The sequence below is a fragment of the Siniperca chuatsi genome, linkage group LG23 (assembly GCF_020085105.1).
Source record: "Siniperca chuatsi isolate FFG_IHB_CAS linkage group LG23, ASM2008510v1, whole genome shotgun sequence".
Lineage (NCBI taxonomy): Eukaryota > Metazoa > Chordata > Actinopteri > Centrarchiformes > Sinipercidae > Siniperca > Siniperca chuatsi.
This window is the reverse complement of record NC_058064.1, coordinates 23,131,965-23,420,322: the sequence shown is the minus strand read 5'-3', so window position 1 is coordinate 23,420,322 and position 288,358 is coordinate 23,131,965. Positions and strand designations below refer to the sequence as shown.

At 41.3% G+C, this 288,358-nt stretch overlaps 4 protein-coding genes across 17 annotated transcripts in view; 3 read left to right on the top strand and 1 right to left on the bottom strand.

Annotated features, from left to right (window-relative positions):
* The window catches only part of mpped1 (metallophosphoesterase domain containing 1), a 101,572-nt gene extending 2,064 nt beyond the window's left edge, over nucleotides 1-99,508 (top strand). The window contains exons 2-8 of one of the 3 annotated variants that reach the window (XM_044185252.1): nucleotides 9,945-9,981; nucleotides 10,152-10,341; nucleotides 17,226-17,407; nucleotides 39,316-39,541; nucleotides 86,882-86,997; nucleotides 92,872-92,985; nucleotides 95,948-99,508. In XM_044185252.1, the coding sequence (XP_044041187.1) occupies nucleotides 10,163-10,341; nucleotides 17,226-17,407; nucleotides 39,316-39,541; nucleotides 86,882-86,997; nucleotides 92,872-92,985; nucleotides 95,948-96,066 (936 nt within the window). In that variant the 5' untranslated portion in view covers nucleotides 9,945-9,981; nucleotides 10,152-10,162 and the 3' untranslated portion in view covers nucleotides 96,067-99,508. Of the gene's footprint in view, nucleotides 1-9,944; nucleotides 10,342-17,225; nucleotides 17,408-39,315; nucleotides 39,542-86,881; nucleotides 86,998-92,871; nucleotides 92,986-95,947 lie in introns of all 3 variants that reach the window. The other 2 variants (XM_044185253.1, XM_044185251.1) reach the window with 2 other exon arrangements.
* Nucleotides 99,509-111,814: 12,306 nt separating this feature from the next.
* On the bottom strand, nucleotides 111,815-231,594 carry sult4a1 (sulfotransferase family 4A, member 1). Of its 12 annotated transcripts, none has more exons than XR_006376715.1 (18): nucleotides 230,795-231,594; nucleotides 214,248-214,378; nucleotides 208,160-208,240; nucleotides 199,626-199,752; nucleotides 199,396-199,490; nucleotides 193,702-193,840; nucleotides 173,460-173,558; nucleotides 140,596-140,732; nucleotides 135,773-135,921; nucleotides 135,204-135,307; nucleotides 120,960-121,169; nucleotides 120,575-120,684; nucleotides 118,323-118,476; nucleotides 117,875-118,016; nucleotides 115,365-115,558; nucleotides 114,784-114,999; nucleotides 112,108-112,290; nucleotides 111,815-112,015 (listed from the first exon to the last, which is right to left on the bottom strand). XR_006376715.1 is itself a non-coding variant. In XM_044185254.1 (8 exons), exons 1-8 carry the CDS (start codon nucleotides 230,961-230,963, stop codon nucleotides 172,403-172,405), a joined length of 903 nt encoding a protein of 300 aa, XP_044041189.1. In that variant the 5' UTR covers nucleotides 230,964-231,594; the 3' UTR covers nucleotides 172,119-172,402. The 12 variants fall into 12 exon arrangements, 3 of the variants coding, with proteins under 3 accessions (XP_044041189.1, XP_044041192.1, XP_044041191.1); XR_006376717.1 differs by having other exon boundaries at nucleotides 117,875-118,255; nucleotides 118,358-118,476; XR_006376719.1 differs by having other exon boundaries at nucleotides 118,358-118,476.
* Nucleotides 231,595-232,633: 1,039 nt separating this feature from the next.
* On the top strand, nucleotides 232,634-257,143 carry pnpla3 (patatin-like phospholipase domain containing 3). The gene is made up of 9 exons (XM_044185250.1): nucleotides 232,634-232,834; nucleotides 235,146-235,378; nucleotides 235,493-235,558; nucleotides 240,856-241,065; nucleotides 247,089-247,149; nucleotides 247,276-247,452; nucleotides 247,621-247,753; nucleotides 252,986-253,093; nucleotides 255,838-257,143. The coding sequence occupies exons 1-9, from the start codon at nucleotides 232,648-232,650 to the stop codon at nucleotides 256,079-256,081; spliced, it is 1,419 nt and encodes a 472-aa protein (XP_044041185.1). The 5' UTR covers nucleotides 232,634-232,647; the 3' UTR covers nucleotides 256,082-257,143.
* A 3,497-nt stretch (nucleotides 257,144-260,640) lies between these two features.
* LOC122871464 (sorting nexin-4-like) lies at nucleotides 260,641-282,925 on the top strand. Its single transcript, XM_044186625.1, has 14 exons — nucleotides 260,641-260,795; nucleotides 261,272-261,396; nucleotides 261,567-261,705; nucleotides 263,722-263,871; nucleotides 263,966-264,013; nucleotides 264,112-264,167; nucleotides 264,590-264,662; nucleotides 265,288-265,349; nucleotides 269,304-269,369; nucleotides 269,506-269,595; nucleotides 280,139-280,238; nucleotides 280,410-280,555; nucleotides 280,715-280,829; nucleotides 280,930-282,925. Exons 1-14 carry the CDS (start codon nucleotides 260,706-260,708, stop codon nucleotides 280,975-280,977), a joined length of 1,308 nt encoding a protein of 435 aa, XP_044042560.1. The 5' UTR covers nucleotides 260,641-260,705; the 3' UTR covers nucleotides 280,978-282,925.
* Nucleotides 282,926-288,358: the final 5,433 nt, after the last annotated feature.

The window sequence follows — 288,358 nt, the reverse complement described above, 5'->3', positions numbered from 1 at the left end:
TTTACTAATTATTAGTAATGCTATAATTTGTTATTTTATCATTATTCTGTGTAATATAAAATGATACATTTATAAATTATATATTGTGTCATAGAAGATAAGACACGATGACAAGTGCATTCTGATTACATTAACAAACTATCATTATTTGGATGGTAACCATTACATGACACCTCATGAACATGAAGGAGTCTGTATGAAGGTTTATGACTGTTGTCATTAAGTGTCATTTGGTCAGTTATGTCATTTCTAATGCAAAGATGACATTTTTTAAAATGTCTTTGTCATGATAACTTGACATTAACAAAGACAACATAACCTCAACGTCATAAACATGCCATAACAGTCCTAATTGCAACAATGCAAATACCACCTACGGGGAGTGTTGATGTTTACACCGCTACCACAGGAGCCTTGGGCATAACAAAGACATTGACAGGTTATGTTGTTTTGGTTAATGTCAAGTTGTCATAACAAAGACATCCCAACCAATATCAACTTTGCATTAGAAATGACATAATTGACGATCTAAACATTGAGAAATGAGGTAAGTTTGCTTCTTTGTGTTGAACCTCCCCCTTCTCCACTGAGAAAGATGATTAGCCGAATTAAAAACTGACCTGGTTCAGGTGGCATATTGGTGACAGAGGATTGTAAGCCTCTGATCGGCCAAATTAAAAAAAGATTGACAGTTACCCCTCCCATTTAAAGTCTCAGGTCCAAGCGCCTTGGTCTGTAAGCATTACTGAAATTAAAGCACCCCCACAAGTGTAATATTGCTTAATAGATGCACTACACAGTATTTATTAACCATTTACAAAGTATAATAAACATCAGTTGTAACTTTACAAAAGTCTATCCAGATACTGTTTACAGATGGTTTACAAACCAATTATTAACCATTGACAAAGTATTAACTATCTAAATAATGTTTATAGATGCATTACAAAGTATTAACCATTTAACAAGGTAATCATCAGTTGCAACTTTATATAGCCATCCATAGCAAAACGACCACACAGTGACACAAAACGACCACAAAGAAATGCAAAACGACCAAAAAAGACACAAAATGTCCACAAAGAGACACAAAAGATGCTGATTAATTCCACCAGCCTAGCTGTGTGTAATAAAAGAAACTTGACTCTTGACTAGATGATCTGACAAGCTCTTTGTTTTAAGCATACTGAGGCCTTTATTCCAACACAGTAACCAGGTATCAGTACTCATCCCATCAACACCACTGTGACACTTGGTGCCATTTTTCAGTTGTGCATCTCACACACATCTGACAAACAGATACACTACAATTTTGATCAATACAGCCGTCTACTTGCACTTTACACCACGACCACAACCTGGAGCCACAACTTGAAGTCTTTTCAGACTTCAAGTCAATTTTCTTGTGTCTTACGCGCATATTGGGCTGTGAGTGCTGTCAAAACGCATCTGAGCCCACAGTAGTACTGTGGCTGAACACTTCCAGTGTAGACATTCAGCATTTGTAGCATCTGAACTATTTTGTTAAATGAAAAAAGGATTAAAACGTTTAACTAGGTCTCCAAAAACTTTGTATCTGTACTAAAACTTCACAATATCAAAAATTGTCAATAGATACCCGGACCTAACCTTTACAATTATTACTGACCCAAAGATAAGACAGATTTGAATGATTGAGAGACGATGGGAAGGAAACATTATGTGTTACTATATAGGGGGGGTATGCTTCATATGACACCCAGATCACAGACAGCTGGTTCCATTTTGGATTTGGTTCAAAATAGCTGGATTTGCTAAGCTCTGAGGCTAATGAATCTCTTATTGAATCTTTTGTCTCTTTTGAAATATGCAATGTAGAAAAGAGTCAGGTAACATTAGCAGCCTTCTATTTTGTCCATCATTTCCACATAATTAAATGACAAAAGCTGCTTTTGGCAGGTTATATCTGTAATGCCATAATATAATTCAACAAGTACAGCTTTCAATGGAATCTTTTGTTACATATGTTGAAAGCTGAATCTAAATGGATTTGACAATAGATTTGAAAGGGTTCAGATTTAATAAAATGCTGTAGTCACAGATGACTTTGTTGGTATATATACTCCAGGTGGAATTATCTGACAGATATAAGGAATAGCCCTTTTTACTTTAGACAGAGTCAGAGTGAGTAAAATAAGGGTCAAGAGTGGATAGAGGGTACAGTTAAAGTTTGTGAACTGAAGATTCAGTTGTCCTGTCTAGCCTTCATAATCTAGAAAACTGCATTTGGGCCCAATGTGTTATAATCTTGCAGCATCTGCTAATGCATCTTTCTGTCTTACACTGGCAGTGTCAATGTCACATTCATGACAACAGAATCACATTTAAATATGCATGCACAGGCCTGCATACACATCAACCTGTGTGCACATAGAACACACACGTAATGTATGCACTCCTTACACACATCCACCGAGCATGCTGGGATTTGCCCATGACAAACAACCGCGGTGTGAAGTGTGTATCTGTCACGTCAGTGTACTCTAAGCGTGTGAGGTTGCAGTGAATGAGGAATCGAGATGGCACGCCGACATTGCACAGTGGTCCAGGCGGACTTTGCCAAAGCTGCCTGGCCCCAAATTATCACCTCTGTCTTCCAGCATCCCCGTCATCTCGGCACCTCTCAGCGGCTCCGCTCTCTCCCAGCAGCCGCGTGAGCCTCCAAAAATGAGCTGCACAGCTGTATCCAGCCTAAATAGGTGACACACACATGCTGGCCTCACACACCAGGGACAGGGATTGAAAGGATTTTATCAATCCAGTTTATTATTTTATTTCGCTGGAGCAAAAAAACTCAAAGAATATACTATACATAACAGCATATACAGGAAACAAGAAACATGTAAAAGAGCAACAACTAAAGAATATTAGTGAATAATAAATCATTTGAGCATTTGAGCTACAATTTGCAGTCTGACTAACATTCTGCATAACATCTGTTGTTCCTTTAGCTTCCTATTCAAGGTGAGAATGTTGTGCTCAGGCTGCCTGTGTGGCTCTGTTAGATTGAAATATCAGATTTAACCTGAGCTAACAGATGCAATGGTACTACAGTAGCTGGAGGGGATGCAGCACTTACCTATAAGCTTTCAAAAACACCAGTTCTTGTCATTTAATGGAATGCATCGCCAGCAAATGTTTAAGCATACAGGTGTTTTTCACACCTGCTTTGCCTTTTATACCCAGTTTTCTTCTGTCTTTTCCATCAGACTATGGATGAATAATTGTTTTTCTCAGGTTGTTGTAGGGGAGGCCCCTAATAAACTTACATATAAGATGGATTTTCTTTTTATGATTCTTATCTCATCAATTTGATGTATTGATAATTAAGATATTAGATTTTTAAAAATATAAATTTTAATGCCTGTATTAATAATATTTATACTAATAAAAATACATAAATAATATATACAAATAAAATAAATACTTTTTTTATCAGTTTATTTTACTTTGGCTGATTTGTATAGTGTATAGCAACATAATATTCAATTCAATTTTATTTATATAGTGCCAATTCATGGCAGAAGTTATCTCATTGCGCTTTTCCTATAGAGCAGGTCTAGACCGTACTCTTTATAATATTATTTACAGAGACCCAACAAATCCCACCATGAGCAAGCATTTGGCGACAGTGGCAAGGAAAAAATTCCTTTAATCTTTCTAGTGTATGATATAAACCTTCTTGGTTCACCCTTTTACAATTGTAAATGTACTATGTGTGTTTACACTTGGCATTAAATATAGTTTGTTTTGTCACTGTCTCTATAAACATCAATGATGCCACCTTTATTCAGCACCATGGGGTAGCTGGCTGCATTTTGAACACCACAGTGTCACTTTAAATGCATTCTCACCACAGGATTCCCATTGTTTTCTGTTCTGCTTTGTTCATTTGTTGAAGTGAACTAACGTCACTACATAGATAGTAACTCATAGTTTCCACTTATAATGAAGAAGTGATGTGTCCATATGTTACGTTACACATAGAAGACTGATCCCAATCAGTTCCATGGAGTGAGGTATACAGATTTTACACAGGAAAATAGAAGATCAGATTGATGCTCTATATTGGCCAATATGCTGAGTTTACGTATCACAGTCGGGTGCTGTTTGATTAAATTAATTAACCTAATGAAGGTTTATGGACTGACACAATGTTAAAGAAGTGTGTACAAGGTTTTAGGTAGGCAAGGTTTTTGATCCTACACACCTGTCAATAAGACGTTATGGTGTGCAAGAACGTCAGTATTGCGCTGAAAGGATTTACTGCTGAAACAATTAGTCGATTAATAGGTTAGTTGGCTGATATTGACAATGAATTTTGATTATCAATTAACTGAGTTATTTAATCAAGCAAAAATGACAACTGTTCTGTGGTTCCAGCTTCTCAAATGCAAGGATTTGCAGTTAAATTTGAAAAAATTATTGATAGATTCATTGAGAATAAAAATTGTTAGTAGCAGCAGCCCTAAAATGACTATTGATTAATCAATTAGTCGATACATTTTTAAAGAAAAAAAATAACAAACACTCCCTTAGCTCCAGCTTCCAATTGTGTGGATTTGCTGTTTTTCTTGGTCTTCTGTGGTGGTAAATTGAATATCTTTGGGTTTAGGGCTGATAAAACAAGACACTTGATATCAGCTTGGGCTTTAAGAAATTGTGACATTTTTCACTATTTTCTGTCATTTTATAGTTAAGTGATTAATCAATTAATCAAGAAAATAATCAACAGATTAATGAAAATAATTGTTATTTGTAGCCTTACCCAGTTTGGCAAAAGACACCCACATGTTTGAACATCCTTTACCTTTCTGCCATGGCTGAACACAGATAGTGTGACTTAAATCACTGTGAAAATAGACAGACATTGAAAAGGAGGTATCAGACCTAAATGATTCTTTGGAATCAGAGGTTTTGGAACCAATTCTCTCTAATATTTTGAACGGTTGTTTTGTACATCAAATCCTCCAATTTAAGAAGCTGAAACCAGAAAATGTTTGGCTTAATAAATTCAATTCAATTCAATTTTATTTATATAGCACCAATTCATAACAGAAGTTATCTCATTGCAGTTTTCCTATAGAGCAGGTCTAGACCGTACTCTTTATAATATTATTTACAAAGACCCAACAAATCCCATCATGAGCAAACATTTGGCGACAGAGGCAAGGAAAAACTTCCTTTTAAGAGGCAGAAACCTCGAGCAGAACCAGACTCAATGGTGGCCATCCGCTGCTGCCGGGTTAGGTTTTGAGAGAGAGAGAGAGAGAGAGAGAGAGAGAGAGAGAGAGAGAGAGAGAGAGAGAGAGAGAATTTGAATTGAATTTTAACAAACACTTTTATTACAAGAAACTCTCCTATTCACAATACACTTCTACAAAGTACATTTGTATTTTTTTACTCACAAAGTATGCGAAAAAATTAATTTACCCTCAAAAACAGAGCACAGAGCCTCATTACAACACCAAATACATTCAAATGTTTCAAAATCATCAATAGACTTATAATACATAAAGTCAACCATAACTCTTGATTTCACCAAGTTAGAAAACAATGCTACTAAGTTCTGATTTATATTTTGATCTATTTTCTTTTTCCTCCTTGTATAAATGGCCAGTTTTGCTTGGCCTAGAACAAAATTCAGAAGTTGACAAACAAATCTTTTTTTCCTCACATATTTGTACCTCATTACAACTCCTAAAAACATTGCTTACAACTAGAAATAAAGGCTGCAATCTACTACAATTCACAAAAGCATGAAATACAGTTTCAAAAAGGGCATGTAGAAGCAACCTCAGGGTTTAAAACAGAAACAAAAGCATTAACCGCGACTGCACCATGGAGAATTCTCCATTGTAAATCACCTGTTCTCTTGGTCAACGGTGGTTTATACATAGAACTCCGGTTTTGTGCCTTGATCCAGTTTTAAAAAATCACGCCAGGGAGAATCAACTTTTCCATATAACACCTTTTTGTTTAAAAACTAAAAAAAAAAAGCCTGTGCAAAGATTTACCAATACTCGAGAAAATGTTTACACACAAAGTTGCACCACTTTCAATGAAAGGGGATGTAATCCCCTCAACATTTATTGACAAAAACAAACAAGGAAAAGAGTCTTTGGGATTAGGAACACAGGAGCCTACACAATGCTCTGTTAACAAGTCTATTTCAGTTGTTTTGAGGGCAGCTTTCCATTTCATGAGCAACTTAGTAATCAACCGAATAGACCTGATTCCCAAGTGTTGAGCTAATACTGTTTTATTCTTTAAATACGGCCCTACAATATTTAGTAGGTGACTGAGAGTAATAACGTTGTGTTCAATCAGCAATCTACTAAATCCAGGAAAAAAAGAGCTGTCCGTTAAGTCCAACTGAGAGCCATGGATTAAAGGTTCCTCTAGTAGCCAGTGAAGAGAATGTGAGCTTTCTGGTTGTTGAACAACAAAGAGACTCCAAACTTTAAAGATGTTCTTATAAAAAATTGTCAATGGAGAAGTGTCCATTTTTAGGGGATCCATCAAAAAAAGTCCTTTGTCCAGCCCCAAACCTACAAAACTACATAAAATCAGGCATGAAACAGCACGCAAGCTACAATTGTAAGGTCCAACCAACAGTCTTACAACTGCACGAACTGCAGAAAAAAAGGTGCAATTCTGCTTTGAAGACGCATCAATCCTTGACCACCTTCCTCTTTAGGCAAAAACAATACATTTTGTGAGACCCAGTGTAACCTATCCCAAAACAAATCCACCATGAGAGCCTGGATTTTTGAAAGTAGCTGCAAATTAGTAGCCACCAAATTATTAACAATTAAAATGTGTCCTCTGTATGACAATTTTGGAGTCAAATACTTCCATTTGTCTAGGCGTCCTTTGACTTTTTCAATTTAACCTTCCCAATTTTTCTGTACTATTGTTTCATTACCTAAAAAGACACCCAAATATTTAAAACCTTAATTTCCCCAATGTAAACCAGCAGGACGTTTTGGTTTTCCACTTTTCCAGCTTCCTATCAGTAAAGCTTCACTTTTATTCCAATTAATATTAGCAGAAGATAAACCTTTTTTCAAATTTTTTTCAAGCAATTCAGATAAAACATTTACATCACTTTTCTTACTGATCATAACTACAATATCATCAGCGTATGCTGATAATAAAAAAACAGCCGAACAGCCCTGTCTAATACCTCTACAAGCTCCAAAAGTAGCACATAACCCACCATTGACCTTGAGAATACTCTGAAAGTCACTGTAGAGAACTTTCACCTAATCTATAAATTTTTGACAAAAACCAAAGGCCCCCAAAACTCTCCATAAATAACCATGTTCAACACGGTCAAAAGCTTTCTCTTGATCCAACAATATTAAACCACAATCTAAATTTAACATCTTAAGATCAAGAAGGTCTTGAATCAAGAAAACATTATTAAAGATTGACCTACCGGGGACACAGCATGTATGACCTGGTCCATAACCTCTGCCAATCGATTAGCTAAAACTTTAGAGAGCAGTTTGTAGTCACTGCACAGCAAGGAGACTGGCTGCCATCTCTCGATGTCCGTCAGATCCCCCTTTTTGGGTAGGAGAGTCAAGACTGCTCTGCAGCAACTCAACGGCAGTAGCCCTCCAGCTAAACTGTCATTCAGTACCTCCAGCAAGTCTTCTCCAAACTCTGACCAAAGAGACTTATAAAAGTCGACTGGCAGACCGTCAATCCCTGGTGCTTTTCCCAGCTCCATACCTTGGAGGGCTTTATATAGCTCCCCCATGGTCAAGGCATCTGATTCTGATTATGATTCTGATCATCAAAAAAATCACTGTCATTCCTATAATCTGGACCCAGTTCATTTTTATATAAAGACTCATAAAAAGTGACTGCTCTCCTACGAATGACTTTGGGATCAGTCAATAATGCTCCAGATTCAGAAAGTAGAGCATGAATGACCCTGTTCTGTCCACTTTTCTTCTCCAAACCAAAAAAAAAAACCCCTAACCCCTAACAGATCAGATAACTGAGTCTTTATATTTTTTATGAGAGACTCAACATCACTTTGATTTCCATGCAAGTGAGCCAATTCTTTGCAGTTTTAAAACATCAGTCTCTAAGGTGTTCAACATCATGATTACTTCTCTAGTGACATTCTGAGAGTATTGCTGACAAAACTGTTTTATCTGGACTTTCCCAAAATCCCACCATTGCTGCAGTGTTCTAAAGGAATTCTTTGTAGTTTTAAAAACATCCCAACATTTTTTCAAACTTTCTTTAAAGCACAAATCACTCATATTAAAATGCCAATAAGCACTCTTTGGCTTTACAGAGTTCAAAAAAATAGTGCAATGAACCATGTTGTGATCTGAGAGACATGATGGAGTAATACAACAACTTTCAACAATACTACCATGATGTTTAAAAACATAAAACCTATCCAATCGTGCTGAAGAAATCACGCTATCACGAACATGAGTCCAAGTGTATTGTCTTTGTTCTCCACCAAGCTGTCTCCAAACATCAATTAAATCATGCGTTTTTAATATCTGAACAAGACGTTGTTGTGAAGATAAATGAGGTTCAATGTGATTTCTATCCGTTGGACTCATTAAAATCACCACCCAAAACTAAATACTCATCGACAGCAACGCTTTGTAACACAGAACACAAAGTATTTAAAAATAATTCTTTAGCATCAGTCACCGTGATCGCAGGTAAATCATCATCATCTTTGTTCTTCACTGCTCGTAACCCTGAAACCCCCGGAGCTACGTCTGCCGGCCCAGCTCCATCGACTTCAGCGTTAACCACCACGTCACTTCCGGCAGCGACAGTAGCATTAGCTGACGAGTTGTTTGCGGGACACACGGATTAAATGGCCAGCCTGCCCACAATTAAAACATTTAATTTGGTCAGTCGTTACGTAAATAATGTAATCGTACTCATCAGTCCGAAAATGCAAAGACACATCTACATCAGCATCGTCTTTCATAATCACGTAAACAAAACGCCTGAACGAGACAACATGTTTTAGTAACTGCGACTCACTGCTGATAGGGATCTTTTTAATGGGTGAGACAAAGCTTTAGCTAATATCTCATCACTTAAAAACGGTGGTACATTGGATAAAGTGACTTTCTTTGAAGGTGTAGAAAGTGGCAACACCATCAACAACTATCCCTGTTTCAACTAGTTTGTTCGCCTTTTCAAAAGTGTTTAGAAATACAACAGTATTCATCCTGGATGCAGACAATATCATGCCCAACGACATCACCCACTGCCAGGCAGCATTTCTCTATGCTAACCGCGGACGGCACTTTCACTCCATGACGCCAGGTCAGTAAGCTCAAACAAAGCGAGCGCGGGGCCGCCATGCTCCTGATAGACCAGGCAGCACGCGGCCCAAAGCAAGTATGACGTAAACCAAAAAAAAACAACTAACAGAGAAAAGCCAGAAAACAGAGGGGGGAAAAGATTCACTCACAGAATCAACTCGCACCACTCAGTCCACACGCTCACCCCCACCCGAAAAATCACACCGGGAGAGGGAGGGAGAGAGAGAGAGGTTTACTGCTCTATCCTGCATTTATGCACACACTTTATATCCTGCACTTGCTTATTGCACTACTGGTTCGACCTAAACTGCATTTCATTGCCTTGTACTTGTACATGTTTAATGACAATAAAGTTGAATCTAATCTAATCTAAAGACGGAGAGGGACGCACAATGCAACAATACCACCTAGAATTTCTTAAAATAGAAATGTAATTGTAGTAAATGACTTAAACTATGAAATCAATTATTTTTGTTGTCAATTTTTTTGTCAGTAAACTGATTGTTTCACCACTTCTCTGAATTCCCATCTTTACTACACAATCTTAATGTCAGCTGCGCTCTGCTGTGTTCTTCTCAGGTGCAGAGGAGCTGCAGAGAAGAGCAGGAGGGAGGAGGTGATGTTCTCTCCTCAGCTCACTGTGACTGTGAGCAAAGTGAGGGTTTGAGCCTGTCAGGACGCCTCCTAGCAGCCTCTCCTCAGGCACACACTATCCTAAAGCAAAAACAACAAGCAGCCAAACTCCCCAAACTGACACCTCACTCTCCTCCACCCGCTCTGCTCCAGTCCCCAGTGCCATGGCCTTTACCCTGTCAGAGATCATGGCAGCGAGGCGGCAGCAGTCGCAGGCTCAGTCGCACGCCCAGCGAGGCAGCAGGACAGCGGTGGAGGTGGATGAGTATAGCACCAACCCCACTCAGGCCTTCACCTTCTACAACATCAACCAGGGACGCTTCCAGCCACCACACGTCCACATGTGAGTTAATTTTGTCAACTTTTTGGTTTACATTTGCTCTGATCATTTTCCTGTGCATCCTGTCTATAGTGAGATTCTTTTTTTATGTTTACTCTTGTTTTTGGGATTCAAACCAGAAATTATCATCCATTAAAGGAGTAGTTCAATATTTAAGGAAATATGCTTTTTTGCTTTCTTTCCTAAAGAGAGATGAGAAAATGAATATCAATCTCATGCCTGTGTGAGCTGGATGTGATTAGCTTAGCTTAACATAAAGAATGGAAGCACGGGGGAACAGCTAGCTTGGTTCTGTCTAAAGTTAAAAAAAATACACCTACCAAAACCGAGCTAGGCTAACCACATCCTGATTCCAGCTATGTACCTAATATACAGACATGAGATTGATATCAAGAGTATTTCCCAAAATGTTGAACTACTTCTTTAAGTGAAGCAACCTTTCAACCAGACCAGCCAGGAATAAGACAGACGAAGAAGCTCTTATGCCAAAGGGTCAAGTCTTTGAACTGAAAATCCAGAATGTTTTGTTTTGAGAAAAATTAAATAACAAACGTGATCTCCAGTATGCCTCTGCTGTCTCGCCTATATTTTTTAAAATCCCAGTCAGAGAGGGTTTTGTAACAGCAGCAGTTCTGAAATGGATTTCTGAAATGTGATGTCCAAGTGAGTGTGGGACCCCTTGACCTGAGGAAGACCCTGAATCCCTCACAGATCCAAGGGTGCTGCTCACCATGACTTCTGACCACTCAAGTTGTGGTAAACAAAATAGTAATTGGATTGGTGGAACACCAACACCAGAACAACAAAGCTGTACTCAACTCATAGATGCTTATCTGATAGGCAGGCCATGACTTCTAATTTTCCAGCCTTATTTGCATATTTTATCGTATTTTAGTAAGAAGCCCTTCTGTTTCTGTTAATTTGCTGTGGCTGCAAACTCAACACTTCCTCTGTGTTTACCTGCTGTTTTAATAAATTCAGCAGCAATTGTTTATCGGTGTTCAGCAACTGTTGATGAAACTTTACACTTTCTGTAGATGTTTCACATTAAAAGCTGACTTGTACAGAGAGGGAGTATGCCCTTTGAACCACAGGAAGGCTTTTAATGTAAACATTCAATATGAATGTGTTTGAGTGTGAAAGTGCAGGCAAGTCTACAGGGTAATCAGGTGGGCACCCTCTCAATAACTGGTGTTGTGTTGAGTTGGGTCCACGGCACCAAGAATGTTACGATTAGTCAAGCCGGGAAACAGAGAATGCCAGGGAACAGTACCCAAACACAGACTAGCAGGTAGAGCAATAATTTTGTATTAACAAAAAAGGCTTACACTGAATTGGCAGGCAAAAGCAACTCTCAACAGGTAAGCAGTCCAAAACAGAAACACAAGTCCAACGGAACACAGACTAAATACACTCAGGTAGGGGAAACAATGAGACACAGGTGGAACCATTTGACACAGGCGAAAACAATGAAAGCAATCAAAGACAGGAAGCAAACCTACCAGACACAAGAGGGAGGGAGAATATTACAAAATAAAACAGTAAATAACAGGACAAAAACCCAAAACCATGACAAAGAAGGCTCAACAGTGTGCTCCAGTGTCCCAGAACCAATCTGCTCTTTACCTGCACCCACACACTCAATACTGTCCTCCGTAGCATTCTCTTCTGTCTACATCTACATCACCAGCTACCATCGTCATCTAACAGCATGTTATGGTGTGTGTGGTATGTTCCCAGGATTAAGTTAAGAGAGGGTCGGACTATAACCCAAGGATGTAGTTCGTGGTTCCTGGGCGCAAGTAAAAAATCTGTATAAAACTCTAATGATAAAGCATCTTATTAAAAGGAATTTTGTTTATATTTAAAAAAAAATCTTTAACAGGTGCCAGTAAGGCCTTAGGGGTGGGGTAATAAAATAATGATCCCAGCCTCTCATTCTCAGTATATTTTCATATGGTCTCCTCTTCTGGCTGTGATCAGGGTCACCCGGCTTCGCTTTTTTCACAAGATTTGTTAGTTTACTTGTGAGCGACTGGTCCCATGGAATGGGACACAGGGGTTGGAGGTAGGCATAGGGATTTGGGTGAAGTTAGGGTCAGGCTTAGGGGGTAGGGGTGTGGTTAGGGTTAGGTACTGTGAAAGGGCATGGTTAAGGTTAGGTACTGTAAAGAGGTGTGGTAAAGGTAAGAGTAGTTGATATGGGATAGGTTAAGAAAGGCAGGGCAAAGGGGAGCAGGAAGGATAACACAGGGTTAGGGGTTAAAACCCTTTAAAAGGTCTCCTTAATGTATCATATTAAGAGGATATTGAGCTGGGAAATATAGGACCCTGGGAGTACAGAACCCTGGGAACATAGACACACTCCCTTCCAGCTTACTAGCATGTTGTTATCATCAGCAGCATGCTGTTCAACCCACCGAGGAATAGCCAAACCATCATCCTCAGCTATCACATTAAGATAACTACAATGCTAACAGCATGTTATTCACCGTATGCTAAGCTAACTAGCATACTGCCTGAGCCACCTAATAAAATAAAAGTCTTTGTTCAAATAATGGCACAATCTCTAAGTTTTGAGTTTCATTGACAGAAACTTACAGCAGCAAAAAAAAAAAAAAAAACAGCAATGTAAAAGCGAGTGGAACAAGTGAACAGTATTTCTGTAGTGAGTATGACATCTGTTGTACTGACGGAATTAGTGCTGTAGATATGTACATTATACTAAACTTACCAAGTGAGCCATTATAGTACATGTAATTTGTCCTCCTTCAATGATTTTATGAATAACTAATAATAATAATTATAATAATAATAACATTGCAAAAACTTGAAAGGAAATGGTGTTCCAACAACCTGGAAGAATCTTGTTCAGTCTGGCAAGATAGTCTTAAAACATGTAGGAAAGCCCTCCATAATGCCAGAGCAGCTTACTACACATCATTAATAGAGGAAAATATAAATAACCCAAGGTTTCTTTTCAGCACTGTAGCCAGGCTGAGAGAGAGTCACAGCTCTATTGAGCCATGTATTCCTATAGCCCTCAGTAGTAACGACTTTCTAAGCTTCTTTAATGATAACATTTTAACTGTTAAAGAAAATATGTACTGTTAAATGTACCACAGTCCTTTAAAGTAGCTGTAATTAAACCTCTTCTTAAAAATCCCACTCTTGATCCTTGAGAATGCATTCGCCAATCAGTTGTGTGACTTTCTAAATAAAATGAGTTTATTTGAGGATTTTCAGCCAGGATTGCATCATAGCACAGAGACAGTACTGGTGGAAATTACAAATTACCTTTTAATTGCATGAGACAATGGACTTGTCTTTTTAGATCTTAGTGCAGCATTCGACACCATTGACCATCGCATCCTATTACAGAGACTGGAACATTCAGTTGGCATTAAAGGAACCGCACTAAACTGCTATAAATCCTATCTATCAGATTGATCTCAGTTTGTACATGTTAACAGTGAGTCCTTCATGCATGCCAAAGTTAGTCACAGAGTTCCACAAGGTTCTGTGCTTGGACCGATTCTGTTCACCTTAAATAATGTTCCTTTAGGCAATATTATTAGGAAACACTCCATAAACTTTCATTGTTATGCAGATGATACCCAATTATATCTATCGATCAAGCCAGATGAAACTAACCAGTTAGCTAAACTTCAAGCATGCCTGATTATCAGGCTGCCCGAATCAGTCCCTTAAGACTCTCCAGTTCATCCAGAATGCTGCGGCACGTGTACTGACAAGAACTAGGAAAAGAGATCATATTTCTCCAATATTAACTTCTCTGCACTGTCTTCCTGTAAAATCCAGAATAGAATTTAAAATCCTTCTCCTCACCTACAAAGCTCTTAAAGGTCAGGCACCATCATATCTTAAAGAGCTTGTATTATAAAGAGTACGGCCTAGACCTGCTCTATAGGAAAAGTGCAATGAGATAACTTCTGTTATGAATTGGCGCTATATAAATAAAATTGAATTTAATTGAATTGCAATACCTTATTGCCCCACTAGAACACTGCGCTCCCAGAGTGCAGGCTTACTTGTGGTTCCTAGAGTCTCCAAAAGTAGAATAGGAGCCAGAGCCTTCAGTTATCAAGCTTTGTTAAAGCTTATAGTTAGGGCTGGCTTGGGTGAGTCCTGAACCTTCTTCTTTTCCTTTCAGCTGTTCCCTTTCAGGGGTCACCACAGCGAATCATGTGCCTCCATCTAACCCTGTCCTCTGCATCCTCTTCACTCACACCAATTAACTTCATGTCCTCTCTCACTACATCCATAAATCTCCTCTTTGGTCTTCCTCTAGACCTCCTGCCTGGGAGCTCCAACCTCAGCATCCTTCTACCAATATATTCACAGTCTCTCCTCTGAACATGTCCAAACCACCTCAATCTGGCCTCTCTGACTTTATCTCCGAAACATCTAACACGAGCTGCCCCTCTGATGTACTCATTCCTGATCCTGTTCATCCTTGTCACTCCCAAAGAGAACCTCAACATCTTAAGCTCTGCTACCTCCAGCTCTGCCTCTTGTCTTTTCTTCAGTGCCACTGTCTCTAAGCTGTACCACATTGCTGGTCTCACCACCATCTTGAACACCTTTCATTTCATTCTTGCCGATACTCTTTTATCACACAACACACCTGACACCTTTCTCCACCCGTTCCAACCTGCTTGCACCCGCCTCTTCACCTCTTTTCCACAGTCTCCATTGCTCTGAACCGTTGACACTAAGTACTTAAAGTCCTGCACCTTCTTCACCTCTGCTCCCTGTAACCTCACCGTTCCACCTGGGTCCGTCTCATTGACACACATGTATACTGCGGCTAAGCTTCATTCCTCTGTTTTCCAGAGCAGACCTCCATCTCTCTAGATTTTCCTCCACCTGCTCCCTGCTCTAACTACAAATCACAATGTCATCCGCAAACATTATAGTCCATGGAGATTCCTGTGTAACCTCATCTGTCAGCCTGTCCATCACCAGAGCAAACAAGAAGGGGCTCAGCGCCGATCCTTGATGCAGACCCACCTCCACCTTGAACTCCTCTGTCACACCTACAGCACACCTCACCACGGTCTTACAGCTCTCATACATGTCCTGCACAACTTTAACATACTTCTCTGCCACTCCAGACTTCCTCATACAATACCACAGCTCCTCTCTCGGCACCCTGTCATACGCTTTCTCTAAATCTACGAAGACACAATGCAAGTCCCTATGACCTTCTCTGTACTTCTCCATCAGCATCCTCAAAGCAAATACTGCATCTGTTGTACTCTTTCTAGGCATACAACAGATGCAGTATTTACTTTGAGGATGCAGGTGAGTCCTGAACCATCCCTTAGTTATGCTACTATAGGCCTAGACTGCCGGGAGACTTCCCATGATGCACCTCTTTCCTCTTTCCTCCTCTCCCCCTCCATCTGTATGCATTTTCATCCCATTACTGCATGTTACTAACTCTACATCTTCCCTCTCCCGTAGTTCTGTGCTTTCTCATTTCTCTCCTCTCTCCTTCTGTCGCTTACAGCAGGTATTTCTGCCTCCGGAGCTGCAGAGACTGGATCTGTGGTTGTGGGCCACCTGCTGCCCCTGTGTTCCTGCTCGACAACTGCTACTACAATTGTTACTATTATTGTCATTATTCTTCCTATGACTATAATACTTATTATTATTTCTTTATTAATATTAATATTACCACTACCATTACATTATAGCTATTTTAAAATTCTAGGTGGAATTTGCATTGTGCTTCCTTCTCCCCCTCCTCTCTCTCTCTCTCTCTCTCTCTCTCTCTCTCTCTCTCTCTCTCTCTCTCTCTGTCTCTCTGTCTCTCTCTCTGTCTCTCTCTCTCTCTCTCCGCCCCACCATTGAGTCTGGTTCCGCCCAAGGTTTCTGCCTGTTAAAAGGAAGTTTTTTTCTTGCCACTGTCGCCAAGTGCTTGCTCATGGTGGGATTTGTTGGGAGAGTACGGTCTAGACCTGCTCTATAGGAAAAGTGCAATGAGATAACTTCTGTTATGAATTGGCGCTATATAAATAAAATTGAATTGAATTGAATTTTACTTGTTTGTGCAGGCTTTAGGGTATTTACGGTAACTGACAGCTTGTTGGCCTTTTATGACTTCCAAAAGTAGAGCAAAAATCTAAGTTCAGCTTTAGTTTTAGTTTTAACTTTAGTTAAGAGTATTTTCTATAACTCAGAACACTGTTTTTTAAACACAGTTATGTTGATGCTAAGAAAGAGAATTTCTCTGCAGGGTACCATAACGCATCACTTTACATTACTGTATACTCAATAGTGGAAATTAAAACATTCTGTATTTCATTACTTTGTGACTCGCACTTTTTACCAGCTGTCCTATATGCATGTATATCTCCTTTCCCCTCATCTCTTGTGGAGGGGTGTAGAGGAGGAAGAGGAGGAGGCAGGGCTGGGTGTTATCGTACCTGGAGGAGAGCTCACTAAAGTGGGCCATGGTTATTCACCATCTCCCCTCTTCCCCCTGGAGACCCCGTGGATCTGCACACTCGCTGGAAATCCCACAGGAATCTGCTCTTTTTCTATATCTGCGCTTTATTCATTTTCTATCTCTGCACATTTCTCTTTCTGTCTCTGTCAGCGCTGCGCTTTTATTGTGGCCACACGCTCCCGCTTCTCGCTGTTGTTTCCTCCTCTGCCTCAGTCTGTGGGGATGATTTTCTGCTGGATACTGATGCAGACTTTTTTCATTGTCAACCTCTTGTCAGCCACAGATACTTTGCATACAGTGCTGTGTCTCTTTCCCTGTATTGTTTAAGAGAACCAACAGCTGCACTGACCCCTTTTCTCTTCCTCTTTCCCTAAACTTTCTTGTGTTCTGTTCTTCTTCTTCGGTTCAGGGTGGACCCGATGCCCCACGACACGCCCAAGCCGCCGGGCTACACCCGCTTTGTGTGCATCTCGGACACTCACTCCCGCACCGACGCTATCCAGATGCCGTATGGGGACGTGTTCATCCACGCCGGAGACTTCACTGAGCTGGGACTGCCCTCTGAGGTCAAGAAGTTCAACGACTGGCTAGGTCAGCATCTCTGAAAGTTGGGGCTCTGGATCCAGAGCGGGTCAGGGGCCTGTTTTCTGTAACTGGGTCCCCTTGTGACAATCTATTAATAAGGCCGGGGTCAGTACCAGGCTAAATTTACTCACTCTGGGTGCTATGCTGAAAGTTTTTAAGAAACTAGGGAATAGGGAAGGATTCTTTGAAGTTTTCAGAATCTCAGGGCTACAATAAGCTCACTTTTTTATTGTTTTCAATGTGATTTGGTCTTTGCATTGTGCCTCCCTAACCCTATCCCCTTCCCCCAAACTCCTCCTCTCTCTCTCTCTCTCTCTCTCAAAACCTCTCTCTCTCTCAAAACCTAACACGACAGCGGCGGATGGCCGCCCACCATTGAGTCTGGTTCTGCTCGAGGTTCTTGCCACTGTCGCCAAATACTTGCTCATGGTGGGATTTGTTGGATCTCTGTAATTAATATTTTAAAGAGTACGGTCTAGACCTGCTCTATAGGAAAAGTGCAATGAGATAACTTCTGTTATGAATTGGCGCTATATAAATAAAATTGAACTGAATTGAATTAATTTAAAGGGCCATACCAGAGGTTTAACACATTTTAGAACATTGACTGCAAAATAAAAATCTACTTTACTTTACTGCTGATCATTTTCCCAAACATGCCATACATTTTTAAATTGATTTCCTCGCTTACTGAATAGATTTGAGTCTTTTCTTCCTTGTTGATGAGTTCAAGGAGATTTGAATTAACTTCTGACCAGCGAGTTTTTAAATGTACTGTAAGAAGCAGCAAGATTTCACAGTCTGCTTATTGTTTGTCTTCTGTGTTCAATTTTCTGACAATAGAGCTCATGAATGCAGAGCTTTGTGGCCACTGATTCTCAAATCTTTGAAGAGCTCCTTGAACACATCACAAAGGAGAGTTTTTTAAAATGCTTTCTGCTCATAACTGCACTTCTACACAATGATAACTTTGACAAAAGAATAAAGTTGACTGAATCTTCATTGTGATGGACCGGAAGTCTTTGTAAGTTGATTTTCATAGCGTACCAACATGAATTGAAACCTGGAACGAAGAAAAAAATCAAACTAAAAACTGGCGCTGTGCTTTAGAAAATGGACCACAGTAAAGAAGATGTAAAGAAGGCCTTATGTGATTTGTGATAAACATGTGAAACCCACAGTATGGTCCACATAAGTGTGATGTAGTGCGGTGTGAGTCTGGTTTGTGTTACACTTCTCTCAGCTCTGACAGAGAGTGTAGAGACATACCAGTACTATAGATTTTATCAAACCCCATTTTAACATCATTTATAGATGTTTTTCTCAGCAACTGCCATTTAATGTATTTACATTCTCTAACTGCTGCTTTATAGAGCCAGTTTTCTTTGATAAGGCCAATTCATGGTTGCCACATAAGCATGTCTGCAAGGGGCTGCGTGATGTAAATTTCGTCATCTGTTCACAAAGATCTGTGCGGACCCCTGTGCAGGCATCTGCTCGGTGACTATGCGCACTACAAGTGTACCGACTGTGCATGTGCTACAAAAGCAAACTGCATGCTTGTTTTGCACACTGTATGTCTGCACTGTATTTGCATACATGGTCCTACTCTTGTTAAGCGAAGTTTAGTCAAATACAACAAACAAATGAGCTCTTCTTCTTACTGTCATTAGGTTGCCCTCTTGTTGTTCGTGTGCATGTGTGGAAAGCATCTGTGAAGGCACACCCCCGATTGTAGTATGTACATATATACTACAATATGTAGTATGTATGTACTTTATATATACATATGTACCATGTACCATACGTACATATGTTGTGTCGCAGTCACTGGACTGCGACACAACATATGCACACATGATGATGACATATGATGATCTCATATGATGCATTGCTATAGATTAAACTACCCAACAGTATATAAAGTAGTTAAAATGAGCTCAACCTTAAACATCTGCAGCAGTAAAATGCAACATACACATTAATGCAGCAGTAATATTAATCCAGAAACATCAGATATAATAGGAAAACACTGTCATTGACCATTTTACTGCACAGTGTGAGTACTTTTACTTTTCATACTTTAAGTACATTTAGCTGATAATACTTACATACTTAAGTAAGGTTTTGAATGCAGGACTTTTACTTGTAGTAGAATATTTTCACGGTGTGGTATTAGTTAAGTAAAGGATCTGGGTACTTCTTCCACCACCGTCCACATACTTTTGACCATCAAGAGTATATTGAATAACTATAATGTGATATAAATTAGCATTAAAGAGTAGCATATCAGACAGTTAGTCATATTAAAATATTTCTAGTTAATTACTGTAACTATAAAGAGCAGGTTATTTAATGTTGAGAAGAGATTTCTATCAGGGACTGAAAGAGTACTAGAATATTACGTAAAAGTACTGTGACTTTAAAGAAATTAAAAGTACGTGTGTAATAATATACTCAGATAAATGTAATGCAGTAAACATTTCTGTATTACATTTTTAAAAAGAACACCTTTAGGCTACAAAAGAAATTGCATTAAATGTCAACTTATACACTAGTGGGATAGCACCATGCTACAGAGCCCTTATGTATAAACCAACAATAAATTAAATTTCTATAGCTGGTGCATACAACTGATTATCAATTATCAATATATAGCTTCCTCTGTATAGCCTCACTAGAATATACCAGAAAAGAGGACAAAACTCAGACAGTTAAACAAAAATTAAAAGTCTATGGACACCACGGAGGCATTATTAAGCCACAGAAATTAAATAGCCTGACACTAAATAATATAAACTCCACAGTGACTGCAGCCCATAATCACACACATTAAAGCAGAGACAGCACATTTTTTACACATCCCATAGGGCACACATACAATGCTACGTTGCAATGGTTGCTGACGCTCTCATCTGTACAGTGAGTTAAAACAATAGTGAGTTTGTTGTTGTACATCTCTGAATGTCATTCTGAGTCTTGTGCACCGTAAAGTCCCCCTCAATCCGCTCTAGGTTCTCCTTCTCTGCTCATTCATTCTCAAAGCATCACTATACATCCCACTCTAACCAGTCCGCTCTGCCCCTCTGTCCCACTGTAACCAGTCCGCTCAGCCTCTCTGTCCCAGTCTGCTCTGCCCCTCTGTCCCACTATAACCAGTCCGCTCTGCCCCTCTGTCCCACTGTAACCAATCCGCTCTCCCCCTCCGTCCCACTATAACCAGTACGCTCTGCCCCTCTGTCCCAGTCTGCTCTGCCCCTCTGTCCCAGTCCGCTCTGCCCATCTGTCCCACTATAACCAGTCCGCTCTGCCCCTCTGTCCCAGTCCGCTCTGCCCCTCTGTCCCAATCCGCTCTGCCCCTCTGTTCCACTATGACCAGTCCGCTCAGCCCCTCTGTCCCAGTCCGCTCTGCCCCTCTGTCCCACTATAACCAGTCCGCTCTGCCCCTCTGTCCCACTGTAACCAGTCCGCTCTGCCCCTCTGTCCCAGTCCGCTCTGCCCCTCTGTCCCACTGTAACCAGTCCGCTCTGCCCCTCTGTCCCAGTCCGCTCTGCCCCTCTGTCCCACTATAATCAGTCCGCTCTGCCCCTCTGTCCCAGTCCGCTCTGCCCCTCTGTCCCACTATAATCAGTCCGCTCTGCCCCTCTGTCCCAGTCCGCTCTGCCCCTCTGTCCCACTGTAACCAGTCCGCTCTGCCCCTCTGTCCCAGTCCGCTCTGCCCCTCTGTCCTACTGTAACCAGTCTACTCTGCCCCTTTGTTCTGTTCCATTCTCTCAGTTTATCAGGATGTTTTCATGTGACTTTTGTTTTTAGTCTGTAACAGATGCGCCTTGAAATGTACTGAAGTAGGGCCTACAACACTTGAGATAAAAAGTACTTGTAAAAGTAAAAGAATCTATTTTTAAAAATATGCAAAAAAGTTGTACAGTAACAAAAGTAAATTTAATTTGTTACTTCCACCCCAGATTTCTACAGTACATTTTTGAGCCATTTCCTTTTGCCAAGCAGAAGTGTGACAAGCTTTACCGAGCTCAGTCTTGTCTTCTTTGGCTTTTTGTATCACCAGCCTCCACTGGAAGCATTTTATCTCTGTACTGAGTTGGGAACAAGTGTAAGTCTTATCATTGCTAAGTGATATCTGCTGGAAACTGGAATGAAGTGACCATGCGACAGAAAAACAGTTGAATCTGTGAATCTACAGCAGTTTGAGCGAGCAGAGCCATCATTGTCATCTGCATCATCAACACGCCGGGAACGGCAGAAATCTGTTGGTGGGTGCTTGGGGCTTTGTGTGTTCGTCATTTTCTCTGAGGGAGGGGAGCTGAGGGGGGCGATAAGAGGAGAACTTGTGTTCCTTCCCTTCCTCACACACACGTGAGCTGCAGGGAGCGCAAGCTGCAAATCCGCTAGCCTGCACTCCAGCGGTGAGAGGCAACTGGAGAGACGGGAGAGAAAAGATAAACCGAGCCAAACGCGCCTGCTGCTGCCTCTGAAGTCAGTCTGTCCGCTCTCCATCCCCTCCTCCTCTCCTCTGCAGTTACTTCCTTCTCCCCTGCAACTCTGCCATCTATTACTCTTCATCTCGTCTGCTCATATAAATATTTATAATCTGGATATTCCTATTCTTTCTCTCCCTTTCATTTCCTCCTGCTCCCCGTCTCTGTCACACACACACACACACACACACACACACACCGTCTCTTTCTGTAGATGAATGTAACTCCTGCTGTTTCGTGTGTGCAGAGCAGATTTGCAGGGAGATCAGGTTTAGCGTATTCATTTCGAAGGAGTCGGTACAAACTGGTCAGGTAACGTTATCTGCTACCTAACTTTTTATTCTTTAATCTTTCCTCTGGTGGAATCTCTTCTCATTTTTTTCTTTATCTTCCTCTTTTACTCATATTTTGTTTAGGTATCGCCTTCAATTTTTGTTTATTTCTCTTTTTGTCTCTTTTCTCTCCCCTCTTTCTTCCTCCTTCAAACTCATTCTTCCACCTCCATTACCTCTTTCTTTCAGTGCTGATTTTCCCTTTTCCTCTCTCTCTTTTCCCACATTCTCCAAACCCTCTCTCCCATTTCAGCCCTCCTTGGCAGGTCTTTCCTGCTAAAAATAAGCAGGAAGTCAGCCGGCTCTTGGGGGCCGCTGGCAGCCGCTCAAGGCTTTGTCAGGGATGGTGAACGCTGCAAAGGGGAGAGGCGAGGAGAAAAGAAGGACATGCAGGGAGAAAGGAAGAGAGAAGAGTTGGAAAATGATGAGATGGCAGGGAATGAGGAGGTGGAGGTTTAAAAAGAATAGAGAGGAAAGGAGACAAGGAGGGAGACAGTCCATGCCTCTCCCCAGAGGAAGGCTGTCTTACCTGGGTAAACTCACAGCTCACAGCCCTGGAGACTGATGTCAAACTTCTGCCCCCTGTTTTCATGGCGATCGATGCAGGTCCAGCTGTCAGTCATTGTATGAGGACTGTGTGTGTGTGTGTGTGACTGTGTGTGTTTCTATCTCGCACAAGTAATTCTTTGCTGCATTTTGGTCCCTCTACACTTGAGTGTCAGACTTGAGTTTGGGGTTTTTCAATTTAAGACATGCACAATCTTGCTAGCTTTTTGTCAGTTATTTTAGTTCAATTATTTAAGTTTTAAGTTTCTACAGAGCAGGTCTAGACGGTACTCTTTATAATATTTTTACAGAGACCCAACAAATCCCGCCATGAGCAAGCACTTGGCGACTCCGCATATTCCTCCTCTTATGTAGGGTAAACAGTGTTTGAGCAGTTCAGTGGTGGTCAGGAAGAGTAAAAACAGAAATGTCCACTCCATCAAAAGGTTTCAAATTTCTGTTTTTATATGTCATGATAGGGGGTGTTGCCAAGATTGGAGTAAATGTGATGTTGCCTTGTACTTAAGGAGCGTGGAGTTCAAGGCAACGTCACCGATTGTTTCTTTGTCTACTTTTCTCTGGGAAAAGACAGATATTAGAATCAATCGATAGTATGATAAAGTGACTGTACATATAGATTACAAACAAAAGTTTATTTAGTGTTAAAGCTGGTGTGCGGAATTTTTGTCTCCCCCTTCTGGCAGTGAGAGTAATTACACAAACACTGTAATAAGACTGTCGATGTGTGCTTATGATGTATGCCTGCAGTGAGCTCACCCCAGGCTCGTGCTCAGAAATAGTTACAGAAATATAAAAAAGACAAAAATTGAAGTCCCCATGGGTAGAGACTGCTTTTTGAGAGTTAAGACTTGGTTTTAGGGTACAGGTTACAATTAGGTCAAGGCTAGGGTTAGGGTAAAGGTTAAGGTTAAGCATTTAGTTGTGATGCTTAAGGTTAGGTTAAGGGGCTAGGGAAAGAATTATATCAATGACTGTCCCCCACAGGGATAGTGAAACAAACATCTGACCTGTGACCCAGATGTCACCAGGTCAATAAAAAGGTCAGCGATCATTTGTTCTGGCTCTCTTTCTCCTGGAATCCTTCACTGTGGCGGACAGCTATGGCTGTCTCCCTCTCAGTATGGCATGCTCACCAGCAGACACCCACCTGAACGCTCTCCTGCTGGCTTCGCTGTGTAATCAGCTCAGAGCGGAAACACGCAGCAGAACCAAAGTCTCCTCATCTACCAAAGCGGTGCGAAGGCCTATTAGATCTCTGCAATAAAGTTTAGCACCAAAGGCACAAAGCTTGTTAGCTAACTTTAAGAAGCACAATGAAAGTTAATGCCAAGCGTTTAACCCTGTAAGGACAACCACAGACAGAGCGATTGGCTTCCTCCGATCTCTACAAGCGGACACTGCACAGCAAAAGACGCTTCTACAGCAGAACCACAATTCTTCCCAGCTTGGCTTGTCAACAACAGACTGACTGCCAGCTAACAGCAGCACCAAAGCCACCTCTCTTTCCCTCCCACGGACGGGTAACGTAACAACAAGGAATAGCATAGTGTAACAGTGTACTTGGCTGAGCACAGGACTGCTTAGTTAACGATGTACATGTACTGATGCGTTTTTCTGAGGTTTTGTTGTGACATGTTTATCTGTTAGATTAATTTGGTAGCCACACGCTAAGTTGATCTTAGTTATGAGTCTTTGCATGCTAACTAACTCCTTTTAAACTGGCACTGTTATACTAAACAGATTAATTATACACAATTATATTTCAATTATATTAAATTATACACATACACCTCTATATGGCCCTTAAAAACAACCACACATGGTGGAGAATAACTTTAAAGCTCCCGCTTCACATGCTCCTTTGTTTCTGACCACGTGGGTTCATGCTCATGCATGCAAGACATAAGGAGGCAGAACAAAGAAACATACACACATTCCTTTTGGCGCGCACCCAGTCCTGCACGCACACACACACACACACACACACACACACACACACACACACACACAGATTAACTGAATTATTAATCTGAGTTCTAATTTGATATTATAGTCTATTTTATGAGACTCAATCAATTATTATTTAATTTATTATTAAATTGATTGCACCTACACAAGTGGGTGCCCCCTTTAACCATTGTAAATCCCAACAGTGTGTGTGTTTAAGGTGAAACACAAATTTTCTGACTCGCACATTGTGCAGCCTGAAGAGCTGTGATAGCTAAAAAAGGACTACTCTATGCGTTGTTGAAAATCCCCTGTTTGCGCAGAAGCGAGTGCTGGGTTGTCAGTGGTTGGAGGCTGATTACGCGGGACAGGTGTAAGGAGAGACACAGAAGACAGAAAGGGGAAGGGAGGAGAAAAAAAGGGTTAGCGAGGGCGAGGGTCAGACTTCGAGCTTGTGAGCAGCAGCACTTCAGTCCAATTCTCTCCAATAATGGCCTCTTTGATCAGGCTTTCAGCACACACTCGTGGATGTGAGCACACACACACACACCAACAAGGATCCACGTGGATTTCGTAAGCAGAGCCAACACTCTGTGTGTGCGTGTTTGTTTGTGCGCTGCCCTGGCTGTAGACTTGAGTGGCGTCTTTATTCATGCCGTGTGATAGCGTGAGCTGGCGGAGCGGAGCGGGAATATACTGCAGTGAATGTTGTGTTTAAATATGGATCTCATTGTGCTTCGGAGTTGACTCGGGGTCAAGAGAGGAACAGCTTTAATTCTTAAAGGCTTTGTTCTCTCGCTCTCTCCTTCTGTCTGTCTCCCCCTCTGTCTGACTTCAGTTTAATGGCTGCTTTACTGGTATCACACACACACACACAATGACTACTGACAAAAATACTGAAGATTCACTGTAAGAAAGTACAGATCAATTAACAACCAACTGGCTATTTGCAGTGTTTTTCTGTCTTTTCCCCTTAATGTGTGAGAACAATTTCCATCCACAGAATGTATAAAATATTAACAGGACATTCCGGGCATTTGATCTCTTTTATGAGCTCCACTCATAAGGTGAATCCAGTTAAAAGAAATCATCACTTGTTTGTTGTAGCAGAGGGGTTTTTAAAGGAATCCTCCAATCTTCCATGTTCCTCCAATGTTTAGCTTGCTCCTCTGCAGAGCTGTAGCTGTAGTCAGCTTGGATTCATAGCAGTTACAATGGTTTCCAATGGTGACCAAAGTTGCAGCAAAATAAGTGAATGTGCATAGAAACTTTTCAGAGCACTCCTGCAGTGCAATCCACCTCTCTGCTGTTCTCTGTATGTTCAAAACAGTCGTTACTTCACCAGTAAATCACTAAATATGCTACTTCTGGCCGAATGTATGAGGGAGTAATGGTTCATCACCGAGTGTTAGAACATACTCATACATTGTGGAGGACCGGAACTGCCAAAATCAAAAATAAATGAGGAACAGTTGGCTCACAACTATCATACCGAGGAGATTTACAGTTGGCTCCAACCAGGACTCTGATCTGGATCATATTTTCTGGTTTTCCCTTTGATGTCCTCCGGCTGCTCTGCTTCAACTTTCGGTGATTTACAGAGTTTGCTGATGGACAGATGGCTTTAACTAATTGTTGTTAGCGGTCAGCTTATTTAGCTGTGCAGCTAGCTGTCTCATTAGCTGACGTTACAGTTAGAAGCAAGTGAAGCTATCTGTTTTCAGAACTCCCCATGTTTGTGGAGTTGTGAAATGTTACCATACATTTCTTGTGTTAAGTCAATAGCGTATCTACTTTATTTCCATGAGAGATCATTTTAAATACAGGTGCACTCCCCATTAAAACACAGGTGCATTACCAATTTGCTTTTAATTATGACAACTGGCCTCCAAAAGTAATTCCATCAATTTCTGGAATCTTCCATACAGATTAAAGAGACAGTCAACTTGGTTCACTGACCCACTGAAAATGAAAAGTTTTAGTAAATAAAAGCTGAAATAAATGTCTTTCTTGGCTATTATTTTTTAAATGATCTGTTATGGAAATATAATAATACCCTAATACCCCCTATAATACTTTATTAACTTAACACAAGAAATGTATGGTAACATGAAATATGTGGAGTTGTGAAAATGTTTGAGTGTCTTTAGCCTAGGTGTATTTAAATATATGGCCTCAACTGTATATATATATAGAGAGAGTATGTATTTATTTTAAATATCAGTACTGGCCTCAAAAATCTAGTATTGGTTGGCCTTTATTTGATGCTCTAAAGCGCAGTAGCAGAGTATACCTTTTTTACGTTTCAAGAAAAAACAATTGCCTGTTTACACATTCAACAGATATGGAGAAGCATTAGTATTCAACAAGCTAACCTTATAAATCTGCTAAGCTGAACATGTTAGCAAACAACTGCACAATTTATTCAGACACAGAGTAACATTAGCATTCACTTTGAGTTGTGTTCCTGGCCACCTGATGAATGAAAGTCCAATATTCACTCTTCTTTTAGCTCTGTTTTGATGTCAGCCAACTCTTGAGAAAAAATACCTGGCTTTTTAGCTGCTAAACGTTCCACTATGTTCACCAGCTAGCTGCTAATTTTGTCTACTGTTTGGTTCTGGGCAGGTAGTGTACAGTGGCTTTGTCAGAGCATTCTTGCTGAAAACAGCTGCCTGTGGGTTTTATGAGAGCGGAATTTCGGGACACAAAAACAAAACAATGAGATAAAAAAGGCAGAAAAGCTTTGTAAAACTGAGGGGAAGTGCAGAAATGGGTGATAATTCTCTTATGGGTTTGTCACTGCATGAGACACCTTCTCATTTAATCCATTGTTAAAATAAAACCTTAATTGGTGCAGCTTTAAGTGCATTTTGAAGGTAGAAATGCATAATAACTCTTCCTGATGACAGGAGAGTGGTTTGAAACCAAAGTAACCCCAACTTTCATCTTGGTACTGACCCCTAATAAAAAATCAACCACAGGCCTCTCTCTCTGACTCTGTGTTGCAAGGTCTACAGCCTTTAGCATCTCTGCTACAACTCTTTATTTAGCGCCTGTTCTACTCCGTTCCCCTTTACTGCTGAATAATAGATAAGTGACGACCATGATGCGATTGCCGTGTAGGCACTTTAAATGCGAGTGTGTGTTTTTTCTTTGCCCGGGAGAGGGAGAGTGTGTCTCCTACTCTGCATCTGCCTCTGTATCTGTGTGTGTGTGTGTGTGTGTGATTTCTGCCCTTCCATCTCCATCCTCTTCACATCCTCTGTCAGGTGTTGCAACCCCCCCAAACTCCCCTTTGGACCTCCTCTTCACCCCCTCAGCTTCCCTCATTCTCCTTCCAGCTTGCTTCCTTTAGCTTGGTAACAGCTAGGGCATTAAACTTTCATGATTGCTGACTTTTTCTGGCATGCTGTTCTTCTTTCCTCCTTTGCTCCCTTTCTTCTGTCCTTCCTTCCTCCTCCCCATTCCCTCATTCCTTGTCTTACCACTTTCCTCTTATTTCCCTCTCTCTTCTTCTCTCTTTTCTCCTTCCTCCCCTAAGCCTAATTTTCTGTCATTCTCATTCTCTCCCTTTCTCCACTTTCCTTCCTTCCTATCTTTTTTTCTCCACCCCTTTCTTATGTTTACCCAGCAGTGAGTGCTGCTGGAGGAGAGCATAACGAGGAAGTTTGACACTCCTTTATGGTTTGTAACATTGGGAAACTTGACAGAATTTCAAGTGACTGTAAATTTAACTGTTTCCCATCTGTCCCTCACTGCTTTTGTATCTTCTATTTGCACACTTGAAAGACTGCATTTTTTGCGTATGTCTGTGTGTGTGAGGATGAGGGAGAGAAAAAGATGCAATGGGATGTGAAAATGGTCTTAGGAAACATCACCAGTTTTTGTTTTAAACAAGTTCTTTTTTCCCCCCTCCAAGTTCAGAAAGCATTTGGAAGAGAGTAAAGCCTCTGCGGATATTGCTTAGGAAATGATGGAAGTATTTCTCATAATTGCCACCCCCCCGCCTTTCTCTGTCTCAGATTTGTTTTCTGGGTCAGTGTCAGTGCATGTAATTTGCTGTACACAAACTGTTACTGAATTAAGCAGTAGTCCTCTCTTTCAAGCAGAAATAGACAGCAAACAAACAGAGGCCACACAGTTACAGAGCAAAACAAAGAGAAGAGAGGAGTCAGATGTGAATCAATTAGTCTGTGTACAGATCAAGCACTTTGCCATTGTGATGTTTAGCCACCAGCACTGCAACCTCACTGACTCAGGGTTAAAATCAGAGAAAACTTTAATCTGCTGTTCATAATAAAACACAAACATCCAAAGGTGAGCAGAGCAACAGTGGTGCAGCCAAATATTTGCTGGGGTTGTGTTTTAAATCTCATCAAAGTTTCAATCACCAAGAGTATAGTCTACATACTACTGAATTAATAGTACCTTGTTCAAACCTAGTTACAAACTACAGTCAAAGAAATTAAATGTAGCCATTGTCATGGGTTCTGTCTGATACAAATGATCCCAATGGGTTCCACACTGTTAGATTTATACATATAATGTGGGGAAAAGGGAAGCACAATGCAAATACCACCTAGAATTTTATAAATAGTAAAAATGTAATGGTAGTGGTAACATTAATATTAATAAATTAATAATAATAGGAATGACAGCTATAGGAATAATAATGACAGTATTAGTAACAGAGCCAATAATAACAATTGTAGTAGCAGTTGTCGAGCAGGAACACAGGGGCAGCAAGTGGCCCAGAACCACAGATCCAGTCTCTGCAGCTCCGGAGGCAGAAATACCTGCTGTAAGCGACAGAAGGAGAGAGGAGAGAAATGAGAAAGCACAGAACTACGGGAGAGGGAAGATGTAGAGTTAGTAACATGCAGTAATAGGATAAAAATGCATACAGATGGAGAGGGAGAGAAGGAGAGAGGAAAGAGGTGCATCTTGGGAAGTCTTCTGGCAGTCTAGGCCTATAGCAGCATTACTAAGGGATGGTTCATTGCTCACCCAAGCCAGCCCTAAAAGAGGAAAGTCTTAAGCCTACTCTTAAATGTGGAGATGGTGTCTGCCTCCTGAATCCAAACTGGGATGTGATTCCACAGGAGAGGGGCTTGATAACTGAAGGCTATGGCTCCCATTCTGTTTGGGGCCAAGTACAATAACTTCAATTTTGTCAGAGTTTAACATCAGAAAATTGCAGGTCATCCAGGTCTTTATGTCCTTAAGGCATGCTTGAAGTTGAGCTAACTGGTTAGTTTCATCTGGCTTGATCAATAGATATAATTGGGTATCATCCACAAAACAATGAATGTTTACGGAGTGTTTTCTAATAATATTGCCTAGAGGATAAGGTGAACAGAATTGGTCCAAGCACAGAACCTTGTGGAACTCCATGACTAACTTTGGCGTGCACAGAGGAGTCACCGTTAACATGTACAAACTGAGATCGATCTGAGGTAGTGTACAGTGGGTTTATTAGAGCTTTTTGTTGAAAACAGCTGCCTGCTGCTGCTGGAAACCAGGTTGATGAGAGTCATGAGACTAAATCATCAGATCAGAACAAGAAAAGGTTGTGGATCAGAAAACCAATACAAGAGGAGAATTGGTTATTCACTGTGTGTTCATCACTATAAGCGAGCCCTGTCAAATGTAGGTTACAGAAAGTCTGGTTTGCATGTTGTAGCCCATAAATTACAATCCCCTGCTGATCATTTTGTTTTGAGATTACAGTAATTCTTTCCTGGCAGCAAGTTCCAGTTTCAGTTAATTTCACAACACTAGCGGAGACTTGGATTTGATTGAGATTGGTAATCCATCACAGTGAACACTTGATCGCCTGCCACATTTTGTCAAAGTTACATTGTCATCATGTACCATCATGAAAATTCTTCCTTTGTTAATGTGTTCAAGGACACTCTGACACTTGTGACTTCATGTATATCAGAAGAGACATATGAGTGTCTGCGCCCGTGTCTGCACCCTCCATGGGAGGGTCACCACCAAAACAGAGAAAAGAAAAAGAAAATATTAAAACACTTAAATCTTGGATGTTGGAGAACCTTTGATTACATCAACTTAGAACTGCTTTCAGCATTTCTGTGTGATGAACTAGGTTTGACACAAATATAAAGGTACATTCTGCAGAAGACCGCAGTGTAGCCTGAGACTGCAGGTTGTAGTTTAACATCGGCTAAATGTGGCATCAGTAGCAACCCAGTATAAAAACAGACATAGGACAGATGGCGAGTGGCCAGTCATTTAATTCATCAGCATTCATCAGAAGCCCACGTCGCTGGTTCTGAAAGTTGCAGCTTAATCTTTAACCACTTTATCCTGGAGGCAACGTCGACACACTGAACATGGAAGTGGAGCAGACAGGATGAAAAAGACAGAGATAGAGTGTAGGAGGGAGAAAGAAAAGAGAGAGACCACCTACGAGGCTGCTTGATGATGCGCTGTATCTGTCTTTGTCACTGCTTCTGTGTGTGTTTGTGTGTCTTTATGAATGTGTGTGCGTAATGCATTATGTTCAGTTAGGACATTGTGAAGTGTTAGGAGGTGCTGCTGTACTCAGATAAAATGTGTGTTTTGGATGCGTTGCTCAGTAGGCGGTGTTTGTGTACACCATCTCATAATTGCTGGCTGTTTTTGTTTTGCATCTGCTTGCATGACTGTGTGTACATGTTTGTGTGTGTGTGTGTGTGTGTGTGTGTGTGTTGAGACACAGCAGTGTATGGGTGGTAAGTTAAATGAAACAAGTGAGTATTAAGTTTAAGCTGAGGTGAGAAGGCAGAGGCGTCGCTGCTTTTCTTCCTTCATCATCCATCTTGTTGCATGTCTATTCCTTACTCACCTCTCTCTTTTTCTCTCTTTCATGTGACATATTACTTTCCTCTCTCACATCCAGTCTCCCCTCTCTGTCTCTGACTTGTACACACACACACCGCACACACATGCTGTAAAGGAATTACGACTGATCCGAGCTGAGTCTTTAACTTGTCTGTCTTTGAACATCAGTGCCATTGCTTCTGAAGCTTCTCTTTGAATTATTGCATTTCAAAAACACACACAGGCATATGTGCATTAAACATTAACATTGACATTAAAGAATAATTCTGGTTTATTACAACTTATTTACATCTTATTTTCTTAGTTCACATCCTTCCATTGCCACAACAAAGTCCGACATGGCAAGAAACAGGAGCAGTCAGATGATCAGAAAGGTTGTAAACAAGCCAACAGTTTATGCAGATCATCTGAACCACAAGCGCATCTGAAATGCCCTTAAAAATTGCACAGGAAACAAATGTGTACAGGTATGGAAGGTATGGTAGGTCAACAAGTTGGTCTGTAAACTGTGATGGATGTTTACAATGGCAGTTTGGGTAATCATTTTAGTTTTTGCAGTGTTGCAGCGGTGGAAAGTAACTAAATACATATCCTCAAGTACTGTACTTAAGTACAATTTTAAGGTGCTTGTACTTTACAATACGTTTGGAGTCTAAGTGGATGTTGACACACAGGTCAGTGTGGACCGTCATGTACATGAACAGGTGTTGAATTTAATGACTCAACAGCTACGCAGACTCAGAAAGTATAAGTTGCTTGATATCACAGGATGCAGGAATTACTAAGAGCACTGAGCTAATGTAAGTGACTGTGTGTGTGTGTGGCAAAAAGGAAAAATTAATGGAGTAGTTTGACATTTTGGGAAATATGCTTTGTTGCTGAGAGCAAGACGAGAAGATTGATGCCACTATGGAAGCAGGAGGAAACAGCTAGCCTGTTGTATCTCATTTTTTAAATTCGTATACAAACAGGAATGTTAAAATGACAAGTTGTGATTTTATGGGGATTTATGTGTTACGTGACATGATGTGCTAATTAAATAGCTTTAGAGGTGTTAGCAGGTGTATTTTTGAATTTTGGACACAGCCAGGCTAGCTGTTTCCTCCTGCTTCCATTGTTTATGCTAAGCTAATAGCCTCAATACCATGAGAGTGGTATTGATCTTCAACTCTCATCAAGAAAGCAAATTCCCCAAAATGTAAAACTACGTCTTTAGAACACCTGCTCTAAAGCTTACAAAATACTAATGAAAAGGTAATAGGTCTCGAGTGATGCAATAAAAAAAACAGAAAAATTGGCCTACGTAACAAAAATTTTACATTTTAAAAGCAGTTGAAAAACAATAATGCAAAACTTTGTCTTTTAACTACACACACAAAAAAGGCTCCTATGCTACGAAAAATAAGAGTTAAGTTGTAATGAACTGAACTTTTCCTTTAATTTAATTTTAGCAGAAAGTTTTGGCAGCTGCTTCTTGTACACATGCATTCACTCATACTGACACACACTGGTATTAATTTAAGCATTTTGGGTTGGCAGGAAATATTTGGCCCCAATTTTCTGCAACTGCACACACACTCATAGACATTCTAGACACACACACACACACACACACACACACACACACACACACACACACACACACAAAACACACACACACTTTGGTATTAAGTTATTTGGCAGGATGTTTTGGCTACTAGTCTTTGGTATCTACGCACATACACACACTTAGAAATTAAGTTTGTCTTGGCAGGCAGGAAATTTCTGGCTTTTTTGTTTGTGCATGCACACAAACACACATATAAGAGTTCGCACACACACATGCATACACAATGGGCAGTAATCCCCCTGTACATGCCAGAGCTTTGGGCAGAGCAGGGATTTTCCTCTTCAAAGAGCAGACCACCCATCGCAGCTTTGGAACAATGGTGGCTGAACTCTGGAAGATTTCCTGTGGCAGGGGTGGGAGTCCACACACAAACACACATACAGATACTGTAGCCAGTGTTATGTATAGACACACAATCATATCCATGCTTATGCACAGACCTCCAGGACCATGTACATACCTACAGGCTGCATGTGGCACTTTTACACACATTTACACACACACACACACAGGCTGCCTTGTGGAGCTCATGGGAGGACGGAGGCTTTTGTGACAGACAGACAGACAGCAGATCTGGAATGTGTACGACTGGAGGGGGGCAGGCGCTTGACAAAAGAGCAAAGACACTGAGCGAGAAGGGATTGAAAAAGAACCAGAGAAGAATAAATGGATGAAGGGACAGAAGGAAAGATTGGTCCAGCTGTTTCCACTCCTGAACGCAGCCTTGTTTTCAGCCTGTGCTGTCCTATGTTTTCCTCGAATCTTTGCACGCCCCCTTGCTCACTTTGTTTTTTTTTCTTCTTCTTTTGTTATTTTTTTGATGCGGCAGAACACAAGGTGGCCATCCGCCCTGCGCCGCTGCTGATTCTCTCACCGACAAATTAAAACTATTTGTCGCTTAAAAGCAGCCTTTTGAATTCAAAGACAAAAGATGGCGGAGCGACAAAGAGCGGCCTGCGTATTGTGGGGGAATGATGCCCGAAATGTTTAGATGCCCCCCCCCCCCCCGCACAATCACACACTTCCACCCACATCTCTCCCCTTTTCTTTTCTGTCTTTTGTAGACAGAAGCAACACATTCATTCTCATTTGATGCAGAAATAGTCTTTTTGTAATTACTTTGTTCTTTGTGGACATGCACAGTCAGAGACTGTATTGTTGAATTTCTTTCTTTTTTTGTATTATTATTTTTTATTGACAGTAGTTGGCTGCAATAAACAGATGCACAAACTGGCTGCTTTTAGTCAGATTCAACTATGTAAAGTTCTAAAGCTATTTGGTATTCTCATATTGTCACTTGCAGCTTTTTTTCTGGGGAAACTTGAAAAAAAATCATCCATGAAATTGAAATTTAATTCTGATAAGTAAGAGTGTGTTGTGTATGTGTGTGTGTAGGAAGATAGTGCAGTATTTGTGTCCAGCTGGTGGAGTTTTATATTTCTCCATGTGATTTATTTCTCTCGGTTTACAGTTGGCCATCAAACTTCATGGGTGAAAAACTGCTCACGTTGCAGAATTTCTGGGGACATAGATAGTGTTTATTTATTGAAAATTTATGAGAGCCTTGTTACCTCGCTTCTGTCAGGCTCACATGCACACACATGCATAGACACATACAGTACATCTATTTCCCTTATTTTTGATGTTTGCATTTTAGGCATTTAGCTGATGAGCTCATCCAAAGCAGTTTTCATTCTTCCTCAACTTGTCTGTCTTTGAACATCACTTTAGTAGATGTGGATGATTCCCTTTGAATCATTACATTTCTTTATGTATATTTGTAGATGAGTAGACAAGGTTGTACTGTTGGATGTAAAGCGTGCCACCTCAGGGAAAATGGAGTAGAAAGGAAATATTACAAATTCAGAGCTCAAAGATTAAACTATAATGGTAGCTTCTGCTTGACCTTACTTCATTAATTTTTCATATATACTTAGCATTTTTGCTATGCATGCAGTCTCAGGTCAGTCCAGTTTTCATCTATCACTTCACACTCAAACAACAAGCTAAATTTAATTAAATTCATTTTGTTTCATCATGTCATCATGTTTCTAAGGTTCCTGTGTTTGAAGATACATCGGTACCAGTTGATGGCAGGACATGATGAATTTTTTCTCTAATAGTTCAAATTTTATTATTAAAGAAACTCATGAAGTCGTTACTACTGAGGGCTATAGGAATACATGGTTCAATAGAGCTATGACTCTGTCAGCCTGGCTACAGTGCTGAAAAGAAACCTGGGGTTGTTTTTATTTTCCTCTATTAATGATGAGTAGTAAGCTGCTCAGGCATTATGGAGGGCCTTCTTATATGTTTTAAGATTATCTTGCCAGACTATTCAAGATTCTTCCAGGTTGTTGAAAAGTTTTTGCGATGTTTGCTTTAATTTGCGGGTTTGGGGGTCATACCATGGAGCTAACCTTCTTTGTTTTATTATCTTCTTTTTTAAAGGGGTGATAGAATTGAGTGTTGTTCACAGTGAGCCTGCAGCACTATCAACAAGACGGTCAATTTGGGAGGGGCTGCGATTAGCATAGGAGTCCTCTGTTATATTGAGACATAACAATGAATTAAATGCAGATGGAATCACTTCCTTGAATTTAGCCACAGGACCAGAAAGATATCTAGAGTAGGAGTTTTTGCCTGCTGGCGTGTAGTCCAGTAATAGGAGTTCAAAAGTTATGAAATAATGGTCCAATAATGAAGGATTCTGTGGAAAGACTATTAAATGTTTATTTTTCAATGCCAATACCAGAACAAGGTCAAGGGTGTGGTTAAAACAGTGAGTGGTTTCATGTACACTCTGACAAAAGCCAAGTGAATCTAATAATGAGAGTCTCAAGTCTCCAGGTAAATGTTGACCTCCCATGCGGCTACTTGGCTCCTTTCCTGGTGAGCTTTTTTTCTAGTCGTCATAAAGGCTGCAGAGAAAATATGTGTTGTCGCAATTTGTAGCATTTTGTGAGGCAGTATGCGATGCAAAAAAACAAGATTTGTACATGCTGAAAGCAAAGACCTTAGACATGAACATAGTTTGCTGTGTGATAAATGCAAATTAATTCCAACTTATTCTTAAAGCTGCACAATTAATATTTTCATATTAACATCAAATGATCAAAGGACAAAGTTTAATGTGAAAATGGTCGCTCATTGTGACAAAATCCCAGAGAATTATCACCTGACTCTGCAGTTTTACAGGGCTTTTTAGCATCTTTCAGCTCATTGTTGTCTTTTCACAAGTTTAGCATTTAGCAGCTTAAAAGCCAGATATTTTTCTCAGGAGTTAAATGGCTGCATTTATATAGTTCTTTTATCCAAAGTGCTTTACAAGGTTTTTGCTGCTCATTCATCCAGTCCCACATACACTCCCACATACACTGGCCAACCATCGGGAGCATTTTGGGGTTCAGTATCTTGCCCAAGGACACTTTGACATGTGGACAGGAGAGGGTGGGGATCAAACAGCCAATCCTGTGATCAGTGGAAGACCCGTTCAACCTGCTGAGCCACAGCCACCACGCCGAGTTGGTGGAGACCAAACCACAGCTAAAAGTCTGGGCTAACTCAAATATTTTGTCTAAGTCTCGTCCCTGCAGCTCCTTCACAGCAAAAGCTTTCCAGTAGCCTCTTTGCTTCCTGCTTGATTTTGTCAGATTTCCGACAGCTGGAAGGCTTTTAATGTGGAGCAGCTTCAGGCATCTGACATACAAAGCACAAAGAAATGTTTGTGTTAGCCTGGAATGCTAGTTTGCCAATAAATAAAAGTTAATCTAAATTAATATTTGTGTATGTTTTATTCCGTTGGAAACTTGCTGAGTTTTTCAAATGTCATTTTGCTGTTGCAGTGGCAGCATCTGAGTGTCTCAGTGGTTATCTCAAAACCAACCAAATGTTGCATGGATAAATCAGACTCAGCTTGATTGCCAAGTAGGTTTACACATACAAGGAATTTGCTTTGGTATTTTGGTGCAAAACAATAAATATAGTAGAAATATAAAGAAAGATACAGCAAGTACTGCAGGTCAAGAATCATAAATATAAAATATAAATGTACCATAAGATATTAAAGAATATTAAAAAATATTCTAAGAAAATCATAAAGAATATGTACAATATGTATATATACACCAAATACCACATGGGATAGGACTCTTGACTTACTGAAATTACCAGTGCATTGCGTTAGGAGCTCCACAAACGCTGAACTTTTGTAGAATTTTTAAATTTTTAAAGTTTTTTAGGGCAATACAATTGTCCAAAAGTGTAATGTTTACTTGAATATTTCTGTATTTCCTCATCTATTACATTTCTCAGTACTTGTGAGAGAGTAGCAAATATTGGACTTCAGGACCGACTGTAGTCTTTGGGATGTGAAATACATTTATGATGCTGTAAGAAGACAGTCCCATTACCTTCAAAACTTTGCATGAGATAGAAGTAATAATTTTTATTTGGAAGTATTCCTTCAACAGTGGCTTGTCCAGGGACGATTGTGCGAACGCTCCTTCGAACCTTTTGATTGTGGTATGTGTGTACTTGTGCCTTTGTGGAGGTGCAGTCCCTCATTTACGGGGCTTTTTTGGTGTCTGCTTGACAACTAAACACAAGCCCTTCTGCCAAACAAATGGGAGCTTTGTTAGGGAGAGGGGGTGGCCCAGGCCCAAACTGCAGAGATGGGCACTCTTTGACAGCTGCTTTCATCTTGTTATTATTCCTCCTTCACACTCAAGGATTTTTGGGCTTCCTAAAGTATTTCTGTCGTGCCTCCTTCCTCTCCCTCCTTCTATCCCCGCACTCTTTCTCTCTTTCTGTCATCGGGATGTGATTGGCTGTTATGACAGAGCCATCGCCGGGCTGTCAGGCTCTTCTAAAGCTCAGTTTAATTATTCCTTTTCACTAACATGACACGTTCATGCACAGATGCATGCAAAGTCGCACACACGAGGGAAAGTGACTCACAAACACACATGCTGACACACAAACCAGTGTGCTCAGCTGCATGCTGCACCACCCTAGCAGTAATTTAAAAAAAGCCATGGTGATGGCCGTGTTGAACTCTTTGTCATCCGCTCTACCTGATAAAGCAGACCCCCAGATGTTTGTCAGTGTTGGCTCTCTGTTTCATCAGCAGAGCTTTGAAAACATCATGTAGATTTGCAAAGGGCCGGCCGCTGCTGGGTTTGATGAGCGCAGATCGATCACGGGCCCTGCTCTGCCAGGCTCTGAATAGCCAATTAAAGTCAATGAGATGGAGGAGAAAATAGGGGCTGATGTGAAGGAGTGGGTGTTTGAGTAGAAGAGGATGATGAGAGAGAAAGAGGGGAAAGATGCAGCAGCAGTTGCCATAGTTGGTAAATGTTTAAATATTCTGCGTCGTAAACTTCACAATGATCACTCTTTCAGCTTTCCTCCTCATCATTTCTCCAGATAAAGATTCCCTGATGGATGTGTTCAGCTATGCTTCCATAAACAGAAGACAGCAGTGCACTGGGTTGAGACCTTGACTGATGGAGGGTAGCTAAGACAGATGTACAGATTTGCTAGAAATGGAGGGGAAAACAATGAGAAAGCCTTGTCGCATGTGAATGCCAAGCCATCTGGGATGGGTTTCATGTCATCCTCAATTTTCCCTCCCCACTCTGTCTGACACCCCTCTTTCCATCATTTCCTTTCTCTCACCCCCTACCCTACATCTTGTGTCTCTTCATCTTCCCTATCTGATGTCTCCTTCCATTTTGTATTTCCTCCTCTACCTGTCCTTCATTTTACATCCCTTCTCTCTTGCCGTTACTACTTCTACCTCCTTTCTCCTCATTTTCACATCTCCTCTTCCTCCCCTCTTGTCTTTCTTCTATACCATCTCTATCCCCCTCTATCTTCCCTCACATAATTTATCTTTGTACCACTCCATTTTCTTGCTTTGTTACTCTTCGTCTGACATTCTTCATAAAATTTTGCCTCCTCTCTACATTTCTGCCTGTCACTCCCCAATCACTCCCATCTTCCCTTTTGTTTAATTTTCCTGCCTTCTCCTTACCTGTTTCTCTCATTCTTTTCTTCCCTCCCTCCCCACTTTCCCCCCTGCCCCTTCCCCCTCTCTTCCCCTGCCAGGTACCCTGCCCTATGACATCAAGATAGTAATCGCCGGAAACCATGAGTTGACCTTTGACCAGGAGTTTATGGCTGACCTGATCAAGCAGGACTTCTACTACTTCCCCTCTGCCTCCAAGCTGAAGCCAGAGAATTATGAGAATGTCCAGTCGCTGCTCACCAACTGCATCTACCTGCAGGACTCTGAGGTCACAGTGCGGGGCTTCAGGATCTATGGCTCCCCCTGGTGAGTAACAAGGGACAAGGGACTTTCATGTTGCATTTATTGTCACCAACTTCTGTAAAATTAACACATTCTTACGATCAATTTTACACAATATTTTGGCCTTATTCTTCAAGGTTGGGTGGCCCCAAGTGCAGCATTTTTTTGAAAAGTTTCAAGAACATTATTACAGAAGTATCTCAGGGCTAAATTTCTTTCTGATCGTGTCCTGTATGGGAGGAATGGTCAATCAAACTATTTGGTAGCAGGTTAAGCATTGTTGGTGAATACAAATTTCTTGAGTGCTTGCTTGCTGCTGTTTAGATACAAGTGATTTTGCTTTTAGGTTTTTGTTCCTTTGTGTGTGCCGAGAACATTTACCACAGGTGACCCCAACCAACTCCTGAAAAATAACCCCTCTAAAAGTCAACACATACCGATTGTGTCTTGTAGCACTGCATCATTTGATGCCCATATAGCACACACCAGAAATGACATACAGACAGATGCATTCGACCCTGGGAAATAAGACAATGGAGTATCCTGATTCAGACAATGCATTTATTATGAAAAAATTAAACAAAGCCTGTGAGCTATTTCAGGCAGTCAACTTGAGTCCACCGCTACATATAAATGGCATACTCTTCTCAGTAAAAAATAAATTCAATGCACCCCTTTGATCATGGAGGTGTTCATATTGCATTTCATAATAGGTAGGAAAATTATTACCACTCCCTGCTGTACTGAGCTTGGTGCTTCCTTCTGGGGAGTGATGAGGTCAGAGTCTAGATGCCAAATATTAACAGTGTGCATAACTACCTTCACATAATAATCCGTTATTGGCTTGCTGAACCAGCATCAGACATAAAAGGTAATCATCTTATTCATCCATACCACTTGTGTCCATATATTTTGAGAGGGTTAAGCAAACAGTTTGACAGTGGCACAGGGTTTCAGTCTGTCAAAATCTAGTTTTAAGGCCTTCATTATTTTAATTATGTGTTCAGATTTAGCATATTTCTAAATTAATTTGTGTTTAGTAAAATAACCACATGGCAAATCTGATGCTAGGTAGTATTCCACCATAGAGAAACTGTACACACTACAGAGTGAGGGGGAGGAATGGGGTTGATATGGGCTCAGCAGCCCATTTTTGCCCTAGGCCCCATAGCAAGTTAATCTGGCCATGACTTGGTGCCAAAGTTAAAATGATGGTATTGTGACGTTGCTCTCCTACTGTTCTCTTTTCAACTTCATCTGTGCATCTTAGAATCATTGAAATTTATAATTTATTTGCTTCTTTATTGAGCTTTGCTTTCTATTGTCCTACCAACGTGTATGCGAACAAGTGCATGTATGTGTGTATGAGGGTGTGTGTAATTGGTTAGGTGGTGATCCATGATCAGCTTTGTGTGTTTGTGTGTGTATTATAGTTACAGATTCCGAAGGGCAATGTTTGAGTGTGTTTGTGTGTGCCCCCAGTGCTGGATAATTGGTTTGCTGTGATAGCAGGGTCCCCTGAGTTTATTGCTCAGGCCACTGCAGAGATCTGCCTGAGGTGGACCAAGGAAGATGGAGATTGTAAAGAAGAAGGGAAAGAAGAAGAGAGGGAAGGAAAAAGTGACAGAACCCATGGAGGGCAAGAGACAAAGGAGAGATGTAGGAAGAGACAGACAGACAGAGGGAGGAAGGGATATTTAGGAAGAGATGATTTTATTCAGATGCACCGGCTGGCCCTGGCTGGTGTAATGGGCACATGAGGTGACGAGTGTGTGTGTGTGTGTAAGAATATCTCTGTCTGAATGTGTGAATGTGTGTTGTGTGCTCTGCTGTCAGTCTGTGAGTGTGTGCACCCGTGTGTGCTCTCACTTGCCTTGGACTGAATGCTCCTGTGTGTGTGTGTGTGTGTGTGTGTGTGTGAGCCTCGGGGTGTGTTCTTGCAGCACAGAGGGGCTCCAGCTAGAGGCTTCGTGTGTCCCCCCCTCTGCACTGCCTGCTCCTCTCTTCTCTCCTTCGTTCCTTATCTCCTCTATATCCTTCTCTGCTTCCTTCAATTTTCCCTCTATCCACTATACGCCTCCTCCTGTGTTTTCTTCCTCTATCAGTTCAATCCTATCTGCTCTGATCCCTAAACTCCCTCCTTCCCTCTCTTTATTAATCTGTGCACCCTTTTACACCCTTGCACCTCACCTCCCTAATCATTTCAATTCAATTCAATTTTATTTATATAGCACCAATTCATAAGAGAAGTTATCTCATTGCACTTTTCCTATAGAGCAGGTCTAGACCGTACTCTTTGATGGACTCTGCATGTAAATGGTTGACACATAGCAGCCACCTCCTCCACATGCTCCTGTCTCTGGCAGGAGTAGAGTGACAGTGCCTATTCCGGTCCCTCTGTCGCCATGGTGATGCCAGGCTGGCACTGCTTTATGGCCCATGGATCACCAGCCCGCCACCATGACCACAACCACTATCACCATCACCTCCACCACCCTGAGGTGCTACCCAACTATCTGACTTTGTGACGGCCTGATTATCTGAGTGCTTATGGGTACTTAATTTATTTTCTGACCTGTATTATAGTGTATTATATTTTTTTGCTTAGTACTTCTATTCCTGTGTGCACTGACGTGATAGTGAGCTGATGTAGCAAAAGAGTTTCCCCTTGGGGATCAATAAAGTATTTCTGATTCTGATTCTGATTCTTATCAGTAGTCTGTCTGAGTCTGAAATCTGCATTATATCGTTCTGTAGGAAAAGTGCAATGAGAATTCTGTTATGAAATGGTGCTATATAAATAAAATTGAATTGAATTGAATTAACAAATGCTAACAGGCTAAGCTAAGATGGTGAAAATGTTAAATATTATACCTGCTAAACATTAGCATGTTAGTGTTGTAATTGTGAGCATATTAGCATGCTGACATTAGTATTTAGCTCAAAGCACCGCCTCACAGAGCTGCTAGCATGGCTGTAGACCACACACAGTGGTGGTACAGAAGTGTGTGACATTGGCTAGCACAGAGCACATTAACCAGAGAACTAAATTAATGAATTAAATAAATGATAAAAAAATGTTGCAGTCATTTTAACTGGCAAAAGCAACCATTAGCACTGGCTAAAAGTGAGAAATGTTGGAGCTTTGTGATTCTGGGTATTTTGTAGACCTGGAACCAGATCCAAAATGGAATGTGGCTATTGGAACGCCACCGTAGATATCATATAAGACTGCCCCGACTATCCTCTCTTTTCCCATTTCCTGTGTTCTGACTGGCTCTCTGTTTCTTCATTCTGTCTGTCGCTTCCTCTCATTCTCCATCCCGTTGTCTGCCACTGTCTTCATCACTTTCCATCTCTTTGTCCTCCTCCATCCCTCTATCCATCTGGCCTCATAGGCCGTTTACTCGTTCCTTCTGCCATCCCTCAATCCAACTTCATCCTCTCCTTTTTCTCTCCCTCTCTCTCCTCCACAGAGGTAGTGTGATGCTGTGTGCCTCTCAGCAGGCACTTCCAGTCCATCCCACGCCTGGATCTGATACTGCAGAGAACCTACTACACACACATACAGTCACACTCATACAGAAACCATGGTGGAAACCTCTCTCTCTCTCTAAACCTCTCTCTCTATCTCGCTCTCTCTCTCTCAAAACCTAACACGGCAGTGGCGGATGGCCGCCCACCATTGACTCTTGGTTCTGTCCAAGGTTTCTGCCTCTTAAAGAAAGTTTTTCCTTGCCACTGTTGCCAAATGCTTGCTCATGGTGGGATTTGTCTCTGTAGATAATATTATAAAGAGTACGGTCTAGACCTGCTCTATAGGAAAAGTGCAATGAGATAACTTCTGTTGTGAATTGGCGCTATATAAATAAAATTGAATTGAATTGAATTGGAAAGCAAAAAAGAGGAAACGCTAACAGTATTATGAAGGGTGGACAGTGTCTTAATGTGTGTGCATGACGTGTGTGGCTGCAGTCAGAGTAAATGTGAGTCAGTGGTTACAGTGGGTTCCTTTACATCTCTCGATGAAGAGCAATCCAGACAGACTGCTCCTCTTCTTAACTCTCAGACTGGGTGAGGCAGCACATGAAGTGCTGATCTGTTTGTTTGCTTGTAGTCTATACCTTGGTTCATTTGGTCCAAGGGAAAAAATTATAACTGTTGCATCTTAGTTGTGATCCGGTTCCTGTTCACGCTGGCTTTTTACAAACGAACCAAGAGAATTAAACATGAGGTTATACAGACTGACGGTTAACTCATTAGTTGGACAGTTTTGATGATGTCATCCTGCATTGTCAGTGCATCATCAGGACCCGCCTGGGAAAATCCAATACTGGTGACTGACAGCAGGTCATGCAGCACTTCAGTGCTTCCTATGTGTATATTTATGTTCTGTGGTGTCACAAAGAGCTCACAAAGAAATAACTGTAAATTGACTGCATGTTATGCAGCTTTGTGGAGTCCTTCAACACGTCTTTAACCTGAGCCTGAGTCTTCAAAGGGTCCCCATTCTGTGGAAGACATCTTGCCTCGTTCCTGTGCCGAAGACGCCACGTCCCAGTGGCTCCAAGGACTACAGACCGGTGGCACTGACCTCCCACATAATGAAGACCCTGGAGAGACTAGTGCTGGTACAGCTGCGGCCCATGGTCAGACCCCTCCTGGATCCCCTTCAGTTCGCCTACCAGCCCCGACTGGGAGTTGAGGACGCCATCATCTACCTGCTTAACCGCATCCACACCCACCTGGACAGGCCGGCAAGCACGGTGAGGATCATGTTTTTGACTTCTCCAGTGCTTTTAACACCATCCGGCCTGCCCTGCTGGGAGAGAAGCTGGCAGCGATGCAGGTGGATGCCCCCTTGTGTCCTGGATTGTGGACTACCTGACTGGCAGACCACAGCATGTGCGGCTGCAGCACTGTGTGTCAGACAGCGTGGTCAGCAACACTGGGGCCCCTCAGGGACTGTCCTCTCTCCTTCCTCTTCACCATCTACACCACAGACTTCAGCTACCACACAGAGTCCTGCCACCTTCAGAAGTTTTCTGATGACTCTGCTGTGGTGGGATGTGTCAGCGGTGGTGATGAGACGGAGTACAGGGCTGTGGTGGGTAACTTTGTTTCATGGTGCGAGCAGAACCATCTGCAGCTCAATGCGACAAAGTCAAAGGAGCTGATTGTGGATCTACGGAGGGCCAAGGCACCAGTGACCCCGGTTTCCATCCAGGGGTCAGTGTGGACATTGTGGAGGACTACAAGTACCTGGGAGTACACTTGGATAATAAACTGGACTGGACCAAGAACACTCAGGCTGTTTACAGGAAGGGCCAGAGCCGCCTCTATTTTCTGAGGAGGCTGAGGTCCTTCAACATCTGCCGGACAATGCTGAAGATGTTCTATGAGTCTGTGGTGGCCAGTGCTATCCTGTATGCTGTTGCATGCTGGGGCAGCAGGTTAAAGGTAGCGGACGCAAACAGACTGAACAAACTGATCCGTAAGGCCAGTAACATTGTGGGGTGGAGCTGGACTCTCTGGCGGTGGTGTCAGAGAGGGAGGATGCTGGCCAAACTACACGCCATCTTGGACAGTGTCTCCCACCCGCTCCATGACGTGCTGGCTAAACAAAGGAGCACCTTCAGCGGAAGACTCATCCCACCAAAGAGCACCACAGAGCGCCACAGGAAGTCATTCCTGCCTGTGGCCATCAAACTATTTAACTCCTCCTCTAAGGATTAGTCTGTTTGACCCTAGGTCACTAAACTGGACATTGAGCATTACATCTTAATAATAATTGTGCAATATTCTGTTTACTACTCAAGTGCAATATTAGTTTTCCTTGTTAGTTTTTCTTATTACTGTTACGGATATACCTCAATCACTCTCGACAGTACATGCACCTCCGCTTTTACTATTATTTATTACATAATTAGTGACATTGTATTTATACTGTACTTCACCATCTACCAGTAAACCCACTTGGTACTCGACACTTAGTTTATCTTATACTTATACCAACATGTTACTTAATTTATTTCTGACCTGTTTATAGTGTATAATATCGTTTTCTCCTGTGTGCACTGACGTAAAGAAGAGCTACTGGAACAAAGAGTTTCCCTACGGGGATCAATAAAGTATTTCTGATTCTGATTCTGATTCTGATGACAAACAGCCTGAGACAGGAGAAAAAAGAGCCATTTTGTAAAGCAAAATTACATGGGGTGGGGTATTTTAGATCAATCAATCACACTTTATTTATATAGCACCTTTCAGACAAATCAAATGCAATTCAAAGTGCTTTACAAGGGACTGACAAAATTTAAGACATAAAGAATGGATTTAGAGAATAATGCACGCCAAAACAATCAAAAACTAAAAGTTAAATGAATAAGACAACAATAAAAGATGTATAGTTAAGATAATAATTAAAAGAAAGAAAGATCAGTAATAAAACTGAAATATTAATAAAATAAAATAAATAGATAATAATGAAAGAAAATGCGTATAAATAATAAAACCATAAAATTATAAAATACTACATAAAAGCCAGACTAAATAGATGGGTTTTTAGTTTATGTTTAAAAATATCAATGTTTTCAGCTCCTCTCAGATCCTCTAGAAGGCTGTTCCAGCGGCTTGGAGCATAGTGGCTGAACGCAGCATCTCCAAATGTTTTGTTCTGCTTTGTGGAACAGCTAAAAGAGAAGAACTGGAGGATCTGAGGGTCCTTCTTGGTTCATAAACTAAAAGCATTTCTGAGACGTAGTCTGGTGCAAGGCTGTGTAGTGCCAACAATAAAACCTCAATGAAAACATCAGTAACGTCACATGTACAAAAGTTAAACAGTCCTTTGCTTAGCTGTATACACTGTTACTCTATGCTATGCCCAGTTGTTACGTTACCCGTCCTTGGGAGGGAAAGAGAGGTGGCTTTGGTGCTGCTGTTAGCTGGCAGTCAGTCTGTTGTAGATGAGCCAAGCTGGGAAGAATTGTGGTTCCGCTGTGGAAGCGTCTTTTGCTGTGCAGTGTCCGCTTGTAGAGATCGGAGGAAGCCGGTCTTGAAGCCTGTGGTTGTCCTTACAGAGTTAACAGCTTAACTTGCTTCATGCTCCTGTTAGCATGTGAAGTTAGCTTGGCAGGCTTTGTGTGTAGCAGCCCTTTGTGCTAAACTTTGTTGCAGAGATCTAGCAGGCTCTCGTGTCGCTGCAGTAAGATCAAAGACTTCGGTTCTACTGCGTGTTTCTGCTCAGAGTAGATTACACGGAAAAGCCAGGAGGAGAGAGTTCAGGTGTCTGCTGGTGGGGGGAGACAGCCATGGCTGTCCGCCGTAGTGAAGGATTCCAGGAAAAAGAGACAGAACAAATCATCACTGACCTTTTTATTGACCTGGTGACATCTGGGTAACAGGTCAGACTGGCCAATGCTGCGTTCAGTGGCTCACAGGATTGTGGGGCAAAAGAGAATGCAGTCTCCTAACAAAAGTTCGGTTAACAATCACCCAAATGATTGAATTCTGTGGAGTCCCAACATTATGTCAAGTCAAGTCAATTTTAATTATATAGCCCAATATTACAAATCACAAATTTGCCTCAAGGGTTTCACAATCTGTACAGCACTTCAGTACACCAACGTCATTTTCAGTTGACACTGAAGCTGTGGTAGCAGTTGCTAGGAGCAGTTATATTAACATTATTCACAACAATTGAAGAAATATGACAACTATTTCTGTATTTCTGTACACTTTGTACAGGTGGTTCTGTACATTATTGTAGTCATTTCTCTGTTGCTATTTTTACAGCTAGTTATCTAGCTAGCTATATAGGAAGATTACATCCCCAAACTCTGATTTGTTGGTTATTATCCAGGTGTGCCCAAGCTGGGTGTAATCCGGACATTACAACATAGAGCCCAAGAAGTGCCCACCGGCTCAGAGGGTAAGAAGAAGGAGGAAAAGCACGTCCAGAATGCTCTCTCAGCCTGTGGTTATCCTACTTGGGCTCTCAACAAAGTTAAAAGAGCCAAGAAACAGGACAAAAGGGAAACAGAACCAAGAAGGAACGGTGTCTCCATCCCTTATGTATCTGGACTGTCTGAAAAACTACAAAGGATCTTTAGACAGCATGATGTTCCTGTTTTCTTTAAACCAGGCAACACTTTAAGACAGAAACTCGTTCATCCTAAGGATGAGATGCGCACACAAAAACAGAGCAATGTAGTTTATTCAATTCAATGCAGTGAGGAAAAGTGCAAAGAACGGTACATAGGTGAGACTAAACAGCCACTTCACAAAAGACTTTATCAGCACAGACGACACGCTAACTCGGGATTGCAGAGTGCTGCGCATTGGCATCTAAAAGCTACAAACCACACATTTAAAGACAGTGAGATGAGATTCTAAGTAGAGGGAAGAGTTGGTTTGAAAGAGGAGTCAAAGAAGCCATTTTTGTAAAAAAAAAAAAAGAAAACCCGTCTTTGAACAGAAATGATGGTCTGAGAATCAACTTGCCAACCGTTTACCACAGTGTATTAACACCATGGTCAAGCCAATCATATGCTAATCAGGTACTTAACAGTGATGAGGGTGGTGCAGCCAGAAAACAATAGGCCTGATTACTGGGCCATCATAGAAACCACAGAAGGTCAGTTTCAGGTGAAACTAGGCAGGGTAAACAGCAGACACTCAGGAAGATTCCTCCCAGAGGGCAGAGCCTAAGCAACACAGAGTAGCTTAAATTCGTGTCCGCAGACCATTTTCACTATTGACAATGACTTCCGGATGGGAGCCGAAACGTTTTGATTCTGAAAACAGTGTCCAGATGACTATGACTGAAACCTTTTCTACAATGATCCAGGTGAGAGAATCAGCCGTCAAAGAGCAGAGATGTGCTGTGATTCAGGGGTCTGAAACCAGGCTAGCCTTTATTTCAAATGTATCCAATTTCCCCTGTTTATAAGTATATTTTATCATACATTTATAAGAAATCTGCCTATTTTGTCATCTGCACCCCTTTGTCCAGTTAACTCATTGTTGTTGATGTCAGTTGCAATGTAACACCATGTTGCATGGCATGGTTTACCAAAGAACATTAAGGTGAATCTGTCATGACAACTGTTATAGTACAGGTGCGTTAATTCTTCCCCCCACTTTTCCTCACCCTGTTTTTTGTGAGCCCACCCAGCTATTATTTGGATAAAATATTTTTTATTTGAGTTTTTTGATATGTAAACATTGGCACACTGGAGCTGTGGCTGTGTTTGGTATGTAAATCACCATGTAAGATTTTTGACTTTGTTAACCTATAAATGCAAATTTGTTTTAGAACTACGGCACACCAGCAAGTCTGATGCAAAATAAATAAAAGCTGCCGTACTATTGTCTCCATTATATGCAACTAATTTAGAAAAAAAACATCAATTAAGTGTATGGGTGTGCTGAAGCTTTGATTTATTTACTAAACAAATTCAGTTCAGCAAGTCAGAATCTTTTCCAGAAATAACAATAAACAACAAGAGCTAAGCAATGCATGAAACATGTTCTGTGTGAGAAGTGTTTATGGGATGTCAACTTCCTCCACCAATAACTTTGAGACATTTAAGACATTTTTTCCTTACGCTAAGAACAAATAATGATGCCAGTGGGGTGAGAGATTTCCTGTTGTTACCAGTGTTTCACCCTTTGTTTCACTGATGTTTAGAAAGTAAAGTGCAAAAACATCATCTGCTGCACATTTGTTCTATTGTAATATTATAGGAGTCAGTCTGACTGTAAATGACAAGTTCAGATAGAGATTTTTTGCACAAATATACAATATAGATGAGTGCATTCCAGCATTTCTGTTCCATATTATAAGCATATAATGATGAGGTATTATCTGTCATTCATTTATTAATTAAAAGTGAGCTCCATCTTTCTATTACTGGACTGAATATTGCTTTAAACCATCTACTTTTGAAATTAAATATTCACACAGAGAGTACATAATAGTTTCACCAGCTGGTATCACAGATCTTGGATGCTCAGTACCTCAGAACTACTCTCTACTCATAATTTAGCAACTAAGATTCTCGGCAGCAGAAACCAATCTGGCAAATTCGGCAGATTACATCTGAGTCATTATTAATAATGAGCTGCATGGCTGGGACACGCAGCTTTGCACATTTATGGATCTGCTCCTCTATGAGCACAAACAAAGCCATGAGTATGCGCTTCTCGCTCTGTGCAATTTGTTCATCAGCAGCCAATTAAGAACAGACTCATATCTGATAGGAAGAGGAGTGTAAACATCTTTAACGAAAGCCTTTATCACAGGGAAAAATTTGCTTTGGCTACCGTTGTACATGGCAGGTTCATTATTTCTCTAGACACTCCATAAATGACTCACTTAATTTGAATTATTTTAGTAATTTTTTAAGCACAAATGCCAAAGGTTCACTGGTTCCAGCTTCTCAAATGTAAATATTTGCTGGTTTTTCTAGTCTTCTATGACAGTAAACATAATGTCTTTGGCTTTTCAACTGTTGGTCAGACAAAACAAGCAAGTTGAATATGTCAACTTGGGCTTTGGGATTCATGATGACCATTTTCAACTCTTTTCTGACATTGTATACACTAAACAATCAATCCATTTTCATAGAAGATAGTTGTAGTAATGTAAGGTTGCAGCTTTACAATACATGATGGAATAATAATACTACCTTAGAAAAAAATTGAAGCAATTTGATAAAAGTCAACTATAACTTGAATAGCAAGGACCAACCCACAACTATATCTAATTTAAAGGTTTAATGGACATTCAGAAGGTATTGGATGTTGAGGGCATTTTTCCAGTTTCAGTGAGAAACAGTGGGTGTTGCGGTGTTGCCTTGGTGGCATATCTGGAACTGGTTAGCGGCTCGTATCGGCTGAGATAGGAGTTGAGGCAAAAAAGGTAGATAGGGAAAGAAACTCCTAGCTGATCTATTCTACTCCTTCGGAGTGTGAATATGAGAGCGTCAGAAGTGGGGATAGTGATGTTGAATAGACTGGGATGATGAAGTATTATAGGCAGATGAAGACGGGTGAATTCGGTGCACCTCAGGAAGCCTAAAAAAGCCAGCAAGGATCCTAGGGTTAAGTCAACCATAAGGGATATGTAGCCTGAACGTAAAGAACGGATACATAGGCTGAGAAGGTCTGAAGTGAGTGGTAAGCATCTTGCTGTGAGAGCAGGTTCCTGTTTTCGCAAGTCTTTAATTAACACTGTAACGTGGGAATGGGAGGTAGAAGGACAATGGAGGCCAGTGACTAGTTTGCTAAAGAAGTTGATTCCTGCTAAATAGGTCTGTATGGTTGAGGACCGGGTTTTTTGGATGGAATGAGTGTGTCTGAATTTCTGAAACGAGAAATGAGACAATGAATCAGCAATGCTATAGTGGTAGTCAGGAATGTGGGCTGTGCTAAGGATGAACTGGTGTTGAGCCGAGATTAGTCTGCGAAGCAACTGCATGATGGCTGGAGAATGTGATCGTCCTTTGTTTAGGATCTCTACGCCTGCTGTGTTATCAGAGTATTGACTTCCTAGACCATTCATGTCCCCAAAGAATGGCCCCTATGACAATGGGGTATAGCTCGTGAAGACAGAGCGAGACTTTGAGTCTAGAGATTTCAATTCTGAGGACCAAGCATCATCTCCCTTCGTGGTAGCCACCGAAACCTATGGAAGGAGTTGCATCTGTGTATAGTTGAATGTCTTCGGGTTGACTGATGATGTCGCCATGTCCTCAAGACAGGAAATGTTGCCACAGATGCATTTCCATTTTGCATGTATCATCCAGGATGACTCTATAGTGGAAAGAGGGGACGGCTGTGGCTTTGATTAAGAGATTGGAAAGGAAGGATTTTGCTTGTGGAATTATGCGAATGGCATAATTGAGGTGGCCAAGAGGGCTAGTAGCTAGCGTATGGTGCATCTGTCTGCCACGAGATAGTTCGACAGTAGCAAGGTGATGTGCTGTATTTTCTCTGAGGCCAGAGATGCCTGGAAGGACATTGAGTCCAGGGTGATGCCTAAGAACTCGATGGAGGTGGTAGGCCCTGAGGTTTTCTCTTTGAAAAGAGCGGCACCAAGTTCAGAGAAAGCTTTTGCGAGCCCTTAGTTAGGTGGTGAGGATATTGGGATGACGATGAGAAAGTCATTGAGAAGATGGAGTATGTAAGGGAGTATGTCTGTAGATGTTGGTCAGAATCCAGCACAGGGATCACAGAGAGTCGAAGATCTTGGAAATACTTCTGCAGCTGAAGGTAAGACGCACAGAAAATTATCCTTTCCAGCAAACCCTGAAAAAAAAGCCAGAAATCTGGATGAATGGGAAAGACTTTTAATTCAGTTCCATTTCATTTATATAGCGCCAATTCATACAGAAGTTATCTCATTGTACTTTTCCTGGAGAGCTGGTCTAGACTGTACTCTTTATAATATTATTTACAGAAAACCAACAAATCCCACCATGAGCAAGCACTTGGCAACAGTGGAAAGGAAAAACATTCTTTAAGAGGCAGAAACCTTGGGCAGAACCAGTCTTGGGGGGGCACATTGCAAATATAGAATTTTATGATAGTAATAATGTAATAGTAGTGATAATATTAATAATAATAGGAATGATCATGATAGGAATAATAATGACAATAATAGTAATAAGACTAATAATAACAATTGTAATAGCAGTTGTCAAGCAGGAACACGGGGGCAGCAGGTGGCCCGCAATCATAGACTCTGCAGCTCCAGAGGCAGAAATAATTGCTGAAAGTGACAGAAAGAGAGAAGAGAGAGAGACAAGAAAGTACAAAACTATGGGAGAGAGAAGATGTTGAATTAGTAACATGCAGGGAGAGGGGGAGAGAGGAGCTCAATGCATCATGGGAAGTCTCCTAGCAGTCTAGGCCTATAGCAGCATAACTAAGGGATGGTTCAGGACTCACCTGAGCAAGCCCTAACTATAAGCTTTATCAAAGAGAAAGTCTTAAGCCTACTCTTAAATGTGGAGATGGTGTCTGCCTCCCGAACCCAAACTGGGACTTGAGGAGAAGGAGGAGGACCACAGGAGAGGAGCTTGATAGCAGGAGGCGCTGGTTCCCATTCTACTTTTGGAGACTGTAGGAACTACAAGTAACCCTGCATTCTGGGAGTGCAGTGTTCTAGTGGGGTAATAAGGTACTATGAGCTCTTTAAGCTCATAGCTAGCTAGTTTAAACCTAACACGGCAGCAGCGGATGGCCGCCCACCATTGAGTCTGGTTCTGTCCAAGGTTTCAGCCTCTTAAAGGAAGTTTTTCCTTGCCACTGTCGCCAAATGCTTGCTCATGGTGGGATTTGTTGGGTCTCTGTAATTAATATTATAAACAGTACGTTCTAGACCTGCTCTATAGGAAAAGTGCAATGAGATAACTGTTATGAATTGGCGCTATATATATAAAATTGAATTGAATTGAATTGAATTAAGATATGATGGTGACTGACCATTAAGAGCTTTGTAGGTGAATAGAAGGATTTTAAATTCTATTCTGGATTTTACAGGGAGCCAGTGCAGAGGAACTAATATTGGAGAAATATGATCTCTTTTCCTAGTTCTTGTCAGTACACGTGCTGTAGCATTCTGGAACTTTGAATACGCTGGTGATGTCTGCTTTAGAAACCCAAGCTCCTTGTTCTGCCAAACGGATGAAGGTGATGGCATGGTCAATGGTTACGTATTGCATATAAAAATCTGGCCTGGGAATGACACTGTTGATACTTGGAATGTGTGAGCCATGCGGGGAGGACAGGTCTATTATTAGCCTCTTTTCTGCAGAGTATTTCTGAGTGGCGACACCTATTGGGCTTATGCGGAACACTGGAAAAGGAGAATTGTCGAATGGGACTATCATAAATCCCTCTTTGACTTCTTTAGCCAAAAGGGTGTCGACGGTGTGAGGTTCTGTGAGAGCTGACTGGAGGTTGTGGCGTGAGAAGTGTCGGGAAGTACTTCTATACCTGGATGGAAACCATGTGTGAAGCCATTGATGAGAAAGTGAACAAACTGTCTATCTGGATGGTTTTGTAGAGCAGTGGCAAGGATATTTACCTTGACGGGTGTGCCGTGGTGCTGTGCTAGTCAGTCTGCGGGTGTGGTTGGATTGTGGGGACAGGTGCTCCTGGCATGAGCACCTCCACAGAAGGAGCAGACGTGCAGGAGGCGGCAGTTGGAAAGAGTGCAGCCCAGGTGGTTGAAGTTGTTGCAGACATTCTGCCTCCCTGGTAGAGGATTGGCCTTCCCCCTTCGTCAACTCCTTTTGGCATGGGGACATTAACTGAAGGACGTATATCTGCGGACCTAGGGATATTGGGAGATGGGGGTGTGGCAGGTGATGAATGGTTAAATACTGGGGTGTTACGTGAGGAAGAGTGACGTCAGCATGGTGGTGGAGTGCTGACCCTGCATGCTGTGGCGGGGTGGTAGGGGGCTCCACATAATTTGCAAGAGAGGGATTTACGGGCTGCAAAGATGCAGATAGACCAGTTGGAAATGAATGAGCAGGCTGTGGCCCTGGAGGCCCTTGTGACGTCATGCGTGATGACACTGACGGTGGCTGGCCCTCGCAAGGAAGCCGGAAGCACTGGAGGTTCAGTATTTGTTGTTGGTGGAGTGTGGATGGAGGCTAAGTAGAGATGAAACAATCTGGCTTTATTGTCATTGCAGTGGAAGGAAATGCCTTTACCCTTCAGAAATAAATGAAGATGGGCATCAGCCCAGTCTCAAATGTCGGGCTCTATTTGTGGAAGTAGAGACGGCCAAATTGAAGCACTGCGCCATGGTGGATGGCTGGGGACTATATGAGAAGGAGGCTGCTTGTGAAAAGAAGAGGGTTGGTGGCGGCTCCCACGACCATGACTGGGGTTTTGTCAGACAGGGGCAACAGAACCCTTACCTGTCTGTGGTACTCAGTTCCAAGCCCATTAATTTCTATAGACATAAATCTTTAAAAACTGCTCACAAATATATAAATTCATTTTTACAAAAGGCTCGTTAATTTCCTAAAACAGCTGGTCATTCTAGTTTTTAAATCAGAAGTTACTCAAACAAGAAGAAAGAGTGCATTTGTTGGGGACTATTTTCAGCGGCGGATTAATCCACATTTGGTGCTCTAGTGAGTATTTGGGGGAGCAGGACGGTGTATGTGGGACTGAGTCAAAATAAACTACAGTGTGTGTGTTCATGGTAATGAAGGAACATGTCACCCAGTGCAACAGTGTGGCCCACTGATGTGTTGTGAATAGTTTTTGGACAACAAAGGAGCTCTATGGCACAGAGGAAGAAGATATATCAGGCTTTGATACACACACAATACTTGTTTGTAGCATGCATTCATTGTTGGCTTTTAGTCATGTGATGGATAATATATAGAATATCTCTAGCCTTACCCTTTAAACATTTTGCATATTTTCAAGGGGACAGCAGACGTGTCAAGTCAAATCAAGTCAAGTCTGCTTTATTGTCAATTCTTCCACACGTACATTACATACATACAGAGAATCGAAATTGCGTTACTCTCAGACCCCCGGTGCATACAGATAACACTAACAGTAGAGCCTAAAATCTAGATCAAATATAAAATATAAGCTAAAACTATACAATAAGGGAATACGAGACATAATAAAAAATAAAATAAAATAAAAATAGGTTGACTAAAAGCAGCGCAAGGCACATGGCAGATAAAGTGCAAACCAGTGAACAAATAGTGCAGATAAAAAGATAGAGCTTATTTTAATTAAACTGACTGAGGTAGTAGAATGGCGTCAGTTCCATGGTGAATGAGGTAGTGAGCAGACCAATGCTACACAAAGTGACTGGTGCATGACATCGTATGTCAGTGGAAGGTCCTGGGGATGTGGGATTTGGGGGGTTCATAGTTCAGTGGTGCCTGGGGCAGAAGAGGGACGGGGGGGGCAAGTTTGAGAGCAAGTTCAGCTTCCTGACAGCCTGATGGATGAAGCTGTCCTTCAGTCTGTTGGTCCTGGCCTGGAGACTCTGCAGTCTCCTCCCTGATGGCAGCAGACTGAAGAAGCTGTGTGACGGGTGTGTGGGATCACCTGCAATGCAGAGGGCTTTGCGAGTGAGACGGGTTCCATAAATGTCCTGGAGGGAGGGGAGAGAGACACCAATGATCTTCTCTGCTGCTCTCAGTGTGCGTTGCAGAGTCTTCCGGCAGGACGCGTTGCAGGCGCCATACCACACAGTGATGCAGCTAGTCAGAATGCTCTCGATGGTGCCTCTGTAGAAGGTGTACATGATGGGGGGTGGGGCTCTGGCTCTCCTCAGTTTGCGGAGGAAGTAGAGACGCTGCTGTGATTTCTTGGCCAGTGCTGCAGTGTTGTCGGTCCAGGAGAGGTCCTCTGTGATGTGCACACCCAGGAACTTGGTGCTGCTCACTCTCTCCACAGTCGCACCGTTGATGGTCAGAGGAACATGCTGAGTGTGCACTCTCCTGAAGTCGACAACAATCTCCTTCGTCTTCTCCACGTTCAGAGAAGCACCACCCGGCCAGGCGGCTCACCTCGCTCCTGTAGTTTGTCTCATCTCTGTTGCTAATGAGACCCACCACAGTCGTGTCATCCGCAAACTTAATGAAGAGGTTGGAGTTGAGTGACGGTGTGCAGTCGTGTGTGAGCAGAGTGAAAAGGAGGGGGCTCAGCACACATCCTTGGGGGGCCCCAGTGTTCAGTGTAAAACCTTGACTAGAGACTATTTGGCTCGAGAGTCTCTGAAAGATGCTTCAAATAATTTAATTCTAAGGGACAGCCCTAATAACTTTGAAACTAATAGGGTTAGAGACTTGATTCCAAATCCTATGGGGATGTTTTATAGAGTCAATATAAATCTAACTCAGGGAGAACTGTTCACTGGTTGAGAGTTGTTCTCTTCAAGTACCATCTTTGAGTGTTTGAGTACTTTTTGTTGTTCTGTTGAACTCGGCAAGAAGGTTGAGTCAATGGATTGAGAGAGAGACAGATAGAAACAGCTAGAAGAGGACAGGCAGTGGGCAGATGAGGAGAGTAGAGGAAAAGTGTCTATATGCGTTGGTACTGATGGGTTAAATCTCTTTAAATGTTTATAATGATGGTCTCTGACTAATGTAAGACAGGATGGGGAGACGGACAGCTTGTTCACAGACACACACACAGACAGACGCAGGGATGAGAGAGACAAAGTAGTCTGTTTGTTGATGGGGGATTAGTGCAGAGCGACGGGGGAGAGAAAGCGAGAGACCCTTTTTTTCTTCTTTAAATGAAAACGGCAGAAATATATCGCTCCCCACTGCTCCGTGTGGAATAATTAAGGATGGAGATGCAAAAGACTCCTTAATTAGATTTTTTAATTATTGAGGATTCACTTCTCCTTCTATAGTGGCCCAATTAAGAAAGCTCATCAAAAACTAAAGAGATGAAGAGAGGCCTCCTCCTCTTCCCTGTCCCCCCGTCTCGTCTTCCTCCATCTCCTCTTCCTCCACTCTCTCATTTGACAGAAATGGACTACCTGCACTCTGTTTGATAGCTTGTCCTCGCTGATGAGCGAGAAATGGAAAGGACTCTCGCCGATTTTAATTAACTTGCTTCTTTTCATGGCCCCAGTGAAAGTAAAGGAGAAAAGAGGGGTGGAAAAGGAGAGGTAAAATGCAGCGGTGGCGCGCAAAGCTTTTCCTTTAATGATAATGAGTCTAATGATGGTGGAGATGACGCGAAGGTAATTTGACCTTCTTTCTCTTCTATGAGCTGTTGGAGTTTGCTTTGTTGTCCGTCTGATGAGGAAACACTTCAGAGAAAGAGAAGTTTGAATGATGGCGAAAAAGAATGAATGTGACAACAAAGAGTGACAAATCCAACTTCTTAAAGGACTCTGCCTCTGGTGTTGCATGTTTTAGCCCATTAACTACAAATTGTCTTTAGCTTACATTACTGCCATCACATTTTTTTAGACTGACTTCCTTCTTTCCAGGCAGCAATTGGTTTCACTTCATTTCAGGATGCTACGATATCAGCTTGCAAAAACTTAGGTAGATAGCTAATCCATCACAGCAACTGCTTGGGGCCCCCGAGGGCTGACAAACTCCACAGCAATGTCTCAAAATGTGACCGCAACCCCCTCTCCCTTAAACAAACAATGGACTTTTTGCAATGACATCTCAGTAGGAAACCAACCCGAAGACGCCCCATGTCATTCCTATCCCGTCAAACATGCACGATACACAAGTTTGAATTGAAAGTCAGTGAAAGAAAATCAAGAGGAGTTATCTGTTTGGAAGTGAAAAAAAGACAAAAAAGAGGATGAGGAAAAAAGAAAGCAAGGCAGTGGTAAGTGGAGCAGATATGATGATTAAGTTGCATAATCAGTAAATAACTGTCTCAATGCTGTTATTTAGTTAGCCTTAATTATGGGGAAGACACTTGAATCACTTAAGCTAGCATTAGACTAATGGTATTTATTCTTTCACGTTTTTTGTTAGTTAGTTAACCTAGCTAGCAGAGCTGGAAACTCCAGCCCGAAATGAGGGCTGTAGCTTTTGGCCATGTTTGTGTGTATTTTACATACTTATGTATGATGTATTGTTTTTTTTATTCAAGTTGTGGTATCTCACTAAATTTATATTGGGGAGACTTAAGAGGCTGCTGATCGCTGTTATCAGTTTCAACTCCATTTAGTTTGAAATTTCATGATGTAGCTGAGTAGAAAACAACTCTGTTGTTCCATTTCCCGTGGAAAATTAAGAATAGATTTCACTTGGACATTCAGAATGGCAGATATGCAGAATGGACTTTTTGGCAACAGTGTGACTTCTTCAGCGCAGCAGAGCTTTGATGATGCAGTTCACCTTCTTCAGAGCTCTGAAGATGTTGTGTTTTTGCTGAGATGTCAGCTCGTGGAATAAAGTCTATGCTGTGTTTCCATCATTCTAAGGTTCCACTACATTACTATACTTGTTTGCTACCTAGAGTTTATCAAGATGTCTTGAACAGTAGAGCACACCTTCCCTACAAGTTTGAGCTAAACAATGGAGTTGAAACTTTCACAACTTCTGTACTTTGTGCTGCTGAGTCTTTGCAGCCAGCATCAATGTGTTTGACTGGAATCCCTTCATTTCTCCAGTCTTTGAATCTTGACTTGAGTCCTTTAATATGGTCAGGGAATTAGGGAGGAGGTTGTGGTGGACAGTTGGGCATATAAGGTGCAACAGACAGCAGAGACTGTGGCTCGCATCATGCCTCCTAACAGTTAACGTTGGTTTCTCTTAACCATGACCATGATCTTTGCCTATCCTTAACCAAGTAGACTGAAAGTTCATTATTGGCCTTGAAAAAAGTAGTTTACAAAAGAAATCTTAACGATGATGACTGAATATTCTCCATAGCAACTGAACAAATTTCAGCCGCTTGAGGAAGACAGTGGAAGCTCCAGTAAAAAGCTATTAACTGGACTTTATTTTTCAGTCAAACTTAATCAAGTAAGTCATTGAAACTTAACTTAAACTTTACCCAAATGTTAACCATTGAGTTGGCAGATTAGAAAATGCTCATATGAACAGTTTTTGTCATGGTCATATGGTTATTAGCGTCACACTGATAAATGAGCTAATCCATCAATTTTTTGAAGACAAAAAATATACAGTGTAAGTTTATTTCTTCATAGTCTACTGAAATTACTGAAACCAATGGCTGCCTAGAGGGAAGGAAATCAATCTAAAACCATGTTGGTTGCTTTGAGATACTGTCTGCAGTAATGTAATATATGCATGGTTTGTTGTCAATGGGCTATAACATGCAGCACCACCGGTGTGCTCCTTTAAAGATGTAGGAAGACAGAGAGATGTACAGTTGTATCGTTTTCTTTTCTGGGCCTCCTCACCAGAGCCCACACTAAATTAACATCCAATTCACTGTGAGACTGTCAAACCCCCCCTGGGCCCTGTCCTCTCCTCTCTCCCCACCCCTCCCCTCCTCTAAGCCTCATTCCTCCATCTCCCACCTCCATCCTTATAGCCCTTACATTCCCACAGGACCCAAATAAAGTAGCCTACGAACACTGAACATTAATAAACGGCTACTTAAGTGGGTTTGTAGAGGAAAGAAAGAAAACAAAATGGCCTACTTTAACACTTGTCACTTTCCCACCCTCTCACACATCTTATCTTCCCCCTGCTTCCCTTTTTTCCCTTCCTACTCATCTCCAATTTCAGTAAGTGCTGCCAGTCTACAACCCTGTAGCTGAATAAACAGTTATGGAAGGAGGAAGAGCAGACGAGAGGACATTTACTGTGTCATTTCCCTAGAGGGATTTCTCTTTAAATTACCTGTTAAATGGCCTCCAGGGGCAGGACTTCAATGTGCGTGGGTGTCAGCATTTGTGTGTGCTTGTGTGTTATGGTATGCTACAGGACATTTTCCGCCATTTCACACATGCCTTCCTTCCCCAAGGCATGTGGCATTGTCAAGGAAAAAAAACTGAAATAAAGTGATTCTGTCCTTATGTTCCTCCTCGCCTCAGTCTCTCTCTTCTTCCCTCTACACACTCACACACCGCTCCCTACCACTTCTTCTTTCCGTCTCACCAGTTCATCAGTCAGCGGTTATGTTTGGTGTTTGACCACAGAGTAAGGAGAGTCAGGATGCCAGGGATGCTGCAAAAAATGTCTATGCTGGGAAGTCACATTGTCTCCATTTCTGTATTTCTCTTTACACACTTGAAACAAGCAAATGAGATACATTTTTATTGTAGCAGTTTTGCACAAACAAATATGTTCACTGTAAAACAAGGCAGTTGCATTCAAATGAGCCTTTCAAGCAAGATAAGCATGTTGATGTACTAAAATTAAGGGACAATTTCTTTATGGAGAATACTGACAATCACACCTGTGCATACTCTGACAATGTTAGGAATATTTTATTGTAATTGCAGTTCAGTCAGGAGAGACTTCATTAAGAATGAACAATATTTATTGACATGTGCACAATAAAGATGAGAAATGTAAAAAGTCATCATATTTTAAGGGGGTAGTGAAGCAGTGTGTGGTATAAGTGCCGTTGCCAGGCAATTTTACCGGGGCTTAACGTTTTGAGAGTAGCCCCGAATGTAATTTTAAGCCTCAACAAAAAGCATTATGTGTGTGAATGTGCAGCGCTGAATACAAACACACACACACACACACACACGCACTGGTCAGCGGGTGCTGAGTGAGTGAGTGAGTGAGCGGATGCCGAGTGGTCAGTGGCATAGAGCGGGCACTTAACGAAGCGGGAAGAGTTGAGAGGAGAAATGGCGAGTACAGAGAGTACAGATCCAGGTAGGAAAAAAAACAACTAAATCTTTTTGGATTTTTCCAAAAGAGAAGAAAGGGTAAGAAGTTAGCCTATGTAGTTAATTTTCAATAATGGTTTAATTACCTGTTGAAGTACATTTCTCCTCATCTTGATTGTAGGTGCCAACTTTATTATGAGCTTAATTTAAGTTGATTTCATGGTTTTGCAGAGGGAGAGAGTAGCAGCAACAGCAGCAAAGATGAGCTACAGACTGAACCAGCAGCAGCAGCTGAGTCAGAGGAATCAGGCGTGGAAATTGGTAACGGCTATTTGGTGTTACTTTGTAGGCCTAATACTTTGTGTTTGTGCAATTTTGATTAGCTAAAATCCTAATGCTACTCATTCCTGTACACTAGAATGGATCCAAAGTGCCACCCCCCTTGCTAGATTGAAAAGCTTGACAAAAAGAAGCACAGCAATAAATTAGTCTATTGCTAAAAATCTGCTCTGTTTCAACATTTTAGTCTGCTAAAACATGCGTGCAGGCTGAAATTCAACTACTAACCCTCACCAGTGGTGAGTAAGAAAAAGTATGAATAATACATGTATTAAACTATAAGTAGATGGAAAAGTCTACAAGCCGCTAGGCTAATTTATGTAATGTAAAATGTCATAGGCTTAAGCTAATAACATTAGCAAGTTGGATATGTGGGGAAAACGTGACTAGCAAGAGACACCTTGTGAGTTATTATTGAGCCAAATTTTGTACTTTTGTTACATGTTGTTGCTGTTAAGCCATGTTTTGTGTGTGTTAGTGGAGTCAATTTAAAGTAAACTTTACTGCACTTTTTCCATTCAATTCAATTTTCCCAACAGAAATGATCTCATTGCACTTTTCCTATAGAGCAGGTCTAGACCATACTCTTTATAATATTATTTACAGAGACCCAACAAATCCCACCATGAGCAAGCATTTGGCGACAGTGGCAAGGAGGAACTTCCTTTAAGAGGCAGAAACCTCGGGTAGAATCAGACTCAGGGTTTAGAGAGAGATTGAGAGAGAAAGAGGGGGTCAGGTAGAGATAATATTATAAAGAGTACGGCCTAGACCTGCTCTATAGGAAAAGTGCAATGAGATAACTTCTGTTATGAATTGGCTCTATATAAATAAAATTGAATTGAATTGAATAGATAGAGGGAGGGGAGAGGAGAGGAGGGGAAGGGAGGCACAATGCAAATTCCACCTAGAATTTTAAAATAAAAATAATGTAATGGTAGTGGTAATATTAATATTAATAAAGTAATAATAATAGGAATAATAGTGAAAGGAAAAATAATGATAATAATAGTAATAAGACTAATAATAACAAGTAGTAGCAATTGTCGAGCAGGAACACGGACGCAGCAGGTGGCCCACAAATCCAGACTCTGCAGCTCTGGAGGCAGAAATATCTGCTAAAAGCGACAGAAGGAGAGAGGAGAGAAATGAGAGAGTGCAGTGTTCTAGTGGAGTAAGAGTAAGAGTGAGACTTGAAACTCTATCTCATACAGCAGGTCATGTCCTACATCCTTAAACCTTCCTAATGCGTTTCCTCTGTTTGTAGGGTTAGCTTTCTGTACCTGTTGGCTAGTAAAAGTAAAACGTGTTTTTTTATATATATGGTTATTGTCTATTGAACTTTCCACAAATTCTGCTGCAATAGTGATGGTATCACTCGTTTTGCACTCCCATCATTTTGCACCAAGGGCAAGGTATTCTTGAAACAAATTAGTCTGTGTCGTCCAACCTGTCCTCAAACTGTTCTAAATGGCAACAAAGGGTGAAAAGTCAGCCATCATAGAAAGGGCTACAATTATCATTTAAATATAACTGTGCACACTTTTTGTCTCTCGTCAAAGCATTCATAGTGTTGCACTATGTTGTACACATGAAAATTGACACCCCCCCCCAATCACATCAGAAAGGTGGGGGGGAGAAGGTCTAAAGGCCCCAGATTGTCTGTGTGGCCATTAGTTTGTGGTCATTTGACTGACAACAAGTTTATTTGGCAACATGCACCACTGAAGTGCAATAAAAACTGAAATCTAAGGGTCTTAAGCTGGCTCCTGCATTTTACCTGATATTGAGGCCCTGTCTTGTAGTGTAGCCCTTTGTCAAAATGTAGTTTTAATATCTTTAATATTTCCATTAATATTATACTTACATGGTGAACTGTCTCAAGTATTTAATTACATATATATCAGAAACTAATTGACCCACAGAAAAGTCTGGGGCAGGGTTATTATTATTATTCAAGCATCAAAGTCCTGGTTGGTTTCAAAGTCTTGGAAAATATATTGGTGGAACATGTGTATGTGGGGGGCTAATTAGGGCCCCACATGTAGTTTTTGCCCTGGGGCCCCCTAGTGGGTAATCCAGCTCTACCTGTTGGCTGTAAAATAATGCTGTTTTTATATGTAAATTGTTCTGTGGTAATTTACTGACCATGAAACCATCCACAAGTTCTGCTGCAGTAGCGATCGTATTACTAGTGGTATACGTAAGGGTACTGCAAGAAATTTAAAAACAAGGCCTACCTTCCACGTAACGTGCCAGCAAAGTGCCTGGCTCTGCATTTAGCAAATTTGTGTTTGTCTCATGAGTGCATTGGGCCTCATGTATGAACCATGCATACGCACAGATTTGATCTTAAATTGTGTGTGCGAACAATTTAAGAACGTTTGTGGCATTCATCAATACTTGCGTACTTCCTGCTTGTTCTTAGGTACGATCAAAATTTAAGAGTGCCCTAGACCACGAGTAAGCCGATACGCACAAAAGCCAACTTGCGTTTTGTGCTGTGAAATATTAATAATGATGATGAAAAAGAAATTCACAGACGAAAAAGTTCTATAATTATTCATTAATTTCATTTAAAATGTTTACACTTATTAAAGATGATTTGGTCTAGCCCAAATGACAACAAAATTAGACCAATATGCCCGCACACAGACACACACACACACACACACACACACACACACACACACACCTGTCCAATCATTAATTATGACTCCACACATCATTAATTAGGTGTTGCCCGACCAAATCTGCGATGGCTTATTTGCTATATATACTGCTTGATGCGTTGGCCAACCAAGCCTTGAGAAGAGAGCGTGTATTTAAAGATCAAGCAGATTTGTTTTCTGAGAGTGGCTTATAAGCCGTTTTCACGAATCCCACGTAGGATTTTCTTATTTTCCTCTTATTGCTTTGTGCAAGAACAAATATAAGAGAATAATAAGAAAACATTCATGCGAGAGGCCCATTTTGTTTCCCTGGTCTGAGGGGAACAAGTTTAAGTTAAATAAGTCTTTCTGACTACTGAAAGCGCTTTAACTACATATCACATTCACACACTGATGACAGGTGCCAACTGTTCATCAGTTGAAAGAAACTAACCATTCACACTCACTCAATTTGGGGTTCAGTGTCTTGCCCAAGGTCACTTCGACACGTTGGCTGGGGGAATCTGGGATCATACCGCCGACCTTCTGATTGGTGGATGACCCACAGTCGCCCCTTAAGTTATCAGTAATCTAACATGTCCACCTGTAAGGCAGGTGGTGACAGTAGCTGCTCCAGCAGATAGTCCTTTTCTGTTTTCAACCACTCTGCTCCTCTCTTGATGTAGGCAGTTCACGTTTTATTTTCTGGGTAAAAGGGTTCACCCTTTTGGGATTGTGTCGGCATGGAAAAACTCAATATCTCCACTGTCTCTCCTGGAATCTCCCAGGTGTTTTGCATCAGTGGCTAACAACGAGTCAGTCCTGCTTCCCCTTGTGTGATGTCAGTGCTGATTCGCCAGTCCTACTAGTGCTGTCAGTTTTTATTTGAAATTTGAAGTCCTGTTTTAACATCATATTCAACTGACAAATCTAAAATTCACAGTTTATACACCATGTCCCTAAAACGCACTGTCCATCTGACCCACAGTTTTCCCTGTTGCCCTGTCAGTAAACTAGGCTATTGTTGTTTCCTTTGTTAAAGCAACATGGAGAAAACTAGCGAGCTATGGTAAATGGATAATCATGATACCAAACCATCTGAGAAGTGATGTGAGGAAGCATTTTGGATTCGACACCATGGGTGGAAAAATCATGGATAAAAGTAAGGCTGCTTCACTTTGTAAAATGCAACTGCTTAACAGGAACATTATGTTTCTAAAAATTTGATATCCTTCTTAGATGCTAGCTAAACAGGAAGCTTCCCTGGCCTTGAGATAGATCAAACATGTCTTGAGGCTGCATTGCATATTCTTGGTCTATTGAGACTACTGTCTGTGGTGTGATTGGTCTCTCTGTGTGCATCTTCTATGATGGATATCTCCGTGTTGATTGCTGAACATTAGTGCTCTAGTATTTCTGGTGTGGCTCTGCTGGAAATGTATCAGAAGAATGTTGCGTTGTTTTCCATTTAATGACTTGTCCGAGCCCGTTTCTTTTTTATTGAAGTGCTTAAAGTGTTTTGCGGTGGATTTTTCTTTAAATCTGATCAAATAATCTGCCATAATGTTTTTTTAAGAACTGATTTGCATTTGAAACAAGAGCAATTAACTCGCCCAAATAGCAAGAATTTGAGTAGTTTTGCAAAAATTATTATTGATCTGATTGATTGATCTCTAATTCTGACTTAATACAACATTAAAGAAGTTGTTACAGTACATATTTTCTTGCACAAGATTATTTGCATGGAAAACAAGGAATACAAATTGTTGAGATTTAAAGGTTCAGCTCTCCATTTAAATGAGGTTGTCAGGATATTTTTTTGCAGCGTGCAGGGACCACAGGACAGGCTCTGTCCTTCCCCGTGAGGGCAGCTCAGTGTCCCCTTCTGCCATGCTGGCACTGGTCTTACAGTTCTTGCCACTTGCCCCCACAACATCTTGTATGCAGGAGTGCGAGCCATCCTGCCACCCCTCCTTCCACCTCTTCCACTTCCCCCAAACAAGCCACCAGCTCTGGATGATCTGGCTAATCTCCACAATTCACACGAGGAAGCGCTGAAGACTGGACACATGAGAGAAGACAAGAGGAGGGGGGTTCTCCCTCCCTTTTTTCTGTTGTCTTTCTGTCTTTCTTCTCCTCTCCCCCACCCCTCGTTTCCTTCTCTCCACCAGAGAACTTTGAAATAATTTGCGTCTCGTGGGTTTTTTACACATTCTAATTTCCAACTAAATGGGACATCTGTTTGAGAAAAGGAATATTTGCCACGGTTGCCAAGGCAACTATCACTCTGAAGGGGGGGGGGGGGGGAGGGGGAAGAAAAAAAGTCCAACAGCTTTTATGGACAGTATTAGACTTTGGTGGAATATTATCCCTGCAAGACAAACAGCAGCGGGGCCTGTTCTCTCTTTTTTCTCTCTTTCTCTTTCTCTCTTCTCATCCTTCTTCATGTCATCCTCCCTCTTTCAGTATCCTTATTATCTCTTATTCCACTTTCCACATCTCCCACTGTCTGTCTAGCTCTCTCTTTATCAGCCCCCCCTTTCTCTCTTTCTCTATCCCTCATGCTGCAGCATCATCAGAAATATCAGTGTGAAATCTGCCTCCAATTAGAGGCCTAAACTCAACTGTCCAACCCCCAGCCGCCCACCTACGACAGCTTTTCTGCTGTCTGAAACTTATCATCTGCAGTGCTGAAGCCCGCCTCACACTCCCTGATAATTGGTCATTATTTAGAACAGGAAAGGACAAATGTGCTTCCCCCAGCGCTTCTAAATGCAAGTTAAATGGCCCTTCATTATGCCTGCACTAACAGTAAGGATTGGTGGTCATTTTATTTCATTGAGGTTTATTTGAAGGCAGAAAGTTGGAGAGTTTGAAAACAGGTGAAGCGGCTCTGGTTCTGTTTGTATTACATCAAAATCTGCTGTGTGCCCAACCTGGGCCCAACCCTTTTCTTCCACTTTCTTCGGGAGGGTGGGGAAGAAAAGGGTTGTTAAAAGCAGTAGAGCGACAATTGTCATTATCACTGTTGATATTGTTAAAAATCGATCCGTGACTTGGGGTAACAATCCACTGGTCGCCGTGTATCGCATGAAATGCTGTCTGACAGGTTTTTGCAGTGAAACTCAGGTCCTTTCCTTGCTCCCACACAAACCCCAAACCAATGCTTGATTGGAATAAAAAAGGTGGCAGTACTCAAAACTAGCAGCCTGCAGCACCTGCAGCACAAATCATGCTCAAGCAATATTAATGTGAAAAATATAGTTTAAATCTTTGCTGAAGCATTTTTCTCTTTGTTAAAATACACACTATTTGTCAGTGTCTCGTTGTCAATTGATATCCATGTGCAAATTTCAACGTTGGCAACAGACTAAAAAGAAAAGGCCAGAGTGGTGCCCCAAAAATCATGAAGCTTGATAAAGTAATATTGTTGTTTAAAACATCAAATCTCATCACTTGTAAAGATTACATCTCCCGCATCCCAGCAGGTCTCAGGATCAGCACCTCAGACAGCCATTATCCACCTGTAAATCACTCAGAAGCTATAGACTGAAGGCTGATCTGTTGATAGTCTTCAACCCTCACTACAACTGAACATATTTTACATCAGTGAAGTTTTCAGTTTTCAGTAGCCCTGTGATCCAGAAGCCTCCAGGCAGATAAAGGATGCTTTCACACCTAACCACCTTAACCTTTGGTAAGTCTGGTTTGAAAGCTGTCAATCAAACTGGGACGGACTAAACAACCGAACTGAGGCTGCCTGAGAAGGTGTGCTTACAATCAGACAACCAGACCAGTGCATTTTGTTTGTGGTGTGAAAGCAAAGCAGAGCAACTACAGCATTTTGTGACAGTAGATATGTGATTTTTACTAAATGAATTTAAAAGCCAAACTACTATTAAATCTGCTCACCTGATGGGAAAGCAATCTCCCAGTCTGCAATGTACTGCCTGTATTTATGCAAGATCATTTGGTAACAATGATAACATGTATGCACATAAGTACTGGGATCTTTCCTGATACAGTTAGTATCAGTAATCAGAAGTGAGTTGACCTTGTCCTACAACATTTATTTAAGGAGTGTAAACTAGCGACCACACAATTATCATCCTGTAATATTACCGTAGAAAATGCCTTTTTTCGTTTCTACTTATTTGTCATTATTTATGACATATGAGTTCCAGTTACAGTCTATGTTTAATAATAATAATCAATTATATATTGGTGAGCTCTTTGTGACTTTATGAGTATGATTTTAGGCTTACAGCTCTTGCTTTATAATAAGTCAGTGTGAACATGAAGCACACCAGAAGTAAAAGACAGCTATGTATCATTTTTCCCCTTGGTCCAGAGCAAATTAACCAAACTACAGGTGTGAAAGCACCCAAAGTCACATTAACCTGAGCCAATGGTGGAAAATAAAAACACAATGGTAACAAGTGTTATTGATCTATTGTGGGTTTATCTGTGTTAGTGGGCAAGAATGATTCATTTGAGGGTACAAACACCTAACCTGAAAAAAGCACACATCCTCTAATGTCAGAAGACGTTACATATTTATGACGTGACATGAGCAGTGTAGCAGGTGTACTCCAGGACCCTGTGACATCAATGTTGGGTGTGGTTAGAGGTGCAACAGAGCACATTACTTTCTGGGTGTGGTCAGAGGTGAAACAGGCTTGAAACTTTCAACCAGAGAGGGCAACAAAACAATGCTTTTAAGCCTGGTTTAAAGTTAGTCTTTAACCAAGTAGTCATTTAACCCAAACAACGATGTTTCCCTTAACCTAACCAAGTCATGTTTGTGCCTAAACCTAACCAAACTGTAACCATAGCGGAGTCACATCATAAAACTGATGGATTTTTCAATAGTGATTTGTAACAGTTTTATAACTAGACAGCACAGACAAATGATGTCGTCCTGCTGATAGGGACGTCAGATCAGAAAACGCTGCTATGTGTCGTTGTAGAGGGCATGGACCAACCACGTATTAAGTCATTTAATTTGGAGGACTTGTTGGTTTTGCCCAAGAGAATCTGCACCCAGTTGAAGTTAATTTAAAGTTCAAATTTATCAGCTGGACGTATCTGTGAGCCCTGTCATGTGTATCTACCTTAGAATTATTATTAATCATTAGAAACTAGCAGTACTAAGCAGTGACACAGGCCCAATTCACTGCCCCCACCCAGACACCTTTTTCTACCACCCCAGTCCCAATACACAGGCTTGAATTAGGCCTCCTTTGTCACCTGTAAGGCTCCAGGCATCTCTAAATGAAACAGCAACTCACCCACCTGCTCTGTAAGCACACACACTCTCATACACACACACACTGCAGCCTCCACCTGCTGTACCGAGGGAGGCTCATGCAGTGCTGAAACCATGTGCTCTGATCCAGCCCCTCCTCATCCCCTGCACATCCAGCACGCACTCCGAGCCTCCGCAGAGACTCCCGTGCTCATCCCCTCCTCCTGGTTATGTTTGTCCGCCCATCTGCCTGTCTTCAGATCACTCTCTCCCCCTCCTTCCATCCTCACATTTCACACCTCCTTGAGAAGATAACACATTTTTTTGTTCTTTTTAAAATTCTTTACACACACCACTTTGGCCGATTAGTGTGTTGTTAACGTTTTTCCACGTCGTCATTCCCTCCCTGTGAGAGTCGTCTCCGGCGGGAGCTCATTATTGCCGGGCATGAAGTTGACTACCAGAGTCCTGGCTGATTTGTCACATCCTAGTTCCCTCCCACTGCCGAGCCCAGCAGCTTAGGGGTGTGTTGAGTGGTGTGTGTGTGTGTTGGGGGGGGGGATAGTATAGAACTGCCTGCTCTGGGGATCGTCACAAAGCGTTTTTCTACGGCCTGTGCTTGTTACTTTCTCATTTCCTGACAGTAACTCTTGTCAGCAGAGATGGACGGTGGCAAGTCATGTGCTGAGTGTTTCCATGTTCCGTTTGTCATGTCACTGGTATTGTTTACAGTGATTCATGCAGTTGTGTTCATGGCTTTGTATTGTACTATAAAATGGAATGGCACCCTGGCAGAGCTCCATTCACTTACAAGATGCATGAGATGGGCTGGAGACTGTGGAAGGAGGAAATCAGCAATGAAGGCAAAGATTTATAACTCAAACAGACATTTTTCAGCATGTTGGCTTCATCAGCATGTGTTGATCAATTCATCCAGAAGCCTGACAACGGTTTTACTAAAGTATTCTGTGTTTGCTTGTAAGCATTACTGGAATTTCCGCTTTCTCTGTGTTATACATTGAAATAAGGATAGAGACAACTTAGCACTGAAACTAGTCACATATGGGATGAGTTTTGCATTCTACAGCTCCTGCAGGCCTTCAGTATCCTTGAAAGTTGCTGGAATTGACTAATTAAATGAAGTCGCAAAGGTAAATGAATGAATGAATGAAAGAACAGCCTTCAAAGTGCTTGATTAAAAGGCAGTCAGTGGTAATTCATCATTGTGCCTCACCTCTCTGAGTCCAAACATCAAGGCCTCAATTATTCCACACCTTCTGGTGGAGGTTTGCTTTCGTACAGCTGTCTTACTTTTGCCGATGTCTTATCTCAACCAAAACAGGCCAATTTGAGTCCTTATATTTCGCTAAACATTGAAAAATGTGGGAACCCTGAAATTGTACTTTTTTTCAGTAGAATGACAAGGCATGGTTGAACCTCATCAAATTTTAGTGGTCCTCAAATAAGATTAATTTCACTTAAATGTAAATGACCAGTTGATCACAATTAGAGTAGTATGATAATCACTGTTATAATTACAAATTTATCTGCAACTATCTCCTTTTACTGACTAGTGGAATATAAGAGAGTCCTACAGTCAGCGATAGATATACGGTAAATAAGATGGTGGGACATCGCTGGATTACCAACTCAAGGGCCCCTGAAAACTCCAGCCTAACTGTATGTCAAATGGTTTGTGCTAATTGTATTGAAAATTTGGACCACTAAAGGATCATCTGACATGATAAGGGTCTTGATGGTAAATTAATGTCAAATTCTAGTTTTAAGACCATGCATATTTTAGTTGTGTGCTTATATGTTGCATACTCCTGAATTAAAGTGTTTAAAGAAGTAACCACACAGCAAATCTGGAGCTACTTATCAGAGGTTTAATGACCTCCAGTAAGCAAATAGTTGCAAGGTTTTGCTAAATTATATTCAACTAATTGTGCATGAGCAGGAGGCTCTGTGATCTTCATTACATTTGCATTACAAGGTTGAGGTTTGCCTGAGTTTTAAAATGCTTAACCCCAATATCTAACCACTTCAGTTGTGTGAATCCATCTTTTTCTTCTTTATGCTCACAAGCCAAAACTGAATTGCTTAACTATATAGCTCTGACAGAGGTTCTTTTTTTTCTTTTTTACTCCAGTTCGTTTTTGTCAGTCCTGGTTGTCTTGTCCACACTCCCTCTTCCAGCTTTATCAGAGAAGTGCCAAATCTTCATCTTTTTGATAAACTTTACAGAGTGAAGAGTCAAACATTCATTAGCTAATGTTGCGAGCACTGACAACATTTTGTGTGGTTGTTTCACAGTAAAGGCCTGACACTGCCTTCACATTAACCATTACCTACTACTATTACCTACCATTACATTCACATCACATTTATTATGAAACACACGCAAAAGGTGTGTTAGTATCATCACAGGGGATACTGAAGACTGTCCTCCCGAGAAAAACTACAGAGTTTGTTTACGTTCAAGTGACAAAGCCCTCTAGCTGCCGTAATAATATTAAGAGGGGCAAATGGGGAAGTTGGGTAACGTTGTTATGAGTGACAAAGTCTACATCAACAAAACATTGCACTTTAACACTGGAGACCAGACCGCTGTTTGTTTCCTCTTTCCAGCAGACAGTTAAAATTGGTTTCTTTTAACCATGACCACGAACTTTACTAAACCATAACCAAGTGTTTATTATTGTAACCATGACAATGAAGGGCTCCTGACCTTAAAAGGACAGTTCACCCCAAAATCAAAAATACATATTTTTCCTCTTACCTGTACCTGCTTTGTGCACCACAACCTGACTAATGTTTTTTGTAGTCGACTAGTCAAGTAGTGTTTGAGAGCCCTACATAGTATTCTAGCATAGAACAGCTGTTCAGCTGTACACAGGGGCCCATCAACTTTGCCCCAGGTGCTCTCTAGCAGGGTAAACCGGCCATGGTGGGAACACTACTGAATGACCTCCTGTACAGGAACTAAAACCATCAATCGAACAAAAGTCAGCTATATTTTGAGAAAAGCAGTAATGTATGCCCTTTTTTACTCATACCAACCTTTTAAAGCCTACAGAGCTTTTGACTATTAAACGAGTATTGTGCAGTCAAGCTTTGTTCAAACCCACAGAACATCATTATATATACTAGTCAAGAACGCAAAGTTTCCAAAGATTATAGAAAGAAATACACTAGGCAAAATGTGTTTAAAACGATGCAAACATCTAGAATCTCCTGTCTGATGTGATGCTGCAGTCATAAAAACTTGAATATGGTTTTTGAATATTTGATTCAGTGTACATGTCTACAGTTCAATACTAAATCACCAAATAGTTACATATAGATCACACTCCCTGTAGGACCAAATCATCTCAACTGAGGGTGTGTGACATGAAAACCCTCTTTCCCTAGAGGGCTGGAATCAGTTTTGGCTCTCCTAACATCAGAGTAGAATAGAGAGCAAAATTGGCTGGTGAGAGAGAAGCAGGGAGTGAGTGTCAGAAAAGCAGAGGAGATCAGGAACAGGGGACTCAACTATTCATCTTTCACTAATCCTGTGTATGATTTCTTTCCTTTGCTTGTCCTGCAATATCCCACTTTTTCCTCTCTGTGCCTGTCTTTGCTTTCACTCCTCATGTCTTTGTTTGGCAGTGTTGTATCACCTTTCATTTCAGTTTTTTCCCCCTATCTGCTCTGCGTCTTTCTCTTTGTCTGCCTATCCAGTGTTCCTCATCCCTAATGCCTGCCTCTCCTCCATTCTCTTCTTTTCTACCCACACCCCCATCTTCCATTCCTCTACGCTGGCAGACTTTTTCTTATTAAAAGCAGGAAACATCAAGGAGACTAAGACTTGCCAGGTGTGTGTGTGTGTGTGTGTGTGTGTGTGTGTGTGTGTGTGTGTGTGTGTGTGTGTGTGTGTGTGTGTGTGTGTGTGTGTGTGTGTGTGTGTGTGTGTGTGTGTGTGTGTGTGTGTGTGTGTGTGTGTGTGTGTGTGTGTGTGTGTGTGTGTGTGTAATTGATGCAGGGCTTGAGGTGTGATATTTAAGTGTTTCAGCAAACAAGCAGATTTTACAGCCTTGGGGATGGATGGGTAGATGTACACCATAGACGGATGGACGGGGTAAATGAGAGAAAGTTGGTGTGATGGTGGTGCAGTTTTTGGAGTGAGGCAGCTACCAATAACAGCAATCACTTGGGGAATGCATAAGGAATGGAATCTGTGCTATTTGAGAAGAGGAAGGCAGATTATTCACAAATTGTTTTCAGCTGGAGAGTTTCTGTAGTCCCAAACTACTTACTAGCTAACTAACTACTCATTCAATATATTTATTGGCAGCTCCTCCAAAAAGAATTAAAGGATAATTCCGGTTTCATACAAACCAACTTATTTTCATAGCTTTAGCTATTATTTCTATTGGTAATAATGACATTGTACTCATCAAGTTAATTAGTACAATGTAATTGTCCTTAAAAGTATGTGAGTTTTTTGGTGAGATATACAGCATCAGCCTGTCTGATATACAGTACAACTACTGTACTACAGCACTCATACACACATAGGCAGTGAGGTTCATCACATAAATAGTGAGACAGTAGTGAGCATGCAATTCAATTCAATTTAATTCAAATTTTATTTATTTATATAGCACCGATTCATAACAGAAGTTATCTCATTGCGCTTTTCCTATAGAGCAGGTCTAGACCGTACTCTTTATAATATTATTTACAGAGACCCAACAAATCCCACCATAAGCAAGCATTTGGCGACAGTGGCAAGGAAAAACTTCCTTTAAGAGGCAGAAACCTCGGGCAGAACCAGACTCAATGGTGAGGGGCCATCCGCCGTTGCTAGGAACAACACACTCAGAGGATGTCTACATCATCAGTAGTGTGTGTGTGTGTGTGTCTAATGGTGCTGATGAATGTGAAAGCTGTGAATGTGCACAGCTGTGAGCAGACAGGCTAGTGCAGAGCATACGCTCCAGACCTCACACACACACTCACAACCAGGGACACGCTCCTGTGTAGCGCTTCTCTGTATCCCCTCACTGTTTCCTTGATGAAGTCTACTCACTCGCTCTCTCTGTGAGAGTGTGTGTGTGTGTGTGTGTGTCAAATGGACAGATGTCCCTCTCTGTGTCCCGCAGATGGGCTCTGTGATGCCACAGTGTCCTTGTCCAGGATTCACAGGATGCTTGGACACACACAAGCAAACTAAACCCAACTGGACCCTCTACTGAGTGTGTGATGGTGTGTGTCTGTGTGTGCATGTTGCTAGTGTATCAGCAAAGAGAAAACTGTACTGTAGCTAAACTTCAAGCATGCCTTAAGAACATAAAAAACTGGATGACCTGCAATTTTCTGATGTTATACTCTGACAAAACTGAAGTTATTGTACTTGGCGCCAAACACCTCTGAGACACGTTATCGAAACATATAGTTGCTCTAGATGACATTGCCCTGGTCTCCAGCACCACCGTAAGGAACCGGAGTTATCTTTGATCAGGATTTGTCCTTTAACTCCCACATAAAACAAACTTCAAGGACTGCCTTCTTTAACCTACGTAACATTGCAAAAATCAGGCACATCTTGTCTCAAAATGATGCCGAAAAACTAGTGCATGCATTTGTTACTTCTAGGTTGGACTACTGCTATTCCTTATTATCAGGCTGCCCGAATAAGTTCCTTAAGACTCTCCAGTTGATCCAGAATGCTGCAGCACATGTACTGACAAAAACTAGGAAAAGAGATCATACTTCTCCAATATTAGCTTCTCTGCACTGGCTCCCTGTAAAATCCGAAATAGAATTTAAAATCCTTCTCCTCACCTACAAAAGTCTTAATGGTCACGCACCATCGTATCTTAAAGAGCTCATAGTACCTTATTACCCGACTAGAACACTGCACTCCCAGGATCCAGAGTTACTTGTGGTTCCTAGGGTCTCCAAAAGCAGAATGGGAGCCAGAGCCTTCAGTTATCAAGCTCCTCTCCTGTGGAACCAGGTCCCAGTTTGGGTTTGGGAGGCAGACACCATCTCCACATTTAAGAGTAGGCTTAAGACTTTCCTCTTTGATAAAGCTTATAGTTAGGGCTGGCTCAGGTGAGCCCTGAACCATCCCTTAGTTATGCTGCTATAGGCCTAGACTGCTGGGAGACTGAGATCTGTGGTTGTGGGCCACTTGCTGCCCCCATGTTCCTCCTCGACAACTGCTACTCCAGTTGTTGTTATTGGCTCTGTTACTATTATTGTCATTATTATTCCTATGACTATTATTATTAGTTTATTAATATTAATGTTACCACTACCATTACATTATAACATTTTTAAATTCTAGGTGGTTTTGCATGGAGTCTTTTAGATGCATTCGACACCATTGACCATCACATCCCATTACAGAGACTATTTAAAATTCTGGGTGGAATTGGCTCTGGCAATCTTCTAATCCTGCTACTTTCTGCTTACCTGCAATTACATTACTGATCTCTCTCTCTCTCTCTCTCTCTCACACACACACACACACACACTCACACACTCACACACACACGCACACACACACGCATACAAAGAGGTACTTAAGGTAAAGGAAGCCCATGATACCCACAATCTCTGAGGATAATGTTGCAAAACCAGAACTGACCGTGTTTGTGCATGTGCATGTGTGTGTGCATATGTGTGTGTGTGTGTGTGTGTGTGTGTGTGTGTGTGTGTGTGTGTGTCATGCGACCTGCTGTGAGTTACATAAGTCATGCTGAGGGCCAACATGTCTCCAATCTGCCTCTCTGCAGAGGTGTGGGGATGAAGACACAGTCACCGCCACACAGGTGGAACCAAGGCCACAGGAAAGGCAGATTAAAGGAGCAGTGCACCTCAAATCCAACACAACCTGGATTGCTTTTCATTAGGCGAACGCTTATTACCTGTCAAACCGACTGGTCCACAGACAGACAGAGAGAAAACTCTCTTATAGGCCTATAAAAGTCTTACATATACAAAAGGCCTTTATTCCTTTAGAGTAAGTGTAAGTTGTTTAACACAGCTGATTATTAGTAGTATTATTACTGTTGTTGATTTTAATCATTTAATATTCCTTTTAAATCTTCTAATTCATGTACGGATCAATGTTCTTATGTTTACTTAGGCTATTTATTTACTTGCATTATTGTTATCTGCACAATAATACACCACATAAAGTGTGTATGTCGATTGTATTGTAAAAAAACAAACTGCTGCTTTGTGTGAGGCCACAACACTTTGCAGTTAAATGATCCTATATATTAGTGTTATATAAGTGTTGATTTATCACACACAAGGTGGCGGCGCATTATATTGTATCGCACCATGTAACTGTGTTCTATCATATTAGCTGTACATATGTGGAGGTGCGGCATCTATACATCACACCACTTGATGAAAGACTTTTGCGTAGTGTTTCCACGTGTAATGTTTCCTCACTCTAAGCTCCTCCACAAGCCTCCTCGACTCCTTGAGGTGCATTTCAGAGATTTGAAGATCTTTGTGATGGTGGAAGGGAAACGATTTCCGGGTCACGGAAGGAGAGAGGACGTGAGGAAGCCTGAGTTAGCGTAATAAAAAGCACCCTTTACTTTCCTCCTCTATCTCCACCTCATCTGCTGATCGAACCGCTGGCCTTCCGATTGATGGACGACCTGCTCTACCACTAAGCCACAGTCACTTAGTCAGCAGGGATTCTTTTAAAGAATCTTCATTGTTAGTGCATTCAGGAGTTTGGGGGAAATTTGGGACATTGGAGTTTGGGAGCTCAGTTCAATTCTGGTTTCATACAATTTTTCATAATTTTGGCATCATAATTCCTATGGATCATAATAACATTGTACTCACCAACTTAATTGCTGAGTCATCACTAAAAATAGATTCAAGAAACACAAGCAGTCACACGATCAGACACAAACCTGCAGGTTAATCAAACTTATTTGAAAGAGACAGTGAAGGTGAAGGTTAAAATTATTACCCAAACTGACTGTTGTAAACATCTACCACGGTTTACTGACCCACTTCCTGCTTCCAGTGTGATCTACTGTACTTACCATTATGTGCACAGAGTTTCCCTGTACAGTAAACGATTATAGCCAACATTAAGGGTCCCATTACTTTCAGTTTTACCTGAAATTGAATGCATTTTATCAACAGGTAACAATGTGGGGGAAACTACAGTAGAAACAAAAAGATCTAAGCTGAATTTTATTGAAAAACATTAGCAAGAACATGATCAAAAGTCTGTCCATTGTGTACTATTTTGCTTTCTGAATAAATCTTGCTAACCTGAATCTTGATAGCCTTTCTAGCATCAGAGCACTTGTTTCTTGATTCATAGGCCTTCTTCACAGCAAACATTTTAACTTGTCATAGCAGGAAAAGCACAGGTCGAACTAATAACATTAACAAGGGCTCAGATTCATCAATTATTGCAAGGCAATGCAGCAATTACTTATATGATGATGGCTTATATTAGTTACACCTGTGTTTGACATCAAAATGTTTGCTGGGAAGTGTGTTCACCTTCACCTTCAATTCACATTTTCATTAATTGGAATCATGGCCAAAATTATGGAAAAACAAGACCCAAGTTGTAATAATAAGGTCCATTTAGTAGCTGGCGCTTTGGATCACATCACATGATCTTCATAAGCAGATGGAGTTTGGGCAATTAAATTAAAATTTTACGAACTTCTTGTGCATGTTGGCTTAAAAGTTGAGTTTGACAGTTCATTCTTGACATTGCAAACAGCAACAGCAAAAATTTCACCAGAAAAAATGAAAATTACAATTCCTGAGCAACTCTATCTGAGGATGAAGACCATGTGATATGACCAAAGGCTCCACAACAGCTCCTAAATGGACCTTGAAGTCTACAAAGTCAAGAATTAACTTCTTAGCTCAGCTGTAATAAACTTGTTGTCAGTCACATGATGACACCTGAGCCAGCTCCATTCACAGATGAAGACTGTAAAATGTGGTTTTTAACAAACAGCCAGTAAGTGACCTTTGAATTGAGATTTTTTTGTAACACAAACCAAAATGTTCCTTACAATGCATACATACAGTTGTGTGTATGTAAAGACTTTAAAACAAAATGAGGCACTGAGAAAACATTCTCAACACAAGGTCCATTTAGTAGCTGTTGTGAAGTTTTCATTCACATCACGATCTTCGTCAGCAGATGGAATGTTGAATATCGTCAATAAATTGGGTGTGGAAATCAAAGGTTTCTCCCAATTTGACAGTAAATGTGAAGAGTAAAATTCCAATAAACAATATAGACAATATTTTGTGCAACCCAAGGTGTTTAGTACTGTATGTCTGTAGAGGAAAATAAAATAAGTGGTGAGTTAAGGATGGATGGAGTGAGGTGGTGTTAGGACAACACAATACACACTCACAAAGTGACAGTGAGAAGGGCGCTGCAGGCTAGTCTCTGTCATCTCTAATCCTCCTTATTGTCAGAGTCAGATATACTCTGCCTTCCAGCGCTGTCTTCTTCCCTCCTTCCTCACTTCATCTGTCCCTCCTCCCTTTACTCACCCATTCCTCTCCCTCTTTTTCATTCTTCATCTCCCTCATCATACCTCCACCCATAACTATGCCACTTAATCTCTCCAACTTGTCTTATTTGCCACTATGGTGGGCTGACTCTCATGTGCACTGGCCCAGGATTAAACATCAAAGTCTGTATACAAATGGGGAATGGAATAGCGTGTGTCTGCAGTGGTTTTGAATCACGATAAATGATTAAATTGAAGAACTGTCTCTTTGCAACATATAAAACAACTTGTTCCCTCTTTGTGTCTCTCTAACTTGGCACCCCGCTGTGCTGAGTGGGCCGAGTCAAACTCTCACATGCTTGCCATGTACCACCACGGGCTATGTAAGTGGAAAAGCACACGGGCACATTTTGCCTCTATAAACACGCTTGTATGTGTCCGTGAGCGTCGCTTTGTCTATTGAGTTATAACTGTCGAATTTGCCGAGACGAGCACCGCTAATCCCATTGTGTGGGAGGGGAGAGGGGATAGCGAGAGGAAAGCAAGGCCGTGGCAGCCTCTGCTTTTCAAACACGCCGTTTTCACAACCGCTGTTGTTCTGAATCTCAAGCCAAGAAGGGGAACTAATTTTATCTTGTGTTTTGATTCCTTGACTTTGCTTTGAATTGTCATCTCTGTCATCATCAGGTCAGAGAAGTGTTTTTAGGGAACAATGGCTTTGGTGCTGGCACTCCTCACAGTTGTTGCTGGTCTAGGCATTCAAGGCTAGACTTTTGTCAAGTACATCTTTTTAAGAGCTGCAGCTACAAGTTTACAATGTAAACTGTCAAAGACAGAATGTTGGAGTTACCTTTTATAAGTGGAAATAGCAGTAGACTTTATAATTACTTTGTGTTCGGATCAATACAGCAGCTTGTAGCTGTAATTATTATAATTAATATATAAGTTGTTGGGATTCCCCTTTATTGGCAGTGCTCACTTTCACACCTAGCTCTTTTCTCTCGTGCAGACTGCTGAGGAATTAACGTCCATATTGGACGATTCCACGGCTCATGATTTACATCCAGTGCCCACATTCAGTGCCAATGCACGAAGTAGTGTACGCTTTTTATAGTGGGGTGAGGTAAAGGTGTGCAGTGTGGGGTGGTGGATGGGCAAGCTGCACGTGTAAGGCCATGTATGTTAAAGAATGTGGCTGTGTTAAAGGTCAAATTGTGTGTGTGTACGTGTGAACTGTGTAAGATAAACGGTGCCAGGTTAAAAGAGGATAGTTAGTTGCATGCAAGACCCTGTGTCTGTGTGAACATCACTAACATCAACTTAGCATGTGGCTACCAAATAACAGTGAAAACAACAATAAAACTCAGTGAACCAAATCAATACATATAGCTTCACAAAAGTAACACAGTCCTGTGCTTAGCCATGTACTCTGCTATGCTAAGTTATGCCCAGTTATATGTTCGGCGGTTACGTTACCAGTCCGGTTTAGTGACTTGCCCAAGGACGCTTCAACATGTAGGCTGGGGGAAGCTGGGACTGAACCACCCACCGTCCGATTGGTGGACAACCTGCTCTACCACTAAGCCACAGTCGCCACAGTGTGGGAATCTATACTTACTGTATGTGCTGCATGTCAAACACAGAACACTTCACAAATGTGTGTGGCTTGTGTGTGTATGCAGACCGCCACACTCCACTCCCCCAACCTGCCTCCCAGGCTGTTATTAGGGTCGTTAAGTCATGAGTAGTTAATTAAATCTAGGAGAGGTGATCATGGTTGGATGTTTTCACTGCGTTAGTGCATGTAGTGATTAGCACAAGGCCACATTTATTGTCAACAAATCCCATAAAAAGACCCAAACCAACAATGTGTTAGTGTGTCTCTCAATACTGTCTGACTTCCCTACTCTGTCTGTGGCTCTCAGCATCAAGCCCATTGGTTCCTAATGAAGACATAACTCTTTAAAAACACCTCACAAATATACAGTTTAATTTTTAACAAAGGCTCAGTAATTTCCTCAAACAGATGCTCACTGTAGTTTTTAGCAAACTAACAGGAGGAAATAGTCCATTTGTCGGGGACTATTTTCAGCAGCGGATGAATCCACATGTGGTGCTCTAGTGAGTATTTGCGGCAGTAGGACGGTGTATGTAGGACTGAGTCAGAATTAACTACAGTGTGTGTGTTCATGGTGATGAAGGAACATGTCACCCAGTGCAACAGTGTGGCTCACTGATGTGTTTTCAGTAGTTAACAATGGAGCTCTATGGCTCAGAGGAGGAAGATCCATCAGGCTCTGATAGACACACAACACTTGTTAGTAGATACATTCACTGTTGGTGTGAGTCTGAGCATGAGATTTGTTGGCTATAAGAAAATATATACAGTACAATATCTCCAGTTTTAACATACTAATACATGTTTCATTTTGTCTAATTTGTCCACATAAATATAGAAAAATCCTGTCTAAATTAAGCAAAATTCTAACTTAGAGCTGCGCTAGTCAACAATTTTATTTGAACGATGGATCATATGACTATGTGTAATGTGAAAGGTGCCACTCATAGTAAAGAATCCACAGAGAAGTTAGACCCAAGTAGTGTTTAGTGTCTTTCAGCTCATTGTTTTGGTTTGATACAGCCTGCAACTTGTAATGTCTCACCAATCTCATCAACCTTTTTTCCAGCCACAGCAGGCATGACTCCAAATCACTGCTAATATTACTCTGCTGGATGTATAAACAGGCATCTGTTAACTAACATGTTAGCCATATATACTTTATAAGGCAACAATATGTCAATGTTGTATTTACAGCTTTTTGTGCTGCCCCAAGAGGCCAAAAAATGAATTTATGCAGGTTTAATTAGGGAAATGTGATGAAAGAATATTCAGTACCAGCTTTTTGCACTTGAAAATACACATTTTGGTAAGTATTTAAAAGGCACTATAGTTTGATACCCAGTCCTACTTCCTCCTGACCTGTCTCCTGACTCTCTCTTCCCTGCTTGACCTCAGAATACCTTTACTGTTGATGTGGTTTTAAAAGATTCCCTATCAAACACAGAAGGTAGCCTCTCAAAGAGCAGGCTGCTCACCTGGCAGCAGGTCGCTTCCCCCACTAACGAGGAGTGTGAGGGGGAGAAATGAAGAGGGAGAGAGACAGGGAAAGAGAGAGATGAAGTAATATGTCAAGAGGAGGGAAAGAGGAGGAGAAGAGGGGAAATGGACAGAGAGATGTAATGAGGGGAAGAGATGAAGAAGAGAGAGGTTGAAGGAAAAGAGAAAGAGAGAGGCAGGCATTGGCACCACACAGCCCTCGGGAGAGGCATTCAATAATGATTCATGGACTTACTCCAGTGATATCAGTGGGCCTCTGTTAGTTGGACATGTACACACACACAAATACACACACAGTGATACACGCAAGCTCAGAGTTGTGTTAAATCCTTAAATGCATTTTAGATTAAGTTTGACTTTTCCACTTGTCCTTACGAGAGGTGAAGCCAGTATCTCTTTATGTTTGTGTGTGTGTGTGTGTGGGGGGGGGGGGTGAACGCTGTTGTTTTTCTCTCAGTGTGCTGCCTGAAGATGTGCCTGGGGATTGAGCGCTCTATCACAAACATCTGTTTTCTCCTTTTTTAAACCCATACCAAATACTAGCCCAGCATATTAACAGAATCTTTAATATGCTCCTCACTTTGCCCAATTCTCCTCCTCTAAGTTAACACAAATCACTTGTACCATTGTAATCCCTTACCTGATGAAAACATCACAATTCTGGAGCAGGGATATTATCCGTGGAATTACATTCGGTTAGTCTTGGGTTTGCTCAGCAAACACAGGAGTGGGTCTCTCACGGAGTGAAGCTACGGTCAATTCCTTGCGCAAGATAATCTTTTTTTAGCAACTGTGATGGAGACGCCTACAGTCGGCATGGAGACGTTTTCCTGGCACAGTGGACACCATGAAGAGGCAGAAAATGAGATATAAACCATTTGAAAAGGAGTGACACCTTTTCTTACAGAGTGATTGATGTCACAAAATGAAAACAAGCTGTGGTACTTTATAAAGGATACTGTAATCCTCGGTTGACAAAATGATAGACTGGATCATTACTGTTTTGGGTACACTGAATGACAACTCGAGGTAATGATTTTCGTCTTTCCAAAAATAGATATATAAAAAAATGTAAAGAAAGTTATTAATTTGAGAAAGCATATTTTCAGAAGTTTTGACAGGAACTCAAAAGCAACAATGTTCAATCAGAGATTGCTTATGCATGTATTAAAGAACAATTCTGCAATACATACCATCCATTTTTAGATTGATTTCCAACCTTCCAGGCAACCAGTTGACTTCAGTCCATTTCAGTACATTATGAAAATGAACTGTCTGAAACTTGTTGCAGATAGCTAATGCATCACAGTTAACATATAGTCATTCTGTTTTGGAGGGGTCACTTATTTTATCGTTGCATGGTAATGCAGTTAAGCACTGTGTGACTGTGTGATACTCAATAGTGTTTTTAGTTGCCAGTAAATAACTTTATGAGTTGAACCAAGTTCACATCATCACATGACACTTTTCACATTATCCTTTTGACAGCATCAGTGTTTTCTTCCTTTAGGTTTAATTTTCTGACAACAAAGTTTTAGCTTCCCAAATATGGGATGTACGCACATTGTTCAATGCACCACCATGAAGTGTAAATAATAGTCCCTGCTTCTTTAAACAAAAACATGAGTGTGGCTAAATGTTCAATGTTGAGAGTCATATTCAATTTCTTGTCATTGCACAGTACAGATTATGGAAGCTGCCCGAGCTACTGCAAAGTGGAGCATTATACATTGTGTGTACACTCAGTTACCATTTATCAGGTACACCTAGCTAAAACTGATGCAGTCCAATACAAGTCATGAGCTTGTAGTTTTTGTTGAAAGTCTTCAAGAAAGTGTTGATTAAACTTTATGATCATTTGGGAGGCTGCAGTTTGTGCTGCTGTTTAACTGTAACTGTAACTTGAAACCTGCACTGTTTACATCCATGTTTACTTGCTACCAGTGTTCTTGTTCCCTGCCTTTGCTGGCACAGTGATGTGTTTTTAGCACATTAGCACCAACCAGTGCATGAGAACAAACCAATGGGGACCCACATATAAAAACTTTGCTCTATAGCGCTGCTAGTGAAAAACTCCACAGGGTACGATTTAAGCTTATTCAATTTTATTTCAATTCAATTTTATTTATATAGCGCCAATTCATAACAGAAGTTATCTCATTGCACTTTTCCTATAGAGCAGGTCTAGACCGTACTCTTTATAATATTAATTACAGAGACCCAACAAATCCCACAGTTTAGGCAATTAAAATTATTTGACTGTGCTTAGGAAAAGTTTGTGGTCATACTGTACTTAAAAAGCGGTTGAGGTTAGGGAAAGGGAAAACTCAGTATACAGCCAAATAGAGAGATTTACCTGGCAGTGATAGGATTAATCAGTATTGTGTGAACTCATTTGGCAAGGGCTTGAATGTAACAGACGTTCATTTATATGTAAAAGTCCTGCACTCTAGCTTTAAGCATTTAATCACATAACCCACTCAATCACTATCTTACCCTGCTGCCCTCTGGGCACAGGTATAGAGCACTGAGGTGCAGAAGGGCTCGCTTTGGGAAAAGCCTGATCCCCACAGCCATAGCCGCCTTAATAATAGGCCTCGCTGAACTGGCCAGAGTGTGTAGCATTCTGTTGTCTGTCATTGTGTGTTGTTACTGTGTGAAGTTGTTGTCTGATGTGTACAGTGCTGTGGAAAGGAATTTCCCCTCTGGGACAAAAAAAGTCTAAAGTCTAAAAGTTGACGATAGTCTCAATAAAGTATAAATAGTAAAAAGTGCAGTGCTGTAGTGCAGTAGTGCCTCCTTTGACCTGTCTTCATCCCTCCATTCACGCTGAGAGAATCAGGAGCATCAATCGTACCGCCGAGCTCATTTCATTTTAATTGAGACGTCCATGTTAAGATGGACATGAATATTACATTCCACAGGCCCTATTAATATGCTAAGGCCAGTCTAAATGTTTTAATATTCGCAGGGTAAATTATTAAAATTGTGTTCATGGGCAGCTTCAGATCATTTGTCAGAAATGTTTAGTCTCTGATGTTCAGGAAGTGATGGAATTTTAATAGTGTGCACTACAGCTGAAATATGATGTGATTTCCCATGATGCACTGCCACATGTGCTTGACCACCCCTCCCTGTGCTGGTGACCTCCGAGTCACCATTTTTAGCTTTCTTAATTAGAGAGAAAGACAAGGCGACAGTATGTGTGTGACATGTATTTCCTCCTGTCTTTCTGTCCCCATTGTCTCTGAAGTCCTAAGCATGTCAGACACACACACAGGAAACTGTTCTAAAAAATTCTCATCTGATGTTCCACTGAGCACAGACATGTCGGGCAGCAGCCATGGCGATAAAGTTTGCGTTTCGAGTGACTGCACTCAGCAATTTTAAAAAAGCCGATTGCACGGCGACAGCGGCGGACGTCGTCGCCTGTGGTTGCACACAGAGAGGAAGATGGATCGGAGTACAGATTGTAAGTGACATGTTAATTTCTTCTCCGTCACTCACGGCAGAGGCGTCTGCTATCAAAGTAAAGGGACACGAGCCCCAGCCATCAAGGCTCTCCCCTTTTTCTTCTTCTTCTGTTCTTTTCTCATTTCTCCCTTTTCCTTCTCTCGTCTTCCTGTCGTGCAGCATTCCAGGGTGTTACTGTGATCAAGGAGATGTTTAATATAACTTTCTGCTCACCCACCCCCCTCTTCCTGGGATCTGTTTGATTCATAAGATCTGTTCTTCATAAGCCCCCTGGGTAGCTTCTCATCTTAAAGGTCAAACCACTTGTTTAGACACTAAAAGGAAGAAGGCTGACAGTTGTTTGTGTGGGGTGCAAAAAGAGAAGTGAGAGGTCACTCTGGATTTATGATCTCTGCTCTCTGTCCTGTGTTCCTACGTTTTTTTCATCATGAACCACTCCAGGCAGCAGTTCAGGAGGTTACAGTTAGAAAAGCACAATTAAGTCCTGTTAAGAAAAGACAAAGACAAAGTTATGCATCAACTTTAATAAAATTTGACAATCAGCATTTTTATGAGTTTTGAAGACAATAGAAGACAGCTTATTTGTTGCCCTTGCCAAAAAGTTGCATTTGTTGCATTTGCGAAAGCCAGGAAAACTGCATTCACAAAGTGATTATATTAGACCCTCATCAAAAAACTGAGCCATCACCACCATCCAACAGAGTGTCCAGTGTCAACAAAATTCAACATTATGAATTGTAAGTGTATTGTATGAACTGGCGCCATCTATCTAATCTTGATGCAAAGCAGGCAAAAATGTGGTGGTAAAATTGCCATAGCCTAATAAATTCCATTGGCGTTTAAAAAACTCCAAACTTCACCAGATTACTTTTGAATCAATTTCTTTTATTAACACAGCTACACACTACACACTTTCTGCGCAGACAAGGATTTTCTGTCTCTATGCTCATTCCTCCTTTGAGAACGTTCAGCAATGGCCAGGTCAGAGTTTAGCCTACACTGACTGTTCTATTGGCTACATTAGCGTCAGAAGAAGAAGAAGAACAGAATGCTTGCTGCAACGTGTGTCCACCGAGTTTGTGAGTTAGCAACAAATATCATTTGGTAAATCCAAGTTTCTTTATTATGAATTCAACAACATTACAGTTAGCAACTTTTTTCATCTCCATGTGATGGCAGTGCCCGGTTGTTAGGTTAGTAGGCTGTTCTGTTTGCTTTCCACATGCTGTACCACGCCAATACTGTGTTTTCTACTGAGAATTAGCTGGGTCAGTGTCTGCTGGTAGATTTCAGCCGGATCCTTTCTTACTGACCTAATTGTGCGATCATTATCATGCTTGTTTCCTTGGTACGCTTGGCTATCAAAACTAAAAAAAGGCGGTTGGTTGTGGCCACATGTGAGTTGAATGTGAAAAGTTTGTATGTTCTGTGTTACCTTCTACACCATTCTCATTTTAATAACCGGTATTATTTATTATGATTAGGTTAACAGCGAGGATAGGAGAGAGACGACATGGGACCATTGCTGAGAGAAGAATTCTAGGTTCAAAACATCGCACATGATGTTGTCTGGACTTCTGAGCGTGACTGTATTAACCAAACTGTCTGTTTTTCTCTGTTTCTTTGTGTGTGTGTGTGTGTGTGTGTGTGTGTGTGTGTGTGTGTGTGTGTGTGTGTGTGTGTGTGTATGTGTGTGTATGTCTCTGCAGGCAGCCCTGGTACTACGGCTGGGGCTTCAACCTGCCACGGGGTCAGGCTCTACTGGACAAGTGGAACCAGATCCCTGACAACACAGACATCCTGGTCACACACTGCCCCCCACTGGGTGAGCCACACATTACAGCACACAAACACAAAACACACATATATGAGCACACGTGAACACACATGAAGGGATGCACTGCACACTGCACTCAATAATGTGTACATACATGACCAACAAATGCAGGTACTTGCGGGCATGAGTTTATACAGTTAAACAGTTATAGATAGTTCTGTAAATTTCGTTTCCCAACATAAAGGTCTAAATGGTGTTTCAAAACCTTCTCCACACTACCAGGAATATAGTTTGGGGGTGGGGAGTTTCTTGGGGCCAGATTTACTAAGAAACTGGCGTAGTGCAAATGTGCTTTGCAGGTTTTATAAAATTTGTGGCAACAATGAACATGCATTTATTAACGTCTGCCTTATTAAGACAGCAGCTTATTATGCACCTTGGCCTCGCACCTTCCTATTTGTGTGAGATTTTGAGCCCTCACCGACCCGGCAGAGCTCTACGATCTGCTGGGCAACATCTGCTGCTTGTACTTTTATTATTATTTGTTATTATCATTATTATTTTTTATCTTGTTTTTGATGTTGTACAGCACTTTGGTTCAGCTTCGGTTGTTGGAAGGTGCTATAGAAATAAAGTTTGATTGATTGATGTGCAGTCATCTCCTGGACTGATCCTGGTACTGCCCTCCACAACGCATTCTGCGAGTCGAGAAGAGCTCAATAGGTGCAGTTGAGTCTGGTTCTGTCCAAGGTGCCTCTTAAAGTAAGTTTTTCCTTGCCACTGTCGCCAAATGCTTGTTCATGGTGGGATTTGTTGGGTCTCTGTAAATAATATTATAAAGAGTACAGTCTAGATCTGCTCTATAGGAAACATGCAATGAGATAACTTCTGTTATGAATTGGCGCTATATAAATAAAACTGAATTGAACCATTAGAGAGAGAGAGAGAGACAGTGGGTGGAGGTGGAGAAGATGGCGTTGATATGGATGTTATACTGAGCTAAATGCGGCCAAATGTACACCATAAATGTCTTATCAAAAGAAAGCAACATGCATTCACAGCCTGTAGTGAGTTCAGTTCATTGATGGCTCAAATTCAAGTTTGATGAAAACAAACCAGAACTCTCTGTCCACTATTTGTTTGCATTACAGTACTCAGACACTGTGTTCATTAATAATAGCCTAATGTGTTGATCACTTTTCAGTTATATACAAGCCTATTAATAACCACCCTGTAACTTATGGTTCGATCCCAGCTTCCCCCAGCTCACATTTCGAAGTGTCCTAGGGAACCCCAAAGTGCTCTGGAGGGCTGTGCCTTTGGTGTGTGAGTGATTAGTTAGTTTCGTTGGACTGATGAGCAGTTAGCATCTGCCATCAGTGTATGAATGTGTGTGAATGGGGTGAATGTGATATGTAGTGTGAAGCGCTTTGAGTGGTCGGAAGACTAGAAAGGAGCTATACAAGTACAGTTCATTTATTGTTTGCACTATGTTTACTCCTGGTCTTCATTTTCCCCACAAAACTGACCATTGCTGAAGCACGTTGCAAACACTTGGACAAATGAAACACAAACTGTGACTCCAACATGCTGCATCTGTTTGATAATTACACTGCATGTGTTTGGGTCAGCATGCGTTACATCTGACAAACAGGCCCAAAAGTCGCAGTAAATCTGGCCCTCAGTCTTTTATTTACTTATTCATATATTGATCTAAAGTAGTCACATTTAAATATATTTAGTATAGAAATACTGGCATCAGCCTATAAAAATACCTATTATGTTTTATATTAGATTATTATACAGTAAAGCGATGACAGTGAGAGGAAAGAAATGGGGGCTGACATGCAAATGGTCCCCAGGTGGACTTGGACATTGCAATTACCGCCACCACCATGCTTCACTGTAGGGATGGTGTTGGCCAGGTGATGAGTGGTGCCTGGTTTCCTCCAGACATGACGCTTGCCATTCAGGCTAAAGAGTTCAAGCTTTCATCAGACCAGAGAATTTAGTTGCTCATGGTCTGAGTCCTTCAGGTGCCTTTTGGCAAACTCCAGGCGGGCTGTCATGTGCCTTTTACTGAGGAGGGGCTTCCGTCTGGCCTCTCTACCATACAGGCCTGACTGGTGGAGTGCTGCAGAGGTGGTTGTTCTTCTGGAAGGTTCTCCTCTCTCCACAGAGAAACGCTGGAGCTCTGTCAGAGTGACTATCGGGTTCTTGGTCACCTCCCTGACTAAGGCCCTTCTCCCCCGATTGCTCAGTTTGGCCGGGTGGCCAGCTCTAGGAAGAGTGCTGGTGGTTCCAAACTTCTTCCATTTAAGGATGATGGAGGCCACTATGCTCATTGGGACCTTCAATGCTGCAGAAGTTTTTCTGTACCCTTCCCCAGATCTGTGCCTCGATACAAGCCTGTCTCGTTGGTCTACAGACAATTCCTTGTACTTGATGGCTTGGTTTGTGCTCTGACATGCACTGTTAGCTGTGGGACCTTATATAGACAGGTGTGTGCCTTTCCCAATCATGTCCAATCAACTGAGTTTACCACAGGTGGACTCCAATCAAGTTGTAGAAACATCTAAAGTATGATCAGTGGAAACAGGATGCACCTGAGCTCAATTTTGAATGTCATGGCAAAGGCTGTGAATATTCATGTACATGTGATTTTTTTCGTTTTTTAATTTTAATACATTTGCAAAGATTTCAAACAAACTTCTTTCATGTTGTCATTACAGGGTATTGTTTGTAGAATTTTGAGGAAAATAATGAATTTAATCCATTTTGGAGTAAGGCTGTAACATAACAAAATGTGGGAAAAAGTGAAGCGCTGTGAATACTTTCCAGATGCAGTGTATCTCTGCACATCTATCCACAGCTTTTACACACAGACACACACATAATGAGCATGCTCTCTATAAATGGTTTATTTTCTTCTGAAATGACAGGAGAGCAGTGGACGTGGCGCTGATGAATCATTGTTGTATTGAGTGTATGAATAAAGGTTAAACTTGTTTTAATCCTCACACACACCCTCGTTACACACTAACATCGCAAGAGTTTGAACAAACACAGATGCTGGCTCACAAGCTAACTGACATCCTGTACACACGTCTCTGTCTCACACTCATAAACACACGCAGACGCACACACACTCCTCTCTCTGACTCTCACTCTTGCACACACACTTTCACACCTCATCTCCCGCTGCAGCTGTGGTGTTCAGACGAGTGTGTGTGATTGATTTCTGTGTCTGCGTCTCGGCTGTAAACATGGCCGTTTATTTTCCATTCAGCTTAGCGAAGTGTCTCCAGCTATCTGCTCGTAAGCCACCGGCATATGGAGCAGCTACAGCAGGCTGCTAACCCATGAGACACACACACACACACACACACACACACACACACAGACAGCGAGACTAGAGGGATGGCATGAGAAAGAAAGGAGGATAAAGGAAAAGGGGAATGGAGGACAAAAGTGTGAACGATAAACTGGATTCTTTAAAGCGCCAAGAAAAGACATCCACTTTCGAAATATTTTTAAAAAGAGGGAGAAGTGGCCGATGGATGAGAAGGTGAAGGAAAAAGGAGTGTGAGTGAGACGTTTCGCACTGCGACAAAAGCTCCCGTCTTTTACGAGGTGCGATAAAGCAGCAGATCGGCGGCTAAAGAGGAAAAATATGGACTCTTTATCTGGCTGTGAGGAAGAAGTTCACAGCAGAGAGAAAGTGACAAAAAGAGGAAAACAGGCTCAGTGCCCAAAGCAGCAGCTGCTTTGAAACAAGCGGCACATTAGAGCAAAATACCCCGAGACACAAAAAGCCCTCGTAACTTCTCACTTCACTTCCACCGTCTCCCAAGGCTTGTAAAGAATGCACTTACAGTTTTAATATTATACTGATATTAAAAGTGTGGGGTTTTTTTACAGGTACAAACATTTAGAGGAGAAAGTAGTCAGACTGTATCACTTTACAAGCATGACTGATTCACTGCCAGCTGAGAACATGAGAACTGTGTTGGGTATGAGAGGGTCCATTAACTTTGCCTTGAGTGAAGTTTTTAGCGCTTTTTGGTAGTAAAAAATAAAAATGTATAAAGAATCTTAAAGCCATCCCTAGAGCATCTTTCCCCTCTCTCTTGCTCTTCTTTTGCCCCAGTGAAGACCTGCTAAAAGCTACAAAATCATGAGACTCGCTACTGCTCACTTGTCACAAGCATACAAACGTTTGTACAGTTTTGGTCTGGGACCAATTGAATTCAAAATACTGTTCAAATTTGGAAAAACGTTCAATATTGGATCTGTAATGATCCATCCAAATTTAAAATTCACAGTGTCTAAGCCAGGGCTGGAGTCTTGGACTTGAGTCGAGATTTAAAAGGCAAAAAGCTGAGGAGACCTGACCCCAGATGAATAAATACACTTAGTAATACACTTAAGACTTGAGACTTCAACTCACCTCTCCAGATTTGCTGTGGGTATTCATGTTCCCCAGAGGATGAATACTACAATATTTGTTTTCTCCTCTAGTCCCACTCCCAGGCATTTTTTATTTTTTTTTACAATTTTCTGGCATTTTATAAACAAAACAATAGATAAATCGATCAAAACAATGTAGTAGGACTTTTAGTCTTGTTTCAGTTTCTTTCCTCATTTGACCATTTGTTCTTTTTTTCACTTCACTCTATTTTTCTCTTTTCCTTTGTGTTTACTTTCTTATTCCTGTCTGGGCAGAGCGACAGAAGGCAGGGAAGATGGAGGCATGAGCTCCTCAGTCATCTTATTTCTCCGACTTGATGCTTTTATTGACTCAGCATCAGCTGCATCCCTCCTCGCAGAGCAGCCACTAAATCATATACACTCCATGCTTCATCCTTGTCACACACACTGTGAAGTCTGCGTCTTTGTGTGGCTGTGATTGATCTTTATTTTCTATGGCTGCTTTCTAAAACTCTTTTTTTTGTGCTGTGATGTGCAGTTTGCCATTAGACGAGGAGTCTGAAATGGAGAGCTTCATTCAAAAATGTGATGTATCGCTTTTTGAAGGCAGATGAAATTTATAACCATCATGGAGACACATTCAGCCATGGAAACACAGAAAGTCAACCCAGCTCTATCAAACATCACACTGTTTCCCGTGCAACATTACAGTAATGATCCTGTTTGGATCAGTGGTGTATAACTGCCAGTTTATGTATCAAAGTAAGGATTTGTTTGTTCCCAGTTAAAATCTGACTGACGGAAACTCAAAGAATAGATTTAATAAATATAAAATAAGAAATTCAACATGCATAACACTGGACCACATTTAATTGAACTTTTGTTTTATGGTAATACTCCACTTTACTTGCAAACTGCATAATAGATTTCCCGTACTGGGCACAGTACACTTGACTGCACGTCATGCCGCACGCCTTTGATCATGAAAATGGAGCCCATAGTCACCTTTAAAACAGCGATTTTGGGACGCAGACGTTGCATTATTAACATGTTTTTGTGATATATATATATATATATATATATATAAAAAGTTTCCTTAGACTTTGAATGGTAAGATTAAATTGTGGAATGGGTTTACGGTAACTGCACAGCATATTTCCCACAATGCAATATTTAGAGGACCTACAGTACCTGGTCACTAAAACATGAAACTGTGACCTCAACTGACCAGATTGCAATGCAGCTATCACTGTTGCTGTCCATCTCCACATTGGGCCTGTTCTCTGTTTTCATCAAAAGTCATAGTGAGAAACAGAATATCACAAAGCAGACAAATATTATAACAGTGGAAGAGTACAGTAGACACTTCTTCAGCCTACCTGCCATTTCTCCACCTCATTAGTTCAGTCTGACCTGGTGCTAACTGCAGATTCTGTAAGAAGCAGCGTGTTTGGTGTGAGGTGTGTTTGATTTGCATGTCACTGTGTGCAGGTTTCCTGGACTGGGTCCCGAAAAAGATGCAGCGTGTTGGGTGCATGGAGCTTCTCAACACAGTCCAGAGGAGAGTCCAGCCCAAATTACATGTGTTCGGACACATTCATGAAGGTACGTGCGGGTGCTTGTAAAACACACACACGATACTGCGGTTACAACAGAGGCACATCTGACATTGCGTCATTTAAAGCACATGTGGTTTTCGATGCGTTGGTTTTCATACAGTTCAATACTTTCGACATTGTAAATTGACATTGCAATTGTCAATTTTTACATCACAAGTGAAAATTCTAGTCCATGCAGAGGTTGAGAAATTTACGCACACAGACTTTTTGTTTGACTAATTTCACCTGTTGTTACACATAATAATCCATTTTCAGCATATGGAAAATGCAAGCTATGCAAGACAAAAAAAAAACATGTTCATGATTTTTACTTTTACAAACAAATATGTGTACACACACAAAGGGTGTGACACAAATCTATTTCATCCAGGAGAGACTAAATTCACTGAATCAATGAATATATTTATTTATTTTAAACACTTGTGATCTAACGTTATTTGATCAAATAATAAAGCATGGAATGTATCTGAGCCGCAAGAAAAAAGTAAGTCTAAACTATGTCTGTTAATGGTCCAGGTGGAAATGAATAATAAAAGCAGAATGGGGGCCAGATTCAATGATTTTTCTTTAAGAACTAGAAGTTTGAAGTGTCAATGACAAAAAATGAGAAAGCTTTTAACAAAATCTGAAAAGCTATTTATATACTAATTTATATCATCTAGAAAATGATAGATTTGGATTAATTATGATTGCTTATTGTGATTTTCATAATGTTATGCCCCTAAAAGGCACATAACCCAATAATTGTTATATAAAAGATGTTTGACAAATTCCAACTATCATTTCCAATTTCAACAATGATCCTTTAGATCAATAATTATTTCCATCTTTACTAACAAGAGCTTTGTCTTTTACTGCATTATCTTTGTTTGATAATCAGTTCTAGCGTCTAGAACTATCTATACAGAACAGCTAAATGATTTGTTTCTCCTGAAAATGCAGAGGAGTCGTGGGACTTTTTTCAGCCCTGAGTAGTGTCTGCAGTCTTCCTCACAAGCCCCAACACCTCCACCAAGAATGTAGGGTAGCTTAGTATGTGACCTGAGAGGCAAAATCCGGGGCAAAAAAAGTCTAAATTACTTGGTGAGCATTTAACATTTTCATCAACTCAGAGCTTCTCCCTGGATGTTGGTGGTTGGACAGTAAGAGGACACTGTTTAGTGAATGAATCAAGCTGAAAAATAAAATGACGGGGACTGAAATAAGATTTTGAAAATGTCCCCTCCATTCTTTTAGGCTCACATATATCCTAATGACCTGAATTCATAGGATGCGATAGATTTAGCATCAAACTGAAGAAGAAGGACCTAAATTACATTATCTGTGGTTGTCTACCATATCACATTCTGAAGGCAGTTAGTTTAGACACATTTCCATATCTTAACACCTAAACATTTACCTTATTCTATAAACCAGCCATGCAACCTTAGAGAATGTGGAGATACTGTACAATAGTTTTCTTAAAGAAAATGATTAAAGTGCATATTAGAGTAGCTGAGCTGCCACATCCCTATCAGCATTTCATCCAGGCCAGGAAGGGCAGAGAGGCCGCTTCCCTGGACTAAGGATTGCTTTTTTTGGGGTTATCAGGTCAGCGCTGAGCCCCTGGAGCAGCGGCCCCCCATCAGAGAGAACCAGATTAGAAACTAGATCAGATTTTATAAGAGGAGAAATAGGCTAAAAGCAGCTTTCTTCATTAATGTGAGGATTCAGAGAGAAAGACAGAAATAAATCCTCACTGTGTTTTGTATTCATGTATTCCAATCTGAAAGGACCAACACAGACATGCAGAGTTCTGTTCCAAGAGATGGTGAAAGTGACACCCACACTTAAAAAATCACAGATAGTGCAAAGTTAAATTGTAGTACTTTTTGAGAGATGGTAGTTAACTAAGAGAGACAATGAGTGATAAGACAACTTTGGTCTATTTCAGTAATAGTTGAGACAATGAAAATACAGTGCCGACAGCAGTAAAGAATGTTGCAGCAAATAAAAGACATTCATATTTGAAAAATGGTGGTGACGCAAATTTTGTGCCCCTGATGGTCATTTATGGTAGGCTTGGTGAATCATCCAGAAGAAAAAATCTTACTGTAAATCAGATGTGGCCGAAAAGGCTCAGAAAAAGCTAAATTAGCAAAGGAAACTTCAGTAAAGATTATTTTGTCAAACCACTGTTCCCATGGTCAAGAATGAATCGTTCGTACTTTCCCCCAGAGAGCAGCAAAACTTCATAGGGTTTGACAATGTCACATATATTTCTAAAGCTGCACTCATCAATATTTTTAGATTAAGAATGGATTAATTGGATGGGGTCACTTTTGACAAACTCACAAAGAATTATCACCCAACTCTGCAGTTCTCCTCAGCTCTACAGGGCATGTTAGCATCTTTCTGCTCATTGTTTAGATTTTACTGTCCACAACTTCATCAGTATCGTTTCCAGCAGCAGCAGCAGCTGTTTTCAGCAGAAAAGCTCGGATAAAGCCACTGTACACTACCCGCTCAGCAGCAAACAGCGACAGATGCAGTCAGAGAGCAGCTGGTGAACATAGTGGAGCATTTAGCAGCTAAAGAGCCAGATATTTCTCTCAGGAACTGTTGGAGACCAAACACAGAGCTAACAGAGAGAATACTAGACTGACGTTCATCAAGTGACACAAACACACCTCCTTTTTCATTATGAAACACACATTAAGGTATTTTGAAAAATAACTTCTCACTCACACAAGTAAAAGCTGTTGATGTCAGAACAAAAACAAACACTCCAACAAAAGTCAACTCTGCACAAGCACAAAAAATGCTTTCTACTTTTTCTGAATACAAAATGTATTTAACCAAATGCACACCTGTAAGACAGAATGATATACAAAGACTCTCCCTGTTGTGTGGTTTGGAAACGTAGCTTCTTTAAAAACTTTGAGTTCACCTTTTTCACTGCTCCCCAGGTTACGGCATGATGACTGACGGCACCACGACGTTCATCAACGCCTCAGCCTGCACTGTCAACTTCTTGCCCATGAACCCACCCATTGTCTTTGACCTTCCAAACCCCAGGACCACATGACTAGAGGAAGCTCGCCCCCAAACACCTACCGCCAATCAGGAGAAAGGCGCCAGGAGAGGTAGCTGAGGTTGGTGGGCAGAAGGAACCGAATTCTGTAAATATAACACACACATACGGAACATGCCTGGAGATGGAGCGGACTAAGTGTGGGATGGACTCTCCCTCACGCTATTAATGTTATTTAATGTGCCATCATGTCTTCATCTCAACACTGAGTCGAAAAGCAGAGAAACGGACGAGCGGAGAGACACTTTTACATGCGGACAAATGGACATTTCTCACTGTCCTCTTTTACTGCACTGACAATCTGATGCGGCTCTCAGAGAGACAAAAGAGACACCCCGATGTCATTTAAATGAACTGTAAACATTTGGACTTAAGTGAAACAACCCAACGCCTCGTCTACAGGAGAGTTTTGGTTAAGCCACATTTGCCCTTGGGATTTTAACAGAACCCCACCCCCAATCTTCCTCCTGTTTCTCTCCCCTCCTCAGGCCCAGAGTGTTTTTTTGCCAGCGTGTGTCTATGTATGTAAGATCAAAGCAAGTGTGTGAGGGCAGCAAGAGGTCTCTGCCACGGCCTGTGTGAGAGTCGGGGTGTCAAACATGTTGACACCATTCCCCTGGGCCTCATTACAGGCCTCATAAGCCTCTTAACCAGCCGAGAGGAAAGCACACGCAGCACTTCCCATTCTTTTCTCTCGCCACTCCTCCTTCCATGTAGCTCCCTTTTCGCTATTTTTCCTTCCTCTCTATCCTTCATGCTGTGAATGACTGGGAGGTCGGGCTTCTTGGACGTGGAAAGGACAGCAGGTAACATAAAATGTAAAGGTGCTACACACTACTTGTGGACAGTCATGCTAATTCAGCTTCTGAGCACTGGTGGTCGTTTCAAGGATCCTCCCTTGTGTTATTCGTGGGAGAGATGGAACATTTGATCCTTTTTCAAGTGAAACTGTAACTACATGTACTGTAACTGGTCTCTGTAAATGTTCTCTGCCAATGTAAAGGAAAAAAACGTTGTTGCTATGCTTCTCAAACTTGTTAATACTTGTGTCCAGAAATTTGTGGTTGTTACATTTCATTTGGTTAATTTCTAAGTAATGTAAATGCTTATTATGGTATTTTCTTCTCTGTGAAGCCGCTCGGCCCTATTTGGTGATTATTAACTCTTTCATGTCCCTAAGCAGTTTGTCTGTGTTTTAAAAAAAGAGCTGTTCTTTTTTTTCTCTTTGCTCTATTTTCTGAATAAGGCCGTTCTCAGTAAGAGTCTGAATGTGCTTAGCATAACAAGACCACGTCACGCTTTGATCTCCCTGCTCTCCGACATTATATATGAACGTTCCCTGGGGCTGCAGTTTACTCCCGCTTCACTCTTGCTTCTTCAGCACATCAGCGTTCATCATGCCGGCTGATGAGAGCCGGCCAGAAAGAGCAGCAGAATCGCTCACCAAGAAACCTGTGTCTGCGGATACTGGTGGGGGGTGCATGCACTTGTTAGAGCATGCACACTGACGCCTGAGGGTCTGTACGTGTTATGCTAATGTCATGTGGAGCAGTTTGAAAGTCTGAGTCTACAATTGAGGACATTTTGGCTGATACCCACTTCTCCAAGTGGCACATTTAGGGTTAGGATTAGGTTTAGAATTAAGATTAAGTTTAAGGTATGGTGCGCATGGTGTAGAGAGTATGGGCACTGCAGCTTAACAAAACACAGGTAAATAGAGAAATCATATTTACCAATGTAACAGCACATACATTCATTTCAGAAGATGTTGGTCTGACAGGACAGTTGAGGTTCTGATAAATGACTAGGATACATGATTTAAATGTAACTTTCTCAAGATATTGTGATAAACCTTTAGATACAGTCTATGTCTCCAGTAATATTGGATCCATGCAATCAGGATGATAAAACTGAAATACCCTCACTTGTTAGCTAACTTTCCAACTCCACTGATGGATACTCAAAATCAAAAACTCAATTTGTTTATTCTTATGTATTTGCAGCTATTTTCTAAATGTGGTATATGTCAAATTGGTGAATACAGCACTAAAACTATTTAAGAAATATTCTTTGTTAACCTTGTAGGCATAACAAATAGCTCCACAAAGTGACATACTGTAGCTACAATGCATGTCAAGATGCCGCTTATGCTGGCAAAACTGTCGGTGCAGGTTCCACTAGTCAGTAAACGGCAAGTGGAACCAGGTGGAAGCATCAATGAAGTCCAAAGACAATGGCTATTGTTGTAGCATGTGCAGGCTTTTAGATTTGATGGCTAATAATCAATATTATGAGGCAAACTCAAGAAAAACAACAGTCCACAAAGACTTTGCCCTATCACTGTTAAGCTAATATACTTCCTGCAGATGTTTCACATTAAAAGCGAACTAGGAAAGGGAGAGTTTATGCCCTTTCAGCCGTTAGAAGGTGTTAGAAGGAGCATTTATGGTATATTGAAGATTCTCAAGCAGGCACAAATGATCTCTGCTCAACACTTTAATTGTTTATAAGAAACAAACAGTTTTCTCATTTTCTCACTAGCAAGTCTCCACCATTTCACTAACTGGTTTTGTTGGATCAGAAGAACAAGTAATGGTTCTTTGTTGAATGCTGGCACAATATATCATTGCGATCCCCTTCAAAGAACCAGGATTTTAGGTGGAGACTTTAGATCAGGGTTGGCAGTAGTAGTTTGAATGTTTGTGTTTCAGTTTGAATTTAAACACAAATTTAATAAAAGTCTATGTTTCAAGAAAGGAATAAAGGAAACTATTAAAAACCAAAAGATGGGAGGAACTTAAATCTTTAAATTTCATAAAAAGCTGTTTTGTCTGATTATCCAGTTCCAGTCCTCATGTCTCACTTTCATGCTCTTCTACTTCAATAGCTGTGTTATGCGTTTCCTGTTTTCTCCAAGTAAAAAAAATGTGCTGTACTATTTCTTGATTTATTTCTTGAGGCATGCTTAAAGGAGGTAATGACTTCTGCTACTCAGACAATCTGCATATGAAGAGTTTTGTTCCAAAATGAGATATCTACTGTTTGAAAAATGGACGCCTACACAGGCAGAATGATTGACAGCTACAGCTTGAAAGCAGATTGTGGTGGTACTTTATAAAGGATTGTTAGTAACATTTTTACTGTTATATTTCAACAATACTGGATGGTTAACTTCAGGTCTTTTTTTTAAATGGAATTATAGCATTTTGGAATCAAAGTGTTCATATGTTATTGTGTTTTGCTATCGTTGTTGGAGACTTTTACATTTTTTTAAACTGTAAAACAAGAAAATGAAGACTCAACAGCTGCAAAATTTTACTGTGTTGATCCTGGAGACAACTCTATGTAAAGTACCTTTCTTTCTTAAAACCATAAGGATTCTGCTGGTTCTGAGAGATTATTCACAGATTGAATAAAACCTTATCTGTGAAAGGTGGATGCTTGCTTCCTTATTTCCATCCTCACTCTTCCCTTTTGTCTCTCCTCTCCTTTATTTCCTGTTCCAGAGGAAAAAAAATTGAGGTGGTGACGAAACCGTTCTCGTCCTGGTTCTTCCCTTTTGTTCCAATCAAAGATATCTGTGTCTGATATCAATTATAGAGCCCAGAGCAGCAAGTTTGTTCCGCAGGTCTTCAACACCTCTGCACATTCTAATGAGAACCCTCGTTCAAATAATTACATTAGTAATCCCAGGGGAGACTGGGTAATTTATTCGCAGACGGCTTTTTACTTTGCCATTAACACAACTAGCTTTCATATACTCTAGTCTTCCTCCAGCTCTCTCCCTCCCTCTTTTTTCTCACTCTGCCTCTCCAACCACAATACTGAGCTCTTTTTCTCAGTTCTGATCATCCCTTTTCCATTTCCATCTGCTCGTCCTTCTCTTAGCTTCCTCAGATAATGATTCCCAGCTCCCTGCATTTTTCTCTCTCCTCTGAGTGCTACTGTATATCTTGCTGCCGTAGCGTTTCCTTTGAATGAATGACAGACGTCCCCTCTATCTCCTAGTCATCCATCTCAATTCACACTTCCCATCTGAACAAAAGAAGCACCCAGTACTTCCTGTCATCTGCATCATTAAAAAGGCACGTTATTTGATTGGCTTTGGAACACAACTGAGTGTCAAATAGTCAGACAACAGCCATAAGGTGGAGAACCCAGTGAATCAATTTCTCCTTGTTAATTGTTATTTTGTTCACATTTTTCAGTCATCAATTCCCTCTATGAATCTATTTGGTCAAATTTTAAATTCTAAAGTCCTGCTGCCAGGGCCAGATTAATCCACCAAGGGGCCCAGGGGCAAAAATGAGCTGTGGGCCCCTATTTCCCCACCCACTTCCCATATTAGTTTGTGATTATTTATGATAATTTTGCAACTGTATTGTTAAAGAATATGCACCTTGTAAGCATAATATTAACTGACGTATTAAAGGTATTGAAAGTAGTCCTTAACACAGGGCCTCTCTAGAAGCTGGCCTTAAAGAGTAATGTAACACCAGGCTGAAAAAGTGTTTCACAGTCCTCCACCCAGAATGACTGAGTGTGGTCTTAAATGTGCTCTGTTGTTAACCTGATTCCAGACCTCCGGTTCATTGCCCACATCTCAGATTTGTTTGGTAATTCAAATAGATCTGGCATTGTGCCTATTGATGGCTGTTTCCCCCGTTTATGGAAACAATTGATCAATCAGAGCTTAACAGACAGGAATAAGAATGGGGACACCATCTTCCTACATAGCTAGCCAGCTACACTTTACTACACTCGTGAAAAATAGTGAACAAGCGCGGAAACATCGACGCAAGTGTACATGTTGCTGTAAGTTGACATGCAGAAAAAACAACTCTTAAATCTACATATTTCTTTGATCAATGTAAAAAAAAAACTTTAGTTAACTGCTCCTAGCAACCGCTACTGCAGCTTCCCTTAACTGAAAATGACAGTGGCAGGATAGATATGGCACTCGCTACTAATTGGTTAGGGCAAAACAAAATAACTCTCTCCCAACAAGAAATCAGCTAACATTAACACAATGTCAGGCTGAATAAATGAAGTGAAGCAAAATGGCAATTCAGTCTCTGTTGCACCTCGATTGACAGACCCCGGAGTACATCACCGCAGCAAGGTAATAAGTTAAACTGGAGGTCAGCAGGAACAAGATCGTCACTCTTTAAAGGCCCTGAAAAGCTTCTTACTATGTGTGACAGGGTCCTACATGAACACACGATCTTCTGTGTCGGGTTTGAAGTGGGTGGGATTTAGTTGGAATAAGGTGATGTCACCTGTTTCCATGAGCCAGTCAGAGTTTGGCTATGTGTGAATGAAAATGTGATGACAGCTATGGGGTTGTTTACTTATGTTGCCAACACTGTCAATCAAATCTGATCAAACCACACTCACACAGTCCTGATAAAGCAGAGATTTTGACTGTTAAGCTTGTCGTAAATAATATCTAACAATGTCTTTTTCTGAACTTTAATTTTAATTATTGGTTAGATAGCAACTCTTTCACCAGACACAAACGTCCGTATGGGATGATTGTGCAAAACCACGGATTTACATTCAATAACAAGGGTTTTTTATGTCCAATGCAAAAGTTCTTAAAATTGCTTTCTACAATATCTGCACATTGCAACTACACTATGGTTAAGGTCAGGGAATCATTGTGGTTTTGGTTGAAAAAGTTTTTATTGCAGGTCTGTAAAGTCAAATGTGCTACACACCTATTCACCACCCTGAAATCACATCCTTACTTTATATCCCGCTACTTAAAGGGAACACTACTTCCTGCATTTGTGTTGGCATTGAATGTAAATCTGAGGTGCTGAATTTCCAACATGGAACGTAATTCCAAAGGATACTGGGCTATTAGTTAGTAATGAATATTTAATGTTATACAGAAATTGTTTTGCAGGGAATTTCAGACTTGGTGAAAATGCAGAAGCCACCATTTCAGGTTGTATTTTGCTTTTTATAGTGCATATTGCAAAACAATTAATCAAATTACCACAAAGTAATTGCCAAACACTAAACCTGGGGCCCCTGAATTGCCCATTTTGCCCAGTTGGTACTTCAGCCATGCTTGCTGAAGCAGCTGTAAGCATCTGAATGAAGGTCAGTGAAGAAATGGCCAAAGGAAGTTGTTGTAACAGGTCTTCCCTCTGGTGTCGTCATCAAAATAAGAGCTGAGATGGAAGAACTCCTCCTCCGACAGATTCACGCTGAAATGGCACAGCACCTGCAGGACAACAATAGCAAAAGTGAGTACATATGTGTGCACATTTGTGTGAGTCCTACTGTATTAGGTGGGAGGTTAGGAGATGTCATCCCTAAGCAGGCTGCTGATCGTTTCTATTGATTAGCTCAGGGAGCATTGTCTTCAGTAAATTGTACAGCAGGTAAATGGCAGGGACAATAAAAGAGAAGTGTCAGCTGCTGTTCTGTCAGCATGGTTTTGTTTCAACCTTCAGCTTAATTGAACAATTAAAATTACTGATTGGCTGTCAAGTGAACAGGTGTGTGTGTTAGATTAGATTAGATTAGATTAGATTAAATTAGGTTCAACTTTATTGTCATTAAACATGTACAAGTACAAGGCAACGAAATGCAGTTTAGGTCGAACCGGTAGTGCAATAAGCAAGTGCAGGATATAAAGTGTGTGCATAAATGCAGGATAGAGCAATATTATAAAAATATTTTACAACTGGTACTATGGACATTATATACAGATGGCATTACTATAAACAGAAGTATACTGATGGATGTGTGTGTGTGGCTTTGCAAGCTTGCAAGGATTTCCATCAGCTCTCCATCATTCTCCTTCAGACAGTTTGATAGAAGAGACACAAGTGGAGCTCAAACTGCCGCATCAGTAATTCATAAAGAACCAGTTTATCTTTGAGTGTTTGACATCGCTAGGATGGAGCAGTACAGGTGGAGGTCTGCAGGGTGGCGTGCTGTGGCTGACCTCACCTTCCTGAAGTCCTGCACGGAGACAATTCCTGTGCGGGTGCAGTCAGATGTCAGGAAGCAGCGTCTGATGGAGGTCCAGGAGGAGCGAACCACATCATAGATCCTCAGCATAACCTTGCATAGTCTTTGCTCAGAACACCCTGGCTTGTCTGAACCGGACCAAACCATGCAGGATCCCATCAGAATACAAGGCAGGAAGACGTGAACGACAACAACTAGAGGTGAGAGCCCCCAAATTATTGTTAATATTTCACTTCTTTACAAGCTGAGACTCAGAACAAGGTGTTTTTTGTTCTGTGATCACATAAAGAGGTTTTGTCTGTAAACTCGTGTACAGACACACCATCGCATCAGATAAGATGCAGGGGGTCTCTGCAATTTTACACAGATGGTGAGCTCGGTTGAGACAATGAAGGTTTTTGTGATTCCAAAGTTGGTTTGGAAGGTTGCAGCTTGTGGGTTGCCAGATTAGGCCCTCACCCACACGCTCCATTGAAGCTTGGGGCTCGGCTTAGTCGCTCAGTGGGGTTCCTTTTGGAACATGCCCACCCGTGTGTCATTGTTCAAAGCTTCATATACACCTCCCCATGCCAAAAAAGCACCGCAAATCACCAAACTTCCCCAAGTTGCTTGTAATGGGAGGCAATAGTCGAGGGCCTGAGGGTGGGAGGTCCCTGCTGAGTTTACACAATCTGGCAACCGTCGCCCATCACTGCCCCCTCACATTCCAGAGAGACCCCCCCCCCCATACACACACACACACACACACACACACACACACACTTTAAACTTGCAGCCAATAAAACTACAATAGATCAGACCTTAAACAGAGGAAAGGAGAGGGACTACAGAGTTAATTTGAAATGTGCTAATGTGCTGCTCAGCATGGGTATGTGTAGCTGAAAGTACATACCCTGTGTCCCAATTTCACACTAAACTCCAACTGTGATAACTTTGTACACATGGATGCATGAGGGAAAAGTATATTTTCTAATGCTAACATGCATACTAGGGCTGTGAGATATGGCTTATAAATACTATCTTGATATTTTTTAACTACCCAACAGTATATAAAGTAGTTTAAATTAGCTCAACCTTAAACATCTACAGCAGTAAAATGCAACATACACATTAATGTTTTAGTAATATTAATCCAAAAACATTATATTATATTAAACATTATATTATAGTATATAATAGTAAAACACTGACAGGGAACATTTTACTGCACAGTGAGTAAATGTTGCTATAATACTTACATACTTTTACCTTAGTAAGGTTAAGAATGCAGAACTTTTACTTGTAGTGGAGTATTTTCAAAGTTGGTATTAGTACTTTTGCTTAAGTAATGGACCTAAATACTTCTTCCACCTCTGGTTAGCACACCCACAGCCTAACTGCATCTGCGTTACCGGCCGATTCTCCCCCTTTAAGGAAGGTGGCCTTGTGGGTAACCAGCGGTTTTGTTGTGAAAGTGAGCCTTTCCCTTACGTAGAAAAGGTTTCAGTCGTAGTCATCTGGACACTGTTTTCAGAATCAAGACGTTTCGGCTCCCATCCGGAAGTCATTCTCAATTGCAAAAATGGTCTGAGAACAGTGATGAGGGAGGTGCAGCCAGAAAACAATAGGCCTGATTACTGGGCCATCATGGAAACAAAAGAAGGTCAGTTTCAGGTGAAACTAGGCAGGGTAAACAGCAGACACTCAGGAAGACTCCTCCCTGAGGGCAGGGCCTAAGCAACACAGAGTAGCTTAAATTTCAGTTCTCAGACCATTTTCACTATTGAGAATGACTTCTGGATGGGAGCCGAAACGTCTTGATTCTGAAAACAGTGTCCAGATGACTATGACTGAAACCTTTTCTACGATGGAACACTCCTGGACGAATGAGGGACTACACCGCCTTTCTCTTACGTTACTTTAGTCAGCCATAAAGTGTGTAGATGAGCTCAAGTTGCAGTATAATAGTTACTGGATAGCTGTGTGTTGTGAGAAACTCTTTTTCAAGAGTTTTTTGAAGTGGGGCTGTATGAGGTACTTATCCATAGTCAGTGTGTTACCTGCAGTAGAGGGCGGTCAGCATGCCCCCAGTTTGGAGAAGCAGAGAGTTGTACTGGCACGAAAGCTAAGCAATGAAAAGATTTAATAAAAGCAAAACACAAAATGTGAAACCAAACAAGTGTGTGTGTGTGTGTGTGTGTGTGTGTGTGTGTGTGTGCGCCAGTCTGAGTGCAAGCCAGAAAGAATGTGTGTGTTTTCTTTTGTTTGTTGTTAACTTAGCGGTGGCTGAGAACAACGGTTACAATAATAACCTCATGTTAACCATGGAGAAGATCACAACAATAAAACCTCAAGCAGTAATGTCACATGTACAAAAGTTAAAAAGTCCTATGCTTAGTCATATACACTGTTACTCTATGTCATGCCCAGTTGCTTCGTTACCAGTCCGCTGGAGGAAAAAAGAGGTTGCTTTGGTGTGCTGCTCCGTCAGCAGGCACATGCATTGCGTGGATTAGCCAGATGGGGAAGAATTGTGGTCCGATGCAATCTTTAGTCGTGCTGTGTTACGATTGTGCAGATGGAGGAACCGGTCGCTTTGTCTGTTCTCCTCAGAGTTAGCCACTCGGCGCTAAGCTAATGTTTCCTTGTTGCTCTTGTTGCTTGTTAAAGTTAGCTGGCAGACTTTGGGTCGTAGCCGCTCAAGCTAACTAAACTTGTTGCAGGGATCCAGCTGGCTCTCACAGCACAATTCTGAAACTTGCATGTGTACACAGGCACTGTCTTTGGCCCATGGTCCTTTTTACAGTGCATGTTCTGTGTTTTACTGTAAGCTAGATCAACATGTACGTGTGTACATGTATGTGTTTATCTTCCCTGTGCCTGCACAGGACTTGTTTGAAGGTTATATTGATAACATTTTTATGTAGATAAATATTTAAAAAATATTAATACATCCAGAGAGCTTTTAGAAAGGTGCTGAGTAAAAGTATCACATTCGGAAAAAAAATATGATTGTGTTAGCTATCTTAGCTTAATCGTCCAAACAACAATAAACCCATATAATTACAGTTCTGCATATTTAAACAAAATAAACAACAATTACTGACAGTCATAGTCTTTACAACCTTAACTAATGTGTTGTCACCAGTTTGTCAAAATTAGAAAAATAACAGCTTCACTCCCTGAGGAGCTACATTAGCATTAATGACCGTTACATCCAGTTATCTAACATTATAGTTCCCTCAAACAATGTAACATTATAATGAAAATGTTCATCAGAGGGGATTTAGGAGTGGGCCAGTGTCCAACATAACTGATGGCGCGGGGCCAGTAAAAGTTTATACAGGGCAAGCTAATTGACCAGTCACTGGTAAATCTGCTCATTATAGTGTTTAGACCCAAAACGTGACTGTTATTGAGGGTGTCATCTCATATAGCAGTAACATAGCTAACATTAGCCCTATTATGAGACCGTTTACTGAGGTACCTGTGGCTAGCTAGCCATGTAGCCAGCTGCATTGAGCTCAACAGCTATAGTACTCACGTTAATATAATAAAATACTGACATGATCATGTAGTCATCCTTTCTCCCTGTAGCCATTGTTGCTGTGTGGCTCTCTGTTTTTTTATAATCTGCAATGAGATTTGTTTTCAGCAGAAAACACTTTGACTCATGTTAGATCAGCGCCACGCTAACACAAACGCTAGCTTACGTCAACTTTTACTGTAGCTGTCTGTCTAATATCGAGCGCTGTGGGTTATAATAGCATCTCTATAATGTACTGTACTGGACTCTTTGATTGGATTAAAATGTAAATATTTACCTAATGTCTTATACTGTAAGGATGATTGAAATCTAAATCCTAAATCTATGTTGCAAAATGAATTCATTACTCTATCACGAAAGATTCATCCCTTGATATGACTGAGTCTGAGTCTCACTCCACTCGACCATGAAATATGCAGGATGTGCAATGAACTGGCACCTGCTCAATAGCACCTTTAAGAGCTGATAGGTTACTGAAAAGACAGATAGAAATGTTTGACTGTGTTTTACAAAACCAGCTCCTATACGGACTAAATGTGTATGAGTTTGAATGCAAGCGAAGATTTTGCCCTTGTCTATAAAGCATTAGTAAATGATCGCATGAAAATGGCATCAGGTAGGAGCAGCAGTAGGGCAGGTGCTGCTGCTGTCTCACCTTTTCTTAAACAACATGGAAAGGTGCTATGCTATACTAAATCACTCAAGTGCTGGGTTTTGTCCATATATTACCCTTCAAATGGTAAGCTTTCTGAAATAACCAAATATGTATTACTCACATCATACAGGTCTGTTGGTTGATTGTTACGGCTGTGTTGCTGCTGGCCCAACAGAGCTCACCATCTAAACGGTGACGGAGCTCAGCATTGCAAAACTCTGATTCCCTTTAACTCCTGGGGGCATTGCACAATCCACCTTTCAGTGCTGGATCATGGTCAAGCGTCTCCTCCGAGACAAGATTGCTGGAAATATGGCCAAAGAAGAAGACTGGCATCGCGGATGTCGTGGAGGCTTTATGGCTATTTCAGTGCCATTCTACTACTCTCCGGTGATGTTCACCTCAACCCGGGCCCAGACACCCTGGACTTCCATCACCAGAAATTCACTTAAGTGTAAGCCGACAACAACACCTGCTACCAGATGTAAACTTAATTCCTCCAGTGAGTACCTCTAAGCTTTTTGTTCACACTACTCATGTGGATAAATCGTCATTAGAGAGACATTGTAACATTTCGTTAAAATCAGCAACATTTACTTCTGTAAAAGCTGATGTCTTCTGCTCCTCTGTGTTATAAGTGCCGGAGGCCGATTAAAGACAATCAGAACCCTGCAGTGATTAAACAATGTGTGCTGAAAACGTTCCAAACAGTTAAGCATGCCAAATTACTCTGGGATCCTAGAGTCAAACCGAAGGGGATTTTTGAACATAGGAAGTGTCATCTCTAAGACTGAACAATTGCAGAAGCTCCTGACTGACTCCAACCTTCAGTTCCTGTGTCTTTCTGAAACTTGGATTACACCAATAACCCCAACAAGTGTTTTTACTATAGCAGGATATGATGTTTTTAGACGGGACAGAACTCAAGAGGGGATACTGATGTATGTCAAATTAGTGTTAAATGTAAACAAATTGAATATAGGAATACAAAACCAACTGGAATGTGTTGGTTTCACCATAACCATGTCTCCACAAATGTATTTTAATGTTATTGGAATTTACAGATCACCATCCTCAAAAGATGTTTTTTTTTTAAACATTTCATTGACATTTTAAAATAATATGACTGCAACAAAGAACTGCTCCTAATGGGTGACTTCAACTTAGACTGGCTTGACAATAAATGCAAAAACACAATTGATCAAAGGCCCTACAAGGATAACAAAATCCAGTCAAACAACAACTAGATCTAATTTTATCGAATGAACCAGAGTGAATTACAAAATCTTACAACCTGATCACTGGTCTTTCTGATCACAATCTCACTCTGGTTGCAAGAAAATTAACTAAGAGGTTTGACTTACAGAACACATAGAGAATGAAAAACACTTTCTATTACATCCCAATTTATATATATTTGAAAATGAACTAAAGGAAATAAACTGGGATGATATATAATCTGGTCAGGTTGTTGAAAATTTCTGTAATAAATTAACCACTACCATTCAAAATATTTACAGCACATTTTTCAAGCAGATGCAGAGAAAACCAGAAAATAAACATCTTCCCTGATTTAATGACTCTTTGTGGCATCTAATGAAAAAGAGAGATGCTACCCTGAAGAAATCTTTGAAATGGATAGATTAGTTTTCAAAGGACTACGAAATAAAATAACTGTGAATCTCAGAAAAGCCAAAGCCAACTTCTTTTTAAATATTATTAATGAGGCTAAAGGCAATTACAAGTTTGTTTGGAAAAATATCAACAAGCTAACAAGAAAGAGTCATGCCAAATCAAGGGACTTGCAATTGAAGGTGAATGGAACGCTGCACAATGACAACTTTCAATGACTATTTTATCAACTCAGTTTTAGAACTAGGTCATCAGTTCACCTCTGTGGCCATGCCCATAACCCTTAGCACTGATAGCCACCAGGCCTTTATCCTAACAACCACTGATGAAGAGAAGGTACATCAAATTATTAACTCACTCTCTAATTCAAAGGCAAAAGATATATATGGATTGAGTTTTTGAAAACATATACACACTGATAACCCAATCACTGACATTATCAGCTCATCTATACAAAAGCATATCTTCCCATCAGCATGGAAGTCAGCCATCATAACACCTTTCCTTTTCATTTCTAAAGCTGGAAACCTGCATTAAGTAAATACCTCAGACCAAAAGTATATTACCAGTCATCTGTAAAGTTGCTGAAAAGGCTGTAATGGACCAACTAACTGCACATCTAAATGCTGGTAATGTCACCCTTCACCCTATGCAGTTTGGCTTCTGAGCAAATCACTCAACAGAGACCGCTTGCTGCTACCTCTTAGAAACCATCAAGTCCAAGTTAGACAAAGGGGGTATTGTGGGTACAGTCTTTCTTGATCTCCACAAAGCATTTGACACTGTCAACCATAATATTTTACTCTCAAAACTTTCTGATTATAACTTTTCTTCAAATCCCCTAAGTGGATGGAGTCATACTTATTAGACAGAAGCCAATGTGTACGGATTAATAATGATCTGTCATCTCCAAGAATGAACACAATGGGTGTCCCGCAGGGATCAATTCTTGGCCTTTTACTCTTCAGTCTTTACATCAATGACCTACCCTCTGTATGTCATGGAGTAAATGTACAAATGTATGCTGATGACACCGTTATCTACACTTGTGGAAAAAATGCAGAAGAAGTGGAAAATAAACTTACCGCAGTTAAACCTGTTGCATCCATCAGACAGAATATCCAATCCTATCCTGATGTCTACATTTAAGACATTACATTTACATTTTATACTTGGGAGTTATTTTAGATCCAACCTTAACTTTGAAAAACATATCAAAAAGATGTCCAACACTTTAAAATTTAGCATTTCAAACATATTGAACATTACCTTTCCTTAGAAGTTGCCCAGACTTTTCTACATTCCATGATCTTCTCTCACCTGGCCTATTGCACCCCAGCTGGTCCCAGGCCAGCACGACCACCCTGAACCCCCTTTACTCCATCTATAAGAAATTTCTAAACATTTTGGACAAGAAACCACAACACCATCACCACTGTGATATACTTACCAAATTCAATCTGATGTACAGATAGTTTATAAAATCATCCACCTCCTCCCCAGCACTTCATTAAGCTCTGCTCTGAGAACAATAGCAGAATTACAAGGACCTCAACTAAGGGTGACTGTGTCATCCCTTCAAGATTTACAAAATTTGCACAGTCTGCTTTTTCCATTAAAGCCACAAAAAAATGGAACTCCCTTCTATCCCAAATCAAAACTTCGCCAGATTTATATTCTTTTTCTATGATGCTAAAAAGGTGGGTAAAGGCGAATCAAGAATGCAGTCATCAATTTTAACGTTATTAAGTAATCAAACAACCACAACTGTAGTGAACAGTATTTTAGCATGCTTGTTGTATGCAATGTGCATGCTGTCTGTATTTTTGTTCACCTGGGGATGAAAAATTGCTTTTAGCTATATCTCTGTATAATGCATCAGATTTCCAGTATTGAAATTTATGTTTATTATACATGGCCCCTGTCAAATAAACTTGTAAATAAATAAATACATTTTTAACCATAAATAAAGCTATATTAAAAAGTTGCACCTTATTGAAAGGATAAATAGCCTCCAAACCCAAGTAGGTGGGCCTGTGTACAGATTTGTTTGACACTAACACAATGTAAACAAAAATGCACTTACCAGCTAAGAACAGACAGCATTTCGATAGCAGTGATATTGAAGAATGAAGACTACAGCATTTAGCATCTAAAATGAGCGATGGTTAAGTTTGCAGGTTTTAAGCTGTTCAATGTGCTACAGCTGACTAGCTAATTAGCTTGCAGTTAGCAGGGCTTGTAGATAAGGAGGTAGTAGCTGGAAAGCTAATGTGGGTTTTTGTGTTGTGTCACAGCTGTTCATCAGTGTCACTGCTGACCTCCAATGACAACTATTGCTTTATGCATTTGGCTTTTTCCCAGCAGACATTTTGACTGGTCACAGTAGGAAAAGCACAGGTGTAACAAATAACATTAATGATAGCTCTGTTCTTTTCAAGTGTCCCAGTAAGCCATGACAGTGTGACAGTGAGCCAGCATGCACAATACCAGGACCCTGAAAGAATGGCAGTGGAATTCAGCCATAATTAATTTTATTATTCACACCTGTGCTTTTTCTACTGTCACATGTCAAAATGTCTAACATGAAAAAGGCCTATTGAGATTAAAATGAAATGATTTCATTGGTTATATTTAAAGAGGTAATCTGTCTGTGTATACAGAAAAACAATGATTCTCTCTGGTATATGCACACAGGGTGTCATCATAATATAAATGTCTCTCTGATACATTTCTTAAAAGAACACAGGACATGTGATTTACAAAACAGATCTATATGTAGCAGAATAAAAAACAGACATTTTCCAGTTTCAAATAATCATGTTTTCCAAAGTCATAGCTAAATATGATGTCTGTTCAAGAATATAAGATGGATTTGGGACACACTTATTGTCTCACAAGAGCTTATTTCATGCAGACATTGAATTGCAGAATTAAAAAAATGTTTTACCGGTGTAATAGGAAGAGGGAGTTTACGTCGATCAAATGCCGTCTTGGCCTCTGCTGGTTTTAGGTTCAGGGGGAAATGACGAAGGAAGTTATGATATGAAACACAGTCATTATTCATAATGTCAAACTTCCCAGCCAGATGATCAAACTGCTCCCGATTCATTCATTCATGCTGAGAGACTGGAGGTTCTCTGTAACACATAGTAAGTCAATAGCATTAGCATATAGCAGATAGAAGGAATAGCTCATTGTCATATATGATTGTCTGTAGTTTGCTACTCACCCAGGAAGGAAGTAGTCCTGATGTGTCCCTCTTGTTGCGGATCTTCCTTAGTACAGTTCCTCTGGATCTCCTTCCAGCATCGCTGCACCGCCCCACGCAGCCTCCTCTCCAAGCTGCCCAGCGGGCTTCCTGTTCTCGGCCTCCCCAATGAGGCAGGATGCCTGGAGGTGCACTGGGGGCAGACTGGGAGAGGAATGAGGGAGGTCAGGAGAGGGGCTGCACAACTACACTGACAAAAGTGCCATCTTGAGTTAGTCTCACGTGTCTGACGGAACAGACACACTTCAACTTTAATCAATCCAGCTGTCTACACAGGCTGCATAACAGCGTGAGTATGGTGCAAGTATTTTTATGCTTCAAGTCTATTTTCTTCCGTTTTACGCATGTACATTGATTTTGTGTTGTTCTCTGAGCACTGCCAAAACGCAGGCGACCTACGCTCAATTCTGACGGAGGACTGAAGCTGCTGCTCTGCTAACGTGCTGCTCTGCTAACGTGCTGCTCACACAAGCCTCTGTGTGGACATGGTGTAACTCTGGAGTGTATTCTCATTGAGTCTGACTAGCCAGGTACTCACACCACTCACTTTTGATAAAATTCATATAATTCATGAAACAATTCCACTAGCTTCCATTGTAGTTTCACTTAATGTTTGAAAAAGACACTGTCATGTTTCGGAAACAAAGCTCAATAAGTTAAATCATTTCACTTCTGTAGTGTCGTTGAAGTTACACCTAATTGGAGAACATACTTGAATTTTGGAATCACTTGTAAAGATGAAAACTCTGGTTTGAAATCAAGACAGTACACAATTTACATATATTGGCTACAGCAGTCTTTGTCAGCATATCATTTTCTAAGTTTCTAAGCTGAAAATGTGGCTAATGCTGTGCCTACAGCCTTGAAACATCAGCCCAGAATTTGAAATTGCTTCTTGTAGTCTGGCAAGACTGAACAGGCACCTGCTTAACATATTTTCAAGTAGGCTGTATAGTGACTGACTGACATTTGTCTAAACACAACCCCTTCGTGCAGCTTATATGACAAAAGGTATGGACAGAGGACATGCACATGTTTCTGCTTGCTATATTTTGGCGTGTGCGGTCCTCACAGACACGGCAGATAACAAAATCAACATCACGTGGAACCATGAGGCTTAAGTAGTGTCCCGCTCAACTGTGACTGGTCTTTGCTTTCAGTTTTCAAACTATTCAAACATGATGGCTCTACTGGAAATGTCAAATATCTCCAAAATATAAACTCTTTTCCAAAATATGTTTCTGAAGAAATGTAAGGTGAGAGAAAGGCTACACAGTTGCTGATCTTGCCTCTCTTTGTATATATAAAATATATACAATCAATGTATATAATACATTTTCGCCTCACAGTGTTTGCACAAATTTGACAGCTTGAGTGTTTCTGCAGTCTGTGTTTATTCACCCCAAACAGTTAACAACTGACTGTACAGATGTTAGCTGTAGCTAGCTAGCAACATACGCAGAGACAGTGTGTGCAGAGGGTGTCTGTGTGTGTGTTGATGTGACTGCTCGGCCTCTACAGGAACCGATTTTAAAACATTACCCCCTTTTAGGAACTCCACTGCTTTCTGACATTTCCCTCCTATCAATCCCCTTTTTTCTCTCTTGACTCTGTACCTTCATAAGGTTAAGTGGAATCATAAAGCCAACATTTTCACTTAAGTTGAAACATTTTCAACTCCTGCAGATGCATCTTTGCTCCAGGGAAATTTGTGCCCACTCACATCTTTGCATTGACTTTACAGACAATCCCACCACCTCTGAAATTCTCTTCACATTCAGTCTGCACACACCCTAACACCTCTTTTAAATAGTTTTTCACAGAATGTAAGAGTTTTAATAGCTGACGAATCTCATCATCATCTATGCCACTCAACATAGCCTGACACAGACTTAATAGATTTTTTTAATGCATTTATTTGTGCCTCAGTTCTGAGTGCGCAGTAGGATGCTTTGAGCACAGATAAAGATTTTTTGCAAACACATAAATTATACTTTGTAGAAAAAAGTGTTATCACGCAATGAAAAAATCCATTTGAGCTAACAAATCTATTCTCTGCTCAATAAATTGACTTGTGTGTTTGCTATTATCCACATGAGTACACAACAACCTCTCTCATTCAGTTTCACTCATTTTCCAACTCTTGCATTTCCTGTTCTGTGTGCTTTATTAGCTGACTGAAATTGTGCCCCACTGTAACACTCAAGAAAACTTGAAGAGTGCACAGAGCAGAGATGAGCAGGAGAGATACTGTGATTAAGTGTCCAAGGGTTTTTAAGTGCACAGAGCAGGAAATGTGACAGGGATAAAACAAGTAAAACTGAGTGAGAGAGGTTATTATTGTGGATAATAACAAATACACATATACATGTGTTGAGCACAGAATAGTTTTTTGTTGTTGTTGATAATGTTGATAATTTCTTTACAAAATATAATTTATGCTTTTGCAATAAACCTTTTTCTGTGCTCACAATGTCTCATCTAGCACATGCAGGATTGAGGCACGAATATAATTCTGTAGTTTTCAGACTTCTCGTAGCAACAAACTGAGCTTGTCTGGCTTTGCGAAGCAGCTGGTGTCTTCATGCATCACAGATCATACTGTAGCATTCAGGTCTATCCTGTGATGTGCTGTACCTTAGTGTGTTGCAGAATGGCACCTGCAGTCTCTGGGAAACAAGATTTTGTTGCTGAGACTGTTTCTCCAGGCTCAAGGGAAGGGATGGGACGTTATTGGTGGGACCCCCTGCTTCAGTGTGGGGGGTCTTGCCCAAAGCACCAAAGAGCCACAGAATCTCTGTACTGAAGCTTATTCTGCTTAGTCACAGGCATCTGACTCCACACACACTCAAACTGAGAAACAAAAGGAAACACACACATAATAATCATCCGCACTGGAGGGACTAATACCCCAAAGAGTGTTACACACAACATGTAAATTGGCTTTACAGATGACTAACTTTCTCACGCAGTCAGTAATTATCAGCAAGGATAAATTAGATTTTGATTAGAATAATTAAAGAAAACATATCAGACTAAAAATAATGGAACTGGACTGGAACTTCTCATTTGTAATCATGGACTGATGTCAGTATGTGTTGTTTCAGCTTGAAAGCACTGGGTGTTGCAAATGTGTTTGTTCTCTTGAATGTCTCCTTCTAATTCTCTGAATTATAATGCACTTGTTAAACAGTAGTAAACTATTTTTCTGGCTTTACCTGATCATTTGTGAGTCTCAGTCAGTGGTGATCACAAAGCTTTCTGAACTGCTCTTTCGAGATTGTAGTCCTTGTTGGAGGGGTCCAAATCCATCATCAACTTCCTGGATCTGCTGCAGATGCTCTGTGATTTCAGAGGTCTGGATAGGGGATTTGGTTTTAGTCCCTTTCTCTCAGGTCCAATTCATGCACCTCTACAGCATTATCAACAGAAGCATACAAGACACAAACATGCTCTATATGAGTCATACAGGTAGGGATAACATGGAACTAAAAGAATGGTTCAACATTTTGGGGATACACACTTATCCGCTTGCTTTCTGAGAGTGAGATGAAAAGATAGACAGAGTGAGTACAAAGCTGGAGTCAGGATGCGGTTAGCCTAACAACAAGGCTAAAAGCGAGATGTGAGATGGTACTTATGGTAAACATGGTCACCATTGTACCTGCTTAGCATCTGCATTTTAGCATAAACATTGTGGACATGATAGCCTGTTAGAATGCTAACATTTGCTAATTAGTGCTAAACACAAAGTACAGCAACTGATGGGAATGGCATTAGTTTTGCAGGTATTTGGTCATAATAAAGTATTGGACACATTGAAATTTTGACCTGATGACGGCGCTAGATGAAAAGTAAAACAATTTATTGCCTTCCTTAGAGCCACACCGCTGGCTAGAAATACACCTACCAACACCTCTAAAGCTAACTAATTAACACGTTGTGTCTCATTTATTTTACCTGTACAGAGAGAGAAATGTAAAAATGACAATTTGCGGTTTTAGGGGGAGTTAACTGTTGCTTTTGTGTTGGTGGCAGATGGATAAGCTGCTTTATGTTGAGAAATTGTTCTGGCATGTAACTCCTAAAATTACAAATGGTCACTTTAAAGTTGTTGGTGGGCTTATTTTTCATTGTTGTTGTCTGTTTCATCTGCTTCCAGTCTTTATGCTAAGCTAGGCTAACTATCATGCGATTAATATCAATCTTCTCAATGGATCAATGAAGAGCAAGGGAAGGAAAGCAAATTCAATTAAATTTTATTTATATAGCACCAATTCATAACCAAAGTTTTCCTATAGAGCAGATCTAGACCATAATCTTCATAATATTAATTACAGAGACCCAACAAATCCCACCATGAGGAAGCATTTGGCGACAGTGGCAAGAAAAAACTTCCTTTGGTGGGCGGCCATCCACCTATAAAAATGACATTTGTCAATGCGAAACAGTGTTTCCTTTTTAACATATATCTGAAACGTTTTGGTTTAGTGAAAACCTAGAGCTAAGACCTTACGTGTTCTTACAAATTCAGATTATGGAAGATTAAGGATAAGGGTCATTAAGTTCCTGTTGTGGAAAAGAGCTACCAAACTGTTTTGAGAGTGTTTTTTAATATACGTCTCATGCCAATATCTAAAATCAAAAAGCTCGTTAGCTTAGTCGTTAGTGTGTAACAGACTCAGCAACTCCTCCACTGTAACGTCTCTGCTCATTTCCAGGTGACTCGGGCAGCGGCTCAACCCCTTACAGTTCTCATGTAGTCTGTCTGTGGACAGTACAACAAGAGCTCATGACATGAACATGAAACTTATGCGGCTTTGCTTTTATAGCTGTTATCAGTGAAGTATTTCTGTTCAGAAGGAGAAATATTTTAAATAGGCATAAACTTTTATTCACATCATCAGAAAACAAATATGAGAAAATCAACATTCTGAAAAGTCCTCTTCTCTGTTAAACATCTGAACAAAAATGTTTTTCTGGTTTAAAACTAACTTCGCACAGCTAACATATTGCCATACCTATTGTGCAGCTTCCACAAATTTGTGGAAATTACTAAGCCCTTTTGCATGTCATATTGTAATAATGGCTCAATAATAATCACAGCATGTGCAAAATGTTTCTACACAGGGCTTATGTTTGTTTATCCAAACCCCCAGGGGTTAGAAGCTAATTTAGGAGACTAAAATAACAGCATATGTAGTATTGAAATGTATTGACACTCCAGGGCAAAGCTTGTTCAGAAAACAGAAATCTGTAAATATCAATCTACAAATATATTCTTATACAATTAGGGCATATATCCTGCCTGAGTCATTAAGGAAACTATACAAACTGTGTTATGCCTGTTATGGAACCTCATTTAGTTTAAAAGTGAATTAAGGTAATTCAAGTGTAAAAGTTTAATATTAGTGAAATGCTATTTGTGTTTATTGTTTAATTTGCTTCACTGGCTGCACGTATTTTATATTGGACTATTTAAGAAACTCTGTCTAATCTAAAACGAATCTGAGACCTCCAATGTATGGAAGTGTTCAATATTAAATTAAAAAAACATTATGAAATAATCATATGAATAAAGTGTGTAACCTAAATGAACCAACAATTTGTGAAATAACTGAAAAAAATAATAAAACATATCTAATTATTGTGAAATATTATTTCCTAATTCATTTCATTTTTATTTCAAAATGCCCTTTTTCAAAAGTCAGTTTTTGTTGTTGTGTACCTGTAGGGAGAGACTGAGGGGCAGACCCAGGGCATGCTGGAGGGATTACTTATCCCAGCTGGCCTGGGAAAGCTTTGTGATCCCCCAGGAAGAGCTGGAGGATGTGGCTAAGGAGAAGGACATCTGGGCTACTGACCTGGACCTGGAAAAGTAGCAGAGAATGGATGGATGGATAATGTAAAATTGCACACAGTACCCTTCTTCGCTTACTCTATACACTCCAGTGAGGCAGCATCAGAGGAAACTGGTCTGTCAGGATCCTGTTGGGCAACAGTTTGGTTCAGCTTCTGGCTCAGAGGCCTGATTTCTCCTTCATGATAAAACCCCAGCTTTTCCAGGAAGTCACAAACCTCTACACAGCCCTGTCACTCTAGGTCATACCTGTCAAAATGAAGTTAAAAACTGTGGCTGGCACAGACAAGAGCACTTCACTGCATGATGTACTGACTGTTGATTGTGATGCTTCAGTTGGATATCTCTTACTTCAACCAAAGCTGGTCAAACTTGTCAGACCTCATGGGAAGAGCATAGGGGAAGAGGAATCCCCTCAAGCTCTTTTTATGGATCCAACCCTGGCCATCTGTGTCAAACTGGAACAGCACCTGATGGGAAAGAGGAACAGAAACAGATTTTTGCATCATGCAGAGAATCATTCTGTATGTGCTTTCTGTAAGTTTTGCTGAACTTAAACATGTCTGTCCACTTGTAGCGTGCTTCACAGGCCAGGAGTTCATGGAGCTGCTCTTGTCTGATCTCAGTGAGATGACTTGATTAAATAAAGGTTGTATATTTAACTGAGGGAACATCTTGTGGAGGAATGGTATTCATCCCTCCAACAGAGTTCCGCAGACTTGGCACGAAGCCCTGAAGATGTTCTGGAGGCTCGTGGTGGCCTGACTCCATACTAACACACTTCATGGTTTTTCCTTTAGTTTTTTCCCCATCTGTATGTGGTCTGAATATGACGATTAAAAGATTTTTTGAGAATCCTGCTGGTTTGTTATTAAAGCAAATTGTGAATTCCCCAGTAAATACTCAGTAGCTACTTGTCCTAACCATGAAGTAATGAGGTATTACTTAATAACAACTCAGTGTGATGGCCCACTTAACTTGAGGCAATGTAATGATCAAGTAATTAGTAATTAATGAGGGGTTACTAGTTTTGTGCCACTGAGCATCTTGTTCAGAGTTGATCAGGAAGAATTCATGAAGAAAGTGGTCAGTATGTCGAGTATACAGAGTAATAGTATCTCCCATAGTCATGCGCGGATCAGCTCTGGCGGGATCCAAATCTGCATGTACACATAAATCATCCACCCGCCCATACAAATGATTTTCTCTGATTTAGAGACCCGCACCTGCATGGACATTTCTCTCCACCTCTACCGGTCCCTGTAGGCTATATTGCCATTGAAATTATGTTGAGCAACGCAAGCTTTCCAGGTGATTTCTTTACTGTGTGTTGTATTGATGTATGAGTGTTTTCTTTAACGATTTACTTTAATGATTAGAGAGGCTGCTGTCAGTTATTTTAAATGTAAAAAACATAAATTTACATTAGAGCCTGACTAATCCTGTTGGTGTATCGGCAGATTTAAATAATCATTGAAGTTACGCTGGGGAGACCTTAGGGCTGAGTATCGTTTAAAAAATTATGATAGCAGTACCCTTAAAGTGATACCGATACCAATAGAGTATTTCATTCGATACCCATCATGTGAATGGAAGCATTCAGTTGCGTAAAATGCCTCCACTCCTCCCCATCCAAATGATTTTTACACAAATTGTGCATTGTGTGTTTCTTAATTTGAATGCAGCCAGGGACAGCTCAGCACAAGTTAGCAGGGGGGTCGACCTCAGCTTTATCACCATGACCCTCAGAGCCCTGCTGCCGGTCTCTGGCTGTGGCCTCTGCAGAAACCATGGGGAAAAGAGATGTTAAATATTTGATATTTGGCCTTTTAATCAGGCACACAATTAACTGCTTCCCCTAAATTCCCAGTCTTTGTGAGGGAATTACACCCATCAAATTGGAATTTTTGTTCCATTTTGTGAATTATTTGTGTTTTTCCACACTCCACAGAATACCCTTCATGTCTGGAAAACACACTGGGCATTTAACTGCCTGACCTAATTTGCATCTAATTAGAAGCACACTCGCATTCTAAATCTAGGAAACTCCATTTGTATGCCTTGCAAATATGACTAACTTTACGTCCTGGTTTTGTTTCATGATTTTTCTCTTTTTTTGTTATTCTTTCTACTGTTTCTTTTTATTTTTTTACAGGATACAAATTAGAGCAATGCCCTGCTGCTCTGTTTTCTGCTTCTAAAGCACATAATTAGCCCAAACAAGCAGAAATGAGTGCGATTCTGAGTCTGTGTGCTTCTTCGCTCTGCTAATGAGAGATGAAGAGGCTCACTCTTACTCTATTTATAATCCAGGATGATTTCTCCAATGGCTCATGTGCTAAGAAAGACATCATTTTACAGGAAGCGGGGGGCTTATGTTTGATCACCATGGGTGGGGTAGGAGTTTGGATGCAAGGCAAGATGGAGTGGAGGGGGACTGGAGCCTGGTGGGGAGTAGGAAGGGATTTTTAAATCTCTATTTAAGCATTGAAAACCCTGCCATGTAGAACTGATGGGATTGTTGACGCCTCTGGTCAAGATGTTCTGCCTGCCGTTCTTCTAACTCACCCTCATACTTCGCCAGGAACACTGAGCACCATCCGCGATCCGTCCATCCCTGAAGTCCAGCAGTTCAGTGAACTTGTTTAAATTCTTCTCATCCAAGATGATCCAGCTGTCTGGGGCAAAAGAAGAGAAAGCAGGACAGGTTTGGTAGTCTGCTGCACTGCACTGCACTTCAGGCCAGGTTGCATTGACAGAACCACATTCATTCTCACTCAAGTACAACAGGTACACAAGGAAATCTGACCTGTATCTTCTATTGACCAACTACCTAAATAAAAACAAATCAAAGAAACTGTCACGGATACTCCAGGCTCCACTACCCACTAATTATCCACACCTGCTCCACATTAGCTCACAATCACAGCGAGCATAAAAGCCCTGCACTCACCTCATTTATGATCAGGACCCTCCATGCTACTCGGCATTACGCCTATTCTCCCTGTCTCCAGCGATCTCCCTGTCTCCAGCGTTTCTCCTGTCTCCAGCATTTCTCCTGTCTCCAGCGAGTCTTCCCTATCCACATACCCGTATATCTGTACAATCAGGCTGTCATCCAATAAAGAACATTCGGTATCCATCTCAGATGTCCCCTGCCTGCCTGTTCCGTAACAGAAACAAAGAGAAATACAATCCACTTCGTGTTCCCCTTTTATGTATGCATTTACTGTGTCATAATTCAATGAAAAACATATGTTGAAAGGACAATTATTTTGCTTTTTTGTCTTTAATAACTGAATGAATTGTTATTTTATTGTCACATGAATTTTCCATTCCACAATTCCACTACATTTTTGATTGATTTGTTTTTATTTAGGCATTAAAATCAACAAACTGATGTGGGTGCAGGACAAAATCTAACAGGACCTCACTGTGCATACACAGTAAACCATACTGGACTAGACTTTAAATCTTAAAGGATAATTCTGGTTTATTGTAACCTGGGGGTTCATAGTTTCTATTGGTAATAATAACACTCTACTCATCAAGTAAAACTGCTGATATCTGGGAACACATTTAAAAAATAATTTAAGATGGTGTACCCTAATTTAAACCTTAATATCTTAATGGAACAATAATTTTAACAAAAGCTGCTTATATGCTCAGTAGAAGTGGAATTAGTTGCTAAATTTATGGCAGAAATATTGCAGCCCCTCTCTTTTTATTGATGAAGAGTTACTAATAAATAAACAGTTATTACAGCTTCTGAACCAGGCAGCAGCTCTGTGGCTTTGCCACACACCTGGGTCCAAATAATGAAGATAAAAAGATAATTTAGATCAGATGTGTAACGGCCTGATATGTATGAGATCAGATGTCTTGCTGTCTTTGTCATAATCAAACCAAACACATGATTCACATGGCCAAGCGTACTGGAGATATTCCTCCAGACAGCTGTTCCAAAGAGTGCAGCTCAGTGCACATTCCCTATCAGCAAATTAAAGTCCAGTGCTCACCTGTGGTGGAAGAAATACTCAGCTCTTTCACCAATACAACAAAGTAAAAATACTCCTTGGCAAGTAAAACTCCTATATTATTAAAATTAATTAAAATATACTTATACAGAAAAAAGTGCCCTGATATATTATTATATATGACATTATTAAATTGTGAATACTGATACAGTGTTAGAGCAACATTTTTCTGTTCTAGCTGCTCAAGGTGGAGCTTAAAGTTTTAACTACTTTATATACAGTTAGCTAGTTTAGTCCATTAGTTCACAAGATAAATCTGAGGGGTTGTGAAATAATTCATGGGAGAGGAAAGAAAAAAGAGCAGTTCTGCTACACAAATGTATTTATTTAAATTCATATTTTGTACATTCTTCTAATATTTGCTTTTTTGTGAAATAATGGATCATTTGACCTCTTTGTGCCTGGAAAAGTTGTTAAAATCAAGCAATTCCATTGGTGGTACTGCTAACAGCTCATAGACATCTTAAATGTGACATGACCCCCTCTCCCCCTATAATAATTTTCATCCAGTCCCTAATCTGGCTAAACTGGTGTCTTGTTTACAACTTGGTGTCTTGTCTGATCATCTGACTGTATGTTTCTTGCCTTGTCTGACTTTTTTTCTGTGAAAAATGATTTGATATTCATTCACTTTTTTAAAATCTGTGCTTATTTATTTATTTAGTTGCCAATATTTCCATATTCTTTGTCTGATTGGATTTTGTATTACCTGAACTTCATAAATAATTGTCTAACATTTTTTTTGAAACAGTCACTGAGTTCTTAGATCTCAGCCATTAGTTTAATGAGTACAATGTTATCAAACCGATGGCCATAATTATGAAAATAAGAACCAAGTTGTAATAAATCAGAATTATCCTCTCACAAAAGTTGAAAACATGATCCGGTGTAGCAGCACAGTAAACATTAGTCAGAATCTCGAGTATTTGAAATATAATAGGAGTGTGTGAAGATTCACAGATCCAACCTGATGCCCTTTGTTTAACATTTAACAAACAGGAACATTGATTCAGTCTGACAGTCTGACAGTATCGAGCAATATGTGTATCTTTTTATTTTTAGGGTCACACATATCACATGTCCCCCCTTCCCTAGTTCAAGAATACACAAATAGGACCTTAAAGGATAAGGCTGTTGGTATTCTATATTTTCTTATTTTCAACAGATCCCATTAAAAGCTAGCCAACAGTGAATTTATCTGCTATTAATCAACAAGTGTGTGTGTGTGTATCACAGCCTGATATATCTTCTTCCTCTGAGTCATAGAGCTCCATTGTTGTCCAGAAACAGAAATATTATTAGGAAACACTCCATAAATGTTCATTGTTATGCGGATGATACCCAAATATATCTATCGATCAAGCCAGATGAAACTAACCAGTTAGCTAAACTTCAAGCATGCCTTAAAGACATTAAAACCTGGATGACCTGCAATTTCCTGATGTTGCCCCGGTGAGATGTGAAGTTATTGTACTTGGCCCCAAACACCTCTGAGACACGTTATCGAAAGATATAAGAGTTATCTTTGATCAGGATTTACCCAACTAGAACACTACGCTCCCAGAATGAAGAGTTACTTGTGGTTCCTAGAGTCTCCAAAAGTAGATTGGGAGCCAGAGCCTTCAGCTATCAAGCTCCTCTCCTGTGGAATCAGATTCCAGTTTGGGTGTGGGAGGCAGACACCATCTCCACGTTTAAGAGTAGGCTTAAGACTTTCCTCTTTGATAAAGCTTATGGTTAGGGCTGGCTTGGGTGAGTCCTGAACCATCCCTTAGTTATGCTGCTATAGGTCTAGACTGCCGGGAGACTTCCGATGATGCACATCTTTCCTCTCTCCTTCTCTCCCACTCCGTCTGTATGCATTTTTATCCCACTACTGCATGTTCCTAACTCGACATCTTCTCTCTCCCGTAGTTCTGTGCTTTCTCATTTCTCTCCTCTCTCCTTCTGTCACTTTCAGCTGGTATTTCTGCCTCCGGAGCTGCAGAGACTGGATCTGTGGTTCTGGGCCACTTGCTGCCTCCATGTTCCTGCAAAACAACTGCTACTACAGTAATTGTTATTGGCTCTTATGACTGTCATTCTCATTATTATTAACTTATTAATATTACCACTACCATTACATTATTACTATTTTAAAATTCTAGGTGGTATTTGCATTGTGCTTCCCTGGGGAAGGTGGGGGAGTGGCTCAGGTGAGCAGCATCAGGGAGAGATAATTGGCACAGCCATGTCTTGTTGACTAATTATGCTCTTCACTTTATATGCAGTAGCATGCTGGACCTGAGGCTCCACACACAGACAAGACAGACAGTCAGGCTGGCTGTGGAACTTGGCTTGGACTTTTGGTTTAGACGGTGATAAGAAGAAGAGGATCTCAACCAGCATGAACAAGCCGGTCAAGCAAGAGGCGTTGTGGTTGAGTGTTTTTGGTTGCTTGCTGAAAGTATGTGTGTGTGAGTCGGCTGAATAAATAAAAGACGAAACCTGTGGAAAGTCCTGCTGCATCCGTGTTTTTGCCAGGGGATCTCACGGAACCGACAGACCTGCTACAAACCCTAACCCCCCAATCCATCTAACTTTTATGAATTGATTGGTCACTTCCTATGAATTAATTTTTTGTTCTTGTAGAGTAGAAGTACAAGTTTGATTACAGCATGATTTGCTCTGGTGTCACTCTTGACTTGGAACTGGTTTTAACTTAACGCTCCAGACACCTGCACCATCCTGGAAAATATTTTCCAGAGGATGAGATTGAGGTTAGAGCAACACCACAGCAGTCTGACTGACCGCAACTAGGCTATCACCCACAGCTCTGATGGGACGCTGTCAAAGACAAATGTATGGAAGGTCAGTGGGGAACAAATAAAAGCCACATGACCATCTCGACAGTAAAGCATACATAGTGAACCCTGCCAATCTGCACGTGGACAATGGAGAGCTGACAGGGAAACACACTCTGGAGAGAGAACTCACTGGCACTGGATTCTTTAAAAAAAAAAAAGGTCAGTCAGTTCCTAAAACAGCTGGTCACTATGTATCGCAGAATGAGGCCACATAATGGTGAATGAGCCTATGGCCCACTGATGAAAGTATTGCAATATTTATATATTTTCAGTATTATGAACTGGGTTTTAGTGGCGACATTCCCGGAAAAAATGCTTTATAAAGTTATTGCCAGTGCAAACCGAACATTTCCTACTGCTGCTGCTTCACCTTAGAAGCATTTAAATGACACAACACGAGTTGACTTTTATTATGAAGTATCACAGGAAATGCAATGCATTTGTCAATGAGCTTGACACTGACCACTGTCGTTCATCAAAAATGTGTCTACAAAACAAGACAACGGTCATTTTGGCCATTTTTTGACAGCGGATGAGTTTGAAATATTGCAGGGAGTAATGCAACAGTCAGGAGCAGCCACAGTTGTTAGAGGAAGAGCTGCAGTTGACAGGCTGCTCACCTCCAACTTCTCAGCGAGGTAGCCAACTCCTTTCACTGTGCCCTGCTGTTTGCAGACTCATGCCATGTGCATAAAATCACATCACGGTTGCTCACAGAATGATGGGAAAAGGCCAATTACTGCCTTACGTCTTTATTAAAACCACAATAGTTTGTTTTGCTGTGCCCAGAATTCAGTGACATGTTGTATTAAACCGCATTTGCTGTTACCGCCAGTAACTACTGGTGTCGCCAAATCAACCAGGACTGAAATCTTAAGGATTGACACTTTAAACAGGAGGAAATAATGCATTTGTTGGGGACTATTTTCAGCGGTGGATTAATGCACATGTGGTGCTCTAGTGAGTATTTGGGGCAGAAAGACGGTTTATGTGGGACTCAGTCAGAATAAACTACAGTGTGTGTGTGTGTGTGTGTGTGTGTGTGTGTGTGTGTGTGTTCATGGTATTGAAGAAACATGTCACCCAGTGCAACAGTGTGGCTCACTGATGTGTTTTTAATTGTGTTTAAATGTGTTTTTATAATATTATTTACAGAGACCTAACAAATCCCACCATGAGCAAGCACTTGGTGAGTGGCAAGGAAAAACTTCGGGCAGAACCAGACTCAATGGCGGGTGGCCATCCACCGCTGCTGTGCACTATCAGATAGACATCTAGAGAAGGAGTTTTTGCCTAATGGCGTGTAGTCCAGTAAAAGGAGTTCAAAAGGTCTGATAATGAAAGATTCTGTGGAGACTATTAAATGTTCAATTTCAATGCCATATACCAGAACAAGGTTGAGGGTGTGGTTAAAACAGTGAGTGGCTTCATGTACACTCTGACAAAAGCCAATCTCATATTAGTGAGCATGCGCCAACGTGCATGCTGCCTGTTGCCGTAGCTCAGTTTCGTCGTTTACCATACATACTTATCATCAACCGGTAATCTACTCTGTACTTTACACTTGTTTTAATTTTATACTTAAACCCACTTGGTACTTAATTTATCTTACCTGTATTAAAGTTTATTATATTTTTTGCTTAGTACTTCTATTCTGGTACTTCTATTCTGGATGCTGGATGGCCTTGCAGATCTGTCAGTTATGACATCCAACTTTTGCTGGTGTTGTTGCAGTCGGGTCGCAGTCGCTGGACTGCTGTTGTTCCTTTTAATTTTCACAGGGTTCAGGCCCAGCTGGGAATACATCTCATCCCTAGAAGCCAGTTATAGTGCAGAGCACGTACAAAATAGAAATAGTAGTTACCTGGATGTAACTCCAGTTCCAGGGATGTTATCAAGACCAGCAGCTTTAATAAGTATATTTGGTTTTATTTTAGTGTTAAAGTTTTGTTACTGTATTATCAGAATCAGAAATACTTTATTGATCCCCGAGGAGAAAATCTTTTGTTACAGTAGCTCGCCTTTACATCAGTGCACACAGGAATACTACCAAAAAATATAATACACTATAATATAGGTGAGAAAATAAATTAAGTATCAAGTGGGTATAAGTATAAAATAAAATATGTGTGAAGTACCAAGTGGGTTTGCAGGTTGATGATAATAATACGGTATAAGGTAATAGTGCATGAACTGTCAAGTTAAGTGTAGCTTATTTAAGGTTATAATGACACGGAGGATATTGCACAGCAATAATAGAGGGATGAGTAATATCAATATCAATAAATAGGGAATTTTAAACTAAAATATTGCACAGGAGTATTACACAGAATATTGCACAATTATGTCAAGTATTGCAGAGATGTAATGATCAATGTCCAGTTTAATGACTTAGGATCATACAGACTACCCTTAGAGGGAGGAGTTAAAGAGTTTGATGGCCACAGGCAGGAATGAATTCCTGTGGCGCTCTGTGGTACTTTTTCGGGAGATGAGTCTTCCGCTGAAGGTACTCCTTTGCTTGACCAGCATGTCATGGAGTGGGTGGGAGACACTGTCCAAGATGGCATGTAGTTTGGCCAGCATCCTCCTCTCTGACACCACCAACAGAGAGGCCAGCTCCACCCCCACAATGTCACTGGCCTTACGGATCAGTTTGTTGAGTCTGTTAGCGTCCGCTACCCTCAGCCTGTTGCCCCAGCATGCAACAGCATACAGGATAGCACTGGCCACCACAGACTCATAAAACATCTTCAGCATTGTCCGGCAGATGTTGAAGGACCTCAGCCTCTTCAGAAAATAGATGCGGCTCTGGCCCTTCGTGTACAGAGCTTGAGTGTTCTTAGCCCAGTCCAGTTTTTTGTCCATGTGTACTCCCAGGTACTTGTAATCCTCTACCAGGTCCACACTGACCCCCTGGATGGACACCGGGGTCACTGGTGCCTTGGACCTTCGTAGATCCACAACCAGCTCCTGGCATCCTCAACTCCCAGCCGGGGCTGGTAGGCGAACTGAAGGGGGTCTAGGAGGGATCTGACCATGGGCCGCAGCTGTTCCAGCACCAGTCTCTCCAGGGTCTTCATTATGTGGGAGGTCAGTGCCACCGGTCTGTAGTCCTTGGAGCCACTGGGACGCGGCATCTTCGGCACAGGAATGAGGCAAGATGTCTTCCACAGAACAGGGACCCTTTGAAGACTCAGGCTCAGGTTGAAGACATGTTGAAGGACTCCACATAGCTGGGGGGCACAGGCTTTTAGCACCCCCGGGCTAACTCCATCGGGGCCTGCAGCCTTGTTTGAGTGGAGTTTCATCAGCTGTCCTCTCTGCTGGTCAGCAGTCAGGCACACAGCAGAGGTTCCAGTCGGGGGAGGGGGGAGTCATTAGTAGTGTGAAGAGGGCCTGATAGCCAGTTGAGGGGGGAGTAGGACTCTCCCAGGAAGATGGGGGAGGGGGGAGCAGTGGACACAGAGGAGTCTGAGGGCCGACAGCAGCTGAGTTAGAGGGGGGATGAGCAGGAGCCAGTGTGTCAAATCTGTTAAAGAACAGATTAAGTTCCTTGGCCCTGTCCAAGCTGCCTTCAACTCCTCTGCTGCCAGTCAGTCTGAAGCCAGTGATGGTCTTCATGCCACTCCAGACCTCTCTCATGCTGTTCTGCTGGAGTTTCCGCTCCAGCTTCCTCCTGTACTTCTCCTTGGATCCTGGATAGCCCTCACCTCCTCCCTATTACCATCAGTAAAGGCCCTCCTCTTGGCATTCAGGATGTCTTTGATGTCCTTTATTACCCACGGTTTGTTATTTGGATAACAATGGACCATCTTAGTTGGGACATTGCAGGCCATACAGAAGTTAATGTAGCCAGTAATGCACTCAGTAAGCCCATCAATGTCCTCTCCATGAGGCTCACAAAGTACATCCCAGTTTGTCACCTCAAAACTTTCCTGCAGTGTCTCATTGGTCGCAGGTTGCCTTTTAACCAGAGGCACATAACAGTGTGTGAGGTAAACCAGGTTGTGGTCTGACCTACCCGGGGGCTGTATGCGTCCTTAACGTTAGCATACAGCAGGTCCAGTGTCCTCTCCTCTCTAGTAGGACAATTCACATACTGTGTGAAATTAGTCAGTGTTGTTGAAACACTAATATGGTTGAAGTCACCCGAGATTAATATGAGTGCACTCGGGTGTTGAGTTTGGAGTTGTACTATGGTGGTGTGAATGGTGTTGCATGCCGATGCCGGGTTAGCAGAGGGGGGGGGTGTAAACAGCCACAACAATGGCATGTGAGAGTTCATGTCGCAGATAATATGGCCGGAGTCCCACAGCTAACAGTTCAATGTCCGGGCTACAGATACTCTGCTCGATAGTAGCGTGACCAGGGTTACACCATCTGTTGTTAACTTGAACAGCAAGCCCGCCGCCTTTCCGTTTACCGCTCTCGGTGTGATCCATGTCGCCCCTAACAGTCTGAAAGCCGTCGATGGAAACGTTACGGTCCGGGATATCCTGGTGTAGCCGTGTCTCTGAGAAGCACATCAAACTACACTCACCGAACTCCATCTGACTCCGGGCTAACGCCGTTAGCTCGTCCATTTTATTCGCCAGCGATCTCACGTTGCCCATGACGAGAGAAGGCAGACACGGCTTAAATCTCTTGTTCTTAAGTCTCTTTTGTCTGCACCCCTCTCTCTTCCCTCGCCACTTCGTTCCACCTCTGCATCCTCGGTGTGTCCTCCTCCAGATCTCAGTGGAGACATCGGTTGTCCTGGGCACCATGCCGCTCGGCTTCAGCGCGACCAGCTGTACCCTGGTGTAAACAATGCGGTCAAACAGCTGATCTGCAGTGGTACCCTGACCGAGTAGCAGGAGAAGAAGTTCCACGGCAAAAAAAAGTACTAAAACACTCTGATTTTCGTAAAGAGCGTAGTTTAAATTATACTTACACACAAGTTACTCAAGTTTGGAAGAAAAGGAAAGCTAAAAGTTGGAAAAAGTAAGACAACGAGAAGGAGCTACGGCAACAGGCAGCATGCAGCATGCAGGCTGGTGCATGCACACTAACACTTATGCTGTCAATACAAGCTCAACACTTCCTGTCTTCTTTTCAATTTGAAATCCCTCTAGCATTTCAGTGGACACTTTTCTAACAAGGCTTTTATTGTGAAACATTTGCAGGAACATGTTACGAAAAATTCAGCGACTTGCATGGTTCCCATACAGTACTTCAAATTATATAACAGGCACTGGGATTTTATCCACCCTTTTTCTCCCCCCGGCCTTTATTTGTTCTTGGTGACCACGGCCATTATTTGAGACCTGGCTTTTATTTGAGAAAATACGGTATTCTGATACATACTGATAACAGCAGACCTGTGATCAGCAAACCACTTGACAAGGAAAGAGTGCACTGAATAGACATCTACTATGTAGAGAGAGAGAGAGAGAGAGAGAGAGGGAGAGAGGTTTTGGGGAGGGTGGGTGGGGGTGGGTGAGAGGGAGGCACAATGCAAATACCACCTAGAATTTTTATAGTAGTAATAATGTAATTGTAGTGGTAACATTAATATTAATAAATTAATAATAATAGGAATGACACCTATAGGAATAATAGTGACAATAATAGTAACAGAGCCAATAACAACAACTGTAGTAGCAGTTGTCAAGTAGGAACATGGGGGCAGCAGGTGGCCCAGAACCTCAGATCCAGTCTCTGCAGCTCCAGAGGCCATCTGCTTTTATTTTATTTATTTCTTATTAGTTTGCTGTGTTCAGGATTTTTCTGGGCAGCAACCTTTGGGCAGTGATGTGTAGCCCCCACCCGGTAATAGCACGTAGGCTGTAAGGTCGGGACTGTAAAAACGTAGCGACATCGCTGTCTCCATCTCGCCTCTGCTCTCTGTCTGTGTGCAGGGCTGTGTGTCTGTTTGACCGAGGGCGGGGTGAGCTAAGCAATTCAGAGAGGCCACAGAGTGGACAGGATGAAGCCTACCTTTGCATTCACACAAAATCCGACAATTGCGGAGGTGTGCAGAGGTGTCAGCGTGTTTATTTGTGCTATAGAACGTAACCACCGTGAAACAATCAGTTACATACGCAGTTAATTCAAGTTAATTCAATTCAGTTAAATCCTACTTATTCTGCCTTTAAGCACATGTCATGTTTTAAATGTAACTTATAAATGTAACCTATTACTAGTAACTATTCATAAATATTATAGGAAACTGTCTAAGGAGAGCTGTGGAAATATTCGTTTTGGGACTATGACTGAATGAAAACACTGAAAATAGTTTACAGCTGGAGGACCAAAACAGACATTTGTAATTACAAGAACTATGGCTGTTGTAAAGCAGCATGCGGTGGAATTGTATGGCTGTAGTTTTTCCCATGTTATTTGTTCTTGTGATTGTCCACTCTACATTTATCTGTCAAAAATCAGTAGTGAAGTGTACTCTACTCACGGCGAATTAACTCCAGAAAAACAAAAACACCTTGAAATACTGTGATATTATCTTAAGGCCATATTAAGGCCTTGTAACTTTTTTAATACAATGAAAGTACAAGATGTTTTAGTGATTACACATGTACTTGCTTTGTCAGAAATAATTTTAATGAGGTTTTAGATTGAAACTGCATTTCCCATCTAATTGAAATTATGTTAACATTACTAATCTCTGTAGATCTAATGTCACTTTCGATTGCCAATAACAGTTGAGTAATCAACCTTTCTTTTATCCTTTGCATAAATGAAGGCATCAGAGACATATCAGCAAGTCATCTGTTTTATTTAAAAAATTCCTGTTCCACCTCTAGTAATATTCTCTAGAGTAACCACCACCATAAGACCAAATGATATAATATAAACATTAGTGATGTCTGTCTGTGACTGTCTCTGATGCTATATATTCTTTTGTTATCTCTTGGTCTCAATGAGGTGACCTGATTTAATAAAGGTTGTATATATAAATGAGGGAATATCTTGTGGAGGAATGGTGTTCATCCCTCCATAGATAGGCAAGGAGCACTAAAGCTGTTCTGGAGTCTTGTGGTGGCCTAACTCAATACTAAGACACTTCATGGTTTTGGCTTATTTTTGCATGTTTGTCACACTTAAATGTTTCAGATCATGAAACATATTTAAATATTAGTCAAAGATAACACAAGTAACCACAAAATGCAGCTTTTAAATGAAGGTTGTTATTATTATGGGAAAACAAAATCCAAACTTACATGGCCCTGTGTGAAAAAGTGATTGCCCCCTAAACCTAATAACTGGTTGAGCCTTGCTTAGCAGCAACAACTGCAATCAAGCGTTTGCGATAACTTGCAATGAATCTTTTAGAGCGCTGTGGAGGAATTTTGGCCCACTCATCTTTGCAGAATTGTTGTAATTCAGCCACACTGGAGGGTTTTAGAGCATGAACTGCCTTTTTAAGGTCATGCCATAGCATCTCAATAGGATTCAGGTCAGGACTTTGACTAGGCCACTCCAAAGTCTGTCAGCCTCACTAGAATGCTGTATCAAATTCACATCTGAATTCAGAGACCCCACAACAACATCCAAAGCTCCCTTGCCTCAGTTAAGGTCAGTGTTCATGACTCCACCATAAGAAAGAGACTGGGCAAAAATGGCCTGCATGGCAGAGTTCCAAGACAAAAAACACTGCTGAGCAAAAAGAACATTAAGGCTTGTCTCATTTTTGCCAGAAAACATCTTGATGATCCCCAAGACTTTTGGGAAAACATTCTGTGGACTGACGAGACAAAAGTTGAACTTTTTGGAAGGTGTGTGTCCCATTACATCTGGCGTAAAAGTAACACCGCATTTCAGAAAAAGAACATCATACCAACAGTAAAATATGTTAGTGGTAGTGTGATGGTCTGGGGCTGTTTTGCTGCTTCAGGACCTGGAAGACTTGCTGTGATGAATGGAACCATGAATTCTGCTGTCTACCAAAAACTCCTGAAGGAGAATGTCCGGCTATCTGTTAGTGACCTCAAGCTGAAGCAAACTTGGGGTCTGCAGCAGAACAATGATCGAAAACACACCAGCAAGTCCACCTCTGAATGGCTGTAGAAGAACAAAATGAAGACTTTGGAGTGACCTAGTCAAAGTCCTGACCTGAATCCTATTGAGATGCTGTGGCATGACCTTAAAAAGGCAATCCATGCTTGAAAACCCTCCAATGTGGCTGAATTACAACAATTCTGCAAAGATGAGTGGGCCAAAATTCCTCCACAGTGCTGTAAAAGACTCATTGCAAGTTATCGAAAACGCTTGATTGCAGTTGTTGCTGCTAAGCAAGGCTCAACCAGTTATTAGGTTTAGGGGGCAATCACTTTTTCACACAGGGCCATGTAGGTTTGGATTTTGTTTTCCCTTAATAATAACAACCTTCATTTAAAAACTGCATTTTGTGTTTACTTGTGTTATCTTTGACTAATATTTAAATTTGTTTGATCTGAAACATTCAAGTGTGACAAACATGCAAAAAAAAAGAAATCAGGAAGGGGGCAAATACTTTTGCACACCACTGTATAAAGAATTGGCCGATATAATGATATCGGAAGTTTTTACTCCCTCATTTTGGTATTGGCATCTGCCCCAAAAATCCTGCATCAGTCGGACTCTGATTAATTGTAAATATTCATTAATTACTTTACTTCTTAATTCAAGTTATTTGCTTTTATCAGTATTTGTGGCAGTCATATTCTCAGTTGTATTGTAATTAACTAATGCCATCTTCTACAGATGCCTGTTTGAACTTTTTTGAACAAAAATAACCTTTGAACTTGTCCATCTTGAAATAAAAAGCCCCACGGCATGCGTGCAGTGGGCACCTAGTCTCGTCTAAAATTGGCGATTACATCACTTTTGGTGCGCGGCTGCGCGCACCCTCGCAACCTTTTTTGACATTTGTTTACATGTCACTGCTAGTAGCTACATTCTACTTAGACCCCTTACTAGCTCTCTTAAATGCTTAAAACTATTGTATGGTTCTTTTCATTGACAGAACAACAAAAAAACCTTTATCCTAGTGTTCCACTTTGTATTGTGTACTAAACAGGTTACACAACAAATTTGCCCAAAAAGGGCACTAAAAGTGTTTTGATGTTTGTTGAGCAGCACAAAACAGCATTAACAAAACACATTTATCACATTTTTTTAAAAATGATCTTCAGATGTACAATTTGGATATATAAAACAAACACTAGGATTATTTTATAGATTTACACCTAATGATCTCTGGTGGATGTTATAAAATGAGAGTTAAGACATAGAATCCAATTCAAAACCACAAACTACATAGTCCCTTTATTGAAGGGATATTATATTTGATTACATTAACAGTATATATGTTAATGGTATTGTGTTTCACTCCTTGTTATGGTTATGTTACACAATATTTAAGTGCCTTATATGATAATGCACTGTAATATTATGATAGGACTAATTATGGCCTAGCACAATTGTGAATCCATCTGATTTGTATGTTAGATTGTGAATCAAACACAAACAATGGGAATCATAGCAAGTCTTCTGAGCTCTTAAATGTTTCCCTAGAGATAGTCTAAAAACCATAGCTGGCTTAGAACCTGCCTGACTGAAAAACCTCATTATTGGCTGGCGCTGTGAGGACACTCTTGTTTGATCTCCCACCGCTGAATAGATTATTAAAAAAGTTGATGGAGGGATTTTTTTCCCTCCCATGCCATTAAAGGGAGGAGATTCTGGCAGATAGATATGTGTGATTCATATCTGGGAGAAGCTTCATACACGTACACACACACAGACACACACCTCAAACTTGGAAGCTGCCTGTTGTTTTGTGAGTGGCGGCAGCAACATCAAACATAACTGTGAATTAATGGAAAACTAAACCCCCCTTCCACTAAAGTTTAGTCAAACTCCTAAGTTTCATCCAGCTGAAGTAGACTGATTTGAAATTAAAGAGGCAGAACTGGATGTGGAGGCGTGTTGAAGGGGATGGCTGTCAGACGAACATATGGCTAGTGACTGAGTGGCTAACCAGTGGCCATATGCAATCATCTAATCATGTTTATGGCCATCAAAAAGCTGCGGATGATGATTGGCTCATCTGTAAAGCTGTCTGGCATTTATATTCAAAGCATACACCTAAACATGTGCCTTTGTCTCTTAGCAATCTGCTGAGATTACTCCCTTGTGTCCTGTCTGACAACATTCAAAATCACTTCTGTCTTGTCTTTTACTACACTTTTTACAAGTAAATAATAAGGGCAATAAGGGAGAGGTTTGAAAGCATTTCAGTGTATCTTTTGTACAAAGTAGGAAATTCATCACTCCATTATTTTCTTCCTGTGTCCAGCAGATGGAAGATCTCTTTCATTCGAGGGTAACTGTCCTGGTCCAAGATGTCTTCATCTCAGGCAGGTTGCTTGAAGGCCCTGAGAGAGGAGATAGTTGGAATGGAAAGGAAAGGAGCTGACATATCACAATAGATATACAGTGGTGTAAAAAAGTGTTTGCCCACTTCCTGATTCTTTTTTTTTTTTTGCATGTTTGTCACACTTAACTGTTTCAGATCATCAAACAAAGTTAAATATTAGTCAAAGATAACACAAGTAAACACAAAATGCAGTTTTTAAATGAAGGTTGTTATTATTAAGGGAAAACAAAATCCAAACCTACATGGCCCTGTCTGAAAAAGTGATTTCCCCCTAAACCTAAAAACTGGTTGGGCCACCCTTAGCAGCAACGACTGCAATCAAGCGTTTGCGAAAACTTGCAATGAGTCTTTTTGGAGGAATTTTGAAAGAGTGAAGTGCAGGGAGGTTGAGGCAGAGTAGGTTGGTAAAAAGAGGGAAGAAAAAAGAAGAAAGAAGAAATAAATGAAATATTGCTTTCCCTACCTGCTGGTCAGCTTCTGGATGGAGTGAGGGTTCATGGGTAATATAACGCTGCAGAGAACTGCCTTGAGGACATCCTGTTTTACCAAGCCAGAGCGGGTGGTGTCAAAGGCCTGCAGCGCTTGCCACAGTGGGGTACAGTTTATACACATCTGAAAGGTAAAAGAACACACTGATGTACATACATCATATTTTAGAGACAGATCTCTCTCTTGCTTTGTCTTTCTCTCCTCAAAAAGGGCAGGAAGTGAGTCATCTCTGGTTTCGGTTGCCATGGAGAAGATCCCAGTGCAGCTCTGGGATGTGAGAGAAAAGCTAGCCCCAACTCCACTGCCTTTCCTGCAAATTAGCCGTGATTAACACACTAACTCAGGAGCTGATTTTTCTGGGCAAACATTTTAATTAGAAGTGTTTCCTCTGCCGTTTGCATCCTGACATGTCACTTAGAGCCAATTTACCCCTTCGTCTTTAAAGAGGATTATGCAGGGGAGAGGGCCTGATGTTGACATGCAAACAGGAGGAATAAAACACACAACGTCGTTCAGATAAGTCTGTACCTTGTCGTAGAAAAGAGTCTGCAGCTTCCTGTGTGGCAGGACTGATGGGGCTTCACACAAACTGGAAAGAGATTCTGATCTCTGCTACCTGTATTTGACTTGCTCAGGTGGAATTGTTCCTCGACTGGCCATCTCTATAAAACACAATCTATAGAATAACTTTTGATTCTAGTATTTACAAATATGGCCATGGTAGTTGGAGACTAGATTTCATGAAACAGTTAGATCTTGTATCTGACTTTGCCATTGGTTTTAATCTGGAAGGTTTTTAGCCATACTAGCGGTTGGGCTCTAGGGATGGCAATGTTGGTCTGTCAGTACACCATTTTGACCCAGACTGAAATATTTCAAAAACTATTGGATGGATTGATCTAAAAACTGGTACAGATATTCATGGTAACCAGAGAATTCTAATACATTTGGTGATCCTCTGACTTTTCATCTAGCACCACCAGCAGGTTACATTCACTTATCCAGTGAAATACCTCTATCTCTAATATCTGCTAGATGAATTGGCAAATTTGTTTTTGTTGGATGTGCAAATAAATTGCACTTAAGGGAGCTTTAGTGTGTGGACCCTTTTTCATGTTTAAATGTTTTTTGTACAGACATTCATGTTTACAAGAGGAATCCTACTGAGTTTGGTGATTCCCTGACTTTTCCTCTAGCTCCAACATGAGGTTGACATTTGTGATTTTGGGTAAAATGCCTCGACAACTATTGGATAGATTGCCATGTTTAGACATTCATGTTCCCCTCAGGATGAATTGTAAAAATTTTGGTGATTCTCAGAATTTTCATCTAGCGCCATCATCAGGTCAAAATTTAAATGTATCCAATACCATTCCTATCCAATACCAATACCCCTCTGACCAGGGTTACATGCAAAGGATGTGGGATGAATGGTTACTTCGAAACCCACAATCAAGGCTTACAGCGAAGCAACTAGTAGTGTTCCAACATCCACAAGCGGCAACTGCTATCACAACTTGAGATTGACGAGATACAACACAAGGTCAGAGATTGGGTCAGAGATTGGGTATGAAGCCCCAACAAGTGCAATCACGCTGAACGAGGCAGCGACTGACCTGAAAGATAAGATCATAGCGAGGATGAATGCAAGGCAACCCCGATGCCAATTACAACGGCCAAGTGAAGTACCATCAGAAAGTCACTTTCAGATGTGAATGCAGCATTGAGTGCAATCCCTACCACAACCATCACTGAAACCAATGAGCTGATATACACCTCAGCAGCAGTGATCCGCGAGATGCTTGGCTATAAGCCATGAGAAACAGTACCCACCATGGAAACTGGCTAAAGAAGCTCACTGCACTCCACGAGCGCCTAGCAGCACAAATGAACCAGCTGCTAAGAGATGGGACGCACCCTGAATGGCTTACCGAAGGGCGTACAATCCTGATCCCGAAGGATCCCACGATGGCAAAGGAACCAGAGGAGCCAAACAGCAACTCCTGGTTGACAGAACAGTCACCCAAGACTGCAGAACCCGACACACCAACCTGTGCACTGCCTGGATCGATTACAAGAAAGCTTATGACTCAATGCCACACACATGGATCACTGAATGCTTGGAGATGTACAACATCAACAGGACTCTAAGAGACTTCATTGCAAACTCGATGAGGCTGTGGAAAACCACCCTTGAGGCCAATGGCAAGCCACTTGCACAAGTATCCATCAAATGTGGCATATACCAAGGAGATGCTCTGTCCCCACTGCTGTTCTGCATAGGTCTGAACCCCCTCAGCCAAATAATCAACAAGACTGGCTATGGATATGGACTCAGGAAAGGGGCCACCATCAGTCACCTCCTCTACATGGATGACATCAAGCTATATGCTAAGAGCAAGCGGGACATCGGCTCACTGATCCACACCACCAGAATCTACAGCTCTGACATTGGGATGTCATTCGGGCTTGAGAAGTGCAGTCGAATGGTGACAAAGAGAGGGAAGGTAGTCCACACAGAAGGAACAATAGCAGACATTGAGTAAGGGTACAAATACCATGGAATACCACAAGCAACTGGCAACCTCGAAGAGGTAACAAGAAAAACAGCAACTGCCAAATACCTTCAACGAGTAAGGCAAGTCCTAAGAAGTCAGCTCAATGGCAAGAACATGTCCCAGGCAATAAACAGCTACGCCCTGCCAGTGATCAGATACCCTGCGGGAATAATAAGGTGGCCAAAGGAAGAGATACAGACCACAGACGTTAAGACGCGAAAGCTCCTCACCATGCATGGAGGGTTCCATCCCAAATCCAGCACCCTGAGACTGTACGCTAGCCGTAAGGAAGGCGGCCGTGGACTAGTGAGTGTGAGAGCCACTATCCAGGATGAAACATCCAAGATCCACAAGTAGATCAAAGATAAGGCCCCAACAGATGACGTGCTCAGTGAATGTCTCAGGCAATGGGGAACAGAGGAAGAGGTGCTGGAGGAGGGACCATCATGGGAGGACAAACCCCTACATGGGATGTACCACCGGAACATAACTGAAGTGGCTGATATCAAGAAATCCTACCAGCGGCTAGAGCGGGCCGGACTGAATGACAGCACAGAGGCACTCATCATGGCTGCACAGGAGCAGGCCCTGAGCACCAGAGCAATAGAGGCCCAGATCTACCACACCAGACAAGACCCAAGGTGTAGGCTGTGCAAAGAGGCCCCTGAGACAATCCAGCACATAACTGCAGGGTGTAAGATGCTGGCAGGGAAAGCATACATGGAACGCCATAACCAAGTAGCTGGCATAGTGTACAGGAACATATGCATGGAGTATGGACTGGAAACCCCGAGGTCAAAGTGGGAAACACAGAGGAAAGCCATTGTGGTTGACGTAGCTATACCAAGTGATGGCAACATCAGGAAAAAGGAACATGAGAAACTAGAGAAATACCAAGGGCTCAGAGAAGAGCTGGAGAAGGCTTGGAAGGTGAAGGCGACAGTGGTGCCCGTGGTCATCGGAGCACTCGGGCCAGTGACCCCCAAACTGGAGGAGTGGCTACAGCAGATCCATACATATGTGGTTAACAGTTATAGTTTAATCCACTGTATCCATATCTAGCTCAGTAAACTGGAGCAAGCATAAAGCTATGGCTTTTTACAAAGCTTAGCTTGTCCAGGAAGAGTTTATAGGAAATGGTGGACTTGTTATTGGGACTGTAGTGATTCCACAACCTAGAAAAAAGCAAACAGATGCTGGACGTTCATATTTAAATAAGTGGTACAGTTTATAATTTCAAGAAAATCCATGTCAATGACAAGATGAGAAAAGAAGTCATGCTTCATGCTTGGCTTCATGTGTTCTAACACAGACAGAGCAAGTGTGTGTATGTGTTTGAGAGAGAGAGAGAGTCCTGAGCACTAAAAGCAATTAAAGCCATTGAAAATGAACCTGTCACACACAATCCTCTAGAGCCGCGTCAAAAAAGTTGAGCCGCGTTTCTGGAGTGGATTTGACTGCAGGGCCCAAAGTTTTAAAAGTCAATTAGCTCTTTCTTATCCTGAGACAAAGGCTGACCACAAAGTTAGTGTTAGTGATCTTGTCCTAGCTGACAGACGACTTCGCACCACAGGGACTACTCAAAATTGGGCCTGTGATGGTTGGTTTACAACGCATGTGTGTGTGTGCAACACATTAACATATGCACATATGTTTAAAAAAAGGATGATTTGAATTTGATTATATGCATGTACATTTTTTTAAGTCAGTATGTGTTCAGACATTCAGCTGTTGCTCTCAGGTGTAATAGTGTGTATGTGCATGTCTGTGAGAGAGAGGATCCAGATTTGATAAAATGGTATTGAACTGTAAACGTCATTGCACAGAAAAACTGTGTGTGCACAGTAAGTAAAGCAGGTTAAGTTTAAGCAGGAAATTAGTCTGTAAACTGTCTGTAGGACAGTTTGGGTAATCATTTTACCGTTTACCGACTTCTTTTTAGCACTGTTATCATCTTTCCAGATCTCAGCAATTAACTTGATGTGGGCCTGTGATTGATACTGATAGAAATGATGGACAAACTACAAAAATAAGACCCAAACTGTAATAAACCAGAATCAATCTTTAAGTATATATTTTTTTTTTCCTATATATTCTGGCTGGTTGGCTGGAAACATTTCTTGTGGCGGATGTAGTCTCAGTAATGAAAGCGCTATATGCTTGTATGTATGGTTTTTGGGACAGGAAGTGACGCTGACTGCCTGTCAAATTGTGTCAGATGTATAACACTAACCCCCACCTCTGAAACTTCTTGTCTGTCAGGTGGATGCAGTAGTTGTCCAGGATGCGGCGGAACTCGTGCTGTCGGATGTGTCCTTCTCAGTTGTAGTCAAGCAGGTGGAACACTCTGATCACGGTCCTCAGGTTGCCTCCGATCTGCAGGGTTCACATACAATGATTGACAGCAAACCTACACCTTGGTGGCACCTGTGAACTCCTGAACCCGACCAACTTGTGAGGCATGGCTCATCTCTGTGAACATTGTTATTGACATGCCTGCCTTTATCTGTGAAAGCCTGGGCCTATTCCCCAAAGTGCTGACAACTGATGACGTGGGAGAGAGCAAATAGGAGATGCAAAGATTGCTGGTAGACAGATGAAATAGAGAGAAGAGAAGGAGGTGGGAGGGTACTGAGGTGGATTATGGGTCAGTAAAGCACAGATGGAGAGGTTTATGGTTTAGAACAGCAGCTTGAAATGGATGTGCTCCTATGTTTCATGATTGAAAATTGGGAGACATACTTATAGGTGATCTGATTTGAAGGATGATATCTACTCAGACTAGACTGTGATCAATTTCACATGACAACTTGACAGCTCATTGATTGCTGGCGTAATGAGAATTTAAGTCTATAAACAAGGTCATGGGCCACAAAATACTGAAAAACAACTATTATAGATCATCATGTGATACTACAAATTCCATTAAAACCAGTACAAATGAAACTCAGGTATATCAGGAGGCATCACACATAACACATCACATCATAAAAGAGATTAACTGCCTGATTTTTCAACAGTGATTAGTAATGGTTTTGGAGGGTATAGACAAATTATGTCGTCCTACTGATACAGCGTCAGATCAGAAAATGCTTCTTTGTTGGATAAACTCCTCTCTGCATTGGTCCGCAGAGACATTTAAACATATCACAGAAGATCATAAATAGTGGCAGTGTCACATTTCACAAATTATTTTCGCTTGCAAATTGCAGATTCAGTCCTACAGGGCTCTCACATGCTCATGCATGAGTTACAATATGACATTTGTTTTTTTTTCAGTGAAAACAAAATGAGCAAATCACAACCAGCATTTTGCAAATTCTGTGAAATGGAACGCAGTAAACCCTGGTTTCTGGTGCTTTTGTTATGGTTTCACAGAGGTTCTGGACCCAAATGCACCACTAACACAGAGAGAGATTAGGTGATAGCTTCAGTTTATTATCAGAACCACGAAAAGACACTTGGTGCGTGTAGGGAAGCGGCAAGAGCTTGTGGCTTAGGCAGGCTGGCGAGTGACTGGCGGAACTGGTGCTGGCTGGAGACAGGTTAATCAGGGAGATGAGCCTGGACACAGGAATCAGACGAATAATCAGGGTTTCACAAGACATACAAGCAAGATAATCTTTCGTTGAGTACAGGCCGAGCTTCATAGGTAAACTAACGATCTGGCGAAGACTGGATGGAAGAGCTGGGTATATATACTGTCAGGTGTTGATTAGTGGAAGGAGATCAGGTGAGTTACAGCAGGTGTAGCAGGTGTGTCAGTTCTTGATTGGAGGTTCCTGGGAGGCCGTGCCCTGCCAGCCACACACTCACACACACACACACACACACACACACACACACACACACACACACACAGACAAACACAGAGGGAGAACCAACAGGGGACAAACAGATAGTCGGAGTGGACTGCAGAACCATCTAAAATGTACATAATTCCTAGGGATAGTAGGCTGCATTTAATAGAGGGTGCAATATTGGGCCTCCTTACAGGCAATACATCTAATGTCTAGTCAGTCTAACTCTGACTAGCACAATGAGCAGTCTAGGATCAGAGCAGTAGAACACTGAGGAGCTACATGCACAAAGAGATTAGATACATGTATAATTGGAACACCCTGACACTCTCAGAAGCTGGATGATGAGGTTTTGGATCAGGTTACCATTGTTAGACCTCAGTTGCAGTCACTCAGTCAGTCTGAGTGAGCACCTCAGCCAAGTCCAGGCCGTCCCGCTTCCAATGTCTCTGCCATGCACCAGCTCGCTTTGTAGCTCCAGGGCGCTACGCTAACCATGGAGGAACAAGAGCAGAGATACTAAATATACCCCCAGTGACTCTTGGGTAATCAGAGTCTTCTGTCGCCCAGAGAAGTCTCAGTCTAATTGCACTCTGATTAGATGAGCTGCTAAGTGTCTCAGTGAAAGGCGTGAAGGGACCCTCCCTCATGTGCTGTACATTGTGACATCGTCACTACGAAGACACAAAATAGAGCAGATGGAGTAAAGTCAAGCAAAAACATACTAGATGCTGAACATTACGGTTCACTATTTCCTGAAATGCACGAGACTATGTTGTGTTTCTATAAGTCCAGATTTCTACGTCTTTAGTTCTCTTTTGAATCACAGGGGAGGTGGGGGTTTTGTAAGGCAGCAAAACTTTCTCTCCTCTCCACTTTTTGTAATCTAACAACTTTAGCTACTGTGCAAGCTTCCTTATAAGCATAACAATTAGCCCTGCATTTATACCACCTTTCATTCTGCCAGAGTCAGGGGAAAGGGAAGAGGCGCTGCACAGCAGCCTGTGCGTTTAAAAAAAGATCAAATGAAAGTGAATTTATTAAAGACAGATATAAATATGATTCTCTCCCCCTCCTCCCTCCCTCCTTCTTTAACTTAGAGGATTCTGTGCTAATTAGAAATGTGTTAAAATCACAAAGGAGGGAGAAAGGAGATCATACGATATTAATGAACAGAGTCAGAGGGATATCATCCAATCTCCATCTCTATCTCCATCTCATCTCTCCCTCTGCACACACACACTCTCCCTCTCCTTTTATCCGCCTTTGTTTCCTCCTCATCTCAATTCCCTTGCAAACTTTGTTTCCCTTTCTTTCTTCCCCTTTTGTCTTTCAGCCCATGCCTCCCTCTGCCTTTTTTCTCCTACAAATTTCTTGATTATTTAGTTTTTATCTCCAATTTCCTCCTTTCTATTTCTCCTTTTTCCCCCTCTCTCCACTCCCCCTGTCTTTCAGCAGTGCCAGCGCTCCATTAGGCAGCTGTGTTCTGGTTGGCGTGGTTGGAGGCCTGGCGCTGTGCCACGCTCAGAGTGTCTCAGCAGCCCTCGCCCATCCGTCTGCCCACCCAGCCCCTTGGTCCTTAATTAATGAAAGCTCTGTTGTTTTTGTTTACCGGCCTGTTATATGCTAAACCAGCGAGCCCTGAGTGTGTGTGCCCATCCTTCCTCGATGTCTTTGTGTTACCCTCTCAGTTGATTAGTATGATTTCAACAGCCATGACCCAAAGTCAGGTCTGCTAGCCATTTGATCACTGTGTTTTCTCAACCTTTCTCCTCCTAATGTCTCTAACACGTTTAAAGGGTCAGTTCACCCAAATTTCAAGGACAAATAAAAAGCATATTTCCTCATTCACCTCTACTGGTATCTAGCCACCCTGATTTTGAGATTCTCTCTCTGAGATACAATGGAGGTGAATGGAATTCTGTTTGTGGTGCTCACAGCATTGAACAATGGCGTTCAAAAAAAATTAAAAAGTAGCATCTCTCTCTACAAACAGTGTTCCTGATACTACACAGAACACACAAAAGAATTTCAATTTCATTTTCAAAGGGACTATTTCTTCAGAAGAAAGTAGTTCCATTAAAAACGGTTCACAGTGAGGTCTATTTCAAGAGTAGTTGGGACAGATGACTGACAGTTGGAGCAATTCCAAGTCATGGGTGGGCATGAAACTCTCCTGGCTGAATCAGAACATGAGCAACTGTGTATGAAAATATCTGGTTCTGTGATAAAAAGTCTAAAGTGAACCCAGATTATACTTTCCACATTCCCGTGGATAAGAGGGTCACTGGGATGTAAATTTTGTCATCTGCCCATGACCGCAGAGAATGGTATCCACTGTCCATGTTCTTGTCCATTATAGCCGATCCTGTAAAAGCATGTGGACAAAAAATTCCACTATGACTAGAAAAGTGTATTACAGTAAGAAACATCCAATCACAGAGCTTAAAATTCTGTTGCATAATGCGCTAGTGGCGAGCTAAAGCTAGAAATTACAATTTGTAGAAACTTGATAAAACAGTCATAATACAATTATGGCACAATGTTTTGTTCCAAAGTGCAACAACAAAGCATTTTGAATTTGTTATAGCTTTAAATTATGTCTCTGACTGACCTTTTTATTTGTAGCAGCAGTGGTTAAAGCTAATGGGTATGAGTTTTCAGACCATACCAAATAATTGAAAAAATTGTATCCTTACACAAAAGACTTCTGTGTTGAGGAAAATTGACAGACTGAGAATTTACAGTAAGGAAAAATATTCCCAAACCAGCAGCTTCTACCACTTTTCAGAGACAGGTATATCAAAAATCTGGACAAATAAATCTAAATGTGTTCAGAAATGACATTACTGGATCTTTAAACGGATTTGCTTAATTCAGCTGACCTGTTTAAATACAGGAAAATATCTTCAATGATTTGTTAAGCATGAAACCTTCTCAGCTGGCCTTAATTAGAGATGATTAATGACTAATGTGATGTGTTTGTGCCTCTAGCCTCCCACCTCACCTGCATGTTTGTTACTGTTACTGTTTGACTTGGTAATGTATACAGAAGGTAAAACGGGCCAAAGTGTTTCACTTAGACAACACATTTTTTTTCCTTTCCTGTAAGAGACAAAATTATGAAACCTACACACGGGATCGTGGACACTAAAACCACCAAATAAAACTTATGAAAGACGAAACCTTAATCATAGAACATGACAGGATAGCTGTGTTATAATAAATATATAAGTGTAGCAATAATCCTCACATGTCAACACTGTCTCTCAGACATTACTTAATGTCACAGATGAAGCTGCATTTCAGTATTTTCAGTCAAACTGTGATAACTTGTAAACAGTCTGTAATGACAAGGCTTTAAAAGATACCTGACTCTCCTCTCTCTGTCAGCTAGAGCTCCGCCGTGCTTGCTCTAACCTTTCCTGTCACCATGAATTATGGGAAGGAGACAAGCAGAGGGATAGGACGGCTCTCTCAAGAGGAGAGATGAAAGAGGGAGATGGGGAGAGAGAAAGAGATGGAGAGTTGGAGGGGAATGAATGACAGTCAGATCACAAACAAAGACAAAGAGAAGAGAAAATAGAAAAAAGCCAGGAGAGATCAGACAGCGATCATAAGAGAGCGCAGAGATGAACTTTCTTTTTTCTGTCCATTAGAGGGCTAATTTCTCACTGGTTGGGCTCCAGAGTGCCAGAGACAGACAGCATTAGATTGGAGCTCAGGGGGATAATAAGGGGCTCTAGGACCATTCTGTTGCTGTCACTTGCAATCCAAACATTAGTATTACAAAGGCACTACATAACCTTAACAACATGGAGGGTCTACAAGAGGGCTTCCCAGCAATAGCTGTGGCCCCTGAAATAGATGCAGATTAGACCACACCCTCTCCCTGACTAAACATACATTGAACATTTGTGTTGCATTTTTTCTGTCCACATTCTAAGGCTTTTTGTTTTAGAAAGAAACTGTCAAGAGAAAGGGGGACATTCCTTCTTTTTACATGCAAGTTTTGAATTGTTAAAGACGAAAAAGAGAAAGGACACCTCAACACAACCACTTTTATGTGGAGTATAAGTAAATTAATTGGATAGTGGTTGTGCAATGACATAAATTGTAGTTAAGTTAAATAATAAAGAATGAAAGAATATGCATATACTTTTGTTAACCTTTTTGGGTCTTATTTCTAAATTACTGTTTAAACTGGAAAGGAGGGCTCTCATACTCTACATACCAACAAGTCCTCCAAAATTAAATGACAAAATACGTTGTTGGTCCATACCCTTCAGAACGTTTTCTGAACTGACGCTCCTATCTGCAGGATATCACCACGTGTCTGTCTTCCAAAACGATTACAAATCACTGTTGGAAAATAAATACGACGTTACGGTTAAGATTTGGTTATGTTTTGGCACAAAAGCAAGTTTTGGGAAAGATTGTGGTTTGGGTTCAAATAAGTACTTTATTAAGGCTAAGGAAATATCATGGTTTGGGTTACAGTTACTAATTTGTTAAGATTAGGGGACCTTTGTCGTCATAGTTACAAATTGTGCAACGTGCCTGCTGCCTGTTGCTGTAGCTCCGTCTTGTCGTCTTACTTTTTCCAACTTTTAGCTTTCCTTTTTCTTCAAAACTTGAGTAACTTGTGTGTAAGTATAATTTAAACTACGCTCTTTACGAAAATGAGCTTCTGCTACTCGGTCAGGGCACCGCTGCAAATCAGCTGTTTACACGTGCTGAAGCCGTGCGCCATGGCACCCAGTACAACTGGAGGAGGACACACCGAGGATGCAGAGGTGGAACGAAGCGGCGAGGGAAGAGAGAAGGGTCCAGACAAAAGAGACTTAAGAACAAGAGATTTAAGCCATGTCTACCTTCTCTCATCATGGGCAATGTGAGATCACTGGCGAATAAAAAGGACGAGCTAATGCCGTTAGCCCGCAGTCAGATGGAGTTCCGTGAGTGTAGATTGATTTGCTTCTCAGAGACATGGCTACACCAGGATATCCCGGATATTACGTTTCCATCAACGACTTTCAGACTATTCGGGCCGACAGGGATCACACCGGGAGCGGTAAGCAGAAAGGTGGCGGGCTTTGTGACTTTCTAAATAACAATAGTTTATTTGAGGATTTTCAGTCAGGGTTTAGAGTGCATCATAGCACAGAGACAGCACCGGTGAAAAATACAAATGACCTTTTAGTTGCATCAGACAATGCACTTGTCTCTGTACTTGTCTTGTTAGATCTTAGTGCTGCGTTCGACACCATTGACCATCACATCCTATTACAGAGACTGGAACATGTAATTGGCATTAAAGGAACCATACTAAGTTGGTTTAAATCCTATCTATCAGATCGATCTCAGTTTGTACATGTTAACAGTGAGTCCTCCGTCCGCGCCAAAGTTAGTCTCGGAGTTCCACAAGGTTCTGTGCTTGGACTGATTCTATTCACCTTATACATGCTTCCTCTAGGCAGTATTATTAGGAAGCACTCCATAAACTTTCATTGCTATGCAGATGATACCCAATTATATCTATCGATCAAGCCAGATGAAACTAACCGGTTAACTAAACTTCATGCATGCCTTAAGGACATAAAGACCTGGATGACCTGCAACTTTCTGATGTTAAACTCTGACAAGACTAAAGTTATTGTACTTGGTCCCAAACACCTCCGAGACAAATTATCTAAAGATATAGTTACTCTAGATGGCATTGCCCTGGCCTCCAGCAGCACCATAAAGAACCTCAGAGTTATCTTTGATCAGGATTTATCCTTTAACTCCCACATGAAACAAACTTCAAGGACTGCCTTTTTTCACATACATAATATTACAAAAATCGGGCACATCCTGTCTCAAAATAATGCCGAAACATTTGTGCATGCATTTGTTACTTCTAGGCTGGACTACTGCAATTCCTTATTATCTGGCGGCCCGAATAAGTCCCTTAAGACTCTCCAGTTGATCCAAAATGCTGCGGCACGTGTACTGACAAAAACTAGGAAAAGAGATCATGTCTCTCCAATATTAGCTTCTCTGCACTGGCTCCCTATAAAATCCGAAATAGAATTTAAAATCCTTCTCCTCACCTACAAAGCTCTTAATGGTATCATCGTATCTTAAAGATCTCATTACACAATATTATACAACTAGAACACTGTGCTCCCAGGTTGCAGGGTTACTTGTGGTTCCTAGAGTCTCCAAAAGTAGAATGGGAGTCAGATCCTTCAGTTATCAAGCTCCTCTTCTATGGAATCAGGTCCCAGTTTGGGTTCGGGAGGCAGACACCATCTCCACATTTAAGAGTAGGCTAAAGACTTTCCTCTTTGATAAAGCTTATAATTAGGGCTGGCTTGGGTGAGTCCTGAACCTGTCTGAGCAGAGATATGTTTTATAACTGTTATTTTACCTAAGTTTCATTATTTTGAATTTTGCTTTGCTTTTTGGAAAAATGACAGGCCGCTGCACTCGAATTGCTGTGTGTTTTTCTTTGTGTTAAGCACGTTCCATTTTGTATCGGTACCACACTGTTGGGCCGTTTTAACTGTGTCAGTTTTAGCCACTGTGGGAGCTACTAACTGTGTTTTAACAGACCAAAGTCCAGTAACACAGCTGCTGAATGAAAGTTTACTGCCGCATTACTGTGTGATAAAGGGACAGCTAATACGCTTTGCCATTGCATTTAAGATTCCTTGTGCCTTACTCTGTGCGCTTTCCTCTCTCTTCTCTCTCTCCACTAACCCACACACCTTTACACATACATTTACATGCTTACACACATCTCAAACCAGATAATATGGTAGCTTAGCCAGCTAAGCTGCATGTTGTTGTCCTCCCATTTTAGCTCTGTCCATCTGTTTGAGATTCGCCGGTCTGCCCGCCATTTGGCTTTGTGCATGACGACCACCCAGGTGGCCGCCACCTTCCTTGCACTCCCCCTCTCTATTGTCCACACACACATATCTTATATGCTTTCTTATTGCTGTATGCTTATTGTGTTTAGACTAGACGATAGTGGTTGTTGGCTGAAGTTATTGGTTGTTAATCAGTGCTAAAGTTAAATAAATGTATTGTATCTTTTAAAGAGCAGTTGCCTGTGGTTATTGTGTGTACATGTTGTGATAATAACATGTTGTGGGGTTAATGTTGTGGGCGACTGTGGCTTAGTGCTAGGGCGGGTCATCCACCAATTGGAAGGTCAGCGGCTCAATCCCGGCCTCCCCCAGCCCACGTGTCCTTGGGCAAGACACTGAACCCCAAATTGCTCCCGAGGGCACAGCCCTCGGTGTGTGTGAATGATTGGTAATACAACTGATGAGCAATTGCCATCAGCATATGAATGTGAATCGGGTGAATGTGATATCTAGTTAAAACACTTTGAATATTCAGAAAGACTAGAAAGGCGCTATATATGTACAGTCCATTTACCATAATAGCTGGTTGAGACGGTCAGTGCTCGGATCTCAATCTCAATCAATCTCAAAAAATCACACCTGCCTGAAAAGTATTGGTCTGTTCCAAAAATGTTCAACTTTTCCAAGTTTTAATTCCATCAAAATATAGTTTTCATTTAGATGCATCTATCAAAAACACATGGACAGACACATGGCATCTGACTCTCTCCTAAAAACCCCTGTTTTCTTGACAGAGGGCATTGCATAAAGTGGGGGTGATTAGATTTCATTTTGGGGCATTTTTATGTCTTTAGACAGTAGAGAGAAATGTGGGAGACAGAGATGCAACAAAGGTCATCAGCATCATCAGCATCTTAACCCCTAAGTTTGTTTCATTTCCCTTTTTGTACATTTAAAGCTCTAAAAAGCAATATGCATTGCTCTGAATCTTGTCAGATTTAAAGAGAACACAAGTAATGGAGATCAAGATACAGATGAAGTTAATAAACAGTTGAGAAACATCCTTCATTCCACCCTTGGATGAGTCTAAGTGTGTCTGTGTGTGTGTGTGTGTGTGCGTGCATGTATGCGTGTTGGGTGTGTGTGTGTGTGTGTGTGTGTGTGTGGGGTTGCAGTGATCTTAATTGAATATTGATAAGTGAGGTGAGCACACGGGGTAAACAGTTGTGACTGGTACTTCATCATATGTGTGTGTGCATCACTCATTATCAGACCCAGCTGGTCCTCCAAGACGAGTCATCAGACAGTGACCGCAGACGCACACACACACACTTACACTCATACACATATTCCTACACACTCACACTTATTACAGTAATTGACAAACAATTTTGACAGAGATCAAAGTCACGAAAACTGTGTACACTACACAGAGGGATTCCCTAGTGGCTTTGTTGTTTGTTCAGTCAACAGCCCTCAGATTATCAGATTTATTCAGCAACTTTCTTTAAAACAGAGCCTCTTTTTGTCCCTCAGAGGGGTTCTACCTGGGTAGGCCAACATCTTCTTACTGTTGCCGTGACAACAGAACCCATCGTCTTAGTAACAGAAGTCAGATGCAGAGCGTTTCTGGAGATGGATTTAGAAATGACTGGCAGTTGTTTGGGTGGAAGGAAGCAGTGTATGTAGAGGCTTTACGGTTGTGTCACAAGTCTCCTAGCAACAACAGTTGTCACCATAATGGAGGTCCATTGGAGAATTGGCTGTGTATGAATAACGGCTAAATATACTGATGGAAGAAAGAAGAAACAGTCATTGTCAGAGGGACATTTTAAACAGCAACATGAGCACAAAACAGGAGAAGCACAAAGGTGACCATTAAACAGCAGTCCTTTTTCATTACTTTGGTACCTTGTGTGACCTCTTGAAGCCTAAATCTGCAGGTGTTGAATGTTATCCCATTCTTGTAGACTGGCCTGACCATGCTGCAAGGCTTTGAGCAAACAAAAATACTTCTCCTGATGTTACGTCGAGAACATTTTACATTTGCAGACCATTAAACAGCAGTCCTTTTGCATTACTTTGGTACCTTGTGTGACCTCTTGAAGCCTAAATCTGCAGGTGTTGAATGTTATCCCATTCCTGTAGATTGGCCTGACCATGCTGCAAGGCTTTTAGCAAACAAAAATACTTCTCCTGATGTTACATCAAGAACATTTTACATTTGGGGCATTACATTAGCACTGGAATTTACACATTATCAATTAATCTATCTATTAATTGTTTTGTCTATATGCTGAAAAATTGCCTTTCTCAACTCGTCAAATTGCTTGGTTCTTCCAACCAACCATCCATAACCTAAAGATATTTCATTATCATTTCATTTTAAACAGAGAAGAGGAGCAAATTCTAAAATTTGAGAAGCTGGAAATAGTTTGGCAATTTTGACTATTAAATTGGTTAGATGATTAATAGGTTGTCAAAATAGTTGTTGATACAAATCCATCAATTCAATTAAGGAAGCCATTTTTGTAAAAAAAGAGAACCCCTCTTTGAACAGAAATGGTGGTCTGAGATTCAATCTGCCCAAAGTCTATCAGAGTGTATTATCACCTTGGTCACGCCAATCACATGCTAATCAGGTACTTAACAGTGATGAAGTAGATGCAGCCAGAAAACAATAGGCCTGATTACTGATTATTGGACCATCTTGGAAACTATTAGGTCACTTTCAGGTGAAACTAGCAATTAACAGATACTCAGGCAGATTCCTTCCTGAGGGCAGGGCTTATGTAACACAGAGTAGCTTAAATTTCTAATTCCCGTCCCATTTTTTCACAATTGAGAATGACTTCCGGATGGGAGCCGAAACATCTTGATTCTGAAAACAGTGTCCAGATGACTACAACTGAAACGGACGAATGAGGGACTACACCGTCTTATTTTGAAGAATTTTGGGCAGAAAACCGTGGATCTGGTTCGGGAACTCGAAAACACAGCCAGGAAATTAGCAGACCACAGGAACCATCTCCGTTTTAATCTAAGATGCAGGCAGAGCAAGATTATTCCCAAGAGCCTACAGATTAAACCACCAGTAAAAGGACACAGAGCAGAGAAGATTTGGAGAAGAAACCTGACCCAGATGCTTAGTGAAAGGATCAGGGAAAACAACTCAAGAATAGACAATTTGAAGAACAGAACAGAATTTTTGCAGAAGAAGTTAACAAGCATTGTCCCAGAAGAAATCCTCAAGATTTTACACAGGTAGCACAGGGTGCACAACACAGGAAGAGCAAGGAGCGGCAAATTAAGAAATTTAACATCCTTTTGAATAAGAAGAATCTAGGAAAGGACCAGCACAACAGGAGATCAGGGACTGAACAAGGGGAGACATGTATTAACAGAAACAATTGGATCAAAAACTTATCAGACCGCATCCTGACACAGGCGGAAAAAGATGTGCTCTCCAAAGGGCTCAACTTTTCAGTTACATCCAACCACATCCCTACAGTGGACTACATCACAGCCACCGAAACAGCCATTAGGAAGAACAAGATGACTGAAACAGAGGCTGCAGACCTGAGGCTACGTGTCACAGCAACATTAAAGAGTGCCAAACCGCCTCCTTCCAACATTACATCCGAAGAGAGGAGGGCACTCTCAGCACTGCAGAAGGATCACAGCATAAACATTTTACCAGCAGACCAGGGTCGCTGCACTGTGATTCTGAACACAGCCGATTATGAAACCAAGGTCAACAACCTTCTTGAAGACACAACCACATATCAAAAACTTAAAAGAGATCCAACAAATGGCTACAAGAAGAAGGTCATAGACTGTCTACAGAAGCTTGAGCAGGAGGATGTGATAGACAGGCCTCTGTACTACAGACTATACCCTGGGGAAGCCATTCCTTGCATCTATGGCCTTCCCAAAATTCACAAAGAGAATGTTCCACTCAGACCCATCGTGTGCAGCACAGATTCCATCACATACAACATAGCCAAACATTTGACTACAATCTTGGCTCCGTTGGTGGGGAACACAGTACATCATGTGGAAAACACACAGAAATTTGTGGACAAAGTGAAACATCTCCAGTTGGACTCAGATGACGTTATGGTTTCTTATGATGTTGTGTCCTTGTTCAGTAATCAGGTACTTAACAGTGATGAAGTAGATGCAGCCAGAAAACAATAGGCCTGATTACTGATTACTGGGCCATCTTGGAAACTATTGGGTCAGTTTCAGGTGAAACTAGCTATTAACAGATACTTAGGCAGATTCCTTCCTGAGGGCAGGGCTTATGTAACACAGAGTAGCTTAAATTTCTAATTCCCGTCCCATTTTTTCACAATTGAGAATGACTTCCGGATGGGAGCCGAAACGTCTTGATTCTGAAAACAGTGTCCAGATGACTACGACTGAAACCTTTTCTATGATAGAACACTCCTGGACAAATGAGGGACTACACCGTCTTAAATCCATCAATTGTTTCACCACTGCATTCCAGTACAAACAAAATGCAGAGGAAACTGACATGGGCTCGAAATTTTCTTGAAGTGACCTAAATTTTGGATTAACAATATTTAAAGGCACCCACAGAGGCATAGGGCTTAAGACACCAACCATGAGACACCAAGCGTCCAGCTAGGGACCTTTGTTGCAGCTTTCTCCCTCATTTCCTATGATCATCAAACAAATGTAAATATTAGTCAAAGATAACACAAGTAAACACAAAATGCAGTTTTTAAATGAAGGTTGTTATTATTAAGGGAAAACAAAATCCAAACCTACATGGCCCTGTGTGAAATAGTGATTGCTCCCTAAACCAAATAACTGGTTGGGCCACCCTTAGCAGCAACATCTGCAATCAAGCGTTTGCGATAACATGCAATGAGTCTTTTACAGCGCTGTGGAGGAATTTTGGCCCACTCATCTTTGCAGAATTGTTGTAATTCAGACACATTGGAGGGTTTTCGAGCATGAACTGCCTTTTTAAGGTCATGCTACAGCATCTCAATAGGATTCAGGTCAGGACTTTGACTAGGTCACTCCAAAGTCTTCATTTTGTTCTTCTACAGCCATTCAGAGGTGAACTTGCTGGTGTGTTTTGGATTATTGGCCTGCTGCAGAACCCAAGTTCACTTCAGCTTGAGGTCACGAACAGATAGAGTTTTTGGTAGACAGCAGAATTCATGGTTCCATTTATCACAGCAAGTCTTCCAGGTCCTGAAGCAGCAAAACAGCCCCAGACCATCACACTACCACCACCTTATTATCATCAACCGGTAAACCCACTTGGTACTTCACACTTGTTTTTTTTTTATACTTATACCCACTTGGCACTTAATTTATTTTCTGACCTGTATTATAGTGTATTATATTTTTTGCTAGTACTTCTATTCCTGTGTGCACTGACATAAAGGCGAGCTGCTGTAACAAAAGATTTTCCCCTCGGGGATCAATAAAGTATTTCTGATTTCTGATGAATGAGGAGGCTGCGTTTTTTTCTGCGAGTGCAGATGTCAGCCTTTGCCCTGGAAGAACCTGAACACTGTCAGCTAAAAGTGCACCTAATGACCTTCATGTAAATAGAAAGCTGCAATGCCTGGCTGCCTAAACTGTGTCAAACAAAGTAACAACAAGTACAGATTCTATAACTAGAGTTTTCACATTTTTGTTTTAATTTTACTATTGGTTTATAAAGCACAGAATGGTGCTTATATTTCTGATCTTCTGCAACATAAACCGTTGTTGTAAAATGTCCAGACAGTAGGCATAGATTTGAATCAGAATCAGAATCAGAAATACTTTATTGATCCCCGAAGGGAAACTCTTTGTTACAGCAGCTCGCCTTTACGTCAGTGCACACAGGAGAAAGTACTAGCAAAAAATATAATACAATACACTATAAAAACACTATAAAAACAGGTCAGAAAATAAATTAAGTACCAGGTGGGTATAAGTATAAGCTAAAATAAGTGTGAAGTACCAAGTGGGTTTACCGGTTGATGATGATAATACAGTATAATAATACAACGTAATAATATAGTAATAAGTAATAAGCAGTGGTAAATGTACTGTCGAGTTAAGTGTAGCTTATTGAGATTATTAAGATATTGCACAGCAGTAATGGAGGCATATAATATCAATATCAATAAATAGGAAAAACTAACATAGGAAAACTAAATATTGCACGGGAGTAGTACACAGAATATTGCACAATTATTCAAGTATGGCATAGATGTAATGATCAATGTCCAGTTTAGTGACCTAGGGTCATACAGACTAACACTTAGAGGGAGGAGTTAAGAGTTTGATGGCCACAGGCAAGAATGACTTCCTGTGGCGCTCTGTGGTGCTTTTTGGTGGGATGAGTCTTCCGCTGAAGGTGCTCCTTTGCTTGACCAGCACGTCATGGAGTGGGTGGGAAGGAGACACTGTCCAAGATGACATGTAGTTTGGCCAGCATCCTCCTCTCTGACACCACCGCCAGAGAGTCCAGCTCCACCCCCACAATGTCACTGGCCTTACGGATCAGTTTGTTGAGTCTGTTGGCGTCCACTACCTTCAACCTGCTGCCCCAGCATGCAACAGCATACAGGATAGCACTGGCCACCACAGACTCATAAAACATCTTCAGCATTGTCCGGCAGATGTTGAAGGACCTCAGCCTCCTCAGAAAATAGATGTGGCTCTGGCCCTTCCTTTAAACAGCTTGAGTGTTCATAGTCCAGTCCAGTTTATTATCCAAGTGTACTCCCAGGTACTTGTAATCCTCTACAATGTCCACACTGACCCCCTGGGCCCTCCTTAGACTTTGTCACATTGAGCTGCAGATGGTTCTGCTCACACCATGAGACAAAGTTACCCACCACAGCCCTGTACTCAGACTCATCACCACCGCTGATACATCCCACCACTGCAGAGTCATCAGAAAACTTCTGAAGGTGGCAGGACTCTGTGTGGTAGCTGAAGTCCATGGTGTAGATGGTGAAGAGGAAGGGAGAGAGGACAGTCCCCTGAGGGGCCCCAGTGTTGCTGACCACGCTGTCCGACACACAGTGCTGCAGGCGCACGTGCCGTGGTCTGCCAGTCAGGTAGTCCACAATCCAGGACACAAGGGGGGAGCTGTATGCATCCTTAACGTTAACATACAGCAGGTCCAGTGTCCTCTCCTCTCCAGTAGGACAACTTACATATTGGGTGTCACCCGAGATTAATATGAGTGCATTCGGGTGTTGAGTCTGGAGTTGTGCTATGGCGGTGTGAATGCGTTGCACGCCGATGCCGGATTAGCAGAGGGGGGGATGTTAACAGCCACAACAATGGCATGTGAAAATTCACGTGGCAGATAATATGGCCGGAGTCCCACAGCTAACAGTTCAATGTCCGGGCTACAGATACTCTGCTTGATGGTAATGTGACCAGGGTTACACCATCTGTTGTTAACCAGAACAGCAAGCCCGCTTACCACTCCCGGTGTGATCCCTGTCGGCCTGAATAGTCTGAAAGCCGTCGATGGAAACGTTATGATCCGGGATATCCTGGTGTAGCCATGTCTCAGAGAAGCACATCAAACTACACTCACTCAACTCCGTGTGACTCCGGGCTAACGCCGTTAGCTCGTCCATTTTATTCACCAGCGATCTCATGTTGCCCATGATGAGAGAAGGCAGACACGGCTTAAATCTCTTATTCTTAAGTCTCTTTTGTCTGCACCCCTCTCTCTTTCCTCGCTGCTTCGTTCCACCTCTGCATCCTCGGTGTGTCCTCCTCCAGATCTCAGTGGGGACATCGGTAGTCCTGGGCGCCATGCTGCTCAGCTTCAGCGCGATCAGCTGTTCCCTGGTGTTAACAATGCGACCAAACAGCTGATCTGCTGCGGTGCCCCGACCGAGTAGCAGAAGAAGTTCCACGGCGAAAAAAAGTACTAAAACACTCTCTACCCTCATTTTTGCAAAGAGCGTAGTTTAAATTACACTTATACACAAGTTACTCAAGTTTGGAAGAAAAAGGAAAGTTAAAAGTAGGAAAAAGTAAGACGACGAGACGGCGCTATGGCAACGGGCAGCATGCGGGCTGGCACATGCGCACACATCATTTGGGTATGGGCGTTAAGGACACGTGCCTACCAATGTCAAGATCCTGCCTGTCCCTATCAATATTTTTTAAAAGAAAGATCGGGATATGGGGGATACCTGACCTGATGATCTGGCAAGCCGCTTTACTATGCATTGTTGGCTAGCTGCAGCACCAGCAGTAGTAGTAGTGTCTGAACAGTGATAAATGAATGCCGTTTTGAAGTGGTTAGTATTAGTAGGCAGACTGGTTATAGTGGGACTGAGGGTCCAAGCGGACTTGTTAGAGTTGGACAGAGAGACCGAGTGGACTGGTTAGACTGGGACAGATGGGTCAAGCGGACTGGTAATAGCGGGACAGAAGGGCCAATCGGACTGGTTATAGTGGGACAAAGGGGCAGAGCCGATTGGTTAGACTAGGGCAGACTAGCAGAGTGGACTGGTTATATTGGGACAGATTGGCCGAACAGGCTGGTTAGAGTAGGACAGAGGGGCAGAGTAGACTGGTTATAGTGGGACAGAGAGGCCGAGCGGACTGTTTATAGTTGGACAGATGGGTCAAGCGGACTGGTAATAGTGGAACAGAGGGACCAATCGGACTGGTTACAGTGGGACAGAGGGGTCAAGCGGACTGGTAATAGTGGAACAGAGAGGCAGAGTGGACTGGTTATATTGGGACAAAGAGACAGACAAGTAAAGCTATCTGTCCATCAGGAAATTCTGTAATTCATAGAGAGTTGAGGCAGAGCAGCTGGAGGACATCAGAAGGAAAACCAGAAAATATTTTCTCCATAAAATATGATCTCTGTGATGTTGCAAATGGAGCTGCTGTGATGCAAGAAACATTTCAGACTCGATCTGACAATAAAGTATCATCATCATCATCCAGTTTTACCAGAATCAGTGAATAAAGTTATAAAGTTTTGTGTGTGGCTCGGTCCCCAGAAACGCTGCGGCGTCAATCGTTTTTCAAACCGAATTCTTATCTCATTTGTGGTCTGATGAACAGTAAATTCATCAAATTCAGTGTCCCATATCACTAGTTTCACCAAAATCATTGAATACAGTTATAAAGTTGTGTTTCGTGTTGTGTTTGTATTGTGTTCTCGCCTTTCTGCCACAAGAGAACTATACACATGAGCAAAGCAGCAGATGACGTCCTAACTGAAGACCCGCCTTGTTGAGAGCAGTGACAGATTACATGGTGACCCAAAAAGAGTGTGGTGACATGTAAATGTAAATGCAAAAGACTGGGGGTGCTGTTTCACTGCAGGTTGAGTCTTTGAAAATGAAATGTCGAATGCAGTTTTTATTTTCATTTTCAAATTGTTAGAAAATTGCATTTTTATTGTCATTTTGATTTAAATATTGCTTGCATGAATGGAAAATCAGGTTACATTGTTTATATTGCATTTTCATTTTCAAATTTGAATTAACATTTGAATATTGTCCATTGTACAGCAAATTACAACTTTAAAAATTAAATGTCAAATAGCTTTTCCATTTTCATTTTGATATAGTCATAGAACACCCATATAAATATGTGAAAATTAAAATGAAAATTGTATTTTTTCATTTTCATTTTTACACATACACATACATATGTGGAAAATTATTTTGCTATTGTGAATTACATTTTCATTTTCAAGTTACCATTATCATTTAAATATAGAAAATAAATATGCTTCCATATATCCCAGTTAATCTAAGAAATCAAATCTGTGTTCACTGCTTAAACCTGGTAAAGTGTGACATGGTTTGTATGGGTGGTGGTGTGTCTCCAGGTGGGCCGGTCCAATTTTTATTCCTGCTCCACCCCTGCATATCTGGAAACTCCCAGAGCTTGAGTTCTGCTTCAACTCTCAGTGTCTTTTTATATCGCCTTGTGCTTCTTTCATATCTTGTCTTAATGCTTATTTATGTCTTATGTGAAACATTTTGAATTGCCTCATAAACTTGCCTTGCCTTTTCCATCAGTACATAGAAAAACTGGACCAAAAATGATAGAATATCTAGAAAATATAAGTGGTTTGACTGTAACTCCAGTGAGTTTTGTTTATGAAATGAAACACCCTTACAAGGCTGATTTGTTTCTCAGTGTGGGTTACAGTAACATTGCCGTTGGGTTCCAAGATTAAACAAGACAGGATCACCTGTGGTGATTGGGTCAATACTACTCAGAACAGAAAACCGAACGCTTCCGATACCAAAATCTTGTCCCTTGCCTACAGATTCTGCATTCATACGCTAGCTCCTCTCCTATGGAATCAGAATCCAATTTGGGTTCGGGAAGCAGACACCATTACTATTTTAAAAATTCTAGGTGGTATTTGCATTGTTCCTCCCGCTCAACCAACCCCAAACCCCCCGCGCGCGCCCCACCCACCCCCGCCCCCAAAACCTCTCTCTCTCTTGCTCTCTCTCTCTCTCTCTCTCTCTCTCTCTCAAAACCTAACAAGGCAGTGACGGTCCATTAAGTCTGGTTCTGTCCAAGGTTTCTGCCTCTTAAAGGAAGTTTTTTCTTGCCACTGTCGGCAAATGCTTGCTCATGGTGGGATTTGTTGGGTCTTTGTAAATAATATTATAAAGAGTATGGTGTAGACCTGCTCTATAGGAAAAATGCAGAAGAATTGGCACTATATAAATAAAATTTAATTGAATTGAATATGCAGATATCTGTTTATAGAGATTATGTCTTGTTTTATAACCCTGGCTTGCATCTTATTATTTTTGCTAGAACTCAATCTCTTTGGACACATCCGGTCGGCTGGTAAGACAAGTAGCAAAAAAGCATATGTACAGAATGAATGGCATGATGTAGAAAGAGAATGATATGGATGGACTACAAATAAATGTGTATTGTGTCGACTGAAGGATGAGGGCTGTGAGAGATGTTTTTCCTGAATACAGCCAACACAGCAACATACAGTTCAACACACACATGCACATGTATGTATGTCTGTCGTAAGGATAAGTACAGCCTTGATAGCCCTCAGGCAGTCATTTATTCAAAGAGAGGATTTGGAAAATGTTCTGCATTTCACAACAACATCAACAGCCTGGTTTAATATGTGTAACACAAGCAGCACAAATCCAGAGTCAATTCTGTCATGCTTCCTACGTAGAACCTGAATTCTGCCAGAGCTAGCCCCACAAACACAGCTGCAGCCACATGAATCACCCCCTCATACACACACACACACACACACACACACACACACACACACACACACACTCTGTGTGAGTCAGATTTCATTCATTTGTTTTTCAAAGCACTGTCTGCGAAACTGTGACTTTGCAGCATTAATTGATGTTAAAGCAAGTTCACCCTCACATACTCTATACACTACCATATCATCACCCTGTTTTGTTCAGTGCTTTCAGGGGTGCCACGGTGGTGCGGTGGTTAGCCTCACAGCAAGAGGGTTCTGGGTTTGCCTTTCTGTGAGGAGTTGGCATGTTCTCCCTGTGCCTGTGTGGGTTTTTTCCAGGTACTCTGGCTTCTCCCTAGAATTAAGTATACTCAAAAGTCCATTGTCTGGTGCAATTAAAAAGTCATTTGTTATTTTCACCAGTGCTGTCTCTAATTCCTGACTGAAAATCCTCAAATAAACTATTGTTATTTAGAAAGTCACACAACTGATTGGCGAATGCTTTTTCAAGGATATTAGAGGGAAAGGGAAGGTTAGATATAGGTCTATAGTTGGCTGAAACCCCTGGATCAAGAGTGGGCGTTTTAAGAAGTGGTTTAATTACAGCTACTTTAAAGGACTGTGGTACATAACCTGTTAATAAAGACAGACTGATCATATCCAGTAAAGAAGTGCTAACTAAGGGTAAAACGTCTTTAAGCAGCCTAGTTGGAATCGTGTCTAAGAGACAGGTTGATGGCTTATATGAATTAATTGTTAAAAGTTAGTTGAAGAAGGTCTATATATATAGGTAGGTATATATATATATATATATATATATATATATATATATATATATATATATATATATATATATATTTATACATATATATATATATATATTTATACATATATATTTATACATATATATATATTTATATATAGTTAGTTGAAGAAGGTCTATATATATAGGTAGGTATATATATATATATATATATATATATATATATATATATATATATATATATATATATATATATATATATATTTATACATATATATTTATACATATATATATATTTATACATATATATATTTATACATATATATATATATTTATACATATATATATATCAGGTTTTACAGTTGTTTCTATGGTCTATGAAGTCGTTAATGAAGGTTATAGGAATACATGGTTCAATAGAGCTATGACTCTGTCAGCCTGGCTACAGTGCTGAAAAGATTTTTTTTTCATGTATTAATGATGCTATGCTATCAAGCTGCTCTGGCATTACGGAGTTACTATATTACTATATGTTTTAAGACTATCTTGCCAGACTAAACGAGATTCTTCCAGGTTGTTGGAACACCATTTCCTTTCAAGTTTTTGCAATGTTTGCTTTAATTTGCAGGTTTGGGGGTTTTACCATGGAACTAACCTTTGTTTTATTATCTCCTTTCTTAAAGGGGCAATAGAATCGAGTGTTGTTCGCAGCGAGCCTGCAGCACTATCAACAAGATGGTCAATTTGGGAGGGGCTAAAATTAGCGTAGGAGTCCTCTGTTATTTTGAGACATAACATTGAATTAAATGTAGATGGGATCGCGTCCTTAAATTTAGCTGCAGTAAGTATACAACTGAAAAGTATGTTGATGTTTTTGTGTGATTACTGTAAAACAGTATACAATACTATAACAATCAGTATAAAGTACATAGCACATACAATTAGTAAGTGCTATGGAAATAGGACAACATTTAGATGCCTATTGCACGGGTCACACCAGAAAGTGGCAGAGCATATCATCCTCATGAAATAGGTGGTGCTAGAAGCTCAGTGATGTAGGGACAACTGCCCAGTGCCTCTGAGCTGTCATTGGTCCTTTTCCTGGCCTCCAGTCGGCGCCGCGGGGGTCTCCATTTTCTGCACCGCGGCGGTCATCAGTCCATGTGCGGCAGCCTTCTCTGGTCCCTGTTGGGCCGCAACAGCCCCCTGAACTCCCTGGGCTGTAGCACACTCCTGCCGCTGCTGGATCGCAGCCACCACATCCTGTCACTGCTGGATCACAGCTATGTCCTGTTCCGGTTGGGCCACAACCATATCCTGCTCTGGTTGGGCTGCAACCTCCTGAACTCTCTGTGTTGCACATTCCTGAATCCCCAGAGCTGCAGCACACTCCTGCCTCTGCTGGATCGCAGTAGCCACGTCCTGCCTCTGCTGGATCGCAGCAGCCATGTCCAGTTCCGGTTAGGCCGCAACCTCCAGACGTTTCTGAGCTGCAGCAACCTCCTGTGCCTGCCGAGCTGCCACAGCGTCTTATCCCTGCTGACCTCGAGCAATCCTCTGAACTCTCTGCGCTGCAGTATACTAATGACGCTGCTGGATTGCAGCAGCCATCTACTGATCCACCTGAGCAGCAGACTCCTGGTTTCCTGGCATCATTGATTCCACCGGCTCCTCTGCCAGTTTCTCCGTCGCTGCCCTCCTGTCCTGCTGCCCTGTCACCGGCTTCCTGTCTTGTCGCCTGCCTGCCAGTAAGCTCTCAATAAACCACTGAAGTCATTGTTCTGCTTCCTCTGTCTGCATTTGGGTCCTTTCCCTGTTCCCTGTTTGCCCACACATTGTAACAGAATGACATGCAGCAAAGGGCTACAGGCTGGATTCGAACCTGGGCCACTGCGGTAAGGACGCAGCCTTGTACATGGTGCGCATACTCTACCAGGTGCAAACAATTATGTTGCCAAACTTTGCTGCTGAGCGTTTAATTTAACTGCAGCTTAATGCAGATGGACTCACTGTACCTGACCACCATGAACTAGACAAACATTTAGGTGATTGGAGGGAAACAGAGGGTAAACACTTTAACTTTGAGTTGCTTCTGGATCTCAGACGGGGACATGGAAGTGTTCTGTGGACCACGCCTGAGAGAAACACAGACAGAGTTAAAGCATGTTCAGCTGCTGCCACCAAATGCCTAAAAATTGCAAACACAGCGTGGTGTTTCTTTGTTTAGAAAAGGTCTACTGTGGTGCTGAAAGAGAGAAGTGTGTGTGTGTGTACCTCACACTGCTGCGGCTGCTGCAGGGCTCTGTGGGTCATTGGAGCTCATCCGAAGCTCCTCGGAAACTGCATGTAGTCCACTGTTTCACTGCTCCTCTCACACACCTACAGCAGCCACAAAGACGTGTAAACATGAAAAGCAAGAGGAAGATGAAGATGATGGGGAAACATGACTCCACATCCAACATACTCCTGTACTCATGCCCCCTCCAAACTTTTAAAACATTTCAGTACCAGCGCCTGTGCTAAAGGCACATGTAATGGCATCTCCGTGGAGATGGGAAGAGCAGCGTGGTGAAGCGGCAGGCTGGCGTCAGGTGGGTTGAGCAGTAATTTTCAGGATGAGGCTGTTCGGGGAATACACTAGGTGATGTTCTCTGGAACAGGGCACACTTGGGGAATGCACAGCCACACGCGTTTGTTCTGACCTTGTGCTCTTTTACACACACACACATGCATGGACACACACATACACTTAAAGGAAATCTGATAAAGAGTTGGCACATACCCAAACACACACAATCAGAGAACTAGTTTCCACAAAACACACACACAAATACACACATACATTCAATCAAGCAGACAAATACTTACTTATACACACGTATACCTATATTGGTGGCTCATAATCAAAGTACATTCCCTGTTGCCCTGCCCTACATCCTTCCATGGTGTAATCCAGTGCAGCAGTCCCCAGTGGAGCTCCTGGTATTGAGTCTTATTATAGACACCACACCATCCAATTATCACTGTTATGGGGGGGATTCTCCATGCTCTAGATATCCGTTGTTACACCTGCAGTTCAGTCTGAGGCTGAAGGTGAGACAGAGGTCAGTGGATGATGGTATGGAGGGCAGGGGCCATAAGACATTTTGAGATGTCTGTAAATATCAGCTTAGCTTTATTATTTTTATTGTTTTCACTTTGTTTTTTCTCCAGGTGGGTGCAACAAAGCATTAATAATAGTTATTCATGTATACTAGAGGAAATCTCCAAAAAATGTGGTAAAGCAAAATACCATGTAAAAGTCTATCAAAAATATTCATCATAGGAATGATAAAAGTTGTTGTACTGCAGTTTCAGACTACTGGAATGTGACTGGTGCACAAAATGCTTAGTGAAACATTAAAAAAAGAAAAGTAAATAATAAAAAATATTTAATTAAATTATCAGTAAATACTAATATACCGATAAATGATCCCAGGTCTATTTGGTTCAGAGTTGACATCAGAACTTCTGTTCGGCCTTCACACAGGACCCTTCACACCCTGCTCCATAACTCATTCCATTCGTTGTTGTGGGGTCTCTGAATGGCTGAAGAAGAACAAAATGAAGACTTTGGAGTGGCCTAGTGGAGATAAGTTGAGCAAACTGTTTGCGAATGTTTATTCAACATCTGTTGCATAATGCCGAACCTTATATGGATTCAGATGTGAATTTGCTAGAACAAAATGATGCCGAAAAACTAGTGTATGCATTTGTTACTTCTAGGTTGGACTATTGCAATTCTTTATTATCCGGCTGTCGGATAAGTCCAGTTGATCCAGAATGCTGCGGCACGTGGACTGACAAGAACTAGGAAAAGAGATCATATTTCTCCAATATTAGTTTCTCTGCACTGGCTCTCTGTAAAATCCAGAACTGAATTTAAAATCCTTCTCCTCACCTACAAAGCTCTTAATGGTCAGGCACTGTCGTATCTTAAATATCTCATAATGCCTTATTACCCGACTAGAACACTGCGCTCCCAGGATGCAGGGTTACTTGTGGTTCCTAGTATCTCCAAAAGTAGAATGGGAGCCAGAGCCTTCAGTTATCAAGCTCCTCTCCTGTGGAATCAGCTTCCAGTTTGGGTTCGGGAAGACTTTCCTCGATGATAAAGCTTATAATTAGGGCTGAGCCCTGAACCATCCCTTAGTTATGCTGCTATAGGCCTAGACTGCCGGGAGACTTCCCATGATGCATCTCTTTCCTCTCTCCTCCTCTCCCCCTCCATCTGTATGCATTTTATCCAATTACTGCATGTTACTAACTCTACATCTTCTGTCTCCCGTAGTTCTGTGCTTTCATGTTTCTCTCCTCTCCTGTCACTTACAGCAGGTATTTCTGCCTCCGGAGCTGCAGAGACTGGATCTGTGGTTGTGGGCCACCTGCTGCCCCCATGTTCCTGCTCAACAACTGCTACTCCAGTTGTTGTTATTAGCTCTGTTACTAATACTGTCATTATCTTTCCTATCACTGTCATTCCTATTATTATTAATTTATTAATACTAACACTACAATTACATTTCTACTATTTAAAAAATTTTAGGTGGTATTTGCATTATGCCCCCTCAAAGGCTTTTGCGACACAGCACCACCCAATTATTTCGCTCAAGCTGAACACATTTTCAACTCACGTGGATGTGTCTTTGCATCTATTTGCATCGCCCAATGCAAATTCGGGTCTATTGGCATTGACTTTGTATATAATCGTACATACAAATCGTAATCTCTCTCTCTCTCTCTCTCTCTCTCTCTCTCTCTCTCTCTCTCTCTCTCTCTCTCTCCTCAAAACTTAACATGGCCGCCCACCATTGAATCTGGTTCTGTCCAAGGTTTCTGCATCTTAAAGGAAGTTTTTTCTTGGCACTGTCGCCAAATGCTTGCTCATGGTGGGATTTGTTGGGTCTCTGTAAATAATATTATATATAAATAAAATTGAATTGAATTGGTCACTCCAGACTGCTAATAAAAGAAAGACCTTTAATTTAAAATTGTATGTAACTTGTTACTGACTCAGGAGAAACCAAACATCTTCATTCATGAACGTGGTGCTTATTACAGAAACAAATTAACTTGGAAATATCTGGCTCTTTAGCTGCTAAATGCTCCACTATGTTCATCAGCTAGTCTCTATCTTTGTTTGTCGTCGCTTGCTGCTGAGCAGGTAGTGTACAGTGGGTTTATCAGAGCTTTTCTGCTGAAAACAGCTGCTGCTGGAAACAATACTGATGAGATCCATGAGAGTGAACCAAAAGAGTAAAGTTGTGGACCATAAAATCTAAATAATGAGCAGAAATATGCTAACATGCCCTGTAGAGATGAGGAGAACTGCAGATTCGGGTGAGGATTTTCTGTGGGTTTGTCCCTTTTCACGTAACGCACTGCAGGATCACATTCAGATTTGTCCAGATTTCAGATTTGTGACTGACTGACCCTAACAGGAGTGAGACTCAGTCTAGATGGTGAGAGATTTCAATCATTAACCCACACACACCACAGGATAACATACAGTATAGCATGTCAACAGTCTCTGCCATTGTTTTGGTGGATGAGCACAGATTCTCCACGTTCTTGAAAAATCAGTCATCACAGCCAAATGTGGGTTCAAATTAGGCTTTAAATTGCAAAGTGTGTTTTCAAAGCTATAGGTAGGATGCTGCAACATTTAAGAGGAATCAAAATCAATTCTAATCACAAGCAAGGGAGGAGACTGAGCTTGAGCTCTCATGATACAATGGGTTTTCTCTGTCTTGTTCTCTGCAAGAGTCTGGCTGTCTGTCACCAGCTTCTTCTTTTCACCCAATTTGTCAGCTGTGATTGTCTTTTTGTCCATCAACCCTCCCTCCTTCCCATTAAGTTCTAATTATTTAAGCAACTTCTCTTTTACAGGCCCAGCTATCAGTGCATGTCGATCTCTTCTTTTGAAAATGTAGCATAGATGAGACCAGATAGATAAATAAATAACAGAAGAAGAAGAAGAAGAAGAAAGGGGGGGTGGGGTTATTGGGCTGTTTGTGGCATCTCCCTCCCTCAGGCACAAAGCAACTTCCACAAAAAATGCCACCAGAACAACAGCTGCTGCTCCAGTGATGGTCTTTTAAAGTAAACTTTCCACAACTCTCCAGAAAGCACACACACTCACCCACAAAATATCTTTAATGAATAAGACGGTGAGTGGGGGGGTCGGCAGGGGATGGAGGTAAGTGGGGTTGTGTGTGTGTGTGGGGGGGGGGGAGTGGAAGACACAAAGTGCTGATATTATGGGAGGAAATCTGTGTGGGAAATACAGGCAGTCAAACTGTCAGCATGAGCGCTGAGACGGAACAAAGAGGAACAGTGGAGACGATTACAGTGGTGTAGCAGTGTGACAGAGGCATCGTGCACACAGATGAAGATGAAGGGAGAGGGGGAATTACGGCACCGTACACGGACCCTAAACACAACGCACACGCATGCACGCTCAATTGATCAATGCCAGAGAGGAGAAGCATCCTGATACAAGGCATCAACACTCTCATTAGGCCTCATGGATGCAGAGTGACGACTTCCACATCCTACATCACCCAGCAATATCACTGCTTCTGCTGTCATAGCCCAGAGGGGATTTTTAAATGTATTCCTTCATCTTTTACTTAAAAGACATTTGTATGAAATAAAACATAGCAAAGAATAGGTCTGTGGGCTGGAACAGATGAAAAACTGATGCCAGCCAATGCAACAGAAGTGCAAACAAAAACGTCTGCTTTAACAGCTGCCAGATTCACTTCTCCTCTGACCAGTCTCCACGGCCACAGAGCATCATTTGTCAATGTCAGCCACCTAGTAGAGATAAAAAAAAACTTATACTGCCATCTTCTGGATGCTGTCTCACATAACAACACAGAAATAACTGTGTTTTTCTGGAAATTCTAAGATGGCAGAATCATAACCAGGGAAAAAAGGCCCAGAGAACAAATTCCTTATTTAGGTCCAGGTCACAGTGGTAGTGGGTTGAGCAATCTACCCTACAAGTCCGTCTACCTAGCTTGTACACCCAGCATCTCCTGGGGGATTCCAAGGCAATCCCAAGCCAAATGAGATATACAATCCCTCTTGTGTTCTGTATCTGCCTTCGGATCTTCTCCCAGTTGGATTACTTAAATGCAATAGACCCAGAAACGCAAGATATACAGTATCTAAATTAATATGTATATGTCTATTGCAGGGAGGTCAGGGCAAAGGGTCAGACACACTTCAAGATGGTTGACAACATCAGGATGTGAACCAGACCTTTTGAAGGTTGGTCCTTTAAACCACGGGACCACCCTGTCAAGCAATGGAGGAACAAATGTCACAGAGATATTTACTTAAAATACAAAAATCTTGGTTGCATATTTTCATTTGTTAAATGTATACTGACATGGAGTTTGTGCCATTGCTTAGGGAGTGTGTTATGGTAGAGCTACAGTGTTCAAACCAGTGGGCTAATCTTTCATCTTGCTCGCTGGACAATGTAACCAACTTATCAAGCAGAATTCCTTCCTTTTGTTTGAACGACATAGTATTTTTGTTTTTATTAGAGCTATTAAGCAGAGTTTCAGGAGCAGGACCGCACCTCAATCACACCACTCCCAGCATTCCCATAAATAGCCACCTGACCCATCTCCTCCTCTTTCGCTCTCATATTCTGCGCCAGAATCGAGATCACGCAACATCGCCTTGAGCAGACTCAGAAAAGTGAGCTAACGTTACTACTTCACCCTATGAGCAACTGCATCCACTTACCTCATCTCGAATATGGACTTTGTGATGCGCCCATGTTAAAGGGACAGTTCACCCTTCAGCTCAAGACAGCAGAAAGGCCAGAAACAATGAACGGGTGTCATCAGCAACCACCTCTCATCATATCTTACACAATCACCTTCAGATGTAGCAACTAACACAATAATTCCGGTGCACTCCACCTCTCATCACCATCACACCAGCAACAGCAGCCTACATCATCCAAGCCAATTTACAACGGGATGTCAGCGCCTCCCGTCATCTAGCTCCAGCAATCACATCAGCCAGCCTTCACAGGCAAACCCGGCACTGGGATGTCAGCGCACCCTGCTGCCCACTTCCAGCAACCACAGCACCTCCCTCTAGCCGGGGCTCCTGGCACCAGGATGCCAGAACTATCTGGGACTAATCAACTAATCAGTTTAACGAACCATAACGTAGACAAACTCTTACCAAAGCCACCCGGGAGAAGAGTGAAAACGTCTTTTCCATCAAGAGCCATTGCTCTTCTTTCAAAGAAATACTCTCCACCTCTGATACTGAACTGATGCTAGCAGCATATACGATAACCTTTTTAGCATTGTGGTTTTCAACAGTCACTTCTCACACACGTTGTCACGCTCACCTAGCGTTAGGGCACACCAGTAGGTCATGTCGTAGCTGCCAGTACTTCCTCATAGGACGCTGATTGGTGCGAATGAACCGTGGCGCAGACACAAGTCCATAGTTCGAAGCCCGGCAAGATGGATTCTCATGATTTCATGATCTCACAAGTCCAGCTGCCTAGCAAGGTTAAGCAACAAAGGCAGCTTGTTTTAACTGGGGTTCCTGGCACCGGGATGCCAGCGCCCCCAGCTGTGCACGTCCAGCAACCAGAGCAGCCAGCCTTAGAAGGAGAACCTGGCACTGGGATCGCTCCCTGTCACCTACTTCGCCAAGGCACCTCTACCTTAAAGGGAGAACATCCACCCATTCCAGAGAACACCCACAGAGTTCGCTTATGCTTTCTATCTCATCAGAGATATATTTTGTTCACAATTTCCCACCTGCCAGCAGGAAATGGACAATTATCCTTAATCTGGCTCTCTGTTTTAGAGGCAATGGCAAATCACATTCACTCTGCCTCTGAAGCCGCAGCCTGTCTTCAGCAGGCCAATTCGGACACATGCCAGGGCACACTTGAAATTTACTGCCGCATCCTCACCACCCATGCAGCCCTGCTATGTGGTTCCCCCCATTTGCCTACGTATCATTCTCCAAGGAAGAGCCTTTATCTCTCTCTTACTATCAATCACTTTCCATCTTCAGTGAATAAACTAACCATTCCATCTCATTGGACAGTCGAAGCCATGTTTGGTTCAACCTTCTCACCAAAGGGAAGGGGATCACCTACCTCTACAACGTACAACTGACTCACCCACATGATATCCATCTGTACACTGACCCTGCTCCTTCTGTCGGATTTGGGGGTTTCTACAATGAAAGATAGTTTGCAGTAGAATGGCCCCGGAGCTTGCAAGTGAATGCCAGGAGTAGAATGGCCCCGGAGCTTGCAAGTGAATGCCAGGTGGCTTCTTCCTACACTGTTTTCGAAATCTACACCATAAGAGCTGCATCTACTCCATGGGGCCACCAAAGGTTCCGCAAGTCCATCCTCGTATACTTCGACAACCTTGCAGACTTCAAATTCAATTCAGTTTTATTTATATAGCGCCAATTCATAACAGAAGTTATCTCATTGCACTTTTCCTATAGAGCAGGTCTAGACCGTACTCTTTATAATATTAATTACAGAGACCCAACAAATCCCACCATGAGCAAGTATTTGGCGACAGTGGCAAGGAAAAACTTCCTTTAAGAGGGCAGAAACCTTGGACAGAACAAGACTCAATGATGGGTGGCCATACGTAGATATAATCCACAAAGTTCACTCCAACTCTGTTACACACCTATATGTTCTCCGTGCAGCTCATGTTCCCGGTCATTCAAACGCCAACGCTGACTCTTTCCTGTTTCTCATTTCAGATGTTCAGAGGCTCGGGCCCTCCGGTTGATATCATCAGCATATCACCCTCAACCATCTCGTCTTACTTGTCAACTTAGCAGAGTTACCTTCATGACCAGTACAACATAACCACCAGTCCTTCAATCTCATAACCATGACTTGTTTTGTTACCTACGCCCATTTCGTGATGACCATCAAAACACATGCAACCAAAAGTTTACCCTAGTGGCTTTAGCTTCTCTAAACTCCTGACCGGCAGCCCGGGTCTTGTCTCCAGCTATCCTCAGATAACTTCTCTGAGGCCTTCTTTGTCAAGAGCCACCTCAAGTCCTCGCCGCCTTCCTCTTAGCCCAGACTTGCCGTCAGTCTGCATCCACACCATCCGCTCCAGATACAGCATCCTCCATGTTGCTCAAACTGTAGAAGCCATGTTCTTGCTTGCTTTTTCGGTTTCCTCAGGCACTCCGGATTCACCGCCTCTACCCTTTGCTTCGACCCACGCCATCACGCCTACAATTCCGACTCGTCTAATTTCTCAGACAAAAATATGGTATTTACTTAAAGCAAATCAAAACCAATCAATCCAATCAGCTTACACCCGACTTTTCACCGCTGAATCCTTTCGAGACCCTTGCAAACTTCTTGCAATTCTGGAAATGCTAGCATTACCATGACAGATTCTCTATTTATCTGTGAGTCCGGAAAAGTGGCTGCTCTATTCTGGTTCCACCAGCACTTCTGCCACATACTCTCCTTGTCCAGCATTTCTCCCGTCCAATACTCTGGTCATTCCTTCAGAATCGTAGCTGCCACCTTGGCTCCCACAACAGCATTCCCGAGCACTTAATACAAATCATGAGCTGTTGGTCCTTTCAAGCATGTCACTGCAAAATTCGTTCAGATCTCAGATTCAATCTTGTTTCAAGTAACTGGAGGCTTTTGGGGGTCCGTCATGCTCAGGTGCTACGGCAGACTTTCCATCGAAGAAGTACAAGGGTTCAAGCTTCGCTCATAATCTTTAATTTTTGTTAATAAATCATTTAAACGCATCTGTTGATGGTGTGGTCTTTGCTAGTGAAAAATGTGCGCTTACCATGAAAATTCCACAAGGTAGGTTTAATAAAAGTAGATAAAATCTACTTTCTATCTTCCCACATCTTCAAGTACCTTTAAAGTAGGTCAGATTACAGCTTTGGTTATTTTCACTTTACTGCTGTGTAATGCAGCTGTCCAAATGTTTTTCACAAGCACCTACTGCTGTCACTATTTACAATAAGGACCTCACAGAAATAGAGGAGTGAATGTTTTTGTACTGAATGTCCCACAATAAAGCCTAACTGATAAGGCAGCCACCTTGTTGAAGTGCTATTGGGAGACCTTGCACTCTCCTCTCTGTCCACATGGAGGTCAGAGGTCAAAGGGAATGTCCCTTTCACCTCGTTGAGCACAGTGTCGAGCTGGTTCTGGCTGACAGACAGCAGGCTCTCTAGGACTCATCTGCACTCTTCTTTGCTCACCAGCCCTGTCCCATCAGGGTCTACTGCCATTAAGGCTGACTTGATGCTCGTCAGTCTACCATGGATCAGACGCTCCACCTGCTCCAGGGTGAGGCGCCGGCCTGGATGGTATAGGTCACTGGGTGGACTGAGGGGGTCAGATGAGGATGAAATATTTAATGTCACTTTGAAGCTACTTTAGGGAAATAAAGATAGATTGTTTTCACAATCTGCACATGTTCATGTCTCACAAGAATACATACAAATACACAAAATAATGAACACATGTTCATTTATACTCATACGCATTCATGCCCTTTCCTGTATCCCCACATATACTTGCATCCACGTGTATACACACTCACATATACAGTATTGTCCATAATTAGTACAAAATATTTGTGTTTGGTATGCCAGTGAACAGTTCTTCTGTTGTGTTGACATTCAGCTGGAGAGTGATATTATTTTTGTGTTATTATGTAGAGAACATTAGCATCAATTTACTGAAATGAAGACGTGTTTGGTTCTATAGATTATCAGATATGGTATTATGAATTATATATTTTGCATAAAAACTCTGGTTATAATGTTCTATTAAGGCACACTTTATAAAGAGTCCATAAGTTGTAACTATTGGTTTTTACAATGGTTAATAAATTGTTTTCTAAGGTTTTATAGATCACCTAAAAGCCATTAATAAGAAAAGGTTTTGGATAGCCAGGTTGAGTGAGTGTGAAGTAGTTTTGATTTGGCTTTTTTGTCACTGATCAATGGGAACTGATCCTTCAATGTCAAAGTAAAAACACATCTCTACAAAGTCATCTAAATTAATTCATTACATTTGAATCTAATTCAATGAATCAATTCAATGTGTTTTTATAATGGCTTATAACTGCTATATAAAGCATTAGTAAGTGATCTATTAACCGTTAAAGCAACTTAGAAACTCTTCATTATTAGAAAGTGGAACCAAACTTTTCAGGCTGTTTATACACTGTAAGGCCAAGACCCAGCTGACAAAAAATATTCAATAATCATTAATATCTTGAAATAATATTAAAGCTGGAAAATAGGCAAATATAGCAGAGGAAACTGAAGGTTGAAAAACCACTGTGTGGATCCATGTCTGTCTGGATCCCCCACCTGGTAGTGCTCTGAGCTGTGTGGGGCCGTGAGCCGATGACCAGCTGTCCCAGTCCGGCGTGAAGTGGCAGCAGCTTGGCCATACTGGATGAAACTGGTCTGTGTGGGAAGAGAGGCAGATGGAGGACATGAGGGTGATGAAGGACACAGCGATTCTATCGCTCCTCTAAAAAAGAAGATAATAAAACAAAGAAGGTTAGCTCTATGGTATAACCCCCAAACCCGCAAATTAAAGCAAACATCACGAAAACTTGAAAGGAAATGGCGTTCCAACAACCTGGAAGAATCCTGTTTAGTCTGGCAAGACAGTCTTAAAACATATAGGAAGGCCCACCGTAATGCCAGAGCAGCTTACTACTCATCATTAATAGAGGAAAATAAAAACAACCCCAGGTTTCTTTTCAGCACTGTAGCCAGGCTGACAGAGAATCACAGCTCTGTTAAACCATGTATTCCTATAATGATAAGATTTTAGCTATTAGAGAAAAAAATAATCAAGTCCTGCCTTTGCTGGCTTATCTTCAAACACAGGAACCTTGGAAGCTGTAGAGCCTGATGTGTTGCTTTGCTCCTGTCAACCTTCTTCAGCTGACTTTGATGATTAATTCATCTAAGCCATCAACCTGTCTCTTAGACACGATTCCAACTAGGCTGCTTAAAGACGTTTTACCCTTAATTAGCACTTCTTTACAGGATATGATCAATCTGTCTTTATTAACAGGATATGTACCACAATCCTTTAAAGTAGCTGTAATTAAACCACTTCTTAAAACGCCCAATCTTGATCCTGGGGTTTTAGCCAACTATAGACCTATATCTAACCTTCCCTTTCTTTCTAAGATCCTTGAGAAAGCAGTCGCCAATCAGTTGTGTGACTTTCTAAAAAACAATAGTTTATTTGAGGATTTTCAGTCAGGGTTTAGAGTGCATCATAGCACAGAGACAGCACTGGTGAAAATTACAAATGACCATTTAATTGCATCAGACAATGCACTTGTCTCTGTACTTGTCTTGTTAGATCTTAGTGCTGCGTTCGACACCATTGACCATCACCACCATCGTATTACAGTGGCTGGAACATGTAATTGGCATTAAAGGAACCACACTAAGCTGGTTTAAATCCTATCTATCAGATCGATCTCAGTTTGTACATGTTAACGGTCCCCCGTGCACGCCAAAGTTAGTCACGGAGTTCCACAAGGTTCTGTGCTTGGACCGATTCTATTCACCTTATATATGCTTCCTCTAGGCAGTATTATTAGGAAGCACTCCATAAACTTTCATTGCTATGCAGATGATACCCAATTATATCGATCAAGCCTGATAAAACTAACCAGTTAACTAAACTTCAGGCATGCCTTAAGGACATAAAGACCTGGATGACCTGCAACTTTCTGATGTTAAACTCTGACAAAACTGAAGTTATTGTACTTGGTCCCAAACACCTCCGAGACAAATTATCTAAAGATATAGTTACTCTAGATGGCATTGCCCTGGCCTCCAGCAGCACCATAAGGAACCTCGGAGTTATCTTTGATCAGGATTTATCCTTTAACTCCCACAAGAAACAAACTTCAAGGACTGCCTTTTTTTCAACTACATAATATTGCAAAAATCAGGCACATCCTGTCTCAAAATAATGCCGAAAAATTTGTGCATGCATTTGTTACTTCTAGGCTGGACTATTGCAATTCCTTATTATCTGGCGGCCCGAATAAGTCCCTTAAGATTCTCCAGTTGATCCAGAATGCTGCAGCACATGTACTGACAAAAACTAGGAAAAGAGATTTCCCTAATACTAGCTTCTCTGCACTGGCTCCCTGTAAAATTCAGAATAGAATTTAAAATCCTTCTCCTCACCTACAAAGCTGTTAAGGGTCTGGCACCATCATATCTTAAGGATCTCATAATACCATATTATCTGACTGTGCTCCCAGGATGCAGGGTTACTTGTGGTTCCTAGAATCTCCAAAAGTAGAATGGGAGCCAGATCCTTCAGTTATCAAGCTCCTCTCTTGTGGAAAAAAAAAATTCTACGTGGTCTTTGCATTGTGCCTCCCTAACCCTATCCCCTTCCCCCAAACCCCTCCCCTCTCTCTCTCTCTCAAAACCTAACACGGCAGCGGCGGATGGCCGCCCACCATTGAGTCTGGTTCTGTCCAAGGTTTCTGCCCTCTTAAAGGAGGTTTTTCCTTGCTACTGTCACCAAATGCTTGCTCATGATCGGATTTGTTGGGCCTCTGTAATTAATATTATAAAGAGTACAGTCTAGACCTGCTCTATAGGAAAAGCACAATGAGAAAACTTCTGTTATGAATTGGTGCTATATAAATAAAATTGAATTGAATTGAATTGGAATCAGATCCCAGTTTGGGTTCAGGAGGCAGACACCATCTCCACATTTATGAGTAGGCTTAAGACTTTCCTCTTTGATGAAGCTTGTAGTTAGGGCTGGCTTGGGTGAGTCCCGAACCATCCCTTAGTTATGCTGCTATAGGCCTAGACTGCCGGGAGACTTTCCTCTCTCCTTCTCTCCCTCTCCTTCTGTATGCATTTTATCCCATTACTGCATGTTACTAAGTCAACATTTTCTCTCTCCCGTAGTTTTGTGCTTTCTCGTTTCTCTCCTCTCTCCTTCTGTCGCTTTCAGCACGTATTTCTGCCTCTGGAGCTGCAGAGATTGGATCTGTGGTTGTGGGCCACCTGCTGCCCCCCGTGTTCCTGCTGTGTTATTGGCTCTGTTGCTAATACTGACATTGTTTTTCCTATGGCTGTCATTCCTATTATTACTAATTTATTAATATTAACACTACAAGTACTATTTTACTATTTTTAAAAAATCTTTGTGGTCTTTGCATTGTGCCTCCACCCTCCACGTGGCCTTTAGTAATCTTTAGACACGCAGCAATGTTCTTCTTGGAGAGTAGTGGCTTTCTCCTTGCTATCCTGCCATACACACCATTCTTGTTCAGTGTTTGTCTGATGGTGGACTCATGAACACTGACACTGCGAGGCCTGTAGATCCTTAGATGGACTGTATAGCGCCTTTCTAGTCTTTCTGACTATTCAAAGTGCTGCAACTACATATCACATTTACCCCATTCACACACATGACAGAACTGCTCATCAAAGTAACTAATCATTCACACACATTCACACAAGGCACAGCCCGCGGGAGAAATTTGGGGATCAGTGTCTTACCCAAGGACACTTCGACATGTGGGCTGGGGGAAGCCGGCATCAAACTCCCGACCTTTACCCTGGGGTTGTGACCTCCTGGTGTATTACACGGAGTGATTTTGGTTGGACGACCACTTCTGGGGAGAGTAACAATGGTGTTGAATTTTCTCCATTTGTACGCTATCTGCCTGACAGTGGATTGGTGAAGGCCAAACTCTTTCGAAATGGTTTTGTAACCTTTTCCAGCCTGGTGACCATCAACAATGTTTTGTCTGAGCGCCGCAGAAATCTCCTTTGATCAAAACATGGCACACTTCCACAAACCTGTGTAGTGAAGACCAGACTTTGATAATAAAGACCCAGATTTCTATTCTTTCAATAGGGCAGGGTCTTCTAAACTCACACCCGCCATATCCCTCACACCACACACACACACACACACACACACACCTTACATGCTTGCTGATTGTTGTATACTTATTGTGTTTAGAATAGACAATAGTGGTTGTTGACTGAAGTTATTCATTGTTAATCAGGGCCAAGGTTAAATAAACACTACTGTACCTTTTAAAGAGCAGTTGCCTGTGGTTATTTTGTGTATGTGGTGTAATAACAGCTGGTTGTGACGGTCAGTGCTCAGATTCGCCCTCCACTGTCCACTATTATTAATATAAGATAGTACATACCATTTCTAAGTGGACAGCCACCTTTGAGACTGTTTTTTTTATGTTTGGTAATTGGTCCCTGATCCCAGGGTGGTGCCCCGTAATGATTAATCCATATCAATAATTTTGATATTATTAATAATTGCATTAATATTCATGAATATCTTTGATATTTTTGCTAGTAACCAAACCTGCCCTACCTGAATCCCAACAGTGGAAACCAAATACACACATACACATGGTCTTTCATTCATCAGGTGGACACAAACATCACTCCAAATAAATGACAATGTTGCTCTGTAACTGCTGGATGTGTAAAAAGGTGTGCTAACAAGTTCTCCATATCAACTTAAAAGGTGATGATATGTCAATGTTCTGTTTACAGCTTGTTTCTGCTGTCTCCAAGAGGCCAAAAAATATGTTATTGCAGGTTTTTGAATGCTTGGAATTGAATATATTTGCATTGTGGTATTGATATTTTTACTTAAAAGACAAATTTTGCACAGCTGCCATTGTGGCCACAAGTAACAATTTCTAGATAACGGTAAATGCTAAAACAGTAGCACACGGACTCAATAATGTCCCTTACACAGCAGTATCTACCTAAAGCTAACATTAGCCACCATAGACTACTGTTCATACCAGACCAAAGCAACCCCCCTGAGTTTATTGAATAGAGCAAGCCTGCGTTTTTTGCTTATGAATTCAACCTTTCATTTGTAAGAATAACTTTGTTATTTCTTCTTTCAATCTTTCAACAGTCTCACTTTAAGGAAAGGATTTTGTTACTTCTTCCACCATTGCCAAAAACATCCCTGAGAAAATCATAAGATTTTTGATGTACGTGCAGGTAAGTTTACCCTATATTAATTGTGTATATTGAATCACATGTCACCTAATTTACAGATTAGATGAGCTGTGATAACACATAACATTTCAAGTACATATACAGGTGTGCTCACACCCTTACCTTAACCTGAGAAACCATTTGTGTTTGAAACGTAGTCCTATCCGTATCCATGTAGAATAAAAGGAATGGGAATGACACTGCAGTGTAAGAGTTTTTGTCTTAAAAATTATGAATGTTCACGTGCCACTTGATGATTGCCTACCCTACAGCCCTGTGTGGTTGTACCATGTTTAATTTCTTTTACCAGCCTGTATTTCATGGCAGTAACAATCAAAATTTCATTTACTCTCATTTTCCAATTCTCCTGAGAGCAGCATTTTGACAGGACTAAACACATTTTTGACAGAAGTTCTGAACAAGATTTTAGACACTGAGGAGTTAAAAGAAAAAGAACACAGTCATCAGATATTGCTTGAAGACACAACTTTATTAATAAACCAGCAAGCAAAGCATGTAAAATACAACGCAAGACACCCAGGAAACAGAGACAGGCATATATGAAAAACCCAAACAAACCATAAAAGTGGAAATGGGCAGCTGAAGCCTTGCCCACAGCTGTAAACAGAGTGCCAGAGAGAAGAAAGAAACAATGACAAGAAAGAATGAGCAGCCGTAAAAGATGCGGCGTGATGACTGTGTGCTGAGGTTGTTTACATCCACACAATAAAGACATTCACAAGTGTCTGGTAGAGCGCAGGGACTGGTCTGCTGTACTGGAAACCTCTGTGGCAACAGAGGAGGAGGTGCTGGACTGGTTGTAAGTGATGTCTCAGGTCAATAGTCTGACTCCAGATACTGCTGCTGTGGGGACACTACAGTGAGTAGCAGAATACAGTTAATGCTGGTTATGGGTTAATACGCTGCTCTCTCCTCTCCTGCAACCTGACATTTCTGAGAAAACAGAGAGAAAGGAAACTGTTCACCAATCAGTGGGAATATGTAGCCTGGTTTACACAGGAAAAGAGTGTGTGGATTACCAACCAGGCAAAGGGGGCCACTGCTCCCAAGAGCCCTATTTACACTTATGCACTTCATGCGTATTGGGTGGTTCAGATAGCTATTTGATAGCTAAAAAGCCATGTGTAAACGCATCCAAGAAGCATTAGAGATGGACAGTAATCCGATTGCCAAACCACCTTGGGAGGTGGTTTGAGATGTATTCTAGCCTGATGTTTAATAGGTGTGAATACATCCATCTCTCTAAGATGCTCAATCTTTATTTTTCCCAATTGTAACTACATGAGAAAATGGTCAGTTGAAATACCTGTACAGAGTCAGCCCCCATGATAAGCAGCTGAAGTGACACAGACATTGCATTGAAATTAGCCATTGTTCTTCCTGTCACATGCAAAGTGAACCAAATGGCTTCAGGAGCATTACCACCACCCTCTGGATGGAAGTAGGGCCAACTCTAATTTGCGAGTTGTATGTGGCAAAGTGTAAACAAGTGTATTAAAATCACCTTGGAATTTAATCTGAATATGAAACACTTGAAATAAAATGAGTGGATGAGTTGTATGTAATTTGATTAACTGCACATTTGTTTAGGAATTTGAACCACTAAGATACAATATTAATTAAGGCGAGTCTTGCATTATTATCTAATCTTGTAGTTTTGAGACTTTTAGTTCGTATTGTCCTCACATAGTGCACATTCCTAAATAAGGTTTGTTTGAATTGCCTCAAACTAACTGACACACAGAAAACAATGGGCCGGGGGGTGTCCTCTGTATTATTTACAGAGCAATGTCATGTCCTTTTTTATTTCATGTAATCCTGTTTGTAATCCATGTTGCCTTGAGTTTTTAAGAGAGGCCTTTGTATGAGCTTTTAGCTTTCTACCTCTCCTGCACAGGCATTACTTTTCATTCATGTATATGTGAGTATATGTATGTGTAAGTGTATCTGTATATAGGTACATGAATATCTGTGTACATATCAGATCTTTTATAATTGTTGTAGTTTTACTCTGCAAACAATGAAATTAAAAAATCATGTCAAGGCCGGTAGTCTTGAATGTCATTCACAAACACCCTAAATGTTTGTCTACATTAAAGACAAGGGTCCAAAATCTGCCTTTATACCCGGGAGACAATATATTATATAATATCTACAGTGACTGGCACAGCTGCATCTGCTAGAGCAGCAGCTGCACATTTTAACCACCACATGGTATATATTTTTTGATGCACAGTAGGGGTGTAACAGTACATGTATTCGTCCCGAACCATTCGGTACAGGACTTTCGGTTCGTTATGCAACTTCCTTGGATCGGTACGCCCTGTGACCCAAACTATTACTGTCAAAATAGTCTATTTATGTCCACTACTCACACATGCGGAACAGAAATTCTAGAGTGCGAGTTTTACCCAGAAAGTTTTGGTAGTGCACCAGTTGCTGTAGCATGCTAGTTGGCTTAGCCCAATTAGCCAGGTTAGCCAACCTCCTGTAGCGTTGCTGCCTCCGAATGGCAAACACAAATGAGAGACCAGAGCTGGAGGATCCTCCCTGACATTTAGATCCACTGTATGGGAGCATTACGGTTTCCCGGTTAGTTAGAGCAAATATGGGCAACGATTAGTGTCAAACTGTATGCCGACATTGTTCAACTGAAGTCGGGTTTATCTTTGGAAACACTTCAAACATGACATTTATGTCGGCATCACCCAAATGTGACGATTAGCAAAACGAGACAAAACCAGACAGTTCAGAAATTATCAGCAGGTCAGAGTCTTTATTAAGGAGCATTACTGACTTTTGTGTTATTTATTTTTTTCTTATTGACAGTATGCCAGTATTTGAGTGCATTAACTGTTACAGTAAGAATCATGGCCAATGAGCCACTGTTGAATGTTTACATTTTTAAAAATAAATGAAAAAAAAGTGATTTTCTACATTTTTTTGGTTTTCCATGGTGTACCATAAACGTACCGAACCGTGACCCCAAAACCGAGGTACATACTGAACCAAGAATTTTGTGCACCGTTACACCCCCAAATTACAGTAATGTGCAGCACATTGAGTCTTAAATGCTGAGAAGGTAACCATCATGTTTGTATATAAAATACCAGTTAAAGTCAAAAGCAAAGTGTTAAGGAGTGAAGTGTGCTATTCCTTAAAGCCAGTATTTGTAGAATTTGTATGTGATTATAACATCTTTCAAATTATTCAGTACACATTATTAACTTATACACGGGGACTGCCCATTGTTCAGATGGCCCATTATTCTGAAACCCCAATATTCTTTTAACTATTAACTATTAAAGTTTCGGAATAATGGGCCTTCGGAACAATGGCACCTGTCAGTCTGAGAATCGTGATACATTCTGTTGGTATAACCGAGCACTGACAAGACATAACTGTCTTTCTCCCTCTGTCTCTCTCTCAAACACACACTCACATACATCCATATATACACATAAAGCTCATACATAAGTGTCTAGTGACAATCAGTGATGGAGGCTTTGAAAACCCTGCAGCACTTTGAGCAACAAAACAAAAAACAATGATCATCTAACACAACAATCTCCCAGCTGTGAACCTGAGCTGCTGGGTTGCTTTAGGTGTGATATACTTTTTCTCTACATGTTTGGCTTCACCTCTTACAGTTACCTTCCATGTGTCTAGCTGGCTTGGAGCCACTGCAGAATCAAGACAACTGCTAATGCACTCAGTTTCAGGGTTAGACTGATATATCGGTTTAACAAATTAAAGGGCAGATATTGGTGTTGTCTGTAAAACCTGTAATTCTCTTTGGGCACTTTGTTCACTTATAATATATCCATCACATCTGTAACAGGTGCCATCCATAGAGATTTTATAACTGTAGATAAGTCTTATTCAGCCATCGTGCCTGATGTCTTTTCAAAATTTTCAACAGCAGGGTGTCGCTGGGTAAGTTTATTCCTCACTTACAGGCAGGAATGTATTCAGATTCCCCACCAATAAACAGGTGAATGTGGCCTATAGAGCTACTAACCATAACACTGTTTCATTAGCCTGGGCTTCTCTGGAGAGGTTTAGTGTCTCATGTTGGTGTAAATGTTTCAGAGGGTTTATTCACCTGACAGCCAGAATCATCAAAGAGAATCTCTGTCGCTACATAAAGATATTTGTGGCTGATAAACACTGTCACAAGTCAAAGCGTTAACTGACTGCATGATTTGCATTTAAATAAAAAACAGTCCCCTCAGCTCTACACAGCATTTTAGCATCTTTTAGATAATTTCTTTAGTTCATTTTGGTTTTTGGGCTTGCAACTTCACTGTTTTGGTTCATTGTCACCGCAATCATCAACCTTGTTTCCAGCAGCAGCAGAAAGAACCGTACTAACTGGTTCATTTCTAGCATACCCAGGCCTTTATGGATAGGTAAATAATGGACAGCAACTTCGCCCAGAATAGGGTCAACCATAACACGAATATAAATGTTGACCAATACTTGAGCTCAAAAGTATTGGTATCTGCCCCTATAAAACCTATATCGGTCGAACCCTGGTTAGTATATACACATATACATACACAGCAGTGGGAACATACTGTGGAGGTAGGGGTTAAGGGAGGTTTGGTTTAACTGTTGATTGAGAAATTTCAAGAAATTCCTAATAAATCTGGATTAAATTTGATCAGTCCACAAGGGTGGGGTTTTTAATGACTTGTTGACTTGAGACATATTGCATTCTGGGAAAAGTCATGTAGTGTAATCCCACTGTCAGACTGTACCACTAAACTTCAGACTGATTGATTGAATGGAGATGTAGGAGCATGGATTTTGGCAGGAAGTGTGCACTTGTCAACCATACATGTGCACTTGTTGAAGTAGATCAGTGGAGTGGAGAGTAGGGTGGGGATACAGGGGGAGGGCGAGGTCAGGCGCTCCTCACAGACAGAAGTCAAAGGTCAGGTCAGACTTGCCCATTTTCTGTCTGTACACCGTGTCAAATTTTTCATTCATAGACACTGTGAAGACATCCTTCCAAAGACCTGCACGACCTGCAGGCAGGATACACAGGGAGAGGGAAGAATTTTAAATATTAATACAACGTTCAGTTACCTTTCAACACAACCTGGATGTCTGCCTCTCAAATTATTCAGAACAGGGTTTGGGCTCAGCAGCTCAGCAGCCCCGTGGCTGGTTAATTCGACTACAATCTTAAATTTCACACTCAGTTTGGAAAGTGATCTTTATCTGGTTTCATTTCGATCACACCTCCATGTTGAAATGACTCGTTATTAAAAATAAACCACCATGTCTTAAAGGCAGAATAAGTAGGATTTTTCTAACAAACAATGTATAGACTCATAACAAAATAATCCCTCTCAGTGTGAGGAGGTGTCTGTATCAGGCAGAGCAGAGAGCAGCGGACAGGATGAAGCGGGCGGAGGTGTGGCCGTGTTTATTTATGCTTTAGAACGTAACTGCCGTGAAACAATCAGATCAATCAAATAACATTTAATTTCTCCGATTCATTGCTTTGTTCTCGCTAACGCCACTCTCTCTCTTCATTCATTCTCTAGCTCGCTCGACCACCACTGCTCTCTCTCACTCCAAAACCAGTGGTACCAGTGACTTTACAGTATAATAACACTGGCACTGATATCAAAACTAAAAGGGAAAATGAAAACATTGGCATTGAAACACTGGTATTGCAACAAAAAATTGTAACGGGAGTGAAGAGAAGACAAAACATCTTCTCACTCAGTTTGTGACAATACACTAAATTATTTTATTTTTAAGAGTGAAAGATTTTTTTTTCAAATTATGACTCATGATTGGTAAGATCCACTACACCATATTTTTCCTCACACTAGTAGTATAGTTTAGTCATATGACTAAAACACATGAATTTGATGATGCCCACTATTAAGTTACTACCAATACTGATACTCCCTGAATAATTCCTTAATTTACTTAAATAAACCTCTTGGCAAAGGCCTTCAATATTGAGAAAAACAAGATGTGTATTAGATAACTGCTTATCTAATATAAGGCTGCTTCAGTACCACCATTGTGTTTATGTGGCCCTGCTCAGGAGTTCAGACAGTGACTTTTCTGCATGATGAATGTAATGTAAAACCCACATGAATTCTGATGATTCCTATGACAGAATGATGTTTTTTTCTGAACTGAAAACTTTTATTTGACATGTTTCAGCTGCGGACTGAATGCTGCATGATGTGGCAGTGACTCACCTTCTGTGGCGTGTGTGAGACAGGTCAGACTGACTATAGCAGACCAGACACCAGACTTCCATGCACTAAAAGAAAACAAATTTGATGGGAAAACAGAAAAAACAAATAACAGAAACCCTGTAAACATAAAACTCAAAACAGGAATAGTAACATAAACCAAACTGAATAATTATAAAAAATTAGAGAATAAATGTAAAACATGTCTACATGAAAATCAAAGAGGGTTAAATTATAACAGACTGGGCCTGCAGATTGAAATTATAGACTATATACTACTGTACAGTCTAGAGTTAAAACACAATCTATGGTGTAGTTACAAAATGTAGCCACATGTGCTATAATCATCTCAAACTCAGTGTGAGAAAACCATATCCACATCCAGAACCCCAGAATCCCATGACTATGTAGATAGTTATGGAACCCTAAAGTGTTCATTATATCTAAACAAATAAAACAGAGCAGTAATAGAATAAAAATACCGGTAAAGAATAAATACTAGAATAAGCTGAAATCCGGGAAAGTACGTTTTAAGTTTTCCTTGGGCAGGGTGTTCCAGAGTCTCGGGGCTCTTATTTCAAAAGCTCTGTCCCCCTTAGTCTTCAGCCGTGAGTCTGGAACACATAAAACGCCAGACGACCTCAAGGTGCGAGCAGGGTCGCACGGGGATAAAAGATCTGAGATATACTGAGGAGTCAGACCATTTAGTGACTTGTAAGTAATTAAAAGCACCTTAAAACCAGTGTAAAGAGGCTAAAACCAGGGTGATGTGATCAAACTCTGTTTAAAGCCTGGCAGCTGAGTTCTGTACTGTCTGTAACCGGTCTACAGTTTTTCTATTTAAGTACGTAAAAATGCTGTTACGGTGATCGAGGCGTGTTGAGATAAAAGTCTTTAAAATTTAAATTAGGACGAATTCTGGCAATGTTCCTTAGTTGATAAAAGTATTTGTTGATTAGCTAGTTTCACTTGAAACTGACCTAATTGTTTCCAAGATGGCCCATTAATCAGTAATCCGGCCTATTGTTTTCTGGCTGCACCACCCTCATCACTGTTAAGTACCTGATTAGCATATGATTGGTGTGACCAAGGTGCTAATATACTCTGATAGACTTTGGGCAGATTGAATCTCAGACCACCATTTCTGTTCAAAGAGGGGTTCTCTTTTTTCACAAAAATGGCTTCCTTGACACCCCGTTCAAACCAACTCTTCTCTCTACTTAGAATCTTCACCTCGCTGTCTTCAAATGTGTGGTTATCAGCACAGACGACACGCTAACTCAGGATTACAGAGCGCCATGCATTTGCATCTAAAAGCTACAAAAGTCTTTTGTGAAGTGGCTGTTTAGTCTCACCTATGTACCATTCTTTGCAGTTTTCCTCACTGCATTGAATGGAGTAAACTACATTGCTCTGTTTTTGTGTGGGCATCTTGTCCTTAGGGTGAACGAGTTTCTGTCTTAAAGTGTTGCCTGGTTTAACGAAAACAGGAACATTGTGCTGTCTAAAGATCCTTTGTAGTTTTTCAGACAGTCCAGATACATAAGGAATGGAGACACCGTTCCTTCTTGGTTCTGTTACACTTTTGTCCTGTTTTTTGGCTCTTTTAACTTTGTTGATAGCCCAAGTAGGATAACCACAGGCTGAGAGTGCACTCTGGACATGCCTTTCCTCTTTCTTCTTACCCTCTGAGCCGGTGGGCACTTCTTGGGCTCTATGCTATAATGTCCGGATTACACACAGCTTGCTGCATCGTGTGAGTCAAAGAGCAAGTATTGATCCGTATGTGTTGGTTTCCTGTACACTTCTATTTGGAACTTTCAGTCCTCTCCTCTGAGTGTAGAACAATCAAGAAAGGCCAGGCGGTTCTCTTTGGCATCCTCTCACGTGAACTTGATGTTGGGGTCCACAGTATTGATATGTTCTGAGAACGCTTCCAAGTCTTGTTTCTTGATTTTCACAAAGGTGTCATCCATGTAGCGGTACCAATGACTTGGTGGTGTGCCCGGGAACGAGGATAATGCCTTCTTCTCAAACTGTTCCATGTACAGGTTGGCCACGATGGGAGAGACCGGAGAGCCCATAGCACAGCCGTGAATCTGTCTGTAGAAGTGTCCCCGGAATTGGAAGTAAGTTGTGTTAAGACAGATGTCTAATAGTTTGCATATGTGTTCAGGTGTAAGCTTGGTCCTTTGCTGCAGGGTGGAGTGCTCCTGCAGTCTTCTCTTCACCGCTGTCACTGCTTCTGAGGTCGGGATGCAGGTGAACAAGGACACAACATCATAAGAAACCATTACATCATCTGGGTGCAACTGGAGATGTTTCACTTTGTCCACAAATTTCTGTGTGTTTTCCACATGATGTACTGTGTTCCCCACCAGCGGAGCCAAGATTGTAGTCAAATGTTCGGTCTGATAAGTAATACGGAGATGGTTCCTGTGGTTCTTGTGGTCTGCTAAATTAAATTAGCAGACCACAGGAACCATCTCCGTTTTAATCTAAGATGCAGGCAGAGCAAGATTATTCCCAAGAGCCTACAGATTAAACCACCAGTAAAAGGACACAGAGCAGAGAAGATTTGGAGAAGAAACCTGAACCAGATGCTTAGTGAAAGGATCAGGGAAAACAACTCAAGAATAGACAATTTGAAGAACAGAACAGAATTTTTGCAGAAGAAGTTAACAAGTATTGTCCCAGAAGAAATCCTCAAGAAAGTGATGGATTTTACACAGATAGCACAGGGTGCACAACATAGGAAGAGCAAGGAGCGGCAAATTAAGAAATTTAACATCCTTTTGAATAAGAAGAATCTAGGAAAGGACCAGCACAACAGGAGATCAGGGACTGAGGGAGACGTGTGTTAACAGAAACAATTGGATCAAAAACTTATCAGACCGCATCCTGACACAGGCAGAAAAAGATTCAGTTACATCCAACCACATCCCTACAGTGGACTACATCACAGCCACAGAAACAGCCATTAGGAAGAACAAGATGATAGAAGCAGAGGCTGCAGACCTGAGGCTATGTGTCACAGCATCATTAAAGAGTGCCAAACTACCTCCTTCCAACATTACATCCGAAGAGAGGAGGGCACTCTCAGCACTGCAGAAGGATCACAGCATAAACATTCTACCAGCAGACAAGGGTCGCTGCACTGTGATTCTGAACACAGCCGATTATAAAACCAAGGTCAACAACCTTCTGGAAGACACAACCACATATCAAAAACTTAAAAGAGATCCAACTAATGGCTACAGAAGCTTGAGAAGGAGGAGGTGATAGACAGGCCTCTGTACTACACCCTGGGGAAGCCATTCCTTGCATCTATGGCCTTCCCAAAATTCACAAAGAGAATGTTCCACTCAGACCCATCGTGTGTAGCACAGATTCCATCACATACAACGTAGCCAAGTACGATAGAACACTCCTGGACGAATGAGGGACTACACCATATTATTTACAGAGACCAAATCTGACCATGAGCAAGCATTTGGCGACGGTGGCAAGAAAAAACGTCCTTTAAGAGGCAGAAACCTTGGACAGAACCAGACTCAATGGTGGGCGGCTATCCACCACTGCCATGTTAGGTTTGGATACAGAAAGGGAGAGAGAGAGAGAGAGAGAGAGAGAGAGAGAGAGAGAGAGAGAGAGAGAGAGGTTTTGGGGGAGGGGCGTCTTGTTACAGTCAAACAAGACGCCAAGTTTTCTTGCAACAGGCTTTATGTACTCAGACAAGGACCCAGTAGATGGCAGTATTTGACTGCCAATGATCAGAATTTCTGCTTTGGCTGAGTTCAATTGAAGAAAGTTAATTGATATCCAGTTTCTTATATCTAATAGGCACTCCTGTAAAAAACTCATACTGAGGTCAGATGGCTTAACAGGGACGTACAACTGTGTAAGCATAATAGTGAAAGGAAACACCATGTCTACGAATTATATTACCTAGTGGGAGCATATAGAGAATAAAATTGGTCCCAAAATTGACCCTTAAGGTACCCCATACATAACAGTAGCAAATGACGTATGGTTGTTAATGGATTTAATCCAACTCAGTACAGTGCTGTGCCTTACAATATGCCCACCCATTTCCTCAATCTGTCCAATAAAATGCCATGATCGATCGCATCAAAAGCAGCGCTCAAATTAAGCAGTATGAGAACGGAACACATGCCAGCATCATTGGTCATTAAAAGGTCATTAGTGACTTTAAGAAGGGCAGTCTCTGTGCTGGGATGCTGACAAAAAAGATCGGAAGGTTTGGATTGGATTTCAAAGATATAATAAAAATGGTCATTTTGAAATCGGTCAGTAATTTTGCATATGGTCAAGCCCAGGCTTTTTTAGGAGTGGCTAATAAAAAAGGAGCTGTTAAAAATTAAGAGCAACGAGGGCCCAATCGTTTCAATTGCATTAATTAAGAGCTTTGTTGGCATTTTATCCAGAGGACAAAAGGACACTTTCATGTGAGCTACTACATTAAATTTTGGTAATGGAAACCGGGACGAGGTGGCTGAGGGTGTCTTGTTCTGGAGACTCAACATCAGTGAAAGTTGTACAGGCCAGTATATTGGCCCTGATAGACTCTCTGTAAAGTAAGCTAAAAAAAATTCACAGTCAACACCACATTCAACAGGAACATTTGGATGATCTGGATTTACTAGTTGATCGATAGTCTTGAATAAAAACCTGGGATTGTGCTGATTTTCTGATATGAGATTTGAGAAGTAGCGTGTTTTTGCGTCTTTCACCATTCTGTTATAATTAAGTGGAAGGTCCTTCATAGCCACACACAAGTGCTTTCATTTATCCAAGGCTGCAATTTACGATTTGCTTTAATTCTATTTTTGAGGGGAGCAACTCTATCTAAAGTTGAAGAGCATAAAAAATGAAAGTAGGTCATTGAGGTGGGGAGTTTTCAGACTGTCCATTGTGTAGTGGCTAAAAAGGCACAAAACTTAGGGGCGCTTTGTTCATTAAGCGCGCGTGTGCACATAGAATGGGGGGTATGGTATAAGGGTATAAGTAGCGGACTGCTAATCACAGGTAAAATTATGCATTTGTGGTCAGAGACTAGTATGTCCAGAACCATGTACAACACAGTAGAATAACCTTGCAGTAATGCTTTAGTTTACAGGTTCGTTATTTCCTAATCATTTCTTGAAAGTTTCATTGAAAGAACTGTGTAATTTGTTGGTAGTTAGGTAAAACAGAGACAAAGATCTCAGTGTTTTGTAAAGATATTTTTTAAAATCATTTTTATAATTAGAAAGAAAAATAAATAATTTAACAAGGTCAACGTAGGGTTGGGCTGGCTACCAAGGGAAATGTTGGTCCAGTCATTTGGCCACATATTGATGAGTAGCAGACACAGTAGATTAACGTTGGCTGTAAGGCAAAATGTGGTTGTTTGTATTTATTACTCATCTCGTCATCACTAAATGCAAATGCAACCGCAAGGGAGCACAAGCCAGTGTCTTCTTGTGCCAGTCCCAAGTCTGGATAAATGCAGAGGGTTTTGTCAGGAAGGGCATCCGACGTAAAACACATGCCAAATTAAAAATGCGAATCATGACAATGACTTCCATACCGGATCGGTCGGGGCCCGGGTTAACAACGACCGCCACCAGTGCTGTTGACCTACAGGGAACCGGTGGAAATTGGACTACTGCTGGTCGAAGACGAAGAAGGAGAGGAGGACGGTGTGTTTGTAGGCAGAGAGAGAAGAGGAAAGCTAAGAATATAGGACTGACAGTAGGGACTTTGAATGTTGGGACTATGACAGGGAAGGCTAGAGAGTTGATTGACATGATGCAGAGAAGGAAGGTGGACATACTATGTGTCCAGGAGACCAGGTGGAAAGGTAGCAAGGCTAGAAGCTTAGGAGCAGGGTTCAAGTTCTTCTACCATGGGTCAGATAGGAAGAGAAACGGAGTAGGAGTTATCCTGAAAGAGGAGTTTGTGAGGAATGTTCTAGAGGTGAAAAGAGTATCAGACAGGTTGATGAATCTGAAGCTGGAAATTGAAGGGGTGATGTTCAATGTTGTGAGTGGTTATGCCCCACAGGTAGGATGTGAGTTAGAAGAGAAGGAGAAATTCTGGAGTGAGTTAGATGAAGTGAGCATCCCCAGAGTTGAGAGAGGTGAAGGGAACAGAGGTGATGAGAATATGATGGGCAGATTTGGTCTTCAGGACATGAACGGAACGCAGAAGGACAGATGGTGGTAGACTTTGCAAAGAGGATGGAAATGGCTGTAGTGAACACTTTCTTCCAGAAGAGGCAGGAACATAGGGTGACATATAAGAGCGGAGGTAGAAGCACTCAGGTGGACTACATCTTGTGTAGACAATGTAATCTGAAAGAGACCAGTGACTGTAAAGTAGTGGTAGGGGAGAGTGTAGCCAGACAACACAGGATGGTAGTGTGTAAAATGACTCTGGTGGTGAGGAAGATGAAGAAGACAAAGGCAGAGCAGAGGACGAAGTGGTGGAAGTTGAAAAAGGAAGAATGTCGTGTGTAGTTTTCAGGGAGGAGCTGAGACAGACTCTGGGTGGTCAGGAAGTGCTCCCAGATGACTGGACCACTACAGCTAATGTGATCAGGGAGACAGGTAGGAGGGTACTCGGTGTGTCATCTGGAAAGAGGAAAGTGGACAAGGAGACTTGGTGGTGGGACAAGGAAGTTCAGGAGTGTATACAGAGAAAGAGGTTAGCTAAGAAGAAGTGGGACATGGAGAGGACTGAAGAGAGTAGACAGGAGTACAGGGAGATGCAGCGTAAGGTGAAGGTAGAGGTGGCAAAGGCCAAACAAAGAGCATATGAGGACTTGTATGCTAGGTTGGACACTAAAGAGGGAGAGGTGGATTTGTACAGGCTGGCCAGACAAAGAGATAGAGATGGGAAGGATGTGCAGCAGGTTAGGGTGATTAAAGATAAGGATGGAAATGTATTGACAGGTGCCAGGAGTGTGATGGGAAGATGGAAGGAGTACTTTGAAGAGTTGATGAATGAGGAAAATGAAAGGGAACGAGAGTAGTAGAAGAGGTGACTGGTGTGGAGCAGGAAGTAGCAAAGATTAGCAAGAGTGAAGTAAGGAGGACGTTGAAGAGGATGAAGAGTGGAAAGGCAGTTGGTCCTGATGACATACCTGTGGAGGTATGGAAGTGTCTAGGAGAGGTGGCAGTAGAGTTTCTGACCAGTTTGTTTAACAAGATCTTGGAGAGTGAAAGGATGCCCGAGGAATGGAGGAGAAGTGTACTGGTGCCAATTTTTAAGAACAAGGGAGATGTGCAGAGCTGTGGCAACTACAGAGGAATAAAGCTGATGAGCCATACAATGAAGTTGTGGGAAAGAGTAGTGGAAGCTAGGCTAAGGGCAGAGGTGAGCATTTGTGAGCAGCAATATGGTTTCATGCCTAGAAAGAGTACAACAGATGCAGTATTTGCTTTGAGGATGCTGATGGAGAAGTACAGAGAAGGTCATAGGGAGTTGCATTATGTCATCGTAGATTTAGAGAAAGCGTATGACAGGGTGCAGCGCGAGGAGCTGTGGTATTGTATGAGGAAGTCTGGAGTGGCAGAGAAGTATGTTAGAGTGGTGCAGGACATGTATGAGAGCTGTAAGACCGTGGTGAGGTGTGCTGTAGGTGTGACAGAGGAGTTCAAGGTGGAGGTGGGTTTGCATCAAGGATCAGCTCTGAGCCCCTTCTTGTTTGCTCTGGTGATGGACAAGGCTGACAGATGAGGTTAGACAGGAATCTCCATGGACTATGATGTTTGCGGATGACATTGTGATTTGTAGTGAGAGCAGGGAGCAGGTGGAGGAAAATCTAGAGAGATGGAGGTCTGCTCTGGAAAACAGAGGAATGAAGCTTAGCCGCAGTAAGACAGAATACATGTGTGTCAATGAGAGGGACCCAGGTGGAACAGTGAGGTTACAGGGAGCAGAGGTGAAGAAGGTGCAGGACTTTAAGTACTTGGGGTCAACGGTTCAGAGAAATGGAGACTGTGGAAAAGAGGTGAAGAGGCGAGTGCAAGCAGGTTGGAACGAGTGGAGAAAGGTGTCAGGTGTGTTGTGTGATAAAAGAGTATCAGCAAGAATGAAAGGAAAGGTGTTCAAGACGGTGGTGAGACCAGCGTTGTTGTACAGCTTAGAGACAGTGGCACTGAAGAAAAGACAAGAGGCAGAGCTGGAGGTAGCAGAGCTTAAGATGTTGAGGTTCTCTTTGGGAGTGACGAGGATGGACAGGATCAGGAATGAGTACATCAAAGGCACAGCTCATGTTAGATGTTTTGGAGATAAAGTCAGAGAGGCCAGATTGAGGTGGTTTGGACATGTTCAGAGGAGAGACTGTGAATACATTGGTAGAAGGATGCTGAGGTTGGAGCTGCCAGGCAGGAGGTCTAGAGGAAGACCAAAGAGGAGATTTATGGATGTAGTGAGAGAGGACATGAAGTTAATTGGTGTGAGTGAAGAGGATGCAGAGGACAGGGTTAGATGGAGGCACATGATTCGCTGTGGCGACCCCTGAAAGGGAACAGCCGAAAGGAAAAGAAGAAGAAGTCATCACTAAATGCAGCAAAGCAAACAATCATTTTTAAAACAAAGGTTTTACCAAGCAGGAGGGTCTAATGAAAGATGCTTTAGAGTTGCATTATGGGGACTGTAGGAGCCAGCATTTTTAGAGGTTGACTCATACTAGAGGCTAAGTCTTGATATCTCAGTCACTGATGCTTCAATTGTGACCATCTGCAGACTATCTTGCAAGTATCCCAACTTTGTGGAAGAGTAATACTAATTCCCTTTAATCCAACTGAAACTGATTTTTTTTACACATTTCTCTTTAATTCATCCTGACTTATTTGGTGTTTTGCTTCAAACTCTGGGATCTTGAAAATAATTAAGAAATGGATAACATTTTTGATGTTAAGTGGGTTTGTAGAGTCCCTGACCTTACAAAATGCAGTTGTGATGATTAACCTATTGAAAGAGACATCAGCATGTTTTATAAAATGGCGAAAATGGGCAAAAATCAAGCTAGATCATGGGACACCAACTGTAGAAGACAATATGTCAGATGCAGTGAAAGTGTAATAAAAAATGGTTTAAAGACACATTTGGTGGATGTGATGCTTTGAAGATGCCACTTCACAGTGTCAGCTACAACAAAAGCCTTTTCACCCACTAGTGTTAAGTAGGACCTCAGGGAGCCAGAAACTCAAAACTCTGCCTAGTTAGCAGACCTGAGGTTCTGAGCAGTGTTGTATTTTTCCTTCTCTATTTCCTCTCCCACTCACCCCTACAGATGGACAGCGCCTCAGAGTTGCAGCACTGCTCGATGAGCTGGTTGCAGCTCTCCACCATGCCCTCCAGCTGAGCCTTGTCACAGGAAACACCCAGGAACCGGGCTAATTGTTCTACCAACGTCCCCAGATCCTGGAGAGGACAGGACAATAATAATAATAATAAATGTTATTGATGTTATAGCTGCACGTACACATACACACACACATATACATACTTTGTACAAATGCTTCAACAGATATATACTGTACACATAAACATATGTCATCCTGGAGTGTCTTGGTAGCCAAATGGTTACAGTGTATGCCAGATAACTGCAATATCGCCAGTTTGACTCCCGCCGGCAACCTTTGCTGCATGTCATACCCCTCTCTCTCCCTCTGTGTTTGTATCTGCAGAGACGATGCCCTTTGCATGTATTTTCTTAGTTTCTTATTAGTTTGCTGTGTTTGGGACGTTTCTAGGTGTCAACCTTTGGGCAGTGGTGTGTAGCCCCCAGCCGATAACAGCAGGCTGTGAGGTCGGGACTCGGTAAAAACGTAGCGACATCGCTGTCTCCGTCTCTCCTCTGCTCTCTGTCTGTGTCATGGATGCATCATAGATGTAAACGAAGTGTGCAGATAGGTTGGGCTATGCAGACTATGGATGTATAAAGAGCTGGAGGTCTGTGTGTCTGTTTGACCTAGGGCGGGGCTGAGCCACACACACACACACACAGGCAGAGCAGAGAGCAGCGGACAGGATGAAGCGGGCTCCTTCCCGCAGCATTGTGCAGAGGTGTGGCCGATTTTATTTGTGCTGTAGAACATAACCGCTGTGAAACAATCAGAAAATAACATTTTATTCAAGTTTAAAAAATGTTCTATGATGTAGAGGAAGCCGGTGCAATGATGCTAGGACAGGTGTAATATGCTCCCTTTTGTTAATCAGAATCAGAATCAGAAATACTTTATTGATCCCCGAGGGGAAACTCTTTGTTACAGCAGCTCACTGTCATGTCAGTGCACACAGGAATAGAAGTTCTTAGCAAATCAAAATATAATACACCACAGGTAAGATAAATTAAGTACAAAGTGAATATAAGTATAAAATTAAAATAAGTGTAAAGTACAAAGTGGATTTACCGGTTGATGAAGTACGTACGGTATAATAATACAATGTAATAATATAAGTAATAAGTAATAAGTAAGTACTGTCAAGTTAAGTGTAGTTTATTAAGATTATTATCAGACGGTGGATATTGCACAGCAGTAATAGAAGTATGAATCAATATCAATAAATTAAACTGAAAACAGTATATTGCACCGGAGTATTAAACAGAGAATATTGCACAATTATTTCAAGTATTGCAGTGATGTTAATGAGCCAATGTCCAGTTTAGTGACTTAGGGGAGGAGTTAAAGAGTTTGATGGCCACAGGCAGGAATGACTTCCTGTGGCGCTCTGTGGTGAATTTTGGGGGGATGAGTCTTTCGCTGAAGGTACTCCTTTGTTTGACCAGCATGTCATGGAGTGGGTGGGTGACACTGGCCAAGATGGCATGTAGTTTAGCCAGCATCCATCCTCCTCACCCCCACAATGCCACTGGCCTTATGGATCAGTTTGTTGAGCCTGTTAGCGTCCGCTACCCTCAGCCTGCTGCAACAGCATACAGGATACCACTGGCCACCACAGACTCATAAAACATCCTCAGCATTGTCCAGCAGATGTTGAAGGACCTCAGCCTCCTCAGAAAATAGAGGCGGCTCTGGCCCTTCCTGTAAAGAGCTTGAGTGTTCTTAGCCCAGTCCAGTTTATTGTCCATATGTACGCCTACGTATTTGTAGTCGTCAACAATGATTGTTCTTAATAGTAGTAAACAAGCTTGAACGATTCTCTTGACCAGCTCTTTAAAGGTAAGATTAGAGTCAAATAAGTTTCTGGCAATGTGTGGCAGAGGGAGCTAAGGAACCCAGCTTCTTCAGCTGTGCAGTGTGGACCAATTAGTAAAACGTCTGTTTTGTTATTGTTTAGCTGCAGGTAGTTTTAATGCATCCACTCTTTGATTTCAGTTAAACAATTGTGCCTCCTCGAGGCACAGGCCGAGGAGGTGGAGTTGCAGCCATCTTCGACTCAAGCCTATTAATCAACCCTAAACCTAAACTAAATTATAACTCATTCGAAAGCCTTGTATTTAGTCTTTCACACCCAACCTGGAAAACACGACAGCCAATTCTATTTGTTACAGTGTACCGCGCTCCTGGTCCGAGTTTTTATCTGAATTCTCAGAGTTTTTATCAAGTTTAGTCCTTAAAACAGATAAAGTGGTTATTGTAGGTGATTTCAATATTCATGTGGCCGTTGAAAATGATAGCCTTAGTACTGTGTTTATCTCATTACTAGATTCAATTGGCTTTTGTCAGAGTGTACATGAAGCCAGTCACCAGGTTTTAACCACACCCTCGACCTTGTTCTGGTATATGGCATTGAAATTGAACATTTAATAGTCTTTCCACAGAATCCTTATTTATTGGACCATTATTTAATAACTTTTGAATTACTGGACTACACGCCATAGGCATTCTTACTCTAGATGTCTATCTGATATTGCTGTGGCTAGATTCAAGGAAGCGATCCCATCTGCATTTAATTCAATGTTATATCTCAATATAACTATATTAATTTCAGCCCCTCCCAAATTGACCATCTAGTTGATAGCGCTGCATGCTACGGCACTTGATTCTATCGCTCCTCTAAAAAAGAAGTTAATAAAACAAAGAAGGTTAGCTCCGTGGTATAACCCCCAAACCCGCAAATTAAAGCAAACATCACGAAAACTTGAAAGGAAATGGCATTCCAACAACCTGGAAGAACCCTGTTTAGTCTGGCAAGACAGTCTTAAAACATATAGGAAGGCCCACCATAATGCCAGAGCAGCTTACTACTCATCATTAATAGAGGAAAATAAAAACAACCCCAGGTTTCTTTTCAGCACTGTAGCCAGGCTGACAGAGAATCACAGCTCTGACTTCTTTAATAATAAAATTTTAACTATTAGAGAAAAAAATCATCAACTCCCACCTTTAACCGGTGCCGACTTGTCTTCAAACACAGGAACCTTGGAAACAGCTGTAGAGCATGATGTGTGTTTTGGCTGCTTTGCTCCTGTCAACCTTCTTCAGCTGACTTCGACGATTAATTCATCTAAGCCATTAACCTGTCTCTTAGACCCCATTCCAACTAGGCTGCTTAAAGACGTTTTACCCTTAATTAGCACTTCTTTACAGGATATGATCAATCTGTCTTTATTAACAGGATATGTATCACAATCCTTTAAAGTAGCTGTAATTAAACCACTCCTTAAAACGCCCCGATCCTGGGGTTTTAGCCAACTATAGACCTATATCTAACCTTCCCTTTCTTTCTAAGATCCTTGAGAAAGCAGTCGCCAATCAGTTGTGTGACTTTCTAAAAAACAATAGTTTATTTGAGGATTTTCAGTCAGGGTTTAGAGTGCATCATAGCACAGACAGCACTGGTGAAAATTACAAATGACCTTTTAATTGCATCAGACAATGGACTTGTCTCTGTACTTGTCTTGTTAGATCTTAGTGCTGCGTTCGACACTATTGACCATCACCACCATCGTATTACAGTGGCTGGAACATGTAATTGGCATTAAAGGAACCACACTAAGCTGGTTTAAATCCTATCTATCAGATCGATCTCAGTTTGTACATGTTAACGGTCCCCCGTGCACGCCAAAGTCACGGAGTTCCACAAGGTTCTGTGCTTGGACCGACTCTATTCACCTTATATATGCTTCCTCTAGGCAGAATTATTAGGAAGCACTCCATAAACTTTCATTGCTATGCAGATGATACCCAATTATATCGATCAAGCCAGATAAAACTAACCAGTTAACTAAACTTCAGGCATGCCTTAAGGACATAAAGACCTGGATGACCTGCAACTTTCTGATGTTAAACTCTGACAAAACTGAAGTTATTGTACTTGGTCCCAAACACTTCCGAGACACATTACCTAAAGATATAGTTAATCTAGATGGCATTGTCCTGGCCTCCAGCAGCACCGTAAGGAACCTCTGAGTTATCTTTGATCAGGATTTATCCTTTAACTCCCACATGAAACTGCCTTTGGACTGCCTTTTTTCACCTACGTAACATTGCAAAAATCAGGCACATCCTGTCTCAAAATGATGCCGAAAAATTTGTGCATGCATTTGTTACTTCTAGGCTGGACTACTGTATTACTGCATGTTACTAAATCAACATCTTCTCTCTCCCATAGTTTTGTGCTTTCTTGTTTCTCTCCTCTCTACTTCTGTCGCTTTCAGCAGGTCTTGATTATTGCAATTCGTTGTGTTCAGGGTTAAGCCAGTTTTAGAATTTATTTGAAGATTTCACTGATCACGTTTAAAGCACTTCACAGACTGGCTCCTGGTTACATTGCTGCATTGCTGCTTCTCTACAACCTGAAGCACAGCTTTAAATACTTAGGGAGGGCTCTTCTTACTGTTCCTAAAACCTGGCTAAAGACTTAACAATAACCAGGATTTTGAATTTAAGGCCCCCTCAGCTTTGGAATTCCCTATCCAAGGATCTCAGGCTTGGAGAATCAGTAACATCTTTACACTAACTTCTCATGACCTATCTTTTTTAAGGCTTGTATTAAAGTTTGCCATCTTGTTTTCCCATGTCTAACATGTTGCAAATGTTTTATTGTTTTATTATATTTTTCACTATTTCTTAATCTTATTTTTTTTGTTGTGTATTTTACTCTCTGCACTTTTATTGGCCTAATTTTATTTAATAGTTAACTGTAGTTCTAAGTGAGTCAATTGTGATATTCATTCACTCAGTTCAGTCCTTTGAATTTAGAAAAGTCTGAAATGTGATAGGAGGAGGGTCAGATTCAGATTCGTTCTTTTTGTCGTCTATAGAGGAAATTTGTTTTCACAGTCTGTACAAAAGTAACATTCAAAACAAGGTATAAATAAAATAAGTATTGCCATCTCTAGCACAAAAATACATCAATATGCAGTAAAAGAAAGTGTTGAAGGTAAAGACCATGAACTCAGAAGACTCAGAAAGTCCCGTCAGTGTATAAATATTGGTTAAAAAGTAACTTCACAGCAGTAAGCTGCACAGTACATACACAATCACATCCATCAGTACAGCAACTCCACTGTCCCTATTTAAATTACACCAAATAGTCAGAGGAGTCAGATCTTCTCAAAGGCCACATACTGTTAAAGGTCCAGTGTGTAACATTTAGGAGGCAGAAATGGAATAAAATATTTCTAAGTATGTTTTCATTAGTGTATAATCAGCTGAAAATAAGAATCGTTGTGTTTTCATTACCTTAGAATAAGCCCTTTATATCTACAGAGGGAGCAGGTCTCCTTCCACAGAGGTTGCCATGTTGCACCGCCATGATTCTACAGTAGCCCAGAACGGACAAACCAAACACTGGCTCTAGTTAGGGCCGTTCGTGGTTTTCATGAGTTTCGCGGGCACCATACTTTTTCCTACACGCTTGGAAGGGGAGGGTGAGGCAAGCACTATTCAAATGGTTGCAAACTGCAATTTCACCACTAGATGCCACTAAATCCTACACACTGCTCCTTTAAGGTAAGAGCTAGCAGACAAAAGCTTAAAAAGCACAAGAGACAATGAGGATGTTACCTTGTACATGTCTTCATATTTTAAGAAGAGGACATTAGAGTCCATACGATGTTCCCAAAATTCCTGAACATGTTCAAACCAGGAACCATATCCCACTTTGGGAGAGAGAGAGAGAGAGAGAGAGAGAGAGAGAGAGAGAGAGAGAGAGAGAGAGAACAGTTCACTGACTTGAAAACAGATGGAAGGTCATAGTGTCCCAGTCCTCCAGTAATCTACATGGACGTACTTACGCTTGTCATTCATAAAGCGCCGGCAGAACTCCTGGAAGGTTCCTCGGTAGCTCATGGTCCTGAGAGAGCGGTGGAACTGGTAGTAGGACACCACCAGGTCCTTTGGGTTACGAGCCATATAGATCACCTAGAAGAGGACCACAACAATACTCACTATGGTCATATACATAATATTAGTCCCATGTCATGCTGTTGTTGAAGTACAATCCTGTAGAATTTGGTTATTGGAGCTAATGGTTGATGTCCATGTGATGCATATTGGAGACGAGATTACTAGACTATGGTAGAGAATCCAAATATTTCTTCTTGACACATGAAACAATTATCAGAAAATAAAAAATATTGTATTATAAAATATTATGCAATTTTAATTTCCATATAGGATTTTTGTTTGTCATATGTGATACATCCTGCTTTAATGGTAATTTATTTATCTCAATTGTTTTTTTAAGAAACAAAAATATACATTTTCTATTGCATTTACTTATTTATTTGTCCCTTTTTTTACATTGATTTTATATATATTATATATGTGCATATACTATACTTACATTTTATTTATATTATGCACATATGCAGAAATACACATGCATATTATAGGCATTGATCTATTGTATTTTTAACTATTTAATTATTTATTGTTATTTTATTAGAATGTACTTCACTCCAGTATATTGTATTACTATATATTATATTATATTATATTATATTATATTATATTATATTATATACAATTAAATGTATCACTATACATCAGGAAACTGCACTATTGGTTTTTTTGCACATATATTAAACTAACACCGTATGCACCTTTCTAATTTCACTGTTTAGTTTTTCTACAATTCTTTTACTCTCCTCTGCTTACTGTATCTGCATTGAGCTTTCTAAATGTAATTTATAGCTCTATAACAGTTGTGTTGTGTCAGTTGTGCTTACGTTCTTTGCTCTATACTTTACAAAAGTGTCAAATTCTACTTTTCTCCACCTTTACTCTTTCCTTTTCACTTTTTTTCAACAGTGGTGTTCCCACTGATTATGACAGAGAAGGTTATATACATAAAACTATGTATAAATACTCCAATTTCCACTCTAAATGTCTTACAAAGATGACATTTGAATATCTAATTGTTTTAATTAGATAATTAAAATCGTGTATGACTACCATACCATATCATATGTGAAACATACATTTCCAACATAATATTACAACAAAATAACGTTGTGACACCGCCACGAGTATGAGGGGAAGAGTAAATGAAATGGTTTAATACTAAAAATCCTTGCAAGATGTTAAATCTCTGGTGTACTCTAGCCTTGTCACCCATGCTTTTACTTTGTTGCCATGTATAGTTTCCTGTAGCTAAACACTGGTCAGGTGATCTGATGCTCATAGTTCACAGTTGTGGGGGGGTGGGGCCTGGAGAAGAAAGGAAAGAGAAGTGTTTGGGAGGGTGGTGGTGGTGGGAGGGATTGTTGACACTCATTTGGGTTCCATGGAAGAAAATCAACAAAGAGTGGCAGCAGCTCTGGGATTTGGAGATAAGAGGAAGACAACTACTTGCAATACAAAATAGAGTGGGTATTGAGAGAATCAGGGGAGGAAATAGAAAAGAGGAGGAAGTAATGGACAGACTAATAATAGGACACAGTAACCTGAACGAGACTCTGCACATTATAGGTAAGCAGCCAACTGGACTTTGTGAACATTGTCAGCTATCAGAAACAGTAGAACATGTACTTGTTAACTGCAGGAAATATACCTCAGAGAGAAAGGACATGATGAAGGGAATGAAAACAGGGCTAACAAGAGCAGGATTACACTGGAGTGTAGACCAGACTGATTGGGAAAATCTGAAAATCCGGACATTGTAACTAACTCCAGAAGATGGCTGTAATGCAACACCAAGGATGCTAGCTGCCGTTAAAGGGGTGTGAGGGAAACAAAAAGCTTGTGGGGATGTAGACCGTAGGAGGTATGTAAACTCCTGGCTGTCTACAATGGAGAAGTGGAAAAGGCATTTAGCTCTTAAGGTGATACCTCATCCATGTGAAGTTAAAAGGAGTTCAGTGAGCAATGAGGACCATTACAATTGATCAGAGGACTGGAGATCAACTCTAGGCTGGACAACCAATTCCGGTGAGTTCGATTCCTTTGGGGGTTTTGCAATGCATTGCTGTTCCTGATTTATACGTTTGCATTTTGAAGGGAGGATATACAGTATATTCCATTTTTGTTTTTTGGACATTTCGGTTGGATTATGGAGACTCTATAAGGAGGACTTTTTTGAGTTGGACTAACCCTGTGGACATTCAAGTGAACCTTACAATGATTTTCTTGTGAACTTATTTGGGGGGGTTAATAAAGTATGCAAAGCATACATTTAAATTTCCATGCAGTATGTTACTTTCTTATTGTCAGGAGGGCTTTGAAGGCACCCAAATTCTTTGAATTTCCTCATATTAACCAGATCTTAATAAACAGATCACAGTAGTCCTCGAATTATCAATCAATACTTTATTGATCCCCGAAGAGAAACTCTTTGTTACAGCAACTCGCCTTTACGTCAGTGCACACAGGAAAAAGTACTAGCAAAAAATACAATACAATACACTATAAAACAGGTCAGAAAATAAATTAAGTACCAGGTGGGTATAAGTATAAAATAAAATAAGTGTGAAGTACCAAGTGGGTTTACCAGTTGATGATGATAATACGATATAATAATACAATGTGATAATATAAGTAATAAGTAGTAGTGCATGTACTGTCAAGTTAAGTGTAGCCTATTAAGATTATTACGAGACGGCGGATATTGCACAGCAGTAATGGAGGTATGAATAATATCAATATCAATTAGAATTGTAACTAGGTTTAAAACTTAAGCTGATCGTTATAAAGTATACAATATTTAGTAATTACGTATATGCTGCCTCAATCCAGCAAATGTTGTATATATATATATATATATATATATATATATATATATATATATATATATATATATGTGTGTGTGTGTGTGTGTGTGTGTGTGTGTGTGTGTGTGTGTGTGTGTGTGTGTAAAAATACTCATTTTAACCTTACAATAACTTTCATAAAATTAGCAAAATGAGTAGCTTGGTAAGTCATTGAAGTCGCAACCTCACGGCAGCCGTCTTGAATTTGGTAAATAAGGGGCCTCTACCTCCTGCACTTCATTGATAATCCACCAGAGGGCAGCTAACATGTTCAAGATTGTATACAATAGGTTTTTCAGGTGATGAGTGATCTTGTTGATGATGTAGCGGTCTGTATCAAATATGATACAAATGGCGTTAAAGGTTTGAGAGCCAAAGAACTGTCTAATTGTGTGACTGCCACTGTTTCCTGCCCAGTTAGTTTTGTGGGGGTCTTGATCTTAGCAAATAGCTTCAAAGGTATACAATGTTATCAAAACAGCTAGAAACAATGGCCACAGCTTTAAAAAAACAGTTGAACTAAACTGGAATTACCATTTAAAAGCTTGAAATTTCTATACCTGAAACCAATGGGACCAGCTTTGCTTGCATTTTCAGTGTAGCTCAGCACAGGCCTGCTGACAATTTTACAGGGAAACACAGATGACACATGTCAAAAACACCTGCATCCATTGTTTTCGACATAAGCTTCCACATCGGCGGCTCTTTGTTCTATCTCTGAGAATCGTTTACTCTTCAGAAAAGCAGCGATTTAATCTCATTTGCTCCTCGGATTGACATCCTGGCTGACATGTTCGGTGTGTGTTATGGGCGGCAAAACACTATGCGGTGGCCCAAGTGTTTGTTGCGCTCATGGTAACAGTTCAGTTGTGCTTGGTTCTGTGTCATAGGAAAATTAGGCTTTTAAAATGCTAATAAGCACAGAGCTAAGGTCAGGCTCTAGATTCATTGTGGATCCTTGTTGGACTGTTTTTTTTCCCAGACGCACAACTTTGAATTTAGAATTAAATTTGAATGGCAAAAATATAGATGACATGAATTCTTTGTCAGTCATTCATGATGTTCAACAGTCAGCAGGCTAGCTTAACCACCATACTAGCTTAATGGCTATTGCTGTTAACGCAGTCAGAGACACTTTGCTCTAGCAGTAGCTTCATGAGCGCCGCTGGGAGCTCTGGTCACTGGCTGCTCCGTGACCGGGAAACTGGCAACCGCAACAATCGGTTTCTCCTCCATTGTCAGTATGGAACAAATATTTGCTGGGAACTAAAGTACATAGCGAGACGTTTACAGGGGGAGAAAATCAAATCCCGATCTGCTAATGGTTCCTGCTTCAAGTGTGTTGCTGTTAATTTGCATGAAGTTCAGCTCAGCTTCAACTTGTCACTCTGGTCACTGGCATCGCGCTGCTCGCTGCTGCCACAGCATTGGGTGCCTTTCGTTGCCAGCTCCCATTGAAAATGAATGACTACTGGCCACTTTTGATGAATTAATGAATTAATCCCCCTTTAACTTACATGAACATTAGATCTTAAGCCCTAGCCCTATTTCTAGGAAAGAACACCTTAAAATAACATACCAAAAATTTATCAGAAATAGCTCCTCAACCATAACTGTATATTGCTTTGATAGGTAATAAGCTAAGGAATATGAATGCACTGTAAGTAAACACATTTCTATTACCATTCCAGAGTAAATGGAGATGCGATAAAGTCAACAATAAGTCTAGATGTCAATATCACCATTATAACCAAGATTCCATGGATAATAATGCAGCTGAATGTCTTCTCCTACTCCTTGACTACAACTGTAACTGTAAATTTAATGAACATACAGTAAAATACATCATTTATGAAACAATTTATAAAGATATATACGCAGGTGGTCTCCATGTTTACTGGGTTGGGGTTTTTTTTGACTGTTTATCGGGACATTTATGTCAAAACACTATTTATTTCCATATAGCCATGTAACAAATAGCATAAATCTCCCAAAACATTTAAATATTATTATATTATATATGACTAAAGAGATCCATGCTATACAGGCAGCTAAATGGAGAATGCAAGGTCAAACAGTGGCTTATGATGCAGCATTAGTTTGGTCTGAGTCAGAGAATTAAATTGGTGAAGACATTACTGTCAGTACTTTGATACAGCCACCAGATGGCGATGAAGAGCGACAGCTATTCAGTGTGGCTGGACTAATAGAGCTGCTGAAACCCCCCTGACCCTCCCGGTCCAAACTTACAGTAGTTTTTGGCGAAAATAACATAGGCCTTGGTGAAATATTTTGGCAAGAACATAGGACTTATGTCAGTGTGACTGTAAAATCCATGCATTTGTTGCTTCTAGTCTGGACTGTTGCAATTCCTTATTATCAGGCTGCCCGAATAGGTCCCTTAAGACTCTCCACTTGATCCAGAATGCTGCGGCACATGTACTAACAAGAACTTGGAAAAGAGATCATATTTCTCCAATATTAGCTTCTCTGCACTGGCTCCCTGTAAAGTCCAGAAAAGAATTTGAAATCCTTCTCCTCACCTGCAAAGCTCTTAATGGTCAGGCACCATCATATCTTCAAGACCTCATAATACCTTACTACCCCACTAGAACACTGCGCTCTCAGAATGCAGAGTTACTTGTGGTTCCTAGAGTCTCCAAAAGTAGAATGAGAGCCAGAGCATTCAGTTATCAAGCTCCTCTCCTGTGGAATCAGGTCCCAGTTTGGGTTTGGGAGGCAGACGCCATCTCCACATTTAAGAGTAGGCTTAAGACTTTCCTCTTTGATAAGGTTTATAGTTAGGGCTGGATTGGGTGAGTACTGAACCATCCCTTAGTTATGCTGCTATAGGCCTAGACTGTCAGGAGACTTCCCATGATGCACCTCTTTCCTCTCTCCCTCTCTATGTGTATGCATTTTTATCCCATTACTGCATGTTACTAACTCTATATCGTCCCGTGTTCCTGCTCGACAACTGCTACTCCAGTTGTTGTTATTGGCTCTGTTACTATTATTGTCATTATTATTCCTATGACTGTCATTCCTATTATTATTAATGTATTAATATTAATGTTACCACTACCATTACATTATTACTATTTTAAAATTCTAGGTGGTATTTGCATTGTGCTTCCCTCTCCCCTCCCCCCTTCTTACTCTCCTTTTGGGATCATAAAATGACCCCTGCCACGACTCAGAGAGGACGCCAATAAAAGTTAAGTGACAGTAAGCCAATTTTTGACCCTCACTAATCCCCCCTCGGGATGATATTTGCACTTCATCAATAAAGGGAACAAGGAATAAAAGAAACCAACTTTACAATTCAGAGTCAAATATACATTAATTGATATACCATGTTTAATTAATGCTATAGGAAGAATGCAAAGTTTATTTCAACATGCTGATTTTAATACAGGAATTGAACTAATCCAGAAAGGAGATGTCATTTGGAATGTCAAATGTCAAACCTCATGTGTGCCTGCTAGGGGGTTGGTTCTTCCCCCTTATTCTGAATATGGACATAACATATACAACAGATGGCATTTTCCTGGGTTACCAGTCTATTACTCATAAGGATGGTATCCTGTTCATATATATATCTATTCATATAATAGTTGTTTAGTGTCTTTTAGCAACTGATGAGACCGAGTTTTAATATGGAAGCATTAAATTGGTAACAAACAATTGATTCTTTAGGAAGAATTTAGTACAGGAAAATAATTAAGACAGAACAGATCTGGGGTGGGACTGAAGTGTTGTGCTGATGACATCACATCGCCGCCCCCTGGACAGAAGACTACTAAAACAGAGAAACCCCAAACAGGTCTTGTCTTGTCTTTAATGAGCTCTTCTCTTCAATACTTTGCAGACCCTTAACAAAGTTCTGTGACTCGCCTGGACAGCAGCCTGCGGGCTGTCTCTCCGGAGCCCAGCTCTCTTGCCCTCTGTCCTTTCTTGTCTCCTCCGGCTCTGCAGTCCACACCTCTCTTCAGACCCTGGGCGGGCCCAGGAGAATCAACTGAATCCCGAGTCGCACAGAACGTGTTGAAGGCCGACATCCAGCAATCTAACATGACGAAGTTAGAAATGAACAAACTGTGAGTTTATCAAACTCTGAAAGCCATCGCGGCTACAGAACACCCAGCCAAGTGGGTACACAAGATGCAATCCGCCTTCAAAGAGAGACCAATTCAAGCAGAGTTGCAGCATGGGACCGACAATGCCTGAAGAATCCCAAGCTCTTGGGAGCTCCACAAGAGGAATCACTGGTCAAACTGCGCATGGGACTCAGCGCATCCAAACATACTGAGCTGCCAACACAGGAGAATCAATTGCGCATCCCTCCTCCCTTCCAGCGCAGCTTGTCCCGTGGCTATCTGAACCACGAGGTGAAAACATTACTTTTCCTGTGTTAATAGGTTACTAACAAGTAATTTAGCATGAGGTCAGGAATAGAATCTCCCTTCAATATAATCATGATATGAAATTGTAAAATATTTCACAAGTGCTTCCCAAAACTTCTCTCAGTTGCTGAATGGCATATAAAGGGTGATTTTCACTGGTCAATGCCAAAATTATTCATTTATCTGGTACACTGGTCATTCTTTCATTCATCCATTATTCATCGCTGTATTCATCTTTACTCATGGTTGCATTTATCTGTTCATTTGTGTGTCTAGTTGTTTGTGTGTTGTTAGTTGTGTGTGTGTGTAATAAATGATGTTTCACATATAAAGATTGTTGCTTTTGGTTTCTGTAACTTATATTCAGTGACTTGATGTGTACCTGATTTCAGGTTAATTCCCTCACAAAGCTAATTTGTGCATTATCTCTTGACTGTTAAAGAGAAATGGCTTAGTGTAAAACTGAGCTAAATTTTAACTACATGTTAAATGAGAGCGGATTTGTCAATACAGAGAGCGAGACTTTGCACAAAGTTAGCAAAGTAGTGAAAGTTTTGACAGCAAACGTGGTAGAGAGTGCAGTTTTTGGATGTAAACCGGACCCTGGAGCTACCTTCAACTATCTGCTAACGCTATGCAATAACAATGTGAACACACTGTAACATCTAGCAGATATTAATGTATGTTTCACAACCACTAACGCTGTGTCAGCCACTGCCAGTTACAAGCTAACAAGCTAAATTAAATGTGCCAGATCAATGTCGTCGTTTTTCTTTCAGTGCAATGCATGATGGTATATACTGCTTGGTTAGTGATCATCGGTTGTACACTACTTTTTACGATGCATTCTGGGATACTTTGGACAATATAGTGAGTAGTGAGTGATTTCAGACACAGCTAATGAGGGAGAAAGATGATAGATGTGCTTCCAGCCCCTTTTCAGACTTTCAGACTTTTTTTTTTTACTTTTTAGGTGGGATAACCATGTTAAACAAAATGTGAATCATAGCAGAGTATTTTTATTCAGTTTAAAATGTGTCTGGGGGAGATCTTCAGAAGATTCAGGGCTCAATTTGTTAATACGTGACACCTACCTCAAAATATTATTAACATCTTAATGCAATGAAATATCATGGCCACTGTATGTGTAATATCCGGTCTCGGTGGACTGACCTTGGCCTCTCCATTGTGCATGGCTGTGGGGAGGAATCGATAGGGAAGATGGCTTTTGATGAGACGAGGGGACGTCAGCTCCTGTGGAAACACAAAGGCACTCATTACTTTAAAGGAGCTGTAAGCGACATTCACTGCCTCTAAATGTCGGAGCTCCAGCATCTCAGACCAAAACAAATGGGTGCTATAGCCCACCAGACTCCATTGAGAAAAACGGTAAGTTTTATCATTGTAAAACACACTTTCATTAAAACTGGACAGAAACAAAATAAACTCACCAAAACTTGTTCTTTGTTCGAACAATCACCAATGCTGGTTTGGTCAAAATAAATCCTTAATTAACCAAGTTAGATGTGAAAAGGTAGCTGCGAAACAGGTTGCAATGGCTGCAATGTAATCCTTGGGGACAAATGCGTCCGTCAAACTACGTCAACTAAAAGTTCTTGTTTTTGCCACTGACAGGCTCAGATTGTTGTTCTAAGTGTCTGACAACATTTTGGAAAGAATCCCTACAGAGACAGACCTTTTTGTTAAAGAGTTTGATCCTTTTTGTTTAACCAGAAACAGCTGTTACACCACTCTCGCTCACAACCAGACTCCATTGATAAAAACAAAATTTGGAAACACTCAGCTACTCCCATTAACACTGATTCTACACTTAAATGTCAAATTACTCATAACTGTGACAATGAGAACAGTTGTATAATGTCTTGTGTGGCTATGCACAAAGTCTTCCAAAGACTGAAAAAAAATCCCTGATGATGTCATCAGGGTTATCTCAGCTTGGGAAACATATATATAAGAGAAAGCCTGACTTACAATCTGAGTTGTGACCACAGCAGAATCTCAAGGCCTGATTGTGGAGGTGGGTATGGGAAGGTGTCAGCTGCAGAGGGAGAGGTTGGGGAGTTGCTCAGGTGAGCAGCATCAAGGAGAGATAATTGGCACAGCTGAACCCAGTTAACTAATTATTCTCTCCTTAAATACAGTAGCATGGGACACAGGGGAGAAAGAAGCAGAGGCGGTCGGAGGAACGGTGGATGCAGAGAGAAAGATTGTGTGGACAAAAAGAAAGAAAGAATAAACTGAAAATGTGGTCTCAGCGTGTGTCTCAGGGCCAAGGGAACTCACGGTGGCACAATTCCACTACACTGATATTGTACTGTATTGAACTTCTTAAATAATGTTTTTGATGCTGATAGGTAAACTATACTGCCATAGTCTAAAAGTGCCCTGAATAATCTAATATATACAGTTTTCAGAGAAATCCTGCTTGCTCCCCACTCTCTACCCCTCAAACACCTTAAAATATTCAGTACCTTTTTACACTTTTCAAGCACTTTTCCTATATGAGTAGTCCAGGTAAGATTCTTGTTGAACCAGATACCTACAGTGGTGTGAAAAAGTGTTTGCCTCCTTCCTGATTTTTTATTTTTTTGCATGTTTGATGAGATAAAAGCTGAACTTTTTGGAAGGTGTGTGTCCCTTTACATCTGGTGTAAAAGTAACACCACATTTCAGGAAAAAGAACATCATACTAACAGTAAAATATGGTGGTGGTAGTGTGATGGTCTGGGGCTGTTTTTTTGCCCAGTCTCTTTCTTGTGGTGGAGTCATGAACACTGGGGCCTGCAGTTCTTTGGATGTTGTTGTGAGGTCTCTGAATGGCTGTAGAAGAACAAAATGAAGATACTTTGGAGTGGCCTAGTCAAAGTCCTGACCTGAATCCCATTGAGACCTTAAAAATAAGGTCATGCCACAGCAGTTCATGCTCGAAAATCCTCCAATGTGGCTGAATTACTACAATTCTGTAAAGATGAGTGGGCCAAAATTCCTCCACAGCGCTGTAAAAGACTCATTGCAAGTTATTGCAAACGCTTGATTGCATTTGTTGCTGCTAAGGGTGGCCGAACCAGTTATTAGGTTTAGGGGGCAATCACTATTTCACATATGGCCATGTAGGTTTGGATATTGTTTTCCCTTAATAATAACCTTCATTTAAAAACTGCATTTTGTGTTTACTTGTGTTATCTTTGACTAATATTTTAATATGTTTGATAATCTGAAACATTTAAGTGTGACAAACATGCAAAAAAAATCAGAAATCAGGAAGGGGGCAAACACTTTTTCACACCACTGTAGATACTTGAAACGTTCTACCCTCTCTAAACTTTCTCAAGTTCTCGAGTTCAAGTTAAATCTGGTCCTGAATTTTCCTTTTTGTGAAAAATACTGCCTTTGTCTTTGCCACTGAAAATCAAAAACCCCACTCCATTGCCCAGCCCTCTACTTTCCTTATTGCCTCTTGCACTTTCCTGACTACATATTCTATATTCCTTCCCTTTTTCCACATAACTCCGTCATCTGCAAATAATGCAACACCAATCAACCTATCTATCCTACTAAACACTTCATTTATCATAATTGAGAACAGAACTGACTGATTATACTCCCTTGAGGAGTACCATTTTCCACTAAATACTTGGAACTATATTCTTTCCCTACTCTTACTGATATCCACCTAGCTGTTAAGACGTTTTTAACCCATTTAACCCATCTCCCTCTCGATGTAACCTGATAACCCTTCCTTCCACAACATGTCATATGCCTTCTCAACATCAAAGAATACAGCTACTAAACTCTCTTTATTGATTTGAGCTTTCCTAATTTCCTTAGTTTCAGTCTTGTGTCCACCACAGAACACGGATCATTTTCCTTTTCCTACTGTTTCTTTTTGGTATTGACTCTTTTGCTGTTCCTAGTATAATACAGTTTATTTCTTCATTGAGGTCATCAATTTTCTGGTTCATATTTACCTCCTTTAATTTCCCTTCAGTTATTATTCTATACTTTCCAATTTGCTTCTTCAAATTTCCATCTTCCTTCTCTCTCATCCTTTCTACTCCAATTCTTGTGAATATAGGATAGTGATCACTCCCTATAGTGCTTCCCTTACTTACTGTACTTCCCAACTACTTTCCCCAACCAACGACTGTGATACCAAAGTAAGATCTATTGCAGACTGTACCCTTCACCAAATTTACCCTTGTGCCTGATCCATCACTTAAACATACCAGTTCCTTTTCGTCCATTAGCTCTACGATTTCTCCATTTAAATCTTCTTATTCGCCCCATACTGTGCTGTGTGCATTGAAGTCTCCACAACAGATTATATTACCTCTCCAATGTTCCAGTAATGATTCTAGTTTTTTGCATGGGTTATAGAAGTTTAATATTTTCATACGTTCTTTCTTGCACCATATTTCAACAACTACTACTTCCATTTCTTGTCCTGTACTTAACCGTCTATGTTTTATACATTCTTTAATAAATATCGCACACCCTCCACCATTTCCATTGTGTCTATCTTTGCGTGTGCTTGTATATCCATTAATAATGAACTCCAGATTTGGCTTGAGCCATGTCTCCTGAATGCATATGACATCTGGTTTCCTATTTAATTTATAAATGCAGCCTTTAAACTCCTGTCCATTTGCTATCAGACTTCTGGCGTTCCATTGTAATAGTAATAACATTATGGTATGATATGCAAAGCTGTCTCTGAGGTCCCTTCTCCATGACTAAGGTCAGCATGTATCTTTTCCCACGATAAATCTTTCATATTTAGGAATTTTGCTGCTGCCTTTATTATGATTTTGATTTTTTCTGTCGTTTTTACTTGCTCTGAGCAGTTGATGATGTAGGCTAAAAACAGCTCTAACCTGTCCACTGATATTCCTGTGTTGTCCTTAAGTACCTGTGCTGTTCCTGCATTTGTTTCAGGATGACTTTGGTTGTCACCTTCTTCTCTTCTTTCACTGTTACACATCCTTACAGCCTCTGCATATGTTACTTTCCATTCTGATCGTACCCTTTGAATCTCCACTGCCTGCTTCCTAACTGTGCAACCAGCATACGCTGCTGTGTGGTTTCCTCCGCAGTTACAGCATTTAACTTGAACATTGCTTCCACACTCTCCATATGCATGTTCTCCTCCACATCTTCCACATCTTTGTTTTCCTTTACATACATTGGCTGTATGACCATACCGCTGACATTTATAACATCTTATTGGAGGAGGAACATATTCTCTCACAATAACGCTCAAATAGCCTATCATCACTTTTCCAGGAAGCACCTCATCATTGAACTGTAGTAGTACTGACTCACTATCCACTTTCCCCCCATTCCTGAAGGCATGCAGCTGTCTAATTCCTGTGATTTTTCCTCCTTTCAGCACTTTCCTTAGTTCTTCCAAGTTTTCTCCGATGGGGATTCCTGTTATCACCCCACTAGCTCCTCTCCTCTCACCAACTATCCTTCTTTCCATTATCTCTTTTTTACACACTGTTTGCAGTTTCATCACTTTATTTCTCTGCTCCACATTTTTGCACTTTACCAACAAACTGCCATCATGCAACACCTTTGCCATTTCTACATCTCCAATTACCTTCCTCTATCCAGTTGTTAAAGTTATTGGACTAATCAATGTTATTTCGCTCCCCACCTTAAACTTAAGAATGACCTTAATTTCCTCCATCAAAATCTTTTTCCTGATATCTCGCCTTTCCTCCTCCTCTTCTAATGCCCGTTTTCCCGCAGATGTTGACAGGCTATCTCTTTAATCCTTTCCCCCTCCTCCTCCTTTCCTACCACTCACAATTTGTGTCCATTCCATCTCCATATCGTTGTCCTCCGACAATCCACTGCTATTTGCCATTCTGATCCAGTCACAAATCAGATTATGTCAAAACCCAACCAATTCGCTAGCATAATTTCGTACGGCACGTCACCAATCCATTTCTCAGATCCTGCAACACGTGTATGCTCCGTGGGTAGTGTATAGATCAAAGACATGCACACATTCCTTCTGGCACGCGCCCAAACATGCACACCCTCACATACACACACACACACACACACACACTACTTCTTCTCCTCTCACATATCCTATTGTTCTTTAGTTAGTACTTTAGTCATATTATATTATGTGTTTTATCATTTTAATAAACGCTTGTGAGTATACATGCTGGTCTATTTAATTAAGAGTGAATGCTGCCAACCTCTTCTATGTTGAAATCCAAAATCCTTCAACCTTTAGCTATTGATATGGTAATTTTGGTTAGAACTATTAATTTAATCAGTGTTACAAATTAATAGTTTAGTGTATTTTATGAGACTGGGAATCAATCAATTATTTCCCCTTTAAGGGTGGTGCCCCCAGGGAACATTAATATTAATTAAAGTTATTCTTTATTATTATCTTTGATAATTCTGATAGCCAAAGTTGATTGATTGCACCTACACAGTTTGGTGCCCCTTTAAACCATTTTATTTCCCAACAATTCCTTCAAACCATTACATCCTGGACAATGGAGGAGTTTAAGGAAATGTGAGCTGAGATAAGAGAACATCCAGATTAACACAATATTATATATTCAGAAAACAACAGACCTTTTCTCATGCATTTTAAAGTGCTTTATCCATTGCCAGTGTGGAAGGATTTAAGTAAATAACACAATGCAATGTACCCAAAAAAGCTGGCACAAGTTTTGCTGGGTTGCAATACAACACTATTCAGGAATAGATTTAAAGTGGATAGCCAGTTGTTGTTGTTATTGTTCTTGCTCAGACCTTGTAAGCCTCAGGGAAGACCAGAGAATTGTTGCTGTCATTATGAACTTTCCAGACTTGTAGGTCTACAGCTTTTGTTTGAACAACAATTCAATATATATATATATATATATAATAAATATAAATCATCCAGCAGTGGCTTGATATGTGATAAGCCTTTAAATCAACCTTGCTGTTTAGTTTTTCTTATGTTCTTATTAAGCTAATGGACTGACAGTCCTTGTGATTGTAACTAAGGCTAGCTATGTTTTTGATTGTGGTGGTGTAAAATTGAGACAGCTACCAGCAGCATCTCATGTTTCACATCCAAACAAGGTGTTGGCATACCCACAACAATGCTGTCATTCATTATTTTGCCAACAAGCAAATCTAAATCTAAAAGCCCCCACAGGCCCATAATGTTTAAGTCGGCTAATGAATTCAATGAATGCTAATCTGATTTCAGCTACATTACCTGTATGATGTCCAGGCCAGGTTGGGGGTACTCTAGGACGGGCAGCTGTTCATCGATGTTCATAAGGCCAATCTCATCTGGGTCTGCACCCTGACTCACTAGATACACAACCTCCTGAAGTAGGCTGGTGCCTACAAGGAGAGAGGAGAGAGCCAGAGCACAATCAAGAATTTGGAAAAGCAGGAAGAGAACAATGAAAGTAGTTGATGTGTACACAGGGGATTAATAAAAATAAAACAAAATACAAGACAAACTATTCCCTGGATGCTACAGCAATAATTTTACTTCAGGGCATCTTAAGTGGTCACACATGGACCAAACAACCACAAAGAACCACAACTTCTGATCTTCTACTCTCATCTAATCAAAGAGACAGATATTTTTCTGAGGAGTTGGTGGAGACCAAAACAGAGCTAAAAGAATGAATATTGGACTTAATTCATCAGGTGGGCAGAAACATGATAGATAATTGTTTGCTAACACGTTAGCTGTTAGTTATAAGGTGGTGATAATATGTCAGATGTTTTCTACTTGTTCTACTCTCCCCTAGTGGCCCAAAAAAATTTAATTCATGCAGCTTTAAAAGAGTACTCCTATAACAATCAAAAGTTATAAAAAACAAAAGGATCAAAATCGAAGCAGCAGAGAGGTCATCTTTTTTATTCCATGCATTCTTCTTCCTTGTCAAAACCTGCCTCCTACATTACCCACAAAGCGACCTGCCCACCGACAGTTTGGTTGGAGATTCAGTTGTCATGCTTGTAGTAATGTAGCCTGGAGCCTGAAGCTTGCGCACCAACAGATTTCTTTCATTATCAAACTTGTAGTCTTCAGCCCCAACCGACACTGTCTTAAGTGACATCACTTGAGGACATTTATCAGACTTCACACAGCTCCCTCTGGAGACACTAAAGGCTTTATGCAACTTTTTTCACATATGCAGTAGTACTTCCCAACACCTGGAAACAGATTTTGATGTGGAAAATTAGTGAAATTCTGCTTTAAACAAAACGTAAGGTAAGAGTGATGAATGACGACCAAGCTGGGCCACAAAACACACATAACATGTATGGTTACAGGTTGGAGTCCTTGGAGACTAAACACCCAGCAGCCCATTGAAGTCTTAATCCAGCCATGAGAACACTAATACAATGTTCCACTTTTGACCACTCAGCAGCTCAGGTATACAATATGTGCCTTACTGAAGGGTATCTTGGCTGTAGCTGCTCAAGGCAGAAAAAAATGTGTTTTACTCTATTTTTCCCACTTTTTCAGTCGGCCGGTGATTCAGTCTTACCGCCTTTCAATCCTAAACCTGCAGCTCTTATCAAGTAAAAATACCAATCAATGCCTACATTAAAGCAGAATCTTATCATAAAACTGTTATGATTGTTGCCATGCCAATGTTCTCTGTGGTGTCCCTGTGACTCATTTTGGTTTCCAGATATGCTTGGATGCGTCAGTCCAATCTGACATCCCACACGCTTCTTTTGGAAAAACAGTCACAAAATGAAATACTGGAGGCTGCTATTAGATCACACCATGTGAAACCTGGAGGCTTCATTAAGCAGAGAGAAACATAACGACTCAGGGTTTTATCAAAGTACGATCAACTCAGCATTGCTAGTCAACCTGAGAACTTGCCAGTGCTCTGCAGAAAAGGGTTACATGAACGAGACTGACTGTTCTTGCTTAGAGGAAGAAGATGTGTGGCCTCAGGCTGGCCACATGCTGAGTGTGAAACCAAATAAATCATGTATCAAAGATTATTGTCAGTTTCGTGAAAAGGCTTTCTCGCTCTAAAAGAAAACTTTTATTTCTCATTAGTACCAGTTATGACGTATTTTACATTCATGAAAGGGTTCAGTTGTGTTTGATACACAAATAAAAGCCAAAAATATTGAGACCAGAAATTAAAAGATTATCTGAGGACACTGAGTGCAGGGCATTTCCAAACAAAGCTTCTATTCAAACCAAGATGGCCTATTGCTACTCTATGTGTATTTGAACACCCCTTCTAATTCAGCCCAGTATCCCTAGGAATAGGACAGTTCCACACCTCACACCCAGTGTGGTTTGTCCAGTGAAGTTTACATATGCAGTTTACAATGACAACGGGGCAGATTTACCATCAAAGTTCCTAGTCATTTTTGAAACCGTGAGTCCTTGATTTCAGACAGAAGTAGATAAAAGTAGCCTCTCATTTTAGTGATTGTCAATTTCGTCAGATGAAATAACAACTGCCACTGCCAGATTGTATCAGCTAGCTAGCTAATTAAACTCAGGTTAGCTACATGAGTTGGTTAAAAAAGGTCTCCAGCTGACGAGAACGAGAAAACTAGAACCCTGTAAACAGGTCTTAAATACACACTTGACTGCTACGTACATGATTTGCATTAAAAGACAGAGGTTAAAGCTGCATGCCTCTGGTAAAAAGTCAGAATGCCCATCACCAGTTGATGATCAATGTAGAAGACACACAAGCAAAGAAAAAGCAATATTGTACTTGTATTGCTGTGTAGAGCTGCTAATGTTATCCTTCTCTCCCCAGGGAGAGAAATGTCCCCGGACGGCCAATGATCCAGCACAGAGAAGCCTGAGTGAAAAAAGAGGAGAAGGCCGCCGCAGGCCTCAGATCCTTGGGCAGGGAGTTTCAGAGTCGAGAGGCCTTGACCGCAAAGGTCTAGTCACCTTTAGTTTTGAGCCGGGACTCAGGAACAGCCAGCAGAGCCCTTCCTGAGGATCTGAGGCTACACCCTGGGTCATAGGGGAGCAGCAATTTGGCAATGTAGCTGGGAGCTGAACCATGAAGTGCTTTAAAGGTGATCAGTAAAATCAAAAAAGCATGAATGACCTTCTCGAGATCATGTCGAGAGAGAAAAGACCTGACATTTGAGATGCTCCTTAATTGATTAAAACATGATCGAACAACATTTGTAATTTGTTTTTCAAATGAAAGGTCACTGTCAAATATCACCCAGGTTTCTGGCTGCGGGTATGACATTTAAAGACAGGGATTCAGCGTTTCTGTACATAAGGTATCACGATGGATTTTGGGGGACCGAAGAGAATTATTTCAGATTTACTTTCATTTAGCTGGAGAAGGTTTTGGGACATCCAGCACTTCTGACAAACAGGATAAAAGATGATTAAAACTGCCTTCATCACTGGTTTTTAATGGGACAAAAACAATGGAACTGGATTTTGTGTTTAGTTATGATCTGTCCCAGTGGCAGCGTGTATTTACAGAACAAGGGGCCAAGGATGGACCCATGGGGAACACCACAGGTCAGGGGGGGTCACAGAAGAGGAGGCATTACCCATGACCACTGAGAAAGTCCTGTTTGATAGATAGGATGGAGTGATCCACAGTATCAAATACAGAGCTCAAATCCAGAAGAAATAAAACCGAACAATCACCTGCATCAGCTGTAAGTAAAAGGTTGTTTGTCATATCTTTGACAAATTACAATCAGGTTTCCATTCATGTCATAGCATCGAATCTGCTCTCAACAGTCTTCTCTAAAACTGTTGATAAAAATGGCAATTTAGAAATGGGTCTACAATTTTTAAAATCTGCAGGGTCAAGGCTCAGTTTCTTAAGAAGTGAGTGCACTACTGTGTGCTTAAGGCAAGCAGGAACACAGGCAGTGGACAGAGAGCTATTTACAATTGATAATATAGTGGGACAAACACTGTTAAAAACCTCTTTGAGAAATCTGGCAGGCATAGAATCTGAAGAGACTCGGTGAGGGCTTTATTTTGGCCAGTGTGTCCTTTAAAGTGCACAGTAAAAGAGCCTGAAAGTGATTTAGCAAGGCAGAGAGGTTTCAGTGTGGCGGAGAAGGGTGGCAAGATCAATTTGGAGTTTAATTTCATTGATTTTGGTTGTGAAGAAGGATAGAAATTCCTCACAGATTGTTGGAGTGGCAACGGTTTGTTGGATAGGAGGAGGGTTACTTGTGGATTCAATGGTTTTGAACAAAATTATAAAGGTATTATTGGAGCAAAACAACTGAGCACCTGTGACAGTGGACTCTGTAGTTGTAGAAAATAGTCACACATGTGTGTCAGTAAGTTTGAAGTCACAAAGAAAAATTCTTTAGTAGAAATGTATTCATTTTTTTATCTCCTACAAACACAACAGTTACACCTTCTCAAATTCTTCACTGCAGGTGCACAAATCCTATGCTACGAATCACAAATTAAGAAACTCATACACTGCAGTGAATATGGTGCAAAACACATTCACACACCCGTATCAAAAAATGTAACGTCATGGACACAATATGCACATCTGCAAATCAGTATGTGATTTGTGCAATGAGAGTTGCACACCTGTAGAATATTTTCTCATAAATGTTTTTTTTCTTGGATATTTTTCTACCACAAACACAAGTCAATAACTACAACTGCTTGAATCTGCTGCTACGAGTCCCATATGCTGTTTTTTCGCTCACAATTGACAAGTTCTGTGTGCTCTCATTTTTGCACCACATATCTCAGTGAAATGTGGCGCTAAACTGATTTGTATACCTGTAGAGATCAGAACCCTATTGGCCAATCAAAAGAGCTTGTTTGGGCGCCTGTCCATGATTTTTCCAACCCAGCTTAGATGAAACCATGCCCACTTCCATATAGCTTGGAAAATAGCAACATGAGGCACTGAATTTGATGAATTTACTGTTTATCAGTGTTGAGTAATGGGAAACGTTAATTCTGAAGGACTATGAGTTAACAGTTGGAGTCAAGCATAGAGGCTGTATTATGTGTAGCTTTGGGATCTATTCCAGAAAGCGGCTTTAGTGAAAACTGAGTTTGTTAACCCTGAGATGAGGGAAACTTTTCCTTTCTAGAAAGAAAGGTAACTTAAACTCTGGGTCAGTTGCCGTGGTAACTCTGGTGGACTCTGTGAACCTACAGGTTGTCAACAAACCTCTTCAGAGTTTCTCTGTGTCTCCTCCCTCTTACAGAGTCAGACACGCTGTTTTATTTTCTCATTCATTCAGTCCATATCAAAGCACGTGTCGAAGCACATTAATTAGCAGAGGTTTTCTGTCAGAATCAAAATCCTGGTTGGATATTAGTTTATTACTCAGGAATATCTTAAGTTACTGCTTTTATGCAGTCATATATGTCATATATTTGAACAGCAGCTTTTGTCCTCACATTCAAATATTACACAGCATCAAGTCAAGTTACCCTTAGTTCAGAATAAACCCTCTGCATTTCCTTTTTGCGAGTGGAAGTTTTTTTTAAGTAGGCTAACACTGTGACCCTGCACAAGACGTCAGTAGAGCTGTTAGGTAGAGCAACTCCACTAAAATGTTTATTGCACATAATGTGTAATCTCAATTTAAATTTTAAAGATCGGTATGAACCTTTAGACACGTAGGATCAATGAATAATTATCTCTATCACAAATTATGTGATTGGTGGCACTGATGGAACATAATTCCTATAATATTGGAGATTATGTTAATATTTCTGAGTGAGCAGGATCGTAGTGCAGCTGCTGAATGCCACACAGAACGAACAGGACAGGCCGGGTGTCTGCAGGGCGAGCTGCTGCCGGGCTGCCCCTCCACGCACAAGCAGAGCTTGGAAAAATAATTGAAGCAGGCTGCAGCCAGGACTACTTTGTTTCAGCGGCTCTGCGTAGCCCAGAGACACTCCAGCAGCGAAGAGCAGCTCCAGAGGAGGCATGACCCTGAGCAGCAGCAGTGTGCTTACCCGGGAAACTACAGCTCACAACCTGCTGTAGACATATCAGCAGTCAGTTTTACAAACCAATCGCAAGAAAAACACAGACACAACCAGAGCTACACATAATACAGCCTCTATTCTTGACTCAAACTGTTAACTCATAGTCCTTCAGAATTAACGTTTCCATTACTCAACAATCTGATAAACATTAAATTCATCAAATTCAGTGCCCCAGTTGCTATTTTCCAAGCAATATGGAAAACAATAGACAGACAGCTGCCCAAACAGTGCCCGCCCCTGGCTCTACAGGTAAATAAATTCAGATGTGCTCCACATTTCACTGAGATATGTGGTGCAAAAGTAGTGCAGAAAACTTGTCATTTGTGAGCAAAAAAACTGAATTTGAGACTCGTAGCAGCAGATTCAAGCAGTTGTAGTTATTGACTTGTGTTTGTGCTAGAAAAATATCCAAGAAAAAAAAATATTTGTGAGGAAATATTCTTCTAGATTCTTCAACTCTCATTGCATGAATTCACATACTGATTTGCAAATTGTGTCCATGACTTCACATTTTTTGATACAGGTGTGTGAATTTGTTTTGCACCATATTGACTGCAGCAACTATAACAAAAATGTGAGTGTAGGAGTTTCTTAATTTTTGATTCGTAGCATAGGATTTGTGCACGTGCAATGAAGAATTTGAGACGGTGTAAGTGTTGTGTTTGTGGGAGATAAAAAAATGATAAAAAATACAAGTTTAGAGAACAAGATGTTAGAGAACTAAGAGGACCTGGCTTCTTTGACTGATTTCTGATAAATAGACATTAGTTCTTTTAAACATTGTTGCATGGGTTCCACTTCAGAGGTGGCCTGAGGCTACGGGCGTGTGTCAGCGAATGGAACTTGTGTTCCTGTTCTCGTGGACATAGTTTGAGGTATGTGGCATGAGGTGTGAGAATGGGGACAGCTGGCATGCTCCTGGCGCCGTTCTCGTAGGCAGTTGTCCATCCTAATACACAAGGAAATCAGCGAGTCTAGGTTAGTGGGCTCATCCCGAGACACCAGCTCATCCTTTATCTGTTCGCATAATCCTTTCAAAAATACACTGATTAATGCCTCTTCATTCCACCCTGCGTCAGCAGCCAGTGTCCGTAACTCAATCGAATAATCCACTACACTACGGTTCCCTTGACAGATCTGTAACAGTTGTCTCCCAGCATTCCCACAGGCATAAGGATGATCAAAAACATTCCTCATTTTAGCCAAGAATTCTACTAAAGACAGTGATAGCTGTCATTCCTATTATTACTAATTTATTAATATTAACACTACAATTACTACTCTACAATTAAAAAAAAAACATTTTTTTAATTCTATGTGGTCTTTACATTGTGCCTCCCTCTCTCAAATGCTTGCTTGGGATTTGTTGGGTCTCTGTAATTAATATTATGAAAAGTACGGTCTAGACCTGCTCTATAGGAAAAGCGCAATGAGATAACTTCTGTTATGAATTGGCGCTATATAAATAAAATTGAATTGAATGACAAAGGTTGATTAGTATGGATAGCTTCAGCCCAAGCTAACGCCCTTCCTCTCAGTAACCCCACAATATAATATACCATCGACTGGTCCGAAGAAAACGTTACGGAAGCAGCAGGAGGGAAAACCAGAGCGCCCTGCCCAGGCCCATACACACACACACCAAGAGACGAACAGAGGACTGACAAGGAACAAAGGGAGGGGAGAGCAACACTAGAGTACACAAGGATAGAAGGAGAGATGTGGCTAACTATGACAATAGCTCGTTAATAAATCTGTCTTTATTAACAGGTCCCACAGTCTCTTAAAGTAGCTGTAATTAAACCTATTCTTAAAAAGCCTACTCTTGATCCAGGGGTTTTTGCCAACTATAGACCTATATCTAACCTTCCCTTACTCTCTAAGATTCTTGAGAAAGCAGTCACCAATCAGTTGTGTGACTTTCTACATAACAATAGTTTATTTGAGGATTTGCAGTCAGTTAGAGTGCATCATAGCACAGAGACAGCAGTGGTGAAAATTACAAATTACCTTTTAATTGCATCGGACAATGGACATTGCATTGGACTTGTCTCTGTACTTGTCTTGTTAAAAGAAACCTGGAGTTGTTTTTATTTTGGTTTTATTGGGTATGAAAGACTAAGAACAAGGCTTTTGATTGAGTTATAATTTAGTTTAGTTTTAGGGTTGATTAATAGGCTTGAGGCGAAGATGGCTGCAGCTCCACTAATAAGCTTGGATTTCTAGATATCTAGCTGCTCCATCTAAAGGAGGGCGAATGCCATCTCTCCTAATCAGACCAGGTTTTCGGCTCAATATTAACTTTAGTGACCTCCGATTGGCGTAATCGTAAACGTGAATAACTATCATATTGTATTTATGCTTATCCTTAGCCAGCAGTTTTAAAAAGGATTTGACATCACCCGCTCTGGCTCCAGGAATACATTTTACTATGGTCGCTGCTCCACATTTCTCAAAATGGAGCTACCAATAATCAGAGTTGGTTTCCCAGAGGGTGTGTCGCTGAGTGGGGACAACTTGTTAGTAACGTGAACAGGTTGGTGGTAAACCAACGCACTTCTGCTTAGGGCTATGCTTCCTTCGGACAGTCACCGAGCCTCCCTGGTTTCCTGGCTGCTCGGGAGCCGCTGTGGGATGGCTAACAGGAGCTACCTCTGGTCAGTCTGCACTAGCTACTGAGGGCTAGCTAACTACAGCAGCTAATGAATGAGTTCCCATGGTGCGGATCCGCGTTTCTAATTCACTAAGCCTCGCCTCCAATGCTACAAATAAACTTAATTTATTACATGTACCATTATCACTAAAGGAGGCAGAGGAATAGTCAAACATTTGACACCCCGAGCAGGAGAGAGCAGGAGAGTGAGAGGGAGAGAGAGAATCCATTGCAAGCTGCTAAGCTAAAGAACGGTAGCTAGCAAAACTGAATAGCATGTACTGTGGGATTAGTGAGAAAGTCGTTAAAAGAAGGAGAGTGCTATGAGTGCTAGAGCAGAACTAGTGTATGTTTAAATGTATAGCAGATAGTTAGTCCCCTTGCAACCGCAAGCCAGTGTCTTCTTGTGCCAGTCTGGATAAATGCAGAGGGTTGTGTCAGGAAGGGCATCCGATGTAAAACACATGCCAAATTAAAAATGCGAATCATGACAATGACTTCCATACCGGATCGGTCGGGGCCCGGGTTAACAACGACCGCCACCAGTGCTGTTGACCTACAGGGAACCGGTGGAAATTGGACTACTGCTGGTCGAAGACGAAGAAGGAGAGGAGGACGGTGTGTTTGTAGGCAGAGAGAGAAGAGGAAAGCTAAGAATATAGGACTGACAGTAGGGACTTTGAATGTTGGGACTATGACAGGGAAGGCTAGAGAGTTGATTGACATTATGCAGAGAAGGAAGGTGGACATACTGTGTGTCCAGGAGACCAGGTGGAAAGGTAGCAAGGCTAGAAGCTTAGGAGCAGGGTTCAAGTTCTTCTACCATGGGTCAGATAGGAAGAGAAACGGAGTAGGAGTTATCCTGAAAGAGGAGTTTGTGAGGAATGTTCTAGAGGTGAAAAGAGTATCAGACAGGTTGATGAATCTGAAGCTGGAAATTGAAGGGGTGATGTTCAGTGTTGTGAGTGGTTATGCCCCACAGGTAGAATGTGAGTTAGAAGAGAAGGAGAAATTCTGGAGTGAGTTAGATGAAGTGAGCATCCCCAGAGGTGAGAGAGTGGTGATTGGTGCAGATTGCAATGGGCATGTAGGTGAAGGGAACAGAGGTGATGAGAATGTGATGGGCAGGTTTGGTCTTCAGGACAGGAACGCAGAAGGACAGATGGTGGTAGACTTTGCAAAGAGGATGGAAATGGCTGTAGTGAACACTTTCTTCCAGAAGAGGCAGGAACATAGGGTGACATATAAGAGCGGAGGTAGAAGCACTCAGGTGGACTACATCTTGTGTAGACAATGTAATCTGAAAGAGACCAGTGACTGTAAAGTAGTGGTAGGGGAGAGTGTAGCCAGACAACACAGGATGGTAGTGTGTAAAATGACTCTGGTGGTGAGGAAGATGAAGAAGACAAAGGCAGAGCAGAGGACGAAGTGGTGGAAGTTGAAAAAGGAAGAATGTCGTGTAGTTTTCAGGGAGGAGCTGAGACAGACTCTGGGTGGTCAGGAAGTGCTCCCAGATGACTGGACCACTACAGCTAATGTGATCAGGGAGACAGGTAGGAGGGTACTCGGTGTGTCATCTGGAAAGAGGAAAGTGGACAAGGAGACTTGGTGGTGGGACAAGGAAGTTCAGGAGTGTATACAGAGAAAGAGGTTAGCTAAGAAGAAGTGGGACATGGAGAGGACTGAAGAGAGTAGACAGGAGTACAGGGAGATGCAGCGTAAGGTGAAGGTAGAGGTGGCAAAGGCCAAACAAAGAGCATATGAGGACTTGTATGCTAGGTTGGACACTAAAGAGGGAGAGGTGGATTTGTACAGGCTGGCCAGACAAAGAGATAGAGATGGGAAGGATGTGCAGCAGGTTAGGGTGATTAAAGATAAGGATGGAAATGTATTGACAGGTGCCAGGAGTGTGATGGGAAGATGGAAGGAGTACTTTGAAGAGTTGATGAATGAGGAAAATGAAAGGGAACGGAGAGTAGAAGAGGTGACTGGTGTGGAGCAGGAAGTAGCAAAGATTAGCAAGAGTGAAGTAAGGAGGACGTTGAAGAGGATGAAGAGTGGAAAGGCAGTTGGTCCTGATGACATACCTGTGGAGGTATGGAAGTGTCTAGGAGAGGTGGCAGTAGAGTTTCTGACCAGTTTGTTTAACAAGATCTTGGAGAGTGAAAGGATGCCCGAGGAATGGAGGAGAAGTGTACTGGTGCCAATTTTTAAGAACAAGGGAGATGTGCAGAGCTGTGGCTACTACAGAGGAATAAAGCTGATGAGCCATACAATGAAGTTGTGGGAAAGAGTAGTGGAAGCTAGGCTAAGGGCAGAGGTGAGCATTTGTGAGCAGCAATATGGTTTCATGCCTAGAAAGAGTACAACAGATGCAGTATTTGCTTTGAGGATGCTGATGGAGAAGTACAGAGAAGGTCATAGGGAGTTGCATTGTGTCATCGTAGATTTAGAGAAAGCGTATGACAGGGTGCAGCGCGAGGAGCTGTGGTATTGTATGAGGAAGTCTGGAGTGGCAGAGAAGTATGTTAGAGTGGTGCAGGACATGTATGAGAGCTGTAAGACCGTGGTGAGGTGTGCTGTAGGTGTGACAGAGGAGTTCAAGGTGGAGGTGGGTTTGCATCAAGGATCGGCTCTGAGCCCCTTCTTGTTTGCTCTGGTGATGGACAGGCTGACAGATGAGGTTAGACAGGAATCTCCATGGACTATGATGTTTGCGGATGACATTGTGATTTGTAGTGAGAGCAGGGAGCAGGTGGAGGAAAATCTAGAGAGATGGAGGTCTACTCTGGAAAACAGAGGAATGAAGCTTAGCCGCAGTATACATGTGTGTCAATGAGAGGGACCCAGGTGGAACGGTGAGGTTACGGTGAGCAGAGGTGAAGAAGGTGCAGGACTTTAAGTACTTAGGGTCAACGGTTCAGAGAAATGGAGACTGTGGAAAAGAGGTGAAGAGGCGAGTGCAAGCAGGTTGGAACGGGTGGAGAAAAGTGTCAGGTGTGTTGTGTGGCAAAAGAGTATCAGCAAGAATGAAAGGAAAGGTGTTCAAGACGGTGGTGAGACCAGCGATGTTGTACAGCTTAGAGACAGTGGCACTGAAGACAAGAGGCAGAGCTGAAGGTAGCAGAGCTTAAGATGTTGAGGTTCTCTTTGGGAGTGACGAGGATGGACAGGATCAGGAATGAGAACGTCAGAGGGACAGCTCATGTTTTAGAGATAAAGTCAGAGAAGCCAGACTGAGGTGGTTTGGACATGTTCAGAGGAGAGACTGTGAATATATTGGTAGAAGGATGCTGAGGTTGGAGCTGCCAGGCAGGAGGTCTAGAGGAAGACCAAAGAGGAGATTTATGGATGTAGTGAGAGAGGACATGAAGTTAATTGGTGTGAGTGAAGAGGATGCGGAGGACAGGGTTATATGGAGGCACATGATTCGCTGTGGCGACCCCTCAAAGGGAACAGCCGAAAGGAAAAGAAGAAGATAGTTAGTCACTATAATGAAGAATCGTAAGCAATTTTGTAGTTTTAGCCACGTAGTGTACATATCAATTGGACTGTTAAACATTACATAATATCTTTGCTTTAAAATTATTAGCATTTTTCTGAATGCATTTTATAACATTTTGATAAAGACACTTAGTAGTGCTGAATTTGAATTAGCTAAATGTTTCCAAAATGTATATTTCCCTATCCTTGTAAAGAGTAGGTATTTATCTTAGTTGCTAACTCTGCTTTTGCCTTCACTTAAAAACTTGAACATGTTAATGGTGAACTCTACATTTTCTTACAGAATGAAAATATTTGTAGCCTACCAGTGAGTCCACACACCACTGTGGTTTGACAGTCATATCATATTGTTTAAAGGGGCACTTCAGCAATTTAGTATGGGACTTCCATAACACTGGGGGAATAGCAAGAGAGATTAAATAAAAAATTATCAAAATTGTTGCAGCAGAGATTGAGATCAGAATCAGAAATACTTTATTGATCCCAGAGGGGAAACTCTTTCGTTACAACTGCTCACTATCACGTCAATGCACGCTTGAGGATAAAAGGACTAGAAGTACTAAGCAAATCAAATATAATACACGATAATACAGGTAAGATAAATTAAGTACAAACAAGATATTCTGACTCGTGGTGTCTATGAGGGTCAAGCTCCAAAAACAATGGATACTAAACTTCCCATAATGCAATCTGATACCTCTCTACCTAGTAAACATCCACATCTTTCAAACTCCATGCCCTGAGTTTGTCTGTTGGTAAAAATGTGTAGTCTGCATGTCCAAACAGTGATAACCCATCATCAGGGTTATAATCTCAGACTTTAGAAAGCTCCTCCAGAGCAGCAGTCACACTCCCACATGACATGTACAGTAAATCAGTGGAGCGCCTCTTTAAATGTGCAAAATTTTTATTTTGTACAGCAGTACACAGCATGCAGCCAGAGCAGAGGATGCTCTCTCCTCTATGTTGGTGCTTCTGATTATACTTCCCTCTGTGATTATGTGTGTGTGTGTGTGTGTGTGTGTGTGTGTGTGTGTGTGTGTGTGTGTGTGCAGTGCAGTGCAGAGGTGCATCTCCTGCAGGGAGTCATGATTGAGTGTACGGCTGATGTCATAAATGCACTGCCATCATAAACTGTACACTCGCACACCCTATATTTATAGAATCTTGCAAATCCCATTGGCCAAGACTGTCACATGTGAGCCAATGGCATCACATCTCTGTAGCATCCCAACCTTGTGGCCTGACATATGCTTTCTTTCCCTCTGCACCAGAAGACGATAGATACACCAACACAGAGCAGGAGGAAGGAAACAGGAGAGAGGGGGAGCTTAAAGCTAAAAGCTTCAGGTCTCATGTGCACAAAAAACAGCAGAGTTCTTTGGATATAAATTAATTTATCACTGATTTCACTCCACAAGGTCATTTTGTTAAATTAAGATGAAAGCTGCCATCATATGCGTCACCTGCCTCCAGATCAGCCATTAGCAAAATTCAATTGCAATAGCCGGGTTTCAACCTGTAGAGGGCGGTCGCTATGCATATTTATTTATTCAAGATTTGGACCTGAATCCATCAACAACACTACTAAATACCCATATACATTGGTTTTCAGCTGGAAAAAAGTGGTTTGGGGGTTTAGTTACTCTTAGAAAAATGCGAAATCATGATCAAAATCATACTGAAACATTCATAAATATTACAAAACCTTTTCCTGAATTATTTATGTGACCTGTGACCATAACCCAAAAATACTAGCCCAGTATCCCTCAGAACTACAAAGCAGGAATGGCAGTAAAATTAGATTTTTTGGCCATGTTGAGGCAGCAGAACAAGCTGTGAGCACAGCACTGACATATTATCACCTAATTTAATATAGCGAACGTGTTAGCAAACAATGGCTTGTTTACTCATCGAGCAGACAGAGCAACATTAGCATTTATTTGGAGTCACATTTCTGGCCAGTGAAAGTCAGTCCAATATATACTACTTTTAGCTCTGTTTTGTCTCCACCAACTCCTGAGGGAAATATCTGCCTGCTGTTTGGTGCTGAGCAGGTAGTGTACAGTAAGTTTATCAGAGCTTTTTCATTGAAAACAGCTGCCTGAGACTGAACCAAAACAATAAAGTTGCAGGCTGTAAAATCAAAATAATGAGCTGAAAGGAACTAAAACGCACCGTAGAGCTGAGGTGGTGATAATTACCCACTACAGTACAAGTGACACCTTTCACATTTCACAAAGTCATTTGATCCATTGTTTAAATTAACAAATTAATAAGTGCAACTTTAACCAAGTGTTTTAGTTGCCTAACCTTAACCATGCCTTAACCATAGTTTACAAGCCATATCCACAATATTTCCCTACCTATAACCATACTCCAGATGTCATGCACAGAAAAGCAAAGCAAGAAAAGCAATGAAAGTAATCCTGGGTTTGCAGAACTGTCCAACATCAACGTTCTTTCTGGTGACTGAAAGATTGGACCCCAACTTAATCAAATAGGTTTCACATGATATAAAATCACAATGAAGACATGTTGCACTGATGTGGGATATCTGAAAAATGAACTCCTTCTGCAGTTTATTTGATATAATTTGGAGAAATGCACTTGTCTTTCCACTGTTAACATGAAAGGTACGGAGTTCCAGGAGAGTGTAAATTAATCATGACCATGTACAGTTAACATAAGGCCTCTCTGGATGGAATCGGAGGATGTATCACAAATCTACGCTTGCAGGACAAAACCTAAACAGGAAGCAGCACGATCTTACACACGGGAGAGTTTGGCTCTACTGCTTTCTCTTACAGTATCATGTAACAGGATGTGTACTGCAGTATGATGCACCAACCCTGTGCGATCCACTCACTAACATCTGTATACAAATATACAATGCATTCATGCAATTGAACCCATCAAGCATTATTCATTGTTCTATGTCCAACACTATGCTTTCACCCTTTGACCACTCTACTATTTTTGGCCTGGTTTTCAAACCCCTTAATTTTTAGGCTTCTGGCATTGTCACAACATAACTTTAAATATACTTATACTAAAGGCCAGGGGCTGGTTGCACAAAACACCTCACATTAAGATTATCCTTAAAGTCTGGTTTAAGGTTTCCTTAAAATTAAATTGGTTGCTCCAAAACACCCTTAAAGGTCCAGTGTGTAACTTTTAGGAGGAGCTATGGTATATAATGGCAGAAATGGAATATATTATTCATGTTTTCATTAATGTATAATCACCTGAAAATAAGAATCATTGTGTTTTCATTATCTTAGAATAAGCGCTGTATATCTACAGAGGGAGCAGGTCGCCTTCCACGGAAGCCGCCGTGTTGCATCGCCATGTTTCTACAGTAGCCCAGAACAGACAAACCAAACACTGGCTCTAGATATGGTCTTTTCGCGTTTTCCGCGAGTTTCACGGCCACCGTAGTTTCTCCTGCACGCTTGGAAGGGGAGGGTGAGGCAAGCGGTATTCAAATGGTTGCAATCTGCAATTTAACTGCTAGATGTCACTAAATCCTACACACTGTACCTCTTCTCCTTAAGGTTTCCATAAAATGTTCACTTAAGTATTTAAGGTTTTCTCCTTATTTTGGTCTTATACTTGAGGAATCCCTTAAAGTTAGTTAAATTGTTGCACAAATGACCTTACCAACCAAAGTAAGGAAAAAAACTTATGGTACCTCTGACTCTTATCTTAACCACAACATGACCAAGTTTAGTTTATGGCCAGAGATCCCAAAAAGGAGGAAGCTATCGTAGCTTAATAGCCATGTTGCACCATTCACTTTTATTTAGGGTATAGTCATAGAAAGTCCCATGTGGAGAAATTGATATCAATTAAGGTTTCCTCTTGATTCAGTTTCCTTTTGATGATCACTAACTGTGCATAGTTGACTTTCTTCCATTAGCCTATATACTGTACAGGTGTTCCTATTCTGCTGAGACACTAAACCAACAATAATAATAATACCAATAAGTCCCACCACAATAATCAAATTCCCTCTGCCCTTCTGCATGCACAGACAGCGAGCTCCAGCTACCCACCAGACATCATATGACCGGACCCACCCAGCGCACAGCAGGGCACCGCGCACGGCATCCGGCCTGCAGCAGCGCTGCGCCACGGCTCTCCGAAGCTGCGTGTAAACACCAACTTCCATCTGTGTGATTACGGTGGATGATGAAGGCCAGGTTTAGACGTGTAGGCTGACTGATGCACTACAGTCAGCCATGAATCAATTTACTTTGACTCAATTTGTTGGAATCTGATTATGAAATACACGCTGGAATACTGCTTGATTAGAGGCCTATAAAATGTAGTCCTACTGCACAAGCGCAACATAAACACTAGATTACAATAGATAACGGTGACCCACCCAGCGGTGTTAAATATGAAACACGACCTGATTTGCAATTTTAATGATGACTGTGGCCTGTGTGTTGTGCAAAATGAACTCTGTGGCTGATATAGGTTGTAACTTTGCTCTCTTTGTGCTTTATTCATATGATGGAACTTTAATTATCACAAAGGAAGCCTGCAGTCACTGCTGCAGCCGAAATCTGAAGACACGGCGAGCACTGTGCAGAAGGTGATGCAGAGGCTTGTTTACCTGACTTTGGGTAGGTGACAATCCATATGTCGCTACTTCTGAGGGAGAAGTTGGCGATGTCCTCCATCTTCCCTCTGCAGAAGGGCGGCAGCCGCACTCCATCAAACTCGAAGTATTTGCTCTCAAACTCAATCGGCGTGCTCGGCGTGTCTGCCTCGCTCTCTGCCATCCTCGAAATGAGCCGCCAGTGCAAGAAAAAGAAAACGCCCGCGCGAAGTTAATGAAATCAAAGATGAGGATGATGATGGTGATGAGGTTGATTTGAAACGCCGCTGCCGCTCGCTTCGGGATGCTGAAACTCGCAGTGGATGCTGCACGGCAGACGGATGAGTTGACCTACAGCCAATCACGCGGGTGAGAAGTGATGTAATGCGCGCGCACGATCCCAGCATCAGGACCAATCTCGCCGGGCCCGAGGATGCGCGCGCCCGCAGAGGAAGGATGTTTCCCAACACATTACACTGAACTACACGCTCCAGTAAGCACTGTTACCATAAGGCTGCTGTAATAATCCTATACTATTATAATACTATGGTCTACGGCACCATAGCCTACTCACTTAGGCTGCCATGTTGCTCCATCAACCGTATAGGCCTATAAAATTCTATTGCCTGTATTGTTGGGTCTTATACTGTATCTGATATTTAATAGTCAGTTTATAAAACTATCATGCTGATATAAGACTGTTTGTGTGTGCGTTACTTTGATTTGAGGTCTTGTATTAATTATTCACAATTTTATGCATTTTCATCATGTGCACACCTCATCTGTCAGTTTTAATGCTATGGAAATGAATGATTTGTTAAATTGTGAGTGTTGTGTGAGTGGGTGTTGTGACTTTTCTATTCATAACTACTAATAATAATACGTTTTATTCATAGGTGCCTTTCAAAGCACTCAAGGACACCTTACAGGCACAGTTACGAACAAGCAGCAATGTATCAAGACATCATAAAATCAAACAAGGCAGTAATATACAATAATACAATAACTAGGTATAAAAATGATCAGTGTCGTTGTAGCCATTAAAGACAGCATCACACCGAACATGCCAGTTTAAAAAGGTGTGTTTTAAGATGGGATTTGAAGGTGAAGAGGACAAGTAGCCTACACAAACTTCCCAACTAACCCAAATCTGTAACTTGCTCTTTCTTCTGAAGGCCCTGTCCTCATGTACACACACAGCAGTGAAAAGGATTCGGTCACCATTATATATGGTCACCAGAGAAATATTCTACAGGTGTGAGAAATCTGCAACTATTAGGCCAAGTATGGGTAGTGGGCCTCTCACTTGTTGATTGGCTCTTGTGTAGAAAAAAATGATAGACGTGCATTAATCCAATCACGCTCTCAACAACACATGTTGCCTTTACTGTTCCTCGTAAATCTCATGGTTTGTAAATTACCTGCGACGCTACAGCTACATTCAGTGGCGTCCTGTGGCTTCGCGTTCTGATTCATGACACTTCTTGAGACTTTTATGGTTAACCTGTAATTTTTCATATCTCATAAAATCTAATATCCCTTTCGTGAAAATAAGTGTAGATTTCCTGATAGACATCAAGTAGCCCATAGAGATACCGTACACGTATATACTGTATTTCTATGGACTACTGGACCGCTCATGTCGGCGTTCTTATAGTTCTTTCAGCACTTGAAGGCATCCGTAGCAGTACGTCCTGCTGTTTTATAGTCTATGGTCCTCCCTACACTTCACTCCATACAGCCAGTTGTTACCCTGCAGAAGCTTCCAGTCTGTTTCTCTCCGCAGCGCAGCGGCGACAACTGTGTGACTCCCTCTCTGCCGCAGCGCACTCCGCTCTCAAGGCTCAACCGCCGGGGCATGCCCCGCCATGTTCAACCTAAATGGCGGCTGGAACTTGTCTTTCGCCGGGTGCGGGTTCCTGGGGATTTACCACATCGGAGTTGCCAGCTGCCTGCTGGAGAAAGCGCCCTACCTCATCAAAGGGGCCACCAAGCTGTACGGGGCTTCTGCCGGTGCTCTGACCGCCTCGGTGCTCGCCAGCCAGGCATCCATAAGTAAGTCCCACCGCTGTGGCTTAAAGCACAATTGAGGCAGGATATGGAAGACACCGGAAGTCCTAAATTATAATAATAATAATAATAATTATTATTATTATTATTATGTGTATTATACTGTGTATATATACCCTATAGCCTACTGTATTTATATATCAGAATTAGAAATACTTTATTGATCCCCGAGGGGAAACTCTTTTGTTACAGCTGCTCACTATCACGTCAGTGCACACAGGAATAGAAGTACTAAGCAAAAAATATAATACACTATAATACAGGTCAGATAAATTAAGTACCAAGTGGGTATAAGTATAAAATTAAAATAAGTGTAAAGTACAAAGTGGATTACCGGTTGATGATGAAGTATGTACGGTATAATAATACAATGCAATAAGTAATAAGTAGTAGTGCATGTATTGTCAAGTTAAGTGTATATGTGTGTGTGTGTATATATATATATATATATATATATATAAGAGTAAGTAACATTTTATTTATAGCACCTTACAAAACCTAGGTTACAAAGTGCTTTACAACAGGATAAAAGGTTAAAAGAAAAGAACACACATAAAACAGAATAGGATACATGACTCAAGCACAAAAATACTTAGAAAAGAGATGGGTCTTCAGTTGTGACTTAAAACACAGACACACACACACACACGTATGAAATATGGGTTCAACTCATTTCAGTTCAGTTATTGATGTGAAAAAAACTCGCTGAATTCTAGTAGATTTCAGTAGATTTTAGTTGAATTTTTTTACAAAACTGACCCAAAAGTGTATTTATTTTTTTATTTTTTTGCATGTAGAAATATCAAAATATATCATACATATTACTTCCGGAACTGATTGCGGCCATTCAAGACAATGTTAATGATCCCACCAAACGCGACAGAGAAGCGACTCTCTGCTCTGCTCCGCAAGTCAACAAGTCAACAACTTCGGGCAGGCAAACGCTCTGCTTCTAAAACACTCCCGGTAGGGTAGGAAGCTGCATGGAGGACTGAACAAAACTGTGTTCGGTGGAATCCCAGCGTAAAGTGTTCAAAGCAGCGTAAACATACTGTAGATAATTTTAATATCTGTACAAAAACTTATGTAAACTGTGTAATCAGTCACCATCACATTTAAAGTACAAAGAGTTCAATTTCAATTCAATTAAATTTTATTTATATAGTGCCAATTCATAACAGAAGTTATCTCATAGCACTTTTCCTATAGAGCAGGTCTAGACTGTACCCTTTATAATATTATTTACAGAGACCCAACAAATCCCACCATGAGCAAGCACTTGGCAACAGTGGCAAGGAAAAACTTCCTTTTAAGAGGCAGAAACCTCGAGCAGAACCAGACTCAATGGTGGGCGGCCATCCGCCACTGCCGTGTTAGATTTTGAGAGAGAGAGACAGAGACAGAGAAAGAGGTTTTGAGAGAGAGTGAGAGGTTTTGAGAGAGAGAGAGAGAGAGAGAGAGAGAGAGAGAGAGCAAGAGACAGAGAGAGAGAGAAGAGTTGTGGGGGAGGGGAAAGGGAGAGGGAAGCACAATGCAAATACCACATAGAATTTTAAAATAGTAAAAATGTAATGGTAGTGGTAATATTAATATTAATAAATTAATAATAATAAGAATGACAGTCATAGGAATAAAAATGACAATAATAGTAACAGAGCCAATAACAACAACTGGAGTAGCAGTTGTCGAGCAGGAACACGGGGGCAACAGGTGGCCCGAAATCACAGATCCAGTCTCTGCAGTTCCGGAGGCAGAAATACCTGCTGAAAGCGACAGAAGGAGAGAGGAGAGAAATGAGAAAGCACAAAACTACGGAAGAGAGAAGATGTCGAGTTAGTAACATGCAGTACATACAATAGGCTTATAATGGGTTTCACTGATATATATTCTGTATGTGTTTAAATGGAAAACGGTGGTGTGGAACCACTGGATCATAAGAGTACATGCCTGTTCTTGCTGTGGACAGTGTGGGTCACTTTCTCTCCCATGAATAAGCAATCATAAGGCTTGACATCAGTAGACACATGTGAATGCAGATCGGCCTATGTGTATCAATCAACAAGAAGTGCCGTGACCTCAGCATGGGCTCAGTACTTGGAAGAGAGCTTGCCTAGGTCACTGTTGGTCACTGACTCCTGGTAGCTTTAGTGAATATTGATCCAGTCGCAGGTTGACGCTTGAAGAAGTGTATTTTTGTTTGCAGTTCATAGATCACAGAGAATTTTCAAAGCAGGGGTGTGGCTTCAAAGTCCCATCTGCTGAGCCTAAATTTTTCCTTTTTCTTTCTTATTTTTAGCTAAATGCTGTGAAGATGTGATCGAGGTGGCAAAAGAGGCCAGGAAGAGGAACCTGGGGCCCCTTCACCCTACCTTCAACCTGGTGAAAGTGATAAAGTCTGGCCTGAATCGTGACCTGCCCTCTGACGCACACGTTCTGACCTCGGGGCGACTGTGTGTTTCGCTGACCAGAGTGTCTGACGGGGAGAACGTGCTGGTGTCGGACTTTAGCTCCAAAGAGGAACTCATCCAGGTGCGGGGAGGTGGCCATATGGTTAGCCTTTAGGGCTTCCATTACAATATAATACAATAATGCATGCCACAGGAAATAGATATCCTCTGGTTTAACCCTGCCCTCTGTCCACAGGCGCTGATCTGTAGCTGTTTCATTCCCATCTACTGCGGGCTGATTCCGCCATCCTTCAGAGGAGTGGTAGGTGTCTGTGGTTGAATAGCTACTCATGAAGGTTTAGCTTTGGTTTCCCCTTTTGGGATGCACAACTATTTGTACAAAATCGTATTTCACAATTTTTACATCTACTCCTAAAATTGTCACATCGTTTGCTTCATTAAATGTGATCATAACTATTCATTGGGAAGCATGTACCCATGTGACTAAGAATGAGATAAAAAAGGAGAAGGAAGTTTCAGTGGCAAAGAAAGATAGAAATTGCATACAGACTAGTTTTAGAAACATGTAGCAACAAGGAAAGTTGAAAATAGATATGGCAGGTATCAGAGAGGGAAATCCTCACAAGTCTGAATGTGGAAATATTGTATTAATGGCAGATCATGGCCTGTAATTTGAAGATCATTTGGATTGCCTTTGGGGGCAGCTGTGATCTAAAAACATCTATTATATGAAAGTATTCCACTAAAACCTGAAATTAAGACTGGAGAAATACTACAATGAAAAAATGCAACTGGGAAAATACATGCCAAGGTGCAAGACTGCTATGAGATCATTTTGTTTTCCATTACAAATAATCATGATCAGTCATTTGCATGTTTAGAAAAAGAACTGTGGTAATCATTTTAGCTGCAAGTCCTAGTTTCTGAGACCAGTGTTGCCTTCACTTTGACTTATCGGCTGCTGTTGGACTTTGACAGAGATATAGTAATAACAAAATACAAAGGTCAATTGCATCGCAATGAAGACAGATAAAAAAAGAATCAACCAGATGACATCAAATATAATAAAAATGCAAAGAATAATCATAAGATTCTAGCTTCAAAATGCAAAAATGAATAAATGTTGTTAACAAAACAGGTGTCAGTTTAAGTATTGAAAGTGTTTGAAATATCAGTTGAAATGTAAATATTGAAAGGAGGTAAAGTGTCAGGTGTGGTATAAGCATTGGAACCAGTTGATATGTCAGTTGAAACTTAATCACTGCAATGACCTTCAGTTTCAGTTGAAGTGAAGGTGCTAAAAGTTTAACTGTTAGTTGAAGTGTATCCATTGTAAGCAGCTGAAATCTCATTTAAAGAGTACAGGATGAAATAAGTTGAAATGTCAGTTGAAGGATAAGAGATGAAAATTGAAGTGTCAAAATAATAACAAAATCAGGGATGTGATTTTTCCTGATTAATCTGAAATTCCGAATTCCGGTATGAGCTGCCCAAGTGAAATGGAGAGGATTTGAGGACATCTATAGGCTGAAGTGCGTGAAGATTTTTTTCCTTTCCAAGTATCCACAAGAATGTTTTAGAGAATGCATTCAGCTCGAGCTCAACCTGCCGATTTTAAAAGGACAGCCGTGAGCTGGAGGAAGGCGTCTTGGCTGTTTTAATGACGACAACAGAAATGACATAATCATTGGGATTTCACTCTAAAAGGGGGGAACTGCATGGTGTATTTTACAAGACGAAGTAAGCAAGCATGCATGTTTGTGTTTATTTGCCGTGCTGTGCTTGTACTTCATAGTACAAGCAGCTGTTAGCCACCAGCTAACAACACAGTTGTGCTGCTAGGGGAAAAAAAGTATGAGCAGGTTTTGACGGGTACCTTGTTTCTACATCTTAGTTACTTTTTTTTGTCATGGGCAAATTCTGTCCACCGTTTTAGAGAATGTATAGTTTTACTTTCAAGTAGAGTTAACGCTATGTTACACTATTTACTGGCATTTATCAATCTGTTGATGTCATTACTCAAAAACCTCTTGAACTATTTGGATACAATTTTTATGTAGGTAACTTGTATCTGTGTTCTACTTGTTAACAGTCATCAAATGTTTTTACAAGCAATGTTAGAGTCACAATATTTATTGAAACACTAGAAGTTAAAGGTTACAGCTGCCCCTACATGCAGGGAAAATTGTAACAGTGTATGGGGGAAATTGTAACAACGCAAGTAATACCTTCATATAAATACCAAGGACCACAATAAACTCCCAAGAATACAGATATAGTTCAAACAATTTCATATCCATTGAACAGTTAATTCCAGTTTAATTAAAACTGTATAATTATCATATAATTATACAAATATAACATCAACATTAAAATGTATGTTGATTTTCAGCCAATATATCAGTATATTAAAGTTAAGACAACTTCTGATTCATAGACATTGAAGATTTTGAAAGCATGAGAAATTGACTCCATGTGTATAATGAGTTTCATGATTCTGTTGGCGTGTGCAGGCTCTAATGAAGCTGGCTGCAAAGGCTAAAGAGGCATAACACATTGAGGCCTTTTTTTGACTTATAAAAAGTTGCATGTTGCACATTTCCTGCCAATCACATGCCTGAAAATACAAAGGTCAAGTGCTTCACAATCAAGACAGATTAAAGTAATCAACCTGATGACATTAAATATAATAAAAAATCCACTGAATAATCATAAGTTTCCAGCATCAAATTAGAAGAACTGAATGAACATAGTTAACAGAGCATGCAGTGCCAAGTGTCAGTTGAAATTGAAAGGAGTTAAGGTGTCACTTCTGACTGATGCTGATACTTTCACTGCAATAACTTAAGCAAAAGCGCTGACAACAGTTGAACTGTTAGTTGAAGAGTATCCACTTAAAGTAGTAGAAATGTCAAAATAGTAACAAAATACAAAGGTCAACTACTTTACAATCAAGAAAGATAAAAGTAATCAACCGGATGAAGTGATAAAGTAAAACAATTGAATGAATGTAACAACTGCAAATATAGTAATTTAGAGAATGTATAAATACATTAATGGTACAGTAAAAGTGTACTCTTAAGACCAGCATCCAGGCAGTGAAGCTCCAGTCTCACAGTATATCACCGTGGTAAAACAGGACATCCCTGACAAACACCCTCTTTGTAGACAATCTATTCACACATCTATTCACCCTGAATAGAGCCTGTTGTCTCAGTCTTGGTGCTAAAGTTCAGTGTCAAAACACCACAGGGAACACAGTGAGTCCAATAAGCTGTTGCTAGATTCAGCTGAACTGTTTACATGTTACAGAGCTGTCTGTATGTACATATTCTGTCTGCAGACGTTATCTGTGGATTCTGTACATTGTGTACTTTCTGCTGCCTAGACCGCCTGCTGGCTCAGAGCCCAGTTTAGTGTGACTCACTAACTCCATGCATAAGTGTGTAGTAACTTGAGGCATGACACCTTGTGGACAAATAATATTGTGGAGAACAGCTTAAGTTGTGGTGTATTTGTCGAAAATCAACCTTTAGAAAGTTCAATAGCACTTCATTTTTTGGGTCCACATAGTTTCCTAGAAGGGAACTGATATGTAACTAAATGCTTAGAAAGTTCCTTGAAAGGGTTACGTCATTTTGAGCTAATAATAGGAAAAATGGAGACAGTGTTCCATTTGCACGCTTTAAATACATTCATTCCAATAAATTGTAGTGTAACCTCAAGAGTCTTTTAGTCAGAACACAACTATTTTATTATACAGGTATGCATAAAATTATATAGATATGGAAATAAAGTTTCCAAGAAGAAATTAATATTTGCTTGCATTTAAATTTCATGAGATTGGGATTTTAGCAGTTGTTTCAAAGAAATTCCTCTGGAAATCAACAACTACTCCTAAAGCTTACTCAACTACGTAACATCTACATAGCTTCCTGGTTCTTTATTCAGAGCTCAAATTAGTTGGTACTTGCAGTATGTATTGTCTCACAACAATGGGTCCATTTTCTCTATAATACATATATACGTATATAGTTTTTTCCCAGTATACATCCAGGAAATTCTTAAAAAATTACAGGGCCCGTAAAATATAGCGTTATCGAAAGTTCTTCAAGAGAGCCAAGAGAAACCAGACACGGGTAAAGTCAAGTTCATTTGTACTAAAGCCCAACTGATACTGGATTTTTGAGGCTGATACTGACATTGATATTTGACAATTAGATTTATTTTTTAACAAATTGTGACCAAGATATGTACTGTGCTGGACATTTCACAGTTGAACAAGACTAAGAGTCTACAGCCATGCTAGCAGTGCTTAAGCTAAATGCTAACATGCTCACAATGACAATGCTACCATGCTGATGGTAGCAGGTCTAGTTTCGCTTAGTCTTAGTCGCAGGTCTTAGTTTAGCGTATTAGCATGCTAATATTAGCTAATTAACACTAAACACAAAGTATAGCTGAGGCTGATCATGTCATTAGTTTTGCTGGTAGCTTGCTTGGTCATAAATTGGAGAGACTAAAATTTTGATCTGATGATGATGCTAAATGAAAATGAGATATTTTAGTTAAAACCAAAAATGTTAACCACATGGGGGTACTAGAGGAAAAGTGGATCACAAGAGTTATTGGTATTCATCATCTGGGAACCAAGAATGTTGACAAAATTTCATGGCAATTCATTTAATAGTTATTGAGATATTTCAGTCTGGACCAACCGACCAACATCCCTAGAGCCATGCTGCTAGTATGGTTAAAAGGCACCTGTACTCTTGATGCTAGACTTTGAAAAGACAAAAGATTTCAACCTGTGCACTCGCTCATACTTCATACAGTTTGGGGCTCTTAGAGTTAAAAAAAATCTTTTAACTTTGACCCTAAAGTTAACAGTGAGCTGCTAGTGTAAAGTATTACCAAAGTATTGGACAAACTGAAATTTTGACCTGACTGTGGTGCTACATGAAAAGTTAAGGTATCACCAATGTTTCATCCTGTGGGGAACATAAATGTGTTTACCAAATTTCCAATCTATCCAATAATTGTTGAGATACAGTATTTCAGTCTGGACCAAAGTGGTGCACTGACATTGCCATCATGGAGCCACGGCACCAGCGTGGCTAAAAAAAATTAATTTGTCAGTGCTGTCTTGTGGACAGGCTATGCAATTATGTCCCTGTTTCTAAAGTACCTCAGACATATCTTTGGCATTTCTGTACCGCAATTACTTGTTACTCAACGTTAGGCATACTTTATGTACCCAAAAGGATAAATCTGTGATCAGCTAATATGATGATATATATGATAATATGATGCTGCATAATATCTGTAAGCCGAGTTATCGGTCTAGCTTTTAACAGCCAAACATAATATACAGTTTCTCAAAAAATTGAATGTTTTTGTCTGGAGTCTGGCCCTATTATCATGGTACAGCAGCCAAGAACAATATCCCATATGTTTCAATGAGACATGTTCTGTAATGACACAGACTGAGTGACAATATTGCAATCTACTCTGTCAACAAAGTTTAAAGTACTTCAACTCTTGAATGAAAGTAGGTACATACGTTATTTCTGTCTCTTTGCCTGTTTCTGTCCCTAGCGTTACGTGGATGGTGGGATCAGTGACAACCTGCCACAGTCAGAGCTGAAGAACACCATCACCATCTCTCCCTTCTCTGGCGAGAGTGACATCTGTCCCCGTGACAGCTCCACCAGCTTCCACGAACTGCGGTTCACCAACACCAGCATCCAGATGAACCTGGGCAACATGTACCGCCTCAGCAGGGCCCTGTTTCCACCAGAACCCAAGGTAGGTAATGCTTCAGCATCAGGGGGACATTCTGTTTTTTCAAATGGTGCAGTTGATAATGTGTGACAAAAAAAATCTGAACACGACAATAACAAAAAATATGACGTAGAATTGTAAGTTTACTGTTGGAGACAATTTAAACATTAGGTGTGGTTTACAAGCCTGAATGCATTTAAACATCTAAAGGTCCATATATATATCCACATATCACAGCGACACAGTGCACACTTCAAGTCCATTTAAAGCTGCACCAATCAATATTTTTATTATTTTATTATATTTTTAACAGTGGATCAAATTACTGTGTGTAGCGTGAAAGAAATCACTCATAGTAATGAACCCACAGAAAATTACCATCCAAATCTGCAGTTCCCCTCAGCTCTAACCCTTTACACAGCAGCTTCTTTTAGCACATTGTTTTTCAGACCCAAAACTGCCCACCCCAAACTTGAAACAAAGTTAGCGACTAGCTGGTGAAAAAAGACAAACATTCAGCAGCTAAATATCCGGATAATATAGAACTTTATAAGGTGATAATATGTAAATGTTGTGTTTTTATCTTATTCTGCTGCCCCCAAGTGGCCAAAAAAAGTAAACTAATTCAGCTTTAAAGTGAGATTATGTAACTTTTAAAAGAAGAAATAACATTCTTCCTTTTACGTATGAAAATTGTAATATACAGGCAATAAAATACACCCTCGCCCAGTTTAATCTGGTATGACCATTAGTTTAGGCAAGGCAAGTTTATTTGAATAGCACATTTCAACAAGGCAATTCAAAGTGCTTTACTTAAAACATAAAAGCAACATAGGGCAATATAAAAAGACATTTAAAAACACTGTTAGAAACTGTTAAATGGAAGATTAAAAACAAGATAAAACAGGAGAATAAAGTTACAGTGAAGTGTAAGAAATGATATTTGATTTATTAAAAGGCAGAAAAGTCTTCAGCCTTGATTTAAAAGAACAGAGTTGCAGCAGACCTGCAGTTTTCTAGGAGTTTATTCCAGATATATGTTAAATAAAAACTGAATGCTGCTTCTCCATATTTAGTTTTGACTCTGGGGGCAGAAAGCAGTCCTGTCCCAGATGATCTGAGAGGTCTGGATGGTTCATAACCTGCTCTATAGGAAAAGTGCAATGAGATAACTTCTGTTATGGATTGGCGCTATATAAATAAAACTGAATTAAATTTAATTTTAATGTGGCTGTTGAAATTCAGGTCTGAGTCCATGACTACACCAAGATTTCTGGCTTGGTTTGTGGTTTTTAACATTACTGATTGAAGCTGAACGCTGACTTTTAATTGTTACTCCTTGGCTCCAAAAACAATTACTTCAATTTTATATTTGTTTAATTGAAGAAAATTCTGGTAGATCCAATTGTTGATTTGTTCAATATGCTTACTAAGCTCTTGTATTGGACCATAGTCCCCTGGTGAAATTGTTGTGTAAATTTGTGTGTTATCTGGATAATTATGGTAACATATTTTGTTTTTCCATAATCTGAGCCAGTGGGAGCATGGGGAACTCCACATGTAATTTTTGTCTGTTCAGATGTGTAATTACCTGTAGACACAAAGTAGTCGCTGTCTTTTAAGTAGGATTCAAACCAGTTTAATACTGTGCCAGAAAGTCCCACCCAGTTTTCCAGTTGAATGCAGCACTGAGATCCAATAATACCAAGACTGAAATTCTGCCACTCTGTGTTTAAGTGGAAAAGCTTGTTTTTCAACAGCTCCAACTTCTTGGCATTAAACAGCTGTTTTGATGTCTTCCAGTCAGGTTTTCAAGCACACCACAGCACCGAGACTGCTCTTGTTAAAGTCTACAATGACATCCACTTAAACACAGACAGTGGCAGACAGTGGCTTGTTGAAAAACAAGCTTTTTCAATGATTTTACTTTAAAAAACGTGTGGTTTGATATGGGCCTATAACTGTTCATTAGTGGCGTGTCTAGATTGTTCTTTTTTGAGAGTGGCATGATGACTGCAGTTTTCAGGGCCTGTGGGAAGACACCTGAGAGAAGAGACATGTTGACAGTTTGTAGAAGAACTGAGGCCATGCAGATAGAAACAATTTGAAAAAGCCTGTTGGCAGAATATCAAGGCAGCAGGAAGAGGATTTTAGATGTTGTATAATGTCCTTTAAGTTTCTATGGTTAATAGGATCAAATTGTGTCGTGCTATTTGAATTGATTTTAAGTGGACACAGGGACAACACATATCCTGTATCTGATATGGAGGCACTGACTCATAAAATGACTCTTCTCCACGTGTGGTACTGTCACTCTACGTTTTAACATTTACCATTACCACAATTACCATTTCTTGCCACTGTGGCCGCTGTTCAGCAAAAGTAAAAAAGTTACATGCAGTAGTCTATATACAGATGGGTGACAAATGAATGGAGAAAGCAACATGAAGTGTGTTAGTATGGAGTCAGGCCACCACGAGCCTCCAGAACATCTTCAGGGCTCCTTGCCAAGTCTGTAGAACTTTGTTGGAGGGATGAACACCATTCCTCCACAAGATGTTCCCTCAGTTATATATACAACCTTTATTTACTCAGGTCATCTCACTGAGATCAGGAGAGACCTGGGTACAGCAGGTAGAAAGAAAAACAAACTGAAGGACATACAGCATCAGAGACAGTCACAGACACCATTACATAGATCTGAAGATGAAAGTTTATATTACATCATTTGATCTTATGGAGATGGTGGTGGAGAGTGTTGTCTTACACGTTGGGCCAAAATCTTCTACAGGTGTGAAACTGGGTTGACATCTGGTGACTGTAAAGGCCGGAGCATTTTATTCACATCATCTGCATTTGCTATGTTTCTCCACTCTTTTATTCAGGGTTTTCCTTTCATTTGTCCCCTGTCTGAATGCATCACAGCTTTGCCTAGATTGTTGGAGTTTATGGACAACATAACTGAACTGAAAAATATATAAATTGTTCCAACAAACATAAAAACTATGACCAAATAGTTAGGACACAGAGTAACTTTTCATAATTCCTCCAACAACTAGATTCTTATCATATTGGTCACATTTAAAGTACAGAAGCTGTTTCTGCTGTCTCATGAAACACTGTCCCAGCAGACTTTGCAAGAGACTTTTCAACTGCTTTTAGTTTCCAATTTAAAGATACACTGCTTAATCTTCCTCCACTCCCTTTACCCATCACTTACAGGCAGTAGTATCTGGATGTACCTTCTGCCTTTGTTTTCACCTGCTGTCAATCTCCTTTATCCCATATTTCCTCTTGTTATTCCCTGCCGCTGTGATGATTGCTAGGTAACCTTTAAGATGAGGTGAGCTTTGACCTTGTTGGGGTAGAGCTGTTTGCTGTGTTGTTGTTATACAGCACTGGATCTTCGCTCCCCTCACGTGTGTATGGGTGTTATGCTGTCTGCATCCCACGATTATGTAATTGGGTGCACAAATCTGTGTGACGGGGCCATGTGTGTTCTTACCACATTCCTAGAGGGAGGAATTACCTCTCTGCAGTGTTGGAATTACACCATAGCTTTCAGAGGAGCCCTGTTTTTCTAGGGTGGCAGGGTACTGTACATATGCACGCACCGAGGTTGCATCCCATGACAATTTTGAACATGCGCCTCCAGGCAAGGATGGCCACAACAGGAATAGACAGCATTGTGTTTATTAGACACAAATTATATGAAATTGTAATGCGCGAATAAAAACACACGTTGACGAGTGCTTTACTATTACCCTATTATTTATTTCAGGAACCTCAAATGAGGCTTTCTGTGGAGCTCCTGTCTCTTTCAGGGGAGCCAGCCTCCTTGTAGCTCCCCTGCATTTCCAACCCTGCTTCTCTGTACCACGACACTTGAAGAACAAGTCTACCCTTACTTGCTTGAGGCAGTAACTCTATGTTAACTTGACACTGCAGACACACACACTTGGCAGGTGCTGTATTGAGATGCATATGAACACATTTGAAGCACTGTGTATTGACCTGTGATCCCCTGGTCTGACCATTCCAACCAGTGGATTGGCTGTGAGCACCTCTGCTGATGTCAGAGCTGTCTTTTATTGAACAAGTTTCTCTTATGCAATATAACAAACTGTTCATAGTGATATTGGTGTATCATACTGACAGTGATAGGAAATGCCATTAGATAGAAGATCTATTTCTTGTTGACTTTCTAACAGATAGGGATATCTGAACAATGCATGGCAGGTGCATCTCTGTGTATGACCTTTGAACTTGGTGCTTTGTCAGGAAATATAACCAGATGTCACACATTTTGTAATAAATAAAACATAGTTGTATTGAAATATTCTTAAAGAAATATTGGAAACTCTCAAAAAAATGCATGAAAACTTTAAAATAGCAGCATGCCAGATTACTTGCCAAGTCTTTCTTAAATGAATGGTTTTACGTTTTTGGAAATAAGCTTATTTGCTTTTTTGCACAGAGTTTGATGAGAAGTTTAAAACCACTGTAATTTGTGTTCGTTCAGTATTGTATAGAAGATTTAAAATGGCTAAATAAAAACATATCAACAAAAGAAATAGAGTGAAGTACAATACACATTGTTATATGCAATTTTTGGCATTTAAAATTTTTCATAACCCTATGCTGGACAACACTGAAATGCAATACACTTCTATATACAATATATAGATTAAACTACCCAACAGTATATAAAGTAGTTCAAATGAGCTCAACCATAAACATCTACAGCAGTAAAATGCAACATACACATCAATGCAGCAGTAATATTAATCCAGAAACATCAGATATAATAGGAAAACACTGTCAGGGACTATTTTACTGCACAGTGTGAGTACATTTAGCTGATAATACTTACATACTTTAACTGTAAGGTTTTGAATGCAGGACTTTTACTTCTAGTGGAGTATTGTCACAGTATGGTATTAGTACTTTTACTTAAGTAAAGGATCTGAATACCACCACTGCTGCTCTAGCAAAGCCTTCATGCCCGTTACTATTCATCAGACTACCGCCATAAAGTTTTATTTTCGTTAATGAGAAGGTAGTTATGTTAGCTAATGTGCACTGAATATTTCAGTTATTCAAATTCAATAAAACTCTTAACAATGTATACTGTAGTCTAGTTTGTTGATTTATTTTGCCACGGTAATGGTATTTAGGTTAGGGTTCCTTTTTAGAGGTATTAAAAAGGTCTTAAAAGTCATTAAATTTGTACTTAAAAATGTGCAGATAACAATGTGTACTGTATTTCACCTTGTTTTTTTGTTTGATTTGTTTTTATTTTGGCAACTTAAATCTTCCGTAGCATGGAGCTAGAGCCGAGAGACAAGTAGCTTAGCTTAGCATGGACAGAAATAGTAGCACATAACTCTCCATGAAAACCCACATATTTGTTTTTACATTTCTGTTTGTGTATGGCTTAAACAAACATGATACAGATGATGACGATGCTAATTAGTGAGATTTATAGATGTTGGTTGAACTTTGGACAGTACCAAGCTAGCTGTTTTCCCCTGCTTCCAGTCTTTATGCTAAGCCAGGCTAAGGCTAAGCTGTAGTTATTAATGAGTTATCTTATATATATTATTATTTATAAATAAAGTTTTAAAATTTGCTTGCTGGACAGTAGTTAGGTGTCTGCTGTCAGTGGGGGAGAATGGTAGCTCTAAAGGGTCAAAACTCCAACAACACTTTTAACATAAAGAACAGCTTTATTGTGAAACAATATTTGACAATGTTTTGGTTTCATCATGGTCATCATACTCTACACAACACTGTACAACAATAAATAAATTGAGTGTGAAAGACATAAATGTACAAAAAGTAAAAAAATGAAATTAAAGAGAGGAGAGAACAGAGAATGGCAGCCCTACTGGCCAATCAAAAAAATACAATACATATTGAAAATTTAATTCCAGTTTTTTATTAATGATTTTTTTTAAATAGGAAATTAAACTGTTAAGCGTCACATGAACCATTTATGTCTTGGATCAATGTGAAGTCAATAAGTACTGTCTTCCTCTCCACAGGTACTTGCTGAGATGTGTCAGAGTGGTTATAAAGATGCTCTGCGCTTCCTTGAAGAGAACAGTGAGTATTACATTACTGTATTATTATGGGGACTCTCAAATAAGCTGACCTAGTTATGATGCATCCTTATCAGCCTCTAGCTTAACCTTTGGACTGTGTCACTGATGTCATGTTTTGTGGTGCCAGACCTGCTGATGCTGGAGCGTCCAACCTCAGGCCCCGTCCTGCCAGAGAGCCTGCCCAACTGCTGCCGCAAGCATACGGAAACCACAAACGAGTGGGTTCTCCGGAGGCTTCGCCTACTGCATAAACAGCACTGGTGGCTTGACGAGCAGATCACTCTACCTACGCCCATCAAGAAAGGTGTGGTGTCATCCCAGACTCTAGTGGCTTTTAGTATGAAGATACGTTTTATCCAAGTTTTTGCAGTTCATACTGATTTTAGTAGCAATTGAAGGTCACAGATTTGGTAATGCTTCTTTAAACTGCTCTGTAAATAATGACTGGTCCTGTTCTCTGTGTGACTGTCAGTGTTTTGTCAGGCCTGCCAAGACAAACCTGGCCTGTATGCCAAGGTGTCTGAGATGCTGCCAGTGAGAGTGGCCTCCTACATGCTCATGCCATGCACACTTCCTGTACAGTCGGCCTACTCTGTGGCCCAGAGGTGAATATACAGTGGTGTGAAAAAGTGTTTGCCCCCTTCCTAATTTCTGATTTTTTTGCATGTTTGTCACACTTAAATGTTTCAGATCATCAAACATATTTAAACATTAGTCAAAGATAACACAAGTAAACACAAAATGCAGTTTTTAAATGAAAGGTTGTTATTATTAAGGGAAAACAAAATCCAAACCTACATGGCCCTGTGTGAAATAGTGATTGCCCCCTAAACCTAATAACTGGTTGGGCCACCCTTAGCAGCAACAACTGCAATCAAGCGTTTGCGATAACTTGCAATGAGTCTTTTACAGCGCTGTGGAGGAATTTTGGCCCACTCATCTTTGCAGAATTGTTGTAATTCAGCCACATTGGAGGGTTTTCGAGTATGAACCACCTTTTTAAGGTCATGCCACAGCATCTCAATAGGATTCAGGTCAGGACTTTGACTAGGCCACTCCAAAGTCTGTCAGCCTCACTAGAATGCTGTATCAAATTCACATCTGAATCCATATAAGGTTCGGCTATTATGCAACAGATGTTGAATAAACATTCGCAAACAGTTTGCTCAACTTATCTTCATTAGGCCACTCCAAAGTCTTCATTTTGTTCTTCTACAGCCATTCAGAGACCCCACAACGACATCCAAAGAACTGCAGGCTTCCCTTGCCTCAGTTAAGGTCAGTGTTCATGACTCCACCATAAGAAAGAGACTGGGCAAAAATGGCCTGCATGGCAGAGTTCCAAGACAAAAACCACTGCTGAGCAAAAAGAACATTAAGGCTCGTCTCATTTTTGCCAGAAAACATCTTGATGATTCCCAAGACTTTTGGGATAATACTCTGTGGACTGACGAGACAAAAGTTGATGTCGTGTTGTACGATCTTTCGAACCCACAAATGCAAAACACACTAGCAGTCTTTACAATCAATTCACACTTTATTAGAATGTCAGCAGGAATAGTGGAAAGGGGCATAATTCTTCTAAACGAAACCTTCGGCGTCGCACTTGATAACTCAAGGGAAGTAGCGCTGGTTTCATGGCGTGGAAACTGAGGCAGCGGTCACCCGTCTGACTCGGTTTAGACGCCACGTGGATCTGGACAGGCAGACTGGTCCGTGAGGCGAGGTGTAGGTGGTACCGTGTAGACCTGGGCTGGCCGTGAGGTGGAGTTGGTGGTGGGGTTTGGAGACTGACCGTCAGCGGAACCAAGATCATGGAGCAGGTTGGATGCAAAGGGTCTGGCTCCGTGGTGGAGTTGCTGGAGACAGGCAAGGTGGAGTGGCTGGAGAGACAGGCAGGCAGGCTGGGATGTAATGTATTCAAGGTTCTTGTGGTCCGTCAATACTATGAATGGTTGTTCTGCTCCTTCTAACCAGTGGTGCCACTCCTCCGATAGCATCTTAACCGCCAATAACTCCCTGTTGCCCACATCATAATTTCATTTGGCAGGAGTGAGTCATCGGGAGAAGAAGGCACAAGGATGAAGTTTCTGGTCGGTGTTGGAGTACTGGGAGAGTACGGCCCCAACTCCCACGTCCGATGCATCTACTTCCACCGTGAATTGGCGTGCAGGATCAGGTTGGATCAGGATAGGAGCGGAGGTGAACAGGGCCTTAAGCTTGACCAAGGCGGCATCTGCTTCGGTGTTCCAGGAGAAGGGCACCTTGGAGGAGGTGAGCTTGGTGAGTGGGACCACCACACGACTGTAGTCTCGGATGAACCTCCGGATTCCGAATCCTAGGAAGCGTTGTATTTGCTTGCAATTGGTGGGTGTGGGCCACTCCGAGACTGCTTTTACCTTGGCCGGATTTGTCCTCATCTGCCTACTCTCCAGGATGTACCCCAAGAAGCTCATATTCTTATATTCTTATATTCATCCCCCTCCAGTATCCAAACCAGGTGATAGGTGTTGCGAAGGTCCAGTTTTGTGAATATGGTGGCCCCGTGGAGGGGTTCAAAGGCTGAGTTGATTAGAGGCAGGGGGTACTTGTTCTTTATGGTCTGTACTGAGTCTCTTATACAGGTCTCCATGTCCTCCTGTTCGGGTCGAGACAAGTTGTAAAGGCGGCGTGATGGCAGAGAAGCTCCGGGAAGGAGATCGATGGCACAGTCATAGGGGCGATGTAGCGGTAGAGACAGGGCCAAGTCTTTGCTAAAAACTTCTCGTAGATCATGTTATTCTTTCGGGATCAAGGCTAGGTCCTGGGTGTTGGTTTGGGTGGTGGTGTCTTAACCTCCAAGGGAGATCGGGCAGACTGCAGGCAAGTAGAGAGGCAGTAGGAACTCCAGCTCAGGATTCTCCCCGTCTTCCAGTTGATGTGAGGGTTATGTTGGCGCAGCCAGGGGTAACCCAGAACTAGGGGAGTCCGAGGTGTCGAGATGAGCTGGAAGTGGAGGTCTTCGCGGTGATTGCCAGACAGAACCATGGAGACGGGGACCGTGCAATGGGTTATCTGGGCTAGGGGTCTTCCATCCAGCGCCTCCACCTTCCGTGGCCACTGCAAGACCTCCGTGGGGATGCCTGCCTGTCAGGCTAGCTCCACGTCCAGGAAGTTGTCTTCAGCCCCCGAGTTGACCAGGGCTAGCAGAGGAAGGGATCCGCGTAGGTGGTGAAGAGTAGCCAGGATTTGTAGTCGAGGTGGTTCCAGCTGTCGGGGGTTGTTGTGGCTCACCAGAACCCCCACTGCAACTGGTGAGCCTAATCTTTTGGCTTCGCGGGGCAGCCGCAATAGAAACATTCCCCCGCCATACGACGGTGTAGATGTTCCGCCGGCATGAGGTGGGCTCGGCCAAGTTGCATGGGCTCAGAGTCTGGGCTGACTGGTGGCTGCGGGCGAGGTCCAGCGGCTACAGTCGGGTTCCCCCGCCTTGACCCCGGAGGAGACGTAGTGCTGCATGAAGACATGGCAGGAGACCGGTTGTGGCGCTCTTGGTGTCGTTCGCGAAGGCGATTGTCAATCCTGATGCAACGTGTAATTAATGCATCCAAGCCCACACATTCATCGTGGGTAGCTATCTTGTCCTTGATTTGCTCACTCAGGCCCCTCCTGAAAGCGATGACCAGTGCCTGCTCGTTCCATCTTGAGTCGGCGGCTAGTGTGCGGAACTCGATAGAAATCCGCCACGCTACGATTCCCTTGGCTGGTCCGAAGAAGTCGGTCACCGGCGGTCCCAGAGGCGTCCGTGTGATCGAAGACCATCGTTAGCATTTCCAGGAAGTCCGCCAAAGAAAGTGACGAGAGAGGTCGGCTAGCATGCGTTGCCTCTGCCCAAGCTAATCTTGGACTGATTGGAGGAGAATGTGACGGGACGCTGGCAGAAGACCAAGGAGCGCTGCAGCAAAAAAACAGCAACCAGTCACTTCTCCGGAGAAGGGGTTCGGGTCCGATGCATAGGAGTCCCGGAGTGGTGGAGATGACAGCGAAGGTGCCGGCATGGCTGGCGGTGGTGACGTCACCGGAGCCGGAGTCGAGAGCTGGGTGATGAGTCTGGAAACCTGGTGGGTCAGTTGCGTGATCTGGGTAACCATGGTCTGATTGCTGTCTGTCAGAGCCCGGATAAGTTGTTCATGTTGACCTAGAAGAATCCCTTGGTTAGTTAGTGCTTGATGGTAAGGTGCTACTTCCGGGTTGTTGTCTGCTGGGTTCATGTTGGCCAGATCGTTCTGTCGTGTTGTACGATCTTTCGAATCCACAAATGCAGAACACACTAGCAGTCTTTACAACCAATTCACACTTTATTAGAATGTCAGGAATAGTGGGAAGGAACGTAATTATTTGGAGCGAAGCAGACAGTCACCTGTCTGACTCGGTTTAGACGCGTGTGGATCTGGACAGGCAGACTGGTCCATGAGGCGAGGTGTAGGTGGTACAGTGTAGATCTGGGCTGGCCGTGAGGTGGAGTTGGTGGTGGAGTTGTTGGAGACAGGCAAGGTGGAGTGGCTGGAGAGACAGGCAGGCAGGCTGACAGGAATCCAGACAAAGACAGGAACTGTGATCACTGGTAAAGGATAATCCTGAGGCAGAGCAAAACAAGATCAAAAACGAGGCAAAAACACACTAGCAAAGAGTACTTAACTTAGTAAGTTTGAGGAGCCTTGACGTAGTGGTCATACAATTGTAGGGGGACGATCTGGCATTGGTGTTGTGGGAGAGCCTGGTACATAAGCTGTGGAGACTGATGGATGATTGGAGACCATGTGCCGGTGATCAGCAGCAGGCGGGAATCCACAGGGCCAGACCAGGAGACATACACACACATACACACACACACATCCAGAGACGAGTCCGGGACATACAAGACACACCAGGGTAGGAGAGAACAACAGAGAACACAGGGCTGGGGAGGATAAGGTGGCTGACTACCACAGTTGAACTTTTTGGAAGGTGTGTGTCCCATTACATCTGGCGTAAAAGTAACACCGCATTTCAGAAAAAGAACATCATACCAACAGTAAAATATGGTGGTGGTAGTATGATGGTCTGGGGCTGTTTTTTTGCCCAGTCTCTTTCTTATGGTGGAGTAAGAAGGTGGAACACTGACCTTAACTGAGGCAAGTAAGGCCTGCAGTTCTTTGGATGTTGTTGTGGGGTCTCTGAATGTCTGTAGAAGAACAAAATGAAGACTTTGGAAGACTAGTCAAAGTCCCGACCTGAATCCTATTGAGATGCTGTGGCATGACCTTAAAAAGGCGGTTCATACTCGAAAACCCTCCAATGTGGCTGAATTACAACAATTCTGCAAAGATGAGTGGGCCAAAATTCCTCCACAGCGCTGTAAAAGACTCATTGCAAGTTATCGCAAATGCTTGATTGCAGTTGTTGCTGCTAAGGGTGGCCCAACCAGTTTTTCGGTTTAGGGGGCAATCACTATTTCACACAGGGCCATGTAGGTTTGGATATTGTTTTCTCTTAATAATAACAACCTTTCATTTAAAAACTGCATTTTGTGTTTACTTGTGTTATCTTTGACTAATATTTAAATATGTTTGATGATCTGAAACATTTAAGTGTGACAAACATGCAAAAAAAATAAGAAATCAGGAAGGGGGCAAACACTTTTTCACACCACTGTAGCTCTAAACAATGACAATATCTCACCTTTAAGCAAAAGAGCTCTGCACTTAAGACTCATTTCCACTTATCTTGGGGCAAGAGTCAGGTCCATGACCAAGTTGCCCATATCAGTATTAAACATCAGTTTAGTGCCTGTTCATATAATTTCTACTCTGCCCCAGGTTTGTGGAGTGGATCCCAGAGGTGCCAGCTGATGTGCGCTGGCTGTTTGGGATAGCAGGTGACGTGTACCGACAGGCCTGGAAAGGAGCACCAGCCAACTCCATTAGGTGACAGATGATTTTCCATACAGTGCATACAGTGTTCAGGTTCAGTCATACAGTTATCCACTCTGTATGTCCATTGGTGTGCTTGGTCTTTGGAATCAGAGTCATTTTCTTTTATTGAGTATCAATGTGGAACAGTGCAAATAAGCATTATACAAAAGGTATGCTTTTCCTGTTAACCCAACCCCTGGAATCCAGCTGACATCAGACACACACATGCACACAACTTAAACCTGTACACACAAACACATATTAACCCACAAATTCGAACCAAGAAGGTTGTATATGAAAATTACATAACAATATATAGAACAAAAGATAATAATAATAATAATAATAATAATAACAATAATACAGAATAATCACTTAAATAAATAAATAAAATAATAAACAAATACAATAATAATAATAGTTAGGAGCAGTTACTCAGGTCCCATTTACACTTGTCATTTAATTTGTCTCGTGTCTGGACAAAATCCAGATGAGACACTTTAATTTACAGTTTACAGACAAATCTGATTGCTTTGTTTTCCTAGGTTACATGTAAATCAGGGTCGGCCCTCCTCCAGTCCAGAAGGAGGTGGTAATGCACCTGAAGCTTGTTAATTGCCAGAAACGAAGAAGAAGAAGTTGTGGCTGTTATATATGTTCAGATTGTTCTTACGCATGCATTAATGTAAAAGCAGCATTTTACTACTGTAGCTAGTTGAGGTGGAGCTCATTTTGAACTGTTTTGTATCGGACTGCAACTAATGATTATTTTCACTGTGGTTTAATCTGCCGATTATTTTCTCCATTAATCGATTGATTGTTCGGTTTGTAAAAATTCTGAAAATAGTGAGAAATGCTGTCACAATGACCCAGAGCCCAAAGTGACACCTTCACAATGCTTGTTGTGTCCAACCAACAGTCCAAACCTCAACATTATTAACAATACATTACAATTTTTATAATCATTCAAAGGAAAAGCAGCAAATCTTCACATCTGAGAAGTTGGAACCATTAAATGTTTTTACATGAAAAATGACTTCAACCATCAAAATAGTTGGCAATTGATTTTCTGTCAATCAACTAATTGATTAACCAACTAATCAGTGCTTCATTAAATGTACTTAGTTACTTTACACCACTGTATTTGATCACATGTGTAGAAACGACTGGAGACGTTTTTCCTTGTTGCTTTAATGAGACCGAAAACGACGGCTAATTTCAGTGTTATGCCAGTGTGTCAACTTTGACATTATCAGAAGTAGAGGAGACCATGGATGAATTAAGAACATCAGCCAGTGAGTGGATATTTCCACAGACCGCTTACTGATGTAGTTACGCAATGGGAGGAGTAAAGCTTACGTATGCATCATGGAGAGACGTATGCATTTACACCTTTTCAACATCTGGCTAGAATGAGTCTAATCGGGTTTCAATCCATCTTGAATGCTCATTGGATGCATTTATGCTTTTTTGAGATCAGATAGTTATCTTCAAGTCAATTCAATTTTATTTATATAGCACCAATTCATAACAGAAGTTATCTCATTGCACTTTTCCTATAGAGCAGGTCTAGACCATACTCTTTATAATATTAATTACAGAGACCCAATAAATCCCACCATGAGCAAGCATTTGGCAACAGTGGCAAGGAAAAACTTCCTTTAAGAGGCAGAAACCTTGGACAGAACCAAACTCAATGGTGGGCGGCCATCCGCCGCTGCCGCGTTAGGTTTTCAGAGAGAGAGAGGGAGAGAGAGGAGGGGTTTAGGGGAGGAGGGGTGGGGGGAGAGGGAGGCATAATTCAAAGACCACGTAGAATTATTAGGGGAGAGAGTAAACTTTATTGTGCCAGTGAGTTTGGGAGATATAGCTCCATTAACTGACTTATACTGATATATTAATTGTGAGTTAACAGAATGTTTTTGAATGTGTATGTTAAAGAGGTGCTGGTTCTTTGGTATTATGATTTGAAATTTGGGCAGCCACAGCTGGCGTTTGAGTAGATTAAATGGTTACGTTTAAACCTCTACATACAGTATTACAGTTATATCACGTGGTAATCTGGGAAGATGATTGCTTAGAGTCAACTTGAAATTAGGACACATTTTTCAAATGTAAGGAAGGCCCAAAATCATCCGGATTATGTAGTGAGTTCAATGCATTACGCATTTTAAAGAAAGGGGCATTCCGTCAGAAATCAGTCATTTCTGACCTGATCCCTTTCGATTTGAACACGTTTTCCTACTTGTTAACCTGTATGAGAGAGTGTTAGAACATGGTTTGATGAACCAGAATGACCAACCATTCAGGAGACCGGGGTCCTCAAAATTGACCCATATTGGACCCCCACCCCACCTAAAGACACAGATATCTTCTTTAAAAATAAACAGAACATTAAGGTTGTCTGATTATTGGAAAGTGCACAAACAAGGTTGTTCACAATTTCAGTGCTTTTGGTCCAAAATAAATAAATAAGCAAATTAGGCGATTTTTTTTTTTTTTTTGTCCTTAAACCTTAATTTGCAAAAAACTTGTAAACTCCTTCTATGCTGGCGGGCTTTGCACCTCACACTTTACGTCATGTTCGTAAAACCTTATTTCCTTTGAAGCATACTGAGACCTCAAGCCTGGCTCTCGGTGGCCCAGGAGTTCTGGTGACAGCACCTTTGAACTTTGTTGCCTATTGCTTCTATGCACGAATCTTGTTTTAAATTAGTAAAACAAACTCTTGAACATCTGTGTAATTGACTTTACAGTGAGCCATGCCTGAGGAAATGCTTGAGCACGCCGCCTCTACCTACAGAGTGTGACAAACCCATGCAGAAAGACAACCTGCCTGCTCTTTCCTCCCTAGACCTCCACAGCAGCTGCTGGGAGATCCCCAAATCTTCCACCTCGTTCTTCTCCCACCATCATCCTCACATCACCTCCTCCTCTCCACAACAAGTCTGCTTCTTTGTCGGTTCGCAGGATGAACCTCACAGCCATGCTCAGCAGTAAAATGATTCAGGACCTGCACTTTAATAATGATGTGGTCAAATTTCCACTCTCTCTGTGAGGAGCTGGTGGATTGATGGCTGGTAAAACTTTTAACCAATGCGCACCGGTGTGTAAATGTTTTAAGGAAACACACGTTTATCTCTGACTCTGAACACTCCAGGCAGCACTGAGTGTATTATATTTTATTGAGTGCTCTGGAAGACAGTGTCGCAATTAACTGATGATGATGTGTTTTATGACCTGTTTTAATGTACAGCACAGAAATGTGTCTAGTTACAGTCTAGCTTCACCCCTACCTGTAAAAAATACTCAAAAGCAGCATTCATCGCTCTTTCCAGTACAGTTAATGATAAAGAGAGCCACTTGTGGAGACACAAAGGACTCTTGATTCAGTCTGTTTGTCCTTTTGATCATGTCTGTCGATTTTTACAGTTGTGGGATTTCTCCAGGCATATGACTGCTTTTAGGTGACATGATGCAACCTCTGCCAGCCATATTGGAGGTCTGCCGGTCTCATTTCTAAACATACTTAATCTGTTTGCTATTTTAACAGGGAAGTTATCATTTCCCCACAAATCTGGCCAGTTTTGTTTTTGCTACAGATGGAACTCATTACTTTGGTGAGAAGATTGTTATCATAACTGATAGAAATGATGGCTGAAACTACAAGCATAAGACCCAAGTTATAATAAACTAAAGTGTCCTTTAATTGACATGATGTCAGAGACTTGACAGTTTACTGCATCACAGAACTCTAAATATTGAAACAAATCTACCAAATAAGACTTTTTACACATTTTCTATGTGTAAAGCCAGCAACAGATCTCCATGTTGTTGTCAGTTGGCTGCTGGGAAGGTTTTGACACACGTACAAAGCCTCTGTAGAGGTCCTTAATTTGCCCAAATGAAACACTGATGCTGACTGTGCTGACCGAGAGAGTGTAATTGGTGAATATGGTCTGACCTTTCAACTTGTAAATCTGTTTTGTCACTTATCACTTGAGTTTAAAGTTATGTTAATGTGCTGTGATATTCTCTTAATATTAAACCATTTTAAATTGATTGTTTTGTTTATTTGAGTGTCCTGCATCAAATGTTGACACTAGACCACAATAACAACCAGGATGGCCACATGACAAATTATTCCACATCAGTTCCACAAATTCAAAGATAGAACATTTCAAAACATTCAAATAACAGAAATGATGATTCTTATTATGATTAATACAGTGTTTTCTGTCTTCACTGCTATGCATCCCCTATAAATCTCACCAAGACAAAATTAAAATCTGGGTTCTTCTACTGAATGGTTTTAAACAGATGATTCCTCAGGTCACTGTACATGGGGCAGTGAAGCACAAAATTAAAACTCATCTTCAACAACAAATCTTATATTTGAATGTAATTCCTAAGCTTTGGCTTATTCCAAATACCCTCCTTCCATTGTTCCTTATGGATCTTTAATAGTTTTTGTATGACTGTATTTATGTCACACTGCAAATTATTCCTGAAAATAAAATATAAATCCGAAACCAAGGATAACTGTGTGCTCTATACCAGTTAAAGCTCTTTTTGGTCAGCCTTTCCTCTGGCAACTGGACCATGCAATTCCACAGAACTACAGTGGGTACGGAAAGTATTCAGAGCCCTTTAAATTTTTCACTCTTTGTTTCATTGCAGCCATTTGCTAAAATCAAACATTTCATTTTATTTCTCATTAATGTACACTCAGCACCCCATCTTGACAGAAAAAAACAGAAATGTAGAAATTTTTGCAAATTTATCAAAAAAGAAAAATTGAAATATCACATGGTCATAAGTATTCAGACCCTTTGCTGTGACACTCATATTTAACTCACATGCTGTCCATTTCTTCTGATCCTCCTTGAGATGGTCCTACTCCTTCATTGGAGTCCAGCTGTGTTTAATTAAACTGATTGGACTTGATTAGGAAAGGCACACACCTGTCTATATAAGACCTTACAGCTCACAGTGCATGTCAGAGCAAATAAGAATCATGAGGCCCAAGGAGCTGCCCAAGGAGCTGCCCAAGGTTACAAAAGAATTTCTGCAGCACTCAAGGTTCCTAAGAGCACAGTGGCCTCCATAATCCTGAAATGGAAGAAGTTTGGGATGACCAGAACTCTTCCTAGACCTGGCTGTCCAGCCAAACTGAGCAATCGTGGGAGAAGAGCCTTGGTAAGAGAGGTAAAGAAGAACCCAAAGATCACTGTGGCTGAGCTCCAGAGATGCAATAGGGAGATGGGAGAAAGTTCCAGAAAGTCAACTATCACTGCAGCCCTCCACCAGTCGGGGCTTTATGACAGAGTGGCCCGACAGAAGCCTCTCGTCAGTGCAAGACATATGAAAGCCCGCCTAGAGTTTGCCAAAAAACACATGAAGGATTCCCAGACTATGAGAAATAAGATCCACTGGTCTGATGAGACCAAGATTGAACTTTTTGGCGTTAATTCTAAGCGGTATGTGTGGAGAAAACCAGGCGCTGCTCATCACCTGCCCAATACAATCCCAACAGTGAAACATGGTGATGGCAGCATCATGCTATCGGGGTGTTTTTCAGCTGCAGGGACAGGACGACTGGTTGCAATTGACGGAAAGACGAATGCGGCCAAGTACAGAGAGATCCTGGAAGAAAACCTTGTCCAGAGTGCTCAGGACCTCAGATTGGGCCGATGGTTCACCTTCCAACAAGGCAACGACCCTAAGCACACAGCTAAAATAACAAAGGAGTGGCTTCGGAACAACTCTGTGACCATTCTTGACTGGCCCAGCCAGAGCCCTGACCTAAACCCAATTGAGCATCTCTGGAGAAACCTGAAAATGGATGTCCACCAACGTTCACCATCCAACCTGACAGAACTGGAAAGGATCTGCAAGGAAGAATGGCAGAGGATCCCCAAATCCAGGTGTGGAAAAACTTCTTGCATCATTCCCAAGAAGACTCATGGCTGTACTAGCTCAAAAGGGAGCTTCTACTATACTGAGCAAAGGATCTGAATACTTATGACCATGTGATATTTCAGATTTTCTCTTTTAATAAATTTGCATAAATTTCTATATTGTTCTTCTATATTGTTCTGTCAAGATGGGTGCTGAGTGTACATTAATGAGAAATAAAATGAACTTTTTTGATTTTAGCAAATGGCTGCAATGAAACAAAATGTGAAAAATTTTAAGGGGTCTGAATACGTACCCACTGTATTTCACATCTCTGCTTGACAAGACTATATGACTCCCATCCCATGTCCCCTTCAATAGCCAACTTTACTGTAAATGCATGCACCCCAAGAAAGCACCTCATGGCTTGACTCTGGATAGCATTGCTGTCAGGGGCTTAAACCTCGCGTTCCTGCAGCATAAAATAAAATTGAGTCAATCATAACATTTTGAGGGGGTAAAAAAACCAAGGCCAGGACATGTTTTCATTTTAGTCATCACAGAACCTCACGCTCTTCCAGCTGACTCTGCCCACAACTTTCTTCCCTCTGTAAACCACATATTTTCATTAAAGACAAAATCGAGATATTTATAAGTGGTGTACTCTAGGGCATTGAAGGGCTTATTTCCAAACTGAAATATATGGTTGCTCTGCTGTTCTCATTGCTTTGCTTGTATGATTTTCTGGGCTAAGTAATTTACACAAAGAGCAAATAGTGGGGGAGCACACAGCTCCCTGTTTCACCCCAGTGAGTAGGAAACCAGCCTGTCCTGAAATGATTGAACTGCAGCAGAGTCTTCTTACAAGGGGCAACGCTTCATTTGTGTCTTTGTTTTTTGTTTTGAGCCTTTGTTTAAGCCCCTGAATTTCTAGTTGGAGGGCTTTGTTGTTTTTCCCCAAATTCTCCCTCTCCTCCTTCTCCACCATCTCACAGAGTTTGAGATGAATCTCCTCTTTCTGGTCCTTTTCTGTTTGGAGCATTTTCTGAAGCTCCTTCACTTCTTTTTGGTTTGTGTCCTTATTTTAGCGCATGGCCTCCTCCTGCTCCTTCACCTTCATCATGAAAAAGTTAAGGGCACAGTTCATCTCTCTCACTTCTCCCTGTCAACAGCTCTGAAAAGCATCTCTTCCTTCTGGTACTTTTCTCTTTGGAGCAGTTTCCTTAGCACCTGAATTTCATGTTGGAGAGCATTATTGTTTAGGAGAATATCCTCTTTTCCCTCCTTGCCAGCCATGGAGATGTTTATGTCATTGCGGTCTCCTTTTCTGCCCACCCAACAACAATGCGTTCAATGCGTTTCCATGACGAAAATTGCATTTAAAATTTCTATTGAGGAGCCGTAAACACCAACAATGTAGGCTACACATCTTCATGTTATGATGGTCATGCAGTGCTACACGCGCCTCTGCTGTGAAAGAACAGTGGGTCTGAAACTTAGTATGAATAAATGAGACAAATAAGAAAAGATCCTTATGGTCCGAGGGGGGCATTAATGGCGTTAAATTGCTTTTGTTATTATTTTAGTTTCCCTGATTCCCATCCAATGTATGTATTCATTTTAGCTTGATGCGAACAACACAACACTTTACTGAAAAACTGTTGGATAATGTGCCGCTTTGCGCATGCGTCCTGGCTAACCAACAACATCAGGAGGAGAGACGAGGATGGCGGAGGATGGGAAGGAAGAGTCGGTGGCCACTGACGACGGTTCAGACCACACAGCTGCAGACGGGAGCAACAGCTTAAACAACACGGTAAAAGTAGCTTCCCCTTCCCGTTTTAGTTGCAAAATTTCTCTTACCATAGGCATAGCAGCGGGTAAAGGCTGTGTTAACGTTACACTGTATTTAATGTTAATGTTGCCTAACGTCAACAGTTTAAAGCTCAGGGCAGACCTAGCTTAACCACCCTACATTATGTTGTAGACAAGCTAACGTTTGCTAAATATAAGTTAATATACGTTAATTAGGCACAATTCAGGTAATATGTTCGTTTGTTTTCGTCATAATGGACAATGAGGTCATGTATGACTCACTTAGTCTGCTGACATTAGTTTGCTTAAATAATGCTGCATAGTTCATATAGGCTGAACTGTTAGCTAACGTTTGTAGCCTAACAAGAAAAATAGTGGGAACACGAATAAGCAAACGAGTGGGAACAATGACCCAGCTGTCTTACAAAAAGCTGTTTTCAAAGGTTATGAATGATGCTGTGTGATATGATGGTTCAGATGGTGGAAGAGGGCTCCAACCTCCTGCGCCGAATGGAGATCTGTGTTGCTGAGTCTGAGAAAAGGAGTGGCAAAAATGCAGTGAACATGCAGGAGACGTTTAGCGTGTACCTCATCGAAACACGGTGAGAATAGCACTCCCCTTATCAGTCATTTGAAAGGAAGTGCTGTTGAGATGTTTTGATATGTATTTATCTCTACTTCCCTCTACTTTTAGCTCTGTGTTGCATGAAGTTACTTTTGTCACTGTGCCAAAACCACCTAACAAAATTGTCTTGTGTCTTAATCTTTAAAGGCCAATGGACGCAGTCGCTGAAGGTCGTAACCCAGCCCCCGACTCTCTGTGGAGAAGATACAGTGAATTTGAACTGCTGCGGAACTACCTAATGGTTACCTATCCATACATCGTAGTCCCACCTCTGCCTGAGAAGCGGGTGAGTTCAGTGTGGCTGTGCTTTCCAAAGCCTGTTCAGTGATACTGGGAGGACGCAGCCTTGCTTTATATCCTTCAAGAAATGTCTAATATAATATGACAGGACAAGTAGGGCTGTCACAATCATGAAATTTTAGTTGACGAGTAATTGTCATACATATAATTGCGATTAACAATGGTCTTTTTCTGTTCATTTTATGCCAATTATATTATAATATAAGCCTAATACCGTATTTTCTCAAATAAAAGGTAGGGTCTCAAATAATGATCGGGGGCGTGCTCCGTCATATAATGTGCATGCCTACTAAGCATGATATACATTTCCATCACTTTAATTTAAAGAGTAACTACACACCAAAATTCTGCTAGCTCCTCCCCTCCCAGCATATTTACGAGATTCAACAGAGGACTGCAGGACAACCACGGTAGGGGGCGTGGCCTACATAGTGTGTGACACAAGAGGTAACCAGACCAGAGTGACTTACTGACAGTGTGACAGACTGACCACGGCTCAGTGTAGCAGGAACAGCCATGTAGAGCTGGCAGTCAGAGCTAACCAGCCATGGGCAGCTGCTGTAAGACTCTTCATTATCCAAGCTGGAAACACACTGAAGCTTTGACAGACAGAAAATACTAAGTGGAGGGGTAGCAAAAACTAGGATAAACTCATGTGAATGATGCATCTCGATCTGCATATATTTGAAAATGAGCACTGTTTCACAGTCTCCCTCTCAAAGGCAGGGGGAGGTGGGCCGCCCACATCTGATTAGAGGGCGTTAACACTCTTTTTTTCCTATAAATGTCATGACATAGATTAGTCCCAAACGGTCGACTCTGCACTGGCCTTGCAAGGTTCAGGGTGACTTAAAACTGTAGATGGCGTGTTAAGCCATTATCAACCCCTGAAATGTAGATTTTCATAAATTTGGTAAGAATGTCAATATTAACACCAGCATTGATTTGTTTTATCACAGTACAGCCATATAATATAGTTTACAGCTCAAAAAACACATTTAAGACAGACTCAGAGATGTCTACCTAGATGTGTGCTGCAGGGTGGCTGTGGATGGACCACCCAAAGAAACACTTGACTGGAAAGATCTTGTTAGACGTTTTTATCAAAAAAAAATAGAGCCAGGAAAAAGAAATGTGCACACAAAGATTGCACAATCTGCAATTAAGTTTTTTATGTAGATTCCTGTGCCAAATTAAACACTGTCATTTGTCACAAAATTTGTTTTTCAACTTTTTTGTTCCATCTTGGTATGCAATTTAAATCTCTATGGGCACTTTCGTCTGTTCGTGATTTTTTCACTTAACCGCACGGCATACTAAAGGTGTGTGCACAAACTGTGTATGCCATGCATGCCTCGCACATTCTCCACCCTTTGCCACCTTTGTCTTAGAAAAATCCAGGGATAACCCTGTTACATTTCTGTTCCTGTTTTTCTCACTATTCTGCCATGACAAAAGTTGGATACAGGAACAGTCAACTGATGTCATATTAAGTTTTATCTGAACTCTGTGTTGTAACTAAATTGTATGTTACAACTATTTTTTACCAAGTTACAGTGCACACTCCCACACACTTGAACTTACACATAGCTGCTGTAACAGCCTGCTGATGTTTGACAGCAAAATCAAGGTTTATGTCATTTATATGGTAGCAGCGCCTCTGGGAAGCACAACATACCATATCAGGTTAATAAAGAGATCACTTTAGCTACAAATAAGCAAAGCCAACACAAGGCCAGGTCAGTGGTTTTGTAAAGGTAGAGTTGTGGCTTATCTCCAATTCTTTCCAGTTTTTATAGAAGATTTACACATGCTTTATTCATCTCAATGGAATATAGTGCAGAACAAGGTGAAAATGGTTCAACTGTGTATTACAATGGTTGCACCAAAACATACAATTGATGAAGTCAAAGAAAAACAGTCAAGCTAAGGTAAAGGTGTAAAAGATGTAGATGCAAAAATGTCAAGTGAAAAATTTAATGCAGACAGTTTCTTTGATCAGGCAGAGTTTGTGTGGCACAAGCTGTCGGCAGACAACATGGACCCAGACTTTGTGGAGCGCCGCAGGGTCGGGCTGGAGAACTTTCTGCTTCGTGTGGCATCACATCCAGTTCTCTCCAATGACAAGATCTTCTACCACTTTCTCACTGAGGTACATGCTGCAGCTCTGGGTCAGTCCAGCAGCTTAACTGATCATTTATAGATCAGTAGCTGATTGAATACCTTTTTTCACTGCTGCGTGGCAGGAACATGGCTGGAAGGAAGTGGTGTATGAAACAGGATTTCAGGCAAAGGTACTGGACATTTGCGTGGCTTCCATCTCTTTATTCTTACAGGCATTTTATACAAAGTTTTTTTTTTTTCAAAGCTTGACCTGTTATTCCTGTTGCAGGCAGATTCCAGGCTGAGAGCTCTCAGTGCCACCTTCAGGGTGAGAAATCCAGATAAGTAAGTTAGTGTTTCCTAAACACATTGAAAGAGGGGCTCAATTGTATTAAAAATGTTGTCAAAAGTTACCATTAATGTCAAAATAATTCATCCCTAGGTAAGAGTTATATTTTAAAGTTGGAGCTATATGTTTACTTAACTAAGATAATAATAATAATAAGGTAGTAAGATGTTAGCTTAACTGTTTGTAGGTAAACGGATGTTTTATACTCTTTATTAGTATTATCCATTTGGTCAGTACAGAAGCAATTGCATAATTACAGAATATTTTTTCAGTTTGTGAAAAGGTGCGCCACCCAACGTGTAGATCCATCTAGGCCTGCAACTAACAATTATTTTCATTATCAATTAATCGGCCCATTATTTTCTCGATTAATTATTTGGACTATACAGTACATGTGTCTTTATTTTCTCTCACTCAGACGCTTCATGGAAATGAAACACTACAGCGATGAGCTGCAGTCTCACACATCTCAGCTGCTCCGAGCACGAGCAGTAAGTCTCTTTCTACCTGTCTTACTCTCTCTCTCTCACACACAGATTGAATTCATGTTGACTTTAAATCTTTAAACCTGCAATAACTGACTATTCAATTCAATTTCAATTAAATTTTATTTATATATCGCCAATTCATAACAGAAGTTATTTCATTGCGCTTTTCCTATAGAGCAGGTCTAGACCATACTCTTTATAATATTAATTACAGAGACCCAACAAATCCCACCATGAGCAAGGAGAGGGAGGCACAATGCAAAGACCACGTAGAATTTAAAAAAAAAAATTTAAATAGTAGAATAGTAATTGTAGTGTTAATATTAATAAAGACAGAACAGTTAAAACAAGTACGTAAGTAGTTCAAATCATGGTTATAAATTGACCTATAGGTACAAATGTGTTGAGTTTTAGTGTGTGTTGTAAAATGTTCAAGCGTGTGCAGCACAAAAACCAAAAGCAGTTTTTCCAAATTAAGTGTTTGCACACGGGACATCGAACTTTAACCAATCACTAGATTGAGTCAAATAATGACTGTGGGACCAGTTTAATAAAGAAGTGCTATCTTGTGGCAAGTTGCCATTAAGGGCTTTATAAATAAATCAAATATTTCCTGTGTCTCTTCTAGAGGGTTGCAGATCGACTCTACGGTGTTTACAAGGTCCATGGAAACTATGGGAGAGTCTTCAGGTTTGACAACAAGCATATGATAATGTATCTGTGCATGACTAAAAAAAGACCTGATTTGTTGATGAATGTGTACTGTGTCCATTGTCCCCTTGTCAAGACAAATCAATTGTAGTCCAAAATCACCTTAAAGGGTTTTACAATCTGTACAGCATACAACACCCACAATCCTTAAACCCTCAGTTTGGGTAAGTGAAAAACTAAAAACTTAAACAGGTCAAGAAGTGGTCAAATTGTTACACAGATAGTCAGTGGTACAGTACGGTGGTCCTGAGGGTCAAAACACAACGACATTTCACAAACAACATTTCACAAAACATAACATTTCACAAAACACAGTTCACAAAACAGAAACATTTTCTTTTAAAAACACCATTTCATAAAACACAACATTTCATGAAACAAAAACATTAAAAAAACATTTCATAAAAACATTTTACAAAACATGCCATTTCACACAAAAACATTTTTTAAAACACCATTTCACAAAACAAAAACATTTTTTTTTTTAAAAACCCAACATTTCACAAAACACAAACATTTCACAAACCCAACATTTCACAAAATACAACATTTTACAAAACACAACATTTCACACAAAAAATTTAAAACACCATTTCACAAAACACAAAAACATTCTCTTTTAAAAACACCATTTCACAAAACACGACATTTCACGAAACAAATTTTTTTAAAAAAACATTTCATAAAATAAGATTTCACAAAACACAATGACATTTCACAAAACACTATGGCATTTCACAACACATGACATTTCAGAAAAACATTTTTTTAAAACATTTTACAAAACAAACGTCTTTTTTAAAAACCCAACATTTCACAAAACATGCCATTTCACAAAACACATTTCACACAAAAATATTATCTTTAAAAAAAACACCATTTCACAAAACACAGCATTTTACAAAACATTTCACAAAACATGAAAACATGTCTCAAAGCACATTTCACAAAACACAACAATATTTAACAAAACACAACAACATTTCATGAAACAAAAACATTTTACAAAACATGTCACAAAACACGGAAACATTTCTCAAAATACATTTCTCAACACACAACAGTATTTCAAAAAACACAATGACATTTCACAAAACATGCCATTTCACAAATATTTTAAAAACACCATTTCAAAAAACACATTTCACACAAACATTTTTTTTAAAAACACCATTTCACAAAACACATTTCAAAAAACGTGCCATTTCACAAAATACATTTTTCATTTAAAACACCATTTCACAAAACACGACATTTCACAAACACATTTCACATAAAAACATTTTCTTTAAAAAAACACTGTTTCACAAAACTCAGCATTTTACAAAACATTTCACAAAACATGAAAACATGTCTCAAAACATATTTCACAAAACACATTTCACGAAACACAAAAACATTTTCTTTTAAAAACACCATTTCACAAAATACGACATTTCATAAAACACAAAAAATATTATACAAAACATTTCACAAAACAAAAACATTTCACAAAACATGCCATTTCACAAAATACATTTTTCATTTAAAACACCATTTCACAAAACACGACATTTCACAAACACATTTCACATAAAAACATTTTCTTTAAAAAAACACTGTTTCACAAAACTCAGCATTTTACAAAACATTTCACAAAACATGAAAACATGTCTCAAAACATATTTCACAAAACACATTTCACGAAACACAAAAACATTTTCTTTTAAAAACACCATTTCACAAAATACGACATTTCATAAAACACAAAAAATATTATACAAAACATTTCACAAAACAAAAACATTTCACAAAACATGCCATTTCACAAAATACAAAAACATTTTTCTTTTTAAAACACCATTTCACAAAACACGTCATTTCACAAAACATTTCACAAAACACATTTCACACAAAAACATTTTTTTTTTAAAAACACCATTTCACAAAACATTTCATAAAACATTTTACAAAACACAAAAATATTTCACAAAACAAAAATATTTAAAAAAAAACATTTCACAAAACACAACATTTCACAAAACACAGTGACATTTAACAAAACACAACATCATTTCACAAAATACAGAAACATTTCACAAAACACAACGACATTTCACAAACCACAACATTTCAGATTACGGAAAAGGAGGGACAGCACTTCTTGTTTGTGATTGAACAGAACCCAAGTCTCTGGCGACAGTTCAATGTCATTTCCTGTTTGTGTAGCCTAGCCTAGCCTACTACTCTCAGAAGTGTCCTTGCACAAATCTTAAACTGAGTTTTAAAGGATGGAAGAGGAGACAGTGATCACTGGATATTATGGATTCATCCTCAGCTCAGAAAAAAATCTATACATTGTCTTTTAAAACAGTGTGGACATTACAGAAAGGCAGCTGTCAGGTTGTCAATAGTTCTCCTGCACCGAAACATTTACCATACTTTACTGTAGTAATCACTGTTTAAATAAAACACGTCTGTATGAAGACACATAAGACACTGGTCAATAAATAATCATTTGTCATGTTGTGATTGGTCGCACTGATGGAACATTCCTATCATAGTTAGCATATCATGTTGGAGATTATGTGAATATTTCTGAGTGAGGATGATTGTGGGCTGAAATTACTTTAAGATTCTAAAACTGGACTAAATGTAGTTTAAAGGTGAGTTTTATAATATAGAATAAAGGCTGCATGTAGTCTTAATGTGATTTGACAGCATTTCAGTGATGTTGTAATATTTACACGTTGAAATATAGCCTGGTCAATAAATGCTGTTGAGCAATATTTTTTAATGTAAAATAGACGTCTAAAAGTGTATAGTCAGTTTGAACTGAACCCACGGCAAAGTCAGCAAGAGTAAATGTCCCTGGTCAAAGCTAGCTCTTCCATAGCACTAATTAACATGTGGCAACAACCCTGACAAAGCGCTCTGTGACCAGAGAGGGCAGCATAAGTCTAAGGGTGTCTATATTCTAGGAGTTTCTCACAGTGAACATCAGGTATTGTACTGTCTCTGTGCCATCTGTGCGCATATGATGGACTGTGATGCGCCATTGCACTGTGACACGTTGACGGAGTATGAACTGGTTATTGATTCTCGTGAAGAAGGTGTGTGTTTGTGCTTGTGGGTACCGAATGGGCCCAGTGGGGTACGGACCACATCCTGCTTCACCCTTATCCTTAGCAATCGCCTTAGAGGGTAAAGTCTATATGTAATACAACGTTAGTTACATAACTCCAGATTCTATGAGTACAGGCACAGCCCTCTAAGCTATGGGCCCCACTGGTTCCTTTAACAAGCCGAAGAAAAAGTTGCTTTTGGGAGTCGGTCTCAGATCAACTTATACACAAGGTGAGACCAAGGTGGGGCCCACGTAGTAATTGGGCGTGGACTAAAAGTCTTCAGTGCTGCACGGGCGAGGGATGAACCCACTAGCGATATCCTTAGCGGGTTATAGCCTATACTCATTGAATCTGGAGTTACAGTACGTAACTAACGTTCGTGCCTGGCCCCTGCTTTGTTGCCAAAAATGTTATTCAGTCCCATCTATTTACATACAATAAAAATGAATTCTACACTGCATATCCAATTTTGGAAAAGAAAATGGTAAATGGACTGCATTTAGTGCCTTTCTAGTCATTGACCACTTAATGTGCTTTGCAACACATGCCAACATTCACCCTTTCACACACACATTCATACACTGATGGCAGAGGCTGCCATGCAAGGTGCCAACTGCTCATCAGGAGCGTTTAGGGGTTCAGTGTCTTGCTCAAGGACACTCTCTGGAGGAGCCGGGGATCAAACCACAAACCTTCCAATTACTTGAGTCTTGCCGCCCCAAAACCTCAAACTTTTTTCAAGACAGTATTTTCTCAATTCTCAGTGTGTGACAGACTGTCCTTGATGATTTGCAAATGTGTGTGTGCATCCATGTGTTCACTGCAGTGAGTGGAGTGCCATAGAGAAAGAGATGGGAGATGGACTGCAAAGTGCCGGTCATCATATGGACGCGTGAGTATATAATCCGGACTCACTGCCTTGTCATAATCCAGTCAACAGATAGAGAGATCTCTATATTTAACACATACTATAGGTTTGTTACTGCCACTACCAGCTGTGTTACTTGTTTATTGTCTCACACCTATAGATATGCTGCCTCAATAGATGATATCTTAGAAGAAGAGGAACATTATGCAGACCAAATAAAAGAATATCTCTTCTATGCTGAAGCTCTGAGGTAAGACCCAATTTGAGCAACATCTTCTCAAAATATTTTGCAGCAATATGTGACATAGTGTTTGCATGAACTAAATAATGTCCTCGGTTGAAACCTGAGACACTACTTAATTTGTACTTTTACTCTTTCTTTCTCCTAAAGAAAGAAAAGTTCACAATCTTATGTATGTGTTGCCACGTAGTTGCTCAGGTTCCTTTGATACCAGTGAGCATCAAGAGACTGAGGCAAGAAAATATGAAAAAGTTTGCCCGAAGAACAGAAGTCAAAGCACAAATTAAACCACACCTGCATGGATAAATACCACGGGGTGATTTTTTTCTGTCGGTGAAGTGACCCTTTAAAAGCCAACAAGCTCAAGCAAACATTAGGGCCTCTAGTTTCACGGAGGTAAACTGGTACTGCTGTGGTGGTTTATGGTCTCCCACTTGCACTGGCCCACACTGCCGCGCTAGGTGTGGTGATCCTCATAGGTGTGTTATGAATAGTCAGCTTACTTCAGAATCAGAAATACTTTATTGATCCCCGTAGGGAAACTCTTTGTTACAGTAGCTTGCCTTACGTCAGTGCACACAGGAGAAAGTACTAGAAAACGATATGATACACTATAAACACTATAAACAGGTCCAAAAATAAATAAGTATCCTGTCGGTATAAGTATAAGATAAACAAAGTGTCGAGTACCAAGTGGGTTTACTGGTTGATGATGAAAGTACAGTATAAAATACAGTGTCACCACATATGTAATAAGTAATAGTAATAATAAGCAGAGGTGCATGTACTGTCAAGAGTAATGGAGGTATATGATATCAATACAATAAATAAGAAAAACTAACATGGGAAAACTAATATTGCACTGGAGTAGTACACCGAATATTGCACAATTATTAATAATTAATTATGGCGGAGATGTAATGCTCAATGTCCAGTTTAGTGACCTAGGGTCAAACAGACTAACCCTTAGAGGGAGGAGTTAAATAGTTTGATGGCCACAGGCAGGAATGACTTCCTGCACTGGCCACCACAGACTCATAGAACATCTTCAGCATTGTCCGGCAGATGTTGAAGGACCTCAGCCTCCTCAGAAAATATAGGCGGCTCTGGCCCTTCCTGTAAACTGCTTGAGTGTTCTTGGTCCAGTCTAGTTTGTTATCTAAGTGTACTCCTAGGTACTTGTAGTCCTCCACAATGTCCACACTGACCCCCTGGATGGAAACCGGGGGTCACTGGTGCCTTGGCCCTCCGTAGATCCACAATCAGCTCCTTAGACTTTGTCACATTGAGCTGCAGATGGTTCTGCTCACACCATGAGACAAAGTTACCCACCACAGCCCTGTACTCCATCTCATCACCACCGCTGATACATCCCACCACAGCAGAGTCATCAGAAAACTTCTGAAGGTGGCAGGACTCTGTGTGGTAGCTGAAGTCTGTGGTGTAGATGGTGAAGAGGAAGGGAGAGAGGACAGTCCCCTGAGGGGCCCCAGTGTTGTTGACCACGCTGTCGGACACACAGTGCTGCAGGCGCACATGCTGTGGTATGCCAGTCAGGTAGTCCACAATCCAGGACACAAGGGGGGCATCCACCTGCATTGCTACCAGCTTCTCTCCCAGCAGGGCAGACCGGATGGTGTTGAAAGCACTGGAGAAGTCAAAAAACATGATCCTCACCGTGCTTGCCGGCCTGTCCAGGTGGGTGTGGATGCGGTTAAGCAGGTAGATGATGGCGTCCTCAACTCCCAGCCGGGGCTGGTAGGTGAACTGAAGGGGGTCAAGGAGGGGTCTGACCATAGGCCGCAGCTGTTCCAGCACTAGTCTCTCCAGGGTCTTCATTATGTGGGAGGCCAGTGCCACCGGTCTGTAGTCCTTGGAGCCACTGGGGCGTGGCGTCTTCGGCACAGGAACGAGGCAAGATGTCTTCCACAGAATGGGGACCCTTTGAAGACTCAGACTCAGGTTGAAGACATGCTGAAGGACTCCACATAGCTGGGGGGCACAGGCTTTTAGCACCCCGGGGCTAACGCCATCGGGGCCTGCGGCCTTGTTTGAGTGGAGCTTCATCAACTGTCCTCTCACCTGGTCAGCAGTCAGGCACACAGCAGAAGTTACAGTTGGGGGAGGGGGGGAGTCGTCGGTCTGGAGAGGGCCGTTAGCCTGATGGGGAGGGGGGAGCAGAGTACTCAGAGGAGCTTGAGGGCCGACAGCAGCTGAGTTAGAGGGGGGATGAGCAGGAGCCAGTGTGTCGAATCTGTTAAAGAACAGATTAAGTTCATGGGCCCTGTCCAAGCTGCCTTCAACTCCTCTACTGCCAGTCGCTCTGAAGCCAGTGATGCTCTTCATGCCGCTCCAGACCTCCCTCATGTTGTTCTGCTGGAGTTTCCGCTCCAGCTTCCTCCTGTACTTCTCCTTGGCTTCCCTGATTTTCTCCTTCAGGTCAGCCTGGATTGCCCTCACCTCCTCCCTATTACCATCAGTAAAGGCCCTCCTCTTGGCATTCAGGATGTCCTTAATGTCCTTTGTTACCCAGGGTTTGTTATTTGGGTAACAATGGACCATCTTGGTTGGGACATTGCAGTCCACACAGAAGTTAATGTAGCCAGTGATGCACTCATTGAGCCCGTCTTGTCTTCTCCATGAGGCTCGCAGAGTGCATCCCAGTTTGTCACCTCAAAACATTCCTGCAGTGTCTCATAGGCCTCCCCTGACCATCTCCTCACTGTCCTTGTGGTCGCAGGCTGCCTTTTAACCAGAGGCACATAGCAGGGTTTGAGGTGAACCAGGTTGTGGTCTGACCTACCCAGAGGGGGGAGGGGGGAAGAGCTGTATGCATCCTTAACGTTAGCATACAGCAGGTCCAGTGTCCTCTCCTCCCTAGTAGGACAGCTCACATACTGGGTGAAATTAGTCAGTGTTGTTGAAACACTGACATGGTCATGGACAAGTCACCCGAGATTAAAATGAGTGCACTCGGGTGTTGAGTCTGGAGTTGTGCTGTGGCGGTGTGAATGGCGTTGCACGCCGATACCGGGTTAGCAGAGGGGGGGATGTAAACAGCCACAACAATGGCATGTGAAAATTCACGTGGCAGATAATATGGCTGGAGTCCCACAGCTAACAGTTCAATGTCCGGGCTATAGATACTCTGCTTGATGGTAATGTGACCAGGGTTACACCATCTGTTGTTAATCAGAACAGCAAGCCCGCCGCCTTTCCGCTTACCGCTCCCGGTGTGATCCCTGTCGGCCCGAACAGTTTGAAAGCCGTCGATGGAAACGTTATGGTCCAGGATATCCTGGTGTAGCCATGTCTCTGAGAAGCACATCAAGCTACACTCACGGAACTCCGTCTGACTCCGGGCTAACGGCGTTAGCTCGTCCATTTTATTCGCCAGCGATCTCACGTTGCCCATGACGAGAGAAGGCAGACACGGCTTAAATCTCTTATTCTTAAGTCTCTTTTGTCTGCACCCTCCTCTCTTCCCTCGCCGCTTCGTTCCACTTCTGCATCCTCGGTGTGTCCTCCTCCAGATCTCCGTGGGGACATCAGTTGTCCTGGGCGCCATGCTGCTCGGCATCAGCGCGATCAGCTGTTCCCTGGTGTAAACAATGCGGCCAAACAGCTGATCTGCAGCGGTGCCCTGACCCGAGTAGCAGATGAAGGAGTTCTACAGCGAAAAAAAGTACAAAAACACTTTCTACCCTCATTTTCGCAAAGAGCGTAGTTTAAATTACACTTACACACAAGTTTGGAAGAAAAAAGGAAAGTTAAAAGTTGGAAAAAGTAAGACGACAAGACGGAGCTACGGCAACAGGCAGCATGCGGGCTGGCGCATGCGCACTAAATCCTTGCCACCGTTATCTGGAGAGACTTTAGTCAGGGTGTACAGACAGTCCCTATAGTATTATACTGATACCAGATGAGAAAAAAAATATCATGAAGTCACTATTGTGTTAGTAAAACAAAACACATTACCATGTCATATGATAAATCAAAATTAGGGATGTCCCAATGAAGTTTTAAGTTTTATGATCTATTGGGTATATACTGAGTCTGATCCAATACTTACTCCAGCAGAGGAGTTGAAGGCAGCTTGGACAGGGCCAACGAACTGAATCTGTTCTTTAACAGATTCGACACACCGGCTCCTGGTCATCCCCCCTCTAACTCAGCTGCTGTCGGCCCTCAAGCTCCTCTGAGTACTCTGCTCCCCCCTCCCCATCAGGCTAACGGCCCTCTCCAGACCGACGACTCCCCCCCTCCCCCACCTGTAACTTCTGCTGTGTGCCTGACTGCTGACCAGGTGAGAGGACAGCTGATGAGGCTCCACTCGAACAAGGCCGCAGGCCCGATGGCGTTAGCCCCGGGTGCTAAAAGCCTGTGCCCCCAGCTTTGTGGAGTCCTTCAACACGTCTTTAACCTGAGCCTGAGTCTTCAAAGGGTCCCCATTCAGTGGAAGACATCTTGCCTCGTTCCTGTGCCGAAGACGCCACGTCCCAGTGGCTCCAAGGACTACAGACCGGTGGCACTGACCTCCCACATAATGAAGACCCTGGAGAGACTAGTGCTGGAACAGCTGCGGCCCATGGTCAGACCCCTCCTGGATCCCCTTTAGTTCGCCTACCAGCCCCGACTGGGAGTTGAGGACGCCATCATCTACCTGCTTAACCGCATCCACACCCACCTGGACAGGCCGGCAAGCACGGTGAGGATCATGTTTTTTGACTTCTCCAGTGCTTTTAACACCATCCGGCCTGCCCTGCTGGGAGAGAAGCTGGCAGCGATGCAGGTGGACGCCCCCCTTGTGTCCTGGATTGTGGACTACCTGACTGGCAGACCAGATTGTGGATCTACGGAGGGCCAAGGCACCAGGTTTCCATCCAGGGGGTCAGTGTGGACATTGTGGAGGACTACAAGTACCTGGGAGTACACTTGGATAATAAACTGGACTGGACCAAGAACACTCAGGCTGTTTACAGGAAGGGCCAGAGCCGCCTCTATTTTCTGAGGAGGCTGAGGTCCTTCAACATCTGCCGGACAATGCTGAAGATGTTCTATGAGTCTGTGGTGGCCAGTGCTATCCTGTATGCTGTTGCATGCTGGGGCAGCAGGTTAAAGGTAGCGGACGCAAACAGACTGAACAAACTGATCCGTAAGGCCAGTAACATTGTGGGGTGGAGCTGGACTCTCTGGCGGTGGTGTCAGAGAGGAGGATGCTGGCCAAACTACACGCCATCTTGGACAGTGTCTCCCACCCGCTCCATGACGTGCTGGCTAAACAAAGGCGCCTTCAGCGGAAGACTCATCCCACCAAAGAGCACCACAGAGCGCCACAGGAAGTCATTCCTGCCTGTGGCCATCAAACTATTTAACTCCTCCCTCTAAGGATTAGTCTGTTTGACCCTAGGTCACTAAACTGGACACTGAGCATTACATCTTAATAATAATTGTGCAATATTCTGTTTACTACTCAAGTGCAATATTAGTTTTCCCTTGTTAGTTTTTCTTATTACTGTTACGGATATACCTCAATTACTCTCGACAGTACATGCACCTCCGCTTTTACTATTATTTATTACATAATTAGTGACATTGTATTTATACTGTACTTCACCATCTACCAGTAAACCCACTTGGTACTCGACACTTAGTTTATCTTATACTTATACCAACATGTTACTTAATTTATTTCTGACCTGTTTATAGTGTATAATATCGTTTTCTCCTGTGTGCACTGACGTAAAGAAGAGCTACTGGAACAAAGAGTTTCCCTACGGGGATCAATAAAGTATTTCTGATTCTGATTCTGATACTTACATTTACTTAAATGTTGGTTAAATACAGTAGTGTTTGCCCCCTTCCTGATTTCTTTTTTTTTTTTTTTTGCATGTTTGTAACACTTAAATGTTTCAGATCATCAAACTAATTTAAATATTAGTCAAAGATAACACAAGTAAACACAAAATGCAGTTTTTAAATGAAGGTTGTTATTATTAAGGGAAAACAAAATCTAAACCTACATGGCCCTGTGTGAAATAGTCTCTTTCTTGTGGTGGAGTCATGAACACTGACCTTAACTGAGGCAAGTGAGGCCTGCAATTCTTTGGATTTTGTTGTTGGGTCTCTGAATGGCTGAAGAAGAACAAAATGAAGACTTTGGAGTGGCCTAGTCAAAGTCCTGACCTGAATCCTATTGAGATGCTGTGGCATGACCTTAAAAAGGCAGTTCATGCTCGAAAACCCTCCAATGTGACTGAATTACAACAATTCTGTAAAGATGAGTGGGCCAAAATTCCTCCACAGCGCTGTAAAAGACTCATTGCAAGTTATCGCAAACGCTTGATTGCAGTTGTTGCTGCTAAGCAAGGCTCAACCAGTTATTAGGTTTAGGGGGCAATCACTATTTCACACATGGCCATGTAGGTTTGGATTTTGTTTTCCCTTAATAATAACAACCTTCATTTAAAAACTGCATTTTGTGTTTATTTGTGTTATCTTTAACTAATATTTAAATATGTTTGATGATCTGAAACATTTAAGTGTGACAAACATGCAAAAAAAAAATCAGGAAGGCGGCAAACACTTTTTCACACCACTGTTAAGTATCTGACACTTTTGAAATAGCAGCTGTTGCAACTAAATCTGACACACCTTATATTTCACAAGCTACGTGATCCAAATACTGAAGGTCCTGATTCAAAACTATGAAATTTCTATGCTTAAATTATTGATGTGTTATGAATGAAAGTAACAGTGAGAATGTGACTCTTGAAATTGATGTGATGCGCCAAAGACATTTCACTCGGTTGGAGTTGTTGGAAGTACAGAAACACTCAGTCCACTCATGCTTGTACAGTGGTGTTACTGAGTGGAGCTTCTTCCTCACAAGCAATCTTTGGCTAAGTACAGATACCAGCTGCAGAAAGCACACAAACCCGACCACAAACTACTTCATTTCGGCCCATTATCAAGTTACTCACAGAACTAACATTAATCAGAGACAGCTGATATGACCTGCAGCCAGTGACGTTTGTCATTTTAAGCGGTGAAAGTTGCGCTCAGCGCCGGCCACCTTGAGAAGCTGCTATCTGAATGTTTTGTACACTGCTCTTTGCTAATGATAATTAGTGTCAGAGCTTAGAGAATCTCTGCATTTTGCCAACCTCACTGTCTGAACTCAGTCACTCTCACCAGTGCACTCAAAGAATTTTTCACAGTAACATAATCGCACAGGCAGCGGAATGCTCAACTCTAATAAAGTTCAGTAATGAAAAGATCAGATTTTGAACCAATATCGATCCATAAAAATATGTCCCGATCTGCCCAATACCAATCCTTAGAATCAGCTCAGGACATGTATTCAATTCAATTCAATTTTATTTATATAGCGCCAATTCATAACAGAAGTTATCTCATTGCACTTTTTCTATAGAGCAGGTCTAGACCGTACTCTTTATAATATTATTTACAGAGACCCAACAAATGCCACTATGAGCAAGCACTTGGCGACAGTGGCAAGAAAAAACTTCCTTTAAGAGGCAGAAACCTTGGACAGAACCATACTCAATGGTGGGTGGCCATCCGCCACTGCCATGTTAGGTTTTAAGAGAGAAAGAGAGGGGGTTATAAAAGAGAGAGTGAGAGGTTTTGGGGAGGGGGTGGGGAGAGGGGAGGCACAATGCAAATACCACCTAGAATTTTTTTTAAATAGTAGTAATGTAATTGTAGTGGTAATATTAATAGATTAATAATAATGGTAGGAATGACAGCTATAGGAAAAATAATCACAGTATTAGTAACAGAGCCAATAACAATAACTGTAGTAGCAGTTGTCGAGCAGGAACACAGGGGCAGCAAGTGACCCACAACCACAGATAACTGACGGCTCTGGCTCCCATTCTACTTTTGGAGACTCTAGGAACCACAAGTAACCCTGCATTCTGGGACCGCAGTGCTCTAGTGGGAGAATAAGGTATTATGAGATCTTTAAGATATGATGGTGCCTGACCATTAAGAGCTTTGTAGGTGAGGAGAAGGATCTTAAATTTTATTCTAGATTTTACAGGGAGCCAGTGCAGAGAACCTAATATTGGAGAAATATGATCCCTTTCCCTAGTTCTTGTCAATACACATGCCGCAGCATTCTGGATCAACTGGAGAGTCTTAAGGGACTTATTCAGGCAGCCTGATAATAAGGAATTGCATTAGTCCAACCTAGAAGTAACAAATGCATGCACTAGTTTTTCGCCATCATTTTGAGACAGGATGTGCCTGATTTTTGCAATGTTGCGTAGGTGAAAGAAGGCAGTCCTTGAAGTTTGTTTCATGTGGTAGTTAAAGGATAAATCCTGAACAAAGATAACTCCTGATCAGGATAAAGAGGTTCCTTATGGTGGGGCTGGAGGACATGGCAATGCCATCTAGAGTAACTATATCTTTAGATAACGTGTCTCAAGGTGTTTGGGGCCAAGTACAATAACTTCAGTTATGTCCTTAAGGCATGCTTGAAGTTTAGTTAACTGGTTAGTTTCATCTGGCTTGATCGATAGATATAATTGGGTATCATCCACATAACAATGAAAATTTATGGAGTGTTTCCTAATAATATTTCTGAGAAAGGAAGCATATATAAGGTGAATAGAATCAGTCGAAGCACAGAACCTCCGTGACTAACTTTGGCGTGCACAGAGGGCTCACTGCCAACATGTACAAACCGATCTGATAGATAGGATTTAAACCAGCTTAGTGCTGTTCCTGTAATTACATGTTCCAGTCTCTGTAATATGATGTGATGGTCAGTGGTGTTGAAATTCAGCACTGACCATCAAACATCTAACAACATCTAACAAGTACAGAGACAAGTCCATTGTCTGATGCAATTAAAAGGTCATTTGTAATTTTCACCAGGGCTGTCTCTGTGCTATAATGCACTCTAAATCCTGACTGAAAATCCACAAATTGTTGTTATTTAGAAAGTCACACAACTGATTGGCAACTGCTTTCTCAGGTTAGCCCCATGGTATAACCCCCAAACCCGCAAATTAAAGCAAACATCACGAAAACTTGAAAGGAAATGGCATTCCAACAACCTGGAAGAATCTCGTTAATCTGGCAAGTTAGTCTTAAAACATATAAGAAAGCCCTCCATAATGCCAGAGCAGCCTACTACTGGAAAATCCCAGGTTTCTTTTCACCAGTGTAGCCAGGCTGACAGAGAATCACAGCTCTATTGAGCCATGTATTCCTATAGCCCTCAGTAGTAATGACTTCATGAGGTAACGATTTATTTTCAAACACAGGAACCTTAGAAACAAATGTAAAACCTGATATATATTTTGACCATATTGACCTTCTTCAGCTAATTTCGACGATTCATTCATCTAAGCCATCAACCTGTCTCTTAGACCCCAATCCAACTAGGCTGCTTAAAGACGTTTTACCCTTAGTTAGCACTTCTTTACTGAATATGATCAGTCTGTCTTTATAAAAGGGCTGTGTACCACAGTCCTTTTTAAAGTAGCTGTAATTAAACCTCTTCTTAAAAAACACTCTTGATCCAGGGGTTTCTGCCAACTTTAGACCTATATCTAACCTTCCCTTTCTCTCTAAGATCTTTGAGAAAGTAGTCGCCAATTAGTTGTGACTTTCTAAATAACAATAGTTTATTTGAGGATTTTCAGTCAGGATTTAGAGTGCATCATAGCACAGTGTCACGCCACAGACACGCCAGGCTCCACCATCAGCCAGTCACAGTGCACTCCTTCACCAGAATACTAATAACACACCTGCTCCCCATCAGCACCTCATCACAACTAGGGTAAAAGCACACCACTCACCTCAGCCAGTTGTCCGGTCTCGTTGAAACGTAAGGACTCTACATGTGGACTTCACAAGACTTCCCCATTCTACTCCAGCGTGTTTCTTCTCTACTTTACTCCAGCCTCATTGTACCTTCATGTGTCATTCCTATTATTATTAACTTATTAATATTAATGTTTCCACTACCATTACATTATTACTATTTTAAAATTCTAGGTATTTGCATTGTGCTTCCCTCTCCCCTCCCCTTCCCCAACCCCCTTTTCTCTCTCTCTCTCTCTCTCTCTCCCTCTCCCTCTCCCTCTCAAAACCTAACACGGCAGCGGCGGATGGCCGCCCGCTCACCATTGAATCTGGTGCTGCTCGAGGTTTCTGCCTCTTAAAAGGAAGTTTATCCTTGCCACTATCGTCAAGTGCTTGCTCATGGTGGGATTTGTTGGGTCTCTGTAAATAATATTATAAAAAAAATATGGTCTAGACCTGCTATATAGGAAACATGCAATGAGATAACTTCTGTTATGAATTTGTGCTATATAAATAAAATTGAATTGAATGTCTATCTCGCAGAGCAATGAACAATGACATCTTGTTTTTGGCTACTGGTGTGTCTTCATGTATCACATCTGTATTCAATGGATATTGGTTCTTTTTGTTCCTCTGCTATGTCAAAGGCTTGTATTAGAGCGTAAGAGCAGATAATGATGTTCTGTTGTGCACTTTGCTTTGGCAGGGCAGTGTGCAGGAAACATGAGCTGACCCAGTTTGAGCTTGAGATGGCCTCCCAGGACCTCATCTCAAAGAAGCAGCAACGGGAGGAGCTGGCTACAGGGGTACACTGTACTCAATGTTATACATGTATTCCTTTACTCTTCCTTTGTCTGTTATTCTTGAGCAGTGATGGCTGATTTTGTAATGTCAAACCAAGGTAAGGCCTTTGAGGACGACTCTAGATGTTAACAACTTCCAAACTAATGTAGTCTCTGTGTTTACGTCTTCCTCAGATTGTGCGGACGTTTTCCTTCAAAGGCATGACCAACAAGCTTTTTGGCCAAGAGGCACCTGAGCAGAGGGAGGCCAGACTGAAGCTGCTGGAGGAGCTGATAACAGAGGGTGAAGAGACCGTCAAAGAGAAAACGGAGGAATGCGAGTGAGTCGTGGACACTGCTTAATGCTGGCAGATTGTGTGCAAAAGTAGCCTTAAAGGTTTTCTGACTTGTTAGCAGAAAATCACATGTCCTGTGCTGATTTAAAGATAATAATAATAACAATTTTGTGTGTGTGCTTTATTTGATCTGTTTTACTGCAGAGAGCATGTTGAAAGGGCGTGGGTGGACATGCAGCGCTTTAAGGAGCAGAAAGACAAAGATCTGCGGGAAGCGCTCCTCAACTATGCTGTCATGCAAATCAGCATGTGCAAAAAGGTACAGAACAGCACATCAGCTATCTGAAGGTTACAGCTGTAATGGTCATATTCATGATAAAAGTGTTTTTATTTATTCCCCCCCCCCTGCCCCCCTGCAGGGAATACAAGTGTGGAGCAATGCCAAAGAATGTTTCCTAAAGATGTGAAGTTGGAGCTATATTCAAAGGATTTCCACCCTCAGTGATGGTCAGCTGTGGATTCTGGGAAATGATGGCAATGTCACTGTGTATAAAGATAATGTAATTGCAAATGTTCAAGAGTGATTTACTGTGTGAGTGATAAACTGTTAACCTTTAGTGGAGTGAAAAGGCGGTGGTGTTGGATCTCATAAAGCACATGACTTGGACACTGGAGACCAGAGTTCACAGGGTTGACTTTCAATATTTAACCAAGACCATTTTCTTTAACCATAAAGAAGCACTTCACCAATTATACATGTTAAAGTCAATTAACTAATCATGGTATTAGTAAATTGACTTTGACAACTGGTGAGTATGGAGTTTGAAAGACGTGGGCATTTACACACGTGGGAGAAGTTTGCCTTGAGGGCTTTCTGCCAGAAAGCCTAACCAAGTAGTTTTGGTGCTTAAACCTAACCAAACTGACCATTTAGGCACCAAAACTACTTGGTTAGGTTTAGGAAAAGATAATGGTTTGGTTTAAAATAATAAGTCAACACTGACTTTTGGTTTCACACGAGACACGAACAGTGGTCTCCCGGGTGAAAGTCCTGTGTTTGACCCACCCCAACCTGCTCCCTATAAGGATTTTGTCGCTCTTTATACTACGTCACCTGACTTCTAATGTTTTCTGCCAGAAAGCCCTGAAGGCAAACTTTTCCCATGTGCACTATTTATCAGGCAGGGAAAGACACTGTCAAGTTAACTGTAGGATCCGGGATTTTTGAGCTTGTTTGGGTATACAAGGGACTAAAATCTGGTTATCTCAGACGGTGCTGCGTTGATTTTGACAGAGGGTGCTTTCACACCTATGAAACCTGTTTGGTTCAAATGGTAAATGGACTGTACATGTATAACGCCTTTCTAGTCTTCTGACCACTCAAAGCGTTTCACACTACATGTCACATTCACACACACTCTCATAGTATGGTTAATAAATAATTACACAACTCCATACAAATACATACAATACAGTCAATTTCATTTGGGCATTCATTCATTAGGCCTAATATGAAACAATTTGTTTGTTGTCATGCATTTCACTTATGCATTCACTTAAAGGAGTCGGTGACCGACACATCACTAGTTACCATGGAAACACGGTTCAGAATTAGCCTGGGGGTTGGGTGGCTAACTTTTTAGACTTAAGTCTTTGACTGTCTAACTTGCATTAGACTAACCTAGAGCAAAATTGAGACAGGCCTAACACTACAGACCAGTCTAAAATATCTTTATGAAATCGGACCAGAGGTGTGTTGTGTATTTTCTCAGTTCTTGATTTAAAAACTATGCGAAATGCGACCACACAGTAGGCTAACTATCCCCCAATAATGTTACATTACAAGATGCCTCTGAACCAAATTGGACCAGAACTGAATGACCAAATGAAGGGAGCTACAGATGTGAAAGCAACCTCAGCTGCCTAAACATAGCTATAAAGACACCGAAAGCTATACTGCTTTAATGCATCATGATGCCAGGAGTGGATATTGTAGTGAAAACAAATGAACCTTTCCTCCACTTGCCTCTGCAGTGAGGTAATTGCTTACATGTATGCTTTAAATTAATCAGTGAGGAGGCTACAAGATGTTGATTATATGTGGGGATGTCCAGGGCAATGTATTGTACTAATGTACAGGAAGCTGCACATAAGATTCATGATACTCATGTCTAATGTGATTTTATTAGACTTTAATTGAATTGAAACTTAAATAAGACAAAAAGATTCAGTCAATAAATTAAGTAACATTTTATTTCCTGTTTTGGAGGGTTGCCAGCAACACACTCTGGGAGTGTACTGAAGTTTTCATAATTTCATTTGTCCATATTCTTTTATATTTCAAATTTAAATGCTTAATTTTGATGTAGCTCTTTTTTGTTCTATTTATTTGAATAAAAATGTGCCATACACTGACTGCATTTCTATTTAGTTTTTGTTGTTACATGCCGCACTGTAGTAGTGGGTATGCCTTTCTGTGCTCTCCTGGCTCTGTGTTTCTGCAGGCATTGCCCTCCCTTGCCTAGCAGCTGCAGTGATTTATTGGTGGCAGCTGTCAGAAATCACCTAATCAGGACCAAAGTATAAAAGGCATGGAGAAGCTGCAAGTTGTGTCAGGGGACCATTTGGCAGGTTACTCTACACTGGCAGCATGTTTAGCAGGTGTCGCTGTACGTGTGGTTTTCTACCACCCGCGGAGGGTGAAAGACGAAGTTTTTGAAATATATGAAAACTTCGTCCTTCATCCTCCGCAGGTGGTCTCATCCTTCGAGCTCGGGTCCTCTTCCAGAGGCCTGGGAGCTTGAGGGTCCTGCGCGGTATCTTTGCTGTTCCTAGTACTGCACTTTTCTGGACCGAGATGTCTGGTGTTCTTCCAGGGATCTGCTGTAGCCACTCCTCCAGTTTGGGGGTCACTGCCCCGAGTGCTCCGATGACCACGGGCACCACTGTTGCCTTCACCTTCCAAGCCTTCTCCAGCTCTTCTCTGAGCCCTTGGTATTTCTCTAGCTTCTCATGTTCCTTTCTCCTGATGTTGCCATCACTTGGTATTGCCACGTCAACCACAACGGCTTTCCTCTGCTGTTCGTCCACCATCACGATGTCTGGTTGGTTCGCCATTACCATTCTGTCAGTCTGAATCTGGAAGTCCCACAGGATCTTGGCTCGGTCGTTCTCCTACCACCTTTGGAGGTGTTTCCCACTTTGACCTCGGGTTTCCAGTCCATACTCCGTGCAGATGTTCCTGTACACTATGCCAGCTACTTTGTTATGGCACTCCATGTATGCTTTCACAGCCAGCATCTTACACCCTGCAGTTATGTGCTGGATTGTCTCAGGGGCCTCTTTGCACAGCCTACGCCTTGGGGCTTGTCTGGTGTGGTAGATCTGGGCCTCTATTGCTCTGGTGCTCAGGGCCTGCTCCTGTGCAGCCATGATGAGTGCCTCTGTGCTGTCCTTCAGTCCGGCCCGCTCTAGCCATTGGTAGGATTTCTTGATATCAGCCACTTCACTTATGTTCCGGTGGTACATCCCATGTAGGGGTTTGTCCTCCCATGATGGTCCCTCCTCCAGCACCTCTTCCTCTGTTCCCCATTGCCTGAGACATTCACTGAGCACGTCATCTGTTGGGGCCTTTTCTTTGATGTACTTGTGGATCTTGGATGTTTCATCCTGGATAGTGGCTCTCACACTCACTAGTCCACGGCCGCCTTCCTTACGGCTAGCGTACAGTCTCAGGGTGCTGGATTTGAGTGATGTGAGGAGCTTTCGCGTCTTAACGTCTGTGGTCTGTAACTCTTCCTTTGGCCACCTTATTATTCCCGCAGGGTATCTGATCACTGCCTGGGCCTTGTTCTTGCCATTGAGCTGGCTTCTTAGGACTTGCCTTACTCCTTGGAGGTATTTGGCAGTTGCTGTTTTCCTTGTTACCTCTTCGAGGTTGCCATTTGCCTGTGGTATTCCAAGGTACTTGTAACCATCCTCAATGTCTGCTATTGTTCCTTCTGGGAGTAAGAACCCCTTCTGTGTGGACTACCTTCCCTCTCTTTGTCACCATTCGACTGCACTTCTCAAGCCCGAATGACCCCAGTGTGAGAGCTGAGATCCTGCTGCCGTGGATCAGTGAGTCGAAGTCCCGCTTGCTCTTAGCGTATAGCTTGATGTCATCCATGTAGAGGAGGTGACTGATGGTGGCCCCTTTCCTGAGTCCATATCCATAGCCAGTCTTGTTGATTATTTGGCTGAGGGGGTTCAGACCTATGCAGAACAGCAGTGGGGACAGAGCATCTCCTTGGTATATGCCACATTTGATGGATACTTGTGCAAGTGGCTTGCCATTGGCCTCAAGGGTGGTTTTCCACAGCCTCATCGAGTTTGCAATGAAGTCTCTTAGAGTCCTGTTGATGTTGTACATCTCCAAGCATTCAGTGATCCATGTGTGTGGCATTGAGTCATATGCTTTCTTGTAATCAATCCAGGCAGTGCACAGGTTGGTGTGTCAGGTTCTGCAGTCTTGGGTGACTGTTTTGTCAACCAGGAGTTGGTGTTTGGCTCCTCTGGTTCCTTTGCCAGTGCCCTTCTGTGCTTTGCTCATGTATTGATCCATGTGTACATTTATCTTAGCCGCGATAATGCCTGACATGAGCTTCCATGTTGTGGAGAAACAGGTTATTGGCCACTCAGGGTGCGCCCCATCCCTTAGCAGCTGGTTCATTTGTGCTGCTAGGTGCTCATGGAGTGCAGTGAGCTTCTTTAGCCAGTAGGTGTGGATCCTGTCAGGGCCCGGTGCTGTCCAGTTTTTCATAACTGAGACTCTTTCTTGGATGTCTGCCTTTGTGATGGTGACTGGATTCTGTTCAGGGAGGTTGCTGTGGTCCTCTCTCAGAGCCACCAGCCACTGTGCATCGCTGTTGTGTGATGCCTCCCTCTCCCATATACTTTTCCAGTACTGTTCAGTTTCCAGCCTTGGTGGGTCTGCTCTGCTGTTATTACCCTGCCATTGAGCGTACACGTTCGCAGGTTGCGTTGCGAACAGCCGGTTTATTCTTCTGGCTTCATTATCTCTCGTGTACCTCTTTAGGCGGCTGGCCAAGGCTTGGAGCCTTTGTTTGGCAGCTTCGAGTGCTTCAGGTATGGGCATCTGGTTGTACTTCCTGGGTACTTGCTTTCTCATTGCACCTCTCTCGGCCTCTGTCAGTTGGCTCACTTCTCTCCGTGCCTCGTTGATTTTTGCCTCCAGCCTTCGTTTCCATGGTGGCTATTGTTTCTCATGGCTCCCATGGTTGCTCTTATAGCCAAGCATCTCGAGGATCACTGCTGATCAGCTCATTGGTTTCAGTGATGGTTGTGGTAGGGATCACCTTCAATGCTGCATTCACATCTTCTAGGAGACTTTCTGATGGTCCTTCACTTAGCCGTTGTAATTGGCGTCAGGGTTGCCTTGCATTCATCCTCGCCATGATCTTATCTTTCAGTTCAGTCGCTGCCTCGTTCAGCGTGATTGCCCTTGGGGCTTCGTACCCAATCTCTGGTTGGGGAGCCGCCACTGGCTCCCCTCTGACCTGTTGTCCTGGCTCCCCCTTGCCATAGCATTTGTGTTGTATCTCCTCAATCTCAAGTTGTGATAGCAGTTGCCGCATGTGGATGTTGGAACACTGAGCTACTAGTTGCTTCGCTGTAAGCCTTGATTGTGGGTTTCGAAGTAACCATTCATCCCACATCCTTTGCATGTAACCCCTCTGACTAGGGTTACTGGAGTAGTAGCATTCCAACAGAGTTATCGCATCTCGCCCATCTCCGTCTTGTTCCAGTAGTCCATTTGTCATCTCGATGCTCTGGTTCCCCAACACCTGACGCAGACCTTGTTTGGCCGGGCGACGTCTGAGCCGGCATGTCATATATTTCATGAGCTTCTTTAATGATAAAATTTTAACTATTAGAGAAAAAATTCATCAAGTCCTGCCTTTAACTGGTGTCAACTTGTCTTCAAACACAAGAACCTTTGGAAACAGCTGTAGAGCCTGATGTTTTGGCTGCTTTGCTCCTGTCAACCTTCTTCAGCTGACTTTGACGATTAATTCATCTCAACCTGTCTTAGACCCCATTCCAACTAGGCTGCTTAAAGACATTTTACCCTTAATTAGCACTTCTTTACTGGATATGATCAATCTGTCTTTATTAACAGGCTATGTACCACAATCCTTTAAAGTAGCTGTAAAACTGCTTCTTAAAAAGCCCACTCTTGATCCAGGGGTTTTAACCAACTATAGACCTATATCTAACCTTCCCTTTCTTTCTAAGTTCCTTGAGAAAGCAGTCACCAATCAGTTGTGTGACTTTCTAAAAAACAATAGTTTGAGGATTTTCAGTCAGGGTTTAGAGTGCATCATAGCACAGAGACAGCACTAGTGAAAATTACAAATGACCTTTTAATTGCATCAGACAATGGACTTGTCTCTGTACTTGTCTTGTTAAATCATTACATTATTACTATTTAAAAATTCTAGGTGGTATTTGCATTATGCTTCCCTCTGCCCTTCCCTCTCCCCCACCCCCCTTCGACACCATTGACCATCACATCCTATTACAGAGACTGGAACATGTAATTGGCATTAAAGGAGCCGCACTAAGTTGGTTTAAATCCTATCTATCAACTCAATCTCAGTTTGTACATGTTAACGGTGAGTCCTCCGTGCACGCCAAAGTTAGTCACGGAGTTCCACAAGGTTCTGTGCTTGGACCGATTCTATTCACCTTATATATGTTTCCTCTAGGCAATATTAGTAGGAAACACTCCATAAACTTTCATTGCTATGCAGATGACACCCAATTATATCTATCGATCAAGCCAGATGAAACTAACCAGTTAACTGAACTTCAAGCATGCCTTAAGGACATAAAGGCCAAGGGCCAAGTGGTAGGCTTGACATGCGTGGAGCTGAGGACCTCGGGCGGACGGCCTGGGGGCTGGACAGGTGTGGAGCTAATGTCCTGAGGTCTGTGACGAAGATTGACACCATCTGGAGGCCTGGCGGAATGCCGGTGGCACAGGAGGAAGGTCACCGGAGGCCGGCAGCGAAGACGGAGAGTCACCGGAGGCCAGCGGCGAAGACAGAGAGTCTCTGGAGGCTGGCAGCAAAGACCAACAACACCAGACGGAAATTACAACATACATTAACAACAATGATCCAACACTGAACAAAGACAGAGACCCGGACTAAATACCCTAGGGGAGGTGAGACAACGAGACACAGGTGCAAACAATCAAGAAAGGGTCAACAATCAAAACTGGAGGGAAAGTAAAACCACAAGACACACAAGAGCAGGAACACACTACAAAATAAAACAGGAAGTGGCAAAACCTTAAACTACCACAGCAACCTAGTGACTTATTCAGACTAAAGCCTTTACATATACATTGAATTACTTTTGGATTCGAATGAAAGATTATATATTGTGTTAAACTAATCATAATATTAAAATTGAGTGTAAAAATGTCATTACACATTTTGAACATGATAAATATAACACTGGTTAATTTTGCATACATAAATGCAAAGTAACAAAAGTTACCCCCAATTTCACTGGATAACAATCAGATTATGTGAATTTAAAGAGTATATTAAGACTCTCAAACTTATAAACACAAAAAAGTAATGAAACATTTAAACTGTATGGCAAACTCTTTAAAGAAGAATAACGTATGTTTCTCTTTTTTTATTAGTATATTATTATTTTATTTGAAGTTATATCCTGTATACTATATACTATTGTATACTATTATGTTCAGTACATGTCTACACTGTTTGTATATTTGATTGTATTCTCAACAAAGATTGAAGAAAAAAAATT

Excerpts from the sequence above, each read along its gene's own strand:
- LOC122871464 (XM_044186625.1), top strand. The coding sequence starts at position 260,706 with ATGGCGGAGGATGGGAAGGAAGAGTCGGTGGCCACTGACGACGGTTCA. Across the intron at positions 269,370-269,505 it reads GCCGGTCATCATATGGACGC|ATATGCTGCCTCAATAGATG; the intron begins GTGAGTATATAA and ends TCACACCTATAG. Across the intron at positions 280,239-280,409 it reads GGGAGGAGCTGGCTACAGGG|ATTGTGCGGACGTTTTCCTT; the intron begins GTACACTGTACT and ends CGTCTTCCTCAG.
- pnpla3 (XM_044185250.1), top strand. The coding sequence starts at position 232,648 with ATGTTCAACCTAAATGGCGGCTGGAACTTGTCTTTCGCCGGGTGCGGG. Across the intron at positions 247,453-247,620 it reads ACCTACGCCCATCAAGAAAG|TGTTTTGTCAGGCCTGCCAA; the intron begins GTGTGGTGTCAT and ends TGTGACTGTCAG. Across the intron at positions 253,094-255,837 it reads GCACCAGCCAACTCCATTAG|TGAGCCATGCCTGAGGAAAT; the intron begins GTGACAGATGAT and ends TTGACTTTACAG.
- sult4a1 (XM_044185254.1), bottom strand. The coding sequence starts at position 230,963 with ATGGCAGAGAGCGAGGCAGACACGCCGAGCACGCCGATTGAGTTTGAG. Across the intron at positions 208,241-214,247 it reads CTGGCCTGGACATCATACAG|GAGCTGACGTCCCCTCGTCT; the intron begins GTAATGTAGCTG and ends GTGTTTCCACAG. Across the intron at positions 193,841-199,395 it reads AATATGAAGACATGTACAAG|GATCTGGGGACGTTGGTAGA; the intron begins GTAACATCCTCA and ends TGTCCTCTCCAG.